General features: G+C 38.1%; 2 protein-coding genes across 3 annotated transcripts; one reads left to right on the top strand and one right to left on the bottom strand.

The window, feature by feature from the left end:
• Positions 1–43,500: 43,500 nt before the first annotated feature.
• Positions 43,501–73,199, bottom strand: CUNH3orf85 (chromosome unknown C3orf85 homolog). 2 transcript variants are annotated; one of them, XM_063225331.1, is made up of 4 exons: positions 73,064–73,199; positions 72,528–72,583; positions 45,493–45,626; positions 43,501–43,827 (listed from the first exon to the last, which is right to left on the bottom strand). In XM_063225331.1, exons 2-4 carry the CDS (start codon positions 72,574–72,576, stop codon positions 43,738–43,740), a joined length of 273 nt encoding a protein of 90 aa, XP_063081401.1. In that variant the 5' UTR covers positions 72,577–72,583; positions 73,064–73,199; the 3' UTR covers positions 43,501–43,737. The 2 variants fall into 2 exon arrangements, with proteins under 2 accessions (XP_063081401.1, XP_063081402.1); XM_063225332.1 differs by having other exon boundaries at positions 72,528–72,580; positions 73,064–73,179.
• A 25,793-nt stretch (positions 73,200–98,992) lies between these two features.
• On the top strand, positions 98,993–262,715 carry Morc1 (MORC family CW-type zinc finger 1). Its single transcript, XM_063224421.1, has 25 exons — positions 98,993–99,231; positions 100,182–100,235; positions 103,202–103,236; positions 109,621–109,689; positions 115,613–115,703; positions 116,346–116,454; positions 117,903–118,062; positions 119,815–119,920; positions 136,432–136,557; positions 149,024–149,103; positions 149,745–149,815; positions 151,849–151,913; positions 153,157–153,300; positions 156,118–156,272; positions 180,631–180,759; positions 182,811–182,916; positions 187,123–187,268; positions 208,772–209,073; positions 233,894–233,963; positions 236,155–236,221; positions 239,225–239,380; positions 249,920–250,007; positions 251,575–251,628; positions 258,832–259,020; positions 261,742–262,715. The coding sequence occupies exons 1-25, from the start codon at positions 98,993–98,995 to the stop codon at positions 261,832–261,834; spliced, it is 2,904 nt and encodes a 967-aa protein (XP_063080491.1). The 3' UTR covers positions 261,835–262,715.
• Positions 262,716–288,358: the final 25,643 nt, after the last annotated feature.

Below are 288,358 nucleotides of genomic sequence, written 5' to 3'. Positions count from 1 at the left end.
CCTGCATTTCACCATCTCAAAAACATGAACATGAAGGGCAGGCATGGGGACTTTACTCACTGAATGCTCTGTTCTCTCTGCCAGGTTCCCACAGTGCTGTGAGTGTAATCTGATCCCAACAGCAGCCGTTCCTGCTGCTGACCGTCACTGTGTGCTCAGAGTCGCAGAGGGTGCCTGGTTTTGAACACCACTCACCTTTCTTAGCCAACTCTGAGGGGTCGCCAAGGGTCTGGGTCTTTAATGACTTGTCTCGGAGGCCAGGTGGCCCCACCTCCAGCAAACAGCCCAAGGCCTTGGCAAAGTGGGGAGCTGTTCATGCCAAACTGGGCAAGGCACTTGGCTCAGAACACAGGTTCAGTAGGAGAGCTGGTGTCCTGCTAGGTGGTTGGGCTGCTTCACAGGCAGAGCTGCGAGAAGCCAACATTCCCTGCCTTTTGTGAACTCAACTTGATGGTTTGAAGTGTCCAGTGGCTGTGCCATCCATCCAGTTCTGATTCTACTGCTTTTTATTTTAATAGTTTTTAATTTTTGTATTCTAAAAACAAACAAAAAGGATAAAAAGGGTACAAAATTTCAAAACAAAATATTAGGAAATTAACAATAGTTGATCTATTGCATATTGTTATATTCACAGTACTTGTTCAAATTACAAAGATTTAGCAGTGAAAAAATGATCAAACAATCAGACAATGAAAACACAAGGTGTTCTTTCTGATGTACTAACTGAGATTGGTAGTATGGTTATCTATCTTGTATATATCCATGCATATATATATATATATATGTGTGTGTGTGTGTGTGTGTGTGTGTGTGTGTGTGTGTATATACATATATACATATAATCTTGGCCTTCTTTCTTTTCTCTTTTCCCCTATCCGTTGTTTTGAGCACTTTCTTTCCCTTTCATTTTCACAGTATCTACTGTACAATTCGCATCTTATTTACTCTTTCAGTTTTTTTGACACTAGGGAGACAATGTGACATTTGCATATGTGAGTCTGACTTATTTCACTTGTATCGTTTCAAGTTGCATCCATTTACCTATAAAAACCTCAAGTTTACCTTCTTTAAAACTGAGTAACACTCCATTGTATAAAAATACCAATACCACATCTTTTTTATGCATTTTGTAGTCAGTGGGCATTTGTTGTTTCCAAGACCCAGCTATTCCAAATTGTGCCGCTATAAGGATGGGTGCACATATATTGCTGCAGTATAATATTTTCAACTCTTCTGGGAAAATACTCAGACAGGGAATAGCTGGATTGAATGGTATCTCCAATCCTAATTTTTTGAGGAATCTCCACACTGATTTCCATAGTGCATTTACTAGTCTACACTCCCACCAACAGTGGAGAGGGGTTTCTTTTTCCCCACAGTCCTGCCAACATTTATAGGAAGAACCAACATTGTGAAAATGGCGTAGTCCCAAAACTCTTATACAGATTTAATGCAATCCTGATCAAAATACCATTAGTATACTTCAAAAATCTAGAGAAAACAATCCTAAAATTCATTTGGAAATGGAAAAAAACCTAGAATAGTAAAGCCAATCCTGGACAACAAAGGCAAGGCAGGAGGCATCATAATCCCTGACTTGAAATTATACTACAAAGCTACTGTGATATAATCAGCAGGGTACTGGCCAAATAACAGACTTGAGGATCAGTGAAACTGATTAGAAGATGTAGATGTAACTATAAAGACATTCAGCCACCTTATCTTTGACAAACCGGGTAACCATACCCACTGGAAGAAAGACTCTTTAATAAATGGTGCTGGAAAAATTGGCTTTCTACATGATGAAGACTAAAACTTGACCCAAGTCTCTTACCATGCACTAAACTAAAGCCAAAATAAATCAAAGATCTAAATATTAAAACAGAAACACTAAATCTACTGGAAGACAAGGTAGTTAGAAATCTTGAAGTCATAAGGATAAGCAAAGAGCTCATGAACAAAACACAAACCACACAGGAAGTACTTCAAGAATCAACAACTGGGATCTCATCTTATTAAAAAGTTTTTGCACATCGAAGGAAATCACCAACAGAGTGAAAAGAAAACCCACAGAAGGGGAAAAAATTTTATCCAACTGTCCCTCAGTCAAAGGACTTACATATAGAACATGTAAAGAATTGAAAAGCATCAGGCTCCTCAAATTCAGCTACTCAATCCAAAAATGGGTATCTGAGATGAGCACACACTTCTCTGATGAAGAAATACAAATGGCAAATAAATACATGAAGAAATGTTTCCCATCACTGGTCATTTGAGAAATACACTCCAGCAAGAATGGCTGTCATCAAGAAGTCAACCAGTTCTACTTCTTTAGATCTGAGCTTTTAGAGTCTGCAGCCCATTATGCTTGTTGAAATCTGTGCCATCTCTGGAAAGCCTATCTTTCCAATCTTTCTCCTTCAAGTAACATATCTTGAAATTCATGGCTGCATTTGCTTCCTCCCCATTTTTTACATTTTCATAAAAGCTTACTCTTATCTGTATAAAAATTTATCATTGATCTCAAATACTTTAGCATTTGATCACCTAAAGTCTTGTATTTTCTTCCTTTCTTTTCCTTTTTTTTTTTTTTTTTTTTTTTTTTTTGTCTTTTTAGGCCCAAATGGCCTTGAACTCACAGTGATTCTCCTGCATCAGCCTCTAAAGTTCTGGGATTATGTGTGTGTTCCACCACACCCAGCTTGTATTTTATTTCTAATCTATCTAGATAAACAAGTTTTGGGGTCTCAGTGCTATGTTTCATAAAAAAGAGCTTTGAGTCCTCATTTTGTAGATCTCTTTGACTCTGGACCCATATGGCAAATTATCAGTTTTGTATCACTCCATAGGGATTGCACAATTCAACCTCTGTATCAATCAAATTTGGATTTGTTCTAGTGTTTTCTGTCTAGAGTAGTATCTTTTTTTCCCTTGTAAAAAGGTCAATAATTCTTTATTAAGCTATACATGAGTGGCTTGGCAAATGGATAAGTAAATGAATTTGAATGTGATCTTGAAACAGAATTACTGGCACAATAATATTACACAGTTAATCTTAACAGGGTCAATCAGACTTCCTGTCAAAAAGATTTATAAAGCTTCAATACATATGTACACAAACAAAAAGAGAAAAAATGAGTGAGAATGGCTTCATTATAGGTCCAAGTCACAGGTGCCTCACTGATATCACCAAAGTACTTAACAATGATGGAATAGTGATGTATCTTTATGTATCATCCACCTTTCAAAGGAGGTACAAGTATATCTAAATAAAAGTATTTATGATTCAAGTCCCAACTATGCTATTCAGACAGAAAACCAAGATTCTTTGAAAGAGTAATAAATACCATATACCTGAAATTTTTACATTTATATGCAATTATTTAAAACTGGCTATATACAAAGAGTATACAGTCTCTTAACCAGAAAATAGACAAATTTAGTTAATCTATGGAAATAAAATCGAATCTTAATTATTTTAAAGATCAGATCTCTACAACTTCTTTTTTTTTTTTTTTTTTTTTTTGGTGGATGGGATCAGTAATCAAACTTAGGACCTTGCCAGGAGGGTGCTTATGCCACTGAGCTATATGCCTGGCCATCACAAGTTTCTAAATTAATGAGAAAAACTACTACCTCCAAACAAAAATGTTATTTTAAATGATTAGATTTTCAGTGCATATAAAAATTTTCATTATACATGATATATAAAGATGTTAGTACATTAAACTACATTAAAAATATATATACAGCTTTAGAAATTATCAGTATGCTTGCTTTCCTGTGTATGAATGCAGTTTATCAGAATCAATATTGTCACAGAGTATTTTATGTTATTACTTTTTTTTTTTTTGCCTCAGGACCTCATGCTTGCCAATCAGGCTCTGTACCACTGAGCTATATCTCCAGCCTTTTATATGATTTCTTAATAACTTCCTAATAAGATTCTGAGTGTCTTCTTGTCCCATATATACTATGTTTTCCAATGTATTCAATACTCATCTCTGGTGGAATATAGTCAATATCTACATATTTTGATAATTTAGATCTAGACTTAACACAGTATGTCGATAACAGTTTTGATGTCAGAGGGTCCCTTGCTGCTGGTCCTTCTGGAAAGACATGGGATTCATACATCTTTTCCTAAAGCGAGACTTCGCTTTAGGCTCTCCTTTGAGCCCTCAGTGATCTCCGGATCATTTTTGCCACCCTAGCGGTGCCAGCTGCAGCTGAGGGCGGACATCTGAGCCTTTCCACAAAATGCCATCAGTATCCATAGCCTGGGAACGACGCCGATCCGGCTCTCCAGTGTTTCCTCCCGAGAGCTGGGGAATGTCTTCAGCCTCGGTGGACCAGTTCTGTGTTCGCACGCGTGGAGATGACGGGAGGGCTGGTGGAGGACCTGGTGCTGACCGAGGACGACCTCGGGGCCTCGGGCTGCTCCATCGCTGGCTCCGGCTCTGTCTCTGGCTCCGCTCTGGCTCGCTTTCCACACAAGGTTCATCGGTGCGCAAGACGATGGAGACCTTGCTGCGTCTGGTGGAGCCTAAGGCTGCACGCTCAGCAGGTGTCCAGAGCCCAGCGTGGGGCCTGCGGCAGGGGGCGCTGTGCTGTGCCCGCCGGTGGCAGCGCCACCCTCGGTGGCCGCTTCTGCCAGGCTGCTGAGCGCCTTCAGCCTAGACACGGCCGGAGCTGGAGAACACATGCAGTTTGGAGACCTCGGTGTTTTCTCCAGGCTGGGTCCCTTCCTCGTGGGGACGCTCAGTACTAGGTTCTCTAACACTTGCACATAGTGATTCAAGTTTTTTCTTCCTGGACGACACAGTTAACCTCACGCAGGCCGTAGCAACTACGCGACTAGAAGCATCAGGGACTTCATGGCACAGGCCGCAGCACCCAACCATGCCACTGGAACTTCCTGGGGCCACCAGGCAGTACTTCGGGTCCCACTGGAACAGGACGGGGAAGGCGGGCCCAGAGTAGCTTATTTATTTTGCCCTGCTACTCATCTCAGTCAAAAATCCCAATTTTACATTTCTCAAATCTGTCCACTTCTATTCACCTGCACTGCGAATCTAACGAGGTATTTAATCCAGATTTCATCTAGCTTTTCTATAGGACAATGAAAGTGGTTTTTACAAAATCTCAATTTAATCATATCATGCCCCACACTCCTACAAAACCTATTTTATACTTATTAATGGCTTCTTTTGTTCTTTTGATTTTTTATTGTGTCAAAATACATATAAAAAATTCCGTCATTCTAGTGTTTTAAGTGTACCATTCAGTGGTGTTGAATATATTCATGTTGTACAGCCATTACCACTATTTCCAAAACTTTTTCATTCCCCAAACTAAAAACTCTATAAACATTAAGGAATATCTGTCTTTTCCTGTCTCCTTCTTCCCTGGTACTCTCTAGTCTGCTTTCTGTCTCTGTGAATTGGCTTATTCTAACGGTTTTGTGTTCAGAGGCTCACATAATATTTTTCCTCTTTTCTTTCCAGTTAGCATAAAATTCCAGAGTTCATCCAGGTAGTGGAACTTCTTTCTTTTTTCTCTGGATGAACCATGTTTGGCACGTACATAGGCCTCTCCTGTCCATTGATTCTGCTGTGGATGGGCCCTTGGATGGCTCCCGCCTTTTGACTCATATAGACAATACTGCACTGATGAACAGCACACAAATACCTGAGTTTCTATTTTTAGTTCTTTTGCCTTTTTGATTTAAAATCAAGCTGATTTACTTGGTTTATACAGCTTGGTATGGTCTTGGCCTTCTCCCTCTCATTTCTGTTATTCTGTTCTCTCTGAGCTTGCTCTTTTTGGAATTCTCATGCCTGCAAGGCTCCTCCCTACACTGAGCTTTCCTGCTCTTGTCAGATCTCAGAGCACTGCATATCTCTTCTTGGCAGCTCTTTCTACTGCTCCAGCATTTCCATGTATTTGTACTCCCCAGAAGACTAAATTCTATGCAAACAAACTCACCTTTGAATTCCTGTTGTCCAGTGCTGGTGAACAGCTCTTGGTAGATGCCCAATAAATATTTATTAAAAGCAAACAGGACAGAAGAAATACATTATTTTTTTAATTCCTCCTATATCTTATACAGGTCTTTTGGATATATTATATATTTAATAACATTTATTCGCTTCAAAATTCAAATTAACCAAGTTCTATTTTTTGCTGTCAGAACAGTATGTTAAACTTTGAAAGACCGTACAATGCAATAAACAACAACACAAACAGCTTTTGTTAGAGACGTTTGTGACTTCTTACATGCTATGAAATATATCATGTGTCAGGTTCCAGAAAATGGTGTGTTTTAGAAAAATTGTGGATTCTTCAAGAGGTTAAACACTGAGTTACCTGATGACCCAGCAATGCCACTCCTTTGTACACACCCCAGTGAAATGAAAACATAGGTCCACACAAAAACTCATACAGTATATGAATGTTCCTGGCTACATTATTTCTAGAAGCCAGAAAGTGAATACAGTAGGAATGTTCTTCAAGTGAGGAATGGATACACACATGTTCTATACAATGATATACTATTTGAGAAAAAAAGAATGGAGAAATGATACATGCCACAGCATGGGTGAGCAAAAAACCACTTATTATATGATTTCTTTCATTGGAAATGTTAAGAAAAGCTAAGTATATAGAGACAGAAAAGAGATTAGCAGTTGTCTGGAGCTGGGGATGGAGAGGGAAATGGAGGATCTCTTTTGGAATGATGAAAATGTTCTAGATGACAGTGATGGTCACAGAACTTCACAAACATACTAAAAATTTAGGGACCTGTTTAAAAGGGTGAGTTTTCTGTTGGAACTTATGCTTCAATAATGTTTTTATTAAAAAGAAGAAAATGATGGGCTTTCAAAACAGAAAATCTGCATTCAACTCCTAGCCTCTCACTTCCTAATTACCTCGTTAACAGACAAGTTTAACTGCTCTGTCTCTCTGGTATAGGACCTAATTGACATGATAATAGTGAGAATTAGATGGATTTATATGCTGAAAAGGTTCACGTAAACCAGGTGGTGGTGCATGCCTGTAATCCCAGTGCTCTGTAAGGCTGAGGAAGAAGGGTTGCAAATTCAAATCTGGTTAACTTAAAAAATTAGAAAGATTCTGTCTTAAAACAAAAAATTTAAAAGCAGGGACTGGGGATACAGCTTAGTATGAGGGTCCTGGTTTCAACACCCAGTATTATAAAAAAGGGCTTATATCAGGACCTGCCACATAGCAAGTGTAAGATTCAATAAATGTAAGACTTGTTTTCCTCTGTTAATAGGGAATGAACCCAAGAGAACTCTACCACTGAGCCACACCCTCAGTTGCTTTTTTAATATTTGAATTTAAAACATGGTCTTTGTACGTAACCCAGTCTGTCTTTCAACTTGCAACTTTCTTGGCGCGTCCTCCCAAGTAGCTGGGACCATAGGCATGTGCCACTATGGCAGTCATAAAATTGTGCTGATATTGTTTGTCTCTGTTCTAGAGAGACTCTTATCCTAGACCTTCTAACATGTGTATCAGTTTTGACTCATATCTGAGAAACTGGACCTCATTCAGCAGAGATTCTCCTTTTCTTCTTATTTTAGTATGTGAAATAGATTTTTACCGTTTCCAATACCCTTATATATTAAGTCATAGATCCCTGGAGGAAATTTCTGTTTGCTCAGGTTTACCTGAGTACCCAATGGTCCCAGTAGTGGATATTCATTACTTTAGGTAATCCTGAAGGCTGACAAGTATGGATTAGAGGCAGGAAGATATCCTCTCCCCATATCCCCAGACTCCTGTGACTACTATTTTACTCTCTACTTCTATGAAGTCAATGTTTTTAGCTTCCACATACGAGCAAGAAATGCAATATTTATCTTTTGTGTCTGGTTATTTTTCATTTAACATAGTAATCTCCAATTTTATCCATGTTGCTACACATGATGGGATTTCACTTTTTATGTGCCTAAATAATAATCTATTGTATATTATGCCACATTTTACTTTTATTTTTTATTTTAATTTAAAGACAATGAAGCAGAATAAGACCAAGCCCCCCCCCCCAAAAAAAAGTGTAAGAGATACAGGATTTCAAAACACTATGAAATCAACAATAGTCACCATAATGCCTCTCAGTGTCTTCAAAATGGCTGCAAATAACTTCAGACATAGAAAAAATTCAACAGAACAGAATAGAAACAATAAAAACAAAACAATGTATGCAATAAAGGACTTTAAAACAAGCCAACAGTGAACTCAAAACGACTACCATAATATTTCTTGCTATCTTTGAAATAACTGCTCCTACCATTGGATTTAACATAATCAAACAAAATAAAAGAGAATAAAACTCAACCCAGCAAAACAATGGAAATGATACAGAACTTCAAAACAAGGCCATAGGAAATCAACAATGGCCACAACTCTCAGGAGGTCCCCTCTAGATGCCACAGTGCATACCACTATCCTCTGAACCTATGATCAGACCACTGGCCCGAGACCTGAAATGTTAGAGAAACACCAAAGCACCACAGGCATCCAATTGCATTTCACCTCTATTGAAATCATCACAGCCTGTGTTTCTCTAGATAAACTGGTACTTATGGGGCAGGTTAGGGAGGGATTGGTACTGCTTGTATGGCCAGGCTGCAGATAGAAAGGGCTGGGGTCTGGCTTTTACCAGTCGGCTGGTGGCCTGCACATGGTGCTGGTTCCCAGACTGGGCTTGTTTGCAGCTGTGGCCTTGTTCTCTCCCTTCCAGTCTGCAAATGATGGTGACTCACTGGGAGAGGCTTGGGTCTAGCTGTTCCCAGTCTGGCAGCAACGAGTACATGGTGCCAGTTCCCAGACTTGGCTCGTTTGCTAGTGTGGCCTTGTTCTCTCTCCCCCTAGTCCCCAAATAGCCTATACCACATTTAAAAAATTCATTTAAACATGGATGGACACTAAGGTTGATTCTGTATTTTCTTTTGCTTCCAGGGATCAAGCTCATGACCTGGGACTTGCCAAGTAGGCACCTACTCTGCTGAGCTAAAGCCCTAGCCATGATTCTATATTTTCACTATTGTGAATAGTGCTGAATCAATTTAGCAGTGCAGGTATCTCTTCAATATGATTTTGTTGTCTTTGGATATATACTCAGTAATGAGATGGGACCATACTGTAATTTTTTTTGTTGTTTTTTGAGACATGGTTTCACACTGTAGTTCAAGCTGGACTTGAAGTTACTATGTAACCCAGACTCGCCTCAAACTTGCAGCAAACCTCCTGCTTCAGCCTCCGAGAACTGGGATCACAGGTCCCATCATGCTCAGGTCATATTGTAATTCTAACTGATTATTTTGGGTGGGGGGGCTTTATACTGCTTTCCATAGTAAGTATATTAACTTACATTTCCATCACCAGTGTATAGTGTTCCCATTTTCCATATCCTCATCAGAATTTTTTGTTTAATGTTTTTTTTATTGTCAGAGTTTGAAACCAGGACCTTGTGGGTACTAAGGATACAGTCTGCTACTGAACTACACTGCTGTCCTTATTTTTTGTGTTTTGCATCTTATCCCTATTTGGGATGAGTGGTTTTGATTAGCATTTCTCTGTTTGTTAGTTTTGTTGAGCACCCTTTGTTCATGTATTTTCATATTTTCTTTTGAGATATGTTTACTCAGGTGACTTGCTCATTTTTAACTCAATCTTCTTTCATTATTGAAAATAAAACCCAAGCGTACTATGCAACTGTGTTACAAATCCAGACCTTTTAAAATTTTTTGAGACATAGTCCTGCTAAGTTGCTAGGTTGGCCCAGAACGTGCAATTTTCCTGCTTCAGCCTTATGAGTAACTGGCACTAAAATCATGTGCCACTGCATGTGATTAAATTATTTATGTTTTGTTTTATGTTTGCTGCTGTCTGAGGTTTTAACTTTTTGCCTTTTGGGGGGGGGGGCGGTACCGGGGATCAAACTCTGCGTGCTTGCAAGGCAGGCATTTATGCAACAAAAAAATTGGCAGAAATTTCTTTTTCCATTTTTACAATTTTGCAGACACTACGTTCTTGCATAGGTTTTAGCACATTCAGCATATAATATTTTTCTTTTCTTAATAAGTTAAAGACTTCCACATTTTCACTTAAAGGAAACATTTTATGGCTTCTGCTTGCCAATCTGAATTGCTAGCAACACTATCCTTGCACTTTGAGGCCACTACTCAATGGAATAAGCATTACTTAGTGTCTTAGTTACCTTTTACTCATCGCTGAGGCAAAATACCTGAAGCTCAAGTTGAAAAAGGAAAGGTTTATTTCTTACAGTTTTTGGAGGTTTCAGTCCACACTCAGTTGCCTCCAAGGCAGGCGGGCATGGCTGGGCTGCAGGCTGCAAACAGCAAACCGCAACCAGCAAAGAGCAAGACACACCTTCTTCCTGCCATTACATCACATCCTGGCTCCAACCCTATGTGGGTGGCACACTGACACCATCATTCCAAGCACTAGACAATGAACCATCACAAATATACAATGCAAACTTACAATGCAACACTTAGGCACAGGTAGTATGATCCTACACATTTAGTGTAGTAGCTGAGATGTCAGTAATTGACTGACAGACAGAGAATACAGTATGTGTGAATACCGTGGACCCAGGGACAGCTCACATGCTGGGTGGGATGGAGTGAGACACAATGAGAGTTAGAACACTGTTCAATAAGGCTGTGAATCAAAATTGATGAATAGTGTATTTCTGGGATTTCTCACTTAATATTTTCAGATGGCAGAGAAGAGTAAACACTGCTTGGTTTCCCTTGGAAAAACTCAAAATAAAAATAAACAGCAAAATAACATACAGATAACAGGCAGTGAGGAGATCTTCAAACGAGAGATAGATGGGGGAATGGACAGGGAATGGGAAAAAGAATGAAAGGAAAAATAGAGCTTTTGCAAGTGGGAGAGAGATCAGAAGTTGGAAGGAACAGGGAGGGATGGAAGAGGTAAGGGAAGAAAAAAGAACTAAGCTCTATTATGTCCATGACCAACTCCACTCAAGGAATGTAACCGTTATGTATTGCAAATAGATACCAATTTTTTAAAAAACTAGAGAATGACTGAAATGGAAAATTGCCAAACTGTTTTCTGAGGTTGCTGTATCTTTTTCATGGGTACCAGTGCAGTGCAGGAATGAGCCGCCTTTCTCCACATTTTGGTTGGTATTTGATGTTGTCGCTAAAGTCACACCTTCCTTATTCATGGGGGATGTGTTTCTGTGAAAATACCAAAATCAAATACACTACTTCTCCCTGTAGAAATGATGAGGCTATGTCATATTGGATACAACATAAATTGAAAGTATTGTAAAATTGACAACGCACTAATCCACCTAACTTATCAAACAATGTAGCTTAGCCTAGTCTACCGTGTATGTGCTCAAGACATTAGTCTACAGTTAGACAAATTGGGCAGCACAAAGCCTATTCTGTAAAATAAGTTGAATATTTTGTGTAATTTGTTATACACATCAGGCTGTAGAGTATGTGTTATTTATTCTCACAGTCTTGTGGCTAGCTGGGAATTGGTTCACTTCCATTATTCAGTATCATGAAAGAGTATCTTACCGCATATCTCCAGCCCAGGAAAAGTTCAAAGCTCAACTCTAAGCACAATTTCCTTTGGATGCCTATCACTGTTATGTCATCATAAGGTTGAAAAATCATACGATGAACCATTGTTAGGTCAGGCACCATCTGTAAAGGGACGATGAAAAAGTTTAACTTATCAATTACACACAGTAAGAAATTAACAGTAGCTAATAATAAAATACAACAATTATAACTTACTATAATAAGTTACATGAGTGCTGTTGATCGGATAACTGAGATAACCACTAAGTGATGAACAGATAGACAGTATACACAGCATGAATATGGTGGAGAAAAGGATGATTCATATTCTGGGCAGGACAAAGCAACACAACATAAGACTTTGCCTTGTTACTACTCAGGGTATTATACAATTTAAAACTGATAAACTGTATCTGGATTTTTTCACATAATGTTTCTGGACTGTGACTAGCTGCAGGCAAGTAAACAACAGAAAGCAAACCAGCAGAAAAAGGGCGACATCTATATTTTTTTTGTTTCTGCCAGTACTACAGATATGTAATGGTATACCACTGTGGTTTTAATTTTCATTTTCTAAAAACACAAACTAATTAAACAGTAACAATAAAAGAATGACTGTTTCAGGGTTTCTTTTTTTGCACAATACAAGTGTCCTGGAACTAGATAATTGTTATGTTTGCATTGCATTATAAGTATATAGAAACAACTGAATTATGCACTTTAATAGAATCAATTCTACTATATGCGACTTACATTTTAATTAAAGGTAATGGTACTAAACTGTTTTTGTCTTAAACAACTGGAAGAATCCACTGGCAATCATCAATTGAAAGGATAAGGGAAGACATCAGGTTTTCATAGACAGGAGAAAGAGAACATGAATCATGGATAAGTTTGAGATACCTAATACATAGTCACATGGAAATATGTAGTGTGTAGTTGAGGATACAAGTCTGAAATCCAAGAGAAATATTCACCTTTTTGGCTTTATTTTATTTCGTTTGAGACAGGGTATTGCTATGTAGTTCATGCTGGCCTTGAACTCATAGAGATCCTCCTACTTCAGTCTCTCTAGGACTGTGATTACAGACATTCACAAATCTGCCTGGCAAGAAAGATTCATTTTAAAGATAGAAACTTGCACTTTGTAAAAATGCAAATGGAATTTAAACTCTTGAACCAGAATAAATTCAGAGAAAGTATGCAAACTGTCATGGTTTATGTCTGTGTCCCCCAGGCCTCATGAGTTTGCATTGTGCATTTGTGATTGGTTCATTGTCTAGAGCTTGGATTGATGGTGTCAGTGCTCCACCCACACAGGGGTGGAGCCAGGATGCAGGAAGAAGGTGTGTCTTGCTTTTGCTGGTTCCGGTTTTCTGCTTGCAGCCGCCATGAACTGCTGCCCTGCCATGCCTGTCTGCCTGGGAGCCAACTGAGTGTGGACTGAAACCTCAAAAAACTGTAAGAAATAAACCTTTCCTTTCCCAACTTTGGGCTTCAGGCATTTTGTCTCAGCGACGGGTAAAAAGTAACTAACACACAAACAGAAAAGAGCTTAACCTGGACACTCCACAATTTAGGGGAAAGAAATGTATGTGAAATCAGCAAAAGAGATTGAAAGAGTTGCCAGTGAAGTAAGAGAATTCACTGTCTCAAGTCATGTTAAGAGCACTTGTTATGAAAAAGAAGCAGTGAATACCATCGCCTGCTGTGGGTGGGTCAAGTGAAATAAGAGATGAGACCTGATCATTCTTTTTATAAATTGGTGGTCGTGGCAAGAAATTTTTAAGTGGTATTAGGAGCAAAAACACCATTGGGAGTGTCCTGGATAAATGGGATGATAGAAATGAAAATTAATGGACAGAGAAATGAAGAAGAGGGTGAGGCATGCCAGACTCAGAGGAATTTCTTTTTCCTTTTTCTTTGAAAGTGGGAAAAATATAGGCTGATTGAAAAAGAACCAGGAGAATACTGATGAAGGGGCTGGGGATTTAGCTCAGCGGCATAAGCACCTGCCTTGCAAGCAGGCAGTCGTGAGTTCGATCCCCGGTACCGATAAAAAGGAAAAAGACCAAAAAAAAAAAAAAAAAGAGAGAGAATACTGATGAAACAGGACAAAGAAACAGGTTGTAGAAATAGTTTTTAAATGAAGAAAGTGGCCAATAAAGTATTTTTTCCACAGAAGGATGCATACTGTTTATTTCTGGAGAAATATGGGCAAATAGGTTACAAGAAGGTTGAAACACATGCTTGGGAGTATATAGCTTTGTTCTTATGGATTTTATTTTCTTAGAAAAATAAGAGCTAAGTCATTGGTCAAGAGTGAAGAGGGAGGAGATACTGGGGGTTTGCTGAAGGGAAAAACACTAAATGATATCTAGAAGAATGATAGAAGGAAAGGATTAGGAATTTTAGTGGATTTCTAGGCCATATCAAGGGCCAGTATGAGAAAGTATTAATCATAAGCTTAAAATGAAATTCATCAGTATTGGGGTGTGTGTGTGTGTGTGTGTGTGTGTGTGTTCACAACCATGTCATAAGTCCAGATATGAGCAAGCAGAATACTGGATTCATTAGAATTGAGGATTTTTTTTTCCAGAGAAGTGCGCTGAGAAGGTGTGTATTAGGAAGGAGTCGTAAATAAGTACAATAAAATGTTACAGTGCAGGATTATAGTCTCTCAGCCCAGTAAAGATGAATTTTAAAAAGCTCCAGGCACAAAGAAGGACACTGAGTATTGGTGGGAGCTCCTGATTGTGCAACTTTGGGCTCAAAGTAATTGTTGCACTCTAAGACCCAGAGGCAGTGAGCTGAAAACACATGAGGAATACAACTTTGCAGTTAGTGGATCGGTGTGGCTTCCCCTGGCGAATTCCTTCCTCTCCTCTTCATGTTGAAATCCAACAGTACAGAAAAGGCTTCAAGACAACTCAAAGTTCATTAAAATACTAGTCACACAATCTCCAGTGGTAGCATGCAAAGTTGTGAGTAAAAGAATATTGTCACATTTTTTTCTTATAGAGAGTGATTGCTCAGAGGTAGGAAAAGAGCAGTGGTCTGCAGATGACTAAACTGTCAGTGTTTTAAATGTTCCAAGAGTCAATTATTTAACTAACAAATTGTCATGCTGATTGCACAGATGGCACATATGAGAGTGTTATATATGGAGTAAGAATTGATCATTCCTTGTTTAAGAAAACATGGGAATTAATTTTTATATTAATTCACACACACATAGTTGTGCACACTCACACACTGTGATGATCAAACTTGTAAACTGAGGGAGATAAAAAGATTGAGGAGCAGGCACTGGTGAGGATTAGCCATCTCTCTATCCTGTTTTGTGTATAACAGGACCTTTTCCCTGTGGCAGCCAAATCAGTGTAATTTCCGCTTGGTAGCTGGTGAGCTGACACAATTGTCCAGAATTAAGAGCCCTCCTTTTCATGCTCCCCAATTCCCTTGCTAGCTGGCACTTTTTCACTAGACTGATCATTGCTTTTCCCTCTCTGGGCTTTTGCAAATACTGTGCACTTAGCCTGAAGATGGCTCACGCTCCCGTGCTTTATTGTCCTGTGGCCTCTCACCCAGCCAGAAGCTTCTCTGCCTGGAAATTCTTTCTTCCCTTCCAGCCGTAATTAAAGCATCTCTTCTTCTTGGGGGCCTTTTCAACTCTGCTTTTGTCTGCCTGGTCTTCAATTTCTTTCCTCCCCAAGTTTACTGGGCCTCCTCTGCCCCTGGGCTCTGTTACAGTCCATGGGGCATCCCTGATCATTCTCACAATGCCTTTCCAGTCTTTCCCCAGTGCAGACTGTGCTCTGACTTGCCTCTGTCTCACCCCTTACCATGAGTGCACAGGGGACCCAGTGCCTGCACTGGAATCATCTGTGACTCATGCTATTATTCAGTGCCCCCAGAACTGCCAGCATCAAGCACCAAGCAGCGGGATCCAGCTTTGGCTTCCCCCAGCTGAGGCCAGGTTATATAAATGTAAATAAAGGACTTGCTTCCACAATGTGAATGTGACCAGAGAGAGACAGGTAGACTGTTCCTTCCATCCCAGGCCCTATGCCTGCCCTTTAAGACCCTTCTGAAGTACAGAAGTTTCAGCGCAGCTGCTGGTGAGGTCTGGTGTGAGCACCATAACAGCCGTGTGGATTGAGCAAGGCACCAGCTCCTCATAAAGTGCTAACACAGGAGCTGCAGCCAGGTTCTCATTTTTATGGAAGTGTCTGTCCTGAGCAAGCCCACAGCCACCCAGACTCCTTGTAGTATGTGCTGCAACTGTTTGCTTTGACCAAGACCCTTGAGGACAAAGACTCACTTTCCTTCAGAAGTCGGTGTTCTGCTTGCACAGCACTTTTTTTTTTTAATTTAAAGAGAGAAGGAAAAAAAAAAAAGAAAGGACATAAAAAAATGCAGTAAAAGGGTACAAATAATACAGTATTTCAAGAAAAAATATACATACAGTACGAAATCACCAGTTAATTGGTTACATACTATCTTCCCAGAAACAGTTGTCCATATCACTAAATTAAAGCATATAAAGTGGACATTCATACAGTGAAATTGGAGACAGTTCCATTCAATGATCCAACAAAAGCTCAGTTATATGATTTTCCATCCTACACACCTGAACATACCTGCGGTTATATCCCTTAGTCCACCTTACTTTCCTCTCTTTTTTACAGTAACAATTAGACTTTTAGGGTTTATTACTCTCACGGTTCTTTTTACTTTTTTGAAGAGAATAAAACCAAATGTGACTAAGCAAAACAGAGTCAGTTAGAACAGAAGGGTGGGCATAGCACATGATACAAAAAGAGAATACCAGGTGATCAAAAGTGGTTACCATTGTGCCTCTTGCTATATTTAAAATGAGTTGTCTATATCATCAGGTATAATAGAATTGATCAAAACAGTACAGAACAAAACCAATAAAACCTACACTGAGGATCTTACAGGACTTCAAAAAAAGGATAATAGTCAATCCATATTGGGCATCATAGTATATCTTATTGCCTTCAAAGTGATTGCCTATACCCTCAAACTTGATAGTATCAAACAAAGCAGAATATATAATAATCAGACAGAACAAGATGGGGAGAGCAAAACTGGGGTTCAAGTCAGGTTAATAGGACAACAAAAAAGTTACTATAATATGTCCTGTTATTTTTAATTTAGTTTTCCCTTAATTTAAAAAATGAGAGAAAGTAGATTAATTTAAAAAGGGGGGGGTGGAGATTGAGATAAGAGAGGACATTGTAATAGAACAACGCAGGGCAGAACCAAGCAATTCAAGCATCATTGTGTTTCACCACCAGATAATCTAACATAATAGTAGTCACCATTCAGCACTTTTTTTTTTTTGAAACCTGTTATTTTGATTAGTCTGAGAGAAAAACAACATCAGACCTAAACTGAGAGACCTTCAGGAGTTGTGTTTCTCCAAGAAACTTTAAGTCTCTGGATTTTCCTACCATAACATTAGCAAAGCACTACTTTGGTTTCCATCTTTTGCATCTTTGGTCCTGTTGCTTTTTCCTGAGTGTTTCTGGGTGCTGTCTCACAGGTGATTGTAAACAAAGGCCTCCCAGCTCACAAGGCATCTGTAATGACATTCTGTTTCTACTCTTCTCTCCACAGTCATGGCTGTGTGGTCACGGGCATGCACACTTGAGGAGCCTCAGGCTCCTGTCACTGCTGCTCACCCATCCAGCCCTGATGTCCACTTAGGTCCAGCCCCACTCTCTTCCCCAGAATCCCCCTAGGCCCCTCTGCTTACCATTCAAGAGCTACTGTGTGGTGCCTGTGAACCTACAGTGTCCTCAGATGGGGAAGTGTCCCCCGTCTTTCAAGTCTAGAAGACAGAGCACTGCTACCCTGATCCCTAGAGGGGAGAATTTTCCATTTATCCGTCTGTTCATTGCAGCTCCATGTCTCACATGTGAATACTGAGAATCGATAAAAAGAACTTGACAATGTCTAACAACCATCAATGTAGTATAGGGAGGCAATGAGATGGAAGGAGACCATACTCCTCCACCCTCATTACAATGTATTTTTCAAATAACATCAGGCCCAATGCCTTAGAAGAAGAGTTGGGGTATGGACTGGGTTTTTTGTTTGTTTGCTTGTTTTTACCATTTGGCTTGAAATGATTTTATGCTATGCAAATGGAAAAGCAGCAACAAACACAAAGAATGCACTCCAGAAACTTACACGATTCATAAACCTGAATGATTTACAGAGTTTATATACCTGTGTCTTGAAAAGAAAAAATGGGCCTATTAGAAATATGACACTGCACAAATATGTACCATGCAAATTTAAACGATCAGTCAGCTCCATTTGTCTGTAACTACACTAAAACCTTACCTTCATTACCTCGGTGAGTCCCAAAAGTATAGGATACTTAATGTCTTCCATGATGATATGTCATTTCCATATCAGGTGGTCGTTGGTGCTTCCCCTGGTTTTAGTGCTTGACCCAGCAGTGAAGGGAGATTTGAACTTCTCAGGACCTGTCCCATTCTTCTAACCTCAGGGGAACACTAGGGGTTAGTCTATCTTAGGACCAGGAGCTCCTTCTTCCAAGAACAGAAATCCATTGGCTTCTCTACTGGGCCACTAGTTCTTGAGCTATGATCTGAGGTGAATAAATCTTAAGAAGAATATAGCTTACACTTAAACAAACATCCTACTACACATATAAACATATTTTATTTCTACTTAATTTTCTTAAATTTGGTTGATAGTAAGTCAAAAATAAAAATATTGGCTTTCTCTTTGATGCAAACAGATTTTCTTCAAGGCCTGATGTGAATACATAATTTGATAAATATTTCTTGAAAATGGGAAAGTGACTATTTTTCAGTCATATTTTCTTTTTATTATAAATATAAATTCCTATATTCTTTTTAGCTAGTGGTTTTCTAGCTCATCATTGGTAGGTAAAGGTTACATATGCCAAGAAATATTCTAGAAGGTCAGAACAATGAAAACCTTGTGTATGGCCCTGTTTCACTTACTCCTTTGAGCTCCTGAGATGCTCTGAATCTGTTCCTTTCTCAAGCATCAATTAAAACCAGAAAAAAGTAGTGCTTTCTTGTAACTCAGGAGAAAAAAGTGGCTTCAACATTATTCCATGAAATGCAGTTATTTTATTAACGCTAGATTAAAACAATGAGAACTATCCATTTGTCTCCTTCTAGTCAACTTTTATTGTGCTCTTTTTGGCCCTTTGCTTCATTCAAATGAGAGCTACTGTATGGTAATTAAGCTTGTGTGTAATTTATTTCATTCAGCATTAAATTTTACAGAAGCGTCTCCCATTTTTCTATAAATATCTCAAATTTGTCAGTCTTTATAGCTGAGTGATATACCATTATGTATAGATATCACATTGCATTTGTCTATTGCTGGATATACAGACTGCTTCCAGGATTTACCTATTACAAATTGTGGTGCTAAACACATTGGTATGCATGTATCAGTGTGGTATGATGTCTTGAACTTTCAGGCCATATAGGATTTCTAATGTTAGTTCTTTAAAGAATCTCCATACTGGTTGTCATAATGACTGTACTAGTTTACATTCCTACCAACAATAAAGGAGAGTACCTTTTTCATCTCAGCCATGCCAATATTTGTTATTTCTTGCTGATTTCCATTCTTTCTGGTGTATGACGGAATATCAGTGTTGTTTTAATACAAATGGGTCCAGGAGACCAAGAGCAAGGAGAGAGGAGAGGAGAGGAGAAGGGGAAATAAGTACTATAGAGACACGTCACATACAGGAACTAATAACCTCAAAGACTATAACCATTATATGCCATAAATATGAAATAAGATTAGTATCAACAAGGCTAAGGATTTAGCTCAATGGGACAAGTACCTTCTTGGTAAGTTTGAGGTCATGAGTTTGATCCCCAGTTTGATCCCCCAAAAAAGATTAATATCAACAAGAACAAAAATAGAGAAAGAAGATTTAGAAGAGGGGAGAGGGGAGGGAGATGGAATTTTAAAAAAAGAGCCAAGCTGTACCACTCTCCAAAATGATTGTAAAGTGCATGCACATATGTACTAATTAAAATAAATAATACAGCTACTGTAAAAAATAAATACAGCAAGGAGAACTACAACAGCATTGTTTATAAACATACTTAAATTTACCTTTGCATTTATCCCCCCCTCCCCTGCCCCAGTTTTTAGGGGAACCAGAAGAAATTTTCTATTACAAGCTACAGCAGCCGCATGTCTGTGACTCCTCTCCCCGCTGTGCTATGGTCTGTCATTAGACAGTTCTCTCTTTAGCTTCCCTTCCCTTCCTTGTAAACACAGCATTGATTTGTCTTTTATCTACACTTTTCAGAGACATTTTGAACAGAGAATGAGATAATGTCTGCCACGGGAGACAGGAGTGTTTTGCATCTCAGTATGTAGAACTTTCTCCATTTGCTGTTTTGAAGATATCCTTCCAAAGATAGCAGGTGTCTTGGTGAGTGATCTCGAAACTCACTAGTGTGTGCAAATGGGCACTCAAAGGTCACCAGATACAATGCACCATACTGCATTATAAAAACAGATTTGGGGTTACTTGCTGTTTTGAATAATCCATGGCCATCCTCTTGTCTAAAATTTGCTTGTCTAAAATTTAGTTTGTGATCTTCAGCTGAACAAAACCAAGGGATCTTCACCTCATACCATTTTATTAGAGTCCTACCATCTGGTTGGCTCATAGAGTTCCTCAGTGTTTCCTCTAGGAGACACCTCAGGACTTAAATATGGAGACTTAGTTAATTTTCTCATTGCTGAGACAAAATACATGACATTCAAAGTTAAAGGAAGAGAGGTTTATTTGGCTCACCGTTTGTAGAGGTCTCAGTCCATAATTAGCTGCTTTCAAGGCATCCCAGAGGACAAACAGTTCACAGCAGACAGAAGGTAGCAAAGCACCAAATCTCATCCTGGGTACTCTGGGTGGATAGCACTCACTTCTTTAATCTTATTACTCTTCATCCTAGCATTGCATCATGAATGAATCCCAGCGTCACACACTCTAGATCCAGCCATCTTTTAAAAAGATCTGCCTATGACTGCATGAAGTTTTCGGGGTACGTCTAGCCCCAAACCACAACAGAGATAAAATGAATTCCTTTGACTTTTGATCTGCAGTCACACTGCTTTTAACTGTTACAACCATTACTGTGGAGTTATTCTGTAACTGGACTGAAGGGAAAGGAAAGATTGCATTTGGCTCAAATGCAGGATTCTGTCATATCATCTTTTTTATGTATGGTTAGCTGTGTACATGTGTGTGTGTGTATGCATGTATGGACATATGCACACATACCATGCTCCACCTCAAATAAGCAGATGCTTGTCAAGCTTTCTGTAAGAACATGCATCAGGTGACTGAAGTATTTTGGCTTTTCTCTCAGAAAAGTCAGGAATTTGGCAAATAGAATCCCAGAGGAGATGACCTACTTGTTGAACTTAGAGATGTTGATGAATGTACTCTGCAAAAGCCCACCAGTTTCATCACTAGTGAACATTTTGATTGATGAATTAAAGTACAGAGATACAATCTCTAGAAAACATCTCTAGCTTCACTGAGAGGCAGAGGCAGAGAGAGACACAGAGAGAGACAGAGACAGAAATGCTTAGAGGACTTTCTTATGTAGATTTGGCTTCTTTCATTAATTTTTCTCTTTGCCCACAGTAGTCTGTGCCTTGCAGTTGCTGAGCATATAAGCTGGAAATTTCCCTACAGGATAACTGAATCATTGGAGTTCCTTTCCTTTGTCTCCCATGGACAATACAAAGACAAATGTACCTGCTGCAGACTAAGACAAAAGAAATCTTAAGTTTCTTTTCTTTTCTTTTTTTTTGGGGGGGGGGTACTAGGATTCAAACTCATGCCCTCACACTTGCCAGGCAAGGCACTTACTGAGCTAAATCCCCAGCCCTAACTTTCTTAAGGAGCATATTAGTTCTTTTTTTTACATTTAGTACTGTGATGTTTTGATGTCTGGAGTTTTGGCTGGCCACAGAAGAGCTATTCCATTTAAAATTAGCCAATTCATGGAGATACTGAATACTATAATGGCCTGAGCATACCATTCAAATGCAAAACAGCCAACTCCAAACAGACATTTTCACTCACCTCTGATGTGTCCAAGTGTAGCAGAAAAGGTCTCTCACAGCCAGTATACTTCAGTTTGTTAGTTTCTCAGGTAATAGTTCCTGTTCCAGATTCCATCGCACCTGTCTCTTAGAAATGGCTTAGTCACTATGCATACCTGGTCAATATGCTGCATTTTATAAGCCAATCACCAATTGAAAAATCATTCTGCCTCTGTATTTCCTGCTTGTTTGTCTCATATAAGCCTTAGACCACCAGAGATCAGAGTCTGATATTCTGGGAATGATCCCAATCAGTTCTTATCTACATAAATAAATCTGCCTCTAAATCCTAGGTCTGTTTTGGTGTTTCTGTTTGTTATAGCACCTGGTGAATTGGCCAGGAAGACTGAACATGTTGATCTCTTTGGTCACTGGCCATGGCCCTCATGGACAGAGTAAGGACCTCTCCAGGTCCCTATGAGAAGTCACACTCTCAAGCTTTCCTGAGTTTCCTTGGAGGTCTGGAGTAGGATTTTTGGCTCCCACTCAAGCAACTCACATTGAATTTCATGGGAGGAGAATGCAATCTGTCTGTATGCTTGCCTATCTGATTTCAGTCAGATTCCCTGAAACACCCTAGTTATTCATTGTGTTGGTCCTGCTCAATTCAAGCTGAAGAACAGCTTGAACTTATTGATTAAGGCTACTCTCAAGCAAAGAGGGATTGGAATGTTTAACCTCTGAGTGTCTGACCAATGAATGTGTGAGTGAGTGGACTGGATAGCATAAGCAATAGGCTGCTCAATCTATACACCAAGACTGGGAAGTACTGGGTCTCATTGGCTGATTGGTCCTCACCTGCAGTTCCATGGCAATCAACATATGGCATAACAACAAAAGCCTCACACCTTCCTTAGCTAGATCACACCTCAGTCTCCAATAGGAGGTTGGCCAGGTGGGCATCTGAATGATCTCTCTCTGAGGGGTATTACCCTTTGTCTATTGTACCATTGTTGAGGGGGTACCCCAACATACACTATAGGGAGATAGAATAGGAACTCAGTTGAAACCCACTGTCTCTGATTGCAGGTAAAAGGGGTTTTTATGAAGTGAAAAATGAAACTAAACTACTCTGTGCATCTCAAAAAATGGGGAGGGGGAAGAGGCCCATTCTTCCTGAGAATTCCACTGAGTGCCCTCATTGGCCTCCACACTTGCACCCCTCATTCTTGACTCATCTGCTTATATCCAATTAAACCAGATCCAGTTCATTGCCTACATATGGCCATAGAGCAACCCTCTCCCCCTTAGAAACATACCTGGTCAGATGGCATCAATTGCTCACCTGAGATGACTGTGAGCAACTCTTTCTGAGTCCCACATTTTGACTGAGGAAAATTGGACTGTCAGTCTTGAAAAGTGAGTTGTACCCTTTAAGACCTAAGTACATAGATCAGACATAGCTCCTCCAAATGTGGCTCCTGAAAGCCTGTAGTCATTACAAAAGTTGAGGGCAAACCTGTAACTTTTGTATTAGACAATGGAACAGAGATCTCTGCTTTTAAAAGTTCCTTCTGTCAAAAAGTTACCATAACCAAGACAGCCAGGGCTCTTGCCCCTCATCCCTTCTACCAGACACAAACTTTCAGCCTGGGGGAACATTTCCTTTGCATTACCAGTCACTCTCTCTCTCATTTAACCCTAAACTTTGAACTTTGACTGCTCCCCAAGAGAAAGATCATGCTGGCATCAATCTGAGACAGATAACTGCAATTCTGAGGTTCTAAAAACTCTCTTCCCAAGGGTATGAACTAAATATTCACTTCTGGGTCTGGCCATCAACCCTGCCAGTTTACCAGTTTACTATGACCTCTCATTGCTGTCAGATGTCACAGGAAGCAAAAACAGGCATCCAATCACACATTGGTTCCTGATTCACATCATACTTCTTATGCAACACCATAGCATGACACAATGCTCCCTTTTAGGAATTATTATTTATAAACTGTCTTATCAATGACAATCATCTCTTGATCTGTTCACCACATTAAATTTAAATAATAATAAGATCAATTTAAACAAAGCAAATGTATTATATTGATTGTCAAATCACATTAGCTGGGGGTTTTACAGATGAATAAAATGAGCAGTAGAATAAGGAAAAGAGATTTCCAGTGAGGAAGACACTTGTGGACATTGCTGGTTATGGACACAATTAACTGCTAAGGCTATTATGCAACATAGGTAGATCAATTTTCTTGAAATAAAAGTATCACAGAGAAAAGATTGCAAGAAAGGATGGAAAAGTTTAGAATGCATTTGGTTGCAAATTCTGAGCTAATAAATTTGGATACTGAATAATTCATTTGAACAAGAACAAGTTATCATTAAAGCAAGCTTTCTAAATGAATCTTAAGTGGTGGTTAGGACACATGGAAGGAGAAAGGATTGCAATGAGCTGTCTTGCAAAGTGCCAAGTTGTATGACTATACAGCGTACACTATAGTGCAAGCAAGACTGTCACTTGATTAAAAGTGGCATATTTCAGATAAACAAGTCATTTGGGATATCTTGGTTAAATACAGTCTCATACAGCCAGACTAAAATGAAGTCTGATGTTCTACATTTCAGACAAGCTAATGATGATGGTCCCCAGCCACACCATTAGTTGCAAGGGTATATATGACCTCTAAATTCACTTTATAACTTGTAGCTCCTTGACTTTATTACCAATCACACTGAGAAAACATCCTGAAAATTTGCATCTAACGTCAGCTTGAGCTTTTTGCTTGTCCGTATTTGTGAAACTGTGAATTCCAGAATGCTAAATCAAACCATGCAAAAAAGAATTATTCATAGTATCTTGTATTGTGGTTAGTTCTTTACATTGAATTAGGGAGTAAGAAGAAAATAAGCCAAGATTCTGAAAATATCAGAGGCAGATTATTTGGGGGAGACAGAAAGAGAGAGAGAGAGACAGAGAGAGAGAGAGAGAGAGAGAGAGAGAGAGAGAACTAAATACTTCATAAAACTAGGTGAAGAATTCTAGAATTAATCAAGAATGAGTGTTGATTTGTTTAAAAACATAGTTTGACTTTGTCATTGGTCAATAAAACAATCTTATTACTTACAATTTTTAAAATACTTCTGATTTCATTCTTTATAGTAGCTTATTTCAGACCTTAAAGATGTAGTCACACAGATAATACTTCATCTGAAGCTATTAAAGTGGTTAAGAATCACAAACTTCCCTTTCAAGTTTTCTGACTCAGTAAACTTTTGTATGTTTAATTCTTTGACATGATCCCTAGTATGAAATTAATTAAATTTTTTTCTTTCAATTTTCATTTTAACCACTCATCAAAGCACTTACATTATTTGATCTTTTGGCAAGATATGGAGTTGATTATATAGAGGAGCTCTGATGGCGAATAAATTTACTCAATATGGAATCATAGGAAAAAGTGATTATAAAATAAAACATGGTAAAGTAGACTTATTCCAAAACCAAATGACAATAAAATTTTTTAGTTTTTTGTCTTTAGTAAAAGCAGATGACTCAGATGACTTATTTGATGTGAGGAAAGGGGAGAGAGAGAGATAGGGAGGCAGAGAGGAAGAGAGAGAGATATTCTTTAGATATGAGTAGGAGAATTCAAAAAAGAAACACTCATGGATTTCTTGTCTGCAGCTCCTTTTATTGGGCTTCTTTGCACTGTAGCTCCTAGAATCTGATTGTCTTCATAGCTGTCTGTTGGGCCTTCCTTTGGATTTCTTCATGTTATATTTCATCTTGTGTGAAGGAAGCTAGAATTATGGGTGGGGGTTTTGAGGACAGGCACTTTAGGTTTAACTAAAAGTGTTTATGTTAATGCTGCTACCTGGGGCCTTCCTGAATTTAGCTTCTTTGCCTTTGTCTTTCTGATTGTGTGAGCCTAATATGCAGAGGTAGAAGTCTCAATTAATCACCCTTAGTAAGTCTCTCCATTAACTTTTAACAAAGCTCCACAAGGCCTTCACCTCCTATCCTGATGGTCCCCACAACCCTGCTGTTGGGGAAAAGGATGATGACAGGTCTGGCTTTTGAACTGAATAGTTGGGGAGTATGAGATGGAAATCTTCATTATGGAAGTTGGTCTTATGGGCTTCAGTGAAGAAGTCTATCACCTTTACAGTGGATTTCCGCTCCATGATCATTTGGTTTAGCTTCTAGGTGAGAATAAACAAGCTTTACCAAGATATTAAAACACATATGACCAAAACATGAGCAACAGAATGGAAGGACATTTTGGAAAAGAACCATGTCAGACATATCTTTTAAAGGATTGCAGTAGCTATTGTAACCAGCTGACCCTTAGAACTATCATCAGGGGTCAGTGACCAGAGTAACCCTCTATATATGATTCACCAAAGTTGTATATTATTATTATTCTTATGCATTTCTGCCTATGTCCTCCTGTTGTAGGGTGCTCAAAACAAAGTTAACCTGAGACCTCTGTCAATCATAATTTACTTCCCAATATATCAAGGTCAGTCAAGCATCCTGAAGCATTCTTTTGGGGGCCATGATCAGAGCCTCTTAACTGTTTTAATTCAACCTCTGTTAGGTGCTTCATCTTCCAATATAGGTCACAGTCTGTGCTAGACCTTGGAAGTATCAGAACATTTTTTTCTTCAGTGACCCTCCTTTTATCATGATGCATTATTAGTCAGCTCCTGAGTTCAACAGTTTCCCTGCTAAGGAGGTTGGGTGACTCACTAAAGCTGTAGCATCTTGTAGAAAGTTTCCTTCAAGTCCTGGGTCCTGGCTGACTTTGGAGGGTGAGCCAAATTATTAAGTATATTCTTATCCCAGTTAGGTTTTCAGTTTTGGGCTCCCAAACTTCAATGGTTGGACACCCCATAAGATAAGATTGATTAAATTAGTGGAACAGTTAATTTTATGGTTTTATCCAGATACTCAGCCCATAATACTTTCCCCTGTGAAGAGGAACCCTAACTGTGTGAGAGGCCAAGGAGCAATGTCCACTCTGGCTACTTCCAGCCAGAGGTGGTCAGAGTTGTGGTGAGCAATACTCTCTTGAAACCCTATCTAGAGGCCTTTGGTTAATATCAAGAGTTTTCATCTTGGATAGGCATAGGGCTTCAAGTGTGGAAGAAATGAAACCAAAGAATCAGTTAAGTATGCCTGAATCATACAATTAGATCAGCAAGACCATTATTAATATGGTCAACACTTATTTCCATCAGGAAGAGCCAATGATGGTCTCTCAAAGGGTAAGAAAATGGCCCAGAAAGTTTCAGAATCTAATATGGCATTAACCGTTATCTAATATCTTAAACAACCATCAAGATGTTAGCAGAAGGATCAGGAATGTACCCACAACATTCAGCTTTTACAGTTGTGCAATTTCCTTCTGATGCTACTAATAGAATATATAGGCCTGGGTCTCCTTAAAAAGCTGATAAAGGGATGTAGCCTTTTCAGCATATTTTGGAATCTAAATTCTATAAAATCCAGTCACTTCTAGAAAGGTTATCAGCTGTTTAATTTATTTTGGCAAAGGGAAGTTGAAAATGGATTAAATTCTCTCTGCACTTAGTGCCATTTTACCCTGAGAAATGAGCAGCCCTAAATGGGTTATCTAGGACTTGTGGATTTGGGCCTTCTCCTGTGACACTCTATAATCTCCAGAAGCTAGAAATTTGAGGAAGGATTCTGTTCCCTCCCATACTTGGGTCTTTATCTCCACAGATCATCTACATAATGTAAGAGGGGAATATGCCTTTCATTTTAACAGGTTTTTTTGTGCTAAGATTAGGCCAAAAGAGGGAGATTATCTTGAAAACCCTGGGGGAAGATTGTCCACATCAATTGTCCCATCCTTGTTAGTGAATTTTCAAAATTTAAGAGAATCTGACTCTTGGGCACGAAGGGAACACAAAAGAAAGCATCTTTAAGGTATGAGACAGAAAAGCAGCAGGCAGAGGCTGGAATTGGCATCAACAAATTGCAAAGATTGGGCACAACCATCTGTAGAGACACCACAGCCTCATTAATGAGGCACAAGTACTGAACTACTTCCCATTCACTAGGCCTCTTTTTGACTCTGATGACAGAATATCACGAGGGCCAACAGATTCTTACAAGAGTCCTTGTCAAGTAGTTCTTGGACCATGGGCTTTTACTCTTTCTCTAAGAGGTAATAATTATAAAGTTTTACAGAGAAAACGCGAGATCAAAGACCACAAGCACCCCAAAATGACAATCATCATGACATTATTGTCATCAAAACACATTTAAATGTCCATTGCAGTGCAGAACAGCTTTTTAAAGTTAGTTATCATTATCTAATTACAAGATATAAAATGACATAAGGGAACTCTTACCTAATTTGTAATCCTTTAATAGAGTGCCATTGATGAGAAATGTACCTGCCTATAGATGTACCTTAGAAACTACTAATATCTAACCTTTAATTTTTAGTGATGTGTCTGAGCATTTCTAAGTATAGTGACACATAGCCTCTGCCTCTCAAGTGCTGGGATAGGATTACAGGCATGTGCCACCATGCCCATTTTGATCATGGATTTTAAGAATAACAATGCATGCTATGATTTATGTTTACAAAAAATACTTTTATAAAGCAAGAGAATTTAAAGAATGGAAAATATTCTTTGAAATCGTAAATTCCATTACCTCTGTTTTGCCAGTGAATAAATAATGGTTCAGAGTATAGAAGTGATTTGCTGATGACCCTTAACTCTAATGCTACTAAGGAATTCCATTTTCTTTATGTAGCTCTGAGTGCTTTCAACAATATCATACTAATATATTTTGAATAATTAATAATATCACTATTGCTAAGACCATGAGCAAATATTATCCTTTAATACATCTGATCATTTTAGAAGAGAGACGGGAGTGATACTTTCGTATATTCAGAGAAGACTTTATGGAAGAAGAACTTTAATTTTCCATAAAAATAGGGAAGCCAGTGAATAAATAGAAGGATAAAGTAGGTGTTTTGGACCTCGTGGTAGCAAAGTTAGCTAAATTATGAAGGAAGATAATCCTGTAACTGAGAATACTGACTAGCTAGGAGTATTGAATAGCAGAGTTTCAGGCATTTGAACCACACACCATCAGTGTGGAAGGCCAGGTGAACGGGAACCAGCTCAAACCAGAGGCAGTCATATGCTTCTTATCTAACTTGGAGTTTAGAAACATCACAGAAGTATTTACTCCACAGGAAACACTATAACACTCTGAATTAGGGAATTTTACATAATCAATTTGTCAGTATTCCCAGAAAAGAATGAAATTCTCTAGTAGCTAGACCAGACCATGCAGAGGGAAGGGAAGCCTCTACCACCCAGTCTAAGAGAAATTTCCAAATTGTGTTCCCATCCAATTTGTACAGGTTAGATAGACAGAGCATGCCTCAACAACTTTGGAGTCAGAGAACTGAGGCTTTGCAGGGCTTGGGTCGTGTCTCCAGTAAATGATGCCTTCTCCCTGAACTTCAGTTTTTCCATCTGCAAATTGGAAATGACAAAATCATCTTCCTGAGAACACTGTGAGGCTAAAATGAGACTCTAAAATGGCACAGTCTGGTTCCCTGGGCTCAAAGACAGATGTTAAAAGGATATTACATTCTTTTTTCCCTTCTAAGTACAGTGCCCATGTAATTTATCACTCCAAATAGAACATTTTTGAGAATAAAAGGAGGCCTGGTTAACAATTACAAGTGGACAACAGACATAAATTGAATTATTCTGAGCAAACCGGGTGCCCCCTCAGTATTTCTGAGCAAAATTTTCTGAAGGGCAGATAGGTGCTGGCACTGTAACAGTTTTGTAATGTCAAAGTAGTGATTTTTTTGTCTTCTTTTATCAAGAAAGCCTTTATGCTGAGAAATTTTAGAGGCACAGAAAAACGATGAGTTTCCATTTGCCATCATTCTAACAGATACTGCTTCCTCTATTAACATCTTACTTCAGTGTGTTTTGTTACTATTAATGAGTCAGTGTTGACACATTATCATCATCATCATCATTATCATCACCGCTATTATTATCAGTAGTGAAAGTCCATGGTATGTACTAAGATTCACGCTGTATCGTATGCTTCTATGTTTTTGTTGTTGTTCATTTGTTTGTTTTTTGAGACAGGGTCTATCTACGTAGCTCAGGTTGTCCTTGAACTCACGGTAATCTCCCAAGCTCAGCCTTCTTAGTACTGGGATTACAGGCGTGGGCCTCCATGCCCTGCTCAGTTGTATGAATTTTAACAAATTCATGCCCTATTTCTGCATTTCTACCATTACTGTGGAGAGTAGCTGAGCCCTTAAAAACCCCATGCTGTGTTTATTCTTTCTTGCCTGCATTCAAGGCCTTGTCAACCTCTGACTTTTACTTTTTTTATAATTATAATTTTTCTGACTCTAATAGGAGATGTGATCAAAAATACAGTGATTATATAAATTAAAAGTAAATAGCTACTTTTAAGACACATGGTCAGTAGCCCCCTCAAAGCTCTCCCCTCTCTCTGAACAGACTTATTTACTTTTCCTGCCACTGTCTGAAGCAGTTCTGAAGTCCTCATTGCTGAGTGTTTTTAGTTGTGCTAAAGTGTCATCTTTGATGTCCTCAGCTGAACCAAATATTTACCTTCCAGGGTCATTTTGACTTGGCCATTCTTACAGAAGGGGACGTGCAGAACTGCTTGAGAAAGCAGACAGAATGAGGGAATGAGAGAGCTCAAAGCAAGGGAAAGTTTTTTGAGGGAGACAAATGATGGTGTACCTTCTACTATAACACATTTTCTTTTTCTATTTTAAATATCCACTCTAGTTCAATTCTTTTTATTGTAGCATAATATCCCATTGCACCAATGAACCACAGGTTGATTTTTCCACTCACTGAGGGACATATTTTTTAAATTTTTTCTCCCTGTCCCTGGGACATCTTCACTGCTATCAGTTTTGGACAGTTATGAAAATGCTGCTGTAAACCTTCATATGCAGCTTCTTATGTAGAGGAAACTTTCAGTTTAATTGTGCAAATACCTAGGACCCTGACTGATGCATAAAATAAAATTGCTTTCCAAAGTAGCAGCACCATTTTTTAGTCCCATCTGCAGTGAACAAGAGTTCCTGTTGTTCTGCATCCTCATTAGTGTCCAATACCAGCAGTTTATAAATTATTTTGTTTCTGTAAGATCATCTGAATTCATTAGGCCTAGTTTCTTTAATGCTACAAATCATTCTGTGGTTGTGTCAAAGTAGCTGAATGGTTTTCCCCAATGTGTATCCCCTAAAAATGTATCAGTCGTGATTAATTGAGATACTCTCTTTAGAATTGTTTAATTATATGTTTGAAGTATGTAATTTTTTTTACTGTATGTTTGAAGTACATAATGATCACATTTACCATGGAAAGTATGTACCTGTATGTAACACATTTATTTCTTTTTTATCCTGTTTCTCATACTTCTCTGTTCTTTCCAACTCTCATTACACTTCCCATTTACGTTTTTCAATTTTTCTTCTGTTCTCTCTCTCTTTCTTTCTTTCTTTCTTTTTTTTTGAGACAGAGTCTCACTATGAAGTTCAGGCTGGCTATGAACTCACCGTGTAGCCCAGGCTGGCCTCAAACTCACTGCAATCCTCCTACCTCAGCCACTCTGGTGCTGGGATGTATAAACATGCACCAGCATGCCCAGCTAATTATTTTCTTTTTAAAATCTCTTTTCTTTACCTTCTCTTCCCTGTCTCTTGTTTCTCTTCACATTTGAAAAAGATCTTCCTACTCCCTATTGTCTTTATTTTGCTTTTTATTTTTACTTTAGCTTTATCAGATAAGAGAAAGCATGCAAAATTTAAACTTACGCGTCTGATTTCTTTTACTTAACATTCTGTTTTTGAGGTGCATCCATTTACCTACAAATGCCTCAACTTATTTTTCTTTATGGCAGAGTAGTACTAAACACCATGTTTTCTTTATCCAATGTCTTAAGCACTGACAAATAAGACTGTTGTGATTATTTTGGATCAAATATAGAATATACACAAAATAATGTTTTATATGAATTTTTATTTTGAAACTTTATTTTGCACTAGAAAGTAGTAGAATCTATAAATATTAGCATTTTCAATTTTAATGTACTTTGTTAAATATTTCAAAATTTCTCACTATAAAGAGAAAAAAAGAGAAGCATTCTGCAGTTTGCAAAGCACTATATCTTTATGCGATGTCTTGTTTGTTTTGCCTTTTCCAGAATCTCATTATCTAATAGTGTTTTCTTTCATTAAAAAGTCTTTGATTGGGAAGTTGTTATGGATTAAGAACTGGTGGTCAACTTAATGCCAGCTGGATTACATCGGCATGGCATTGAGCGAAGATGCTCCACCTGAGGAAAGTTGCCAGGATAAATAGGTAGAGAAAAAGGGAGGTGTTGAGGGTTGAGGCGTTAAGGCGTTGTAGCTTTGTGGGTTCTCCCACGAGTTGCTGTCTGAGCTGTTGGTTCTCCTGGAGAAGCTTTGTCCTCACATCGAGCATTGCTTCCTGGCTCCGGAGGGGAAGACGTGTGCTGCTTGATCTCCAGGATGAACTCGCCACGCTGCTTCCTGGCACGTACCCGACTGTGCTTGTCGTTGGAGGAGCTTGGGGCCTCTGTGTCGCTGAGGACAGCTGTGCTGCCTTTCAGGACAGCCCTGGTCTTTGTTGTGAGTGTGACTTCTCGGCTCCAGCTTAGAACCCTCATCCCACTAGCACAGCTCCTTCCTTCTGCTGGCATAGACTTTCTGGCTTCCATCGCTGACCGTTGGGTCTTCTTGGCACGAATCCATAAAAGAGACTGGCGTGAGTCCTTCTTGTGGGCTCTGGACCGCCAGTTGGACTCGTGGGAGGCATTGTCATGAGCTCTGGGTCCTCATCTGGACTCATGTGGAACATTGCTGTAGGATTTAGGCTCTTGACTAAATAATCTATGTCTTTGGTGTTGCAGATAGATTTCCTGCATTTTCCTTTGTTAATTCCTGGTGACCATTATAAAAATAATATTATTAACTCCATGTCTTGATCTTAATTGTTCTCTGTGTACAACCCTTGATTACAACAGAAGTTATTATTTGTGATTCTCCAAATTAAACACCTGTATATAATATTACATATATGTAATATGACCTGGAGAGGAGCTGGGTTGAAGTGAGAATGGAGCCTGAAATTAAATGTTTAAAACCAAATTCATCATTTCCTGTCTTCATGAACCCACCACATTTGCCTGCTGTCATCTCTCTTGTTGAAATCCTTGTTTTCAGGCTTAGTCACACTTGAAACTCTGAAGTCATCTTTGACTTTTTCTTACTCTTAAGATACGACCCATCGTTACATAGAAATACTTTTTCTTTTGTTCATACCATGGCACAGACTTCTCAATTATCCTGCCAAATATAATTTTTATATCTTATTACCAGAATGAGAGATACAGAGCTTAACATTTCAGATTTTTTATATCAGTGGGATTTATATAATCCGCTCTCAAAAAGTTTAAGTTTAAAAAAGTTTTGAAAAGGCAGCTCAATAATGCTTCCTAAGATATTGTGAAATATATATTTGATCTGGCCTCATTTCCTGGCATACAGCTCCTAAAATGGTTGGAATCTCTTAAGTAATAAATGTCTTTTGTCTGCTAATGAATTGACTGACAGCTCCTACTACCTTTAAGACTAAGAGTGGTCACTGGAAAGCTTAAGAGAGGGTAAAGGGTTGGAACTGTCAGTCCCACGCCTTAATCTCCAGTGAGGAGGACATGTTGAAAGCAATCATCACTTGCCTATGATTTCATCAGTCATGCCTGTGTAAAGAAGCCTCCATAAAAACGAAAAAAATACAGAGCTTCTAAGAGGAATTTCTAGGCAGGTTCCTGAATTGGGAGATGTCCAGAGAGGGCTCAGGAGCTCCACAAACCTTACCACATAACCCTACCCTGTGCCTGTCTTTGTCCCATGTTACATCCTTTATTGTAAACCATTAAGTATATTTCCCTTCATTCTGTGAGTTTGCACACAAAATTAGTTGAACCCAAGAAGGTCATGGAAACCTTGGTGGATAACTGGTCGATTGACAACACAGTTAAAACAATCTGGGGTTATCACTGGCACTAGAAAATGGGAGGAGTCTTGTGGGACTGAACCCCGAGCTGTATTATGGAAATGTAGTGAGAAAAAATGAACATCTTGTTATACTCTCAGATTTCCAAAATTTCCTATGAGAAGGAGGATTATTTCCAGGGGTGAACTATTATGAACAATACCTAGAAGATGAGATAGTTTTTTCTACTAATAATTTTCTGCTTTTCCCCATCAATTGGAGCCTTTATTATTCTTAAAATTTTATTAACATATTCACAGTACATAACATTTGTTGTACATAAGATATCTTAATTCTTTTACTTCCCTTTATCTAGCCTTCTCCATCTCTTATTTCCCTTGACAATTTTCTTTGACCACTTTGTCATTCATCAGTTCGTCAGATTAATCAGCTAAGTCCTTGAAAGACTAGAGAAAAATTTACTTTCCAAACTCTCATATTGCATTTCTCCAAGAAACCTTCTTTACCAAATGTCTTCCTGTCTGTAAAACTACTCATTACCCTTCCATAGTTCTCCATATGCAGGCTTTCAATGGTTCTCATTGTATATGGGATGAAATCTGAAAATCTTTTGGTGATTTGGCTTTGACTTATTTCTTTTAAGGGTTCAGACAGGAACCTTAGCCACTCTTCTAAGAGAATCATTGTGATGATGTCACTGCGCTGTGACCTTGCTCTTCCTTGTACAAGCTGGAAAGTGTGCTTTGGGTTTCATCCAACGGCATCCTTCAAGTTTCAGCAGCATTTCCTCTTAATGGCTCATGCCGATTACCGAAGCTGTTTTTTAAATTTATTTAAAATGAATTTATTGAGTCCTTGGTTGAGGCTAGTGTTGCTTCAGGACCTAGAGACACTGCTATGATCAAGGTAGGTCAAGCTCTTATTCTCAAGAAGATTATGGAATAGTACAGAAGCATGGAGGAGTGGGGGTGGTACTCGGTCTTGAATGTCTCTCAAAGGCTGCAGTGTGGTGTTAGTGGAAATTTTAAAGAAGGCCTAATGGGGAGGTCTTTAGGTATTCTGGAAGAAGATCTCAAAAGAATAACTTGTAGAAGTTGGAGCCTGATCTCTAAGCCACGTTCTGGAATTCCTGTGTTTGAGATGTAAACCTTCCTCTCTTACATACTCCTGTTGCAATGTGACACAGTCTGGAGTTAAACTTTCCCCCAGAGACCAAATCCATCTCCTTCAACATTTGATCTTGGACTTGAAGCTCCCAGAATTGTGTACTAAAAAAGCTGCTTTTCCTTATAAAGTTAACCCATATCTGGTATTTTGTAGTAAAAACTTTGATTAATATAGAGAAATTTCCATGTAATAAATGCATAATAGTAATAAATTTATAAGCAAACAAAATAAATTCATATAACACTAAGAAATAAAATAGCAACATAATAGAAAGAAACTGGGGATGGGACTAACTGTGGTAGTCAGGATACTGAGTTTCCTAAAGCATTCCCATTCTCATTCTGGCAATCTGCAGAAAAAGACTTTGCAGATTTGATTAAATACAAGTGTCCTCAGATGGACAGATTATTCAGACCTTCCCAAATGGGTGGCAGACTGTGGCCCTTCCAGGGGGAGATCCATCAGCATCTCCTGAGATCTGTGCCATGTTGGAACTTAGGACCCTGGGAAACCAAGCAAGTAGTTCCCCTCCTTGGTAAGCAGAGCAGTGTGGCAGATTGTGGCCCTTCCAGGGGGAGAACCACCAGTGTCTCCTGAGATCCGTGCTATTTTGGAACTTAGGACACTGGGAAACCAAGCAACCAGCCTGCTTCCCTGCTAAGCAATAGTGAATCTACTGGTGCACAGCCTAGAATCAAACATCCCATTTCCCCTACCTGCCCCCCCCTCTTGTTCCTCCATTAGCAAATGAGAACCAGAAATCTGAGCATCTCCTGGGAGGTTGACCATAGCAAATAAGGGGGATTTCCTTCTACCATCTCTTTGAAGGCAAATATTTTTATTACCGTTTTGCTTTATTCTGATTAATGGTACTGCTCTATTCAATATTCTGTTTTGATAAGTTCTATAACGTTCTGTATTTCATTTTATTTTGATATATGTGATTGAAAGAACAACTATTATAAAGATAATGAAATATATTGTGATACCTATTACTGTTAAAAAAAAAAACCTTCCCAAATGGTGGTGTGAGGGTGGGAGAGAGGATCAAAAATGAGAATAATGAGGAGACAGAGGGTACAATATTTCTGGCTTTGATGTCAAAGGAAAAGAATCTCAAGCTATCACCTGAGATACCCCCTGGACAAGGCAAAGGAAATGATTCTCTCTGAGATAATTTAGAAAAGGACACAACCCTGTTGACATGTTGAGTTAGCGCAGTGTGGTCCGTGTTAGCCTCTGACCGACAAGACTATTAGATTACAAACTCATGTCTTTTGGGGCACGAAAGGTACTGTAAATTGTTATAAGAACAAGCATAAAGTAACTAGTAAGCTTCCTGAGATCAATTTGTCAACTTAAGCATTTCTCCTTGATCCAAAGAGAAATGCTTAAACTGAGACCTAAATGATGACAAGAAACCATGCTTTTGGACTTTGGGGAAAAGCAGAAATCCATGCAGAAGAAAGAGTAAGTCTCTGAAGTTGGGCAAACATGGAAATACATTAAAATAGGTACTAATGGAGGCCAATACACTGAAAGGCACAAATGGAAGGGAGAATAGCCCTGGATTAGATGAGAGTGTCCAGGCACCAGGCCATCCAATACTTGCTGCTGTGTCTCCCACGATGGCCCTTTCCAATTACAGTGAACACACTTGAAGGCCCCCTCATCACACTGAGCATCTTGAGATCCTTAGGATCAAGGACTAATCTCATTCATCTTTGACTCTAGCAGAAAGCCATTGTAGTACCTTAAACAGAGCAGGCACTCAAATGTGCAGCTATGGATAATGTTCTTCGTGTAATGTTCTTCAGAAAACCACAGCAATGAAGAACTCAATCCCTGTGCTTTGCAAGCTTTGGGAGCTTCTTAGATTTTTTTAACTTCTTCCTACTTGTTGCCATTTGGGTAACCATTTTATGATGCATTAAGGATGAATGAGCTAAGGTAGTATGAGAATCAGAAAACCAGAAATTCAGATAAAAGAAATTGTTGACTGGGGTTCCCAGTGGGAATTCCCTCAACACTTCTGCTACAACCAGGTAAATTTCTGCCTTTAAAATTAAGACTGCATGGGTGGTTATAATATGAACAATTCTCTTAACAGTTCAATCTATTTCCTGAAAGAAAAAGTAGAGATATACTCATTCTGTAACTGTCAGCAAGGGTACTTATCCACTGGAATCCATGGGAAATTGGTTCTGGGTCTCCCAAAGACATCCAAATCTGTGCATGTTTAAGTCATTGGTACCATGTGCCATCATATTGGCCTAGAACCTATGCATATCCTCCTGTGTGCTTTAAATTATGTCTATAGTATTTATAATAACTAATCAATGTAAATGGTATACAAACAGTTGTTTTAGTGTACTGTGTGGGGAATAATGATAAGAAAAAAGTTGGCCCATTTCAGTACAATTTTGCTTTAGCAGTTTTGATCTGTGGTTGGTAAACTCTCTAGATGCGTTGGCTGTGTTTTCAGAGGGCTCATCAAGCTCCTCGTATCTGGTATCATCATCTGTTTCATGGGAAAGAAACTGAGGCACAGCTGAATTAACTCCATTTACCCAAAAGACATTGGGAGTCAGTGGCCCATGACCCTAGGCTTCTGGTTCTCAAGGTCAAATTCTTAAATATCAGACCTCAGCCCCCCCATAAGAGAGGGACACAACTGGAAATTAAACATAAGCCTCTGTGAAAACAAATTCCAGGCAGTTTGTGTGGTCTTGTATTTAAATTTTCAATTGCAGAACAATCCCCCCCCCCCCCGGGCCTTCTCTATTACTATTTGTAGTTACTGTTAGGACTAAAGATCATTTGTAAAACTTTTCTGAAATACACTTTAGATGGAGCAAAAAAATAAGGAGGGCTTGGAAAGCATACCTTTCTTCAAACTGTCTGTCAAAAAAATTCACTTGTTTACTAATATTATGATCAGAAGGAAAAAAATGCAGCTGCTTTTGTCATTATGATGGATGGAATAAAATATTTCAAATTTAGATAATTTTGTTGCTACATTTGAACTGCCTTCCAAGACAGTTCCAATTTGTGGAGTAATCTCCAAACATTTATTTTTTGTCTCTAATTTGAAGGAGCCTGCCACAATCTTTGATTCAGATGAGTAGTTTGTATATTTAACCAGTCAATGCTAAATTACTTTCAATAAAATTCATCCAGACAGCCACTGTCACTGAAGATAACAGTGGGAGATACATAGAGTCTCTGCCTGGTTCAATTGCCTGAGATGTTTTAGATCAATCTGAGGAAAAGAAATGGAATAAGTAAAACCAATATATGAAAATAAACACTTTCATCTTTAATTTGCTCTATGTGTACAATAGCATCAATCTATCTGTTATTCTATTTAAATTATAATGAATTGGTGCCAAAGGATGAGTGTGAGACATAGGGTCTGCTTTATGGACGAAAGTAAAGATCAGAACTAAGAAAATGGTACTGAATCCTTATTTGGTTCTCTTTTGGATTCACAAGACAGCATGTTGACAAGTTAAATCATATCTTTTTTTATTTATCCTGCTACTGATAAAGGAACAGTAAGAGTAAAATTTTGTGACTCCTTCTCACCAATAAGCACCTTCCTCAGCTGTACATGTATTTTTCATAAAGTACGTGCTGTACATCAGATGCTGCCCTGGATATTGTTGGGATTGCAAATCTAAATTGCAAAAAAAATCTTTAAGTATCTTATGCTGGGATGGATACATATACACTATAATGCTATAAGCATGCAAGTGTTCTGTAAGTATGAAATGTAACTAGAATAGAAAAGCTCAAATTACGGCAATTGCAAGCATATCCTTTGAAGCCCAAATCTAAAACCTCCTCCTCAGTGAAGACTTCCTAGAGTCTCTCAGGCAGAATACATTTTCTTTGCAGACATGATTTGCAATGGGAGTTTCTACAATTTTTATTTGTCTGAATACCGTGGATATATATCTGCCTTATGGCAACACAGGCTCTTTGGAGAAGGAACATATTTCAGCCTCCTTTGGACCTTCACTATGATCATACCAGAGAAAGGAGGCAGCAGTGTTTACAGTATAGTGAGTGAATAAGTTAATCAAAAAGTGATGCAAGCTAGACAGGATGTTTGAGGGGAGCACACAACAGGCATTGAGAAAGGGACCTGGTAATGGGGAGTTTTGAGTTATAGATAGCAATTATGCAGATGCATTCAAAGATAGTAAAAGCACGAATTTTTGTATGAGTTTAGGAAGCTAAATGATGTGACTTTTGTTGAGTAATTGTATGCCAGACACTACTCTAAGTGCTTTGTTTGCATTATCTTACCTATTCCTTAAGATAAGTAGATTGAATTGTTCCCACGAACAGAGGAGAAAACTAAAGTAGGAGGAGGTAACTGTTGTGTATAAGACAGCACAGAGTGTGGTAATAAAACCATGATTCAAGTCCAAATTATTCTTAATTGTTACTTAGTTCTATATAGTTATATGGTTACTTTTATGTAAGCAATATACTTTAGCCTAATTTTGTACATTGGCTCTGTGATCAGATTGTAATAATTGGTAAAGTGAATTTTACAAACTGGCAAGCATAGTGCATAGCAAACTATTTTTACATATATTTCTATTAGTGCTTCAATTTTATAAAAAGTTGGTTTCAATAATAGTATATTTTGGTTGGACCTATCCCTTTGTTACTCTCCTATGCATGAAAATTATATACCTCAATAACTATTTTCCTATTAGTCACATGTTTTTAAAAAAAGAATATTTTGAAAACATTATATAACAAGATCAGAACTTTTTGTGTCATTAAAGACAAAGTTGAACTTGTTTCCTTAAAATAAGTTACCATTGTATTGCTTACTAAAAGGCCATCTGAATCAGCATTACATGAATTTTTAAATGGTGGCATGTGTGACCTTAAAAAGGATCACTCTGACTTTTGGCTTGATGACCGATTATATATAAAATTCAGATGATACAAAAAAGGTAAGCTTGGTATGTCATAAGCTTGGATAGAACCCTCTAGGAGCCTGAATTTAGTAGAAATATCAAGACTAGTCACTTCCACTTAAATAGTGGGTCTACTTAATTAATCAGATGAAGATTGGGTGTCCATGCAGACATTAGAACAAAACACTTCGCCTTCAGAAGAACTCAATCACTGCAGTACTTAGGTTCTTTTTTTTTTTTTTTTTTTTTTTTGGCTTTTTCATTTTTATCGGTACCGGGGATCGAACTCATGACTGTCTGCTTGCAAGGCAGGTGCTTATGCCGCTGAGCTAAATCCCCAGCAGTATTTAGGTTCTTAATGCTGCAGTAGAATAACAAAAATCCCCCACCTACAGAGGGTCCTTCTAGTTTGCAACAAGTGAGAAAGGGAAAAGATATCTCTATTTTTCCTAATGTCTAGGTGGCTCAGCCTTGTTTGGGGCCCTAAAAATATATAGAAAAGGCCTTAACAGAGGCACACTTCTACACTGAATTTACAAATTACAGCTATAAAACAAATTAGAGAACCAAAAATATCATTTATGCTGTTTCACACACATTTTAAAAGCAGTCTGTCATATGGAATCAGTCATACTTCAATGTAATCAATTTCCTTAAACATTGGATTCAGAAAGAAAATATATAATATACAAAATAGATAATATATATAGTTTGTTTGGTACCAGGAATTGAACTCAGGACCTTGTGCTTGCCAGGCAGGCTCTAATGCCACTGAGCTATACGCCCAGCCCAAGTCTAACATATTTTTGCATGTAGTTATCAAATACGTGGTACTTGAGTTTGCTTAAATTCTAAAAACACCCCTCAATATTCATCACTTGCTATTCAAGTGTATATCAATGTTTACTAGATTTCTAGGTAAATTATTTCACTGAAGCCTAGATTAGTTTTTCTTTTTTTCCTAATGCCACATAAATTTGCAATAATTTCCCACAAAATCACTCTTGTTAGTTATTTCCTGTCACTGAGACGCAATATGTCACACCCATGGCCTAAAGAAGGAGAGGTTTGATTTGGCTCCTGGTTTGAGGTACTCACTGCCTGGCCAGCTGAGTCCCAGGAAGAAGCATGGTGGAAGGGTGAGATGGAGTAAAGAGATGCTGGTCATGGTGTCAGGAATCAGAGCAGGGGACAGTGTCGGAGAGGAAGGCCAGGACCAGACAGAATGCCGAAGATCTTGCCTCCAAAGCCCAGCCAGACGTATCCAGACATGTGTTTTACTAATCCTCTTGGGGGCTCCTGAGCCCATCAAGTTGACACAATTAAACTTATTCACCACAATTATATTTGGATAAGAAATTCTTTTCATGCCTATTTGATAATAATCTACTTGTATAATTGCTTCTCTGTTATTTAAAGTATAATTATATTTAAATTTGGCCACTAACTTACATTTCTTCATTAGTATTGATTCACAATCCACCCAGCTTATTTTTACTGTACTGAAAAATGAATTCATTAATTTCCTTTTTCTCCACAACACGATGCTCCAGTCAGAGCCATGTGAGTAAATGTATTCTGGGTACACAATCTTGACAGCAGGTTACTTTTATGTGTCAACTTGACTGAGCAATATCTATATGGTGAAATATTGCTTTGTATGTTTCTGTGAGAATATTTTTGGATAAGATTCGCTCTTAAATAAGTAGAATTTGAGAACAACAAATTACGCTTCACCTTGTGGGTCTCATCCACGAAGTTGTAGTACCACATAGAACAAAAGACTGACCTATCACAAGCAAAAGGGAATGCTACCCCAGAATGTGATAGCTCCTCAAGTTCAGAGAGTCTTGACTGTTCCTTGATCTGTGCTCTGCAGATTATCTTACAGCATTTGAACTTGCTAAATCTGCATGACAGCATGAGCCAATTTCTTCAAATCTCTTTTGGCATTTATGGACATCTTATTGGTTTTATTTTTTGAGAGGACCATATTAAAAGTATTCTTTAGCTCTTTCTATGTGACTAAAGAATGGAAATTTATAGTAGCAGAATGTATTAAAAATTGGAACAGCAAATATGTGTTTAGGTACGATCGCAAGACTGCAGTGGCACCTCAGTTCATGAATGCCTTTCTTTTCAAGCATTTGACAAAATTATTTTTGTTTTGCAGGTGTTGCATTGGGTACCAAAAATGACTGTAGCCATCTTTCTAACACAAACACCAATGTGGCCATCTTTTCCAAAGTAGTAGAAAACATCAGGTTTGTGAGTGGAAATACCAGTGTATTTCCTATCACATAACCAAATGACTCATCTTTTTTCCTTGGTCCAGTCAGTTGTATATGTCTTTAACTTTTTTTCCTGGTGCTGAGGATTAAACCCAGTCCTGCACACAGAAACCAAGCATTCTAAATCGAATCATACCCTCAGCCCCATCCAGTTATATTTTGTTTACAAAAAAGATACCTATATTATTGGAAATAGATACCAGTTAGCAAAAGAAGTTAAGACATTTTGTGAGGTTAGATTTGAGAGCATCTTTCTATGCAGTTAGGTCGATCTTGAGCTCACTATATGGCCAACACTGGCCTTGAACTCAAGGAGATCTTCCTGCATCAGCCTCCAGAGTGCTGGGATTATAGATGTGAGTCATTAGGAGGAGCTGACAGGAGGTCTCTGTACTATGGGATATGAAGAAGACAGTTCCAAACAGTTACCGATATCCTGCTGGAGAAGAAAGTATTGGGCTCAAGGTCTCACAGTGCAGTTTCTTGGCATGTATTTTGTGTAATGTTTTTGCTGCTCAAACAGTGCTTAAGATAACTGTAAGATTAATTATGGTCTTGAAAAGATGCTCCAGTTATTTTTAGAAGTCTACAAAAAATTGTTCCAGAAAACAACAGACCTAGGTATATGGAGAAAAACAGACATTTGAAGACAAGAATTCCACTTTTCTATGATGGGAGACAGGAACAATCTTGGTGATTGGTTATAACACCTCAGCACCTTCCAAACTGAAGTAGTATTCCATGGATATATAGAGAGTTGTCAGGAAATACGTAGCCCACTTTTCTCTAGAGCCAATTTTTCAGCCTTATTGAGATTAATGTGCTTGGTCAGTACACTAAAATTGTTATTTCTTATCAAAACAAACATCAGTATATTATAGAACAGAATGCAAAACTTGCACACATTTTAAAGAACATCTAAGTGGCTTTAAGTGGGTTCCTAGCTACCACTATTCCCCCCATACAAGTTACTATCATGTTCTCTACTGAACTCAGCAGTGAGCCTTTGATGGAAAAAGTTTCAGAAGTGTGGTCTTAAAATAGACTGGCTTTAGAACACAACAACTATTGAAGAGAAAAGGAGAGAACTCATTCCATTTGAGATATACATTCCTTGAATTAAAAAAAAAAAACTCTCCCAAAAGTAAACCAGAGTGAACAGAGTATCTTCATAACAATACATTTTTTGTTTTTTTTTTTTTTTAAAATAAAGGCCTCCCTTTTGATAAATATTATTATAACAGGCTTTATTTAGTTCTTATTCCAGGACAAACTATTTATTGAGAACTTCTATTTCAAGGTCTCTATGTTGGTGGTCATAATTCTCCTTTCAACATGAAATAGACATAGTAAGTAGTCTGAGAAGCAGCACAGAAATTCCCCCAGATCTTCCCAGCTCGTGTTTCCTGCACACGGTCACACTGGCGCTACCATCCTTGTTCTCCTGCATGAATCAGGAAAGCACGTTCATTGGTCAGCAGACATGTCAAAGCTGAATATATTCATGTCTAAATAATGCTGTGCAGTTCTTTTCATAGAAATCCAGGTTTCACGAATCTACAAGAAGAGGAAACACAAGTCATAATCTCTGGGTGTGTAGAGCACATGTTGCTTTGGTCATTCAGATTATTATGCAGATATTCCAAAAGAATGAGAGGAATGTAATGGGAAATTATGCCAAATGCGATTGAGTTTTCACACTTTCAGTTATCTGCAGTTATCTGTTTATTTTAAAGCTCAGATGTATTACAGTATTTATGGAACAGTGTGAACTGATAGTTGAGTCTTGTTATGTTACAGTTTCTGTCAGCTGATTATAAAACAGGTCTATAATTAGAGACAGTATATTTGAAAACTTCAACATTCCACAGAAAAGATACAGTCTGTTATCCTATGTAATTATTTACTTTTCCAAATAAGTGTTGGAAACAAGCATCTTGATTTACACTATTTGTGCAAAGCATACATGAAACTGGATGCATTGCTCTAGCTGGCGGTTTTTATCAGAAAAATTCTGGGCAAGAAAAAATCAATCCTGGTAGACCAGTTCAGGCACAGCCATACTGAGAAACGAAAGGACTAAGACCACATGAAAGCAAAGACATTTGATTTTTTTATGACTTTTTTTGTAATTCTCATACTTAGTGATGATGACAACTTGATACATGCGGAAAGAATGATTAAATGAAGAAATTAATTAAACAGCTTTATTTTCTAAATTGCTAAGTTCCAAGAGGTAAATCATGAGTCTCTGAAATCCTAAAATAATTCAGCACTTTCATTTGGTCCAGAGTCACAATCTGTTCTTCCATCAGAAAAGTAAACATGAGGTAAGCCTCCTAATGCGAATGTCCTTATTCCCCTTGAAGTGGGAACACAAATGAATAGGAAAATGTAGAAAAGGAAGTCAGTCAAGGAACAACAGCTAAAGCCTTGGAAGACTATCAGGAAAACTAACCATAGAACAAATGAGTGAACTGAACTGAGACCACTATCCACTCACCCACCTCCCAAAAAGCATAATTTATAAAACTGTGCAATAGTCATTTTGACAGGTTCAAAAAATAATCGTCTTGATGGATAAGACATGGACCTCATCTTGGTAGTGTCGTTATGTAGATGAAATAAGTAATTCCACTGTAACATTTTGAGAGCTACTCATATCTGAACAATGCAAAGGGTGGGGGGAATAAGAATTAATGTGCCTTTGAAAGGAGAGGAAACGAAGATTTCAGAGAGGAGAGGACTCTGAGCTTAGTCATTAAGCAAGAAGAGACTTTCACAAAGCAAAATCCCCTTTATGACAAGGAAAGAGCAAGTGTAACTCAGGGAAATGAGGGTGGGTGAATGGTGTGTTCATGGCAGGGGTTGGCAAGCTGATTGAAACCATTTCCTGTTTAGAAACGAAAAGTACAACTACTTACCAGCATTGATTTAATTTATAGCAATAGAAAATGGAAATGGCACTACTGAAGCAGAATGCTACAAACAGAAAGATGCATTTTGTTTCCAAGGACTATCAATCTAGTAGAGCAATGGGAAACTAGTAAAAACATGGGATTTTTTAATGGCAAGCTTGGGGAGTAAGGTTAGGACTGTGATCCCTCTGCTGTCTTGGGGTAAATGCTGTGACTGCAAGCACCACCTCCAATATGCTCGGGGAAAATGGAAAATGGGTTAAAAAATAAATGGCAGAGGACTATTTGTTTTAAATGTAAATACCTGATCAGCCAGTGTGATCCTCCACCCATCTGAACTCTCATCTGGGTTCCAGTAGTCTTGCAAATACACATGTCTTTTAAGACGAAGGAACTGATTTGCTGGGTCTTCCCAAAAAAATGGTGCTCCCAATGCTCCTGCAATGCAGAATACAGAACATGGCATCTTTAGGACAAGAGTTTACATCTTAGCGTCTCAGTGTTCCTCCTCACAGTGACACAACTATAGCCTTTGACAGCTCATGCTCTTGAGAAGCCCTGCTCCTCACTCCTTGATCACCCTGCATGAACTGCATATGGTACAGTTTGGAAGCCAGTAGACAGAGAAGAATTTCTTCCTCCTCTTCCTCCACCTCTTCCTCCTCTTCCTCCTCTTCTTCTTCTTTTTCCTCTGCCTTCTTCTTCTTCTTCTTCTTCTTCTTCTTCTTCTTCTTCTTCTTCTTCTTCTTCTTCTCCTTCTCCTTCTCCTTCTCCTTCTCCTTCTCTTCCTTCTCCTCCTCCTCCTCCTCCTCCTTCTTCTTCTTCTTGAGACAGGGTGTTGCTGTGTAATTCAGGCTAGCCTTGAATTCACTATGTAGCCCAAAATTCCCTCCAATTTGCAATGACCCTCCTGCCTCAGCCTCCTCCGTGCTGGGATCACAAGCATGCATCACCATGCCTGGCTAGGATTTCTCTTTCTGTACATGTACAGAAGCCTTCAGATCAGGGTGAAAATTCCAATTATGTCAGTTTTTAGGAACTTTTGCTTGAATATAGAGCTTTAGTTTTCCTGTATGAAAGAGAGGGGGAATAACACCCATAATATATAGCATCACTGTGAGGACTGGAAAAATGAATGTATATACAAAAATCAATGTATATACAATGTATAATGAATATGTCTTAAAATAGTCAACTATTTTATCCTTGCCTTTTTAGCCTTCAGGAAAAGAATGTGTCCTTGAGTTTGAAATAGGCAGTTCTCAAATATGATTTGTATCTTAAACTGTTAGCAATGATGAATCCATCACTAAATCAAACAAAATAGGTCCATATTTTGCATGCCTTTCCTGTTTAGGATTATACAGGCAAAAAATGATGATACTTTAAAAATCTAGACTTTGTTAGGATTTTGAAACTTTTAACATTTTCATTCCTAAATAAAACACAATTAGCTGGGTATAGTGGCATATGCCTGTAATGCCAATGTGGAGGCTGAGGCAAGAAAATTGCCATAAGTTAGAGGCCACCTTGGGCTTTACAGTGGGTTCAAGGTCAGCCTGCACTTCACAGGGAGACTGTCTCAAAACAAAATGAAACAAAACAAAAACAAAAACAAAAAATGAAAGCACAGTCACGTTCAGAACAGCGAATTTAATCACTATAAAAGAATACAATTACTCCTTTCCTGGCAACAATACAATCCATTCTTCGTCTTTGCTAAAGAAACATTTATTATATCAGATATTCAAGAGCCTCCTAGTTAACAGGGCTTCCATAATCAATGCTCTGTGTGTATGGACCAAGATTATAATGAGCTATGAGATACAAAATTCTCTGTATGGCTCTCTGTTTAGTTGGGAATCAAAGATACAAAACAGAACAAGGCAACACATGATTTGATTGTGTGATGGGAATTTAGTGGGAGGTGTTAAAAGCATGGGAGTCCTAGGGCATGGCAGCTGTTTTCATGGTCAAGGAATTTGGTTAACCCACTCCTTGGAGGAGAGGCTAGATTAGTGATTTTATTAGGAAAGAGGCTGGGATTTTAAAATGTGAATTGAAAGAATACTGTATATAAAAAAAGTAGGTTTGGGAATCTATAAGACCAACATCTGAAGCAATGGTTAGATGTGTGTAGATAGGAGAGTTTTTTGTTTTTTGTCTTTTTCTTTTTTATCAGTACTGGGGATCGAACTCATGACTGCCTGCTTGCAAAAACAGGCGCTTATGCTGCTGAGCTAAATCCCGAGTCCCAGATAGGAGAGTTTTAAAGTTTAACTTCAGAACATGTCAGTGACAGGTGTCAGAGGAACTCTGCCGGTGCTCAGGGCCCAGGCAGCACTCTGCAGGCACCATCCTCTATGTGGGTGTTTGTATCATTGTACAATCATTGCTGTCATTTAATAGGCTCACTGGTGTAAGGACAGAACGTGCACAAATGCCTCGTCTTTCTCGGGTCACTCGCTCTAAGGAGTTCTGATGACACTCCAACCGGTCCAAGGGAGGGCCCACTTGGCAAAGAAATGAAACCTCCTTCCCCACAGTGATGAAAGTGAGCCACCTGGACACATGTGCTTTTGCTCTTGTCCAGCCTGCAGATGACCGCAGGCCCTGTGAACACCCTCACTGTATCATTATGAAAACCCGTGAGCTAGAACCGTAGAGCTGAACCTCTCCCAAATTCCTGACCCCAAACCTGAAATAAATGGTAGATAATAAACATTTAGTATTTTTAACTACCAAGATTTGGGGAGATTAGTTATGCCATGGTGGATAATCAGATCAATGCAGCATAAGCACTTAGTAATACTGTGATAAATTGCTAGTCATCACAGACCAAATGAGGCCTCCGAAGATACAAAATTCAACTAAACTTTCTTTTCCCTTTTGTACCAGGAATCAAACTCAGGACCTTGCATTTGTCAGGCAGGCATTCATGCTACTGAGCTGTATCCCTGGCAGGATAAAAAATCCAAAAGCAACTCTTTTAGGATTATGCAAAGTGTATGCCATGAGTCCCACACTTTTTACCCTAGACTTCGCCAATTACTCCTGCATGCAAAAAGAGGCAATAAGTAACCCTTGACCTAAAGAACCTAAAATAACCCTAGAGAACCCACAGTGTCCAAGTTCTTGGTTAATCAGCCAAACACATTGTGATTGCACCATACACTGGACGATTGATTCTGAAATTGGCATGAACCCTCATAGAGCTGGCCTTCAGTGGATATAGAAGATCTCAAGAGCTAGAAGGAGGGAAGAAGAAGAAAAGAGCAAGCATTGCAGAGGAGAAGAGGCCAGAGAGCTAAGGACAGAGGCGCCAATTAAGATCAGGGCCAGCGACTCACATTTGCCAGTGTGACTGGAAGGTGAGACTCTGGTGCAGACGTGACCTGTGGTAAGGTTGAAACTGGAGGTCAAGCCTGAAGGATTTTTACTGTCACACAAAGGAGTTTGGACTATTCTGTAAATACTCAGTGATTGTTTTGAAGAAGAAAACAATAGGTCCAGCTTTGCTGTTAAATGTCTTTATTATGATAAAATTATGCAAAATGCATGCAACATAGCACTTATCATTTTGACCCTTTTGGGTGTATGATTAGCACCACTGTGCACCTCTAGAACTATTTAATCAACACAAACAGAAACTCTCCCAATGAGTAACCTTCCATTACTCCTTCTCCCAGACCCCATAACCATGACTCTCCTTTCCATCCCTGTGCACTTGCCTGTTCAGGTACTTTGAATAAGTGGAATTATACAATATTTGTTTTTTGCTGCACTTGGCATGATGTTTTCAAGGTTCAACCACCTGCAGGAATTAGTGTTTCATTTCTCTTGAAGGATGAATAATGTATTGGCTGTGTGTACCACATGGCGTGACCTACTCTGAAAGATTCTTTGTCAGTGGTGTGGAGGACAGCTAGAAAACAGAGAGAGCACAAAGAGAGAAGCAAGGTTAGGGGTTCTACTAACAGTTCCAATGGTAGGAAACAAATAAGGTAAGTGACAGCAGGATAGGAAGACAGGATTGATCTAAATAAAACTGAAGGGAACCCTCATTCATTTGCCTGGTGTGGACAAACTGTCATTGAAGATTCCATTCTGTCTACGGGGAACAAAGAGGGACATTTCAGATTTCTATTATTTCTAAAGAAAAAGTGTCTCTTACTGTTGTACCTTTTATTTGTCATTATCCTGTTAAAAACATGCTTTTCAAACCAAAGTGAATGGTTTTGCTAAGATGACCCAATCCCATAAACCAGTGAAGAAAAACCTTTTAGAGACTGAGTGCTCAAACTGCAACCTAAAAACCACTTCATCACAAACTACCAACACTGCGATTAAACCTGAATGCTGAGTTTTTAGTTTAGAAAACACAGATGTTGTCTTGGGCTGCTGTAACATTTTGATTTGCGTGGTGACAGGGTTGTTCATGTCCACTGCAGCGCATGTGCCATAGGTTCACCACCACTGCCATGAAGAAGTAGTAAATATTTCTGAAGAAATGATACATAGGCTGTAATTTCCAGGAAGATAAAGAAACTGTAATAAGGTCTTAACATAGTGCTAATAGGAATTGTCCAAAAGTAACATGTATTGTACTATAATTATTATGATATACAATCACTAAGAGAAAAAGTAGTATTACATAATCTTAGCACAGAAGATGCATGTTTTAAAATATATGGCATATTGCTATTTTAAGTTGTAATAATTCTGTCTTTTTTAGATCTTCTTTTTGTTCACACACACACAAAAAATGTTTTACTGATGCAATCTCCTCTCCTTCTCTAGGACAAAGCACCAATCTCAGCATTATAGTCCCGACAGCCAGCCAATAAATATTAATCGATAGTGCTAATAACATCACCCATGAGAGACACAGAAAGTAGTATTCATTATCCTCCATTGCAAATGAGAAAATTGACACACAGGGATGAAATGACTCACTCAAGGTCACACAGTAAGTAGGTGCTGAAAATGAAATGCAAGCGGAACAGAAAGGCAGGCTATTATTCTCTCTGCTTGAGAAATTCCTCCTCCCTTTCTCATTCTGCCTGACCAACCTTGAAAATTCATAAGAGTAAGACCAGGGTTTTGAGTTTATGAGTTTTTATAATGCTGCTGAGGTTTGAAAACTGAACACAAAGTTTTGTTGTTTTGTTTTAAATGAGTGTTTGTTTTATAAATGTAGTCATTATCAGCCAGAATAATGCCTTTCTGAAACTTCATGATCATAAATCTTAAAAAACATATCTTTCTCCCCCCAACTCTTCATACATTATCTTTCTCTTTGTCTTGCACCAGTTTAATAAGATCCAGTGATATTCTATTGAAACATTTCTCAAATAACCGCTGTAAAAAATTATGTATGGTAGAAATAGGGCAGATACTTCTGGAACATGGAGCTCCTGAGAGTGACAGCTCTCCCTGCACAAGCCAACGAAGGTTAGAAATCCAGTCTCTTCTCCACCCTGCCAGTGCTTAGGTACTTCACAGACCATGTCCTTCACCTCTCTGTTCTGCTGAATGTGACTGAGTTGTGTGAGTTTCCAGGGTCTCTTGCAACTCAAATACTTTGAACTGAAATCTATTTGAAACAAATAGATTGTTAGCCAAAAACCACTTTCTCTGCATGATATTGCGTTGATGGAGTCATAGACTATGTTAAGCAGGTGCAGTTCCTACAGACAGAAAGAAATAAGAGAGAGTTCAAAATGGTTCTACCCAATAATGAAAGCAAACCAAAGAAGTGTATTCACATTAGGCACAAAGAAATGAGTGTCCGTCATGAGCTGACCAATATGGAAGTCATGGAAATGGCATTCATTAGAAATGGAGTGATTCTTTATAGTATTACCATCATGCTGGAGAAGTTGAAAAAGAGTCTCTGAGCTTGATGGTCGAGAAACGACTGAACATTCAATACACTGTGCACATGGCCATGAAAATGATACTTGTGGTAGCACCTGTATGCTAAAATATCAGAAAGCCTAATGTGAAACTTCAAATACAGAATTAAAGGGCACGGTCTGGTGGTAGAGTTCTGTTTTATTCCCTGCAGAGAGAGCACATGTACAGGAATCCCAGCCTCCTTTCTGCCCCTTTGTGCACTTGGCCTTCAGGAAAGGGAGTGCCTCATCAATTGGTGGATTCAAGAAGAAAAATTTGACATGTCTAGCTCAGCTATTCCTTTTTCCTCCTGAGAGTAAGTTACACTCATATAATACCTTTTGTTCTTGTTCTACAACCTAAAATTGAATATTAAATTTGACAAATTCTGGGATTCAGTCATCAAGCCCTTTATATACTTGTACTAAGTACTTCTTTCAGATTAGTCTTTCTCAGTAATAATTGAAGTAGATTGCTTTCCAAAGTCTTCTTTGATTTACTTCTCAACTTGATCAAAGTTACAACAAAGAAGAGGAGTACTGTTGTGATTTATATGGTGGGATGGGGGGGAGCAGAAAACCTAAAAATCTTTATTGCAAAGCCTTACTAAGAAAAAAGAGGGAAGAACCTGAATAAAGCACACTTCATCCTTGGCATCCTGAATAACCTTGACTGTGAATTCCCTCCTCCATGTAACCTTCAGTATCTGTATGTCTTGAAATAAATGAGATGAAATTCATCTACGTACTATCTGGCCCACCACAAGCTACTTCCCCTAGGGCAGTGGTGGTGAACCTCTGGTACATATGAATCAATTCAAAATATTTACCTTTTGTAGTCATTTTGGCTTTAGAGAAGAATCAGATGTGATATGGTGCTAGGTACAATGAATAAAGGGGATGAAGATACATCATAATGTTTTTACAAGGGTAAATCCCATTGGACAGCATGCAGCAGCAGCAGAATTTAACATATTTTTGACTCTTACAAAAGAGGTTTCTAGAAACTGCTTCAGAAAGCAGCAAGAATGATGGGATAATTGTGCTTGGAGCAATGAGGAGCACTTTGAGGAGACTTCATAGCAATGTGTCTTTTATTGTAATTAATTTTAGAAATATGAACACTATATATTTTGATATCACTTATATGTATAGATAGAAATTAAGATGGCCATAAGGCATAATTGGCCTTTAGGAACTAAGTAAACAAGAGATTCAGAAGAGATGTTGAAAAATTTGTTAAAATTTTCAAAACTCTAAAAAATAAAAGGAAAAACATTCACATATAGGAGTCATTTTTAATATTATAATGTAGCAGAAAAATGCACCCTGCAGCCAGTGTACTTCAGCTTCTGTTAGCTGTTTCTCTGTTTCTTCCAGCTCTGTCATGGGCCCTGAGCAGACAGTACCCTATGCCATAAGAGATTTGACTGCGAATTCAACCACACATCCAGAAACTTCAGAACTGTGAACTGATTATTGACACCCGAACTGCCTGCTGGAAAGACACAAAAGATCTGCTACAATATCTGGCAGAAACTGGCTATCCTGGGAAAAGCTCAAATCTGCAAATAGAAAAATAAAAGGCACTCTAAGTTCCAACCTTGGGACTTCCAGATACAACTGCAATTCAATTTACTTGTAAATGATGACATGTGGCTTCAAGGATGCTTACTCAGACTGTCATCCCCTGGGAGTGCCCAGTGGCCTTCCTGTATAAACACTTGAACCCAATCACTAAGGGCCGCCTTCCCTTTACTTCTGCACTCTGACAGCCATTGGCCTTCTGATAAAATAACTGACAAGCTCACCTTAGTCCAAACCAAACTGTGCAAGTACCACATGCTATACTGGACCTCCACGTACCTGCCCACCAAGCTGAACCCACTGACCATAACTTCCTGGCACAGACTAATAAACTGTTCTCAAACTGACCAGACTTAAAAATGAACCACCTGCAGATTCTGAGAACACCCTGCTTATGGATGGACATAGTTCTGTTAGGAATACAGTCCATCCAACAGGATAGATATGAAGTGATCATCTTGGACAAAGTTATTTTGGCCAATGCTCTCCCACAGGAATGATCTACACAAGAAAGAACTAAACTATGGACTCTCATGTGGACCCTCAATTGATCTGAAAATTCAAGTGTCCACTGCTTCCTGTTGCTGTTTGGAAACCCACCAAAGCAATAAAACATCCTGAGACATGAAGGAAAAGACATCACACCCCATGCTTGACTAGTATCTGCTCCACTGTCTGCCACTGATACAAATCTGCACTCAAAACAACTGGTCCAGAGGTCTAAGGCCACTCTGGGGATCTGATTGACCAAACAATATCATTTTTTTTATTAAGGAGAAAAAGAAAAAGAAAAAAAAACAGAAATAGGGTACAAGTTATACAGAATTTCAGAAAAAATAAACAATAGGAAATCACTAGTTAATAGAATACATATTGTTATCTTAGAAATAGTTGTTCAAGTTACAAATTTAAAGCATATAAAGTGGACTTTTAAACAGTGAGACTGGAAACAGTTTTGTTCAATGATCCAACAAAACTCAGTAATATGGTTATCTATCCTATACACTAAAATATATATGCAGTTATATTCTTTAGAGCACTTTCTTTTCCTTTCTTTTGTACAATGACAATTACACATTTGGGTTTTATTACTCCCACAGTTCTTATTACTTTTTTTGAAGAGAGTAAAACCAAATGTGACATAACAGAACAGAGTCAGTCAGATCAAAAGGATGAATACATAATAGATAATGTAAAAACAAAATACTAGGTGATCAACAATGGTTACCATACTGCCTCTTGCTATCTTAAAAAGAATTGCCTATATCATCAGTTATAATAAAATTGAACAAAACAGTAACTAATAGAACCAAAACACTGGAGACATTACAGGGCTTTAAAAGAAGATAATAGTCAACTGGAATGGGCGTCATAATGAATATTATTGTCTTTACAGTTGTTGCCTATACTTTCGAAGTTGGTATTATCAAGCAAAGCAGAATAGAGGAAAATCAGTCAAAGCAAGATGGTGAGGGCTATACAGGGTTTCAAATCAAGTTAATAAGAAATCAAAGTGGGTTACTATAATGTATCCTGCTTTTTAAAAATTTTTTCCTTAATTAAACAGAAAAAAATAAAAAAGTAAATATTAAAAAAAAAGGAGACTGAGATAAAAGAGGGCATAACAACAAAACAGCACAGGTCAAAGCATAACCATTTAAGCAAAATAGTGTTTCACCACCAAGACATCCCGACATAAAAGTAGTTACCATAATGTCTCTTTCCTTGAAACCTTTAAAGAGTATAACTTCATATACTGTAGCACCAAACATCTCAAGTCCATGTAAAACTATTCAGGAGAATGAGTATTACAGGGTATTTAGAACCAACTATCAGAAAATGAACAATGGTTTCTGTATAATCTCCTTGTCCATAAAGGTTTTTGCTTATATTATCACATATAATAAAATGCAACAAGATACAACCTGTTAAGACAGATGGAGACAGAAGAATAAAAGCTTGATGGGACTTCAAAGCAAGATGATACTAAATCAGCACTAGCTATTATGATGTCTTGTTTTCTCCAAAATAGCTGTTCCTACCATCCAACCTTCTGTGCCTCATTTCTGTTGAGTTCTTTTTCTGTCGTTTGTTGTCAGTTTGTCGTCTTCATTTTGCTTTCTGCTCCATTCATTGTGGCTTCTCTGCCACTATTTCTGAAGTCTTGGTATTTTCCTTTTTTAGAATATCCTGCAGTATTCTCTGTAGAGTTGAATTGGTGGTTGCAAATTTCTTGAGTTCCTCTTTATCCTGGAAGCACCTTGTTTTTCCATCAATTTCTAGGGACAGTTGTGCAGGATATATCAATCTTGGCTGGAGGTTATTATCTTTCAAAGCTTGAATTATTTACCCCCACACTCTTCATGATTTGATGGTTTGTACCGAGAAGTCTGCTGTAATTCTGATGGGTGTTCCCTTGTAAGTGATCTGTTTCTTGTCTCTGACAGCTTTTAATATTCTGTTCTTATATTGGATTTCTGGAATTTTGGTTATTATATGCCTGGGTGTAGCTCTGTTTGGGTTGTACGTGGCTGGTGTCCTGTTTGCCTCATAGATCTGAGTATCTTTACCTTTTGCTAAATTAGGGAAATTCTCTTGAATTATTTCTGTGAATAGCTTTTGTAGTCCATTTGTTTGTGGCCCTACTTCTTTTATGTTTTTAATTCTTAGGCTATAGATCCTCTTATCATCTTCTAGCCTTTGTATTATTGTTGTTTGTTTTCTTGTTAATTTTAAGAAGTTTTTCACTTCATGCTCCCATATTACAAGTCTGCCCTCCAATTCAGATAATCTATCCTTAGTTTCTTTCAAGCTGTTATGCCAGCTTTCGATAGAGTTTTTTAGTTTCCTGGTAATCTCTTTGAACCTGCTTCATGTATTCTATGTTTTCTCTGTCAAACAATTCTCCCCTTTTTTTCTGTTCTTCCATTCCACCATCTGTTTTTTCTTGGGTGGTGCTTAGCATTTCTCTAACTATTCTACTTATATCTTGCTTTATTTCATTAAATACTTCATTTTTAAACTCGCACCTATTCAGACTGGCCCAAGACATTCCCTACCCGCATGATGAGGCAATAATGTAGAGTCCTGCTGTGATAATGCACCTACATTTGTAGACATACAATATATAGGCAACAAAGCTCTAAAATAGTAAAATAATAATAATAATAACAACAATAATAATAATAGCTCTGGAGATACCGCTTTATGTCTATTGGTGCCGTGTCTGATATTGCATGTTTTCTGTCTTCCTTTGCATTTCCCTTTCCTGGATCAGTATTCTTAGGATTGGGATTGAGGACCCTTTCTTGTTCCTTCCTCTTCCCATACTTTTTGTTCCTTCCATACAAGCGAATGTAGGAGGCCCAATTTTTTTCTCTTTCATTTAGTTTGTTTGAATTGCACCGGCTAAGTGTTCCTGCCCACTGCAGTGTACTAGGGAGACACAGACCTGGGCAGCCTCTGCTGGGCCCGCCCCTCTAGGTCAACCTACTGAAGGCTTCACCGCTAGGGTGTACCTCCAGGCGCTGGGACCTGGTTTGGGCTAGCCTACTGGGTCTTAGTCAGTGGCATCACGCAGGCCAGGCACTCCCCACCAATCCTGCTTGAGAGGGGAATATGTGCCTGAAGTCACTGCAGTGCCCAGTTCCAGCAAGTCTGCCCAGTCCCAGTATGTCCTTTGCTGGAGCCTCCTACTCTATGAAAGGGTCCCCGTTCTGCTCACTCACTGCAAGTTGATGTAGGGCTTCCTGCTAGTCCCGCTCTCAACTCCATTCACAGATTCCCACTCTCAGAGCTTTTGAGCGTCTCTCTCTCTGCCCTGCAGATTTGGATGCAACAGTGGCAGCAGGAAATTCAAATGTGGCTTTCAGTGGTACGGGTTCTAGCTTCTGCACTGAGATTTTATCTGTTCCTGTTATAGCACCAGGATTGGATTTCCAGTTGGTTTCTCTTAGCTTAGTTCATTCCTGGGTCAGCAAGGTGTATTTCCCCTTGCTTAGGACTCCTCATACCACAGCATTCCTGGATTCTAAGCAGGGTATCTCAGAGAGCCTCCATAGCTGCTGCTATGTATTCTCCATGTTCTTCCGGAAGTCCAAACAATATCGTTTAAAAACACTGAAATAAGCCTTTATAAGGGCAGAGATCTATTGGTGCTTATATGCACCTATTCAGACTGGCCCAAGACATTCCCTACCCGCATGATGAGGCAATAATGTAGAGTCCTGCTGTGATAATGCACCTACATTTGTAGACATACAATATATAGGCAACAAAGCTCTAAAATAGTAAAATAATAATAACAACAATAATAATAATAGCATATCCCACAGGAACAGCTTGTAACCATTTCCATAAAATTTAGCTAAAATATCAGCTATACCTAGAGATACCCCTACACACACGTATACACCAAGTGCATATTAACTACCTCTAGAACTTTTAAAGTTTCAGAAATACAGCCTTAAAGCTACCATTCCAGAGTTAAAAGAGCCATCCAGATGATTGCTGGAGAATTTACCTGAACCAGAGTGCTCCAAAGCTCACTCTGAAGAGATGTTATGTTGAAGACCACTATGAAGTGGCTCTGAGTAGGATTTAAAATTAACTAATTGGCTTGCCATGTTTATCTGTGAGTCTGTCCTAGGCCTAGGGACCTTAGCTGATGACAGGAGCTGATTCATAGTAAGTGAACCTCTGTGAATCACTGGTCCTGGCTGAGGCTTGTAGTGGCCTGTGAGGCCAGAGATACCTCAAAAGTCATGACAAGGCCACAGCTGCAGACACTTGGTTCAAAAATCAACTAAGTAGATAGAGACAGCAGCTGCAGGAATTACTCTTATAGTCTCACTTCTACCATGTCATGATGAAGATAAGATGATTCTCCTAAACTGACATGACTTATTACTTGGAGAAATCTTTGAAGTGACTTCCAACATCCTGCTCATTGCCTGTGTCTTCCTCAGTTTCCTTGCTCCTCATTTGGACCTAATAAATATGGGCAGTCCAGAGAAGTCTTTGTCTTAGCCCTCAGAGTCTCAAACTCAGCTAAAGGATTTTTACACTCCTGGAGCCCTAAAATTACCACTTGTCTTATTTATTTATGCACTTGTTTGGGAAATTGGGGATCCAGGTCAGAACCTGATAATGATGCACTCAAAGACCTGCTCTAGTCACTCCATATGTTGATCAGTAATACATGGCTGAAGCCTGAGGACACTTTTCACAGGATTGCTCTATATCTCCTGCATTATTTCTCTGGATTTTTCTCTCTTTCAGTCTGCTTACCCCAATCCTTGCTTTCATTTAAGCTTGTGTATGTATTTGTAGCTACTCACCCTCCCTTTAACTGTGGTTTTTGCCTAAGCTCTATGGGTACCTGCCTCAAGATAATAGAAAATATAATTAACCAAACACTTGACTAAGATTTGTTGAGAACCCAAGGCACATTGGCACTCTTCTAGATCAGATTAATTCCCTCACTTCCTTGCCAGAGTAACAGTAAATCATGACTACTAAAGGGGAAACATATCTCTTCAAAAAAGCAACTTAGAAAGAGATACTATAATGAGGGAATAAACCACAAACTCCTGGTAGCACTTTACAATCTCAGGGACCTTGGCTAGGGCTCACCCTAGGATCACTGACAGCCCCAATGCTACTGCTGCCTAGTTGAACCTTGTCTCAGAAGATCACACGTAATATGCCCAGCAAAGATTTGCCAGGCAAACTAAAAGAGGGGGAAAATGTATCAGCAAATGCTCTCCCAGGCAGTGTACTTCAGTCTCTGTTAGGTGCCTGTTGCAGTTCCTGTTACTTCTGTTTCTTAGAAATGGCTGATTACTATGGTGCATAGATGGTTACTATAACACATATTGTAGGAACCAGCCAAAGACAGCTAAATACTCTGCTTTTTTGCTTGCAAATCCCATAAAAATCTCCCTCCCCTAGGGTTCAGTTTCTGACATATTTTAGAAGTCAAAAAGTGCTTGTTTATACAAATAAATCTGCCTCCAAATCCTGTGTAACATTTTGATGTTTCTGTTTGCTATTATAGCAAGTAAAATGCTCACATTCCAGGTTCTTATTTTCTTAGACCTGATTTTTTTTTTTGGTAAGTAATTTTCTTAAAATCAGTGAAATGGATTTTTATCTTTGGTCACCAATTCAAAAATTTATGCTGGAAGAAGGAGCAGTTCTATGTAGTATGATGGATTCTATTTCTTTTTGGGTACAGTTGAGAGAGAAGGAAAGAGAAGAATGCAAAGTGTTTGTGTTATGAGAAAGAAAATAAAGGAAAGAATAAGAAGACAAAATAATTATAAAAGCAAGAGAAGAATCAAAGAAAGGAATAAAAGGAAAGAGAGAGAAAAAAGGGAGATAACAATTGACAGAAGAGGGTTCTGGGGATATAACTCAGTGGCACAAGTATCTGCTGGCATGCTCAAGGTCCTGAGTTAGATTCTTGGTACCAAAAATGAGGGTAGGGGTCCCAGGCAGAGGTTCCTGGGGCTGGGAAGAGCCACAGACACAAAGGGAAGAAAGTGGCACATGAGCAAGTGAAGCTTCACCTGTGTTGACACCCACTCCCAATCTCTTGAGCCATCACTGAGCCCTGCCTCTTGTCAGCCGAGGAGCACCATTATACTCTCAAAGGATCACAGATCCTACTGTGAGCTGCACATGTACAGAATCAGTCTAGGCTGTGTTCTCCCTGTGAGCATCCAGTGCCCAGAGTTCTAAAGTGGAGCTGAAGTAATAACGCTAAACAAATATTCCTGAGATTAACATTTTGCAGGATGTGATTAAAATGATCAACCACATCAAATCACATGTCCTTTACTCACGTTTTTTGTGCAGCTCTGTGAGAAGATGGACACAGAGCATACATATCTCTGCTTATACACAGAAATTAAATGGCTTTCTAAAGGTGGACCACTAGCCCAAGCTTTTGAGTTACAAGAGTTGCTCCACAGATTCCTTTTAAAAAAAATAGCCATCACTGGTCATATAGTTTAGTAATCCAGAATGAGATGTAAAACCTGCTTACTCATGTGATTTGTTGAACCTGCTTAGTGAACTCAGTCTTACAACTGTGTTTAATTCAGCAGATAAAGGACTGTTTTCAAAATTGTTATGGCTGATACATTGTGTCAACTTGAAAAATTTAGAAGTTTTAACTGAGAGACTCAGCAGGAAGACAAAGTTCTTACTTTGTAAATATTCTCATCCTGTGCAAGAGGAGGGCACAGATGTTTTGTGAGTGATACACCTGCCCTGGGATGTGGGGTGCCCTGTGTACAATGTAAGGAAGGAGAAGATGCTTGTTTTCTCCCTTTGCTCTGGCTACTGCCTTGAAGTGTTGCCCCAGTGCCATGACACCTTGCCTTTGAGCTAGCTGATTATGGACTCAAACCTTCACAAACAATGAGCTAAATAAACCTTTCCTTTCTTCATTTTGGGTAGTGGGCATTTTGTCTCAACAAGGATAGAAAAGTAACCAAGACAAAAACCAAACTGGAATTACGATAGTTGACAAGTAAACATTGGGATTTTTGATACCTTTTAAGCATTAACAGAGATTTTGAAAGATTTTGAGCCATCTGATACAGGATCACCTATTTCAGCTTTCAAAAGGGTTTACATATTACTTTTCAGCCAGAGAAGAGCCTAGACTGGGAAAGAACAGATCCACAACTCACTTTGGAATAAGCCGACTATCTCTGTGTTAGAAATGGATCAACTGCTTGGCATAATAAATAACAGTAGCCTTAAAAGTCTGTTTGTGATCACTTTACATCTCCATGTGTTCTGGATGGAAATCAAGATGGAATATTTTGAGATTGTTATAAAGACACCAAAGAGCCTGCTTCCATCTCCAACATGCTTTCTTTGTGACATGGAGCTTCCTGTAGTGATAGCAGCCAACCGGACATAAGTAGCACACTTCAGGTGTCACTGTCTACCATCACCCCCGATGGGATCATCTAGTTTGAGGATAAGAAGCTCAGGGCCCCCACTGATTCTGCATTGTGAGGAGCTATATAATTATTTCATATATTATATTAAAATGTAATTATAATCAAAATAAAGTGCACAAAGAATATAATCCACTTGAATCAGTATGAAAAAACACCCTCCATGTAACTGTTCCCTGGTACATTAGGGGCTTCTGGAAATGTGAACTGGGCAAAGGAGGAAAGATAAAAAGGATAATGAGGGTGGACAGAAGAGAAATGGAAAAACCAAAAAGGGGACTGAAATTTCAGAACCAGCTTTCCAATACACATCAGTTTGAGTGTTCATTAATAGGCTATTTTTGTAGTTAAACTTTAACTCAGAAATTTCTTCTTTTTGACCTTAGAATTGCTGAAATGTTGAGTGTTTTGAAAAATAGCCAGTACCATTGAGCTTAACTTACGTTTTTAAAATTTATTGTCAAAACACATCCTACAGCATATGTGCTCACACACATTACCACATAATTTCTTTGGATATATTTTTGGAGCTGGCAGGGATTTTATCAGCTTTTAATTGAGTGGACCAAGAAATTTGTAACTCACGAAAGATAATGTTTCTATTTCTGGACCACACTCAGGTATCTGATGGATAGCCACTCCAGGAATACAACAAATGATGCCTTCTAGGTAGAAAAATAATTGCTCTACATCTGAAATGCTTAATGAACCTAGTCATAAGCAATGACATTTTTCCCAGCCAAATTATTCCCCAGTTTATTGTACTTCATACTTTCTTAAGGGCATCAGTCAATCTTTTAGTAAGTAGGTATTTTAAGAATGAAATTTTATCAAATAAATTAAAATTGCATCAGGGAGTACAAACTCTCTAAGGAAGCAGAGTGCTCCAGCATGAAGAGGAAGAGCCACTCCTGTGGCTAAGAAGGGAGCATGAGGAGCAGGACCAAAGGCACAGAGCTCATCATGGAGAAGGGACTGTGAACTTGAAAGCCCTGGTCATAAGAGAAAACAAAATTTCTTTCAGGACAAATTGGCATTTGCTACTCACTGGGGAGTAAAGATCAAGGACTGGAACTGTGAGAGGAAAAACAGTGCAAAGCAGTCTATGTTTATTCCCACCTGTAAATCAGAAATCATACTTGTACTTTATAAATAGATCCGATTGCAGGTCAGCAGTGTGGGTATGATTCCCAAATCACTGTCTGCAAAGGTCAACTCCAACATCCAGATCGAATCAGATGGACAGAGTTGACTTAGAATTCAACATAATACCAAGTGGGGAGCCCCAAACAGAGAGAGACGAATTCTCTCATTCCAAGAAGAAATTAAGGTGACTTGCTGACCATCTGAGGTCCTGCCGCAACTGGCTGAGTTCCTGCTGCGACTTGCCAGGGGTTCTGCTGCGACTTGCCGAGGTCCAGCTGTGACTTGCCAAACCATCCGAGGTCCTGCCACTTCAACTCACTGGAGGCGCAGTTACTTTGAGTTCAGGGGTCATCAAGCCAAATGGAGAGCTGAGTTGGTGGGGAGCCTACATCAACCTGTGGTGAGTGATGGAAGTGAAGCCATTCCATAAATAGGGGGGCCCCACCAGACAACATTCTGGGATCAGGCAAAATTGGCAAGTACAAGGGGCAGCAGTGATTTCAGTCAATTGTTCCCTTCCTGAACGGGATTGGTGGAGTGTGCTAGACCTGGGTCATGTAACCTGGCTGAGATCCAACAGGTTATCTGAGGTCAAGTGCACACTAACCTCAGTGGCGCAGTGGATGGTCCAGAGGGAGGCAGCACAAAGTAATACAGTAGTGCAGGTCACAGCAGCTTGACTAATCTGGACAGGAGGGGCCAGCATACGCAGTCCCTGTCTGCAACTTACTAACACACTGCAGTGTGAAGATTCATCTAGCCAGCGCACTTCAGAAGAATTATAACCAACAAAGAAAGAAACTGGGGCCTCCTGGAAGAAGCAAAAAAAGATGGGAAGAGGAAGCCACAACAAAAAGTCCCCAGGCCCTAACCCTGAGAACATTGACCCAGGACAGGTAAATACAAAGGAGAATGAGAACAGCAAACATACAATATCAGACACAGTGCAAGTGGACATAAAGAGATATATTCGGGACCTCATAGACGAGTTCAAAAGTGAGATATTTAGCCAAATAAAGCAAGATATAAGAAGATTAATGAAAGAGATGCTAAGCACCCCTCAAGCAGACACAGATGGAAGAAGGGAGGAGCTCAAACACAGGACAGAACCATTTGGTGAAGAATATAAAAAATTATAGAATACATGAATCAGATTCAAAGAGATCAGGAGGAAATTAAAAACTCTATGGAAAGATGGCAAATCTGCTTGAAAGAATCTAAGAAGAGATTATCCAAACTGGAGGACAATTTTGCAATGTGGGAATATGAAAGGGAAAACTTTTTTAAAATAACAAGGAAACAAACAGTAACAATACAAAGGCTAGAAGATGACAAGAAGATCTACAACTTGAGAATAAGGAATGTGAATGAAGAAGCAGGGGTACAAACAAAGGAACTACAAAGGCTATTCCCAGAAATAGTTAAGGAAAACTTCCCAAACATAGGAAAAGGAAATGATATTCTGATATATGAGGCATACAGAACTCCAGCCACCTACAATCAAAACAGAGCTACACTCAGGCATATAATAATCAAGATCCCAGAAATTCAATATAAGAACAGAATATTAAAAGCTGTTAGAGACAAGAAACAGATAACCTACAGAGGGAGGTCCATCAGAATAATGGCAGACTTCTTAACATAAATCATCAAGTCAAGAAGAGCCTGGAGTGAAATATTCCAAGCTCTGAAAGAAAATAACCTCCATCCCAGGTTGATATACCCTGCTAAACTGTCTCTAGAAATTAATGGAGAACAAGATGCTTCCAAGACAAAGAGGAACTTGGGAAATTCGCAACCACCAATCAAACTCTACAGAGAATACTTCAGGGCATTCTAGAAAGAGAGAAAAGTACTAGGATTCCAGGAAGAGTGGCAGAGAGGCCTCAATGAATGGAGCAAAAAACAGAATGAAGAAGATAAGCAGACAACTGATGACAAAAAAAGAGCATAACAGAAAGCAGGCAGAGAAGATCTTATTCAAAACTGATATGATTGATAGTATCCAGTCTGAGAGTATAGGCAACTACACTGAAGATGACAAGACTCAATGATACACACTCTGGTTTGATAACTGCTGATTTTTGAAGTTCTATACTATATACAAAGTTGTGTTTTTATTAATACTGTTATGTACTGACATATTCAATTATACTTTGTCTGATGATATAGCCAATTCTATTGGAGATAACAAGAGACAACACAGGAACTATGGTAGAATGATTCATACTGTGGTCTTATAGGTTTATTTCATTTCATGTGTTTATAGGGATATGTTTTGTTTTGCCTTGCTTTGTTTTATTTCTCCCTCTAATATAGAAAAGATAGAAATACATGTTAAGACTCATGCATGTGTAGAATCTATAAACAGTTTATGAGAACTGATCATATAACACATCATAAAATGAACAGATACTCTGAAGCAAAAGAGTCACTAAAATCCTAGTGCTGACCCTGGAGTGTCATAATGTGAAACCGAGCAATAGTATTCTTTGTTCAGAGTGATATTAGCCTGCTTGGGTTTATTCAGTCTCATCATAATTGAAGATATGCATAACTGCATGTATGTTTAAGTGCATAGGATTGATAAATATTTCTCAGTTTTTGTTGGATAGTTGAACAGAACTGGTTGCAATCTCACTGTTTGAATCCCCACTTTATAAGCTCCACTTAAGTATCTTGAATAACTATTTGTAAGAAGACAATCTGTAATCATCACCTAGTGATTTCTTACTGTTTATTTTTCTTTGAAATTATGTATTATTTCTAACCATTTTCTGTTTTGTTTAGTCTTTCTTTAAATTAAATTTTTAAAAAAGTCACTACAGTACCCAGTGCTGATCATGGAGTGTCATGATGTGAAATCCAGCAATACTATTATTCTTTGTTCAGGATAATTTTATCCTGCTTTAGTTTGTTTAGTCTAAACATAAATGATGATATGGATAACTGCATGTATGTTTAAGTGTATAGGATTGACAACCATGTTACTAAGTTTTTGTTGGACAGTTGAACAGAACTCTTTGCAATCTCGCTGTTTGAATTCCCACTTTACATGTTCCATTTTTGTATCTTGAAAAACTATTTGTAAAACGACAATATGTAAACATCAACTAGTGATTTCTTACTATTTACTTTTTTCTCTGAACGTATTATTTCTACCTATTTTCTGTTTTGTTTAGTCTTTCTTTAAATAAAATTTTATAAAAAAGAAAAAATATCAGGAGGACATCATTGAGGAGGATAAAGAGATCCATTTTTCTGTAATTTTAGCAGAAGAGCAAAGAAAGATGTATCTTTAAAAAATATACGCAGATTACCAACAACCAAAAATCATCTACTGAATTCTTAATGTATGAGTATTGGTTTACTTAGTGCAATATTTTAAAATACATTTGTTTTCCCTATTTTTTCTTTATGTTTGCTTGTTCACAAATAACTTATTGGGTAGAATATGTTGATTTGAGCACTGTCCTTCACCATTTATACAACTAGGAGCTGTTATCTGAAGTCCTTGGTTGGGCACTAGTGCTGCTTCATTTTGTCAAATAAGTTCACACAGCCCCAAACACCTCATCTGCTCTTGGGGGAGACAATGGCTAAGCTACTGACTATATGTCTTTTCTTAGTTTTATTTTCATTGTATTTTAGTAGTGCATGTCAGTATTACATTCTCTGCTTCTTCAGGAGGAGGTCTTATCTATACTCTGATCCCTATCTTACCTCTGGGTGGTGCCAGAGGGAGCAGATTGTGTCGTGAAAGGAAGAACACATAGCATTTCGATATGAATGCAGGCTCCACCACTGACCAGCTATAAAGTTAGGTCACATAACTAACTTCTCTAAGCCCTGAGTTTCCTTTTGGCAAGACTGGATCCACGGCCTAAGTCTCATAGTGATCATGATAAGTGACACAAGATAACATATGTAAAACTCTTGACATGTAAAAGAACTTCAAATCATAGAATCCTTGCAGGTTTTATTACAGAAAAAGGCAATTCTTAATGTAAGGGCTCAAGGGAGATAAATATAATTCCACTACAGCACTTGAATATTTAATACCCTGACCAGAGAATCAGTCTCAATGCATATGTATTATTATTTTGAAAAAAAAATCATTGAGATAACTTGAGAACTGTGTTTATGCATTTAATCACCTGAACAAGTGGCTTGGCTGGCCATCATTTTTAGCTATAGTGTCACCATCAGGAAAATGGAAAATGAGACTTTTCACCATCAACCTTAAATCAAGTTCCAAAGAAAAGTAATTGGTTAGACAATTAACCTGTAATGAAGAAAACTTTCCAAACATATATAGTAAAAGTATACAAACTGCTTTAAGAGTACTTTTCATAGAAGGGTAAATTTCAAGAAGAAGGGCTCCAGAGAAATGCAGATATAAAAAAGGAAAAAAGAAGCAAAAGAAGTTGATTCAAGCTACTGTTTCCTATCATAGAGCTATTCAGTTTGAAAAGTATCAGGTAGGCTGGTTCTCAGTGTAACGAATGAGCCTGACTCTGAAGCTTTCAAGTTCCTTAGTTCAAGTAGCAACTCTTCTCTCCTGAGGTCTGGAGAGCTGGCTCAGCAGGGACCACTGCTTCTCCGTCTGCACTTTCTCGTTCCCACCTTGTTTTTCTAAAACATTTAAAAAGTGAAATCAGAATGTCTGTCGGTAGATATTTGTATCTTAGCTGAGGTTGATTTAAACTGGTGTCTCAGAAACTGCTTTAGGTTCTTTAAAAAGTTTTGCGGAATCAGGTTCCTCAGCCAGGTGCCACCCAGCAGCACTCACAGGGGAATGTGGTGCCTCAGCCTCGTAGGCATCCAGGTCAATCGTGTGGTCACTGAGGATGCGAAGCATGGCACTGGTTGTCACTAGCCCATGCCTTTGAGCTCCAGGGTGCCCTAAGCACTTGCCTGAGTGAGTCTAACTCACTGGAGATAAGGACAGGATCTGGGATTGTGCATCCCTTGGTGATGACTGCTTACTTAATAATGACTAAACTTTTCTAAATCATTTACAGTACTTAAACATGATACAAATGCTGTGACTAACAGTCTTTATTACAATTGTTTCTGGCAGAACTTTTGCCATGCTGCCTATGCCTATCACAGAGGGGAGTCTGATTGCTTCCCCATTTACCAACAAGGACATGCCTTTGTTTAGATGGTTGCCTGGGTCCTTTGGAACAGGGGCACCTCACAAACCCACAGACCATAAAGTTAGATAGAGAAAACTGTGATTTGCCAAAACACCAAACTGCAAATTGAGCCAGGTGCGGTACCATATTCCTATAATCCTAGCGCTTGGGAGCCTGAGGCAGAAAAATCACAGCAAGTTCAAGGCCAGTCTGGGCTATACAGTGAGTTCAAGGCCAGTCTGTACTAGTGAGATCATGTCTCAAAAAACAAAAAACGAAAATCCTACAGATTCCTTGTTTCAATTACGTGTACATTTCATAGATTAAATAGATTTTATCATCTGTGGACTATTTGTGTTTGCAATTTAACTTAGAATTATTTTAAATTTATATTTTATATTTGACTTCATTTTATTTTAATTTGAAGTAAATTGTTTAATTTTTACATTCAGGATCATTTACTGTAAATTGCAATATAACTGCTGTGAAATGCTCAAATGAAGATAATACGAAAAAAATCTTGGCAGATCCTGGAAAGAAATCACTCATTCAAAAATGCAAATTTTTTTTTGGACTCATTTTTTTTCTTTTTTTCCTTGTACTTTTTTCTTCATAGGTATTAGTGGATTTGAGCATTTTTTCTTTTTCCTCTTTTTTTGTTTAATTTTTCTTTCTTTACTCATATTTTTAAATTTTAACACTCTTTTCTTTTTTTCACTTTCTTGCTTAATCTTTTTTTCTTTCTTTCTTTCTTTTTCTTATACCAGGGATCAAACTCACAACCTCACACTTGCCAGGCAGACACTTGTGCTGCTGAGCTAAATCTTCAGCCTGTTCTTGATTATTCTTGTGTGTTTATCTAATTCTATTAATTTCATTTTACTCCTTAATGAGGTCCTTTATCCTATTTTTCTGTCTTCCTTCTCATCTTCCATTGCTTAATTTTTCAAATTATTCATCAGGCTACCTTTAGGCTCTCTTAGCTTTGCTAGCATAACCATTAAGTGTTTTATCTTTAGTTAACCCTATTTTATTACTGTTCAGCTCTTTTTTATTGTTAGAGGAGATGTAGTTGTTCTATTTAGTAGATACATATTACATGTCAATATTTGTTCATACAAAGACAAGATCTTAAAAGCTGTTAGAGAAAAGTAGCAAATCACTTATAAAGGTAAGCCCATTAAAGTTACAGCAGACTTTGTCTTAGTGCACATACAATAATTGTAGATCCTTTTTATGGTTGAGTGGCACACTGTTGATATTTAGGGTATGTAAATATCCAGTTTGTCTTTGACACTATTAATGTCATTGGTTTTGATGCTATTGCCATGAGGTATACTTGTTATTATTAACAAATTTTCTATGTATCCTAATAGCTATATTACCTTTGTGTCATTACAGCATTATGGTCCATCCCTGGAAACTGGGTACTGGGCCAATTATATTGCCTCCTCACCTCCCAAATAAACAGAGGCAGTCAGATTTTGAGACAGATATAAAGGACAATAGATAGTGATACCCAGAGTGCATTACTGAGAAAGAGATTCTTCCTATAGAGATCTATGAACCAGCAATAAATTCTTTCCACTATAAGCAACCACAAACCTCAGCACAAAACAAAGCAAAGCACACCATAGAAACATGAAAAGACAAGATAATAAAATGCCTCCAAAAACTCCCAGCTCCCCCAAAGCCAATCAATGGGGCACTGAGAGGAGGAAATCAAAAGCCATGCAGCTGAATGATTCACAAGAATAGTGAAGGTTATAAAGTCTGGTATGGTGGTACACACTTTTAGTCCCAGCATTTGGGAGGCTGAAGGAAGATCACCATGAGTTCAAGGCTAGATGGTAAATTCAAGGCCAACCTGAACTATATGGTAAGACCCTGTCTTGACAAAAAATATGATAAAGATCAGAAAGGTCCTCAGTGAATTAAAAGAAGATATAATTAAAGACAAAATAGACATAATGAACAAAAAGATCATTGCATTTACAGAAGGTACTAATACAATGAATGACTAGCTTAGCAAAGAAGAGTCTATGAAAAGTTTTTACAGAGTAATCCTGGAGAACAGACATTCTATTGAAGACAGGGACAGAACTAACCACTGCGAGGAAAGCATGTGACAACTAGAAGATAGAGGCCAATGATGGAGAGATACCTTAACAATAACAACAGAACTTAAAAAATGAATCCAATGGCTGCTAGATGATGTAAAGACTAATCTAGGATTAAATAGAATTGATGAAAAATCATGAGATACCACCCTAAATATAGGAAAAAATTAAACATACAGATGAGTGAGGTATGTAGAACACCAAATACCCATTATCTACAAAGAACCTCTCTACTATACACCATTGTTAATGTTCTTGAAGTTCATACAAAGACAAGATCTTAAAAGTTGTTAGAGAAAAGTAGCAAATCACTTATAAAGGTAAGCCCATTAAAGTTACAGCAGACTTCTCAACACAAAACTTAAGTGCAGGGGTGTAAAACTTAAGAGCTTGGGGTGTAATGGTGTAGGTCCTATAAGAAAACAACTTGCAACCTTGACTTTTATATCTGTTTATGTTTCAAAATTGATGAAAATGTAAGACATTTCAATGAAATAGAGTACCAAAAAAATCAATCATGAACATCAAGCCAGCACTCAAAAAAAAAAAAAAAAAAAAAAGAAGTTTGAAGGATATCACAGAAAGAAACAGTGGGTCAGGGATTTAGCTCAGTGGCGTAAGAGCTTGCCTGGCAAGTGCAAGGTCATGAGTTTGATCCCTGGTACCAAAAAATTTAAAAAAAAATAAAAAGACAACGAAGCCAACAATTGCAAGGTCTAATTGTGGATGAATGTATCAGGCTGAAAGTTCAGTTAAATGAAAAAAATCATTAATAAGAAAATAAAGCAATGACAAAAATAAGTCAGTATCATTCAGTAATAAACTCTCAATATAAATATTCTAAGTTCCTCAAAAAATACACACCTGGACAATGTAGCAAGAAACAAAATCCAATGTGTGTTGTATACAATAAAGACATTTAATCTGCAAAGAAATTCACAGTTTAAAGGTCAAAGGATGGAAAACAATACTTCATGTAATGGGAAGAAAAAGCAAGCAGAAGTAGCTGCCTTATTTTCAGACAAAATTGACTTCAACCAAAAGTGATTAGAAGAGGCAGAGCCTACAGTTCTATAGGAAGAGATAACAATAATACATACATATATATATATATATATATATATATACAGTGAATATCAATATAAATTGATAAAATGAGCATCACTGACATAAGAGATCAAATAAACATCAAAGACAATTATAATGTGGGACCTCAACACTCCACTATCACAAATAGATAGGTCAATTAGACAAATTTCAACAAAGAAACCTCAAAGTTGGGCCAAATCTTGGAACAAATGTATTTTATTTATATCTACAGTGCATTTCACCAAACAACAATGGAATATTCATTTTTCTCAGGGGCCCATGGAACCTTCTCCATAATAGATCACACGCTAGGTGTACTTAAATTGCAAAAGAGTCAGAATTATCCCATGGTTAATTACCAGAATTTAGTGTAATTGAACTAGAAGTAGATGGTAAAAAAAACCCACAGAAATTATGCAAATCAATGAACATTTTAAAATATCCTCTTTAATAATCAATAAGTCATAGAAGATATCATGGGAGAAATTATATAGTTTCTAGACTCAAACAAAAATGTCAGTACAACATACAGAACCTATGGGACACAATGAAAGCAGCCCCAAGAAGAAAGCCTACTGCTGGAAAGTTTAGATCAGAAGAACAGAATAAGCCCAAATATGTGATCTAATAATGCATCGCAAAGTCCTAGAAATGTATGAACAACCCTAATCCAAAGCTAGTACAAGGAAGGCAAGTATAAAGGTTACAGTAGGAATTAATGAATTTGAGACCAAAAAATTAATGAAGAATCATTGAATTCAAGATCTGTTTCTTTAAAAGAATAAACAATCTTTACAGCCAATCTTACCAAAAAAGCAAAGAAAAGACCAAAATTAATGCAATTAAAAATAAAAAAGGCAAAACTCAGGTCATCAATTACAACTTTGAGAACTTATATTCTAATAAAGTGGTAAATTTAGGAGAAATGGGTAGATTCCAAGATACATGTGGACCAACCAGAGTGAACCCAGAAGACATAAAGAGGCAAAGACAGTTTTAAAAAAGCATTGAAAATACCAGCTGAGTACCAGGTCCTGGTAAATGCACTCCTGAATTCTTTTTTTAAAAACTTTTAAGAAAAGAAAAAGTTTTTAAATTAAAAAAATGAAAATTTCAAAATAAAATATCAGGAGGGTAACAGTAGTTAAAACATTTTGTATTGTTCTCTTTTTTTGGTACTGGGTGTTCCATTCAAGACCTTGTATTTTCAAAGTAGTTAATCAAAGTACAAGATGTCTTGCTGTGTAATTCAGGCTAACTTTGAACTCATCATGTAGTCCTAGTTGGCCTTGAACTCCCAACAAGCCTCCTGCCTCAGCTTCCCAAGTGCTGGGATCCTTAAACTCTTTAATTAAATGGAAAGGAAAGGAATATTCCCAAAGTCATTCCTGGAAGTGATTTCCTTGATTCTAAAACCAGAAAGAGACCCAATCAAAAAGAACTACAGGCTGATCTTTTTAATAAACACTGACACAAAAATCCTCAACAAGACACTGGCAAACAGGATGCAATGTATCATCAAAAAAGATCAACATTGTGACCAAGTACGTTTCATCCCAGGGATGTGAGAATTATTCCACACATGCAAATTGATAAATATAGTGGCTATTACCAAGGAATCAAATAATAACCATTTCTGGCAAGGCTGCAGGATAAACATTTTTGGTAGAATGTAAACCAGAACAACATTCATATGCATGAACACAAATAGATATATATCTTTTTCTGCCTCTGGGCTGTGCTTCAAACAAAACGTTTTTTTTTTTTTTTTTTTTTTTTCATAGATCTCAAGCTTATCATCAGCTTTATTTTGATTTAAGCATCTCTAACAGGTAATTTTAATGTACACTATTGTAATCAGTCTTAACGTTTTCAAAAAAGAAAACAAATTATCTCTCACTTCTGTTTAGATATGAACCAAATTACAGAGCAATTTGGCAATGATCCTCCCGGCCTCTGTGCCTTCCTTGTTCTGCCTTGAAACATTGCATCTCTCAGTTCTGCTCAAAGAAGGTTAATTAATTCATTCTCCCAAAGTGTTTTAAGGTCTTTTCTAGTGGTACCGTGTGAGTATTACACTTTCTAAAAGACACTTAAAATTTTCCTTTGTTCAAGGACACTGGAGCTTTTCTTTGAAGACAGCAATTAAATAGACTGCTTAGCAAAAGTAGCATGTTAATATGTTAATACATAATCAGTGATAAAATGATCATACACAATATTAACCCATTCAAAACCACAGCATGACACCATTGCTTGGTTCTCTCAATGCTTTAGAATATGTCTATGGATAAAACACATGCATTTCTTTAAAACGTTAAAGGATTATAACTTGATAGTTATAAAAGGTATGATAAATAAAAAAGGAATAGGCTCTTACCTATTAGCAGTGTTGAACACAGGACTATCTGAAGCACTTTATAGCCCATGATCCTGCTTTGGAAAGAAAAGATTTATTTTAACTTAGCCCAGACAAAAAGGATGCATCAGGCATTTTTCAGGAGTATAAAGCATTTGCTATATATCTGGAAGCGTTGTGAGCTAAGACAACTCAGAGAAAGGCTGGTACTTAGGGTGGCTTTTTATATAAATGTCCTGCCTTCTTACCCTTTGGACTTTCTGAACTGACATTTTACAAGCTGCCCTTACATGAGCCATTTATTTATTTACTAATTTTCCTATCAGATATACTAATGTAATATTAAAGCATATGGAAAACCAGATCATTCATATATTCCTAGTGAAAAATTTAAAATATCACAGTAGATTTAGAAGAGTTTGACAGTTTTGTAAACGTCAGAGCATGCAGTTTCTATCCAATTCAGTAATTGTGCTACTGTCTTAGTTACTTTTTACTCATCACTGAGACAAAATACCTGAAGCCCAAAGTTGGGAAAGGAAAGGTTTATTTCTTACAGTTTTTGGAGGATTCAGTCAATACTCAGTTGGCTCCAGGGCAGGCTGGCATGGCAGGGCTGCAGTTCATGGCGGCTGCAAACAGCAAGGCAGAAACGGGCAAAAGAGAAAGACACACCTTCTTCCTGCCATTACATTATATCCTGGCTCCACCCTTATGTGGGTGTAGCACTGACACCATCAATCCAAGCACTACACAATGAACCAATCACAAATGTACAATGCAAATGCATAAGGCCTGGGGGCCACCAACATAAACCATGACAACTACTACTCATTTGTTTTAACAAATGAAAATTTAAATTCACAGGAAAACCTATATATGAACATTGATAACATCTTATTAATAGTGGGAAAATCTGTATATAAACCATACATCATTTAACACTCAATATCAAATTGTGATACATCTGTAAGTATGGATTAATATCAGCAATAAAATAATGACTATTATTTATGTACACAATAATATGGGTGAATTTCAAAGGGCTTCAAAAAGTGAAAAACATCAATCCCAGATAGTTGCATATCTATATGGTTCCATTTATATACCATTCTTGAAAATGACAAAACTACAGAAATGAAGAATAGATTAATGGTTGTTAAACCTTAGGGTTGAGGGGAGAAAGCAGATGTGGGATCCCTGAGATGATGGAACTATTCTATAAGTGGACCTTGGTGGTAGATATATGTGATCTACCAGAGACATAAACATGTGATCAAATTACATAGAACCAAACCCAGGCACAAAAATGAGTACCTCTAGAACTGGGGAGATTCAAGTAAAATTGGTGTTCTAACACAGTTGATATCTTTCTTATGGTATTGTACTATAGTTTTGCAAGATGTTACCATTGGAGGAAACTTGGTAAAGAAAATACAGGATCTCTGTATTATTTCTCACAAGTGTATGCAAATCTACAGATCTCAAATTCTTTAATTAAAAGCAAAGCATATGTAACTGTATTGTAAAATTTGTTTCCAAAAGTACACATAACATATAAAATCAGAACACTGCATTCATTTTCAAACAATTGCTCTTTTAGGGGTGTGGTGAATGGTTTACCGATTAACTTTACCAACTAACATAGTTATTGAAATGACAAATTATACATCTATTATCCAGTCTCATCAAGATTATGTAATCTGACTTCCGGGAGAACATGGCGGACAGATAACAGCAACTACCGGCGGCTCTCTGAAAGACTCGGCTCAGAAGCCAGGAATGGTGCGGACTAAGGAGACATAAGCAGGTGGAGATATGCTCTGCTGACTCAGGAACGAACTGGGCTGAGAGAAGCCAACTTGGAATGCAGTCCTGGTGCTAAAACAGGAACAGAAAAGACTCGGTGTGGAGGCTGGAACCGCGCCATTGTAAGCCGCGATTTGGGTTTCCCGCCGCGCAGCGGCTGGCTGCCTCTACAGCGGCTCGGCAAGGGGAGAGACGCGCAGAAGCTCTGAGAAAGGCAATCTGCGAACGGCAGGGAGGCGTGCACTGACTTATGGTGAGGTGAGTGAGAGAAACTGACACTCTACCACAGTTTGACTCCAGCAGAGAACTTTCTGGGCCCGAGCAGTCCTGCGGGAGCAGGGCGCGGTGGCGACTCCAGCCACACATCCCCCTCTCGGGCTGGATTGGTGAAAAGTGCCTGGCCTGCGTGACGCTGCCGGCGGACCTGGTAGACTGTCCCAACCCAGATCCCAGAGCCTGACGGTGGCCGGGAGGGGAGACGCGTAGGCTGCCTGGTCCGTAACTCCCTGGTGCGCAGCGGTGAGCGGGAACACCTAACTGGCGCAATTCGATCAGGCTGTGGCTGACTGGGAGAGAAGCTGGGCCTCTTATATAAGCTTGCATATATAAGGAACAGAGAAGAAGAGGCAGCATGGGAAGAGGCAGCAACAAGAAAGTCTCCTCGGCCCCCAATTCTGAGAAACAGGCAATAGCAGACACCGCACCAATACACATAAGGCACCATATAGAGAGCCTCATAGACCAATTCAGGAATGAAGTTATCAACGACCTGAAGCTATAAGTATGCAGAATAGTTAGAGAAATGCTAAGCACCACCCAAGAAAAAACAGGTGATGGAATGGAAGAACAGAAAAAAAGGGGAGAATTGTTTGATGGAGAAAACAGAGAAAGCATAGAATACGTGAAGCAGGTTCAAAGGGACTACCAAGATACTAAGAAGTCTATCGAAGACTGGCATAACAGCTTGAAAGAAACTAAGGACAGACTATCTGAACTGGAGGGCAGACTTGTAATATGGGAGAATGAAATGAAAAACTTCTTAAAAATAACAAAGAAACAAACAGCAATAATACAAAGACAAGAAGATGATAAGAGGATCCATAACTTAAGGATTAAGAACATAAAAGAAGAAGTAGGGATGCAAACAAGTGAACTACAAAAGCTACTCACAGAAATAATCCAGGAGAATTTTCCTAATTTAGCAAAAGGTAAAGATACTCAGATGTATGAGGCATACAGGACCCCAGCTACCTACAACCCAAACAGAGCAACACCCAGGCATATAATAATAAAAATTCCAGAAATTCAATACAAGAACAGAATATTAAAAGCTGTAAGAGACAAGAAACAGACCATTTACAAGGGAACACCCATCAGAATTACAGCAGATTTCTCTGCACAAACCATCAAATCACGAAGAGCGTGGGGGGAAATAATTCAAGCATTGAAAGATAATAATCTCCAGCCAAGATTGAGATATCCTGCACAACTGTCCCTGGAAATTGATGGAAAAACAAGGTGCTTCCAGGATAAAGAGGAACTGGGGGAATTTGCAACCACCAATTCAACTCTACAGAAAGTATTGCAGGATATTCTAAAAAAAGAAAAATACAAAGAACCCAGAAATAGTGGTGGGGAGGCCACAACAAATGGAGCAGAGAACAAAATGAAGAAGACAAACTGACAGCTACTGACAGAAAAAGAGCTTAACAGAAATGAGGCAGAGAAGATTGGATGATAGGAACAGCTATTTTGGAGAAAATGACATCTTAATAGGTAATACTGATTTAGTATCATCTTGTTTTGAAGTCTCATCTAGCTTTTGTCCTTCTGTCTCCAATGGTCTAAATAGGCTGTATCTTATTGGATTTTATTATGTACGATAGTATAAGCAAAAACCTTTTAAAGACAAGGAGATTATACAGAAACCATTGTTCATTTTCTGTTAGTCGATTCTAAATACTCTGTAATGCTGTCATTCTCTTGAATGGTTTTACATTGTTTTGATATACTTAATGCTACAGTATACGAAGTTGTACTCAAGGATTTCAAAGAAAGAAACAATATGGTAACTACTTTTAGGTTAGGATTATCTGGTGGTGAAACACTATTCTGCTTAAATGGTTATGTTTTGATCTGCGCTGTTTCGTTGTTATGCCCTCTTTTATCTCAATCTCCACTCCATTATTTACTTTTTTATCTTTATCCTTTTAATTAAAGGAAAAAAATAGCAGGATATATTATAGTAACCCATTTTGACTTTTCATTACCTTGATTTAAAGCCCTGTATTACTCTCACCATTTGGTTTTTAACTGATGTTCCCCTATTCTGTTTTGCTGGATAGTATCAGGTTCGAAAGTTTAGGCATCAGCTGTGAAGATAATGAGATTCATTATGACGCCCATTCTTGTTGACTTTTATCTACTTTTGAAGACCTACAATGTCTCCAATGTTTTGGTTTTGTCGGTTTTATTCTTTACTGTTTTGTTCAATTGTATTATAACTAATGATATAGGCAATTCTATTAGAGATAGCGGGAGACATTATGGTAACCATTGTTGATCACCTGTATTATGTTTTTATATTATCTATTATGTCCACCCTTTTGACTTGACCGATTCTGTTCTGTTATGTCACATTTGGTTTTACTCTCTTCCAAAAAAGTAATAAGAACCGTGGGAGCAATGAAACCCAAAATGTGTAATAGTCATGGTACAAAAGAGAGGAAAAGAAAGTACTCTAAACTATATAACTGCATGTATATTTAAGTGTATAAGATAGAAAATGATATCACAGAGTTTTATTGGATCAATGAACAGAACTGTTTGCAGTATCATTGATGGAATGTCCACTTTACAAGCTTTAATTTTGTGACTTGAACAATTATTTCTAAGATGACAATATGTAATCCATTAACTAGTGATTTCCTACTGTTCATTTTTTTTCTGTAAATCTGTATAACTTGTACCCTTTCCCTGCTTTTTTTTCTTTTCTCCTTAAATAAAATTAAAAAAAAAAAAGATTATGTAATCTGAAATGATCAGATATAAAGATACAAAGGTAGTAGAAAACAATTTTCTTGATGCCTATCTTTGAAGTGTAGAGATTTTAGGAACTTGGATCTACCTAGGTGGGTAGTTTATACCTGCAATTTCTGATGGCTGAATCGCTTGGGAAGAAAGACGTCACATCTGAAAACAAATCCCAGGGAATCCAGGAAGCCTGTCTCATGTGCTATCTTGCAAGATTTTGAGGCTCAACTGCCACTGTCATAACTCTACAAATCCCCTTTGTTTTCACCTCGGTTAGAAATGTACAGATTTGTTGTGCAGCAGAATAGAAAAACTCTAGAAAATCAAGGGAAAATACTTTTTTATTTTTGGGTTTTAAGATCACAGAATCAACAGAAATTGATTGTCTTCTAGTCTACATTTATTATTCTTAACTTTTAGATTTAAAGTGAGGCTTGTCTGGAGGAGAGAGAGTGCAGAGCTTGCTTTCTCATTTCTCTCACAGGATGAGACTTTATTCAACTACTTTAGAGAAGATTTATAGATGACTATAAAATAATAGATTTTTAAAATAAATTTTTATATATACACTATTTCATTTTACCTCACAGCAAGGATGCAGAAACAGTATTACCATTATTTTATGAATTGGTAAGGCTAGGCTGAGATAGATTGCATAACTTGTCCAAAGAGTGTTCAGAAATTACAGGATGAGGCTTTGTAGAAGTGGAGTGGCTTCTCTGTTCCTGTGCAGGGACAAGAGCCAGTGCAGTGAGATAAATCAGGTGAGTGTGGTCCTACTTGGACCCACAGGTAAGTGTGGTCTGGTAATGAGCTTTGTAGGAGAGATAGAGACATGAAGGATGTTACTGGGTCAGGCAATACTGCCCTTCCTGGAAAATGAAACATTTCGTGACATCCTAGGTCACATTTGACTGTTCTTGCATCTGCATACTTGTGGCAGCTAGGCCATGTGTCTTTGCATTATGGTTGCACATGTGCATTTCGTATTCCTGAGTAGATTACAAGCTTTGTGAAGGCTGACTCTGCATCTTACTCCTATTCATATGCCCTTACTGCCTAGCCCAATGCTTGTTGTGTATAAACTCTCACTAAACATTACAAAACTTAACTGAATCCACTATGACAAATTCAGTTACACTGTGTCGAGTCAGTATTTTACTGTACTGTCTTACCAGTTTACCCAACTGACTGAAGAAAACAAGCAATATAGCAGTTTTGTTTTTATGAGGAGGTGTTGATTTTATTGGTTTTCCCAGAGCTTGTCTCTTCTTGCAATCTACAGAAGAAGGAAGTTGGCACCCATGAATATTGGCAGTTTTAATTATAAAGAAATAAAAATGCTCTTTGAAATAAAATTGAATCCTCTATCTTTGAAAAACAGAAGATCAAGTGGCATGAATTAATGAAGCTCATTATTGGAGGTGGTTTACAACTTTGATGCTTTATGCTTAGAAATAATTTCTTTACTCTGATATGATAGACCTTGGCAAGCTCCCATGTCTCTTCCATATCAATGAAAGCTCAACCCTAGAGGAAAAATGTTTGAAATTATATTCAATATTATGAAAAGGATTTTTTTCAGAAGGAAAAAAAGGAAAGAAAATTTTATTTTTTTAGGAAGCAAACAGAACTTAGTTTTTGAGCTGTCATGCCACCAAAGCAATTGGACTCAGGAAACTGCACAAGCTTCAAGAAACGCTGCACTCATTTATAAAATTCTGATAATGAGTGGTGGAGGGCATGGTACAGCGTGGCGTGATTCAGTGACATCAGCATCAGCGAAAGGTGGAAGGTCAGTCAGCGTGTTGTGGGAGGAGAAGACATCAATCCCTATCACACCTTGTGTTGAACTTTGAACTACATTTGACTCTGGAAAGTGAGCTGCTTTATACAATTCATTTCCATGAAGTCCCTCGAGAGTCTCAGCGCTGCTGCATTAGAATTATAGCACCTAGAAAGGGAGTCATTTTTAAACTGATCTGATTGCAGATATCGGTCTGCTGCAATTTATATTCTGCATATCCTAAACAAGGGAATATCCCTCTACACCTGGAGTTACTGGCTGATACCGAGGCAGAGGACAGCACAGCAGCTGCATCCTGTGAAGGAGTAAGAAAGAATATCTGTGAAGTCTTGAGCTGCCTCTAGAAATCAGAAAGCAGTTCTTAAAAGAGATACAAGGTGTCAGATGCAATTGCAGTTGGTGTAAGGCAGAGATTACCTTTGATTTTACTATGATTTTTTTCTTGGAAAATGGATCTTTTTTTATTTTGCCTTCAGTTTGAACAAAATGAAGACTTGCTGTGGACAAATACCCGACATAGTCTCTCTTCACCACTTTTTCCTCCACTCAGAAGCATTCTACTCTCTCTGACTCTCAGGCCTGACGTGTGCACACCCACCACATAGTAAAGAAATCACCTAACATCTCGGAGGAATGTGTTCTTCTCCTACATTCATTTATAGTGCATTTGGTACAGATTTAAATATTTGCAACAGCCTGAGACACCTTAGGTTTAACGTTCTTTGGAAATGTCGTTCAAAACCTTGGATAATAGGCTTCTTTCTAATATGTGTAGGTGGCTCGGGGTCTGTGAAAGGTTCAGCTAGTCCCTTCTGATTTCAGGAACAGGTAGCTTCCATTCTATGGAAATTGCTATTTCCAGGAATAAATCACTCATGCTCTCCAGGGTCTTCTCATCCCTCTTTCCCACCTCTTTGCTAATTTGTACATCCATCACCAAGGAGCACAAAGGTAGAGACAATGGGGTTTACAGTCATATCCTGCTGTTGTCATCCACGCAACATCTATTTATTGTGCATGTCTTATGTTTCAGGTACTTTTCAAAGTCTATTTTGTTCATAACACATCCCACAGTCATTGTTCCAAGTACTTGAATTACAAAGAAATAATAAAACTGTTTCTAGCATGACAGAAAATAATTACAGGGAGGTTTCCCAGTGAGGTGAGTTGTGTTTTCCCAGAGCACAAATAAAGCTGAGGGATGAAGAAAATTCCAGGAAAGGGAGGCACAGGCAAAGACTAAAAGCCCGAATGAACCCAGTATGTTAGTCAGGCTCCTTTTGAGGCCATTATAGTAGCATTTGCAGATAGTCTCTTTGTGTACAGTAGGTCCTCAACCTAGAAGCATTCAAGTCGTGAAATTTCACAGACACGAATGGATCTTGTGTCACCAACATTTATAGATGGAAACAGATTGTAGAAGTAGCTTGTGTGTCTGTGCACATCATCACAGCTGTGCAGCTGTGTGCTCCCTGTATAGTGGTGCGGTGCTCAATCAGAGCCCAGGATGTCCCAAAGCAAGAGGAAAAGCAACGGTGACATGGAGGGGACTGCTAGAAAGTGCAAACCAGTACACATCATATATTTATGTTATAGGTGTATAAGACTCATTTTGTTGGGCTTATAAATAAATCCAACAACTGTTCTTCAGGAAAAGAACTCATTCATAAGTCAGAGATTTACTCTTCATTTGCAATTCTTTGTTACTGAGGTTTGATCATTTTAGTGATTTCTGTTGTCACTATAAGCAAAGTGGAGTAATTTAAAGATGTGTTACAAGTACAAATGCATACAGCCAGCAGTTAAGGTGAAAATGCCAATCTGGTTTATGATATGATGTTAGAATCATACAGCTTCTTGATTAAGCTTTGAAGGAACGCTTGCCAAGGCATTTTCCTCATTATTCACTGAATAATTGGTAGTTGACAATATGTGACATTTATTGAGCATCAGCAATGTGTTAGTTAGTTTATAGAGCACAGAACTATCAAGAGGCCCAGCCCAGTTGGCTCACTATCAAAGCACAGTCTATCATTTGCTAAGTTGTCCATGCTTCACTAAACTAAAAGCAAAGAAAGCATTTCTAGAGATACACAGAAGTCAGTGGAACCAGACTTTCCCTGCAAATAGCTCTGCAAGCAGGCATCAGTATTATTTCCATAGGGAGGTAATTTGTTCCCATGACTCTGGTGATGTCAGAAGATAAACTTGATAATCTAGTACAGGGCTTTTTGGTTTGTTTTTTTTTGTTTGTTTGTTTTTCTAAAATCTTTTGAGACAAAGTCTCTCTCTGCAGTTCAGATTGTCCTTGAGATTGCTTTGTAACCCAGCCTGCTCTTGAACTTGAAACGATTCTCTTGCCTCAGCCTCCCAAGGGCTCCCAAGAGTGTGTGACCACACTTGGCTTGTAGCCTAGGTTTGAAATGCAGGCTATTCTGTTGCTTTATGATGTGCTTTCTGTTGCAATCTGTAGCAGGAGAGCCCTCACCAGTGTACCTTTCTCAACCTTAAACTACAAGTATATGCATTTCAGCTTTGTGCATATAAAGACAACATTTGAATTCTCCAAGAAAAGGCTTAGCTTTAAATGATTTAGAGTTTGGAATTTCTGGGTCCTTAAGGAAACCTGAGAGACTTAGAACATAGGAGAGGGACATGGAGAGGGTGTATGAAAATTAAATGTCATGGTGGGGCAATAGGGGCATGGTGTGGCAATGTCATAGGGGTCAGGGCAAGTAAATTGAATATCCTGCATCTTGGATGGGAAAGCACAAGAGCTAAGAATGGAAAAAAAAAAAAAAAACCATTTCCCAATGACAGTCATTGAGTAGTAAAAGAGATTGCTAGGGTTGCCGTAACAAGATACCACAGGGTGGCTAGCTCAGTAATAGAAATTTGTTTTTCAGTCCTAAAGGCTTTAAGTCTAAGATCAAGGTGTTGTTGTGTTGGTTTACTTTGAGGTCTCTCCCTGGCTCCTTCTTGGCTTCTATTACGCTGCATCTTCATGGGGTGGCTTCTCTGTGCCCACGGAAGTCCTGGATTCCCCGTCTCAGACTTCATTTCCTCTTCATATAAGGACATGAGTCACACTGGAAAAGGGACCACCGTGAGAACTTTACTATAAAATGATCATCTTTGTTAAGGCCTCGTCTCCAAATACAGTCCCATCCTGAGATGCTGGGAGTCAGGGATTCGATGCGTGGCTTTTGAGGTGATATTTCAGTCTGTAACTGTAGCAAAGAGAAAACATTCAATCTCTGATATTTATGTTTCTGCCAACACTTGTTTCTCCTTAACAGTTAGGAGTATTTGGAAGACTGGCAAAGGATATCAGAGGGGAGGAAGGGTCACATTGCAGGTCTGTTTGCTGCTGAACAATTTTCCCCTTGGGGAGTTTACCCTTCTCTCTTGGCTAGAACAAGAGACAAAAGATATTCTGTTAACAGTCTTCCTTCACCACCTCCCTCGATTCAGTTTCTTTCCTAGGCATTCAAAAATTGTTAAATGATTCCTATTCCTGCCCACTGTTGACACATGGAGGCTAATTTTAGTTCTCATTCTCACTGAGAATGACCCCTGTGCTAACAATTTCCTTTTTGTAGAAAGAAGATACATCAAAGCAAGTAAAAATATTCAGTGGTGGGATGGGGAACTTGGCAGTTTTCATTTTCAGGGGATTACTCAGAATTTATAACTTTCCCATGAGCTCTAAAACCAGGTTATTTGGTTCATTTTGAGTCATGTAATAAGCATTAAATGCATTATTATCATCCTTTTTATTTGTTATCAGTTGTAATATATTTCTCAAATAAACCTTAGAATATTATCTTTTGGAACTAGAAAATTGGATTTAGTGCTTCTTCTCAAGCTCTTAAAATTACGATTATTCCCATCAAAGGGTTCTCAGGAGGAAGTTTTGGAGCTCTGACTTCTAGTAGATGTATAACAGGTACAGAGCGCCCCAGGTCCTTGTGATGCAGCAGTTCCCTGTCTGTAAGGAAGATACCATACTCTCAATGATTATTACTGGATTTTTTACTTAATATTATTAATCCTTTGATTACTTCAGATGAGGACTATTTTGCTACAGACAAGAGAGTACTAGGTACAGAGAAGTATGGAGGCATGATCTTGGAAAGGATAAGAAAAAGGAAAAGAAATTACAACTGCAGAAAGAATAGCAACATTAGGACTCGTCTGATTAAGTAAAGATGCCACATGATTTGATTGAGAGAGACACAGTGGAGTGTGTGGTATATTTATGCATCAGAAAAAGATGAAAAACCGAAGAGACAGTGGTTAGATGATCAGCGATATACCTAGCATCTTGAAGAAAGCTTCGGGCTTCTAAATTGATAAAATAATGTGGGGTAAAATTTAATAAATCTAACCTAATGAGCCCCTGCCTTGAACTTCTGGATCTATCATGATGTGCATTTTCTGGGTGAAAATCTTACCAGTGGTAAATTAATAATAAATATTCAGCATTACCTGTAACTCAAGGAATTGTTTGTTTGTTTGTTCCTTTTTATCTCTAATGATTGCATAGACAGGAAAGAAAATGTCACTTTTGGAGCGGTGCTTTCCCCTCCAGCTATCACAGGGAGTGGTGAGTGTGTTCTGGGTTGCTGGGCTGCTGGACAGTGGGTGCTCAGCTCTGGCGGGAACAAGTCAGTGTGCCACCTCAGCAGAGAAGGATCACTAGGTAGACAGAAATTAAACAAACAGCCTGGGAGAAGCTTGTTACAGAGAATGACGCTCAATGCTCATAACCCTCCTATCCTGCACCCTAACTGAATTCAGTTAGTGAAAGCTCGTAGAATTGGAAAGCTGAGAAATGCCGTGCACTCTCAATTCTTACATGCACTCTTCACCTGGAGATCTGTTGACATTTTTGCTTCTGTTTTCCAGTAGTCTCTCATGTTATGAGTCAGAAATTTCAAGAAGTTTCATTATTAACCAAAACACCAAGTTAAGATCTGAGAGAAAATCTCCCCTTCAGGACAGAGTATCCAACCTCATCCATGCTAGGCACGCCCAGCCAAGGACTCTGAGTCAGAGGAGCGGGGCAACATGAAAATCTTACGTGGAACCTTGAAACAAGTAACTGCCACATTCAGTACACAGCAATTCTCTGTCACACCCTGTTATTTCTCTCAGCAGTGGGATGAAAGGGTTTCTGCCTCACTGAAGAAATTCTAGCTTTCCAGTAAAAATTGGTAGCATGCTGAGCTAAATGTAGAAGATCCCTCACATCACGTAGCAGCCACATTTCTTTTACAGGTTGGAGTTTTTTCAACACCTTATTGTAACTTTCTATGACTTCATCATCATAGTGTGATAATTAAAATGAAACAAAGATAAGTAATATTCAACAATATGGTAAAACAAGATAAAACTGTTCTAAAAGTGTTGTGGTTCTATGGAAATACTGTGTCTGCTTTACAATTCTTTTATTACAGCACTCTCTGAGCTCAAGTGATGAGGGCTGTCAATTTAATGTGGGAGAAATATGACAATAGTAAAACAGTCAGGCAGCGAGCAATTTTAAAATAGCAACAATATTTAAGTGTTTATAATATATGTGAAATGCTGAGCGTAGTGGCCCATGTCTGTAAAGCACTCAGGAGGCTGAGGTAGCAGGACTGAGGCCAGTCTGGACTATATGAGTGAGTTCAAGGCCAACCAGGACTACATAGCAAGACCCTGTCTCCAAAAAACCCAAAAATAAATAAATAAATTGCACCAGGCATTTTCTGAATGCTATAGTGATATGGTGTGAGGGCAGGATACTAAAACTGTGGCTAAGTGAGGTCCCTAAGCTTAAAATTATTTGGAAGAACATACAGGACAATTTGGTTCATTTCAAAGGTCTGCAACTGAGCTCAACAAGACATTTTAAGAGATAGCTCTTTTTCACACAGCAGGAAAAAATGAGCTTAACCTCTCCTTTGAGATTAGCAGTGATTCACTGCATGTTGAACTCAAAGGCCAAGGTACACGTCTTTCTTACACGTGTGGGACTTTCTCCCCGCTTTGCACTTCTACACAGACTTTCATTACAGTATCACAGGGTTCAGTGTGTCTTGCTTCATCAATTTGCACTGTAATAGTGCTCCAAAACTGACTATTTACAATGCTCTTTAAGAGAGTTTTGCAGAAAGAAGACGAAGTAAGTGTGAGCACGATTTGTGACCTCATTTTGTCTTCAGACCGAGGATGGTGTATAATTTTTGAAAGCCAATGCAGTTGAAATACCGCCTCAATTCAGAACTGGACTTTAGTATCTAAATGGAGCTCTGTGCAGAAAATTTTTAATGCGTTTTTTTTTGTCTAATCTTGAAAACTGTTAACTTATATTCACAAAATTTACATTTCTTCATTCATTTGACTTTTTTTCTGGTATCTTTTGCCATCGCCATGAATTTCATAGCTTCTGATTTCGGAAGCAGAAGAGGGTTGGTAACCTCATGAATATTTTCCGTGACATTAAATCACACTTCACTGAAAAATGATAACATGTTGTTAGTTACCTCCACTGAACACAGGAAAGCCATGAATTTATTTTAACTGCAATGACAATTGTCCTCTACTTGGATGTGCTGCTTAACACTAAATCCTGCTGCTCCCAAAATGAACTTTTCTTCTACCTCTCAACTGGACGGTATTTTTTTTTTTTTTTTGGTATGATTTGCCCAATATTATCAACAATAATTCTGTCTGCTTAGGGTTTAAAACTTAAAAATGTGGAGTAGTTTTTGCTTCATCTTTATTTTCTGCTTTCTTCAGACTCAATAAGAATCAAATTAAGCCATGCAAATTTGTAAGCCTCTCCATATATTACCACCATCTATTGATCCCAAGCAGAAATGCCTAGTTTCAGCCTGCCATCTAGGATCTAAAATGATCTCCTTTCTACCTTCTCTCCAAACCCTCTCTAAACTTACTTTTCCAGTCCTACATTTAATTCTACACTCCAGACACTGATTAACTACTTACTGAATACCCAGTATTGCATGAATTTCCCAGAGAGATGTTAAAGAAATGTCTGCCTTTGAGCTGAGCCAGAGGGGGTCAACTTGGACATGTCACTTTGGGGTTATAGACAGAGTAGTGAGTAACTATCAGGCTGCAGCAATACTGAAGTTTCCAGTTCCACTGTGCTGGGTGACTGGTTTTATTATAATCAAAATAGCAAAAGCAGAATCAAAAGCAAGAAGGGTCCTTGGCAAAAGTTATGTGCATTCTGTTCTCATTCCCAATTTGTCAGGAAACTCCACCAACCTCAGCAATCATGGTATAGACACAGTGGTGGATGAGCTTAGGCTGTACTCCAGCACACAGCCCCAGAACCTCCTTGGAGCTCATGGGACAGCTAAACAGAGGCCCACTACAAAATGGAGTCACTTTGGCTCAAGGTGAGAAGATAACTTTCCCTCCATTCAGTTTCATATCTTTCCTGAGACCTTGTCCTCAAATGTGAATTGTGGCATTTACCTGGAAAGCAGGTTTCAAGGCATCACGGCAGTGTCATTGCTTCTTTAAAACTTTCATCACCACCTCCCTGCTTGGTGCTCATCTTCTCTCTGAGGACCTAGTTGATACCTTATAAGTCCTTAGGGTGGCAGAGATTATGTATTGTCTTCCTCAGTCTCCCTGTGCTTTTTCTTCCACTCGTTTCAAAGAACTTGGAAAACTAGATACTGCTTTTATATATCTTGGTAGCTAAAGCTCTAGACATGAAGACATTCCCACCAATGCTATCAAGTTCTACGTGAAGTCAGAACTCAGCTATTTCTACCCCTTTCATTTGAGCCAATGGCCAGCCTTGGCATATGCCATCTGGAAGCCGTCCTGAGAGGGAATGGGGCAAACTCCAGGGTGGCTTTAGCAGACTGCTGCCTTCTGCCCTGCAGCTTCCTGGAGTGAGCCTTGTTTCAGCCGTCTAGTGGAGGATCCCTCATTTTTGTTCTTTTAGTCCTGTCAGAGATCTGGCAAATATCTGTTTCCCTGCATTATATATTTTTTATGCCTTAAGGACCTGCAGTGATTTGTTTCCTACATTGAATCCTGATAGAGTTTGCTTCTATTAAAATGTAACCTCTTTGAAAGCAAGCATGAGGCATTTTGTATTCTGTGATGCACCAAAAAATTGGCTCTTCTCAAATAAGTGATTGCTCCACTAGGTAAGCCAATAACAACTTTATATATCATAGTGACAAACTTCATCTGAGGCATAACTTCCTTTTGTAAAACGGTCCTTTCCTAGCCAACCTGGTCTCTGTCTCTTACATCCTTCAGTCTAGTGATTCTAGTTGTTTTATTTTGTGTGCCTTATGTCTGGTCCCTTCCTCTGTCTTTGTGTTCTGATAGCTGTTCCTGTCTCTTGTTTCTGCTGTCCACGGTCAACACATATTTACCAATAGTGGCAAGGAAAGCCTTCAGTATCGCTGTTTAATAAATATTTTGCTGTTGATATCTAGTGATGGAAAGAAAGAGTATCTTTGGTACTTTCTGGAATAACACTTTGCCTCTAACAGGAATAGTTTTGACTGCAGAAAATACAATTATAATGGTTTAATAAAAATTAATTTAGAAGTTTTTTTCATAACAAAAATCTTGGAAGTAAGTGATTGCTAGCTTTGATTTAGTAACTCATAAATTTTTAGAAGAGTTTCATGTGAGCCTTTTGAATTTTCTTTCATGATACAAATGATACCCAAAGAATCCAGGTAATGTGCCTGTTTTCAAGATGGTCACTTAAAAGGAGAAAGATAAAATCATCCCTGCCCATGTCTTTTAGTAGAAAGCAAAAGCCTGGCTAGAAACTGCAAGCACATGTCAACTTCTTTGTCACTTATGAAGACAGGGCCAGGTAGCCACTCCTCAATACCAGAGTCCAGGAGAGCAGGTGTTCGAGAAGCAGAATCATTACTGGGTTAACCGACCCAACTGACTACCATGTTTCCAAAGTTCCTTTGCCATTCTTTGGGCAAGCTCCAGGCCTCATAGTTTCTCACAATCTCCAGAGCTGCTGCATATCTGGGGATAAAGATTGCTACTTATGTAGATAATAGAGCAGTGATATAACGAATGTGCTACCATGGTCTAAGGTAGCACAAGTTGCAAGAGACGATGATGCACTAACCTGATTCAGTCTTGCACAAATGCAAGAAAATGAGTGAGAAGGGTACAAGTTGCTTTCAAAATAATTTTATTATTCTCAATTGACAGTCATGGGTTCTTTCAAATTTATTAAAAGATTTGCTTTTTGTATTTGTCATTATATGCCAAAGTCACTTTTTAATTATCAATTTTAGAACGTGGAAAACCATTGTGGATAGTTAGTTGGTTAAAACATTAATTTTTGTGTTTATAATTTTTATCTTGAGTTTAAACATGTTTATCAAGTCTGGTGAAATCTGAAAGGGTAAATGCACTTTGAAAGATCTGAGATCTTCTTTATGACTAGAAACCTGAAATGTTTAGTTAATGAGAGCTGAAGAGCCTCTAGCCCAAACTGACTTACCTTAAAATAAAGGCCTACATTACAATGATCAAATGGCATTCCCATTTAAATTTTCCCTCCCCATTACAACTCTAATAATTTTATCATGAAGTAATGCAAAATGAATACAGAAGCAGGGAAGTGCTTTAAACAAAGCGTCCCAGAACTACACCTGGAAGAGGAACTAGTGTGCCATGTGTGATAGGTGTGGGGCCCAGCACAGCTGAAGTGCGGAAGGGAAAATGGCTTTGGAGTTGAGCTGAGGGCCTAGCAGTGCTGCCTGGAGCTTTGGGGCTGGCCATGTACTGTAGGGAGGCTCTTCTCAAATTATGAGAGGCACCTCTGCAATCATCTCATCTCTCCCTCTGGAAAAAATGAGTTATGACAGCCTTTGCTAATTACAGGCCAGTGGCTCTCATACCCCCTCCCCAAAGGAAATTGCTTTGGGAGAGCAGCAGAAAATTGGGGTTGTAAAATAAATCCAGAAAGGTCTGTCAAGTTTTTCTTGCCCATAAAATAAAAATGAAACCTCATATTTTGAAGTTCTATGGAAGGAAAAATAAAAGACAGATTAAGTTGCTTGATAAAGAGAATTTTGCTACAAAAACTTTTACCACTGTTTAAAAACAATGCAATCAGAATGATCACTCAAAATGTTTATGTTTACTTTCAGTCTTCAAATTAAAATACAGCACCATGTTGTTTTGGATTGCCATTCAAATCCTCTTCCTCTCCTAATTCCTATAAATGTAGTAGCTGATAGTATCCTCCCCGCTTTTTACTTTTTTATTTTCGCTTTTATCGGTACCAGGGATGGAACTCACGACTACCTGCTTACAAGGCAGACGCTTATGCCGCTGAGCTAAATCCCCAGCCTCTCTCCCCCCTTTTTAAAAACAGAATGACTACTCCAAATTCCAAATTTAAGACTTTTCCCCCCTATTTCTGAGAGCTTTATTGCCTGGATAATGCCCAGAAATCACAAACACATCTAGTTCATGTTCTCTGTCCAACAGGCATTTCTTTTTAAGACTACCATGCAAAATGCTTTTGAACTATTATGGTACTGTCTTAATTTCCAAGTGAAATAGCCCTAGCCAGTGGCAGTGAACCTACGGCAAGCATACCACAGCTGGCTGTTTGCATCACTGAAAACTCTAAAATGTTCACCATCACTGCTGGACTGGGAAACACATTGTGAAAACTTCTAAGTCAATGAGGTTCCCATCTGAATCAGTAGCTGTACACACAGCCTTGTTGACGAGCCCAGTTTCAGTTGGGGTTTGCTCAGTCAGAATGCAGAAGCTAGACAGCTGGTCTACACAGCCTTTCTGCACATCAATACCCCACCACTCAGTGGCCCCTTTTTATCTTTTGGGCTATTACAGTCTTTCTAGTGTTTGAGCCAGTGCAGTGCCTCAAATGGCTGAAAGTCAGGTAAAATACATCAGTGATGCACCCAAGCAGGGACCTCAGCTGTGGTGGAGCCACAAGCCAAATTCTGCCCCACTCATCAGAAATCTCTGAAAAGATAGCAAATGAAATAAAGAAATAAATCCATGAGGCTATAGAGGAAATGAAATTATAAATAATTTCTTATGTAAAGACAGAAATAGCCTGAGTTATTCAGCATAGCTAGAGAAGAAATAGATTTAAAAAAATACAGGAGCATGGGAAATTGATTGAAACACTGAATGAACAATGTAGAAAACAAGCAGAATCCATGAAACAAATTCAGAGATATCCAAGAAACAAGAAATTCTATTGAAAGCTGGCAAAACCATTTAAATGAAGCTGAGGACAGAATTCCAGACCTTGAGGACAGGATCACAGAGAGCAATCATGAAAGGGTACAACTTTAAAAAACAATAAAGCAGCATGAAATGACAATCCAACAGCTTCAAGATGATGCCAAGAGAATCAATATAAGACTAGTAGGTATCAGTGAAGATGCAAGGGGCCAACACAAATGACATAGGTAAACTATTCACAGAAGTAACAGCAGAAAATTTCCCAAACATGGGGAAAAATCTGATATGCAGATAGGTGAGGCATATATAATGTCAAACAGTCACAACAAACACAGATCTACACCCAGGTATATAATAATTAAGATCCCAGACATACAGCATAAAAGCAGAATACTAAAACCTGTTAAAGAGAAAAAACACAACTCACTTATCAAAGAAAGCCCATTAGAATCACAGCAGACTTTTCAGTGCAAGTCTTCAAATTAAGACCAGCTTGGAATGAAGTATTTCAAGCCCGAAAAGAAAACAACCTTCATCCCAGACTGATGTAGGCAGCAAACCAGTCTTCTAAATTTAATGAAGAAACAAGATACTTGTATGACAAAGAAAAACTGAATAAATTCATGTTCACCAAGACAACCCTGGAAAGAGTACTGAGAGACATACTAGATAGAGATAAAAATGACCACATTCCCCAAAACAACAACAGAAAGAAACCACCAGCCAGGGTAAGAAATTAAATAAGGGAGAAAAGCAGAAAACAAACAGTAGGAGCATAACATGACAAAGTTGAGCCAGTACATATCAGTTTATATCCAAAAATGTAAATGGTCTCAATTCATCTATAAAAAGAGACAGGTTGACAGAATATATCAAGAAACAGAATCTCACAGTATGCTATATAAAAGAAACACATTTGATTCAAAAGGAAACTAATAGATTAAAAGTCAAAGGATGGAAAATAGTATTCCATGTAACAGGAATGCCGAAAAAAGCAGGGATAGCTATTCTGTTTGCAGACAAAGTGAACTTCAAATCTTAAAAGATTAAAATGGATAAAGATAGCCACTACGTACTTGTAAGTGGAAAACTACAAGAGGAAGAACTAGCAATTATAAATATATATGCACCAAATACTGGAGCACCTAACAATATAAGACAAATACTTATGGACATGAAAACCAGATACACAAGAACACAATTGTAGTAGGGAACTTTAACACCCTACTGTCACAGGGAGATAGATCAACTAGACAAAAAATTCAACAAAGAAATAACAGAACTAAATCATACGTATGAGCAAATGGATTTAGTGGATATTTACAGAGTGTTTCACCCAACCACATCAGAATATAATATAAAGTCTTCTCCGATCCATATGGGACATTCTCCAAAATAAACCACATATTAACTCATAAAATATTCTTAAGTAAATGCAAAGGGAGTGAAATTATTCCATGCATAATATCTGATCATAGTGCACTAAAATTGGAAATCAATGGCCAAAAACCCCTGCAAAACCTGCATAAATACATGGAAATTAAATAACAACCTCTGAACAACCAGTGAGTTACAGATAAAATTAAAGATGAAACAAAACAATACCTACAGTACAATGAAAATGCACATACAACATACTGACACCTGTGGGATGCAATGAAAGTAGTCCTAAGAGGGAAATACATAGCAATAAATTGTCACACCAGGAAAACGGAATGAGCATAAATAAACAACCTATTGCTACATGTCAAGCTTCTAGAAAAGAAAGAGCAAGTCAAACCCAAAGCTAATAGAAGAGAGGAAATTGTAAAGATCACAGCAGAAATTAATGCAATTGAAACTAAAAAAATACAAAGAATTAACAAATCAAAGAGCTGATTTTTTGAGGGAATAAACAAAATTGATAAACCTCTAGTCAACCTTATTAAGAAAAAAAAGAAAAAAACTCAAATTCACACAATAAGGACTGAAAATAGAGAAATTACTGCAGATCTCATGGAAATACAAAAGATAATGAATACCTACTTTCAAAATCTCTACTCACATAGGGTGGAAAACACAGGAAATGGACAGATTTCTAGAAACATATGAACTACCAAAGCTCAATCAAGAAGATATAACAACTTTGAATAATCCAGTATCAGCTACTGACATTGAAAACATGATTAAAAACTTGCCAACAAATAAAGCCAAGGTCCTGATGCATTCGTGGATGAATTCTACAAGAAATCTACAAGACGATTTGAAGTCAATACTCCTCAACTCTTCAATGAAATTGAAAGAGAAGCAATCCTCCCTAACTCATTCCTGGAGGCAAGTATCAGTGTGATACCATAACAAGAGAAAGACCAAACCAAAAAGGAGAACTATAGGCTAATCTCACTAATGAACATTGATGCAAAGATTTTCATTAAAATATTGGCAAATAGAATGCAGCAAATCATCAAGAAGATTGTACATCATAACCAAGTGGGATTTATTGTAGGAATGCAGGGATGGTTTAACATATGCAAATCAATAAACATAATACATCACATCAACAGAGTCAAAAATAAAAATTACATGATCATCTCAACAGACATAGAAAAAGCTTTTGATAAAGTCCAGCACATGCTCATGGTAAAGTCCTACAGAAACTCAGAATAGATGGTATCTGCCTCAATCTCATAAAGGCCATTTATGAAAAATCAACAGCCAACATTATACCAAATGGACAAAAACTGAAAGCTTTCATTCGAAAATCAGGAACAAGACAAGGATGTCCACTATCACCAGTTCTATTCAATATAGTTCTAGAAATATTAGCCAGAGCAATGAGACAATAGAAAGAAATAAATAGAATAAAGATAGGAAAGGAAAAAGTTAAATTATCATTATTTGCAGATGACATGATACTTTACATAGAAGACCCAAAAATTCCATTAAAAGACAACTAGAGGTAATAAAAAAAATTCAGCAGTGTACTGGATAAAAAGTCAACACTCAAAAATCAATATCGTTCCTGTACCAAACAAAAAACTCCCTGAGAGAGAAATTATGGAACTGTCAACTTTCACAATAGCATTTTAAAAAATGAAATGCTTAGGAATCAACCTGACCAAGAATGTAAGAGATCTATATGCTGAAAATTATACTACACTAAAGAAGGAGTTTGAAGAGGATATTAGAAAATAGAAGGATATTTCTTGCTCTTGGTTAGGAAGAACCAACATTGTGAAAATGGCCATACTGCCAAAACTGCTATACAGATTTAATGCAATCCCAATCAAAATACCATTAACATACCTCACATATCTAGAGAAAACACTCCTAAAATTTATTTGGAAACAGAAGAAACCTAGAATAGCAAAGGCGATTCTGGGCAACAAAGGCAAGACAGGAGGCATCTCAATTCTTTACTTTCCATACAAAGCCACAGTGATAAAATCAGCATGGTACTGGTAAAGAAACAGACCTGAAGATCAGTGAAACAGATTAGAAGATGCAAGCACTACTACAAAGACACTCAGCCACCTTATATTTGACAAAGGGGCTAAACATGTTCACTGGAAGAAAGATAGCCTTTTTAATAAATGGTGCTGGACAAACTGGCTTTCCACATGCCAAAGACTAAAACTAGATCCATGCCTATCACCATACATTAAACTAAAGTCAAAATGGATCAAAGATCTAAATATTAAAACAGAAACACTGAATCTACTGGAGGGCAAGGTAGGTAGAAATCTTAGAGACATAAAGGGTAGGCAGAGAATTCATGAACAAAATGCAAGCTGCATGGGAAATACTTCAAAGAATCAACAACTGGGATCTCATATTACTAAAAGGTTTTTGCACTTTAAAAGAAACCAACAATAAAATGAAAAGAAAACCCACAAAATGGGAGAGAATTTTAGCCAACAATCCCTCAAAGGACTTTTATCCAGAATATATAAAGAATTGAAAAACACCAGCCCCCACCAAATTCAAAAACCCTCTCCAAAAATGGGCATTGGAGATAAACACACATTTCTCAGATGAAGATATACAAATAGGAGATAAATATATGAAGAAATGCTTGCCATCACTAGTCATTCGAGAAATGGAATTTAAAACAATTCCGAGATTGCATCTCACCTTAAAAAGAATAGCTGCGATCAAGAAATCAAATGATAACAAATGTTGGCGAGGCTACAGGAAAAAAAGAATACTCCTCCACTAATGGTGGGAGTGCAGTGTGGGCCAGCCACTGTGGAAATCAGTAAGAAGATTCCTCAAAAACTAGGATTGGATGTTCCTTTCAATCCAGCTATTCCCCTCCTGGGTATTTTCCCAGAAGAATTGAAGAGGTCGTATCATGGTGATATATGTGCACCCATGTTCACAGCAGCACAATTTGTAATAGCTAAATCTTGGAAACAACCTAAATGCTCATCAACCACAGAGTGGATGAAAAAGATGTGATATTTTTATAAAATGAAATTTTACTCTGCTGTAAAATGATGATCTTGGGGCCTTTATAGGTACATGGAGGCAACTTGAGACTATCCTCCTAAGTGAAATAAACAGGACTCATATTAGTAAATATCACATTGTCTCTCTAGTGTAAAAAATAATAAAAATTGAAAGAGTAAAAAGATTCAAAATGTGTAATAGATATTGTAAAAGTGAAAGGAAAGGAAAGTGCTCTAAAGGATATAATGTATGTATGAGTTAGATGACCATATTACTAAATTTCTGTTAGATCACTGAACAGAATCGTTTGCATTGTCAGTGTTTGAGTGTCTACCCACTTCTTATGCTTTGATTTTGTAATTGAACAACTAGTTCTAAAATGACAATATGTAATGTATCAACTAGCAATTTCTTAGTGTTAATTTTTTTGAATTCTGTATTATTTTACCTGTTTTCTTTTTTTCTATGTTCTTTCTTTAAACAACACAGAAATTCTGTGCCACTCTCTTTGGCTTCTCCTCGAGTTGTCTCTTTCTCTTAGGATCAAACTGGGCACACAGGTGGGTAAGTGGTTGCATTCACCTCCTGAGGGTCGCCCCCTTGTGTATTTGGCATGCAATCACTCCTCATCTCATTGTATCCGCTGTGTTTTCTAGCTGAGGGGGGAACACACAGGAACACCTGCCCGCAATAGAAACCTCAGTTCCTCAGAGGAACCCGGGTTCCCACTGGTTATTCTGCAGGGCTGGAATCTGGCCAGTACAGCGCCTGGGTTCCAGGCATATGGCGAGCTGGGCGTGCGGCCGCCAGGGGGCGCCGCTGAGCAGCTCCGGGCACCGTGTGAGAGCTGCGTGAGCGTGGGCGTGGACGAACCACGTGGGTGTCCTGAGTGTGTGTTTTGGTCTCTGAAGAGAACATGGCCAATAAGTATGCTTCGCTGCACCGGGCCAGTCTGCATCTGAATTTCATCCACGCCAACTCGTGAGTGTCCAAGTTGGGGAGGGGGTCCACCCACACACAGTGGAAAAAAGGAGAAAGTACTTGAAGCCAGGTGTGGGGCGCACCCCTGTAATCCCAGCACTGGTGAGGCTGAGGCAGGAGGATCGCCCTGAGTTTGAGGCCAGCCTGGGCTGCACGGCGAATTTAAAGACAGACTGGACTGCAGAGTGAGACTCTATTACAAACAAAAACCAAAACAAAACAGTACAAAACCACATGAACTTGGTATGGTTGATTTATGGGTTTATTTATTTGTGTTGTATATGTGTTTTTGAAACGGTGAAAAAGTAGTGTTGACTGTAGGCCAGACTGACCCCTTTTGATACTCTTGAATTAGCATCATGTGGTCAGCAAGCCCCACATTTATCAGTTTTTGAAATTTAAAATTTTTTCTTAGACATTCATAGGGTGAAATGGTTGCATTTCATCACGGGGTGCAGGTACACGTGTGTAACCCATCTTAATGCTTTCCCCACATCTAGCATGTTACAGAACTGCTTGGTGAGCAGTGGATGCTGTCTTCTGTTCCCCTCCTCCTTCCTCTCCTCTGACCCACAGCTGACAGTGACTTTCCAAGCCAGTACCTCACATTCCGTGAGTGCAGCCTCGCTGCTCTCCTGAGGCTTTCTGGAAACGCAGCCTCACAACTGGAAGCTCATGCTCCGCTTGTTCACCGGGCATTTCTCTGCTTTGCCTGGCCTGTGTGCCTTTTAGGGCTTTTCATCAGGTGCCCTTTCAAATACAGAAGTCCTCCACTGCCGCCCAGGCGCGCTGTCCCAGACCCCGAGCGGACACTGAGGCAGGATGACACCACGCGGTCTGTATCTGCACAGTTCTTTCTGTACATACACAATCACACACCTGTGATAGAGGAGAGTTACAAGCTGGGCACAGAAAGACGTGAGCAGTAACCAACAATATAGAACCACTTTATACTGTAAAAGGGGTAATGGAAGAAGTTTAGCATGTTGTTAGATGATGGCAATTTAACTCATGAATTGTTTATGCTGGAACTTTCTATTTATTAATTTTGGTTGATGAGGCAGATGACAAGGTTTTCTGTATCATTTGACACTTTTGGCGCAGCACATGTGCCGGCGAGTGCTGTGTAATTCACAGTGGTGTGTCAGTGTTTTGGAATCTCTCAGGTATTTACACTTACTGAAAGTACCCACTGGTGTAATGGGCGTGCAGTATTTGAGGCCATGGGAATGGAGGTGTGAAGAAGGCAGGGAAAGCCAGCCTTGCTGTGTGGGACATACAGTGCGATTTTAAGATAACATAGTAAAAACAGCCGCTGTTCTGCAGATAGATAGTTCACGTGTCCAGGTGGAGACTGATTCCAAGATACGAAGGGTGGAAGAAGTAGTTAAAAAATGACTGAGCTGGAAAACAAAAGAAGAAATAACAGTTCTGAGATAGTTTAAGCAAACATGAAGAAGCCCAGTGTTGGAGAACTGTGATTTTACCTTAGGAAAGTCCCGCAGCTCAGCTCTGTGTAATTTCTCCTGCTGGTTCATCCAGCCTTCCCCTCCCACACCGCACCGTGTCCCCACTTCTCCAGCGCCTCTCAGTCCGTGATGCGGTGAGTTCACGGCAGATGTGACATTAGCATGATGCCACACAGAAACAGGCACAAACTGATGTCGACTCCCGAGGTAGATGCCAGTTAAAGGCTTCCAACGCCTAAGAAGACGAAGGATTTTTAAAGACGCTTCCTTTGCTTCACTCCACATTCAGTCCACCAAGTGCATGCTTTTCTCCAAAGTATTTTGCGTACATCCTCCTCTCCCCACCTCCAGCGGCAGGCCCTCTATGCACCCTCTGTCCCCTAGACCCTCTGCACAGGCTCTTACCTGGGCTCCAGGCTCCCCATTCTGCCTCCTGATGGGTCCATGTTCTTGAAAAGCTGCCAGGATGAGGTTTTAAAAATCCAAGTAGACATGTCACTTTTCTTAGGACAGCTGAGCAGCTTTCAGCTGCATGGAGGACACATGGCTCCTCCCCACGGGGAAGCAAGCACTTTGTGACCAGCCCATAGCTCAGCTTGCTCTCCCCCTAAACTCCAGTGCAGTGGTTCCCTTAGCTCTTTTCTGCTTTGGAATCTTTGTCTGTCTTGATCTTGCTCTCAAGTTTCTACCCAGGCCCTGTAAGACACTGAGTTTTCATCCTTTGAGGATCCATTTAAATGTCTTCTATCAAGAGAAGCTTTTCAAGCCAGTTGTGGTGATGCACTCCTGTAATCCCAGCATTTGGGAGGCTGAGGCAGGAGGATCTGTGCAAGTTTGAGACCACCCTGAACTGCACAGTGAAATTGTGTTTCAGAAAAAAGAGGGGGGAAAGAGAGAGAAGCTTTCCCTGACCATTGTGCAGCCCCACCAGTTACTCTTTCTCGGTACCGCTATGAAAATAGCACTTAACCACACTCTACAAGATTTTCTTTATGTGCTTACTTTGTAAGTTTTTCATGTGTCCCACCAGCTGGAGCTCCAACATGGCAGAGGCTATCTCTACACATGGCACATGATAGGCAGTGTTAAAAATCTCTTGAAGGAATTAGTACAGAGCTGGGCATGATGGCACAAATTTGTAATCCCAATACTCAGGAAGCTGAGGCAGGAGGATTGCTATGAGTTCAAATGTCTGGGCAAAAATGTGAGTTCAAGGCCAGCCTGAACCACATAGTGAGACTTTGTCTCAAAAACAAAACAAAGAATTAGTACAGAAACTCACGGAATTTTTTATCACAATCATTGCACTTTCCCAAAGGATTATTTATACATTTAAGTTTTGTATACTGAAGCATTCAACATGCAGATTTGAAATTTACTAGAAAGGCTTGTGGTTTTAAGTGCTGGGTTTATAAAGCATGCCACTTTCACTTCTTTTGGCAGTATCTTAGACTGTCATGCACTTTCCTTTGAGTGAAGGGTATTGTTTTAAAAATAGCACCATAGTAGATTTGATTCTTTTAAATTACAAACTTAGAAGCTGACCTGAACTGTGTTTGAAGTTTAACATCTTAAAAATGGGAATCTAGCTAAATAATGCTGTGCTGTGGCCCAACGTGTTCAGAGACTCTGAAATACTGTCGTTTATTTACTTTATTTATTTATTTTTGTACAAATGAGCAGATGTTTTTTGGTAAATGAAGCTCTCTTGTTTCTGCTGCCTGTTTAATAAGCATAGAAAGAAACATGCATCCTGGGTTTTCCCTTCTGCTGCCGTAAGGCTGCTGACTGAGGTGTTTACATCAGGAAAGGAAACCCCAAGTGCGGAATCCTGCAGGCAGCCGCTCTGCTCTCACCGCAGAAGGCATTCGGCTTTCAGGGCGTTGCAGGCAGTGAAGGTGTCTACAGAATTCCATCACCAAGAGCCTGTCGTGGGGTACAGGAGACCATAATCGCAGCTAACCCATGAGGTTATTAAGAAGCAGGCTTCACAGAAGTGGTAAAATTCCACAGAAAAATACAGACCGATGGTACAAACAGAGGCCCTCTGCCAATTCCTGAGCCTATGATGAACTCCCACCCCCCAGACCTTCTAGTAGAGTAGGGTTAGGGCTTTAACTAACACTATTCAGAAATAATTTGGTGCTAAGTAATAATTGAATGAAAAATTCATTGGGAAATTTTTGTTTTGTTTTGTTTTTGAGTCAGGCTCTTACTTTGTAGTTGGAGCTAGCCTTGAACTCATGACTACCATCCTGCCTCAGCCTCCTGAGTGCTGGGATTATAGAAGTGTATCACCATACTGGGCTTGGACAAAAGTCCCTGAACACAGATTTATAAAGCAATTTATAAATGCTTCATACATAAAATTTTTGAAGTACATTGTTTAGAGTTACCCAGAGAGACAGAATAGAAAGGGTGAGAAAAGCGATATGAGAAGGGGCAGTTCGCTCCCTTGGACATAGAGGCTGAAATGTCCTCTGTGGGCCCTGTGCAAACTGCACAACTGTGGAACCATGGAGCGGCTCAGTTCAAGTGCAGGGCCTCAGATCCCACCCAGAGGCGGGTAGAAACCCTGCACCACGACTGTGGATTTGCCTTTTCCTCCTGCCAGCACTCTCTCAAAGCAATTTTTAAAGGGAAAGCTAATTTTATCTTTGTTTCTTGAGGAGTGAACAGGACATGTGTCCCATGTCCTTTCATTGGCTTTGGAAAGCAAAGCATCTGCTTCAGCATCTTGGCTGTGCTGAACAAGTTGTTTTCAGAGTAACTTTTGAATTGATTATCTGTCCAGAACTGCAGAACGTTTGTTTGCGAGCATCCTCAACCCCTTACCCTATTACACACTTGGTTTAACCTTGTGTTTCTCCTTTATTTCCTTGTCAGCACAACTCACGGTTTCCTTTTTGGAGCCCTTGCTGAATTGCTGGACAACGCAAGGTGAGATTTACCATCAACAAAAATCGTCGAGAGAATTTCATAGCATAAATTGAGTCTGGCTGTATTTGAAGATAAAAATATGTCGTCGTTTCCCCCATTTGAAGTGTTTTGTGACTTCAGTTCCTATAAAAAAAAAATCAAAATTCTTTGTGAATTTATCAGAAATAGATGAGACGAGTTATTTACCTTAATTTAAATTGTATTTATGATCAGACTTGCAGTGCAGGTAAATTGGATCTGTGTGTTTGTGATGATCACAATGTAATAGCAAATATTTGGATAGTTTTTGAGCTGTAGATCAATATATATTTTGTCTTTAGAATTTTCACTTGGGTCTGGGCACGTACTGAAGTGTACATTGAAGTGAACTGTAGCCTGGAGGGAAGTATTACTGCCATCTCACTGTACAGCAGGTACACATAAACACATTCATATGGGTACTTGCTCATTCATTCTTACTTCCTAATCTGAGGGCGGAATCCTTATCTCAGTTCTTATTGGAAGTCAGGATATAGAAGCTAGATGATTTATTCAAAGTTATACAGTTATTGTTAGGCACAGTTAGAGTTCCCATTTGCACCTTTGGCTACAGAACTTCTGAAGCCCATTTTACTGTTTCTATTGAAGGCAGTGAGGTTTAAAGAACCTGTTTAAGTTTCATTCAAATGTGTATTTGTGGAGACTTGGGAGGGAATCTTTTTTTAAAGCTAAACTGAACATGATATTTGACTTATTTTATATGATTTCCATTTTACAGAAGGGGTTTTCCTACTTTCTCTGTAAAAGGCAAGGTGCACTTAGGATATAGTCAGAGGTTTTTAGATAAGGGGTCTCAGTGAGGGAATCTAAATGCCCTGCCCCTGGCTGATAACAGTATTTCAGCTTTTTGTGTTTGTTGCAGGCTTCTGGCCATAGAAGGGAAATGACTCTTCTGAGAAGGTGTCCGTATTGAATAGTCAGTTAATTAGCTATCTGGGAATTTGTGCTCAGCACTAAGTGAAAAGTTGCTGGCGATGCAGCCTTGTCTTTGTAAAACTAAGGAACTCATACAAAGGGAGAGAAGAAGAGGAAAGAGAACGAAGTTGATTGAGCCGTGAATTCAAGTTAGAAGGAGCTAAAAAGGATGGGGCCTGTACAGATGAAATGCTTGTGGCTGCTCCTCTGCAGTGTCAGGGTGGCCACTGTTGTCGCTTGCAAAGCCTGAAAACAGAGGCTTTTATTTCCATGAGTCCTGGTACTCAGTGGTCCATCATCAGCAACTTGCTGACCCTCACTCTGAAAGTTTCATTCATTCATTTGACAGAGGGTAGAAAACATCAGAGCATAGCAGAAATAGGACCCTGGGGGCAGTTTACATAGCCGAGGATGAGTGGTGGCCTGAGGAAGAAAGCTTGACCTCCAGCTCGGGGAAGTGCCAGACAAGCAATCCCTGAGAGCAGTTTTAATGCAGCGTCTGTAAACCAGCAGCCCCCTGACCTGGTCTAGCACATCTGAGATTTGCCTCTTGGTGAAATTTTGCCCTGAATTCAAAAAGAAAAGGAAGGAAGCAAAAGAAGAAGATTTAAGAAACAAGAGGCACTACATAAATGATCTGAGTTTTCTGTTTTCCTTGACAGATTTTATTTTATTTTTCATTTTTTGAAACAGGATCTCACTGTAGCGGAGATTGGCTTGGCTGTGTCAACCAGGCTAGATTTAACTTGTGGTGATCCTCCTGCCTCAGCCTCATAAGTGCTGGTATTACAGGCATGCATCATGATGCCCTTGAAAGATTAAAAGTAGCATTCTTCAGGAAAAAAACCAAAAAAACAAATCCCTGCTAGTTCAGTATAGTGATACTTTGTGTAATGCATCATAGAGACATTGATGCCTACATGCCATGGGGATTGCGTTAAGGATTACAAGAGCACAAACAGAAACACTTCATTCGATTTTGTGTGGTACATAGGAATTGCTGAAGAAATGGCGGTAGTAATTGCAGGTTTCTATGCAAAGAAGGTTTAGAAATAAGGGTTGAGTAGAGGAAGCAGGTATAAGGCACAAACTCGGTGACTTAGAATAAGTGCAGTATGTCGCTCAGATGTAATTGGGGGGAAATTTGGAGCGAGAGTCCATGACCAAGCTTCCCTTTAGACTCCTGCCTTCATCCTGAGACCTGCTCCAGATCAGCTAAGACTACGTTCCTCATCTTCCCCCTTCCACACCTGCGATGCTGAAGCTGGGACCTTGTGACTCTCTTTCCTTTCCTTTTTTTTTTTTTTTTATTGTAAGAATAACTCTTAGAATTGCAAAAATAGTATCAGTGAATTTTAGAAAACTGAAGAGATAAGAAAAAATTGGAGACCTCCTCAGGTAAAGCAAGAGTCTATGTTTCTGCCCAAAGACCGAATAGTAAATATCTTCACTGCAGACCGCGTGGCTTTTGTTGCAAGGACTCAGCATTGCCGTAGTATGCTTAAGAAGTCATTGATGATATGAAAATGAATAAGCTTGTAATATGTTCTGCTAACACTTCATTTACAGTGTCCCAGATTTGGCTTGAGGACCATGGTTTGCCTTCTTTTTTTTCTGTTATAAGCATATGTGTCATATATGCTCTTCTTACAGTGCAAAGTATATAGTCATTCTGTATCTTACGGATCACTCTCTAGAAATTTTTTCTTAAAATTCTGTATTCATAATCACTTTGTTGAGCTCTCTGTGTAAAGTACCACTAAGTTCTATCACTTCTTTTACATTTGTGAATTTCCCTCTTGGTAATGTTCTCAAATTATGAATGATGATAGTTCTAAGTATAAAACTGTACAGCAGAACATTTCAGTAATTGATCTTAAAGCAATTTTAGTGGAGTTTTGTATTGTTTGATACCTGACAATAGATTATACCTCGTATAATCAATTCAAATTAATGTCGTTTTTAAATATAATTTCTCACTGAAGCTGTGATTTTTTTTATATTGTTTCCAGAGACGCAGGGGCTACAAGAATTGATGTGTTTTCAGGTGAGCAGATTTCCTTTCATCGGTTTTAATTCTAATGGAAAGCCGGTAGCTATTTTATATTTTACTCCATGAAATAAAACTACACTCTAAAGGTCTTTAATGTAATCTAAATGCCTCCTAAACACAGTAACCCAATGGGGAACCCGTTTGAGCAAAGTATACTCTGAGAGTCAGATTGTTCACTTATTAGGGGACCCATTTACAAAATTAGGTCTTCTAGAGTTTGTGAAAGCATCAAAGCGATATGAGCAGTAAATTTACATGCCATGAGAAACAGTTTTTGAAAAGCTTATTAACTTCATGGTTATTTGTAATTAAGCATCCATCACTTTCAACTTTTTGGAGTTTTATAATGAGTAAGTGAACATAATGGTGAATGGTTGAAGGCCTTCATTGACTTCATTCATAGCCTCCGAATATGATTGCAGTTGTTTCTTAATCTCATCTGAATAGGCAGCTACTGACTGTGGGTTCTGTGCTTCAGAGAATGGCCCTTAGTGGAAGTTCGGCTCGTCTCCCTTGATTCCATCAGCTGCCCTGTAATTCTGGCTGCTGGTCACAGGCAGGAGGATGTTCTCCATGATGCTAACCCATGTCTTATTTAAAAAGCATTGCAGTTGAGTTAACTTTTTGAGCATGAATCAGGTACTTGGTTGTCACTGCCGAGGGAGTCATGGATATCACAAGGCATCCGAGAATATGGTAAATGATGTTCTTTCCCCGCTTGTACTTTCCAGGTTCTGAAGTGTTTGAGAAATGTATGAAAGAATCAGCATCTACCAGATACTAGGTCAGAATGTGGAGCTTTTGTGAGAGAGAACATGCACTCGCTGATCAGACCCTGGGGTCAGGCTGCTCACAGTCTGGAGCTCAGCTTCCCACAACACTGGCCTTCCCTGGGGAGAAGGAAGCAAAGGCCAGCTCTCTGCACGAGGCTTGCTCCCAAAAGCAGAATGAAGGAAGGGTCTGAGCAGTTTATTTTTAGCTCTGGGACCAGCCAGATCAGGGAGCTCAGAATCAACATTTACGTAAACTCACTCATATATTTTAAAACTGTGATAAGTTGGAAAAAATGTATACTTGATCAGCAATAGTCATTATGTTAATAAGCTTTTAAAAATAAAACTGTTTCTCACGACCAACAAATTTACTGCTCCATATCATGCTGATGCTTCTTTGGTGGAGAAAAAATGGTCTTTTCTTTTGTGTTGATTTTCAGTGGGGTTCTGTACCAGTGAAACCATTGGAAGTTGCAAAAGCTGTAAGTGGAAACCACATTAATTTAGTCATAGACCATCCATACAGGGAGTAGGATAGGAAAGTATCTCTTGCCTAGGAAAGGCTCAAAGTATGATAGACACACAGGTAAAGGAGAAATCACTTCATACTAAAGACCTGGATCTTGAAATGTGCATGTGAGTTTTGTCAAGTAGTGTAAAAAAAAAAGTATTGTTGTCTAAAATGTAATTAGGAGGAAAAAGAATAAAGTTAAATTATTGAGGGATTTGTTCATATATTTAACAACAGTTTATTGAGCATTTGTTTTTCTGGGAAAGAAACACTAAGCAAAATGTTAAGTCTGTACTCTCATGAAACATGCTTTTGGAGGCATGGATGACAATATTTATCCATCTACAAATGAATGGATGCAGAAAATGTGTTTTTACAAATAGTGCAGTACTATTCTACCATAAAAATAAACGAGTTATTTGTAGGAAACCTCTGGATATACCTTGAAATCATATTGTTAAGTGAAATAGGCACATAAATTTAAGTATTGCATGCTTTCTCTTAGAAACCAAAATCACAAATAAAGAGCAAGATAAAATATAGATCATGGGGAGCTAGATCCTCATTTGAGCTTTCCTCAAATGGAAAGAGATGAAAAGATGGAGGGAGAGGAAAGGGAGAGGAGGGAAAAGAGATCCAAAAAGAAATTAAAATATGTGCATATGCTAACTGCATGTAGGAATGAAGTATTATTACAAGCATGAACTAATAAAAATATAAATATCAGGCAGTGCTAAAGGGAAAAAAAGCAGATTTAGAGAACAGAATACTAGGAAAGATACACAGGTTTTCATAGGATAGTCTAGGAAAGTTTCTCTGAAGACCTGAATGATGGGAGGGATTGCACCGTAGAGTTATCCGGAGAAAAAATATTTAGGGAACAATTACGATGTTAGCTTGGCTAGAGCTAAGGGTTAGGGGAAAATGGATGAAGGGCCTGAGTATGACACCAAGATGTTTTTCTTTAGTCAGTGGACCTGTGAAGGGTTTGTGTGGTGTCACTCTTTTAAATAGACATGTGGTCTTTTTCCTTCCTAACATAAAGATATTAGAGTAACAGCATAACAGATAGCCTGGAGGATCACAAAAGGAGAGCTAGAGGGAGATGTGTCATGGAAATTGCCTAAGCATGATTTCGTGTGAATCTGAAGTAGGGCAGTGATCCCAGAAATGATGAATGGACAGAAGCAGCATTTCATTCAGAGCACAGTTTCTACTGATGAGAGGCTAAGAAGACCACCCAGAATGACAGAGCTCAGCAGCTGTAGTCAGAGTCCACACACGAGGTACTCCTGGGTGTGACAGGACACCGGAGGGATAAGAGTGCTCATTTCACCCTACTCTCCGGAGCACTCAGTATTATCATAAACAAGCAAGACAGTAGCTGGCCAGTTTGAGATGAAAGCAGCACTATGTAATGATTGATACACTGTGTTAACTTGAGAAGTTTAGAAGCTTAATTAAATGACCCAACAGTTTTACATCATAGGGCATAGAGGACTTGCCATAGGGTGGCTGTTTATGCCCGAGGGTGTTGTAACCATTGAGTCATTGCATCAACTTGAGAAGTTTAAAAGTTTAACTAAGCAACTCAGCATGAGGCCAGGGTCCTCACTATGTAAACCTCTTGAGCCTTTGTAGGAGCAAGAAGATCCTGTGAGTGCTACATCCACCCTGGGGTGGGGAGCCTGCGTACAATATAGGGGAGGGAAAGAGGTTTGCTCCTCCCCTTTTGCTCTTGGTGTCTTCTGTCACCATGGACTGTTGCCCCTCTGTCATGCTGCCCTGCCTGGGAGCCAGCTGATTATGGAGCGGAGCTTCCACAAACTATGAACTAAATAAATCTTTCCCTCTTTAATTTGGATGTTGAGTATTTTGTCCCAGAAATGAGAAGGAAACAAGACACATTGTTTCCTTTTTTTGCTTGCATGTGTTAAATTGCTTCTTCATGTTACATGCTTTTATTTTACTGCAGTGAATCATCATTGGCTATCAACCTTGCAAATTAAGTTTCTTAAAAACAAAAGCAAAAATAGAAACCAGGACAGTGCTTAATGTCTATAGGTAAAATTGTTCTGAGGATATATAGTTAGTCTAAGATTTGACTAATTTTCAAATAATTTACTGAGGCCCTGACTTACTCTCTAATTAGTTTCTTCCAAATAATTTGAAGACTGTGAAATTCAAATTAAATAGGCTCACCATGGTGTATTAGGTATATTAGGTCACCATGGTATATTACTCAGGGCCCTGAATACATTTTTCAGTGGTCACTGAGTGTCAGGCATTGGCCTGAGTAGTTAGTTAGCACAGTGTCCACTTTTAAGGAATTGGCACCTTAGTGTAGGCATCTGTGGAAAATGTATGTATTTACACTTTTATGGGTAAAGATCCTACAGCTTTTGTCTTATTTACAAATAATTATGTTCCAAAAAGATCTAAAAATTAAGGTCTGAAACAGAGGTAGATATATGAATGAATATTTTAAAAATGTGTTATGAAAGTTGAAAAGAAACTTTAGGAAAAGAACATTCATTCTGGGTCCTTTAGGGTGGAGGAAGATTACCAAAGCTACCAGAAATCTTATATGAACTAATCTAGAGAAAACAGGCCTTCATCTGGTGACTCAAGCACAGAGAGCGCACAGGAACAGGATGTGCTGGGCCTTGAATTCAGAGAGAACATAGAAAAATGTTTGAGACGTGCAAGCATCATTTAGGGAAGTATTTTTGTGGGACAGGAAGGCGGCATCAGAGGGAAGCAGGAGGATAAGTCTGAGAAGCAGCAGCAGACCAGGAGCAGCAAGATCTGCGAAATGTTTTTCATTTCATCTGAAAAGCATGGGAAGCCATGGAGAGGTTTTTAGCAGGATAGCAGAAAAAACCCCTCACCCTTTGATTTTAGGGAGAGAAAGAAGTTAGGGTGCTATAGCTAGAGAAGAAATGGTGGTTTCCTGAATGAAAGTAGAGGAAGTGATGGAGTCTGAAAGACATAAAGATGATAAAATCAGGACGACCCTGTCCATGAGTGGGGTGAAAACCTGGAGGGGCCAGTGATGGCTAAGAGCAGAGTGTGTCACCTACTGAACAGCAGAAGAAGGAGTAAGTCTCCTGAGGGAAAAGTTGTCTGTCTGATCTCAGACGTGTAATTAACAGATGGTAGCCATCTCTGAAATCCATAGTTTTGAATAACTGAAATAAAACAAAGTTTCAGGGTAGATAGTAGGGATTGTTACACTTTTGGGACCATACTTGTTTGCCCCCAATCTATGACACAGCTTTATCAAAATTTTAAAAAGGAGCCAAATGTTATATAGCTGTTGGGAATCTTGGTTTTTCAGCTGTTCATGGAAGCCATCGCTTTCTATGCATGCTTTTTCCTTGAGAAAATATACCAAGAAGTGCAGCACGAGGTGTAATTACTGTCCAGCGATGCCTGGAGGCTGCACTTGGTTGGGCCCAGGTAGTTCCCAGTCCTACATGAACAGAAGACAACCAGGAGGAGCTTTTAGGTTGGGCACAAGAGTGTAACCCTTGAATCTCAAAAGATTAATGCTAGAGTTTGGATGTGGTTTCCCCCTAAAAGTTCATGTGTTAGAAACTTAACTCTCAGTGGGATGATTTTAAGAGGCAATGGAACCTTTAAAAGAAGTGGCTTAGTGAGACGTAGTTGGGTCATTGGAGGCCCTGACCTCGAAAGGGATTCATGCTGGTTCCAGAGTTAGTTCTTATAAAAGTAGATTGTTATAGGAGAGTGAACTTGACATTTGGGTCTCTGGCTTCCTGTCTTGCTACATGATCATTCTGACTGGCATGTGTTCCTGCACCTGTGGTATTGTCTGCCATGAGGCTTTCACCAGAACTGGGCAGAAGCTGGTACCTTATTCTTGAGCATTCAGGATTGTGGGATGGATAAGCTTTTTTTCTTCACAAGTTATCTAGCCTTTGGTCTTTTGTTACAGCAACAAAAAACAATTACATATATCTTTTAGATATTTAGTCTTGTGCTGATTTGTAAACGTGAATTCTAGTTGACCTTTGAACATAATGATTGATTTAAATGTGCTAGAAAGTAATTCATAGAAACACAAAGCAGAACAAGAGATTGCCTGGGAATGATGCAGAATGATGCAAGAAAAGAAGAGAGAGATTACAGATGCCCCAGGAGGAAATGTGTGGTGTGATGACAGTGTTCACTTCTTTAATTGTAGTGACAGTTTCCTGTGTATGAGAGAATGTGTGTGTATGGGTGGGTGTATAAGTACCCAAATTTATCATATTATATAAACATATGCAGTTTATTATGCATAAATAATTCTGTAATAACACCTAAATATTTCTTTGTGGAACTCACAATCCAACCACTGAAACTATTCGCAGAAAGAGTTTATAAACTGATTCTGAAACTATACAACTATAAAACCATAAATTATAAAATTAATCGCAGTAGTTTTAGTTACATCTTTAACAAGTTTAAAACCAGAAGTGATTTTTTATATAATTTAAGGGTGCCGCTGTATCATCACAACTGATTTCAATTAATGGCCAAAAAAATCAAAAATCAAATGCATCTTCAGAAAGCAAATATTTCCTGCCACAAAGAAACACTCAATAAAGGGTTCTTACAGGAATTAAATGCTTGCTTAGGAAGCAACCTGGTGAATTTAATAAGAATGGCTTAGATTTATTTTTGAATTAGTGCTTTGGTCAGAGGAGGGCATAAAGGTTGATCAATGTGATAGAGGGATCCTGTGGTTACATCATCAACTACTGTTTTCCTCTCCCAGGAAAGAAACACCTGAAATTTAAAGGCCTCGTCCAATTTCAGAGCAGTGTATGTCCTGCTGCATACATAATTTATTAACATGTAGATGTGTTACGTTAATTTAAAGCCTTTTTGTTGCATGATTGTTTTTCCCCTGTAGTTTTTTTATGAAGCTGTAGCCAAGACTCCATTCTGAGCTGCATCACTGTGCCGTAACTCTGTCACTGCATGGCTGCAGCTGAGTAGGACGAATAATTATGTGAGCAGCATGACTTTCTGATGAACAAATTAAGCCCAATATTTATTAGTAATAACTGCTTTCCCTTACAGTGGATAATGAAAAACTGCAGGGTGGATTCCTGTTGTGCTTCCTGGATGATGGATGTGGCCTGAGCCCTGGTAAGTTAATTATCTAGACACTTAACTGGCTGTTAAAGAAAACAGTCTGAAGACTCATAAAATAAATAAAACTAAATTGAGCTATCTCTTCAGAAGCAGGTATGGAGCTGATAGGAAAATAAAGCTATCATTTATTGGTGAAGTTTTTAGGATTAAATTTTCCAGCCAGTGGAGTAAATTCATTGCAATCATCTGAAGTTTAGATTCTCAATGAAGACAATAAGTGAATGTAAATAGATATTGTCAGAAAGAGTGACAGACAAATAGCACTGATTGTTAGAAAAAAGTGTCTGGGGAATGAATGGAATAGAAATAGTGACCAGATGCCATCTGAGGCTGTTTTCAGTCCATCTTTCAACTGTGGCTTGCAAGAGCACCAAGGCTATTCCCAGCACCTTTAAGTTATTTTAAATTTTCTATGTAACCTTGAGGTAGAGGTCACCTCTTCTGGTTCATGGCAGTTTGGTCATTCCTTTGCAGGTTCAAACGTGTTTAGGTTCAAATGGATGGCCCCCTCATGACAAATATTACATGACTTTATTTACTTAGATTTAGCACAAAGTCAATACATAATAGCGCATAGGTCTAATGTACATCATTTTCTGATGTGAGCTTTGAGTTTTTTTAGATAGCATATTCCTTAATTCTTACAACATTTTATGTCCCACAAGCTAGGATTTTGACCACTTTGCTTCAAAAATGTTGAAGGGGCTGTTATAGTACAGATTTGCAAATAAAACAATTTAATACAGGACATATAATTTATAGGATTATTTTATAATAGTGACCCAAAGAGTCAAATACAAAAGAAGTACAGGAAATATACCCACAAAATAAAGACCCAAAGAATCCATCAGAGGCCCTGGATCCAATGGCAGTGTCCTCAATGAGTCCAGCTGAAGGCCTGGAGCCCAAGACAATGTCTCATGCAAGTCTGTTTCATGGGTCTGTGCTGGGAATCCTCAAAGGTCAGCGACAGAAGCTAGAAAGTCTGTGTCAGCAGCGTGAAGGATTTGTGCCAGTAGGCTGAAGGTTCTGCACTACAGCTAGGAAATGACGCTCAAAGTAAGGATCAGAGTCCCCATAAAAAGTATCATAGCTATCCTCAGTGACAATAAGGTCCTGAACTCTTCCAATGATGAGAACAGCCAAGTTTGTATCAGGAAAGCCAGCATGACTTGCTTCTGTATGAGAACTAACAGCACCAGGAAAACCAACAACACTACTTCTTCCTCTCCAGTTCTCCTGTTTGTCCTCAGGTGGGCCCTCCACACTCAGCACCACGCTGATTTTCAGTTCAGCCTAGTGTTACAGGTTGACCACCAGCTGTCAGTCCACCCGCAGAGGCTCATATAGAGATGTTCTTGTGGGCTTGCTTATCTGAGGAAACAGTGGTCATTACTACCAGTGTAGGCTGAGCATGCAAAGTTAAGCAGTTATCTCCTTCTAGTTCTAAAATTGCTCCTTTGTCTCAATTTTCAAAGAATTATTTATTAGCAAGTTTAGAAAATGCTTGAGTAGTAGCCCATCCAGTTTATGTTCTGACTTTGCCTTGATGATTCTGATTTTTTTCCAGGTCATTTTGATTCTTTAGTGTTTAAATATGAGAAGATAAAGAGGTTGTTAAAAAAAAAAAAGCCAGACTCAAAAAAAGTTTCATTTTTGCTTCTAGCCCCAATAATAAGCTCATATTCCTCAATTCTTAAAATAAATGGCAGACTATTCATGATATCGCCTAAAGCCATTCCTGTAAAAAAGCAAATGTATAATTATTGTGTACTGCAAACATGCACGAATAAAAATATTCACTAGAAATTCTTTTACTGTTGGTTATGAACAAGCAGAACGAGGAGAGCTCCTGCAAATATTCAGGCCTTCAGAAGGGACTAGCATCTTAGCTGAAACACAGGAGGCCCCTGACTTAGCATGATTCAAGTTAAAATGTGTTGCTTTATTTCACGGCACCAAAGCAATATGCAGCCAGTAGAAACTTCGCATTTTGTTCTAGACTAACAGCGAGTGTTAGGATACTCTTTTGCTACGCTGGACTTCAGCAGCAACCTCCTGCTCCCAGCCAGCTGCATGACCGTGAAGGGGAGGCTGCATTGCAGAGCTCACACTGTGGCTAAACTGAAGTTTGGCAATTAGGGTAGTAAACGCATTTTCAACTTCTGATATTTTCAATTTATGACAGATTTGTCAAGGTACATATACCTCTATCAGAAACTAAGGGACAGCTGATGTAGAATAATCCATATTATTGAGAGAGCGATTTGAAAAATTACAGTCATTACTGTGTATTAACTGTATGAACTGACAGGCTTCCCTACGCTGTTTCCATTCATGTGCATATTGTGTGTTTATTGTGGTTTTTTTATGTTAGAAGATAACATGATGTTCACCCATATGAGTCTAAACCATTTCATCCATGAGCATGATCTCAAGTTTCATCCATTTACCTACAGGAGCAACGAGATTACCCCTTTTTATAGATGAGTAGTTTTCAATTGCATAAAAATATCATATTTCCCTCATCCATTCTGCAGTTGATGAGAAAGCTACCACTGTTTTTTTTTTTTTTTTCTGGTTTCTTGTCTCATGGAACATTATTCTTTCACCTTTGACTCTTGGTCTATGAATTTCTGTTGAATTTAATGTGTTTTTCATATACCGCATATTGATAGATCTTGTTTCTTGATCCACTCTCCCTGTGTTTCTTTTACTACTGAATTGAGGCCATCTACATTAATGGTTACAGCTGGCATGCACTGGTTTGTCTCTGCCATGCTATCCTCCTGCTGTTGGCCCTCCACTTTTCCTTTTCTCCAGTTGCCTGCCCTGTTTGGTGATCTTCCTCTGCTGCTATTCCTGGAATCTTTGCTATCTTTCTCTCTAGAATACCCTTCAGTACCTTTTGTAAGGTTGGTTTGGTGGTAATGAATTTTTTCAGTTGTTCTTTACCATGGAAGTATCTTATTTTTCCATCAATTTTGAAACACAGTTTTGCAGGGTACATTAATCTGGGTTAGAAGTGTTCTTTCAGGATTTGAAACACTTCACTCAAAGCTCTTCTGGATTTGTTGGTTTGTGTTGAGAAGCCTGCTGTAATTCTGATGGGTTTTCCTTTACAGCTGATCTGTTTCTTTTCTCCAACAGCCTTTGATATTCTGTTCTTGTGTTGAATTTCTGGGATCTTGATTATTACATATCTGGGCATGGATTTATTTTGGTTATGGCTAACTGGAGTTCTATATGCCTTGCTTATCTTTATGCCACAGGTTTTTTCCCCACATTTGGTAAGTTTTCTGCTATCACTTCTGTAAATAGTCTTTATGTCATTTGTGTTGGCCTCTACTTTTCCACTGACACCTATCATTCTTAAATTATTTTTCTTTGTGTTGGCTTGCAGCCATTGAATTGTTATATCCTGGTTCCTTTCTATTTTTAGGAGATCGTTCTTTGAAAATCACTGGTTGCAATCCTGTCATTAAGGTCTGAAACTCTATTTGAGTCTCTTTCAAGTAGTTTGTCAGCTTTGATGGAGCTTTTAATTTCCTGGATATCTCTTGAAATCTCTTGATGCATTGTAATTCTTTCCTATATTGTTCTTCAAGGTTTCCATCTTTTTTTTAAAAGGTAGTAAAATTCTAAAAAACAAAACAAGATAGAACAAAACCAATCAAGACAGTGCATCAAAATTGGTATAGAACTTCAGAGCAGGATACCAGGAAAACAATAATAGCTACCATAGTATATCTTGTTATCATAATTGTCCATTCCATCAGTGATAGCAAAATCAAACAAAAACCAACCCACTATAAAACCAACCAAAACAGAATATTGACTAAAGCAAAACAGTTAATCAGAACAAAGCAAAACAGTGCAAACAATATTGGACTTCAAAGACAAGACAGAAGCAAATCCCCTATATTTGCTATATTGCACACTGTCATCCTCCCAAGAGATGCTTAGACTGTTGGCCTCAGGTCAGCATAATCAATCAAACAATACACACATTTAGTTGCTCTATGTACCTTAGTTGCTGTCAACTCAGGCTGTCCTTTGAACTGTCTGATTGCTGACGTCGTGGGTGGGAAGGGGGCGGATGGACCCTGTTTGATTCTCAGCCCGTGCACCAATAGGTCCACAGAAAGCACTATCTGACTTTTGTTTCCCTGGAATGTGTGTGACTTGCACAGCTTGCCAGGAAGGCTGGCTGGTTGATGTCTTCGTTGGTCCCCCAACTCCCAGCATGGCGGATTCTCAGGAGATGCTGGCTTTTCTCTCCCTGTAGTGTACGTGGCCTGCACAGCTTACCAGGAAGGCTGGCTACTCCATCATTTTCCTATGTTCCTCTTCTTTATCTATGTTTCTTTAGATATGCTCAGCAGTTCTTTCATTGTTTTCAATTTCTTCTTTTATCTGAGATATTCTTTTAAATTTTATTTTAAAGAGAAAAAAACAGAAAAATCAACAAATAAGTCTAACAAAGCAACAAAAGCAAAATGACAAAATAGCAGCAACAAAGCAACAATAGCTATATATTTTCAAAACGAAACGATAGGAATTTAACAGTGGTTGTGATATTGCATATTGGTATCTTCAAAATAGTTGCTTAGGCCACCAAATACTGAAATAAAACAAAACAGTAAAATGAATAGATTTAAAAAACAAGACAGAAGGAGGTCGCCCACAGGTGCCACAGCGCACACTGCCATCCTCCAAAAAAATGCCCAGACCACCAGTACCAGGCCTGCAAAGTCAAACAGTACAGGCATCAAGCTGTTCTTTGACCTCAATTGTTATCATCTCACTTTGAGTCCTCTGAATCAGTGCGTTGCTTACCAGTGTGTATGTGGGTGCACTTGGGGGTAGGGTGATGCTCTTCTGGTTTCCCAGCCTGTGCATTGGTTGGCTCATGCTTTGTCTTGTTGCTGAGTCTCCTGATTGGGGCAGAGCCCAGCTCAAGGGACGTCATGCTTTATCTTCTTGCTGAATTGTCTCCCAGTCTCCATGGTGGAGCCTAGCTCATGGGCTGAGATTCTATTTCTGATTTGATTACTTTTACAAACTCATGAAGTTGTTTCTTTACTTTAGTTACTATCCTTTCAGACATTTCAGGCATGTGAATTCCATTTTCTTCTATATCTGTAACTCCCAGACTTGGTCTGTATGGGCTGGAGGTCTGAGCTTGCTTTTTGCTCCTTTGTCTTGACATTTTGCTATGTTCCTCACAACAAACCATTTGTGGAATTCCAGGTACTTCCTATAATGGCTGCCCCTCTGCAATGTAGGGACCTGGGGCAGGCACCTGAATTTCTCTGAACTCAGGTTCCCTGGGAAGCAGTAGGGTATGAGGTGGAATTCTCCAGACCTGTGTGGCTACACTGAGGATTCCTCAATGACCATAGGTGCATGGTGGCAGGGCTGCTTCTTCTCTTAGTCTACATGGCTACGCTGGGACTCCCTTTATGGCAATAGGCACGCAGATGCATGTTTGATTTTCCCGGCTCATGCTGGATGCCCATGGGAAGCAAGTATCTCCAGTGGTGGCCTGTGGGCATAAGGGGCATATCTGGCTGTTTCTCCTTTCCCACACTGCTTACCTGAGGGAAGCAAGCTTCCCAATGGCAGCATATGTGCAGGGGTAGGGCTGGCTATATTTCCTGCCCATGCTGGCTGCCCACAGGGGGCAAGCCTTCTGATCAAGGCTCATAGTTTTGAACTCTGTCCCAATTCATGAAATTAAGTCTGTCCCAGTTCCATGCATGTCACATCATTAAGATCCTTGCCCGAAGTTGTGAATCCTGATATGAATCTTTGTCTATGGACTGGCCCAGGAGGTATGGGTTTATCCAAATTCCCTGAGATATGTGATAAGATCACTCTTCCTAACCATCTTGAGTGTCATTGTCAATTACAGAGGAAGCTTCACACATAATTAACTTCGGAACACACAAGAAACACTTGCCCACCTCGAAGTTCATTGGGCAATATGGCAATGGTCTTAAAAGGTGAGCATTTTTCCTCCTGATGCATGCATTACTTATACTGGAAACAGTATTAAAGGCAGACTTATGCAGAATGAGTCAAACTGTAAAACTTAAAAACACTGTAAACTTTTAGAGAAGTTCTGCCTTGTTTTGGAATCTCCATCCCCATAACTGTCATGATTTGTGCAACATTTTAAAAATTAATTGTTATATATAGTTAAAGTGACTTCTCACAGGTACTGTTGAAGTGGTACCTCTGGAGATTATTCAGACTCCATTGTAAATGGTCTCTCTGTTCAGTTGTGTTTCAAAGCATGCTGTAGCCTAAGTGCTGTAGCCTACAGCTTTTTCTAGTTTGTCTCAAAGAGAGGTGAGGCCTGAGGCTCACCTGTGTATCTCCACAAGGGTCCAGTAATTGTTCTTCTGAGCCATGGATGGAACCTCATCTTGGTAGCTGGGTCTCAAGCAAGAGTGAGACTGGATGCATTCCAATTCTCAGTGCTACTTTGAGAAATAAAATAATGATTGTGACCGCTTGGTGATAGGTCAATGGGACAGGTTGTTCAGAAGAGCAAACCATTACAGTGCACTTTTCAAGCTACCTTGTGTTTTTCATTTTTAACATCTGAGGTGTAAATCTTGTGTTCTTCATTTTCAATGTAGTGGGTCCATGAGAATTGGAAAAGATTTTATTCTTTTTACGAAGAAGGAAGAAACAATGACCTGCGTGCTTTTTTCTCAGACGTTCTGTGAAGAAGAAAGTCTGAGTGAGGTAGGATCTGAGGAACTCCTTCAGCTGCCATGGCAACAGTGTTGCTCCCTTTATCCTCTCAGGAGTTGAAATTGTTGTGACTTCTTCCTTGTTTAGGATTTAGAACCACGTGTGAGAAATGGAGAGAAGGTATTGATTCACTCTGGGGTTCATCAGAGGCAGACACTATCTGTTGATTGCAGTGCCAGGGATCAAATCCAGGGCTTCAGGCATGCTAAGCAAAAGTAGCACCACAGAGCTCCAACCCTAGCCCCTGGGGACCACTCTCCAGGACATTATTTGTATTCTACATGTACCCAGCTTTTCCAAGAAACTTATTTTATTCTCTCAGTGAACCTTTTTTCTACGGTATCTAGTTTTTGTTTTTTTTTTTATACCAGGGATCAAACTCACGACCTTGTACTTGCCAGGTAGGCACTTATGCCACTGAGCTAAACCCCTGGCCCAATACCTGGTTCTTGCTTCATTCATGCAGTATTTTCTCATAACAGCTCTGCAGATTGTTAACAATGACTTTTTTTCTCTTTGACATTTTCATCTTTCTTGTATGGTTTCTGTTTCACTGAGTTGCTTTATTTATTTTTGTTTATGTGGTTTCCATTTACCATATCAGATGATTTTCTTAGATGACTCTTAGTCCAGAGCACTTTTATTAGTGCAATAAAATGTTGATTGAAACTCCCAAGAGTGTGGCATTGGCAGCTCTGAGTATACCAATTAAGTAATCCAACAATCTGGGCTTTTCTGTTGGATAACATTTAGTGTTATTTTCTTTAGACCTTTCCTTCTGGACTGGTCAGATTTCCTACAGACTTCTGCCCGACAATCTAGCTGCCAGCTTTTTTGGGAAGCAGATGAGAAAAAGCATTTGGGGTTCTCAGCATTAGATATAATATACACTTTCACTCCGTTCCCCTATTCTCAGTAAGGTTTCCCTAGTGACAAGTGCCTATAGGTCTTTAGGTCCAGAAACACGTTGGTGCACTTCTTTGAGAGAATAAACATTCCAGGCTTTTGGAGAACAGTAGGATCTGTAGCCAGATGGGAAGCTTGCTGCTGCTTCTGGCGCTATTGCCATCAATCTGAATTTTAAATCAGGCTGGCTCCTTTCTTTTCTGGCTGGGGGCCTTGGGTTGTATTTCTTGGTATGCTGTCATCTACTTTTCAACTTCTAAAGTGCTGATAGCGTTGTTTGCTCTGCCGTTCCACCCATCTTTCAAGAGGGAGCTGAGGTAGACTCCATCTGTCTCTGCATTCCACAGAGGACTACTTCAGAATAAAACCCTAAATATACATTTGTTGTCTCTATAAAATTAGAATACAATGCGGGAAGAAAATAAACTTCATTTTGTGTTTTATAATTTAGATGAAAAGAAGTATAGATTAGGGTCTGACAAAAACATGATGATCTTTGTGTATTTTATAATACATTCACTTTTTAAAAATAGGTTGTAGTTCCAATGCCTTCATGGTTAACAAGAACCAAAGAATCTATCAGAGATGATCCCCAAAAATTCTCAACAGAACTGTCCATAATTTATAAACATTCTCCATTTCAAAACGAAGCCGAATTGATGCAGCAGTTTGGTGTGATCTATGGAACGTGCGGTAAGATCATAAACACTTTAAAATTTTAATGGACACTCTTTATATGTTTTCATATTTTTGTATTAATAACCTCATATAAAGACATTCATTTTGTCAACATGAGTTTTAAGAGACTTCAAACGTAAGTTGCTATAAATCTTTGATGCAGGAGCAAGTTTTGTGCTCACATGAGGTGGATAAAACCAAATGAAAGAGGTGATGTGTGCTCTGACCACAGTAACCTGCCACTCCCTGCACCGTGTAGTGGAAGTTGGAGATGCTTATTGCAGCATCTGAGACTGCGTGACACCAGCTGACAAGAAAGTTAGCAATTTATACAATAATAAATCTATATTTCTGAGACAGAGAGTTAACAAAATCTTTGCCAACACTTTCCTCTCAGGTTAACAGATCTTCCTCCTCTTTTTCTTTTGCCTCAACACAGAGTGTGCTGTATCCACTGACTTTTGTGTTTTTATACCTAGAAGCACAAGAGCTCTGCTTTCGAGAAAGCTGTGTGCACCCTACTTCTTGTAACTTTGACTTATGTAATGCTTACAATGAAAGTTGAAAAAACTTGTTTCAGGCTTGATTTGCTTTACCACCAAAATTTCTTCTCTGATAGGGCATTTCGCTTAAAAAATAGTGTTTGAAGTCACTTATTTTTCTTTTTCAGAAGGAATAAAAGTGACAAATAAATTAGTATTCATTGTATTAGAATATACATAATGTATTTCAAAGAAATTTATTGTAATCTTTTGGTTGACTTCTAGCTATAAAATATATAGATATTAATGAAGGGTTTCTTATTTTACGAATACTTTTCCAAATGCTTTCTAAAAATGAAGTCAGTTTAATTCTCAAAAAATGCTGTGTGGCAGGCCTTTCTTAAACTCTGTTTAATGGATTAGAAAAATTAGATTTAGAGAGATTAGATAATTTTAGTGGGTCACTGTATTAATAAGGGGTTATATACAAATTAGACATAGGCATTTAGGCTCCAAAGTCCATGTTCTTGGCCATGCTACTGTTTTTCCTACAAAAAGTACAAGTAGTTGTTTTACATTTTACAGGCAGTCCCAAATATCTTCATATCATAATCAAATTTGTTAATAATTTGAGATCTTACATTAACCATGCCTTATAGCAGGGAATCCGCAAACCATGGCCACAGGTCATTCTTGTTTTTATTAATAAAATTTTTATCAGAACAGTGACATTCATTCATTTATATATTCTCTGTGACTGCTTTATGTTACAGAGGCAAAGCTGAGTTACGAGTAATTATGATAGATACCATATGGCCCACAGATCCTAAAATATTTACTATCTGGCCTTTTGCAGGGAAAGTTTGCCAATACCAACCATGAAGTCTAGAAACAAAATTTTGCATTTTTACAGTTTTAAAATCTCATCGTTCTTTATGCATTGATTTCAGTTCTACTGATGAGAGCTTTGCCTGTGATACAAATTTGGCTCAGGTTCCTAACAATTTTCATGATGCAAATTATGAAAACAGTGCCAGAGTTTGAAAGACTTATAATGGATAGTAATAAGAAACACCATATTATAAAAACTCAACATTCTTTGGCAGAGAGCAGAGTCTGCTGGAAGATATATATTTTGGAACACATCCCAGCATATTATTTTCTGAGGTACAAAAGGAAATTTTATCTATAGCAGACTCAGTTTCATAGATGAGATGATAGCACAATGTGTAGCATTTTATTCTATTTAAAATACTGACAAGTCAAACATCCACTTTTCTACCAGGTACTTTGCTGGTTATTTATAACTTGAAGCTTCTACTTAGTGGAGAACCAGAGTTGGATGTTAAAACTGACAAGGAAGATATTCTGATGGCTGGGGCTCTTGAAGGGTGAGTAATGCACATGTTTGAAGATGACCCTTATGTGATGGCAGTGGGCAGTAGGAGTCCTGCATCTTGGCTTCCAGGCCTGAGGTCCCCAGGCCTTCCCACTTGGACAGTTCATCTTATACACCAGTTACAAAAGAAAGTATGTCTGCGGGTCCCTGTGTCAAAGCCTCAGAGTGATCTGGGAAGCTTCTTAGGATACAGTCAGGATCTTGGACATACTCAAGACCTGCTCCAAACATTAAGCCTAGAAATCACTAGTTTTCAGATGTTTCCCGGGTAACACATAAGTACTAGTATATGTGCGATCAGTGGATTTTGGGACTTTCAAAGTTCTTTGACATCACAGCTCGTTTTGTATAGATATTAAAACAAAGAGTTCATTGTTCATCGTAGACATCAAAACTAGACATCAACATGTCTATAAAGAATATGGTCATATGGCAAATACATGATCCGTCCAGAATGTCCCTAAACATCCACTTGCGGTTTATTGCTAGGCTGACACATTGACTCTTCTTGACCGTTAGGGATCCTTGGGCAACAGAATGATGAGGCAGTGAGACATCTCAGGGAAAAGTGAGAAAGAATAAAGTATTATTGAAAGCTAAGTTTCTCTATGATAACTTAAAACTTATTAGCTTCTTAGTGTATACAGTTTCTTTGAGTGAGACTCTAGGCCTGGAGGGATTTAACTAATTTAATTGAATCTGATTTACTTATATAGTATTATAATAATAGAAATACGGCTGGGCATGGTGGCTCACGCCTGTAATCCCAGCACTCTGGAGGCTGAGGTGGGAGGATCACTGCAAGTTCGAGATCAGCCTGGGCTACAAAGTGAGCTCAAGGCCCCCTGAACTGCATAGCAAGACCCCATCTCAAAACAAACAAAAAAAAAATAATAGAAATACGAGCATCACAAATGAGTGACATATTTAATCTCAAATTTCTTAGAAGCCAGATTATGCAAAGTAAAAGGAAACAGATAAAATTAACATTAGTAATGTTTTTATTTAGTCTATTGTATCCAAAATGTTATCATCTCTTTCAACATGAAAATCATTAATATTTCACATTATTTTTCTCCTAATTAAGTCTTTGAATTCAGCATGTGTTTTACACACAGCATGTGAGGGTTTCTGCAGTAGCCTAGTAGACACTTGTGGATAGCAGTTACCATATTGGACAGAAAGATTTTTGATTAGAGTATTAAAACCCAAGAAGACAGAGCAACTTACCAGAAAAATTTTCTTTTGCCTTTAAAGTGAAATTTATAAAGTTCTTTCCACAGTTAGACAACTTGATGTTTGATAATATGATTTTATACTATCTTTTTTTTTTTTTTGGTCTTCTTGAGACAGGGTCTTGCTGTGCAGTTCAGGCTAGTCTTTAGCTCACTTTGTAGCATGGGCTGGTCTCAAACTTACAAGGATCCTCCTGCCTCCACCTCTTGAGTGCTGGGATTACAAGTGTGTGCCACCATGCCTGGCCAATCTTTTCTACTTGTTTGAAATGTAGATTTTTTTCCCCTGTTTTCTATCAGGTGGAATTCCAAATATACACAAATAAGCAAGCTTTGATTCTTACAGAAAATAAAAAAGTGTATCTTGGCTAATTGTTGCTGTGCAAATGCTAGGAACTCTGTTGCCAGTATTAATATGCCAGTATCAGGAAAGAGGCCCAAGACTGTTTCCGCCGCTTCCATCTCTGTCTTCCTCCCTTTCCCCTGCACCTGCCCCTCTGCTTGATTGTGGGTTCCCACACTAATATTTCATGCTATTTAAAAGCTTCAAGTACAGATTTTCAAATGGTTATCTGTTGGAGTGCCTTGGCATTTCAAAACCATCATCAAACAGTACATTAATAGAAGAATAATTTGACAGCTAAGTTTTGGGGAAAAGTTCTTTCCATTTCCAGATTAGTGAAGCCAGAAATGTCTGGAGCCATCCAGGCTGTTAATTACAAAATATAGACAGTAAATCATACCTGGGGCATGTACCATTTCGCTTTGGAAAATCGACTATGTAGAAGCTTTTAAATTTGTGGCAGAAGTTTTTCATAGTTTAATCAGGAGGCTCTTTGAGAAAGGATAGGAGATGTTGTTTTTACACCAAGGATGCTGTGCTTTGCAGCACTAATATGGTACCTTGAAGATGCTGGGAAAGGACACCAGTGTCACCTGTGTAGGGTAGTGACATCATTGTGATTTTTTCTCCTAAAAGGCTTCACCTCTAGGTCTGTTTCATGGTTAGCTCTGGTCTGCTGTCTTCTCTTCATCCCACTGAAGCACATTGTACACTTAGGATATATATTTGATTTGTTAAAGAATGTTACAAAGTTGCTGAGCATTACTTACAATGTTAATGTCATTGGCTTCTGACATTAACACTCAATTTCCCTTCACTAAAGGACCAGAGGAGTCATAATTTCTAGGGTTCAAAGAGACTTGGTTCTAGTCCATGAGGGCCTTTTTCTGAGACTTCCTCCATTTGTGATTTCTGATATTTAAATCTAATAAAGTGCAGTTTACATATTCATGGTTTGTAATTATAAATCCTGTACCATTTCTTTCCTTCTGGTTATTATATCCTTTTATAGCTCCTGGGAAGGGGATTACAGCTATCCAAGGTAAAACTCAAATCTTGGAACTCATGTAATTTGGGAACTATGTAAATTTAGCTTAGTCTTGTTGATTCTGAAAATAATTTGGTTTTCTATATAGAACAATGAAAATTCAATCTTTTAAGCTTTTATAGACCTCAGAAAATAATTCTTTCATGTTTTATTTTTCCTATTTTATTTATTGTAAAGTCTGTGACAAAACAGAATAAAACCAATAAACAATCCAGTTTGGAAGTAGTTATTTAGGTTACAAGATCTAAATAAAAAATAAAAAACAGCGTAAGTGACATAGGAGTTCAAAACAATATGAAATCAACAATGGTTACCATAATGCCCTTGCTATCCTCAAAATAGCTGCAGATACTCCCAGATATAGTGAAAATCAAACAGAGCAGAACAAAACAGAACCAGTAAAAATAAAACAATGAATACAATGAAGGACTTTAAAACAAGATAATAATAAATTCAAAATGGCTGCCATAATCATCTTGCTGTTCTTTGAAATAGCTGCTCTTACCATCTGATACAACAAAACAAAACAAAACAAAACAGAACAAGGCCCAACCCAACAAAACACTGAAAATGATACAGAACTTCAAAACAACACAACAGGGAATTAACAATGACTATCACCCTCAGAAGGAGATTCCCCCAAATGCCACACTGTGTATCACCATCCTCTGAGGATCAGACCATTAGCCTAGACCTGCAAGGTCAGTGGAACACCAAAACACCACAAGCATCAAATTGCATTTCATCTCAATAACTATCATCGCAGCCTGTGCTTTTCTGGATCAACTGGTCACTTACAGCTGGGCGGAGAGGGGGTTAGCTCTCCTGTTTGCTAGCCTGCATGCCAGAAGAGATTGGGGTCTGGCTGTCCCCTTGCTGGTGGTGGCCAGCACATGGCACTGGTTCACAGGGAGGGCCTGCTTCTTGGTGGGTCCTTGTTCTCTCCTTCTGCAGTGTGCGAATGGCACTGACTTGGGGTTGTTTAACATCAGTAATCAGGCAGTGAGAAAGCTTTCTTTCACAGTGACAATAACCTCATGAAACTGACATTAGTCATGATATTTTTGAGGATCATAAAGTGGTATCAAGTAATTTGGCAGATCAATCTAAAAGGGATCTGTCTTCCCTTAAAGGTTTAAAAAGCTTTGTAGATGCAGTAATATTTGTTGAGAATGCGGGCGATGCAGAAATTTGCATTTTATGTGTAAATTGCATGTGAAACAATGGATCTGGCAAATAAATAGGGCCAGGCAAGTTTACATAAGTTCCAAGTTAAATATAGGAAGTACATTGTGTTTGTAAGAGATGAATCATCTTAAATTATACGGCATGTTAAACTCAGGCAAAGTTCCCTGACAGGAAAGAAATCATGAAGACTTTGTTCTTTAAAAAAAATCAAAAGAAAATCAAAAGTACGTAGTAAGAGAAGGAAGCTGCTGACTATATGGAATATTGAAGAAAATAAAAGCTGACTGATAGCAAAAAATAAGATGTTTCTGGAGAAGTGGGCTGTTTACGATGGACTGTTTACTAATTCAAGTTATGGTAATTTTTGGAACGATGGCCTAAGTTCCACATTTCAAATTTTTGTAGATTCCCCCCTCATCAAACTGTGCATGTGGTTTTCTTTCTCTTCCCTTGAAGTACTCCATTGTACAATACAAAAACTTTCACTTAATTTTTTCTCTCCTTCTTCTTGGTAGCTATTAGACAGCTTCAACCACAATCACACAGATGATTAAAATTTACAGTCATTTCCAAAGGTCTTGTGTTGATTGGGTGCAGTAGGTCGAAGCAGATTAAACTTGACAGGCTGATAGAAGCCTTTAAGGTGCCGGGGTCTCTCCCCACGTCTTGTGATTCTGTTTCGGCATTCATTTTGCAGAGTCTCACGTAGGTACCAGATATGGTATAACAGTTCTAGAGTTTAGATGTTTTAAATTTTATTCCTGCTTTTAATTTCATTCAAAGGACATAGAACTCTTTATGCGAATACAAGCGAGGAATTATAACTTTATTTTTTGGATTTGAAGTATCACATCAGATATGGTTTTGGATCCTGGACCAGAAAGTTAGTTTTATTTATGCTCTTACCCTACCTTTTTTTGTTTATCTGCTGTTTCTATTTTGCTGAATATTAACCTCTATATATTTGATTTCTTTTAACTTTTCTTAATATGAATTCTGTCATGGCTTTGTTTCCAAAAGTGCTATTTTTTTTGTACTGGAGATCAAACTCACAACGTTGTGCTTGCCAGGCAGGCACTTAAACCACTGAGATAAACCCTGGTCCCAAAAGTGCTATTTTTATAAAAAGCACATAACTGGATTATTTCCCTCAATTTGAGTGCTTTTCTTTGATACCTAATTTACATTTGTTATGATGGTTAGGCTTATGCTGTTTATATTTTTATGTTTAATTGTTTCTTTAGTTATTTGTGTATTTCTATTTTAAAAATCATTTGTTGTTCTATTTTCTCTTTCTTCCCTTTTGTGAGAATGGCTGAAATGTAAATTTTTTTACCTTGAGGAGGAAAGCCTTTTTTTCTCCATTTCAATGGTTCAGAAATTGGCTATTCCATTATATTTTCAGTCATTTACTTTTTGCACTTTTATGAAACATGTCTAAATTCACAATTTTATTATCTACCTTCGGAGCTAATTTTATTTATCTCATCTCATAAGACTCTAAAACAAAGTCTTAGTATGCTATCATTTTTCTCACTTCTCAGATCCATCTTTTTGCATCATTTTATCTAAGATTTCAGTTACACAATTTTACAGAATTTTTAAAAAAATTTATCACATTATGCATAAATAATTGTTTAGACTAAATTGTAAGATTTGCTGTTTTTTGTGTAATATATTTCCCACTTGATTGTTTTTTATTGAACAAATATTTAGTTCATTTTCTGTATCATATCCTAAAGTGATTTCTCACAGTCCATGGGCAGCAAACTTTTGGAAGCTTTGTACAGTATCTTTGATTTTGTTCTTCTCACCAAAGCTTGTTTAGATAGATTTAAAAACATGGTTTCAAAAGTAGTTTCCCTTAGAACTATTGCTCCTTTGATTTCTGAAATTCATGCTGTTTCTCAAAATTCTGATGCAGATATGATCATTGAAATTCTATAAATTTGTAAATTACTCATTTACTCCTTGGATAGCTTTTAAGATTTTCACATGATCTGCAGTGATTCCCACTATGAGCCTGCTGATGAGTATTGTGTTTTTTAAAAACTCTTCATATTCGGTGATTGGAGGATTCTTTTTTAAAATTTTTTATTTTATTGTCACATTTTATTTCATTGTTACATATGACCGCATTTTTCTTAGGGAGTATATACTTGTACAAGATGTATCTTGCTTCATTTTTCCCATTCACCTCTCTCCCTTTATCACCTTCTTCTCTTTTACAAAGGCTTTGTTTCTGTGTTTTCCTTCTTTTCCTTTTTTTCTTACTCATTTTTTTCCTTTCTTCCTCCCTTCTTTATTGCCCTTCTCATTTGAACATTTTCCTCACATTTCGCAATATCCATTACGCATTTGGTACTTACATTTTTACATGGTTTCTTATACCCAAGAAACCATGTGATGTTTGAGTATGCATGTCTGATTTATTTCAGTTAAGAGTATGATATCAAGGTGAACCCATTTTCCTAGAAATGTCTCAAGTTTAGGAGATTGGAGGACTCTTAATGGGCTTAGGTCATATTAACTCTGCCTTCAAAATAGATCCCGATCTACCAGTTGTCACCTCTAATGCTATAATCATAGACCAAAGCCACCACAGTCTGTTAGCTGGATTAGTGTAATAGTCTTCCCACTGGTGCACAGTTTCTCTGCTTCTACCCTTGACCTTCCAAAAATAACACCACCCTGTCCCTCTGTAGAAGCCAGAGCAATTTTGTAAACTATTTCTGTGTAGAAGTCTCCAGTGACATCCCCTTCATTATGAGAGAAAGGCCAAATTATTTTGTGGAGCTTTTAACTTTTCTTTTTAAATTATCTCTTTAAATTGACATTTCTCTTAGGTTTAATTTACCCTAAAAATAAATTTTGTTAGTCTCTCCAAAGTTTGGAATTTAAACTACTTAAAAGTCTTTATGCCATGCATATCTTTATATTCAAGATAATACAGACCTTGTTAATTTCAACTTTAAGAAGTCTTCTGAGATTTTCCAAGAAACATACCAATAAATTTAGAAAATAATTCTGCTTACAATATGTATTTTCATGAATAAAATATGACACTTCTGCGATACTGCAAAAAAGACCTACTTTAGTCTAGAGTTTGGAATTTAGGATCATTTTTGAATCATGGGCTTTATAAACTGTCTTAGATTATTATCTGTTGCTATTACAAAATACTTAATACTAGTTATAAAGAGTAGGTTATTCACTCATGGTTCTATTAGGAGGTCCAAGGTCAAGGACTTGAATCTGATGGAGGCCTTCCCAAAGCATCACAGTGCGTTAAATATACAAAAGAACACATGCAAAAGGCAGAGTCAAGCAGACTCTTATAACAGACTCCATTCTCACTGTAATCCATTAACCAGCTAAATCATTAATTTATTTATTAATTGATACATAATGGCAGACATTCTTTTAGATTCCAGTAGGTCTATCTTAGTTATTTTTATTGATGCAACAAAATACTTGACACCCCAAGGTAAAGGAGGAAAGATTTATTTTGCCTCATAGTTTGTAGAGGCCTCGGTGCATAGTTGACTGGCTCTAAGTCAGGGTAGCATGGCAGAGGGACATTGAAGAGCAAAAACAGTTCATGGCAAAGCAGAGCAGGCAGAGGCAGTGAAGCAGTGAGTAGCACAGTAACTTCTTCCTGTTACTTTATATTCCATCCAGGTTAGCAGCCTCCAAGAAGCCCAGCATGGAGTTCCCTTAATCCCAGCATCATATCGTTAATCCTCAAATTGTGTACACTAATCCAGCCGTCTTCAGCACTCCCCATCAGTGACTGCACGAGGCTTTCTGGGAGGGCGGTATCTAGACACAAATCATAACATTCTGACCCTTGCCCCAAAGAGTCATATGCATCCCATTATTCAAAAGGCATAAACTCTAAGAGTTGCCAAAGTCTTAAAAGTGTAAGTATTGCTGAAAAGTTCTAAGTCTTCTCTGAGATTTAAGGCAGACACTTAGCTGTATAAATGAAAAGGAAGTGAAACACTTCCAACATACAGTGACATACGTCCAAGATAAACATTTCCACCCCAAAAGACACAAATTGGGGATAGAAAGGGACAAAGGAAGTCCAAAACACAATGGAGAGACATTAAGACCATAGTTTCATGTCCAGCATCCAAGGAAATCTGTGGCAAGATGTAAAGTCCTAAGTTTACATCTCCACCCCTATGGTATTGGATATAGTTGCACTCTCAAGGATTGTGTCTTTTTTTAAAAAATTTATTTAAGGAGAAAAAGAAAAGCAGAAAAGGGGTACAAGTGATACAGAATTTCAGAAAAAATAAACAGTAGGAAATCACTAGTTAATAGATTACATATTGTCATCTTAGAAATAGTTATTCAAGTTACAAAATTAAAGCATATAAAGTGGACACTCAAACAGTGAGACCGCAAACAGTTCTGTTCAGTGATCCAACAAAACTCAGTAATATGGTTACCTATCTTATACACTTAAATATACATGCAGTTATATCCTTTAGAGCACTTTCTTTTCCTCTCTTTTTACAATAGCAATTACACACTTTGGGTTTTATTACTCCCACAGTTCTTATTACTTTTTTTTAAAGAGAGTAAAACCAAATGTGACATAACAGAACAGAGTCAGCCAAATAAATAGGATGGACATAATACATAATGTAAAAACAAAATACAAGGTGATCAACAATGGTTACCATAATGCCTCTTGCTATCTTAAAAAGAATTGCCTATATCATCAGTTATAATAAAATTGAACAAAACAGTAAAGAACAAAACCAATAAAACCAAAACATTGGAGACATTACAGGTCTTCAAAAGAAGATAATAGTCAACTAGAATGAGTGTCATAATGAATCTTACTGTCTTCACAGTTGTTGCCTATACTTTTGAACTTGGTACTATCAAGCAAAACAGAATAGAGGAAAATCAGTCAAAACAAGATGGTGAGAGCAATACAGGGTTTCAAATTAAGCTAAAAGGAAATCAAAGTGGGTTACTATAATATATCCTGCTATTTTTTATTTATTTTTCCCTTAATTAAAAGGATAAAAATAAAAAAGTAAATTAAAAAAAGGATATAAAAGCGGGCATAACAAAACAGCGCAGGTCAAAACATAACCATTTAAGCAAAACAGCGTTTCAACACAAGATAATACCCACATAAAAGTAGTTACCATAGTGTCTCTTTCCTTGAAATCTTTGAGTATAACTTCATATACTGTAGCATCAAACATATCAAGACAATGTAAAACCATTCAAGAGAATGACAGTATTACAAGGTATTTAGAACCAACTAACAGAAAATGAACAATGGTTTCTGTATAATCTCCTTGTGTATAAAAGTTTTTGTTTATATTATCACATATAATAAAATCCAATAAGACACAATATGTTAAGACTGATGGAAACAGAAGAACAAAAGCTTGATGGGACTTCAAAACAAGATGATATTGAATCAGCACTAGCTATTATGATGTCTTGTTTTCATGAAAATAGCTGTTCCTACCATCTAACCTTCTCTGCCTCATTTCTGTTGAGCTCTTTTTCTGTCATTAGTTGTCAGTTTGTCTTCTTCATTTCACTTTCTGCTCCATTCATTGTGACCTCTCTGCCACTGTTTCTGGAATCTTGGTATTTTTCTCTTTAAAACGTCCTGCAGTATTCTCTGTAGAGTTGAATTGGTGGTTGCAAATTCCCCTAGTTCCTCTTTATCCTGGAAGCACCTTGTTTTTCCATCAATTTCTAGAGACAGCTGTGCAGGATATATCAATCTTGGCTGGAGGTTATTATCTTTCAAAGCTTGAATTATTTCCCCCTACGGTCTTCATGATTTGATGGTTTGTGCTGAGAAGCCTGCTGTAATTCTGATGGGTGTTCCCTTGTAAGTGATCTGTTTCTTGTCTCTGATGTCTTTTAATATTCTGTTCTTATATAGGATTTCTGGAATTTTATTATATGTCTGGGTGTAGCTCTGTTTGGGTTGTAGGTGGCTGGGGTCCTGTATGCCTCATGCATCTGAGTATCTTTATCTTTTGCTAAATTAGGGAAATTCTCTTGATTATTTTTGCGAGTAGCTTTTGTAGTTCATTTGTTTGTGTCCCTACTTCTTCTTTTATGTTCTTAATTCTTAAGTTATAGATCCTCTTATCATCTTCTAGCCTTTGTATTATTGCTGTTTGTTTCTTTATTTTTAAGAATTTTTTTCATTTCATGCTCCCACATTACAAATTTGTCCTCCAGTTCAGTTAATCTATCTTTAGTTTCTTTCAAGCTGTTATGCCTGCTTTCAATAGCATTTTTAGTTTCCTGGTAATCTCTTTGAACCTGCTTCACCTATTTTATGTTTTCTCTATGTTCTCCCTCAAGCAATTCTCCCCTTTTTTTCTGTTCTTCCATTCCACCATCTGTTTTTCCTTGGGTGGTGCTTAGCATTTCTCTAACTATTCTACTTATATTTTGCTTTATTTCATTAAATACTTTACTTTTTAACTCATCTATGAGGCTCCGGAGATATTGCATTATGTCTGTTGGTGCCATGTCTGGTATTGCATGTTTTCTGTCCTCATTCTCCTTTGCATTCAGCTTTCCTCGATCAGTGTTCTCACAATTGGGGACTGAGGACCCTTTGTTGTTGCTCCCTCTTCCCATACTTTTTGTTCTTCCACACAAGCATATATAGGAGGCCCAGTTTTTTTTTTCTTTTTTTTTTTTTGTCGGTTACAGTTTGTTCAAATTGCACTGGCTAGGTGTTCCCGCCCACTGGAGTGTACTAGGGAGACACAGACTTGTTCAGCCTGTGCTAGGCTTGCCCCTCCAGGTCAACCTACTGAAGGCTTCAATGCTAGGGTGCACCGCCAGGTGCTGGGACCTGGTTTGGGCTAGCCTATTGGGTCTTAGTCCAGGGCATCACCCAGGCCAAGAGCTCCCCACCAATTCTGCTTGAGAGGGGAATATGCGACTAAAGTCACTGCAGCGTCCTGTTCCGGCTAGTCTGCCCGGTCCCAGAATGTCCTCTGTTGGAGCCTCCTAGTCTATGGAAGAGTCCCTGTTCCTCTCACTCACCACAGGTCGATGCAGGGCTCCCTGCCAGTCCCACTCTGAACTCCGTTCGCTCATTCTCGCTCTCATGCGTCTCTCTCCCTGCTGTGTCAATTCAGACGCAGCAGTGGCAGCAGGAAATTCAAATCTCAGCTTCCAGTGTTTCTGGTTCCAGCTTCTGCCCTGAGATTTCATCTGTTCCTGTTATAGCACCGGGATTGCATTTCCAGTTGGTTTCTCTCAGCTTAGTTCGTTCTTGGGTCAGCAGGGTATATCTCCCCTTGCTTAGGACTCCTCACATTGCACCATTCTTGGATTCTAAGCTGGCAATCTCAGAGAGCTTCCATAGCTGCTGTTATCTGTCCACCATGTTCTCCCAGAAGGTCAAGGCTTCCCTCTTGAGTCAGCTTTGCTCACTCCTTAGAGCTTTCCTTAGATGATCCACTTTCTTGGATTCTCCAATTTTCTGGGGTCTCTACTGCAGCTTCAGCTTCGCACTATAGCTTCACACATTGCCTTCTCAGGGACACACTGTCTGGCCTTCCAAACCTTCTTTTGGGTGGAAGCCTTCTTCACTCTAAAATTGTTCCATTCTACATGCATCTAAAGCCAGTGTCATTCATAAAAATAACCCACTCTTGATATCAAAATCTGTATCCAGCAGTGCTTACTAGAGAAATAGATTTAATACAATATATACAAATTTGTAAGAATTTACAAGATTGGTTTAAAGTGACCACCTACAGAGTCAGGTGTGGAAGAGGGCAAAAGGTCTGTCTGTACACTGGAGAGCTGAAGGATCCAGTCAAAGTCTTGGAGCTTGTCATGATGTCTCACACAAGTCTGTATCAGGAGGCTGAAGGGTCTGTGATGGAAGTTAGGAGACAAGATCTAATGTAGGTTAAAGATTGGGGTTCTTCCAAAGAAACAGAAGTGAACCTGCCTTCCTTGTTTCTCTTTCATGCCATTTTTTGTGGAAAATCCATTAGCTGCTGTCATACCCAGTAAATCTTAGCAGATCTTCAGTGAATCCCCTCAGCTACACCAAGAACTATGATGATCCAATTTAGTTGAGTGTTTCTCACTCAAGTTGATACAACCAGTTAACTATAACAAAGTCCCACTTCTTAATGTTGCATAATTGGAATTGAATTTCAACATAATTCTTTTTTTTTTAAATTTTATTTTGAAAGTATACAACAGAACAAGACAGAATAAAGCCAAGTAAGATCACACAGTGAAATTGGTACAGAACTTCACAGCAGGTTACCGGGATAACAGTAATAGGTATCGCAGTATATTTTGTTATCTTCATAACAGTTGTTCTTTCAATCTCATATATCAAATTGAGATGAAATATAGACCACTATAGAATGTAGCAAAACAGAATATTGAATAGAGCAGTACCATTAATCAGAAAAGAGCAAAACGGCAATAAAAATATTTGCCTTCAAAGAGATGGTAGAAGGGAAGTTCCCCTTATTTGCTATGGTCAGCCTCCCAGGAGATGCTCAGATTTCTGGCTCCCATTTGCTAATGGGTGGCACAGCGGTGTGGGGGAGGGGTGTAGAGGAAGTGGGATATTTGACTCTAGGCCGTGCATCAATAGGTTCACTATTGCTTAGCAGGGAGGCAGGCTGGTTGTTTGGTGTCACAGTGTCCTAAGTTCCAATGTGGCGTGGATCTCAGGAGCTGCTGCTGGTTCTCCCCCTGGAAGAGCTGCAGTCTGCCACACTGCCACCGATTACCAGGGAGGGGAGGTGCTTGCTTGGCTTCCCAGTGTTGTAAGTTCCAACATCGTGTGGATCTCAGGAGCTGCTCTGGTTCTCCCCCTGGAAGGGCCGCAGTCTGCCACACTGCCACCGATTACCAGGGAGGGGAGGTGCTTGCTTGGCTTCCCAGTGTTGTAAGTTCCAACATCGTGTGGATCTCAGGAGCTGCTCTGGTTCTCCCCCTGGAAGGGCCGCAGTCTGCCACACTGCCACCGATTACCAGGGAGGGGAGGTACTTGCTTCTCAACATAATTCTTGATGGAGACACTCAAACCATAGCATAAAGTCAGTTGTGGGGCTAGATTGGGTCTGTTGTCTGTTTGCTCAGTGTAGGTAAATGTAGGGGGCATATTTCTTGGCTGATGCCCTAGAACTACACACCTGTAAGTCTGTTTTCCTTTTTTAGTCAACTTGCTTCATATGGTACCTGTCCACTCAATCTACCAGACAGTAGTTTCCAAACCTCACAGAGTTAAATAAATGCTTGGATAGCTTTAAAAACCTCACATTCTCAGACTCCAGCCACTGAATGTCTGCATCAGTAGATAAAGGAGATGTGACTGGCCATAGACTCTCACCTTCTGGCCCATGTTGTACCCATAATACTATTTAGTGATCACATTGCACCAGTCTATCCATGAAATCCCATGGCATGAGGCAACATTGAAAATAGCAACATTGAAAATAGCAGCAGGATAATGTGTACAGGTCAAGAGATAAAAGAGGTCATAGTCACAGCTAGAAACTAAATTGGAGACTAATTCTAAATACAGGCTAGGCAGGGGGCAGTAACACTGATTCTGTTCTTTCTCATCGTGTTATGTTCCAGACTAAGATCTAGTTTAAAATACTCTTTTTCATATTTGTTTTGCAATTCTGTGCATGCCCACCCTGTGTGTATTATAAGTTTTTTTTCTTTTCCCCCCTTTTTTTCAGTTTCTCATAGTGAAAGAGAAGGATACAGATTGTAGAGATATGGAGACCTGAGGCAAAATGTAAAGAGACATTAAAGAAAGATGTTTGAAGAGAAACAAGACAGAAAAAGCCCTGAATAGAGAACAAATGTTTTTTTCTTTCATATTGAGCACAATTGTGTGTCAATTTTCAAGTGAATGACTTTAGCTCTAAAGACTAATAGCATTGTCATCATAGATGATTTTTTATTAAAAATATTTCTTATATACAGAGTTCTTTGCTGTTTATTTTAAGTTAAGCCAGGGAAATTTTGAACAAGTCTCATGCATTCAACAAATATTAACCGTGAGGATGCCAGCCTCCTGGAGTTTACAGCCTGATAGGGAACAAGTAACCAGGCAGTGGTGACCCTAAGTGACAAATACTGTGAAGGGAGTTGTGGAGCACAGAGGTCGCCACCTCAAGAAGAACTTTGAGATGAAGTGAGGTCTAAAGCTGCATCCTTGGAAATGAAAAGTTGCCGACAAAGAGTGAGCAAAGCACTGGCTATGTCATGGCTTATGGAGGAGAAGGCATTGTGCTGTGTCGGGGAACTGAGAGTACGGCTTTTATAATTAGCCTTCTTTGGTTTCTTTCTATCACAGACCTCACACATTAGTGATATTATCATTCTCTTCCATCACAAACAAGAGCTTGCAAAAGCAGGCATGTAGGTAGAAAAGATTAAACAATGCAGATGTCAACCCTTAGAAAGCCTTTTGATAAAGTTGACCATGGTTGGCTTTTCACAACTTGATTGATTGGCAATTCCCAATAGTGATAGAAAATTTCTTCTCACTGGTAAAGGTGAGTTGCTATGTCTAGGTTATGCAAATAGGATGACTTATGCTGACAACCTACTTCGCTTCTGTGACCATGGAGCTTTGATAACATGCCAACCAGAAGCTGCCTATGTGACTTTGAGTCTCTTAAGAAGCTTTCCTAGCAGATACTTAGGAAATATTGCTGTGGTTTCATAGCTGGGGGAAGAGTATGCTCTATGTGACCCTTCATGAGAGGAAGAAAATATAAAAAGCCAACAGCTGGATTCCTCCAGACTCAGATTTCACCTATGTTTTGCCCATGAACCTCTGCATTTTCTTATTGCAACTCTGAGATAAATCTTAGCTACACACACAGTCATATGCCGAGACCGCGGTCTTCCAGTGGATCTTCTAACCTAGGGGAGTTCTTTGAGGATTTCCAGCGTGCATGAGTACCCACCAATCCTCACTGAATGAGCAAAAATTTGAACTGTCAAAATACAGAAGTACCAGTGTTATATTACACACGTAAATATATCTATGTGTTATGCACGTACATGTGTATGTGCATCAAACTATATGCGCACCTATATGGGCCAGTCAGAACTTTTTAAACCTGTGTTTCTCAAATTATCCAACTTGGTTTTGAATTCCTCTTTGACTTTCACCTTTAAATCCATCAGGTTTGAGGAGAGTGAAAAGGGGAAGCTACTGGCTCCAAGGCAATTTCTGAAGCTCTAGAAAAGATTTAAACAATGGCAAAAATTCTTGGAGTGCTTATAGCATTCCAAGAAAACTTTTTTCTTTTCTTTGTACATTAAGAGACACTTAACTTTGCAGATTCTGGCATGCTAAAAGCAGCCAGGTTACTGTAGTGCGGCACCACTTTGGTTACATTAAAAAATGCATTAGTACTTATGGAATAGTGGCCACAGACTGGACTCTTTCATATAATTTATATCGGGAAATTCTACTCCAGGCTTGCAGAGAGAGAATTTCTTTTTGAACATCTGAAAGACATTCCTGACCTTTCATTGAGTGTCAGATCGTGCCTGGGGAGCTTGTACCTGACCAGGAAACCTGCAGAGTTCTTTTGGCTTCCAAGACATGGATCTAATTTTAATTTGCAGCATGTGGAAACCTTCATCTTTCTTACTGCTTCATTCCTTGGGGTTCAGTCTTTTTTACTTGGCCCCTGACAGTGGGGCGATCCTGTTGAGCAGCCCTCCTCAGACAGGCCTCGGAGTTCCTTCCATTCCCTTTGTCTCTGCACTGAGAGAGAATTGTAAAATAACCGTGTGTTTACTGCTGCCTGCTTTCTGCTGAACCTTGAAAACTGCTACAGTAGCATTTTCTGTAACCTGGAAGTGGAGAATGTCACTTCTGCAGCATGGCTGGGCTTAATTTTAATCTTTATGTCTTGTTTAAGTGGAGAATTATAGTTCATAAATGAACTTCAAAGTAGAATGCCTCCAGAGTTGTTGGTGTACAATGTTACAGTGATTTCCCAGGGGTGTGCGGTTTCACAAGAGTAGCTTTCTTCGTGGATTATTTACATATTTCTACTTTTGTTTTAGTGTCTTCCCACCCTTTATTTTGCTATTTATTTATCCTGTTGTCAGTTACCCATATTTATTTTGGTACTTATTGCACTTACAGAAAAAAGCTTTCTATCTCTTCATAATCCTAAAAACAAATGAAACCTTTAAATTGTATTTATTTATGATGACTTAATGGAAAATGTGTAGCATCCATGCAAGCCTAGTCGATGATTATGAACATTTTAGAGCTTTCAGTGGTACAAACAGCCACCCCGGCCTAGATTCTTTTAATTATGTTAGAACAGGAGGGGTATTTTGTTTATTTGACCTGATTTTGTGCTTCCTGATCAGCAGCTTTAACAGAAAGTGTGTTTTCTATTGATGATGTAACAGTACTTAGCATCAAGTTAGTATCAAGAAAAAGTTTACTTGTAACCAAAATGTTGTATTTAGAGGCTGTTTAATGAAATGAGTGTTGCAAGATTTTCTGGTATTTGTAGAATCATTTGTTTTAGAGAAAAGTTTTCTGAAGCTTTCAGTATAAAGACTAATTTTTCATTCTCAAAGAGAAATCAGTGTTGTGTCCTCTACATTGTGGTCTTTGGTATTTTCTCTTTCAGTTTTACAGAGACGTGGTCCTTTAGAGCGTACACATCTGTCCTGTATTTTGACCCTTCTATGAAAATATTCATTCAAGCCAAAAAAGTTCAAACAAAACACCTGTGCTATTGCCTCTACAGACCTAGGTAACTTGCCTTATTTCAATTATTTTTTCTAGAGTTTTCATTTATAAAATTGATATGTCATTAAATAGATATAAATTGTCAAAGTGAAGGCACTGATTTTGACACAGTGTTTTGCATTGCAAATGTTTCAAACTGCATTAGGGAAGTTTGCTGGTGAGTATTCATGTATGGCGATGTATTTGGCAGAAACAGGAGCACACTGCAGTAAACATGCTAATTTAGGTAAACACTCCGAAGTAGAAACTTGCTTTTCATTTCAGCAAATCTCAGCTTTGATTGTGACTGATTGCATTAGCAGATCACAATTCACTTATATTTTCTACTGACCTAATACACTGAAATGTTAAATCATGTACAGTCTTACAGTACATGCTGATGTGTTAGTCAATGACAGATTGCATGTTTGATGCTTGTATCGCATATGCAATCATGTCTCCTAGTGATAATGTCACTCTAAGTACATTCTATGCTTAATGGCACATTTCTCAAAACCTGTCCTTATTGGTAAGCAATGCATGATTGTGTGCATTCATATTGCTTACATATGTTATTTATATTTTAACATGGCCCATTTTTATTTTATTTACTTTTATATTTAGCTTAAGCTATTTTAAGTTTACATTTGCGTACTATGAAATCTATTTTGTCCAGCTATTCATGCAATCAGAATTTTTTTTTGGTGTGATTGGTGGGTAGTTGTTTATCAGTAGACAGAAAAAGTCATCAAAATCTGTGAATCTGAGATTTTTACCAAGTAATAGATAAAAAATCTAAAATTAATTCAAAATTTTAAGGAACTTACTATTTACTAGGAGAAACACAATATTTGGAGAGTTCTTTTACTTACATAATCCTTTGATTTCTTCAGTGACTCCATGGATTAGATTTCATCATCACCATTTTAGGTATCTCAATAAGAATTTAAAATTCTAGCTCCAGTTATTTACTATCCCATATTTGATGCTCCTTGCACTGTGTTACATTAATGCTACATTTTTTCATGTTGTCTTATTTTCCTAACGAGTCATTGCTGTCCTACAGTCTCACAATCATTCACATCTACAATAATATCCCAAAATACAGGTCTTTGTATTGAACAGTGACTATTCACCAGTGGGGTCCTGCAAAGTTTTATTTTTGCTTTCTGATTATACTAAAGATAATCTTAAAAGTATACATAGCTCAAGATTTTTCCTGTAAAACACTATGTTTTTTTCCTGGTAAGCAAAATAATGTTTTCATTGATCTCAGTGTTCTGGAGTACCCAGAATCTACTGGATCAATCATAAGGTGGTTTAATTATTTCTCTCAATGAGTTTGAATAAAAAATGGTGTAAACCGAGCTGGGGACTGTAGCTCAGTGGTAGAGTGCTTTAAAGGTCCTGGATTTGTTTCCCTGTATTGCAAAAAGAGAGAGATGGAGAGAGGGAGAAGGAAAGAGGATATTTGTTACCTCTGGAAGAAAAACCAACATTTAAATAAGAAGAAAATAATGTGTTTGTCTTTATTTTCTGAGGAAATTTTAGTGAATTGAGACTCATATGCCTAAATTACTCCTACAAAGCAATGCTTGTCTTCCATGTAGTGTATCATCCATTCCTCTTTCAAAGTGATGTTCTTAGAGATATATTGCTAGAAAATATGTCTAAGGTGTCATATACATATGTGTTTGTTTCCTAAAGGAGACTTAAGGGAACTTAAACCTTTGCCAAGTTTCACTTAGTCCTTTGATAGATTGTGAAATCATGTATTTGATATCTGTGATACGGAAAGTATTTTTTTATGGCTTAGGACTTATCTTTCTATTCACCATCTTTGCTTGCATATGATTTCCCTCATAGATTCCCTAGTGGAACAATCTTGCATTTTCTCTGTGTTTTCACACTTCTGATAGGAAAACCCCTACTTTTTTTGCTTTTGCACAAGGCAGGATAGCTCTAATAGCTGTTTTAAAATAGATCAGTACTGGAAGTGATCCTATTTTTCTCTGGTAAGGTATCTAAAAGCTGTTTTTTAGGAGCTAATGTGTTATTATTTCAAGTTTCAAATCAGTTTTGTTGGTACATTTTAGGTTTATATAATGATCACATTCATCTAGAATATTTGTACCTAAATGATAGAACTTGGTTCTTTTTTCCCATTCCTCTTCCCTCCCTTCAGCCCCTCCTCCCCAATCATTCATAAAAGTGTTGTGTCCATTTTATTTCTTCTTTTTAAAAACTTTTCCCTTATTTCTTTTGTCCCACCACCCTCCCTTGTTCCCCTCCCTCCCCATTTGAACATTTTCTTCCTATTTCACAACACCTATTACACATTTTGGTCCTTATTTACACTTTCAGCTTCCCCCACCAGAGAAACAGTGCAGTATTTACATGTGTGTCTGATTTATATCACTTAGAAGTATATGCTCAGGGTGTATCCATTTATCTATAAATATCTCAAGCTTTTCCTTCTTTATGGCCGAGTAGTACTCCATTGAATAGAAAAGCCACATCTTTGCCAACTGATGGGCATTTGGACTGTTTCCAAGGTTTGGCTATTAAGAACTGTGCCACTATAAGCATGCATGTGCATATATCTCTATGATATGTTGCTTTTAACTCTTTTAGGAAGCATATAGCTGGGTTGAATAGAACATGTAGTCCTAATTTTTGAGGAATCTCCACACTGATTTTAACAGTGGTTATCTTGCACCAGTAGTAGAGAAGCATTCCTTTACCCCACAGCCCTTCCAGCACTTGTTATTGGCTGCTTTGTTGATAATAACTACTCTTTGGGGGTGATGTGGGATCTCAGCATTGTTTTAATTTGCATCTCATGAATGAACAATGATGATGAATATTTTTTCATTTATTTATTTGTCACTTCTATTTATTCGTCTGAGAAATGTCTATTCATTTCAGATGCCCATTTTTGGTTTGGGTCTTTAAATTTGAGAAGTTTGACTTTTTAATTCTTTATATATTCTAGATAGTAATTCTTTGAGCAATGGTTAGCCAAATTTTTGTTCCACCCTGTGGATTGTCTCTTTACTCTGTTGGTAATTTCTTTTTGTTTTCTTTTTGCTGTGCAAAAGTTTTTAAGCAAAATTAGAATGCAGTTGTTGATGCTTTGTGATTGTTCCTGTGTGATCAGGATTTTGTTCCCAAAGTGTTTCCTATACCAACGTGTTCATGAGTTATACCTATTTTATCTTCAAGCAGACTTAATGTTTCTGTCTTAATGTTTAGATCTTTCATCCAGTTTGATTTTAGTTTAGTGTATCATGAAAAATATGGGTCTAATTTTTATCTCCAGCATATGGAAAGCCAGTTTTTTCAGCACCATTTATTAAAGAGACTTTCTTCTGGTGGGTATGTTTGGGACCTTTGTCAAAGATAAGGTGGCTGAGTATGTCTGGAGTTGCTTCTGTGTCTTCTAATCTGTTCATTGGTTGTTTGGTCTGTTTTTGCCAGTAGCATGCTGTTTTTGTCATAGTAGATCTGTAGTATAATTTCAAATCTGGGTTTGTGATATCCCCCACCTTGTCTAACGGCTACTTAAAAGTTATTATTCCATTTAATTTGCCTCTTTGACTGCAGTAAACTTCTGGGAATAAATCGGCCACCTAAAGCTATGCCTAGAAGGACTCTGTAACTCTGAAGTATTACTTTTAACAGTATGTGATACATTTCATAACTATTTTTCTACACTTGTTTAAGAAATAAAATGTGTGGATTCTTGTAGTTACATCTATTATTGCTGTAGCTACTGTGTTTAGTGTGTCCATCACATTCAGAGGAGGACTACAGAAGAGCATCTGTGTTGTGTCATTTTTCTCTTCCCTCGATTGTATTCTGTTTAGCATGTCTATTCATAACTTGTCTTATAGGCATTTAATCCCTGCATAAAAAATGGAGGAACCACTGAGTGTGGTGGCTCACACCTGTAATCCCAGCACTCAGGAGGCTGAGGCAGGAGGATCGTTGCGAGTTCGAGACCAGCCTAGGCTACAAAATGAGCTCAAGGCCAGCCTGAACTGCACAGTGAGACGCTGTCTCAAACAGACAAAAACAAAACAAAAAAAAAAAGAATGGAGTAACATAGGCACCTTTGAAAACTCTTGAAGGGAAGTAGCAAAGTCAAAATGTCTGAAGAACTTGTTTTTGCATTAACATTGCTTTAATATAAACTTACCACTTGGAAGGGAGCCAAGTGAGATGGAATTTGAGTCTCTTTACCTTCCTCACAATGACATAGTCCAGTTTTGTTTCTAGAGTGTCTTGTGCAGTTGCTCAGTTTTTGGCTGGGGATGCTGATGGCTTCACTGGAGCTAGAAGATTGGTGCCCATGCTGGCCCTCAGGTGGCTGGAGAGTGTGTTTCTCTTTACAGAGGACCGTATGGGTCCACCAGCAGTGTGAGCAGTTCGGAAGAACAAAGTAGAACCTTCAAGCTTTTGGAGCTCAGCCTCCAAATCACATAATTTCACTTCTGTCATATTCTGTTGGTCACACAGACAGACAGAGACAGAGACAGAGAAAACTAGACAACAGCCTGAGTTCCAGGAGCTCCTGGGTGACATACGGAAGAGTGGGCTGCCCAGTGTGCTGTGTAAGAATTTTGGGAGAAGATAGTTCTAGAAAGAGAGGACAGTATCGCAGGTATAAAAGGCAGGCATTGTAGGGCAGTGCAGTTGGCAGGAAATGAGGCCGATGGGGAAGATCAGTCAGCAGGGCCTCAGGCAACATGGCAAGAGGCGGTGGCCGTGGGGGAGGAGGCAGCTTCTGAGCAGCAGAGTGGCGCTACCTGACTCGGGTGTTCAGAAGCCTACGCTGGCTGCTGAGAAGATAACTGTTTTTAGGGGGAAAGGGAGGAAGAAATACTAGGCGGCTTATACTTGTGTGTTCTGAAGGAGCGACAGCAGTGGCCTGAGCTCAGCAAGAGGTGAGAAGTGCCCGATTACAGACGGGTGAAGACTAGCCTTGCTGATGGTGAGACACGGAGTAGAAACAAAACGAGGAATCTGAAGCCCTCTGGGCTTTTTCCTGAATAATAATTTTAAAAAGTGTGGAATGAAGGGAGGGGCTGTTGTAGGAATTAGAAATGATGACTGATGAAGTTCTTTCCGCTTTATCCTGGACACACTGAGTTTGAGAGTTCATTTGACATCTGGTAAAACTGTCAGCGTTATACTAGCCAGATAATTCTTGATTCTGCCTCATTATATGTTGTGAAGAATAATGATTATAACTATTTTCTGAGATAAATTCATAACTTAAAAAATAGCTATAGGCTGACTTCTGCATTGATAAAAGTTTAGAATTGTAATATTCTTTACTTACAATCTTTTCAACTTAAAAATGAGAATATTTGTTGTTTTAGTCAACTTTTTTTTTTTTTTTTTTGGTACCAGGGATCGAACTCATGACTGCATGCTTGCAAGGCAGGTGCTTATGCCGCTGAGCTAAATCCCCAGCCCCTAGTCAACTTTTTTTTTTGACATTTATGTAAGGGTAGAAATCAAGTGTGAATAAAAATATAAGTAAGGTGTGGTGACACAGCCAGTAATCCCAGCACTCAGGAGGCTGAGGCAGGAGGGTTGGTGCAAGTTTGAGGCCAGTCTGAGCCACATAGTGAGTTCCAGTACAGACAGAACTAAGAGTGAGACCCTCCCCCCAAACAAAAGAATTTTGAAGTTCTGTAAGTTGTTGTAATCAAGTCAGTCATTCAAAACACTATGTCATGCTGTACCCAGGTTCTGCAGTACACTCGTGTAGTTATTTCTGTGGAACAGATTAGATAAGTAAAATCTTGAGTCAGAAGGTGTACATACCACTAAGTTTGATAGCTGCTGCTAACTGACCCCCAGTAAGTGGGAACCAATTTATTCTTATACCACAGTGTAGCAGAGTACCCTTTTTCTCATTGCAAATAAACACTTAATATCAATAGTACTTTTTTCATTTTTGCTTTTCTAAGGAGCAACATTTTTACATTGTTTTAATTTTCATTCCCCTCAATACTTTTCATTGACATTAAGTTTTCCAAGGTTTTTTTCACAAAGAAAGTATTCAATGAGTAAGTTTGTGTAGAAAGGAGGTATAACCACAATACTTGAAAATGTTTGAATGGTAGCAGGCAGATGTGTGAAGATCAAAAAGAGTGGCAGCCTGAAATGTGTCAGAAGAAAGCGAAATACAGGAAGAGGGCAGAAAGCTAAGAAACCGGAGGCTGGGGCTTCAGGTTGTGAGCAGAAGTTAGGTAGGGAGGCGAGTTTGGAAGAAAGTCCTGGACACTGAGATGCTGGGGGCCAGTCACAGAGGTGCAGCTCCTTTGCCTCAGAAGCAAGTGGCAGACTTGAATGGATTTTTTCCAACTCTTCCTGTGGCTACACTGCTCAAGATTCTACTTAGTAGTAGGAAAAGAAGGAGAAGGAGAGGAAGAAAAAGGAGAAGGAGGAAAAAGATAAAAAGAAGGAGGAAGAGGAGGAGGAGGAATAAGAAGAGGAGGAAGAGAAGGAAGAAAAGTGTCAGTCTGGTGGAGGATCTTCATTGCCAGATGGAGGTTTGAACAAACTCGTATATAAGCATGTCTCTCACCATGCAGTAAACTAAAATCAAAATGGATCAAACATCTAAGCATTAGTATAGAAATATTTAATCTGTTAGAAGCCAAATAAGTAAAACTCTTGAAAACACAGGTATAGAGAAAGACTTTCAGAACAAAACATCAATTACCCAAGAAATAATACCAAGAATCAAGAAATAAGATCTCACCAAATGAAAAACCTTCTGCAAAGCAAAGGAAACTACTAACAAAGTGAAGAGACAACCTAAAAAATGGGAAAAAATTTACCAGATACTTCTCGAAGGACTAATATCTAGAATATATAAGAAACTAAAAAAAATTAAGACACTCCCAAATTTAAACACCCAGTTAAAAAATGAGCATCTGCAATGAATAGATATTTCTTATATGAAAAAATACAAATGGCCAATGAAGATATTAAAAGATGTTTAACATCACTGGGCATTCAAGAAATGCAAATTGCAATAACACTAAGATTCCATCTCAATATAGAAACAATGGCTGTCATCAAGAAATCAACCAATAACAAACGCTGGTGAAGATACGGGAAGAAAGGAACCTTTCTCTACCGTTGATGGGTTTGTAGACTGGTACGAATACTATCAAGATTCCTCAGAAAATGAAAAGTAGAAATTCCATTTTACCTGCTGATTTCCCTTGCAGGTATCTTTCTCCAAAGAAGTAAATACACCGTACTGCAGTGATGTGTGCATTCTTGTATTTGTAGCAACATGGTTCATAATAGTTCATAATAGCCTATATGTCCACCAACAGATGAATGGATTTAGAAAAGTGATATTCATGCATATAAAGTACTACTCTGCCATAAAAATGATAAATTTAAGTCATTTGTAAGAAATTAGGTGTACCTTATATAGGTTTAATGCAATCCCAATCAAAGTGCCCAAAATGTTAAGTGAAATAACTCAGACACCTAAGCTTAAATATTGCATGGTTTCTCATATATGGAAAACTTAATATACATATAAAGTGTAAACTAAAACACAGATAACAAGAAAAATATTTCTTTTTATATATTTTAAACATTTTGGCTTCAAGAAATGGTGTACAGGTGTCCACTTGCATCTTGTAAACTTTCTATACAATATGGAGGCCTTGAATTCCCTCAGTCTGCATTCTGCCGGCTGGGAGACCCAGGAAAGAAGGTAGTACATTGAGTCTGAATGCAGAAGTTTGAGGACCAGAGATTCTGACAACCCAGCTCAAGAAGAGGCTGAATTAGCCTTCCTCCATTTTTTCTGTATTCCAGCCCTCGATGGATTGGGTAACGCTCTTCCACAGTGGTGAAGAAGGGTCTTTTTCACTCAGTCTACTAAATGATATCTTGCAGAAACCCCTTCACAGACACATCCAGAAATAATGCTTTGCCAGCCCTCTGGGCATCTCTCAGCCCAGTGTAAATAGCATATAAAATTTAAGTGTGATGTGGATACTGCATGGATAAGAATGGAACACAAAAGAATAAAACGACACATAGGAAGCTTGGGGCATTTTCAAAAACAAGGTTATTCTGGGATATTTCCTTCCGTAATGATTTAAACCAGTATTTTAAAGCTCGACTCCAAGGACTGTCTAGTTTATTTATTTATTTTTTTAATTTTATTTAAGGAGAAAAGAAAAAAAAGCAGGGAAAGGGTACAAGTTATACAGATTTACAGAAAAAAAATGAACAGTAGGAAATCACTAGTTAATAGGTTACATATTGTCATCTTAGAAATAATTGTTCAAGTCACAAAATTAAAGCTTGTAAAGTGGACATTCCATCAATGATACTGCAAACAGTTCTGTTCATTGATCCAATAAAACTCTGTGATATCATTTTCTATCTTATACACTTAAATATACATGCAGTTATATAGTTTGGAGCACTTTCTTTTCCTCTCTTTTGTACCATGACTATTACACATTTTGGGTTTCATTGCTCCCACGGTTCTTATTACTTTTTTGGAAGAGAGTAAAACCAAATGTGACATAACAGAACAGAATCGGTCAAGTCAAAAGGGTGGACATAATAGATAATGTAAAAACGTAATACAAGGTGATCATCAATGGTTACCATAATGCCTCCTGCTATCTCTAATAGAATTGCCTATATTGTTAGTTATAATACAATTGAACAAAACAGTAAAGAATAAAACTGACAAAACCAAAACATTGGAGACATTGTAGGTCTTCAAAAGTAGATAAAAGTCAACAAGAATGGGCGTCATAATGAATCTCATTATCTTCACAGCTGATGCCTAAACTTTCAAACCTGATACTATCCAGCAAAACAGAATAGGGGAACAGCAGTTAAAAACCAGATGGTGAGAGTAATACAGGGCTTTAAATCAAGGTAATGAAAAGTCAAAGTGGGTTACTATAATATATGCTGCTATTTTTTTTCCTTTAATTAAAAGGATAAAGATAAAAAAGTAAATAATGGAGTGGAGATTGAGATAAAAGAGGGCATAACAACGAAACAGTGCAGATCAAAACATAACCATTTAAGCAGAATAGTGTTTCACCACCAGATAATCCTAACCTAAAAGTAGTTACCATATTGTCTCTTTCTTTGAAATCCTTGAGTACAACTTCGTATACTGTAGCATTAAGTATATCAAAACAATGTAAAACCATTCAAGAGAATGACAGCATTACAGAGTATTTAGAATCGACTAACAGAAAATGAACAATGGTTTCTGTATAATCTCCTTGTCTTTAAAAGGTTTTTGCTTATACTATCGTATATAGTAAAATCCAATAAGATACAGCCTATTTAGACCATTGGAGACAGAAGGACAAAAGCTAGATGAGACTTCAAAACAAGATGATACTAAATCAGTATTACCTATTAAGATGTCATTTTCTCCAAAATAGCTGTTCCTATCATCCAATCTTCTCTGCCTCATTTCTGTTGAGCTCTTTTTCTGTCAGTAGCTGTCAGTTTGTCTTCTTCATTTTGTTCTCTGCTCCATTCGTTGTGGCCTCTCTGCCATTATTTCTGGATTCTTTGTATTTTTCTTTTTTTAGAATATCCTGCAATACTCTCTGTAGAGTTGAATTGGTGGTTGCAAATTCCCCCAGTTCCTCTTTATCCTGGAAGCACCTTGTTTTTCCATCAATTTCCAGGGACAGTTGTGCAGGATATCTCAATCTTGGCTGGAGATTATTATCTTTCAAAGCTTGAATTATTTCCCCCCACGCTCTTCGTGATTTGATGGTTTGTGCAGAGAAATCTGCTGTAATTCTGATGGGTGTTCCCTTGTAAGTGGTCTGTTTCTTGTCTCTGACAGCTTTTAATATTCTGTTCTTGTACTGAATTTCTGGAATTTTTATTATTATATGCCTGGGTGTTGCTCTGTTTGGGTTGTAGGTAGCTGGGGTCCTGTATGCCTCATACATCTGAGTATCTTTACCTTTTGCTAAATTAGGAAAATTCTCCTGGATTATTTCTGTGAGTAGCTTTTGTAGTTCACTTGTTTTTGTCCCTACTTCTTCTTTTATGTTCTTAATCCTTAAGTTATGGATCCTCTTATCATCTTCTTGTCTTTGTATTATTGCTGTTTGTTTCTTTGTTATTTTTAAGAAGTTTTTCATTTCATTCTCCCATATTACAAGTCTGCCCTCCAGTTCAGATAGTCTGTCCTTAGTTTCTTTCAAGCTGTTATGCCAGTCTTCTATAGACTTCTTAGTATCTTGGTAGTCCCTTTGAACCTGCTTCACGTATTCTATGCTTTCTCTGTTTTCTCCATCAAACAATTCTCCCCTTTTTTTCTGTTCTTCCATTCCACCACCTGTTTTTTCTTGGGTGGTACTTAGCATTTCTCTAACTATTCTGCATACTTCTAGCTTCAGGTCATTGATAACTTCATTCCTGAATTGGTCTATGAGGCTCTCTATATGGCGCCTTATGTGTATTGGTGCAGTGTCTGCTATTGCCTGTTTCTCAGAATTGGGGGCCGAGGAGCCTTTCTTGTTGCTGCCTCTTCCCATGCTGCCTCTTCTTCTCTGTTCCTTATATATGCAAGCTTATATAAGAGGCCCAGCTTCTCTCCCAGTCAGCCACAGCCTGATCGAATTGCGCCAGTTAGGTGTTCCCGCTCACCGCTCTGCACCAGGGAGTTACCGACCAGGCAGCCTAGGCATCTCCCCTCCCGGCCACCGTCAGGCTCTGGGATCTGGGTTGGGACAGCCTACCAGGTCCTCCGGCAGCGTCACGCAGGCTAGGCACTTTTCACCAATCCCGCCCGAGAGGGGGATGTGTGGCTGGAGTCGCCACCACGCCCTGCTCCCGCAGGACTGCTCGGGCCCAGAAAGTCCTCTGCTGGAGTCAAACTGTGGTAGAGTGTCAGTTTCTCTCACTCACCTCACCACAAGTCAGTGCATGCCTCCCTGCCGTTCGAAGATTGCCGTTCTCAGAGCTTCTGCGCGTCTCTCTCCTTGCCGAGCCACTGTAGAGGCAGCCAGCCACCGCGCGGCGGGAAACCCAAATCGCGGCTTACAATGGCGCGGGGTCCAGCCTCCACACCGAGGCTTTTCTGTTCCTGTTTTAGCACCAGGACTGCATTCCAAGTTGGTTTCTCTCAGCCCAGTTCATTCCTGAGTCAGCAGAGCATATCTCCACCTGCTTATGTCTCCTTAGTCCGCACCATTCCTGGCTTCTGAGTCAAGTCTTTCAGAGAGCCTCCAGTAGTTGCTGTTATCTGTCCGCCATGTTCTCCCGGAAGCCAGGACTGTCTAGTTTAAATGATATTTAGGAAACGTCTGATCTACGAAGTTTTTTTAAAATTTTATTGAAAAAGGTAAAACAGAATTTCATAACAAAATAGTAATAGAGTAACAGTAGTTGATATGCTGCATATTGTCATCTTCAAAGTAGTTTTTCAGAGTATAAGTTATGGGTATGAGAAATTCTCCATAGATATTAGCATGAACCTTCTTTTTTTGGTGAACTGAAAGACAGTAATGACATAGCTACCTTATATTTTTTTGCCTTTTACCTTCTTTCCTTTTAATTTCCTCCCTTCTGTTTTAATATTTAGGTCTCTGATCCATTTTGGCTTTAATTTAGTGCATGGTGATAGACATGGATTAGTGTTAGTCTTAAGCATATAGAGAGCCAGTTTTTCCAGCAACATTTATTAAAGAGACTGTCTTTCTTCCAGTGAACATATTTGACACCTTTGTCAGAGATAAGGTGGCAGAATATGTTTGGAGTTGTGTCTGCATCTTCTAACCTGTTCTACCTAGTCTTGAGTCAATGTTTTTCCTCCAGTACCATGTTGATTTTATCATAGTAGCTGCAAAGCTTTTCTTGCCTATACTTTGTCCTGTCTGAGTTTATAGATGTATATGCATGCTTTTTTCTTTTTTCTTGACTGTTCTAGAATATCTTTGTATCACTAAAGCAATAGATTTTGAAAGTAACAACTTGTGAAAAATAAAGTAGAAACTATGCTTTTAGTTTAAAATGATATAGTAACGTGCATTTATGAGCATTCTAGTTAGAGATAATTGTTTGGAGACTGGGAGAAGCAGATCTGAGTAAGAAAGCTATGCATGTTAATCAGAAACTTTGACAGTGAAGCAGTTGCGTATTTTTTTTCTTTCAAGAAAATGATCCTGTTTCATATGTATAATGTAACATCTGAGTGGGCAGAGATTTTCCTATCTTGCTCCTAAAGTTCCTTTACAAAAGTAAAATTACCAAGCATTAAAAGACATAGGATTTCTTTTTAGGTAGAAAGTTTTTTAATTTATCATCTGGATTTAACTTACTTGATGAATGTTTCTTAATAATTATGTATCCCTGGAGTATATAATCTTATTAAAGAATATACTTTTATACACTTTCAAATGAATAATCCTACTTGATTGTGTCCCTTTTCTTTGCAGAAAGTATTTGCATGCTGCATCTTCTTTTAAAGGAACACTTAAAAACGAAGTTAAAAAGGCACAGGAAGCAGTGAAGACTGGTATGTGGTACCCAGTGGGCCTCATAATTATTGTTCCACTCATTCAGTAAACATTATTTCAGCCTTTTTTCTGAGACAGGCACTGCTCTAGGCATCGTAAACAATGCTACAGTAAACATAATGTCATTCTTACCTCTGTGGAGCTTCCTAACACAGTGTATCCATTGCTGAGTTTGTTAAGTATGATATGATTTATTAGTTTATGATTTTGAACATACCTGGAATTAATTGATATATATTAGCAACCTTCATAGTCATGACTGTCAGATTATATTAGAGGCCAGCATTACATCTACTTTAAGAGGAATTTTTTGCATACTTTTCCTACAGCAAAGACAAACCTATCCTTCTCCATTCATCTGGGTGTGGTACCACGTCTACATTATATGGAACAGATTTTATAGCATCTTTAGTTAGCCAAGGTGAACTCATATTTTTGAATTTGTACACATAAAGTTATAAATTTTCAAGCCCAAGAGGAACTTGATAGAGAAGGTAAAAAGTACAGAAGAGTTCTGAAGTGAACCTAAGATTTTCTGTGTGTCGTTGTCACGGGTCATGGTTACATGTACTGAAGACACCTCTTAAAAATTGATTGAAAGAATTTCACTGTATTCTTACTATTCTGCTTTTGCTTCCAGCTGAACTCATACTGAAAGAAGCCCAAATCAAAGTGAATCAGCCTGGCAGAACCGCCTCCTCCTCTGCCCAGGTACGTCCTGTGAAGAGCGTCTTAAGTGGTGCACTGTGTCACTTTCTTGTTCATAGTTGTCTCTCATCATTCAGTTCTTACGCTTTTAAACCTGATAGGCTCAAAAGATTAAGTTGATTTTCACACAAGTAAATAGCAGATGGGTGCAGAGAAAGGAGAGAGAGCCCAGCAAATTGGAGGAAGGCTGAGACTAAGAGCAAAAGGGAACAAAATATCAGGTGACTTTGGGACAGTGAGGAAGTACTTAATGCACAGTTTCTTTAAAATGAAAAAGAAAGTAATACAAGTAAAGGAGAGAATGATGAAAAGCTAGTAGAAAAAACCTAGCCTATCAAGTCTCCTTGAAAATTGTCTTTTCAAATTATAGCTCTCCATGGACCTAAATAAATGGGGAAAGAAAAAAAGAAGACTAATAAGCAATTCTTCTTTCTGGTGCCAGCAGTTATATACCATAATTATGAATATTAATAACAATGCTTCCAGCTTACAAAGCTCTTTTCTTATGAGTTTCTCTATACAGTTCATAAACATTCTCTGTATTTCTTCCAGGATGCCCACTAGTAGTGTAGTTATAAAGAACTATTATTATTAATTATAGTGCATTTCCACTAAGAGAAAAAGAATATTGTCAAAGGATGTGTATTGCAAATTAGCTAACTTTTTACTAGGAATGTGGAATAAAGCTTTTCACCATGGTTAACCGTTAAGAAGTTTGTCTCTCTGCTTGATTACAAAGGGATGAGTAGGAATATTAAAAAAGGTTATTTTTTGTCAACTTTCCTTCACTCTCTTATGCATTGGTATATGGTAATATGCATTCTTTCAGTGATTTCTCCTAGACTTTTAAGGATCTGGGCTGTGGCTCACAAAGAGCTGGTTTATCTAAGGGTCATGAGTAAGGGGTCAGATCAAAGAATAGCATATGGCCGTGCCCATAGCTGAGTCTATCCATGACTTTCTCAAGGTTCTCTTACTTTTTTTTTAAGTTAAAGGTAAGCCTGTCTTATTGCAATTGATTTTTTCATGGTTTAAGTTCTTTTTCTCTTTTGTCTCTAATAAATCAATTCCCGCTAGTCTGTATTTGGGCATCAAGATGCTAGCTTTCTTGTCTTGGCCTTCTCTTCTCGTTACCCTTCTGTTGTCCATCCTGAGTGTGAGCGCACGGCCTGGAAGGGTGGGGATGTCTTTCACCAGTTTGCTCTGTTGCTCTCAAGTGCCCCAGTTACTTTAGTGCAGAGAAGAAAGCAAAGCAGATTGACCTGGATTTTTGACCTCTTAAACTCTTGTGGGCAGATGAATTTGAACAAAATACTTACCAGTCATTTTTCATTTTCTTTTACTTGAAAGACAATAGTCATGTTCCATCAGCAGTATGCTCATCAAAGAGATGTTTGCCTTTCACATCAAAGTCTGTTCTTATTTGTAAGAACAATCCTGGTGAATGATTCCTTTTCTGCTTGGCTAGAGCAAGTTCACTAGGGCTAGGATAGCGAATGAGCCAGCACAGCAAATTAGAAAACTAGCTAAGAAAGACCACGGGCCACTAGTATTGGAACTCACTGAAAAGGAAAATCCGAGGGATGGGGTTACCTAGAAAGAGGAAATATTATAGGAGAATCCAGAACTTGACATGAAGGAGTTTTTTTTCGCTACTAATTAAATTCATTAATTACTATATTTTAAATGAAAGAAGTCTTAATGATTCCATGATTGAACACTGTCTGTTCTCACAGACAAAAACGTGATCCTAGGCACAGTGAATAACTCATCCGAGTTTTCCTGTATGCCACTGTAGGGAGTGAAGATTCTTTCTCTGAAAGGCTGAGAGATCATCTAAATATGTGCACCAACAGCGTGGTGGGTTAGGGTTTGGTTTCTGACTACTGGAACTTAATCATTTTACCAAGGATCTACTGAATAGGTACCATGCTTTAGGTAATGTGATCTATTAAGGAAATATTTGGATCATAGGGTAATATCAACTGACTTTTTCTCAACATAATGTTCTCTCTCAACCAAATGAACTTCTCTAGGATATATTAGAGAGAGCTTTGGAAGATGTAGAAGCAAAGCATAAGACTCTTAAGGAGAAACAAAGGTAAGACAGATTTTCTCTTTGCAAGGATCTTTGGTTCTCTGTGTTAAAACAAATTCCAATTTCTAAGTACACAGGTTTGATAGTTACTGTAACAATTTCTCTTTTTCAGCTTGATGTATTTTATACTATGCCTCCTATTTTCAAGATAAACAATGTAAATACTTATAAAGTATGTATTGGCATGCACCTATATTTGTCTAGGCAATGTTAAAAGTTTTGAAAAAAATGAGAAATTGGTTCAAAATTTGGTAGTTTACACTGGATGAAGACTTTGAGCTGCCAGATTATCAGCTAAAAAAGGAAGGCTGAGCTTGTGGTTGGCACAAAGTTATGGTTGACTATAGGGGAAGAATTGTATTTGGTGCCATTCTTGGTTGAGAAAGGAAAATATGAATAACATTTGTTGTGCGGTAAATCTGTTCCATGAATTTAAAATGCTCATTCTTAGTCCTCATGCTTTTCCATGTGATTAGGCAGATGTTAAACTTACGTTCCAGTGAGACATAGTGTTCCAGTGGCTCATTCAGATTTTCCCAGTTATTTGCAAAGTTGGCCTGCTTTTGAAGCCCTGTCCGCCTCTTACATATGGGCAGTTTTCACAGCTCCCTGCAGCCTCCTGGTGCCACAGTTTCTATTACATTTTGCTATTTCTCAAGTTTTTTTTTTATGTTGAATAGAAAAGTTTAACACATAATATAGTATAGAGCAAAGTCTGAGAATTGAAGTTCACATCCGTTGCCCTGATTAACTTTATTAATTTTCATTTACCTTTGGTTTTGGAAAAGTTTAGAGAAAGCTAAAGAGTATCTTTTGGTACATTCCAGGCTATGTAGGATATTTAGAGATGTGGGAACATACTGAAAGTTGGAGATCACATTCAGTGTTAGAAAAACCTGCAGTTTTAAAAAGCCAAATTACCGTTTTTCAAAAATGCTTCCATGTGTATGTTAGGCCAGTTAACATTTCAGAACTCTCTTGGAACTTTCTGGTTTTTGTAAATTTAAATTATCAGACCTATTTTAGAATCAGTGACTGCCTGTGTTTGACTGGTATAATTGTGTAGAATACTTGGCTATATGGAGACACCAGGTACACATTTCTGTCAGATTTTGCAAAATAGCTGGACATGTTATATATCATTTCATGGATGCTTAACTTTCTGAATTTAATTATTAGCAGTTTTGTAAAGTCCATACTTTTATTTAATGAAAACTTTAAAAATCTTTTCTAAATGTACCTCTAGAGAATTAAAAAAAGCAAAAACACTCTCGCTGATCTTCGGAGTGAACATAGAAAATCCAAGCCAAGATGGAATGTTCCTTTACAGTAACAACCGTTTGATCAAAATGCATGAGAAAGTGGGCCCACAGCTGAAGTGGAAGTCCTTGTAAGTATGTTTTTGTTTCCAGATGCACAAGCAGGCAGAGGGAGGGTTCAGTAAGATTTTGTCTGTGTAGTGAGAAGAGTAATTACTTATAATGGGAACAGGTGTCATAGTCTGTGTTCACCCTTCCCGTCAACATTGCAAGCACTAATGTGCCTAATTTATACTGTCAATAAAGCTATATGCTTCCTCTAAGGAAAAAGCATACTTTTGCAAAAAATTTTTTCACTGCATTTCTTGAACAGCTTGATTTTCCCCACTGCTTGTGCCACCTCTTCAGGATTTCAATGTTTTACCAATTTAAAAGCATTATAGACATATTACAGACAAACTTTGGGAAAGAAAGATAAATCCATAACTCTGCAAAGCAGCCCTGTTAATGTTTTGTGCTGCCCATAATATGCATGTTTTTGCCAGGTACCTGAATGAGCTTATGCTATTAAAAGCTTCCAGCCCAGTTGGACTTCCAAGTAGTGGATTCTGTTGTTTCCCCAATGGTCTAAAACTTCATAAGCTGTTTTCCTCAGTGATGTAGAGTCCCAGAGAGACACCACTGAAAAGAATAAACAAGATTCCAATAGAATGGGTCAGGGGAGCATTTTGTCATCTTGATTTCTCACTCTTAAGGAACTAGCAGTTCGTTCATTATTCCATCAATAAGCAGTTTTATTGTTTATGTGCTGGACACTATACAAAGCTCTGAAGTCAAAATGGTCAGGTCAAATTGTCATTTGCTTAAGAAGCTTTAATCCAGGAAAATGGATAAGTATACAAATTTGCATTTCTGTATATACTTGTAAAAATAGCAAGAACTGTCTTTTAAAACCTAAAATACTTGATTCTTCCTTAAAACTCCAGAGCAGTTAGAGTTGAACTGCTTAAGGTGATCTTCCAGTGATGTAGCCTCAGGCCTGCTCTGGGCCCCTTTCCTGTCCCATAGCCTAAGCTCTCTGCATTCCTGTTCCTCTGATTGCTGAGATACTTCCTGCCTGAAGGCCATAGCACTTGCCTTTCCTTCTGCCTTAAGCCTGCTGTTCTCAGATCTTAGGAGTGCAGCTCTAGTGTAGCGTCCAGGCATGAATTCTTAACATACTTTCCATACAATTCGTTCTTCCTTAACTAATTACAATTGGCTCCTGAAGTCACCCCACCTGTCACTCTTCACATATTTGTGTCACTTAACTGTGTTTTTCAAATGTCACTTATCACCATCTGAAGTGCTCTTACACATTAATGTGTTTATTAGCATCTTGCCTGTCACCTTTCAGTAGAAGAGAAATTTCCTAATCAGGGACTTGTCTTCCTTGTTTATCACTGTATTCCTGGATCCTGGAATTGTGCCAGGCAGGTGTTGCACTGGAATGACTGACTGAATGAATGAATACTATGTTAGAGGTGAGCGTCAGCTACAAAGAAGGCAGTGATACCTCGGTTGTCGAAGTCAATTCGTTCCAAATTTGTGTTTGAACACTGAAAAAAGTCAAGAACTAAAGATTTAATTCAATAAAAAATAATGGAAGTCCAGATAATTGGTTCTGAGCTCCCAAAATTACATTTATAAATTAATTTTTTTAGGACTTTAACAAATCTTGAGTGATTTCTTTTTTTTAACGCTATCATGATCTCACAGTTCTCCTCTTAATTTTATTGTTATCACTTTCTTTGGGGCCATGATTAAGGTATTTTACACAAATAAAGTAGAGGAGAAAAAGCACAATAGTGATAGTCTTAACTTACGAATACAAACATTACATGCTGTCTGGGAGAGAGCATCACTTACTAAAGTGTCACCTTTTTGTCCTCGCGGCAAGATTTGGATTTTTCAAGTTGGATTTTCAGTTTGACTATGGAGCAAAGCAATGCACACCAAGCATATTTTCTTTTTTGCTGCTAGAGTGTGGAAAATTTGAGCTTGCAGCCATTTGACAACTGAAGTATCACAGTCTTTAGAAAAGCAGTCAGGGGAAGTTAGGGTAGGATTTTTGAAGAAGTGGGGTCCAAATTTAGACTTGCAAAAAGAATAGTGAAGGGGAGGCTGAGTGGAAGAGGAACACGGTGAAAACATGACCAGTGAGGCCTCCAGTTTGGACAGATGTGATTAATGTTCTGTGAAGAGGTAGTAGGGAGCCAAAAGTGTTAGACTACTGATGCTTTCCTCCGAACGGGTTTTGCCACCAAGCAGAACTTCCCAGATATGCACCTAAGTACCATTAGGAAAGTGAAAGTTAAAAGCAAAACAAAATGAACAAACCAACACCCCAAAACCAAACCTTTATTCATTAAAGGTGATAGATACTCATCTCCCTCTGAGATAAGAAACCCATATTTTCTATGAGTAGAAGTCACTGAGAACCCCCAGTGAGCGCTGTAGTGAGAAGAAATCCAGCCCAACAGGTAAAACAGAGACAGAGGATGATTCTGAGTGGTTTCATTAAGAGAGACTCCTGGAGGTTTATCGTAGTGAGACACGATATTGTTGTTGGTGTTCATGCTGAAAAACTCCTCTTTCCCACCAACCTTCATGGAAGGGAATAGCTTTGGGAGAAGAGTTACATTAATTCAGTAATGATATATTGGAGTGATTTATTATACAACCAAATACATCTGGGGCCAGCATAGATTTATGATGGGATCATAAGATAACTTTCTAAAGATAACTTTTTAAGGTGATGTTTAAACTTATTAAACTTTGAAATGGTCCAGACAAAGAGAATGTATTTACGTTTGGAAGCACTGATTACAAGTGACCCAGGCATATTGGGTTTTTCTTTATTTTTAGCCAAATGTTTTAAAAAAATTTAATTGATTTTATTCCCTCAGACTTGGGACAGGTGTGGTTGGAATTGCTAACATACCCTTGGAGATCATGGAACCATCCCATAATAAACAAGAATTTCTCAACACCCAAGAGTATAATCATCTACTGAGAGTCATGGGACAGTACGTGGTCCAGTACTGCAAGGACACTGGGATCAGTGAGTATTCAGTGGTTGCACTGTGACATCCTTAAGAGGGATCAAGCAGTGAGATTAAGTGGAAATGATTATGTTGACGCTGGTAACCAATAACCCGAAGACTGACAGAGACTTCCTATTGTAATATCCTAAAGGATGGGCTTGAGTTTTAGCTCAGTACAGTACATGCCTAGCATGCATGAGGTTCTGGGTTCGATCCCAGGCACTACAAAACAAAACAGAAGAAAACAAGAAGCAGGAGAGGCAAGAAGGGAGATGGTTCCAGAATCTTACCCAAAATGACATGTGCAAAATAGATTATAAGATGAAGGCAGTCAGAGAGCAGTGTGCAGTATCAGCTTGCCGTGGAGGAGAAAGGCAGCTGGAAGCTGCACACAGGCTCAGCGCAAAGTCCTGCAGGAACCTTTATAGCTCATAGTGTTCCAGTGTCATGTTATGGAACAGTAACTACTGAGCCTGAGTAACTATAGGTAACATTGTTTCATTTGTCTAACAACTTTTTTAAAATTTTATTTAAGGATAAAAAGGAAAAAAACAGAAAAATGGTACAAGTTATACAGAATTTAAAAAAAATAAACAGTAGGAAATCACTAGTTAATAGATTACATATTGTCATCTTAGAAATAGTTGTTCAAGTTACAAAATTAAAGCATATAAAGTGGACATTTAAACAGTGAGACTGCAAACAGTCCTGTTCAATGATCCAACAAAAACTTAGTAATATGGTTATCTATCTTATATGCTTAAATATACATGCAGTTACATCCTTTAGAGCACTTTCTTTTCCTCTCTTTTGTACAATGACAATTACACATTTTGGGTTTTATTACTCCCACAGTTTTTATTACTTTTTTTTTGAAGAGATTGAAACCAAATGTGACAACAAAACAGAGTCAGTCAAATCAAAAGGATGGACATAGTACATAATGTAAAAACAGAATACAAGGTGATCAACAGTGGTTACCATAATGCCTCTTGCTATCTTAAAAAGAGTTGCCTATATAATCAGTTATAATAAAATTGAACAGAACAATAAAGAACAAAACCAATAAAACCAAAACATTGGAGACATTACAGGACTTCAAAAGAAGATAATAGTCAAACCAGAATGGGCATCATAGTAAATCTTATTGTCTTCACAGTTGTTGCCTATACTTTCAAACTTGGTACTATCAAGCAAAACAGAAGAGAGTAAAATCAGTAAAAACAAGATGGTGAGAGCAATACAGGGTTTCAAATCAAGTTAACAGGAAATCAAAGTGGGATACTATCATATATCCTGCTATTTTTTATTTATTTTTCCCTTAATTAAAAAGTTAAAAATAAAAGAGGATTGAGATAAAAGAGGACATAACAACAAAACAGCACAGGTCAAAACATAACCATTTAAGCAAAATAGTGTTTCACCACAAGATATCCTGACATAAAAGTAGTTACCATAGTGTCTCTTTCCTTGAAATCTTTGAGTATAACTTCGTATACTGTAGCATCAAACATATCAAGACACTGTAAAACCATTCAAGAGAATGACAGTATTACAGGGTATTTAGAACCAACCAACAGAAAATGAACATTATAACCTCCTGTATAATCTCCTTGTCTATAAAAGTTTTTGTTGATATTATCACATATAATAAAATCCAATAAGATAGAAGATGGAGACAGAAGAACAAAAGCTTGATGGGACTTCAAAACAAGATGATATTAATAGCACCAGCTATTATTATGTCTTGTTTTCTCCAAAACAGCTGTTCCTATCATCCAACCTTCTCTGCCTCATTTCTGTTGAGCTCTTTTTCTGTCATTAGTTGTCAGATTGTCTTCTTCATTTTTCTTTCTGCTCCATTCATTGTGGCCTCTCTGCCACTGTTTCTGGAATCTTGGTATTGTTCTTTTAGAACGTCCTGCAGTATTCTCTGTAGAGTTGAATTGGTGGTTGCAAATTCCTCTAGTTCCTCTTTATCCTGGAAGCACCTTATTTCTCCATTAATTTCTAGGGAGAGTTGTGCAGGGTATATCAATATTGGCTGGAGGTTATTGTCTTTCAAAGCTTGAATTTTTTCTCCCCATGCTCTGCATGATTTGATGGTTTGTGCTGAGAAGTCTGCTGTAATTCTGATGGGTGTTCCCTTGTAAGTGATCTGGTTCTTGTCTCTGACAACTTATAATATTCTGTTCTTATATTGGATTTCTGGAATTTTGATTATTATATGCCTGGGTGTAGTTCTGTTTGGGTTGTAGATGACTGGGGTCCTGTATGCCTCATACATCTGAGTATCTTTACCTTTTTCCATATTAGGGAAGTTCTCCTTAATTATTTCTGTGAATAACCTTTGCAGTTCATTTGTTTGAATCCCTCCTTCTTCCTTTACGTTCTTAATTCTTAAGCTATAGATCCTCTTATCATCTTCTAGCCTTTTGTATTGTTACTGCTTATTTCCTTGTTATTTTTAAGAAGTTTTTCCTTTCATGCTCCCACATTACAAATCTGTCCTCCAGTTCAGATAATCTATCCATAATTTCTTTCAAGCTGTTATACCAGCTTTCAATAGAGTTTTTAGTTTCCTGGTAATCTCTTTGAACCTGCTTCATGTATTCTATTTTCTCCATCATTTTCTGTTCTTCCATTCTACCATCTGTTTTTTCTTGGGAGGTGCTTAGCATTTCTTTAACTATTGTACTTATATCTTGCTTTACTTGGTTAAATACTTCACTTTTGAACTCATCTATCAGGTCCCGGAGATAATGCTTTATGTCTATTGGAGCTGTGCCTGATATTGCATGTTTTCTGTTCTCATTCTCCTTTGTATTTACCTTTCCTGGATCAGTGTTCTCAGGACTGGGGACTGAGGACCCTTTGTTGTTGCTCCCTCTTCCCATACTTTTTGTTCCTTCCATACAAGCATATATAGGAGGCCCAGTTTCTTTCTTTGTCAGTTACAGTTTGTTTGAATCGCGCTGACTAGGTGTTTCCGCCCACTGCAGTGTACTAGGGAGACACAGAGCTGGGAAGCCTCTGCTGGGCCCACCCCTCCAGGTCAGTCAACCTGCTGAAGGCTTCAGTGCATTAGAGTGCACTGGCAGGCACAGGAACCTGGTTTGGGCTAGCCTAATGGGTCTTAGTCTGTGGTGTCACCCAGGCCAAGTGCTCCCCACCAATCCCGCTTAAGAGGAGAATATGTGACTGAAGTTACTGCAGCGTTCTTTCTGGCCACTCTGCCTGGTCCCAGAATGTCCTCTGTTGGAGCTTCCTAGTCTATGAAAGGGTCCCCATTCCTCTCCCTCACTGCAGGTCAAAGCAGGCCTCCCTGCCAGCTCTGCTCTCAATTCAGTTCACCGATTCCTGCTCTCAATTTAGTTCACCGATTCCTACTCTCAGAGCTTTGATGTCTCTATCCCTGCTATGCTGATTCCAATGCAGCAGCAGAGGCAGGAAATTCAAGCTGTGCTTTCCAGAGGTGCGGGTTCCAGCTTCAGCACTGAGACTTTAGCTGTTCCAGTTGTAGCACCAGGATTGCATTTCCAGTTGGTTTCTCTCAGCTTAGTTCATTCATGGGTCGGCAGGGTATACCTCCCCCTGCTTAGGACTCCCACACCGTACCATTCCTGGATTCTAAGCTGGCTATCTCAGAGAGCTTCTGTAGCTGCTGTTATCTCTCTGCCATGTTCTCCCAGAAGTCCCGGAAGCAAAGATCTTAAAACAGTCTCCTGGGCTCTGGATAGGGAGCTAACTCACCCCTGTTGCCAGCTGAGTTTCCTGGTTCCCGGTTCCAGAGAGGGTCACTGGGCGTGTCCTGGGCAGGCTTGAAACCTGCCTGGTGAGCACAGCCTAGTGTGGCTGGGCTCTGGGCAGGCCCTTGAACTCTGGGAGCAATGATCTTAACACCTGTCTGACAACTTTAAGGATATTAGTTCCAGAAATATTTCGATTGAAAATCATTAAAATAAATGTTTGAAAACTTAGAAAATAAACTGGTCATCTAGAAAATTTTGACCTATTTGGACTACTTGGTTCCCTAGGGTTCAACCATGAGATGGTGTGCTGTGTGTTAATAAACACTTGTTTGAATTATACAGATGTAGAGCTTCATTGATGGAAAGAAACAGACAAGCTATTCAGTATTTTTCAGTGATTTTTGTGTCAAAAATATGTCTCTCTCTGAGATAATTTAAAATCTTACTGCTCAGTTTGATTCATAATTTTAGAATAATTTCTTTTCTTCTGCTCTTTCTACTTGCACCTAAAATTTTCTGGCTTGTAAGCCAGATGGAAAACTGCAGAAACTCTAGAAAAAGGATGAAAAGATGAACGAGGGGGAGATTCCCTGCCAAACTAGGTTTTTATGCAGTGGTCTGGGTTCACTGTGAGCAGTTGTCTCTGCTGGGTGATTGCTTATCAGCCTCCTCCTGTCAATTCTGTGTGACACCTTGTGCCCATTCTACTTACATTTTCAAAGTCTTCTCAAGGGTTGTAATAGGATTCAAAACAAATAAGTTATGTTTGCATTTTTGCTTTTCTGGTTGGTTACAATGTTCTGTTAATTACAAATTAATTCAGAGATAGAGGATACTCTCACAAAAAGTGGGCTGTAGAAGGAATTAGAAAAAGGAAGAGAGGCAACAGGCATGTGAAGCTGCCCATGTGTCTCAAAACTTCATCTCCAAACTTCATTATCAAACTGAATCCAGTAAACAAGGTCAGAATTGATAGTCTCAGTAACTTCTGAGGAGACTGACCTTCAAGGTCTTATTAATTCCCACAGGGACAACAAGAATTATGGAATGCTTGACTAATACTCTGAGACTCAGTATTACAGGGCACACAGTTTTAATGAAAAGTATTTGGGTAGCTTTTTGCCTTATAAATAAAAGATGCAATCTTTGTATTTGCTATAAATCTGATCAGTTTCTGTGGCAAATTGGGCTCTCATAAAAAAAAATCAGCAGAATGGGAAATGGAGAGGTAATGACTTTGTATCATTCATCAAATTTGCATTTACTTATGGCACAGTTGATGGAAGAATCCCAGACATATTTTTCCCTTCTCTAAGACTGACCTCACCTCACTATCTGCTGTTATGTTTTCTGAAGCTTTCTGTCCTTACAATAAAATAGAATTATTATTCATCAACTTTGGCAAGTAGGGAAAAAAGAAAAAAAGAGGAGAGGGAGAAACCAAATAAAATGTCGGTTCAAGCAAAAACAATTTTGTAGAAATGGTTACTAAACATTTCCAGAATGCATCAGAATTGAGTTGATATGCTGAAATGAAATCTATAGTATAATAAGCATAACTTTGTCAACAGGATTCAAGCCACAGGTCTTTGGTTGACAGAGACGCTAAAACATTTAGCTTGGTCATTTTAATTCTCTCAATCCAATGTTAGGGCAAAAACAAGGGCTTCTCATCAAAAGAGGAGGCTCTTCTTGAGGCAGTCCATGAGTCTTTGAAAACCTGTACTAGAAAATATGTCTTCTATTTAAATCAGTTATTTCTCATGGATTCTTTCTTGTGTGCTAGGTTTGGATGTTCTAGGTCTTGAACATGTCAAACATTTCCACCCTGTTTGGAACATTCCAGTCTCTCTCAGACTTTTGGTCTTAGTGTTTTGTGTCTGTTGAAATCCTAACTTCCAAGAGGATGATGAGAGGTTAATGTCATTATAAAAGAGGCAAACGTGACATCCTGCACCCCTATACTATGTGAGGTCACAGTGAGAACCTCACCAAACTCTGAAGCAGTCATGGTCTTGGGCTTTCAGCCTTCAGAACTATGAGATATAAATTCTCATTGTTGATCAGCCATCTAATATTTGTTGTAGCAACCCAGATGGACTAAGACTCAGAGCTGACACGATTGCACAAACAATTAGAAGAATTGTTGCCTTATAGAGAACAGTGCAGCCAGGAAACAAAACCAGTGGCTAGGAGCCCAGTCTGTGCACCAGGGAAGGCCTCCCTGAGAAACTGATTATTTTCTGAAGGATGAGGGGCAGTTAGCTAGTCACCTAACTGATCCTCTCATGTGGAGCCAGGGGGGATATGCCAAAAGCCTTTCCAAATGACAGCCTTCCATACATTTAAAGACAAGCTTATCGCTTTCTTCAGTCTTGTTTTATCCTGGCTATTTTCAAGTTGTAGTACTATTCTTCATTTGACATGGAATTAACTATATTCACTATCTTAGCATTATCCTTTTAAGTGTTCCTACAGACAAAGTGTTCCAGATGAAGTCTAGACAGTCTTGACTGAAATCAGATCATTATCTTTCAAGTTATTGTGATGCTTGTGGTGTGGCCTAATAATATATTAACACTCATAAGCACATTATTGAGCCACAGCATCCTTAGCACCAATTAACAGTTTCACTGAAATCTATAATGTTGTTTTTGTAAAACCATCTCTTTTTACTAATATTTTTCCAGTAAGTGTTATTAGACCCTGGAGTGCAACATACATTTTCCGTATTAATTTTTTTCACTTCATTTGTCACCACTCTTTCGAGTTGTCATGACCTTTCTGAGAATCTGATGCTGACTTCTAACTAATCTTATATGATGTCTGCTAACATTTCTCTGTGACTTCACGTAAGTTCTGTTGCATGGGACAAAGAAATTCAAGTGCTATGGTCCCGCAGTGTGACCCCCACTGCAGCAGAAATGAGCACATGAGACACTTGGTGAGGACAGTTACCAATTCCAAGTCTCCTAATCATGCTACACTCTGACCTGTATCAGTTTCCCAGTTTGTGCATAATTTTGGAAATGAGAGATAATGGGATGAATGTCTCCATTAAAAATAGATAATATTCTGGTTTTTGGATATAGCTAGCTGCTCACAGCAAAGTTATTTTTCCTTCATGATTCCCGGTAGTTTCTAATACCTCAGGAATACTGTAAGAAAACCAAAGTACAGCATTTCTGTGAGAGATACGCACCTAGTGAGGAGGCCTGTATAAATACCCAAAGGGAGGTCTCCCCTTTATTCGCACTGGGTGTGACATAACAGAACATCACACTGGGTGGCTTCAGTAACAGATATCCACATTGTTGAGGTTATGTGTTTTATTTTGTCTTTGAGTACTGTACCACATTGTATTTCATTGTTTGTTGCTAATTCTTTTATTATGTTATTCTGGGCTGAGTACCACCCTTCTCAAATTCCTATCTTGATGCCCTGTTCCCAGTAGCTCAGGACGTGGCTATGCTTGGGGATGGAGCTTTTATAGAAATATATCATTTAAAATGACCTCTTGTGGTGAGCTGCGATCCAGTCTGTGTTCTCATGCAAAGAGGAAATAGGGGCACACAGAGACCCCAGGCCTGGAGGCACACAAGGGAAAGCCCGTGAGCTGATGTGGTGAGCAAGAGGCCATCAGCAAGCACAGAGGAGCAGCCTTCGAAGAAACCAAACTTGCCAAGACCGTGATTTTGGACTCCCAGCCCCAGAAACAGTGAAAAGATAAATATCTGTTGGTTAAGTTGCCCAGTTTATGGGGTTTTATTATTGCAGCCCCAGAAAATTAACAAGTATGAGAAACTTCAAAATTAGAAGTAAAGTGACTATTGCACTAATACTCACCTAATAAAGCCACCATCCAGACTCAACAGTTACCAATGCCTGGGCAAACTAATTTTGTAGCAGGGAATTAGCAGATGGGTCTGGAGATACCATGCTGATTACTGAAAACAGGATAAAGCTTGGCATCTCTGCCTTTATTTGTCTCCTCTATTACCTTAAGACTTTGGATCAAGGCTGGGGATTTAACTCAGTGGCATGAATACTTGCCTGGCAAGTGCAAGGTCGAGTTTGATTCCCGGTATCCCCCATTCCCCCTGAAAAAACCTTTGGATCAGATCCCTGCTCAGCTCTGCACACACATATGTTGATAACTGAAGGCGTGTCTGTGTTACAAAGTTGATTAGCCCTAAATTTAGCCTGGCACATTCCTCTTCAAGACTCAGAATACCAAGTTAAAAGTAAAGTGAATTTTAGAATTTGCAGGGACATTTATTAATTGTTTTCCCTTTCCAGATCCCCTGAAGCAATGCCTGTAAGTCTTCAGTCACTGTCTCAAATATGCAGGCATCTCAGATTTCAGGAAAAACAGTCCCTGGCAGAGTACCCGTGACCCCATGTTGCAGTCACCTCCTTAGCAGGAGCAATCTGGCATGACAGGAACTGAGACTGTACCCCTAAGCAGGCACCATCATCTCTTGATGGGATCTGAGTTGTCTCAAAAAGCGATTTCTTTCCCAGAACCTCACAGAGCCAACCCTGAGATACTGATCAGCCCCGCTACACTTAACTGGGACCATCCACACAGCCAGCTATGCATGCCTCAGCCTTTGCCTTTGTTCCCTTTATGTATAAAACCCCCAAAGAACCTATCAGCCCTGCAAAGACAGATCTTGAACTTCATCTGTGCTTCCCAGCATGGCCATACTGACTAAAGCTCCTCTCCTGTCCTTCCCTAATGCTGGTCTCCTTCACTGAGGTGGTGGGAGTGGTGGCCAAGCTTAGTCTGGAGGTGATGTTTATGCCCTAGAAATCTGATAACGGTTTCATCCATGTTTCACCAGTTTACCCACTTGCATCAAGACAACTCTAGGTGTGCAGTTATATCCATAACTATAATTATATTCATAAGTTAGCCAGTATTTCTAAGTGTTCTTTAAAAACCAGTACAGACATCACTAAAAATGACCAGTACCTCCTCGAAATATTTTGTGCCATAATCTATACAATTCCATCCCATTTCTTCGGCCTGACTTTCCCTCCACCTGGTTATCCTTGCAGTTTATTTGTAGGAGAAACCAGGTTGATTGTCTTGCAGTTTTCTCACAGTCTAAATTTTGCTCTTTGCAGCACTGCATTACAAGGTGTAGCTTGACTTCCTCCTCTTTCTTCTCATGGGTAGTTCAGGAGCGCATCACGTTGACTTCTGTTGAAAAATCGGTCATAGATTTTAATCCATTCAAAAATGCTTTTACTTGGTGATTGGAATTGTCGCCATTGACAGCACTTATGCTACCCTTTCTTACAGACTGCACTTGTATCATCACCAAATGGCATTTTTCATATCTGTAATGGAATTTCTCCCTAAATTAGCTCAAGTTCACCCATATTGCAACTAAAGTACTAAAAAGTCTAAGATTTTTGTTTCATCTGGAGTCTAATACAATTTTATTCTTTAGTTTGATTTTTCTCAAGACTATGACTTAAAAATTCTATTTATCAGCCTGCTAATGTGTAATGTAGTAAAGAATACTTATTATTTAAGTACTCTGAACTTAATGTAATTGTAGATGAAATATATTTCATGAGGATTAGGGAATAAGATCATTGTGAAATTCAAGCTGAGTAAATTTTAGCTATTTTTGTCAGATAAGTATGTCTATTTTCACTATAATAACCTTTTTACTATCTTAAGTGTGCAACACAATAGTTTACTTAAAATATTATTTTTCTAAACAGTTAAAAAAGTAAAACTATGCAATTAGAATTAAGCATGTCATACATAAAAGCATCAACTCTACACCTTTAAATTTTAAAAACATTAAGTCATTTAGCAGGCCCTTTATGCCTGAGTCATGTAAATAAAATCATAGTATAAAAATTACCCATCTTAAACCCAGTAACAGGGGGACATATGGTTTGTAGCTGAGTTGATGGTTTCCCATGGTAGCAAAGAACTCAACAGTGTGCTTTAAATTTTTATGCCTAGTCTTGATTTTCAAATTTCAGAGAGAATTAGAGAAGCAAATGTACCAGAGAAAAACAATGTTGATACTAAATAAAATATAAATTAAAAAAACAAGGTACAAGTTCTTAGAAAAGAACCAAAACAACCCCACTTTTTTTCAGTGTGATGTTTATCGCTCTGTGTGTGTGTGTGTGTGTGTGTGTGTGCGCGCGTGTGTGTGCATGGGTGCCTGTGTGTGGTGCTGGAGATCAAGTTAAGGGCTTCGTGCATGCAAGACAAACACTGTACCCATGGAGCTTTGTGTCCAGTCCCGTAGAATTGCTTTTGGCTTGCTTTAATGAGGTTGCTAGCCATCCCCTGCTGTAGTAGGTGGGGTGAAGCCTGAAGACAAGAGAGGCACCTCCCTCTGGGAGCCCAGAGCTCTGGGTTGGAGGAGGAGTTCAGAATATGGCAGGCAGTTGCAGTTCTTGAGTAACTGCAGTCTGCTGCAAAGGTCAAAGGTGATATCATGTATCTTACACACATACGGTACAGATTTAAGCATACAGAAATGTAGTTGAGGGAAATAAAGCCACTCAAAAGTGTTATTTAAAAAGGGCCTTGGGGAACTGAATTTTCGTATCCAGAAAACAGAATCTTGACTCCATCTCTTACCTCCACAAAATGGATTCGAAATAGATCAAAGACCCTATAAGAGCTGAAGCTATAACATTACAAGATGAAAACATAAGAGAAACACTTAAAAACATTGATATAGGCTATGATTTTCCACATATAATCTCCAAAACACAGAAAACAAAATAAAAACAGGCAAATGAGAAGTGTATCAGGCTAACAGCTGAGGACACAACAGAGTGCAAAGAGGACCTACAGAAACAAAAGAGACATTTGGCAAGTATTTATAGGCCATACAAGGAGCTTAGAAAACAACAAAAACCAAATAGTACAATTTTAAAATGAGCCAATGATCTGAATAGGCAGTTCTCAAAATACTGTATACAAATGGGTCAACAAATATATTTAAAAGGTGCTCAATATATTTAACCATCAAGAAAATGCAAATCAAAACGGCGATGAAGAGTCATCTTACCCCAGATAGAATGGCTGTTATCAAAACAAAAACAAAAAAATAAATAAAAGATGCTGGTTAGAATGTGGAGAAAGGGGGATTCTTATACCATTGGGAATGTAAATTAGTGGAGTCATTATGGAGAAGAGTATGAAGGTTTTTCAAAAACACTAAAAATAGATCTACTGTACAATAAACAGACACGCTGCTTCTGGGTGTGTATCCAAAGGAAATGAATTAAACATATCAAAGGCATTCCTGTATATTCACTGTGGCTTTGCTTAACAATAACTAGGCTTTGGACTCAACCTAGGGGTCCATCAGTGGATAAATAAAACATGCTATATATGCAGAGTGGAATGTCCTCAGTCATAAAGAGGAATGAAATCTTGTCATTTGCAGCAAATGGAAAAAAATGGAAGTAACTGGAGAACTTTATTAGGTAAAATAATACAGACACGGGAAGATGCACTGTAAGTTTTTCTCTCATAGGGGGAAGCTAATAAAAGACAACCTCAATATAGAATATAATTATTCAAGATTGGGAAGAAAGAAATGAGGAAAGGAAGGCAGGATATACAGGGCCTCTGGCATCTCACAGGCAGCACAGCACGTCTCTCAACCAGCCATGGTGAACCTTTCAGAGACAAGTGCTCAAACTGCAACAAAACCTGCTTATTAATTGCAAAGTGCCAACATTGCAGTGCAAACTGAATACTGAGGTGTTAGTTAAAACAAAAAACCTCATACATTTACATCTTTTCTTTTAAAAGAAAAACCACACATGTGCCATAGGTTATCCATCACGACCATTATGGGCATTCTTCCTGATCAACAGCAGTGCTCTCACAGGTCACTGCAATGTACAGACATCACTCTCAACTGACTGGAGTTGGCATTATCAGTTAAAACCTTTGTTAGTCCAGAACTTCCATTAAAAATAATAGATGAGAAATGATTCCACTTTCAACCTAACTGGGAAGGTTTTGAAGTCTGTTAGGTTAGTAAACATGGGAAGAGTAAGAGCAAACAAAACCATACTTAATAGAGAGGAAACCATGATGCAATAGTCTCGACAAAAAATATGGACTTGTAATGGTTATCTTGGGAGATCTTTGAAAATGAAATAAATACCTTCTTCATCTTATGATTTTCCTGGTGCTTTGAGTTTATAAACTGTTTCTAGGCATCCTCATCTTGCCATTTACTACTGAATTTTATTGCTTCTTTCCTTGGTTAATTGATTCCTGGATGTCACTGTACATCTATGAAGAAAGGAAACCGTAAAAATCTGTGTGAACTGCTTTTTTAGTTACTGGGTTTTATCAGATGTTTACTAAGTTAGTAAAATACTTGCAGTTATATTTTTCCTTGCTTTGAAGAGGTGCCTGAATAATTAATCAGATTATTTAAGCATTAGGAACACCTGAATAAAGCATTCCATACATAACTGGCAGGAAATTAACCTTTCACGGGTTTTCTCACAGACACTTGTTCTAGAAATTGATACTTTAATTTTGTGTGCATTAATCCAGATTATCACATTAATTTAATGAGTTGTTGATTCTTCAAACAAAAGTCTCAAGATGTGTATTATATAATTCTGAATAAGCTGTGTGCTTTCAACTATGTACTATTTACCATATTAAACTGAATTTTTAAATCGGCTTATTTTGGAGGTGCTAAAGCAATAATCTAATTTTGTAGTCAATAAATTGTGGATTATCTGCATGACTTGTCTCATAGGTGGCTGGAAATACTTAAAATGTAATTTTAAAAGTCAGTTATTTTTGTTTGAAATTTCACTCAACTCATTTACATCTAGATGAAAGGGCAGTTTTAAAACTTTAATTAAAGCATATTAATACAAATATCAGTTAATAAACCATATATGTAAAATATCCATAATCTTAAAACATTCTATTTCTGAGCACCATACTAAAGCAATGAATTATTGTTATTAGTGATTTTATCATGTCTTACCAGGACAGCTTAGACAAGAATTTTTATAAAAGCACAGTGTCAGCCTGTCCCAGAAGATATAATTTGGAAAATGTCTGTAGGCATACACTTTGTAATGTCAGCTTCACTATCATTTTGGAGTACACAGATTTAGAAGGAAGCATTGGAGTAGTTGTGTATGTCTCCATAGACTGACTAATACATAAAGGAAAGTACTAACTAGTGGTGTGTGTTTCTTGCCGTTGACATCCTTCTGGCCTTTTTACTTATAAGCTTGTAGAAGGATTCATACAATCTCCAGAGCTCACGCCTCAGAAATTATTTTAGTATCATAACAAGCACAAATGCAAATTGTGCATGTAAGAATGGCTTCTCTCTGAAGGAAAACAATCAAGAATCCAGTGGCAGTTAGCAGAATCTATTCCTAGGTAGCCACCCCCTCCAAAAAACAAAACATAACACCAGTTCGAATCTTTGCCCCAATATCTGCCTTGTGTATCATCATGTCTTTTATTAGACCTGGTCTTTTACATATTTGAGCTAATGGACTTAGCTCATTTCTGTTTGTAATAAGTAGTAATTCTTTAAAGTTAGTTCTGTGAGAAAAACTCAGCATTCTGTGCCAGCAAGATCCTTTGCACAGTCACTATCTTCAAGAATTTCACTATGCAGAGGGGAAAATAGGAAGAAAGTGGATTAAAGTGCAGTGCTAACTGTTAACATGGTGTGATCACAGGGCAGGGAGGGAGACCATCACTCTCCCCCCACCTCCAGAAATGTGTGCTTGTGGATTTAACAGTTTACTAGTTTTGCCATTCTTAAAATGTTTGCATTGGGGATCACCATGGATATTCATCTTGTGAGTTAGCTGTGCTATATTAACTTTCCTAGTTAATGTTTTCAGGGGGAGACATTATTTTGCCTTTATGCCACATTACATATTAATGAGATATTCTTTCAAGAATAGCAGCAGCAGCAGCATCCTTTTAGGGATTTTGGGTATAGGATGTTAAATTCTACATTGAAGATATGCTAAATTACAAAGCCCAGCTCCTCCAATGGGAAGGTATAGGCTTCATATGGACATAGTATGCAGAGAGAGAGCCAATGCAACACAGCAGAAACTTGAAATTCTGCAAGGCTCTCTCATATTCTGTTACTTCTATTTTTGTTACTGTGTTAAAATACGTGTAACAAAAAATTTGCAATCTTCACCATTTTTGAATGGACAAATCAGTGGCATTTACATAACACTGTTGTACAACTGTAATTAACGTCCATCTCTAGAATTCTTCTCATCTTGCAAAACTGAAACTACACGTGCAACAGTAATTTGGCCATTTCCTCCCCATCAGCATCCCATGGAAACCACCATTCTATTTTCTGTGCCTGTGACATGGGCTACTCTAAATACCTCATATAAATGGAATCAGATGGCATTTGTGACTGGTGTTCATTCATGGTTATGTATCTAGAAATGGGCTTGCTAGATCATATAGTAGTTTTGTCTTTCATTTCTTGAGGAAGTCACATTTTATTTTCAATAGTTGGGTATGTGCACAGGCATTTCCAGCAACAGTATTATTTTCTTTTATCACATCCTTGCTAACACTAGTTATTTTTTATCCTTTTAATAATAGTTATTCTATCAGTTGTGAGGTTATATCTTATTGTAGTTTTGATTTGCATTTCCTGGATGATTAGTTATGTTGAACATTTTTCTATGTACTGTATGGCCATTTGTGCATCTTTTGAAAATTTAGGCCTTGCTTTAAATTGTTTCGAGTACTATGTACGCCAGACAGTAGAATTGTCAGATCACTTGGTGATTCCATTATTCGTTTTTTGAGGAACCACCACTCCTCTTCTATGGTGTCTGCATCCTTTTACACTGTCCGTAGAATGCACTATTTCCTCACGTGTTTGCTCATCGAGGCACCTGTTTTCTGTGCTTTGATAGCAGCCATCCTATCCTAACAAGTGTGAGGTGTTATCACTATTGTTTTGATTTGCATTTCTTAAATATAGAGAATATTTTGATATTCTTAATGGCTATTTATATTCTTTCTTTGGAGACATATCTTTTTCAATCTTTTGTCCTTTGTGAATTGATATCTCTTCACCTGTTTTTGTTGTTCAGTGAGAGATTTATTTAGAAAATGTTTTCAATTTCAAAATCCTACCCAGTATTGTTTGTATCATCAACTATTTCTATTTAAATTTGTTACATTAAAACTAACAAAGTGATCTATGAAAGGAGGTTTATAGTTTCACATAACAGTACTGCTAGTGTTACTATATGTTTATTATGTGTGTTTGAATATATCAAGATAGTTTCTAGATTTGGCTGGTTCATTGTTCTATGTAATTCCTGTGTCATTTTTCCTTATATCCTGCCTGTTTTCTTCTATTATTAAAATTGAGGTATTGAAGTTTTGAATGTTAACTTAATGCATAGTTTTTTGTTGTTGTTGTTTTATTTAATTTTTGTTTTTGTTTGTGTTGTGCTGAGGGGATTGAACCTAGTGGCTCTTACACTAAATTACATCCTCTACCCTTTTTAAATTTTGTCCTCTGAAACAGGGTCTCACCAAGTCACTGAATTACCCAAGTTATGCTTGACCTTGTAATTCTTCTTCTTCAGCTTCCCAGAGTGCTGAGATTATAGGCCCCAATTATTACCTTAAAATTAACTAAAATTTTGTTAATTTTTGCTTCATTTATTTTGATGATGTTACTAGATGTATGTATTTATAATCATTTAATGTTTTTGTAACATTAATAAATTAAATTTCCTAATATGTAACATCCTTCATTGTATCTTGTAAGGTTTTTTGATTGAAACTGTATTGTGTTTGATATTAACGTAACCACCCTTGCTCTGTGTTGGTTATTATTTGTAAAAAATATCCTTTTTCATCACGTCATTTGCAACCAACTTGTGCCTTTGGATCCAAAGTAGTATTGCTTTTCCTCATGTCATTTGCAGCTAATTTGTGTCTATAATAGCTATACTGTAACCATGTTTTTAAATTCATTTTACTAATCTCTTTCTTTCTTTTTTTTGTTTGTTTTTTGAAACCTAGTCTCCCTATGTAATTCAGGTTGGCCTTGAACTGGCTTATATAGCCTAGGCTGATCTCAAACTCAAGGAAATCCTCCTGCCTCAGTCTTCTGAGTGCTGGAATTACAGGCAAGTGTCACTGCACCCATTAGAATCATCTCTGCCTTTTGAATAGAGAACTCATTGTATTTACATTCATAGGAGTTAATGAGGAAAGTCTTCTGTTATTTTACAAACTGTTTTCTGTATAATGATAGCTTTGTGCTCATTTCTTGCATTATTGTCTGCTTTTGAGTCCATTTGATTTTTTGTAGTGAACCATTTAAATTCTTTTCTGACTTCGTGTCAGATACACTCTTTAGCCATTTTCTTTGTGGAGATCACATCTATCACACTAAAGTTATTTGTGACAACTTAATTTCAGTAACATACTGAAAGATCTGTTCCCTAAGTAGCTCCTTTTCCATTCTCTTCAATTTAAGTCATGAAATGATATTTTTGTATTCTGTATGTATAAAAACATAACATAATTTTTAATCTATTACTATTTTAAATTATGCAAGTCTCTTAAATTTTGTTGTATAGAAAATAAAAGTGTACTTACATAACATTCTTGTAATAATACTAGTTTTATAATTGTGTAGCTACTTTTAGTAAGAACTATTTCTTTACACAGTTTCTGGTTACATTCTAGTTCCTTCTCATTCACCATGCAGGATAATTTTAACGTCTTTTGCAAGGCAGGTCTAGTGGTAATGAACTTTCTCAGATTCTGTTTATCTGGGAAAGTCCTAATTTCTGTCACACTTTTGAGAAGGACAGTTGTGCCAGACACAGGATTCTTGGTTGACTGTTTCCTTTTAGCAGCATTTAGTGTATTAATGTATTTAGCAGCATTAATGTATATAATGAAAACTCTGATAATCTTATGGAGGATCCCTTGTATTTGGGAAGTTGGTATCTTACTTCTGCCTTCAAAATTTTCTGTCTTTGTCTTTCAACAGTTAAAAGTTTTTAAAGCTTTCTTGATATTTGTATTCAAGTCTTCCATGAAACGTGGGAAGTTTTCAGCTATGATTTCTTTAAATGGTCTCTGTTTCTTTATCTTTTCTTTTCTCATTCTGGAGCTTTGACAGCATGTATGTTGGAAACTCTTGGTGTCTCTCTGCTTCCCTAAGTTCTGTCCACTTTTCTTTAATAATTTTTATTATATTCAGGGGCTGGGGGTTTAGCTCAGCGGCATAAGCACCTGCCTTGCAAGCAGGCGGTCGTGAGTTCGATCCCCGGTACCGATAAAAAGGGAAAAGACAAAAAAAAATTTTTATTACGTTCCTTGTGCATGGATAATTTCTGTAATTTTGCTTTTACATTTATTGGTACTTTTCTCTGTCTGCTCCAATCTGCATTTGAGCCCTTTTAGTGAAATTTTCATTTAGGATTGTGGGTTTTTTTGGTCCTAAAATTTCCTCTTGCTTCTTTTTAGACTTGTTAATATTTCTGTTATGTTTTTAACCTTTTCCTTACGTTTTATGTTTTTCTTCAGTGGTATTTAGCATATATATATATATATATATTTTATTTTATTTAAGGAGAAAAAAAGGCAGAGAAAGGGTACAAGTTATATAGATTTACAGAAAAAAAATAAACAGTAGGAAATCACTAGTTAATGGATTACATATTGTCATCTTAGAAATAATTGTTCAAGTCACAAAATTAAAGCTTGTAAAGTGGACATTCCAACAGTGAGACTGCAAACAGTTCTGTTCAATGATCCAACAAAACTCAGTGATATCATTATCTATCTTATACACTTAAACATACATGCAGTTATATCATTTAGAGCACTTTCTTTTCCTCTCTTTTGTACAATGACAATTACACATTTTGGGTTTTGTTGCTTCCACAGTTCTTATTACTTTTTTGGAAGAGAGTAAAACCAAATGTGACATAACAGAACGGAGTCAGTCAAATCAAAAGGGTGGACATAATAGATAATGTAAAAGCATAATACAAGGTGATCAACAATGGTTTCCATAATGCCTCCTGCTATCTCTAATAGAATTGCCTATATCATCAGTTATAATAAAATTGAACAAAACAGTAAAGAACAAAACCGACAAAACCAAAACATTGGAGACATTAGAGGTCTTCAAAAGTAGATAATAGTCAACCAGAATGGGCATCATAATGAATCCCACTATCTTCACAGCTGTTGCCTAAACTTTCGAACCTGGTACTATCAAGCAAAACAGAATAGAGGAACATCAGTCAAAACAAGATGGTGAGAGCAATACAGGGCTTTAAATCAAGATAATGGAAAGTGAAAGTGGGTTACTATAATATATCCTGATATTTTTTATTTATTTTTCCCTTAATTAAAAGGATAAAAATAAAAAAGTAAATAATGAACTGGAGGTTGAGATAAAAGAGGGCATAACAGCAAAACAGCGCAGATCAAAACATAACCATTTAAGCAGAATAGTGTTTTACCACAAGATAATCCTGACATAAAAGTAGTTATCATATTGTCTCTTTCCTTGAAATCTTTGAGTATAACTTCGTATACTGTAGCATCAAATATATCAAAACAATGTAAAACCATTTAAGAGAATGACAGCATTACAGGGTATTTAGAATCAACTAAAGAAAATGAACAATGGTTTTTGTATAATCTCCTTGTCTTTAAAAGTTTTTGCTTATACTATCATACATAATAAAATCCAATAAGATACAACCTGTTTAGACCAATGGAGACAGAAGAACAAAAGCTTGATGAGACTTCAAAACAAGATGATATTAAATCAGTATTACCTATTAAGACATCATTTTCTCCAAAATAGCTGTTCCTATCATCCAACCTTCTCTGCCTCATTTCTGTTGAGCTCTTTTTCTGTCATTAGTTGTCAGTTTGTCTTCTTCATTTTGTTTTCTGCTCCATTCACTGTGGCCTCTCTGCCACTATTTCTGGATTCTTTGTATTTTTCTTTTTTAGAATATCCTGTAGTATTCTCTGTAGAGTTGAATTGGTGGTTGCAAATTCCCCTAGTTCCTCTTTATCTTGGAAGCACCTTGTTTTTGCACCAATTTCTAGGGACAGTTGTACAGGATATATCAGTCTTGGCTGGAGATTATTATCTTTCAAAGCTTGAATTATTTCCCCCCATGCTCTTCGTGATTTGATGGTTTGTGCAGAGAAATCTGCTGTAATTCTGATGGGTGTTCCCTTGTAAGTGATCCGTTTCTTGTCTCTGACAGCTTTTAATATTCTGTTCTTGTATTGAATTTCTGGAATTTTAATTATTATATGCCTGGGTGTAGCTCTATTTGGGTTGTAGGTGGCTGGGGTCCTGTATGCTTCATACAACTGAGTATCTTTACCTTTTGCTAAATTAGGAAAATTCTCCTGGATTATTTCTGTGAGTAGCTTTTGTAGTTCGTTTGTTTTGTGTCCCTACTTCTTTTATGTTCTTAATTCTTAAGTTATGGATCCTCTTATCATCTTCTAGTCTTTGTATTATTACTGTTTGTTTCTCTGTTACTTTTAAGAAGTTTTTCATTTCATGCTCCCATATTACAAATCTGCCCTCCAGTTCAGATAATCTGTCCTTAGTTTCTTTCAAGCTGTTATGCCAGTTTTCGATAGAGTTTTTAGTTTCCTGGTAATCTCTTTGAACCTGCTTCACATATTCTATGCTTTCCTATTTTCTCAATCAAACAATTCTCTCTCTTTTTCTGTTCTTTCATTCCACCATCTGGTTTTTTTTTTTTTGGGGGTGGTGCTTAGCATTTCTCTAACTATTCTGCTTATTTCTAGCTTCAGGTCATTAATAACTTCATTCCTGAACTCATCTATGAGGCTCTGGAGATAGCACTTTATATCTATTGGTGTGGTGTCCGCTATTGCCTGTTTCTCAGGATTGGGGGCCGAAGGGCCTTTCTTGTTGCTCCCTCTTCCCATATTCTTTGTTCCTTATATATGCAAGCGTATATAGGAGGCCCAGCTTCCTTCCCTGTCAGCCACAGTCTGATTGAATTGCGCCAGCTTGGTGTTCCCGCCCACCGCAGCACATCAGGAAGTTGCAGACCAGGCAGCCTATGTGGGGCCCACCCCTCCACGTCACCCTCAGGCGCTGGGATCTGGATTGTGCTAGCCTACTGGGTCTCAGCCAGCAGCGTCATGTAGGCTAGGCACTGCTCACCAATCCCGCTTGAGAGGGGGATACGTGGCTGAAGTCACTGTAGTGCCCTGTTCCCGCAAGTCTGCCCAGTCCCAGAATGTCCTGTGTTGGTGTCTCCTAAACTGTGGAAGAGCCTCAGTTTCTCTCACTCACCTCTCTGCAAGTCAATGCACAGCTCCCCGCCCGTCCTGCTTTCAACTCCGTTTGCCGATTCCCATTCTCAGAGCTTCCGCGTGTCTCTCTCCCTGCCGAGCCAATGTAGACGCAGCCGCCGCGTGGCGGGAAACCCAAATCGCGGCTTCCAATGCCACGGGCTCCAGCTTCCACACTGAGGCTTTATCTGTTCCTGTTATAGCACCAGATTTGCATTCCAAGTTGTTTTCTCTCAGCCCAGTTCGTTCTTGGGTCAGCGGGGCATATCTCCTCTTGCTTATGATTCCTTACTCCACACCATTCTTGAATTCTAAGCTGGGTCTTTCAGAGAGCCTCCGTAGCTGCTGCTATCTGTCTCTCGTAAGTCTGTTTAGTATTTTTAAGGATGGTGGTGTTGATGTACTAGGTACAACTCAGTACCTTGTGCTTACCACTGAGCTACATCCCCAGCCCCTAAGATGGTTTTTAAAAATCCTTGTAAAGTAGATTTTCTATTAGGTCCTTTTCAAAAACACTTACTGTTGGCTTATTTTTTTCATTTGGATGAGTCATAATGTATTTTCTGGTTTCTTTGTATTTTTTTTGTGATTCTTGCTATTAGGCAGGTGCTTGTGCTGCTGAGCCAAATCCCCAGCTCGTGATTCTTGTTGTAAACTGTGCAATTGAGTTGGATAGCACTGTAACTCTGCAAATCAGATTCTTCTTTTCCCTACTTGCTAGTGATATAGGGGAATGAAACTCTCACTTTCTATATTCAATATGAGTTTGTGTTATCTAAAATCAAAGAATGAATTTTAGTAACAACACAGGTTAAGAGCAAAATATATTTATTGAGAGAAAGAAAGCTGCTGAGAGAGAACCCTGAGGGTTGCCAGGGACTGTCTTTTCTAGTGACTTTTATAGTGTAAAATCATGAGATGAGACGAGTCTAATGCAGGGGAAATCTGGGAATTCATAAGGTGGACATAAGTTGGGACAGAACTGGTCAACCAGTAAGATTAATTGCTCAGGTAAAATTGATTAATTCAGAAACAAATGAAGAAGGGGGTCACATAGGAAGCTGCCATACTTAACCGTGGTGACTCTTCCTGTGGGAGGTTGGAATGGTGACTTCTGACTTCCTTAGAGTGATGGAGAACTATTTGGACTATCAATCCTTAAGATGTGGTTGTATTTGCTTTGCCTTTTGTCTTGAGATCTGGCCCACAGTGGGAGGTGTTTTTCTCCTCCAAGATTGCAAGGTGTCTGGACTTCTGCACTGGCTCCTTTGAGGGCTCAGACCTGTCTGACTGCCTATAATATTTCTAACTAACTCAGCTGCCTGTAATGCTAGTGCTTGTTTTTTAATTGTATCAAGGCAATGTCTGTGCAAAGGATCAGCCTCTGAAGAGGCTGTCGCTCTTTTCAGGTTTTTCTGATTGTGTGCTTTTTACTGATGAATTTTATTATCTTTTCCACATGGGGTCGTTTTCGAATGTACTAGTCTTCAATGTCTTGACTTTAAAGAGGGAAAAATAAGAAAAGTGAGAGGGTGAAGCCATTGGTTCCTTCAATTTTGTGGAAGTCACTTCAGCCCCAGAGGGAGAGCTTGCAGTAATGAAAAGCATAACCACAGTGGTTTCTACTTCATCTCTAATTCTGTGGTCAGAAGCTGCCATTAGCTGTCACAGCAGGGATCCTTATATTTGGAGGACAGGGTACTTTTATTCCCATTCCAAGTCCTCCATGCAAGCTGTGCACCAACTTCTACAGTAGCAGGAGCATAGCTGCCTGCCACAGGGTGATGGAGTACAGGATAAGTAGCTGCTTCTGGTAAAGAGGTGAAATGACTCAAATTTCTGCAATTTATCACCAAAGCCATCCAAAGTTCCAAAGAGTCACCTTAAATTCTGCCACTGCTGTCAAAGTGGTCAAACAGATTGCAGGTCTTTCTATTTACTTCTGTCCAGAATTCTCTAGGCTGTAGTTTTCAGTGTGCTTTTGCACTTACTATTTTTGATGATTCTGTAAGTCAAGTGAATGTAATCACTCACTTTATGGGTAAGAGAACTTAGTGGCTTGCTTACACTTACACAACAAACACTTACACAACTGTCTCAATAACGTTCTCATTGCTGGGACAAAGTATCCTACACCCACAAGTTAAAAGAGCAGAGATTTATTTTGGCTCACAGTTTGTAGAGGTTTCAGCCCATAGTCTGTTAGTTCCAAGGCAGAATAGCATGGCAGAGGGGTACAGCAGAAGAGAAACAGTTCATAGCATGACAAGAAGGAAGCAGAGAGGGATCAAGAGATGGGGAGGAATGCATACCCTCCAGGCTCCTCCTGTCAGGCTTTGCTCCCAACATCAAATCCAGGTATAAACCCACCAGTGAACCAATATGCAGTGACAAATACCACATTATGATTAAGTAACCTCCCAAAAGCCCCATCTATGAGCATGTTAGGCTTTGTGGGAGGCACATCTAGATATAAGGCATAGCATCTGTATATAAGCCAGCACCCATATGTACAACCTTTTAATCTACAGCAACCCCTGACTCAGTAAAGACAAAATAGTTAATATAGAAATCAGAAAATCAAAACCTCACAAACTACTCCATTTCTGAAGGTAGTGAATGGGGATTGGTGTGCAGAAAAGTGGATGATGAGATAGAACAAGATAAAATGCTGGATGAAACAGAAATTCGCAGTCTGAATTGAAAATAGTAAAAAGCAGAATTATAGGGAATCCCCAGTCAATTAGGTAATTTTTTTTTTGTCTTTTTCGTTTTTATCGGTACCAGGGATCAAACTCATGACCACACACTTGCAAGGCAGGTGCTTATGCCACTGAGCTAAATCTCCAGCCCCTGAAATCCCCAGTCAAGAGCAACCAGGGATTTTGTGAGGAGACAAGACAGGAGTGTAGGGATTTGTGAGGTTTGTTTTCAGTCCAGCCATGGAGGGAAACCCTTTTGATGAATGGCTTCTTCCTCTATTGGAATTAAAATTACGTAGTATTCTGAGCCTGAATTTTAACACGAATAGTAAGGAATGGGGTCATTTGTTTGTACCTTCCATGAATTATACAACCAAGGGTGAAAATTGTTACAATTGTGCTTTTTCATGTTTAAATCTCAGAACACACTTCTTGAAGTTTTTCCATTGATGAAAATGTCCTCTGCCTGCCATATTTCAAAAGCTCAATAGACACATATGCACTGGTCACCATATTGGATAAAATACTAAAACATGCATTATATTTGTTCACTTTTTTTAGAAAATGCTTTTTAAAATAACACATGCATACATAAAAAAGTGTTCAGAAATGTGAGAGAGAAAAGTAATTTCTCTTGCTTTCTTATCTTCTCTAAAGGTATTCACTATTAAAACTTTTTATTCTTTCTGGAGAGGAAAAGCATATACATCACAACTTTTATAAATTTATAATTCTATAAATTCATAAATTTATATGAGGGTGTGTGTGTTTAATTTGAAATGGTATCTTGGATATCTTGGTAGAATACAGCATTTAGTTCTACTTTTTAAAAGTTTCTCAGTGTTTCATTGTTTGAGAATGGAACTTATCAGTTCTGTATACACAGGCTTTTACACTATTTCTAACTGTTTGCTATTCATATATTGCTGTAGTACATTACTATTAGTACAATTGCTAGATCAAAGGATAAAAAGGCTCTCACAGGATTAGCTAATAGTCATCCATGTGAATGTTTCCAATCAAGGAAGGAATATAGAATTTGGAGCTTGGGGTAAGGCAAACAAAGCTGTTAAGAAAAGGAACCAGAGATAATGTAAGAACAGAGGAACTCTGACTGTATGATAGAAATGATAAATTGTTGCATCAGAAATTTTTGAAGTGTCCTTTAAAGTTCAATTAGCACAGTTCTCCCTGGGAAAGTTTAAGAACAATATTTTAAATGTCAGTGTGCTTTATTGAACTTTCTAAATAAAAAGTTATCTTTTTATAACTGCTGTTATCTCTAATTTTATTACATAGTACATGTTTATTGTAAATAATTTGGAAAACACAAGAAGTTGTAAGCTTTCTGCATTTCGTCTAAAGCATCACTGCTTAGAGATAATATTAATATGTTAATTTCTGTATACGATTAGGTTTTACACAGTTAAGATCATATTGTATACACTTGCATTATATACTGTCCTCCTTTGATCATGTTGCTTGTATTTTGTTTTATTATTATTTACCTACCTTCTTTATTTAGGTAATAGAAATCTAACATTATTTTGGAATGAGTTTGGGTACCAGAATAATAAGGATGTGGAGAAATCTTTAGATTCTATTCCATACCAGCGAAGACAAGCCATGGATATCCCACTCATCAGACAGTGTGGTGAGTGTTGAATTCCATTCTAATTAGCCAATGTAGATGAGTTTCAAATGTACAAATGATGGTGTTAAGAAGTGGTGAGTAGGCAGATGAGGGTGGGGGAAATATGTTTTTTTTTTCCTTTTTGCTTTCAAGGAGATTATAATCTAGGGGAGGGATTAAAGTAGTTGTAATAGGTGGGAAATTAGGTACATGAAATAATAGAAGCAAAGAGTTCTTTTAGAGTCTGAGGAAAGGGAGTGGGGACTAACATAATATTTTCTGCCAGAGGTAGTGTTTACTATTGTCTGTATCACTAAATTTCGCTAGCAGAAATGAAGCACAGGGAAAGGTCAGTTTACATCAGAGGTATACTTCAGCTAAAACATTTGTGGAGAATCAGAAAAGGTCATTTTTCTGTTTGTAACACATAGTAGTAATTTAAAAATTGCCAACTGAGTGAATAAATAATGAATTGTAAAAGACAAAAATATTATTTTGGGCATATACATCAGAAACTTTGAATTCCAGGGTGGGGTTTTACTTGATGAACAATAGTGAAGTATTGGACATTTTTCAACAGGAAAATAATATCATTGTATCATTAAGCATACAGTGTATTTCCTAGCCACTAGAAAAAATATAGATAAAGGACTAAGTAATTAAAGACAATCTATTTTCTGTAACAAAAAGTCCAGCTAATAAGACATTGAGATTAAACTGCCTTTATGCTGTGTAAGACTTTAAAAACTTCTTTATACAGTGCCTTTAGAGACCCTCCTCATCCTTTACCTGAGACTACTGCAGAATAACACGACTGTAGATGGTGGCTTGTCGTGAGGCAGCTCAGCAAAGGATAATTTGCAACAGGGTGAAAACAAAAGGAGGGTCAGACCTCTGAGGGCACAGTGCTGAGTGATCTAGGTCTAGATGAGAAATTTTAAGTGTCCATATTAATCCATGATAATGAGATTTAAGAAGAACATGCATACAGATATTTAGAATATATGACTGAGGAAATTGGCAGTATACAAAACATACTAGATGATAATGATAATGACTATCAATTACTTTGTGTGTGTGTATGTGTGTGTATGCTTTTTTGTTGTTTGTTTTTGATGTATTCTGGGTACTGCTAAAATCTGATCTCCAGTCCTTGAGAGTTCTATGGACCAAGACAAATTATTTGACCTATCAACTGCTCAATTTCCTCATTTTAGAATGAGGCCAATTCCTCTAGCTGCTTGGTAGAATTATTTTGGAATAATATGAGTTAATAAGTATCCCTAGGAAAATGTCTAGCAATGTTAGCTTTCATTCTTAATATCATATCATTTCATCTTCAAATAACCTTTTTAGACATGTCCTAGTGTTAATCTTTTTACAGATAAATGTGACAAAACTGAGAGAGGTCCCAGGTCTTAGAGAAGGTGCCAGTCAGGTTCTTAACCACTCTGCAAACTGCTTCTGCTTTGGATGAACAGAGGCTGGCTATTTATCAAGAGCTAGCTTCCCTGTGTCCATATTGAATTGTGGATCAAATCTCAGGTAGCCTGGAGAAAACAGTGTACCTTGGCCTTAAAGGCCAGGTGGGACTGTTAAAAAAAAAAAAGGCAAAGCAGTCAGAACTGCAGACTGGAGAGCAGGTTAAGAGCAGATGATGCAACAGAAGAAGAAAGAGCGTAAATGACTTAAGAGACTTTGATTTTCCTTCTTATGTTGGTTATGTGGTTGGAGACAGACAGTGTCAGCAGGTAGATAATAGGTTGGGGAAAAGGAGAGTCAGGTGCTGGAATTCCTAATGTCCTTTAAGAAGTAGAGTAGAATCTATTAAGATTATTTTGACTAAAAGTAATAGAAACCAACTGGAGGAAACTAAAACAACAACCATGAAGATGACGATGACAGCAATTTCTTGGTCAGACCTAGAATCGTAGACTATAGATAGTTTGCACAGAGATAATGGTATCAGGTATGGGATTTGCTATTTTTGCTATTATTAAGGTGACATCTAACTGTGAGAGATTTACTTATGATTGTGGTCTCTTTTGTGTGTACTTTGTTTTCATGATCAGATCTCTGCCTTAAATGGAGAGTTTTGCCTTCCTCTACTAATTATCAGAAAAAAGAATTTCTCGACACTTGGATTTGTGCTGATAATCCTAACCGCTTGGATAACAGGTAGTTTTTAATGTTTTTATGAAAGTTCTTTATCCACTTTTAATTCCTAAAGTCCATATTGTGAAACTGGAAAATGTTGGCTGTAGCATGTGGCTGAGTACCTGGTATTTCTGCATCTCTGAATTCTTTCTATTCTGTTGCTGCCTATGAAAATATTATTTTGATAGTGTGATTTCTAATCAGATAGAAGATCTGCGTGTATGACTTGCATTTCTTCTGGCAGGAGCTCAGCCTCCTGAGTTCTGCCTTCCAGTTCATTTTCCCACAACATACATCCTGATTGTACAGTCTGACTCAGAGCTGTAAGCGGGGGCATCAGACTGTTAGATCATAGTTTTTTCTTTTCTGTGTAAGTTGAGTATTGATTCCATTGCTTTATGTTCCTGAAGGAAGACACCCAGACTAAAACAGGAAAGACACTGATTAAATATTGATGGATGTCAATGTTATTACAAGCTCTTTTAGATTAATCTGCTTTCCCTAGAGGGAAAAGAGTTACTACTCCTTTTTGACCAGGGCATCCCTAAGTCTGGCGTTGCTTCTTCATGCAGTTTGTTTTAAGTCTTTCAGGCTTGAGGGAAGCGGCTCAAATACTGCTAACACAGATATTAGGGTAGTAACTCCTACCTGGTTATTTTTATCCATTTATGAAAAAAGGAAAAAAAGATATTCAGAAACTGCTGTGGAGTGCTTTCTGTTTGGAGTCTCCAGGTTAATTATGTTCAGAGACTGCAGCAAAATGTCAGGGTTTGTAGGAGTTCCTACATTTCCCATGATCCAGCTATTTTCTTAAACCTTTCTTTCCTTCTTTTCTTTTCTTTTTCCCTCTTTCCCCACTTTCCTCCCTCCCTCTCTCTCCTTCCTCCTTTCTTCCTCCTCTTTGTTTTTTGCAATATGATCTGTGCATTTCTCAAATAAAGTTTTTCACAGGACCGAACTATGTAAAACAGATAAATGTACAACTGCCCTCATTGAATTGAAGGCTAGAAACCCAGGGACCAAAGATCATCACTTCCCATTTCTGTCCCTTACTCTCTGCAAAAATCCCACAGCTCCAGGGAGCAGGATTATAAAACAGCTAATTCAGTCTCAGTCCTAATTTTAGAAAAGTCTGAATTAAAGGCATGTCTGGGCTTAGAAACATGTTCATAGGACACTGGCCAAGGTCTAACTATGAACCTGATTCCACACCTAATTTGGGACTTAAGTCTCTCCTAAAATACAACACAGCAGTGGTTCAGTTTCAATATCAAAAATAGTAATATTAATTAGTTACTGTGAGCTAAGAACTTTTTCAACTGCTTAGGACAGTGTTTAGAATCCAGACTCTCAGGTCATACTGCTTGGGTAAGATACTGTCTCCACCAGCAGTGAATCCTAGGAAAATTTGTCCAGCTTCCCATTCCCTGGAATGGGTGCAGTGGCTGTGTCTTAATTTGTCTTCTCTGGGTCCAGTTGAACCCCTTGTTAGACCCGTCTGCTGAGATTGCTTGTGTCTGAGGATCCACATACGACAAGTCACCAGGATTTATGCCACTGCTTGTAGATTTAAGCATGAAGTAGGATTCCTTAGGTCACTGGTGAGAACTTTCAGCAGCACAGAACTGGGAAACTGTCCTTCCTAGCTTCCTTCATTTTCAGGTTATCATTGTCTTGGTATTGATACAGTTTTGCCTTCTCCTCTTGAAAGCAAACAATAACATCATCCTAGGGTTACTTTCAAAGCTCCATTCCTTCTGTCTTTTACACATCAAAATACTACAACTTGTGAGACAAGGCAGGACAAATTTAGTTGTGTTGACAGAAAACTCTAGGACTTTAAAAACTAAAATGCAAAAAGTGCTTACATTTATAATTTTCTCAAGTCTTGAATCATTAAATACATTGACATAATAGCGAACATATGTATTTAATTTCCACTAAGAAGATCATGGCAAAATTATGCATAATGTGGAGGTAGGAGGTTTAGGGAGATGTTAAAAAAAAAAAAACCCTTATTACAAGGGCAGTTAGTTAAGAGTTGGCACTTCCTGGGCAGGGAGCTCAGGGTGTCCATAGGTCAGTCCCAGACAGAAGAAGAATTCATGTGATGGCCTCTCTGTCCTCTGACTCCTGTTAGATCTGCCTTGGTATACATCTTGGAGTGTCTTTATGTTAGATTTGGACAAGATCACATAGAACAAATGCATTAAATGATGAGAACAGACAGGTACTTATTTATTAGGCAGTGTTCTATGACTGCTGGCAAAGAGTAGCGAAGTGATAAGTGGCACTGGCTGTATTTACAGAAAGTATAGTCTGTTGCCAACAGTTAATCACCAGTTGCCAACAGGGTTCACGGCAATGAATGGCGTTTGAATGAACAATGTTTTGTAATCAGAAATTGGGCCAGAAACACATTAGTTTCCTCTTCCACGGCAATTACGTGTTATACTCACCCTTCTTTACAAAACCCTCTTGAACTCTCCCCATTTCTCAGAGGGGAAAACAGGCAAAGAAGCTTCAGTGTCTCTCCCAGGCTTCCACTTGAGGATCCACACTGTAGCCAAGAGCCTGGTAGAAAACCTGCACTCTTTCTGTCTGATCAGAGCCTCTCAAAAGGCCTGTTGTTACATTTCAGGAAGCCCAATTTCATTTTAATACTTTTTAGTGACCAAAATAAACCATTTTACAAATGACAGTTTGCAAGATCAGTTACCTAGATGTGGTAAAATGCAGTTATTCATTTTCAGACTCTGAGGCAGTTTTATTTTCCACTTGAGCACAGGAGGGGTTACACATTTTTCACAGTACCTGAGAAATACACACTGGTGTACTATCATTACATCCATGTTATGCATTTATCTGTACCAAAAGTAGGGATCACCAGCAGGGTAAAAATGATGCCTGATTCTCAGCAGAATGAAAATGTCCAGATTGTGAAAAGGATGCTAAAAAATATCTACAGATTATATTGTACATTAAAATTTGATTTATTTCCAAAGCCCTTAAGTGAAAAAAATTGAATGGGTCACATTTTAGTAGGAAAAGTTTTTTGATTTGGATTTTTTTTCTTTTCCTATGAAATGGAGGCCTATATAAATATCCCCTTACAGGTGTCTTCAAATCCACACCCAGGCAGCTCTATATATAGTAGGTCTTGCTAGCATTAGTTTACCTCGCACCTTTTTATGAATACAACAATAACAGCAAACACCATATGTGGTGCAAGTAAGTCTTTTTGCACAGTAGTATTTGAATCTGATCGAAGCCCTCATTTTTCTCTGTTGGCAAGGGCATCAGAGCTGGGCCCAACAGAAGTTAAAAGTTCTTATCCATGCCAAATCCAATATCAGTGTGGGCAAAAAATAACCCTATCTAGTAGTTTGACTCACTCAGCTCCTAAGAACAGAGTCACAAAAATAAGAGTAGGAAAAAGTAATGCCTGAAACCTGCAAGCCATACATGTCTAAGTCAGTATTTTGTTGTTGTTCTTCTGGGAATTGAACTCAGAACTTTGCACTTGCCAGGCAGATGCTGTGCCTCTGAGCTATATCCCCAGCCCCAAAGTCAGTATATTTTACAGGGAAAATGGATAGTTGTCCATATCCTTAGCCTGATTTTTGTTCATTTATTTGCGCACGATGCTACAGGACTGCATCACACATAAGACTGGGAACTGGAGCAGCTTCCTAAACCCAGGTGCTTATCCCGCAGAGGGAAAGGTGCTATGCCGTGTGCCTCAGTTCCCCAGAGCCTCATCAGTATCCCAGGACCCACAGAGTCCTAGTCTTGTTGGTGAAACTAAGTTACCAAAGGATCCGTGTGTTAGATGCCGAATTATTTGATATATTTTAAAGAAATGTGTAGATTTCTACACCAATTTTTTTATGTGTGGAGGGGAATGTTAGTAATGAGATAAACCTTAGTGATCAAAAAAGCATTTTGTAAAAAAAAAAAAAACTTCATTGGGTTATAATGTAAAGTGAAGCACTAGTAAAATAAGTAATATCCCATCCTTATAAATATATGCTGCATCCACATTGCTCATTTATCTCTTTTCCATTCAAAAGGTTTAAAGTCATCGACATAATGATCTTATTTTGTATTTGATTTTTGGATGTGTAACAAATAATGTAACTCCTTGTAGAAGAAAAACATTTTTTACAGACAGGAGGTAGCTTTCTATTTTCTCCTGATAGTAATCTTTTCTTGTTAATTGTGAAGCTGTCATGGTATCGAACGTCTACCTAACATCCCTCTGGGCACCTTGAACACAGTATCACTATCAAGAAGTGAGAAAGAGAAGCAACTTAGAGAGTCGATCCAGAGGTATCAAAATAAACTTTTGGAACAGCAGGCACAGGTGAGCTGTGATTTTTTTCCAAATTCTACTGACTGTTCAGGTGTTAGTATAATGGAATAATATGGCTTATCCAAGTAAAAGGTATAGCTTTTTACTCCCTTTTTTTTTCTTCCACTTTGGATCTATGATATATTCTAGAGGGTGAGTCCAAAGGAGAGAAGAGAGTTCTATGCAACATTCTGTGCATGTGCTACCTAAACCCAGGTATACAAAGATGCGTGCTAGCAAAAGGAACATTTACCTCTGCACTACAGTTGCAGCGAGAGTTTTGTAGAACTTGGCTCACATTTCCAAAGTCACATGGTCACAGTGGGAACACAGGTCTTCATGACTCCAAAAGTTAGTCTGTACTCAGTTCATTAGGCCTCTCCCCTGAGGTAAAGCGTTCTTTAGAAGGTATCAGCTTATTAATGCAGAAAGGCATAATCTATTTTACTATTAAGAAAACTCAGTAAATAGGGCATTAGGAATCTATAACCTTGATTTAAATTCTTACAGGAAACTTATTTACTGAGTTAAGAAAACTCAGTAAATAAGACATAAGGAAAAACTCGAGAGTTTCCACTTAATGAAATTGTGGCACATAAAAAAATGATGAAATAAAAACTTTAATTTTTTAAGTAAGACAGTAATTAGAGCTCTGTTTACTTCGTAGATTTAGTACTCAAATTCAGTACTCAACTACTCAAATTTAGTACTCAAATTTAGTACTCAAATTCAGCGTATTTTACTTTATATATAACCTGCCACTTTCCTCAAATAGTGTTTGAGAAAGCCAGCAAGGTCTGTCCAATGCATTGACTTGCTGTAACTCTGAGGAAATAGAACACTCGTTAGAACAGAAACTTGGCTGGAGGAATAGGAGTCAGGGCCATAACCTCAACACATTATCATGTGTATTCCTGGGCTTTTATAAGGTAGAGTTTTATCTCCTCACCTCTGCTGTGGAAAAACATCCGGACTGCAAGTCACTCACCACATGAGACAAAAAAGACTCCTGACCCTCCTCTTCCACTCTATAATCTTGGAAAGATACTAAGAATAACTTGGACGCACATTCTTCTGAGTCCTCCTCCATAGCCACAAATTAGCTCAACTTTCTGCAATTTGCAGAGCTTCGATTTGTTTTAATAGCAGAAGAGGTATTACAGGCTAAGATTATTATAATAAATAAGCAAGTAGGTAGATTTCTCAATTTTGGAATATCTTAACTTTGTTTTGTTTCTTGTTCTGTTTACCACTCTGTACTTTTTTGTGAAAGTATTTAGTATATCTGGAATTGATTTTCTTTTTTGCCATTTTTCTTTTCTATAAACATCAGAGCCCACTCATGGATATCAATAGTGCCAATCACAAAGACATACTTAGTCTGTGATTTGTTTAGGATTGGGTGTGTTATTCATTCTTGTGGTAGAGATTTTGATGATACCTAGTGGACTGACAGATTGTAGACTCTGGTTCCGCTCATTGTCTTCCATGGTGTAGTTGGGTTTCCTATAACAATTTAAATCAGGGTTATAGATTCAGTTCATTTCAAATTAAATAAAGTAGTTTAGCTGTACGTATATAGAAATCCAGTGGTATTAACTCACAGAATATAAGAACCTTCACTACCTTTCCTTTTCCTTTGGTAAAAAAAAAATCATAAAATTTATTTCTGAAAATAGTATCACGGCTTTTAATGTACTTTCTAGTTCTCAGTGCCCTCAATGGACCAACCCGAAGCAATTGGTTAGTTTTTTGAGATAGTCACTGAGCACAGCTTGCCCTTGTCTGTTCCAGGCCAGGCAATTTGATGAATTCAGAGTTACTGTAATACTCTGTTAGACCTAAAAGAGCAGGAATAGTCTTGGTTTCAGTCACTGTGACTCTGTAAAACACAAAAGGAGTACCTGGAATTCACTGTATATTCAATTGTGGTTGTTGAATCAGTACAATAAAATATGCTTTCAGATAATATCAGTCTCTTTGTGGACCAAGTCTAATAGTTATTTAAAGGTTACCAAGCCCTTACAAGAGAGTATTTGTTTAATACTTGCCTGATCATACTAAAAACTACAATAAAAGTTTATTATAAGGCAATAGCAAGGGTAGCTTCAAAGAAAGTTCATAGAGGAGTGGCCCTGAATTTGTGTTTCAAATGGAAACGGACAGAGCATTTTAACTGACAGATAAACATAAAGGAAGGCTTGGAAACGAGCCCTGATTTGTCGCTTTGTGGAACCAACTTTTAAATTATGTGCTAAGTTTATGTGCGTCTATCTTTTAAAAACAGTGCTACTCATGATGAAAGTATTCACACATTCTGCTTTGGTGATAGCTGGTTAATGTCAGAAGCGAGCCAAGAATTGGCTAGTTTTTCTTTTTTATCATTTTTAAAATGAGTGTATGTTTGCAGTACATAATGCTCACATCATGGGAGATCTGTACATGTACCTAACACATCTTAATTCTTTTTTTGTACATTTTCCTTCACCTCCCTTCCCTCCACTTTTCTTTCCATCTTGGTTTACAAAGGCTGTTTCCATTTTTCCCTTTGGATCCCTTTTGGCTTCCTGTCTTCCCCTCCCCCATCTCTTCTTCTTCTTCCCATTTGAACAAGCTCTTCCTCCTTCCTAATATTTACCCATTTTGCTCTTTGTTTATAATTTGGGTTTCCCATACAAAAGAAGCCATACAGTATTTAAACACGGGTGTCTGACTTACTTCACATAACGATTATCATCTCAAGGAGCATCCCCTTACCTAAAAGTATCTCGAGTTTATCCTTCTTTATGGCAAAGCAGTGCTCCACTGTATATGAATACATGTTTTCCATGTTCCGTTCATCTGTTCATGGGGATAGAGGCTGTTTCCAAGATTTAACTATTAAAAATTGTGTGTATGTATCACTGTGGCATGACATTTTTAACTTTTTCAGGAAGGCAACTAGATGGAGCAAATGGAACCTCTAGTTTTATGTTTTTAATGAATCTCCACATTAATTTCTATAATAAACAGATAGATTGCAAATCATATTTGTTAAAAGAAATACCTGAGTTCAGTAAACATCATAGGAGAACTCCAATGGAAGACCTGTTACCTATGGTGCATTTTATAAAGGGGTTGCTCCCCGTGTAACTCATAATCCGTGGTGACAGCCCTGGACCCTCATTGTGAACTGTGCTGCTGGAACAGCTCATTCCAATCTTTCTCCTTTGCAGTAGATGAATGAGTCATCTGTACCTGACAGCTTCATTCCTCACCTGCTGTTTTTTATACTGAGTACAAGTGCCACCTGCTGGCTAATGGAGGCATTTTCCTTGTATTATTTGCCACTGGCTAAATTAACTGGAAAATCTTGTTCTGGTTTTCAGTATACTAGACAGTGATTTTAAAATCATGAAGCAGAGTTGTAAATCGGTCTCTCTGCATTTGAGGTCTTCCTTGCCCTAAATTTCCTCTTCCACTTCATATTCCTCTTTCACTTCCTATTATGTGACAAAGACAACTGTACACGCGGTGATACAATTTTCCTACATTTTACTTGAAGATTTTGGTATTGCTTACAATCTATTTGATGCATCAGTCTTAAAAATAGATAATAAATTCATACTCTGAGTTGAGCTATGCTGTACTTACCCCGTTGTACCTAAGTGGTGTTTGTAGTGGTATACTGGTACCATCAGTAATTTTGTGTAGAGGATGCTGCATCACTTATGTATCTCTAGACCTCTCTGAATCAATCTTTTTGGTTATGATGACTTCTCATCCCGCAGTCCAGGCTCTGCCCTGACCTCTGTCACCTTTCTAGCATCTCTTTCTCCCACTCGGCACTCTGCCTGGTGCTCCCACGGGGCTGCCCCTGCTCCTGTCATGTCCTACTTCCACGCTCTACCATTCTTGTCTGCAGTGACTGCTGGCCCTTGTTTATTCCGCAGGTCCAAAATTAATACCACACCCAGTGTGAAGTCATCTTCCTTTTCTTTACTTACTAAAAAATTCCTTCTCATTCTCTTTTTTGATGTGTGACTTTCTTAAAGCATGTTTTAACCTTCTTTCTGGTGTTATAATTGTATGCATATCTGATCCATCTCCTACATTAGACTCTAAGCTCTTTGAAAGAAAAGATCGTGATTTTCTTATCTTGGCAGTGCTAGAAGTACCAAGTTGTGGGCCTTCCAAGTGGTAGTTCTCTGGGCATGGTGATGCACACTTGTGATTCCAGCATTTGGGAGGCGGAGGCCGGAAGCATTGCTGCAAATTCAAGACCAGCCTGGGCTACATAGTGAGTTCAAATCCAGCCTATTGAGACCCTGTCTAAAAAAATTAGGAGCTATTTATCAAACAAAAACAATGAATAATTCGATTTATGCAGAATTATTTACAAAATGTATTTGTCACTTAATTTAATTGTTTAACTCTACATTGGTAAGACTTGTCCAGTTCTACATATATTATTTGAGGCCAAAATTTTCTTGGTCAAAACAAGTGGTTGTATTTGTGCCGGAATAGAGAAAATGCATTTGGGATGTGTTTATTATGGTCCTAGTCTGCCCATCAGATGAATAGCCCAGGGAAGGCCCACTGCCTATTGAAAAGGGAGGCCAGCAGCAGCATTCCATTCTTTCACAGTGCTCATATGGACACACAGAAAATGAAGTTGTATAATCTGGCAATTCCCACATCGGTTGTTTTAGCAGTAAATGTAGAGAAAGAAGGCTTGCTGAACTTTTAGCTGTGCTTTTCAAATTGAAATGGCATATCTGAGTAAAACGTTGTAATGAAGAATGACAACACATTTTTCCATTTAGAATTTAATCTTTTTAATGTTTCGTTGTGGTGTAGGATGCTGAGATTTCAAATCTATGTAGCTACAATGACAGATGCCTTAGAAAACATATTTATTCACCAGGAATACTTTTTCAGCTGTCTTACATCAACTGTCATGATATAAAATTTATGACACCTAAAGACCCTTGTCTATCAAGAGCTTATTGTGCTCATTGTAGTTGAAATATTCGACTTTATTGTTCTTGCTACAGAATTCTCATTTCTTTTTGGTGATGCATTGCTTTTCCTAAAGGGATACTGCGTACTAGAGTCACACTTGCAGGCCCTACGTTCACAGCATACCAAATGAGGTGTTAAATGAATTGTTTATGGTGTGCCAGTCCAGGAGCACCCAGAAAACAGCTATCAGGTGCTGTTTTCCTTCTGTATAATTCCCACTAGGGCGCATAGCTCAGTGTTAGACACACCAGACAGCTAGCAGAAGATGTGCAACTTCTTGAATTGCTTGTCCAGGTTATTTTCTTATTCATCCTTTTTAAAGAAACAGGCATCAAACTTCCTGACATAAGCGTCTTTATAGTTCATTAAACAAACCTGAACAGCACAGCAGTTAAAAGGAGATCAGAAGAGTTTGGCTTTGCATGTGGTTGAGAGATCTTAGGACATTCTCAGCTCTTGACTTCAAAAGTGACCTTTTTTTTTTTCCCTCTCCTGTAGACAGGGACTAAGGAATGCTATTCAGTGTTGTATTTCTGGGTTTCAGAGAAGTGACCAAACACTGCTGCTGAAGGTCGCGATGCATTTGAGTCCAGAAGGAGCATGCCATTTCTTTGGGAAGGGCAGCAATAGCTTTGACAGCGGCCGGCAATCATGCCACAATACAGGCTCCCTTTGCATGCCAGCCAATCATTCCTTTTCACATCAACAGAGACAGAGACAGAGTTGAGCTTCAGTTACGTTGCCTGAAATGACTTTCTCTGGAGAGAATACTGATTTGTGTTTTAATGCAAATATACCTATACCTCTGTTTCCCAACTTCCCAAATTCCTAAGCACTTCAACTCTATGTGCAGCATTTCTCAGTCCACACATTGACCTAAGGACACTTTAACGCTGCCTGATTTCCTGGGCGCAGCCCCAGATACACTCCCTGACTTTGCAGAATACAGATATGGCTCCCTCCAGAAACAACTCCCGCCACTGTTCCCTCAGAGTCTCATCCTCTGGGCACTCCCACCACCACCCATGAGCTTTCTGGTCTCATTTGATCTAATCTCTCCTCTTACTCAGGACCCAGCTTTGCATTTAGAATTCAGTTCAAGGAGTTGGATTTCAAAAATCGTTTTGATTTTGAACTCAACTCCTGTATATCATGTTCCTGACTTACCGTTGCTAAACATTTTTCTCCTGGTCATATTCTTGATTTGATTCCTTTCTTTGTCCCAACTCTGAGAGATCAAGTAAAACTCAAACTTAATCCCTCGTGGGTTCTATTTTCTCCCTTCAGCTTTGCCCACAGTTTGGCATCGTGTGCGGTTGAGAGACCTAAGTTAATCTGTGCTCTTGACTTCAGAAGAACATTAGCCTCCCACTCCTTCAAACAGTCTCCCTAATCCGTTTTGGTTTCAAAACAGGGTGAGAGGCTCTAGACAGAGCAGGACTTTCACTCATTTTTTGAGAGACTGGCCATGCCTTTTGTTCCCAGTGGTCTAGAATTCTCTTCTCTTCAATGGCATTTCAAGAAGGCCTCCTGGACATAATCCAAGACCACTAGTAACAATTCCTGGGATTTGAAAATAAGTAAATATTATTTAAAGTACATCTGAACAGGGGCAAATCTAGTTAATTTTTATTTTATTTTATGGAAAAAAAGATAATCCAAATTCTGGAGGGGCTACAGGGAAAAAGGAATCATTCTCTGTTTGTGAAAATCTAGAGTGGTCAACGACTGTGGAAATCATTGTGGAGGTATTTTTTTAAAAAACTAGGATTAGAGTTCCATTCAACCCAGCTATTCCCATCTGAATCATTCCAGAAGAATATAAAACATCATACCACAAAGATGTGCACCCATGTCTACAACAGCACAATGTGTAACAGCTGAATCTTGGAAACGACCCAAACGCCCACCAACCAAGGAATGGATAAAAAGATGTTGTATTTCTATACAGGGGACTACTACTTAGCCATAAAGAAGGATAAACTTGACACTTTTATGGGTAAACTCACGCAACTTGAGACCATACTCATAAGTGAAATAAATCAGATTCATGTGTGTAAACATTGTATTCTCCCTTTTGTGAGAAATAAAAAGAGAAAAAAGATCTAAAATGTACAAGAGATACTGTGAAATGGGAAGAAATTGTTCAAAAGGAAAAAGGAACTAGGATGAGTGAAAGGGGAAAGGGCAGTAAGAAAAAAGGCAAGTGTGTTGTTGTCTCCTAGTTTGTTAAAAAGGAAGATTTGTGCTAATATCTGTTGGGAAAAATTTTATGTCCATGTCTTGTACTCTGAGCGACTACTTTAAATTTTAAATAGAAGTTCTCTGTTTGAGAGACAGTGGGCTAAAATCTTTTCCCACTCTGTGGGTTGTCTTCTCATTTTGTTGGTGATCTCTTTGCTGTACAATTTCTTTTTGATAAGATGAAATCCCAGTTGTTGATTCTTTGAAGTGTTTCCCAGGCAGCCTGGATTTTCTTCATGAACTTTCTGCCTACACCTCTGTCTTCAAGAGTTCTACCTATTTTCTCTTCCCATAGATTTAGTGTTCCTGTTTTAATATTTAGATCCTTAATCTATTTTGACTTTAATATATAGTTATAGATATGAGTCTAGTTTTAGTCTTTGGCGTGCAGAGTTTTTCCATCATAATTTATTAAAGACTCTATCTTTTTTCCAGTGAACATGTTTGATAAAGATAAGGGGCCTAGATGTGTTTGTGGTTGTGTTTGCATCTTCTAATCTGTTCCACTGAGCCTCAAGTTTGTTTTTGTGTGTGTGTGTGTGTGTGTGTGTGTGTGTGTGTGTGTGTTTTGCCAGTAACATGCTGATTTTATCACAGTAGCTTTGTAGTATAATTTCAAGTGAGGGATCGTGATGCCCCTACCTGTGTAACAATTTGGGGAATAAGGCCATTTTCACTACGTTGGTTCTTCCCATTCATAATAAAGGGATACCTTTCCATTCTCTGATAGTCTCTTTCATATTATTTTTCAGAGCACTCTAACTAGATCCTTTGCTTCCTTTTTTAGATCAATTTCTAAGTATGTCATTTTTTTCAGATGCCCTTGTGACAGGTGTAGTTTCCATAATTTCTCTTTCAGTAAGTTTGTTATTTATGTATGCAATACTATTGAATTTTGAGTGTTGACCTTGTATTCAGCTATGCTGCTGAATTTGCTTACTCGCTCTAGATGGTGGAGTTTTTGGAGTCTAACATGTAGAGTACCGTATAATCTGCAAACAATAATCATTTAATTTCTTCCTTTCCTACCTTTATTCCTTTAATTTCCTTTTGTCTGATTGCTCTGGATAATGTTTCCAGAACAGTATTGAATAGGAGTGGTGACAGTGAACATCCTTGTCTTGTTCCTGTTTTTATAGTGAAATCTTCCAGTTTTTGAAAATTCAGTATGATATTAGCAATTGGTTTGTCATAGATGCTTTTATCAGATTGAGATAAGACCATCTATTCTGATTTTCTTTAGTTTTTTTTTTATCATGAATGAATGTTGGACTTTGCCAAAAGCTTTTTCTGCATCTATTAAGTTGATCATGTGATATTTGTCTTTGGCTCTGTCAATATGGTGTATTACATTTATTGAATTGCATATATTGAACCATCCCTACATTCCTGGATTAATTCCGCTTAATCATGGTGTATAACTTTGACGATTTTCTGTTTGCTAGTATGTTATTGAGAAGTTTTTGGGTTTTGTTAGCTTGCTTGTTGAGTACTGGGGATTGAACTAATGACCTCGTGCTTGCCAGACAGGCGCTTATGCCACTGAGCTAAAACGCCAGCCATTTATTGAAAATTTTTGCATCTAAGTTCATTAGAGAGATTGGCCTATAGAATTCTTTTTTTGTTGGGGTTTTTCTCTGTTTTTTTTTTATTGGATAATACTTGCCTTCAGAAATGTGTTAGGGAATACTGCTTCATTTTTAATTTCATTAAAGAGTTTGAGGAGTATTGGTATTAAATCTTTAAATTTCTTGTGGAATTCAGCAGTAATTCCATTAGGACCTGGCTTTTTCTTTGTTGGTAAGTTTTTAAATTATATTTTAAATTTCATTGAGTGATATTGAATTATTCAGAATTTTTATAGCTTCTTGATTCAGCTTTGGTAATTTCTACATCTGTCCAGTAATCTGTCCATTTCTTCTGTGTTTTTCATTCTATGAGAGTAAAGATTTTTAAAGTATGTATTGAAATTTTCTGTATTATCCCAGGATCTGCAGTGATTTCACCCTTTTCATTCCTCATTGCAAGAATTTGAGTCTTTTTCTTTCTTTTTTTTTATGAGATTGGTGAAGGGTTTATCATTTTTATTTATTCTTTCAAAGAACAAACTCCCTCAATTCATTAATTCATCTTATTTTCTTAGTCTCAATTGTGTTAATTTCTGCTCTGATCTTTATACTCTTCATACTCCCTTCTGTGGGCTGTGGGTTTGACTTGTTCTTCTTTTTCTAGAAACTTGAGGTACAGCATTAGGTTATTTATATGTGCTTATTCTCATTCTGTTTTCCTGATGTGAGAATTCACCACTACAAATTTTCCTCCTCAAACTGTTTTCATTGTATCTCAGATGTTCTTATATGTTGTGTATTTTCATTTAATTGTAGATATTGTTTAATTTTTTCTTTGATTTCTTCTGTGACCCATTAGTTGTTCAGAAGGTTGTTTCCATATGTTTATGGAGTATTGTGGTTTCTTTTGCCATTAATTTCCAATTTCATTGTACTATGGTTAGATAATATGCATGGAATAATTTTAGGCCCTTTGCATGTACTTAATCATGTTGTATGAGCTAATATATGGTCTGTTTTACAAATCAGCCCATGTGCAACTGAGAAGAATTTGTATTCTCGTGTTGTTGGAAAACTGTGCACATCTACTAAGTCCATTTATTCCACATGTGGTTCAGTTCTCATATTTCTTTGCTGATTTTTTGCCTGCTTGATCTATCTATTTGTGTCAGTTAAGGCCCCCCATTACAATTATGTTATTGCTCATTTGAGTTTTTCATATCTATTAACATTTGCCTTATATAGTTGGATGCTCCTGTATTTTGTGCATATATATTTATGATTATTTCCTATATTCTTCCTAAGAAGAATAGTGACTGTCTTTATCTCTTTTGATCATTCTCAATTTGAAGTTCACATTATCTGTAAACAAAATAGCTACTCATGGATTTGATTGCTTTCATTTCAGAGGTGTCAGGTGTGTGTCTTCTATTTTTCTCTTTCACTGTCTCCTGGACTTGCTCACCTAACTTACCATCTGTTGGCTCATATTGTTACTGTTGCTTCTGACAGTTTTATGCCACTGGCCCTGCCTGTCCATCCTGTGCACCTTATTTTGGGGGGCCCTAATATGTAGCTGAGATACCTGCCAGTCCACACAGTTCACCTGGATCCCAACAGTGAAGGAAGGGGACTGTCTATGAACCTTCCCATGCTACTTTTCACCTGGATACTAGCAGCCACCTGTTTCTGAGGTTTTCTGTTTGTCTGTCTGTTTGTTTGTTTTGAGCCTGAGTTTTATACATCTTAGGAAACTCCTATTAAAAAGAAGCTTATAAATACAAAATTGTGATATAATCATGGAAGAGGCTTGTGTAAGGCAGGATACCGAGGCATAAACAGAGAAAAATTCAAACAGCTTTGAGCTAAGAATCAGTCATATATATTTTAGATCCACCTTCGTTCCCATGCTGTTGATGTGAACTGAGCAATGAGGCAGGGTTTTAGTGGTAGAGTCAGGCAGAAGTTCATTTGCTTCATGACTTACTGGCACTTTTCCACACTGTTCCACTTGAACACCACGGGCCTTCTATAGTACAAAAAATTAAGTGTTTTTCACATTTCTAATTCCCTTCTCCTTTCCAAATTCTCTCTCATGATTTCTATGATGACATTTCTTGTGGGTGCTAAAGCTGCCTGAGAGGTTCCTATCACTAGACATGTTACAAAGATGAAAGGATTACACGAGGTGGCTGAATGGATCATAACTAATACCACTTATCCTGTGCCCCTCTAACAGGGCTTTAAGTGTGCTGATTCCTTTATTTAACTGGGTGACTGTCCTATCATTGAGATTACTGTTTTATATATAATGAAATGGAGGTGCAGAGAAATAATTTGCCAAAGACAGGAAACTTGCTAACTCAGTCTGGCCCCAGACTTTTAACTTTACTACTAAACCATATTGTCTCACTGAATTCATATCAACAACATAGAAATAAAGATAGATGTTAAAAACACGATTGATCTTGCAAAGCTGTTAGAACTTCCCCTTGCTTCCGCTTTTCAGTTCAGATTGATAGCTCCTCGGGGAGCAATTGGGAAATTAACAGCTAAAAGGAATCAGTTTTCCATTTTGAGGAGCTCTGGGTATTTTAGGCAGATTTTTAGGGCAAACGATCATTCTGGAAAGCTGAACAGGAAGAAGGAGCGGGAGATGACAGTGCTGACCTGGTGGCTGTAGAATCTCTAATTTTAGGTCTCAGCTGTGCTAATTATAGGCTGAGTGAGGCTGTCTGATCCCTAATCCTTCCTCCTAGAAACCTCTGGCCCTATGAAAAGAAGATTAAGAAGCCAGGCACAGTACTGCATGCTTATAGTCCCTGCATTAAGAGAAGCTGAGACAGGAGGATTTTGTATTAAAGTCCTACTTGAACAACTTAGCAAGACTCTAAATCAGAATTTTAAAAATGGAAAAAATGACTGGGAATATAGCTCAATGGTAAAGAAATCCTGTGTTAAAACACCAGTACTGAAAAAACCCAGATTAAACCAGATGTTTTCAAAGACCCATGCAATTAGAACCTTTGAATATTAGTTGCCTATCTCCTATTCCAAGCTGCTAGTTATTAAGTATCTATATTTACTGTTATTATTTTAAATATAAACAGAAGTTTCTTGAAACACAGTGTTATTATTTAATCATAGCAAATGATTGTGTAGATTTCCCTTTATGGCAGTTCTTAACCCTGAGGCAGTGGGTGGCAGGAGAGACAGATCAGATGTTATCCTTCAGGTTCTGGAGTTTATACAAGAAGCAAGGAACTCAGAAAAGAAAAAGAAAAATAGTGAACCTGGGCATTTCTGTAAGACAATGACGTCACCCTTGCTAACCCAATTTCCTCTTTGGGGATGCTCTTGACTTCTTTTTCTATTTGGAAAACCCACGACTCTCTCCAGGGGAGATAACACCAGCTTCCCCAGCTTGGTAAAGAAGGTGTTGTCTCTGTGATTCTGTGTCTTGTCTTCCCTTAAGATGTAAACATACTTTTCCAGAGGCAAACATCTCTACAGGGTAATCTCTTAGATACTTTCACTAATAATTGTGCAGAAATTAAATCCCAAGGTTTATTTCTAGTCCAGATCTCCAGTCTAGTTCAGTAAAATTAAATCAGAGTCCTCATTCTACAGGAACATAAAAGTATCTTCTTTAAGCCCTACTCAGTACTGACACAGAACTGGAAAGGAGAAAGTTATACTTTCCAAGTTTATGAATCTTCTTAAGATTATTGAACCATCTGTCTAAGAAGAACTTAACATATTTGTAGAAATGCAGATTCCAGCATTCACACCAGTGGTACTGAACAAAAACCTCTGGAGATGGAGCCTTGGAATCTGTCTGTCTTCCCAGATCATTCTCTTGACCTCAGATGTTTTCCCCTTCTGTCCGCTTTTTCTGCTTCCAGAGACAGTGCAAGGGTCAATCCAGTTTGCTACATAATGAACAACGCTTATCCCCAAGTAGTATAGACACTGGAAATAGTACACACTGGCATAATACAGAACTTCTGAAAGGTGTGCTAATATCCAGCAGGTAGCAGAGAAACTATGAATGCTGAAAAGGCACGTGGTAGTGTTTCAACTGTGAAAAGCTGAGCAGCAGGCTCAGTTCATCCTGTCCACACCAACATTTTGTTGAGCATCTACCCTACTCTAAACATTGTGCCAGGGAGGGAAGATAAAAAGCATGAATTTGGAATTCACAGTCTATTGAAAGAGACACATTGCTATCACGTAACTATAAGATGGTTTGATACAAACAATAATAAATAAAGGTAGGCAAAGTGTTATGGGAGACTTTGAGAATAGATATCGTTTTAAACACTTAGCATGTTCCTATTGTTTTTCTGAAAATTTAAGGACGTGGAGGACAAAAAAATACATTGAAATGTCTTTCAACCTCAAGATGTACACCAAATATATTTCTCAGGGCTCCTCAAAGTAGTCATAGTGATACAGGAGCTCCTCCATGGGTGGAAGGCAGATAAATTGAAGAGGGCGCTGTGCAATCGCACATGAAAAGAAAAAGCACAAATACACTTACTGGAGAAGAACACAGCTAAGATGGGATGCACAGCCAGCGGGCAGCAGAGCCCACCGGATCAGCCTCGATTCCCAGAAGCAGAGGATGGTGGGTGTGCATGAAAGTACTCACATCATGTTTGCGTGGCAGTGTTTTTGTAAAGATGAGATGAAAAGATTTGACTTCTGAAAAGAACTCACCTGGGGTTGTCTGTCCTATGGAAAGCTCTGGCCAAAAGCTAGTCAGGAAAATCCAAGTCTAATAATGATATGATTTTAAAAATCAATGAAGGGCCAGGGATTTAGCTCAGTGGCATAAGTGCTTGCCTGGTAAGTGAGAGGGCATGAGTCTGGTCTGCAGTACCAAAAAATAAAATAAAATAAATTTATTAATTAAAAATCTATGAATATAGCACCTAAATAAGATATACTATGAAAAAAGTCCAATCAAATTTGATACCTTATAAGTGTATAACACAAACAAATACAGCATAAGAAAAATGAAAAATTCTAGCAAAATATTGATAATGAAAAAACAATGGTAGTTATTCCTAATAAAAATTCTTAGAAAACTGTAAGAGAGAACTCCCTTTGTATAATAAAGGGAATCTATATGAACTTACACTAAAGTCATGCATATCAGTGAAAGACTAAATATCTTTTCCTAATGTCAAGAATGAAGCTATGAGGCTCAATCCAGGCTACCAAATAACTAAAAGCAATTCTTATATTTTGAGATGGTAAAATAGAAATTGAAGGATTTACAGTAGCAACTATATGCAGCCTGTGAAGGCTAAACATTTTAATATCTAACCTTTAAAAGAAAAAATTTACTGTTGTCCTATATAGAGAGAAAATGTGAAAAAGCAAATAAATAGAAATAGCAAATAAAATAAATCAAAAATTGCTTATAATTACTAACAGATGATACAAGCCTTCCAGTAGAGGAGGCTCTAGATATTGAAGAGGGGAGAGACATTCAGATTGCAGAGAAAAAGGAGACATTTTTTTCTTTTCAGATGTGGTAGCCTATGGAGAAAATCAGCTGAAATCTACACAAGTTGTTAGAATTAATGAAGTGAGTTTAGCTAACAAAGATGCAAGATACAATATTAATAAGAAAATATCAACTATTTTATATACATCAGCACACAGTTATAAATCAAAATCTGGAAAACATCATTTCTAATAACCTTAAAGTGTATGAAATGCTTAGAAGTAAATTTGACAAAAGTTGCTCAACATCTATGCACTGAAAAAAACAAAACACTGCCAGAAATTAAATAAAGCAAATAAATGGAGAGATTTCCCATGAGATGAAGTTGAAGCCTCAGCATTGCTTAAGTAATAATTCTCCCTACCCAGCCTGTACTTTTAAACCAGCCTCCATCTTTAAGCAAGTTTTTATTCCCCTAGAAATTGAATGATTACTCTAAAGTTTACATGGAGTATAAAGGATTTAGGACAATCAAAAATAACTTCTCCTAAGAACAGTGTTGCAGGATATTACATAGTTTCAATACTGAGTATAAGACAGAATATTTCGGACAGTATTTTACTGGCGGAAACAGAAAACAAGACCAATGGAACATAACAGAGATCAGAAATAGACCTACACATACATATAATCAATTGATGTTCAACAAAGAGACCACAGAATTCTACCAGGAGAAAGAATAATCTTATCCACAAATGGTATTTAATGGTATTAAGTTAAATGGTATTCCTTATGTAAGAACATGCCCCTAAAAATAATGAGCCTTGATTCTTATCCATGCCACACATGAAAATAATCTTAAAATGTTTCATGAGCCTCAATATAAAAGAGAATTATAAACCTTCTAGAAGAAATTATAGGAAGGAATTTTAGTGATCTCAAGTTTGACAATAAAAGAAAACCTTAAAATATTACTCAATCAAAAGTAAAAACTTATGGTCTTCAAAAGAAGAGTTAAGAAATTGAAGTCAAATCACATAGGAGGAAGAAATATTTGCAAAACCTTATCTACCAGTGGATGTGTATGTAGAATATAAAATGTCCTTAAAATATATAAGAAAACAGACATGAAAATTTAAAATTAGATATTTTAATACCACCAAAAAGACATATCTATAATAAATGAATATGTGTTGTCAATCACTAAAGAAATACAAATTATAATCACAGTGAGATAGTAGTCTACACTTACTATAATAAGTAAAATTAAAATGACTGATCATGCTGAGTTTTCTAGAATATGGAAAAACCATTGAAAATGTAAAATGACGAAATTACTTTGAAAAGCAGTTTGGATGATTTTTTAAAATTTGAATAGATGGCTGTTACTTGATTCAGACATTATAGTCTTAGGAAATGCCTGGGAACAACCCAAGAGAGATGCAAGCTAATGTCTGCACAAACACTTGTGCTTGAGTGCTCAAAGTATTTCTAACAGCCAAAATTTGGAAGCCACCATTAGTAGGTGAAAGGACAAAATGAGATGTGTCCACTCAGTGAAAAAATGACTTATCAATAAAAAGAAATCAATTCTTGATTCACACAGTAACATAGATGAATTCTAAAATAATTCTTCCTATGTAAAGAGGTTGGACAAAAAATTAGCTATTATATAATTTTAATTAATATGAAATTGCAAAAAAACGTATTTATAGTGAAAGAAAGCAAGTTAGTGGTTGGCCATGGGTAAATTATGCAAATACTGCAATGCTGAAATTATATATTTCGCATTTATCAAAATGTACACTTGAATCATATCCATTTTTATGACAGTTATATCCTAATTAAGTTATAAATTAGGAAAACGTCAACAGAGATCAGAAAAATTCTATAAGCAGTTTTATACATTAGTTTTTAAAAATTTCAGTAAACCATTTTTGTAAAGGAAGATCCAGAAACAGAAATACAAGAATTTTGAAGAGAGTCTGAGACAGTACGAGATGATAAAATACCTGAAGATTCTGAAGCGTGAGTTAGTAGAATTCAGGAAATAAGTAGAAGAAAGAAGTGAAATCAGACATTTGGAAAGAACAAAAGGTAAATTACCACTTTGGTAAAACATAGAACATTGAGGAAAGGTCAAAAACTGACAGTGGGCTCAATCCAGGCTACCAAATAACTAAAAACACTTCTTATATTTTGAAATGGTAAAACAGAAATTGAAGAATGTACAGTAGCAACTATATGCAGCCTGTGAAGGCTAAACATTTTAATATCTACCATGTTAAAGAAAAAGTTTACTATTTTCCTATATAGAGAGAAAATGTGAAAAAGCAAATAGAAATAGCAAATAAAATTATAAATCAAAAATTGCTTATAATTACTAACAAATGATACCAAGAAGTAGGAAAAGAAAGTAAATGAAATATCTAAAGACAACAAAGTAATGGAGGAGTGCATTTCTTAAGTAAATGGGAAACACATTTCATGAAAAAAATACAGTTTAAGTGACATATATGATAATGCCCCAGAACTGCCAGCTATAAAAGTTATTATAGTAAAGGTACTAGATTATAGAGATAAATATAGATTCCTTTGACCAACAAGCATAACTATCAGATCCCTACAGACACAGGACAATTTAGTTAGATGTTGAACTTCTCTGTCCATGCCTCCTCCCCACCAAAACAGTCAGCTCCCGGTGAGAGCCACAAGATCCCATAGTAAGGAAGTGCAAATTAGAATTTTATATTCATAAACTATTTTTCAGTTGAAAAAAAATCTAGGAATAGTGTGTGTGTGTGTGTGTGTGTGTGTGTGTGTGTGTGTGTGTGTGACAAGCAAGTCTCCCTTTGTAGTTCAGGGAGACTTGAACTCAGTAACTCAGGCTGGCCCCAGACTCATGGGGATCCTCTTGCTTCAGCCTCCAGAGTGCTGGGATTACAGGAATGCACCACCATGCTCAGCTTCAGATAAATAGTTTTTAAACAGGAAAAAACTCAGGCAATATTTTTTTCCTGATCCCTTTCTGAAAAAAAAAAAAAAAAAAACCACTGGAGATCAAATTTTACCAGCAAAAGATGTCCAAAAATTCTACATCACTGGATTGGCTTACCCCAATACAAATGAGACAGAGACGTGTGGCATTAAGCTACAATTAAATGTAGCAATAATGCACCCAATCAAAAAGGAAGGCATACATAAAAGGTGAAATGTAGTTTACTGTTTACCTCACCTGTCATAGCAATCAAGAGGTATTATTTAACCAATTTTTTCATATGTTTTAGTAAAGATCTATAGTGGGAAAGATCATATTATTGATACGCCACAGTTGTGGAAAAAAGTATGTGATCACTAGAGCTAGTGACTAAAAGAAGAAAAATATAATAAATCAGCCAAACATAGGGTGGTGGCACTCATCTATAATCCCAGCACGCTGGGAGGCTCAGGCGGGAGGATTGCAAGTTTGAATCCAGCCCAGGAAGCTTTGTGAATTAGCAAGACTTTGTTTCAAAATAAAAAGTTAAAAAAATAAAAAGCTTTGGAAGGTAGCTCATTGTGAAAGCTCTAGATTCAATCAATGCCTGGCATTGCAAATACCACCAACAAAAAAGCTATTTAAATTATAAAAATAAAATAATATTACTGAAATGATAACAAATTGCTTATCAATAAATACAAATTCCTTGAGCTTACTTTAATAAAAAATTAAACAGAAACTTCAGATTGCACTACAAACAAGTATAAGCCCTGTATTGTTTACATGACATACACATCTAAAGTGGTAACACAGGTTGAAAATGTTATCTCGGATGAGTTCACACAATGAAAATAGGGGCTCAGTTTAGTATCAGAAAAACTGAAATCCAAAGTAAAAACATAAAACAATTCAAAGACGCACACTTCACTAGGCTTCAGTTACCACAAAGACTGTCAGTTACAAAGATCCCACATCAGCGAGTGTGGTGCCACGTTCCATACTGCAAAACCTCGGAGAGATATAATGATAGTCATGCTTATAATAGGAAGCTTTAATTTGCACTCAGGCCAGGGAGACCTAAATAATCAGTGATGAAATGAGTAATGTACATATAATTGATACATACCAAAGTCTTTACTGTCAAAATAATGAATATAATTTTTTAGAGCTCTTGGCATAGTCACAAGAATGACAATATGCCAGGCCACCTAAAGGTCTGGTCAAGACAACTGAGCTATATTTATCAAAATTACAGTGCCATGTAGCTTTTGATCCAGAAATTTAACTTTTAGAAAATGACTAGTCACATGCACTCTAAAGTGAAATTACCTATTTATGAGATTAGTCTCTGCAAAATTGTTTGTAGGGTAAAAGGTTGAAATGACATAATTATCTATTAACAGATCTAACTGAAGACATTTCTATACAGAGCATCGACATATAATACATCTGAGACGAGGAATAAAGAAGCTCTTCCTAAAAGAGAAAAATTTCTAGCATATATCCCCAAAGGAAAAAGTAGATGTAGATTGTATAATATGCTACCACTTTTCCCTACACTAGAGTCACTATATTTCTGTATATAAACATCTGAAAAGAAACGGTGCCATTAGAGCCCTGGAATAAAAGCAGTGAGTCCTGTCTTGGGAAACTGGAAGAGGTTGGGGTGAATGATCTGTGAACTGAGACTTCAAGGACGAGGAGTTTGATGAGTAGTCAAGATCAGAAAGGGCCCTTCAGGCTCTGGAAATGGATTATCCAAAGACCTGGCCGCAGGACAGTGGGCCCCGCACACAGGATTGGGTGTTGAGTACACAAAGGCGACGTGCAGGGGGCAGAAGAGGATGGAAACAACTTGGGAGGGAAAGTTATCGAGTAGCAGAGTAAGTGTGGAGACAGTCCGCACGGCACCGAGGTGCTGTCAGGTTCCAGGAGTGAAGCCGAGTTGATTGCGGTAACTACCGCAGAAATGACACTGTCCCTCTGGGCTCGGGGCTCTCCATCCTTGCTACACAGTAAAACCACTCAGGGAGCATTAAAACTAGAATTTCAAAACAATTAATTTAGAATTTCAGATTGTAAGGACATGCCATAAAATATTTTTAAAAGGCTTTTTTTATTATTTTCATAACACACATCCGATACTCCTATATTTTTCTTTCCCTCACTTCTTTTTCCTCTTTTTTGTTTTAGTGAAAGCAATAATATGGTACAGAAAGTGGTTATGACATATGTCTAGAGAAATTGCTGAAATAGAAACAAGAGATAATAGAAAATAGTTCATGCAAGCGATGATAAAGGCCTTTAACAAGGGTAGTGACTTGAAGTTAGTGAAAAATTTTGAACGCATGAAAGATTTAAGTAAAGAAATTCACAGAGTGACTGCTGATTAGGTGAAGGAAGGTGCGTCAAAAATACGTGAGGCTTCTTATGCGGGTGCCTCTGGGTTTGGCGGTGCTAGTAATCGGGAGAGATTGCCTGGGGGAGTCTTGGTTTGGATGGGTGCAAGTACAGAGGTGAAGTAGTTTAGTTTGTAAGGGTCACCTCCACAGCACCTGGAGGTATGGGGAATATCAGGACACTGAAAAACATGCTATTTCAAAACCTATATAGGCCAACTGTTTCAGAAAATTTTTCAGCATAGCAGATTGGAGTCTTAATCAGAGTTGGGACTCCAGTTTATGGTAGGGTATTTGCAAAGGCAAGGTAGGAACCCTGTCCTAGAAAATCTGGACCTGGGTACCACAGTGCAGTCTGTGTTGTATATGTAATTTCATTTTTGTTCCTCATGTTTGCTAAGTGACATATAAGGTATTTTTCATATTTATGCTATTTTCTAAAATTCAGAATCTAGAGATCATTTTAAACCTTTGAATTTCTTTAAAAGGGCATAGTTGTAAGGTCTTAAAGCTATTCAGTCATATTAGTCACATGTATGGGGAAGTACTTTTTATTGTTCATACTTCTTAACAGGCAGACAATGGATTCCTAAGGCCTAGCTAATCTTTAGGTAGATATGCATAATATATTTTATGTCTCTAGTGAGTTACTTAACTGTTCACTTTTAATAATAAGTGTCTTTTCAGGGTGTTCGCAGGGTGTCTTTTCAACTTGTGTGCTCTGAATTTACCTCTTCTGATACATCATAGAATCAGGGACTTATAAATTCGGTAAAAGGTGAAATGTTGTACATTACAGGTCAGCTCCCTCTTGCATAGGAATTTACCTGTGACCACTCTATACTGAACTGCAGAACCAGCCACAGCGTCTACCCATATTATTTATATTAAATTATCATAGAGTCTGAGAGTAAGGCCAGGGAAAGGAATCTCCTGGAATAAAAAGCAGTAAATACCATTTCCATGCAACTTTCCCTGAGAAACAGGTTAGAAATGTGTTTTATAAAGTCCCTAAAATAATAATATAATTTTATACATTAAGCTTCTCCCTGCACATAAGCAAATGGGTGTCCACTGTGTAGTGTGACTTTACCAAAATCACAGCAGTTTATGTGATGGACAGGAGCCAAAAAGCTCACCTAAGCCCTTGGCGGTATTAGGGAGGGGGTTCACCCAGCAGTGGACCTTAAGTCAGTGGAGACTCAAAAGCACTTAGGAATTGTGGGGCGCCCCTCATGATGCACCCTGAAGCTGCTCCTCTCCTGGTTACTTTTGGTTTCTCATAGCTGAAAGCAGGCTCACGTTTTCTGGTTCTGTCAGCAAACGTGTCATTAACAGAGGAAGCAGCAGCCAACAAGGAGCAGAAGTCAGGAAATGGGACAGGGATAGGGCAAGGGAGACAGCTTCGTGTACACCAGAGAGCCCAAGACAAAGAAACTTGTGTTGGGGGTAAGTCTGGCTGCACAGTATGTTTTCAATTTGAAGCCTTTTTCAACCTCAAAATCAGCTCTTGAGTGAACCCAGTTCTGCAGCTACTTCTGAATCAATTTCTTAAACATTATTCATGTGCTTAAGTTGACTGTCTAAATTTTTTATTTTTAATTTTTTTCATTGAGTAATAAACCCAAGGGATTGAACCCAATGCCACTGACATATTTCATCCCTTTTTAAATTGTTGTGTTTTGTTTTGAGACAGGGTCCCTCTAAATGTCTACATTGGCAAGAGTGGGGTCCAACTGTGGATTCTCCTGCCTCAGCCTACCAGAGTCCTCAAATTACAGCCTTGTGCCAACATGCTTGGCTTGACTTTTAAACTATTTACTAATAGCAAGATAGTACTACTAGTATATCTTAGTAGTAAACTGTCAGCATTACAAATAACCCAGCTCCCAAACAATAAAACATACTTTTCATTCTTTAAGGAATATTCCAAAACTCAAAAAATCGGGCCTCCTTCAGATGATAATTTAAGGCATGAATCGCTTTCATCCTCTGAGCTTTCACTTGACCAAAGAAGCCAGAAAAGAAACACAGACGGAGCAGATTCTGATATAGAGTTTGTTTCAGAGACTAAAGTTACAAAGAAATCTACGCAGAAGAAATTGAAATCCTGTGAACAGAGACCTGCAGCAACTCTGCCAAGAAACATCAAACCAGCTGAGATAGCCCAGGTATCCTTTCTCTCCTTTTTCTTATTCATGAAATGTTTAACAATTCACTTGTTCTGGAAATAGCATTTGGTAAAGGTTTTGCTTCATTTTCACATTTTTAAAGCACTCTAATTATAGGATATACATTGCAATCTGTGTTTCCTGGACAGGGTCCCAATTTCTATTTTTTCCCCTGTATTTTCCATTTTGGTTAAAACTGATTGCTAATATCAGCACAGTGAAGGTCTTCCAAAGAATGTCTAAGTGGCAAAAGTATTTTATAGTTGTATTTAAGAGAGAAATATTCATATAGAGCAAACTTTCAGTCTTTAGGATTTTGCATTCTGTGCTTTGTAGGGAAAGTTCTTAGCTAATGCATAGAAAGATTGTTATTTCTTGTAGTCAAGGTTCTGGAAAAATGGCATATAATATCAATATATAATAAGCATTGAGACTGACTTCAACAAATGGACCACCCCAGGATTTTCATGTATTCAAATGCATTTTTAAAAGAATCTTAACATAAATTCCTACAATATCATCATTATTTAATTCATTTTTAAGAATGTATCCTTAGATTTAGTTAATATAATATTTTCAACTGAATGGGCATTTACTTGTGCTCAGGGTCAGTGCCAGATAATTATAAACATTCTCACCCACTTCCATTTTGCATCATTTAGAAGCCAAAATTTGTGATTTAATTATCTCATTTATCGAATTTGGCATGTAATGTATTTTAACTGTTTTCACAAGTGACATTTATTCTTGGAGGTAAATATGGATCACAGTGGAAATACTCAAATTTCTTGCCATAGGATCTCAAAGCAGTATAATCTTCTTTGATCAGCAAATATCTTCTAAGCCTCTGCCCTGGGTGTTGCTTGGTGGGTGACAAGATAGTCTGGGAATGTTCTTTGGAAAGGAATTACTGTGAGCAATAGGCACTTTACAGAAATTTCTTATACTTCCCTTTGTAATCTCTTTGGCAAATGGTATAGTCTTTTTGAAAATCTTTATTCCAAAAGAAGCCTTTTCTCATTCCATTTTTCAGTAACTAAGCCTCTTAAAATGCTTGACATTCTTTTCTTTAGAATTTTGAAGTTTTGCCAGGTGTAGTGGCACATGCCTGTAATCCCAGCACTCAGGAAGTTGAGGCAGGAGGATCACTGAGAGTTTAAAACCAGCTTGTACTACAAAGTGAGCTCAAGGCCAACCCAAACTACATAGCAAGACCCTGTCTCAAAAAGATTGAAAAAAAAAAGGAATTTTGAAATTTTTACCACAACTTTTTCTTCAGATTGTATGAGCTAAACTGAATCTATTTCCCATCTACACACTTTTTCACAATTTCTATCATTTCTATAATTGTGTCATATTTAATTTCATAGGTTTATATAATTAGCATATATCTAACTCTTGCTATAATCAAAGTACTAGAGTGTTGGAATATAAAAATCACTTTATAGTTATATCTCCTTTAACCTGGAATTCTAGAACTCATTAGCTGTGCAATTTCAAGATTTGGTACATCTTAGCTTATTTTGTACGTGTTTTTGTGTAATCTCAAAACATGTAGTAGACTGTGAAACTGCAAGTGTATCAAAGTGTTAAAATGTCACATTGTCGGGGCTGGGGATTTAGCTCAGTGGCATAAGCGCCTGCCTTGCAAGCAGGCAGTCGTGAGTTCGATTCCTGGTACCGATAAAAATGAGAAAAAAGACCAAAAAAAAAAAATGTCACATTGTAGAGTTTAAATACAAGGATTAAATTAGTTACATACATATGTACATAGGTATATAGCTATATGAAGTGAATATCTATGGATATATGTATGAGTATATATGTGTGTATATATGTGTACTTTATACTGCTTTACATATTTAATATACATACACATGCCCTTACACACATCCACATGTCATATTCTATACCATTTAGTATGCTGCCTACAGGGGTTCAACTGTGATCAAAACCATGCACGGTGGTACTTCAGTTAAGGAATTCAAATTGTAACCAAATTGCAGCTACATATGTACTAGGTTTGCAATTCAGTTGCAGCCAGAATTGTGGAACATTCTAGTACTAGAATTACAGAATTAAGTTGGTGAACTATGGTACCAAAATTACAGAAAAAACTTAAGTTTGTGAACCAATGTACTGCTTGTTCCTGACCTCATTAAACTTACACTCTATACATGGAGACAGGCAATCTAGTAATTGCACATGAAAATGCAGCTGCAACCATAGCAGTCGTTTACTTCTGAGCTGGAGTCAGAAACATGTTGCCTGTTGCCCTTCTGTCTTTGATGTCTTGGGCTCACAGAATCCCCTGACTACTGAGGACGTAGGACCACAGGTGTGCCCTAGTGTGCCTGGCTATTTTGACAATTTTCATTACAGAATAGTATGGGTATTTATAATGGGAAATTTGACTGTGTCTGATAGCACGGGGACATTTTTCTAGGAAGAACAATGATCTTTAAACTTGTAGGATTGTACAATTTGTGTTTAGATATCCCCCCAAAACTTCATGGATGGCTGAATCTTGAGTTTACCACTGGTTCATTGTCTAGAGCTGGAATTCGCAGTGTGAGTGCTGCACCCACCCTGGGGCGAGTAGCTTGCATTCAATATAAGGGAAGGAGAGCAGTTTGCTCTGTACTTTTTGCCCTTTTGCTCTTGTTGCTTTTGGAATCTGCCTCAGCCACTTTGAATGGTTGCCCCTGAGCCACGCCTTGGAGCTGCTGAGTATGAACTGAAACCTCCACAAACCATGAGCTAAATAAACCTTCCTTTCCTTCATTTTGAACACCAGGTATTTTGTCTCAGCAACAAGAGAAAGGTAACCAAGACAAGGATTAACTTGGTAACAGAAGTAACAAAGTTTTCATGCAATGGGAACAGCATTTGCTAAAGAGAAAGACAAGGATGAATATCAAGTAGTAAGATAGCCACAGCAGGACAGAGAGACTGAAAGAGGGTTGTTGTGAGATATGGAGAGAGCAGCCCACACTATCCAAGTCCTACTAACACTAAGAAAAAGTTTTATATCCCTCCTAAAAGCAGCAGGAACCCCCATTAAAGGACTTCATGCAGGGGACTAGAGCAATCACATATTCCTTTAACGAAGATTGCTCTTTCTGAGTTTGGAAGAATGGTTAGTAGAAAGCAGAGTTGCTGAGAAAAAACAGTCTTTTGATCCTTACTTGGCCACATAAGAGTTAATCTTGTGTCTGGCACACCTTTATACCAAGAAATAAAGGACCCATGAGGACCATGCTGGGCTTATATAATTGCATAGGAATAGTTTTCTTTGTAACAAAACTAATGTATGCATCTTTGCTCAACTTAATTGTATGTGTTACATGGCATTTGGTAAGCACCACTACAACATTTGTCCTCCTCGGGTAGGAGAGGTATTTCTACCGAGATAAGAGAAAGATACAGATAGTTTCTCTGTGTTGGCTACTTGAGATAACCTACTGCTCTGGGGAGTGATGCTCATTACAAAAGTCAATTTTGTTTTCTTTCATTGTTAGTAAAGCATTACTGTATCCAGTGCTTGTCAATACTTTACTTAGTAACTCCAATACCAGGGTGCAACAGATGGAGGTGTTTAAGAGTACTCCTTGGATAGTGATTGCATGGTATTTTGTTTAGTAGTCAAGCTTATCATGTAATGACATGCATTGAACAGTTGGGGACTATTAAAATGGTCCAATAGAGAAATCCTGCTAGTGTGGTTTAGGATGATGGTGGAGAGTTGGCCACATTGCTCTGTCTAGGTGATATATTGGATCCACAGGGTGAAGCAGAGGGATTTGGTAAGACTAAACACAAATTTTTTAGCTCTTTCACTTGGTGGGATGGTGAAAGGTGAAATATTGTAACTATTGAAATAGAATCCTAAAGAATGCTGGCCATGGAGAGCTGATGAGTTCAGCTCGCATAGTATGTGCCTTGTGAGGATGAGTAAGATAAGAAGCTTTATATGTGAATCTGGATTCCAGAATTGAGGGTTAAATAGGAGACACACTTGTGGGGGAACTTGCTGATCTGATTATGAATGAGGTTGAAAGATAAGAAATAAAGGGCTAGTCAGAAAGCTCAATGTTGGAGGATAGGTGTGCACAGAGAATTGGGGAGGAATTGTCCACACAGAAAGGGTCGAGAAAGCAGGAATTTGTTATCATTAAAACCAAGAGGGGAAAAGGTGATTTAAAGAGCTGTGATCCACAATACCGTTGTCTAGCAAGGCTGCTCAACCAACTAGAAACCACATTCTTTGACTTGATGACTTCACAGTAATGGGAATGATCTTGGAATTTGGTAAGCAGGAGCGAAGAGGATAAAAACCAGGTCTGAACACATCGATTAGCAAAAGCAAGATGAAGTAGAAGCAAGCAGCATCACCAACTCTTGGAAGAGTAAGCTAGTTTCACTCTGGAAGATTTTCTATACGAAAATCTAGAAGTGAGGTGGACAAATCAGCAGACTGTAATAGTCTTTAGAGCACTGGTAACATTCATCTCATCAGGTTATAAACTATAGTTAAAACAAGTTTGGATTACTTGAGGATTATTTACAGTAAATTTCTAATTTTCTGCCCAATAAATGTACTAGAAATTACCACTACCAAACAGAGGAAGTACAAGAAATGTCACTAGTTTAATATTAGCTTGAGTTGCATGGAATTAGAAGACATATATGCCCCAAGTAAATTTTATCCTATGCTTCAAAACCTTGATAAAGATGGGCCTAGAATCGACTACTTTTTTTTTTGTACCATGTATCAAACTCATGACCTTGCGCTTGCCAGGCAGGTGCTTATGCCTACTAAGCTATATCCCCAGCCCTCAACTACTATTTTACCTTTTCTGTGTCAAAATTTAGTTCCACTAATACAAGCAATTAATGAACTTATTGTTCTTCCTAGAGAATTTTTTTAATCACAACTTTGCTTGTCTCAGAAGGTTTTGCTCTATCTGAAACAACTTGCCCCATTTCCTGAAAAAAAGGTTCCCAATAAAAGTACCATTTTTTACAAAAAGTAATACGTTTATAGTTTCCCATATCTACACCTTTTAATTTCTTTAGATTTTTTTCTCAGTGCTCTTTGTAAATTCACTTCACTCAACAAATACATGTGTAGCATTTACTCTGGACCAATTGCTGAAGACTCAGATAAGAAAATACCGTCCCTGGCGCGCGCACGCGCACACACACACACACGCATGCGCACACACACACACACACACACACACACACACACGCACACACATGCACACACATCTCAGCATCTTCAACCAGCTGTTCCAGCTCAGGGGACTATCTTAGTTACTTTTCTCATTACTGAGACAAAATACCCAACACCCAAAGTCAAAGGAAGAAAAGTTTATTTAGCTCAGTTTGTAGAGATCTCCGTCCATAATCAGCTGGCTCCAAGGCAGGGCAGCTAGCATGGCAGAGGGACACAGCAGACAAAAAAACATTATCCAGCATTTTAGGCCAGAAGGAGTAACCAGCAAGCCTTTTGGACTTTTGTCTCTTCCAGGCTACAAGCCTATTGGATGGTGCCATGCAAACCCAGGGTGGGTCTTCATTATTCACACCCAGACATATGCTGAACCCATTTAGTTATCACACCCCCTTAACCCATATTCACACACTCTAGATCAGTGATGGTGAACCTTTTAGAGACCAAGTGCTCAAACTGTAATATAAGACCCACTTATGTATCGCAAAGTGCCAGCCCTGCAATTAAAGCTGAATACTGACGATTTAGTTTAGAAAAAACAACTCCTGCACTAAAAAGAAAAACACAGTACTACATGTGTGATTTGTTTGCCACTGCTGACCTAGATCCAGACACCTCTGAAAAGACACTCCTGAGCACAGGAGGCTTTGGGGGGAGGCACTCCTAGATGCAAGCCGTAACAGCCACCTTATCTTTATCATAAGTTTTTCGTTCCAGTGTTTTCCACCTTTTCAAGCATTAAGATACATTTTTAAAAAATTTTATTTAAGGAGAAAAAGAAAAAAAAAACAGAAAAAGGGTACAAGTTATACAGAATTTCAGAAAAAATAAACAGTAGGAAATCATTAATTAATAGATTACATATTGTCATCTTAGAAATAGTTGTTCAAGGTACAAAATTAAAGCATATAAAGTGGACATTCAAACAGTGAGACTACAAACAGTTCTGTTCAATGATTCAACAAAACTCATTAATGTGGTTATCTATCTTATACACTTAAATATACATGCAGTTATATCCTTTAGAGCTCTTTCTTTTCCTCTCTCTTGTACAATGACAATTACACATTTTGGGTTTTATTACTCCCACAGTTCTTACTACTTTTTTTTTTTTGAAGAGAATAAAACCAAATGTGACATAACAAAACAGAGTCAGTCAAATCAAATGGATGAACATATGTAATGTAAAAAGATAATACAAGTTGATCAACAATGGTTACCATAATGCCTCTTGCTATCTTACAAAGAATTGCCTATATCATCAGTTATAATAAAATTGAACAAAACAGTAAATAACAAAACCAATAAAACCAAAACATTGGAGACATTACAGGACTTCAAAAGAAGATAATATCAAACCAGAATGGGTGTCATAATGAATCTTACTGTCTTCACAGTTGTTGCCTAAACTCTCAAACTTGGTACTATCAACTTGGTACTTCTGAGAGTAAAATCTGTCGAAACAAGATGGTGAGAGCAATACAGGGTTTCAAATCAAGTAAACAGGAAATCAAAGTGGGTTACTATAATATATCCTGCTATTTTTTATTTATTTTTACCTTAATTAAAAAGATAATAAAAAAGTAAATAATAAAAAAAGGAGATTGAGATAAAATAGGACATAACAAAACAGCACAGGTCAGAACATAACAATTTAAGCTAAATAGTGCTTCACCACAAGATATCCCGACATAAAAGTAGTTACTATAGTGTCTCTTTCCTTGAAATCTTTGAGTATAACTTTGTATACTGTAGCATCAAAAATATCAAGGCAGTGTAAAAGACAGTATTACAGCAAACAAAATGAACAATGGTTTCTGTATAATCTCCTTGTCTATAAAAGTTTTTGTTTATACTATCACATACAATAAAATCCAATAAGATACAACATGTTAAGACCGATGGAGACAAAAGAACAAAAGTTTGATGGGACTTCAAAACAAGATGGTATTAACTCAGCACTAGCTATTATGATGTCTTGTTATTTCCAAAATAGCTGTTCATACCATCCAAAATTCTCTGCCTCATTTCTGTTGAGCTCTTTTTCTGTCATCAGTTGTCGGTTTGTCTTCTTCATTTCTCTTTCTGCTCCATTCATTGTGGCCTCTCTGCCACTGTTTCTGGAATCTTGGTATTTGTCTTTTTTAGAATGTCCTGCACTATTCTCTGTAGAGTTGAATTGGTGGTTGCAAATTCCCCTAGTTCCACTTTATCCTGGAAGCATCTTGTTTCTCCATTAATTTCTAGGGACAGTTGTGCAGGATATATCAATCTTGGCTGGAGGTTATTATCTTTCAAAGCTTGAATATTTCCCCCCACTCTCTTCGTGATTTGATGTTTTGTGCCGAGAAGTCTGCTGTAATTCTGATGGATGTTCCCTTGTAAGTGATCTGTTTCTTGTCTCTGATGGCTTTCAATATTCTGTTCTTATATTGGATTTCTGGAATTTTGATTATTATATGCCTGGGTGTAGTTCTGTTTGGGTTGTAGGTGGCTGTGGTCCTGTATGCCTTATACATCTGAGTATCTTTACCTTTTGCTGAATTAGGGAAATTCTCCTGGATTATTTCTGTGAATAGCCTTTGTAGTTCATTTGTTTGTGTCCCTATTTCTTCTTTTACGTTCTTAATTCTTAAGTTATAGATCCTCTTATCATCTTCTAGCCTTTGTATTATTGCTGTTTGTTTCCTTGTTATTTTTAAGAAGTTTTTCATTTCATGCTCCCACATTACAAATCTGTCCTCTAGTTCAGATAATCTATCCTTAGTTTCTTTCAAGCTGTTACGTCAGCTTTCAATAGAGTTTTTAGTTTTCTGGTAATCTCTTTGAACCTGCTTCATGTATTCTATGTTTTCTCTATTTTCTCCATGAAACAATTCTCCCCTTTTTTTCTGTTCTTCCGTTCCACCATTTGTTTTTTCTTGGATGGTGCTTAGCATGTCTCTAACTATTCTACTTATGTCTTGCTTTATTTCATTAAATACTTCACTTTTGAACTCATCTATGAGGCTCCGGAGATAACGCTTTATGTCTATTGGTGCCGTGTCTGATATTGCATGTTTTCTGTCCTCATTCTCCTTTGCATTTACCTTTCCTGGATCAGTGTTCTCAGGATTGGGGGCCAAGGACCCTTTCTTGTTGCCTCCTCTTCTCATACTTTTTGTTCCTTCCATACAAGTGTATATAGAAGGCTCAGTTTCTTTCTCTGTGGGTTACAGTTTGTTTGAATCCACTGGCTAGACATTCCCACCCACTACAGTGTACTAGGGAGACACAGACTGGGGCAGCGTATGTTGGGACTGCTCCTCCAGGTCAACCTACTGAAGGCTTCACTGCTATGGTGCACCACCAGGTGCTGGGACCTGGTTTGTGCTAGCCTACTGGATCTTAATCCATGGCTTCACCCAGGCCATGCGCTCCCCACCAATCCTGCTTGAGAGGAGAATATATGACTAAAGTCACTGCAGCATCCTGTTCTGGCTAGCCTGCCCAGTCCCAGAATGTCCTCTGTTGGAGCCTCCTAGTCTATGGAAGGGTCCCTGTTCTTCTCACTCACTGCAGATCGATGCGGGGCTCCCCACCAGTTCCGCTCTCAACTCGGTTCGCTGATTCCTGCTCTCAGAGCTTTCATGTTTCTATCCCTGCTGTGCTGACTCAGACGCAGCAGTAGCAGATGGAAATTCAAATCGCAGTTTCCAGAGGCACGGGTTCCAGTTTCAGTGCTGAGATTTTATCTGTTCTGGTCATAGCTTCGGGATTGCATTTCCAGTTGGTTTCTCTCAGCTTAGTTCATTCCTGGGTCGGCAGGGTATGTCTCCCCTTGGTTAGGACTCCTCATACCACACCATTCCTGAATTCTAAGCTGGCTATCTCAGAGAGCCTCCATAGCTGCTGTTATCTATCCACCATGTTCTCCCAGAAGTCAAGATACATTTTTATATAAAAAATGATTACAGATATTCCATATAATAATACATATACTACTAGATTTATGTCTCACATCCATCAACTAACTGTATAATCAGACAAATCCCTCTGGTATTTTGACATGTGTATCATATTCATTCTGCCAAAAGCTGTGTAAGTTTGAAGAACAATATTCATATCCTCAAGAGTCAATTTTTGGAGCTGGGGATTTAGCTCAGTGACATAAGTACCTGCCTTGCAAGCAGGCAGTCGTGAGTTCAATCCCTGGTACTGATTAAAAAAAAAAAAGAGTTTGAGTTTTATTTGGTATATGGACAGTAAATCATGCAGACCTTTGAAAAACAGTACAGGTCATTTGATCACTGTTGATTTCCATAATCTAAAGCACCATTCATACTTATTTTTCTTGTGACCCTGTCTTTTATTGTTGTGTGTTGTTACTCTACCTGTGCTTGTCTAAATCATATCCTTCTTAAAGGCAAAGATCAGGCTTTGATCATTCCCTGTATATTTTACAGAAATCTATACTAGAGTAGGGGATGTAGCTCAGTGGCACAGCTCCTGCCTGGCAACTGTGAGGCTGTGAGTTTGATTCCTGCACCAAAAAAGAAAGAAAAATAGAGACAAAGAAAGAAAGAAAGAAAGAAAGAAAGAAAGAAAGAAAGAAAGAAAGCAAGCTGCATTAACTAGAGACTTTCTAAAGTAATAAATAAAGTTGGTTTGGTGTGTACCTTTTACTGCTACTAATTCTGGTATACTTTCTGTTACTACTTTCACATAGACCTCTTCTTGAAGAATGAAAAGGACACAGTCTAAATCTTTTACGGGAGTATAAGGCATTGATTGAAGTTGAAGCCAGCAATGCCTATCCAGATATAATTCTGGCAGTTTTAGTTTTACTGACTAATGCTAACTTAAGATTTATTTACATTCATAAAGATCCAGGGATCTATTAGTGGCTCAAAATAACTGGGACATATAGTTACATCCCATAGTTTTTAGATAAAGAAACAGAATGCAGAAAAGTTATGACTTACCTAAAACTACATATTATAAACTCAGAAACATGCACATCTTGATCCCTATTCTTTGAGTCTTTTCATTCTAAATATGAGGGACAGGGCTTTAATAAGTGTGTGGGTATAAAAACATAAAATTATATATATATAAATATAAATATATATATAAATATATATATATATATAATTGAGATATATATATATATCTTGAAGCTCATCTCAGAAAATCATGTCCAAACTGAACCACATGAGTCTTTCTGTAGTTTGTAATACTCTCACCGAAAATATAATTCTGAATTGACTTAATTATGCTACTATTGAAAGCCCTGCAGATCAAAATCTGTTCGAGAAACAGAGAGGCTTTTCTTTCACACCTTTAGATAATGTATCCTGATTCTCACCTGATGGTTGCTATCAAAGAGCTTCATGTCTTGATTACCTTGAAGTCACTGGCTTCACCGAGCCAATTGTAAAAAGCACTTGTGCCCAGAAAAAACTGCTCCAGGAGTGACAATATGAGGAATCCCTCACCCCTGAAGCTGTTAAATACATTGTCCGTGAGGTGATATAGAATGCTTTGTATCATAATAAAATTATTAGAAGTTCAATTAAATACTAGAATTTAATGTCAGGGAAAAATCTATTCAGTATTTTAGAGTGCCAATTATATTATTATAGCTCGCTTTTTACCTTAATTGCCAAGAACCTTACAACTAACCTTGAACCTAAATAATAACTGTGGTGATCTGGGTGGTAATTTTTGACACTATAATAGAAGTGAAATCATTTAGCAGAGGGCTCAGTTTCATTTTACACGTCATTAGGTAAGATGCCTCAAAATATTTAAACTATGGATTAGTTCTAAATCATAGCAATGTTAATGGTGAACATACTATTTTTTTCTAACTAAATCCATTTTTATAGAATGCAGTAGCATATCAATGTCATAATGTACACCATACAGCCATAATGAAGGTTTTTAAAACTATTTAAGGGAAGTTTCAAGCAGTATAAAGGGCTCCTGTGTACCCATTCCTCAACTCCAGCAGTGGCCAGCTCATGGCCTATCTTGCTTCATCCATTTCCCGGCCTCTCCCCGCTGCTTCCCCCTGTCACATCACTTTATCTGTAAACTGTCATTGTTTCAAGAAACCATCTGAAAGAGTGTTGAACAAAACTGGAAGTGATTTATGAATGGGAGCAGAAAAGCCTTAGTATTGACAACAGGAACAACTAAATCCAGGATGCTTAGAAAGTGAACACCGAAGTATTTTCCTTTTTACATTCTTCTATGTTATATGACGTATTTGCAGCGCATATGTTTTGCAACTATCTTGAGAAGTTGGTGCATGTATGTAATGCAGTCTCTTTATTTATTTTCTTTTACCCCCCTTCCCTCTGCTCACCTTTCCTCCTCTAATTTTCTTTCTACCCTTTCCATTCTTGTTGCTATTAATTTAAATTTATGTTTATGACATTTAATTTCTACAGTCATTGAGGCTGTTAGACATATCCTGTACATGGCACATACTTTACCTCCTAAAGGAAAAAGGTCAGGGGTCAAAGACAGGGTAGCAAGGCAGACAAAAGGACAACTAGTGTTGTAAATACTTCTACCTCAAGCTCTTCCAACCAACATGTGACACAAGTCAGTCCTGTGAGAGTTAGTAGTCATCACCTACTTTACAAAAGCCAAAATCAGTTGGGTTTTTCAGGTAGCCATTCCTTTGTCACATCTCTAAGATTTGCATAGAGCTTTTAGCAAGTGCTTCTTCATGATGTGTTTTAAAAATATCACTGCCTTTTTATGTAATATTTCTCAAGTTCTTGTGTTACTTGTGGGTATTTGTGTGATATATGATTTACTTGTGTTCCTGTGATCTTAACGGCACATCTGTTTTCAAATTCATAGCAGCTAACCAATTTGGATGAATATGCATTCCTCAGATGCACATTAATTTCTCTGGCTGCAGTTGCAATAATTCAACTAAGAAAAAAGTTGTCATGAATGTTTGCCTAGTTTCCTAAACTCAGAAATATGAAAAAAATGCCTAACCCTCGTGCTTATTCTATCATCTTTTGTTTAGTGTGTGTGTGTGTGTGTGTGTGTGTGTGTGTGTGTGTGTTTCATTTTGACCTTGTACCTCCTAACAATAGGAGGCACTCAGCCCTAAAACTGGTCCAGGATGCTACGGCTCAGGGCCCCTTCCTGCCTCACAAGGTGTTTACTATTTTGGTGAACTTAGTATATGTAGGAGCCAAGTCCTTATTTTCAGTGGTCATAGACTCAGAAATATGGTACGTTCAGTACACCAAACAAGCCCATCTCACAGGGATCATTTCACATTCTCTCACCTCATAGAACTGTTGCACAGTGACATAAGGACAGTCCAGTCATTTAAAAGATGAGCTCAGCCTCAGCTCACCTGGATGTTCCACACTCACTTCTTGCTGTGTGTTCTCCCCTTGTGGCAGTCAGCGTGGTTGGCCAGTTGCAAATTGACAGTTGCCTCCGTATCTGAATATTTTTTTCTTTTGGTGGTGCTGGAGTTTGAACCCCGATAGTCAGGCTTGCTGGGGAAGCATTCTACCACTGCTGAGTTTTTAGAAGGCTTTCAGCTAAGAGAGCTTCCTACGTCCATGCCCCAAAAGGGATGCCAGAGATGCTGTTACCAATGCAGCTATGACACCAGATGAGCACTGGCCTGGGTAACCCTGGCCTCTTACCTGCCTGTGCCCTGTGACTATGTTTCATGTTGTCTAGAGAACAACTCCATTCCCACTGGCACATTTTTCCTTTTGCTGTGTTAATTATGTCCTACCACTCTGCCTATGGAAAGGATTATTTTTTTTTTCACATTAAAACATTTAACTTCCCTCTCTTCTTTGGGGCAGTAACTCTGTCAGTCTCTTATCCCTGGGACACAATACCAGTACCCAAAAATTAAAAGAGGAGAGATTTATTTTGGCTCAGTTGTGGAGATTTCAGTCCACAGTCTGCAAGCTCACGGCAGAACACTGTAGCGGAGAGGCACAGTAGGGGAAAAACTGCTCATGTCCTAGTGGTGAGCAGACAGAGTGACGGGAGGAGCCAGGATGGAGAGGACCTTCTTCAGGCCACAACCCAGTGACCGCTCTCTTCAGACCGGAAGCCTTCTCTTCACAGCAGGTTAGCCACAAGCCCCCCTAATCGAGTCGCTTTCTAAAAGCCCACCTTGGAGTGCATCTGGATATAGACTGAAGCAGCCTCTCTTTGATTCTCTGACTTCAAGTAAAGTGATAGTGAGCATTTTTCAGATTCGTATTAAATCTCACCACTGCAGATTATTTCAGCTATATGATCATTTATTCTCTAAAAGCACCTCACTGCCCTGGCTCAGTTAGATTCTCTTCCTAACTCCATCCTTCCTTCTCCCCAATTCTTGATTGAATATTCTCTTTGTTGCTTTTATTCCAAGGGCCAAAGTCCATGGAAGCTACTTCTAAAAACCACATTCTTCTTCAATTTCTTCTTTTCCTGGTGGAACAATCTTTATTTCCCAATTAGTTTTAATACCTGTCTCCTTGTTCTAATTGGATGTCACATTTAATGTGTTCCTGAATCATTCACGTGGTGTTGGACTCCCTCGCTTTACCTCCAGCTGCTTCTAGTCATATAGATTGTTGGTGTCATCCGCTTGGCATTTTTCCCGTTGTTGTTAATTTATACTTAGCCTTTTAGCTGGTGCTAAATTTCATTTTCAAAGTCCACACAATGAGAGTGTTCTTCGTAAGACCTTGCACCTTATTTGGAGCTGTGGAAATTTCCAGCTGGGATTCGATGGAAACTTTGGGCATTTTCTGAAGATTAAAATAAGTGTCATGAAAATAATAAGGAATTTTTTAAAAAGACATCTTAATTCTCTCCAGAATGCCTGGTTAGCTTCCCAGCTGGACCTTTGGAGCGTTCTGTGTGGACCTCTCTGTGTGAACTTCAGCAGACCTCTTTCATTATTTTTCACAATCTTATTAGCACAGCTACTGTTCTGCCCAGCATTTCAGGGCAACGACTGCCATCCAAATTCATTATCTCTGACTAGAAACAAGTTTTCGTGAAATTCTGGGATGTCTGTGAGTGTGCATGTGTAATTTAGTGGAATTAGTCATTCTTTCTGCATGGCCGTAATGAAATTTAGACACTGTACTTCCCATAGATTATCTAATCTAACCCTTTTAATAACCTGAGGGGTCAGTACCCTCTTCGTCTTTATATTACAGGTGAGAAAAATTTTATAGGCTCCTAGGGGTCACACTGCAGGAGACGGTCACCTTGAGCCCCAGCTGCTGGACCTCCGCTCCCACTTCTTTGACCAGTTCTCACTAGGGCTTCTCCCTTTGTCTTCTGCCTCCATCACTGTCTACTATGTCATTTTAAGCAGCCCTTCCACTGCTTGGATTAGCCGAGGTCCACAAGCATACCTGACTGAGATGTGAGGATTTCATGATGTATGCATATACTGAATTGATTAATGTTAAATATTTTGGTTTAGACAGGCTTCCTTGTAGATGAGTATCTCTAGCCATGATTCTTAAATCACTTTTAGAAAAACAACCAACCTAAAAATGTACTGTAGGTACACAGTGAAATATTATTCAGTCAGAGAGGGAGGAGATTCTATCTTTTGCAGCTACCTGGGTGGACTCAGAGAAGGTTATGTTATGTGAAATAAACTAGGCCCAGATGATAAATACCGCATGTTCTCAACTGATTTGTGGAAGCTCAGAGAGTTTATCACATCGAAGCAGAGAGGAGAATAGAGTCATCAGAGCCCAGGAAAGAAGGTAGATAGTGAAAGGTTGGATAACAGGAGCCGAAACATCAAGGGGGTAAATAGTTCTACAGCTATATAACGCAGTTTAGAAACTGTGTTCTACAGCAATTTGTTACACTTTCAAAGACAACTAAAAGAGAGGAATTTGAATGTTCCCAACAAATAGGAATGATGATATTTGAGGGCACAGAAGTGCCAATTACTTTGACTTAGTATGCATTATATTAAATTACTACACCATAACCCATAAACAAATGCCAAAATTGTATCTTTAATTATAAAAATAAAAGACTAATCTATCATCAGTTTCTTACCCAGATTAAATTAATTGCCCTTTGACCTTTTCTCACACATTCTAAATCTGATTTTCACAAGGTATTTCTTCTCTCCTCAGCATCCAGCTCTTCTTCTAGTTATCTAGAGTTAAACTTCATCAGTTTTTCTTTTCAAAATTTCTACGAATTTCTGGGTCCCAGAAAAGAAGACTTTTTCCTCTGTTGAGGATTTTATCTTTAGGAATATGGTTGTATCGTAGCCTTACCACCAGCCCTCTCATGAGTTAGTGCTGCCTTACCGCTGGTCTCTAGAAAATACTATTATATCATCTATGCTCGAAATACATGTTCTGTCCTCTCTTTTAATGAGTCCTTGATATTCTGACTTATTTTCTGCCTCAAGAATTTCCAGGTCCTGTGTAAAGCTCAGATCTGTCCCAGTTAATCCTAGGTACGAAGGAAGTAAAAATTATTTCAAGCCACTTCATACATATATGTCAGCTTCTGTCAGGAGAGTGAATGTCTGAGTAAACGCTGCTGGAGCAGACCCTGTGCAACCCTGTTGTAATTAAGGACTTACTTGGGCTTATTTAGAACTTCTGTTCACAGTTGTGTGTTAAGTTGGCAGTTTAGCTTTACTGCAAGCAAAATTTGGCATATGGGTTCCACACCACTTCAGAACTGGGACTGGAACTGGTGTTGGCAGTACCCATCAAGTGATGGGATCTGGTCAGCTGTCACTGCACCAGGCTTAACAGAAGTGATAAAAGTTAAAATAAAGTTGGAACTGAGAACCAAAAATTCTACCAAAGGGAGGTAAACTGTCCACTCAAGTTATATCCCAAGATGAGAAGTGAGAAGCACTCCACAGAATAAATATCTGAGAGAATCTGGACAGGCGGTGGGGGAGTCAGACTGCCAGACCACAACAGATGGCTGGGGAAGCAAATGACAAGTTTGAAGAAAGCTTAATTTTGGAAAATCCACGTCTGAGAGGTTGAGGGGGAATAATGTGTTGAGACTCAAATCAAGCTAACTTTTTTTTTGAAAACAGAAAAAGGATAAAATGGAAACAAAGCTTTATAAATAAAGAGAGGAAGAGAAGATGAAGGGAAAGGAAAGGGAGAGCACTAACTTTTTATTGCACTTTGGTGGAATACACACTCAAGCTGACATTGTGTAGAGTTTTGAATTCCAGTATGAAACAGTGTTTATATTTTTATTACATAATGATATGTGCTATTTTTTCAGGTTTCATAATAATTATGCTTAAAGTTGCTATTTTGCCTTAAGAAAAACTCAGATTGCTAAAACATGAAAGAGTATCTATAGTTTGATGTATTTATATAAGGTTGAGTTAGAACTGCCTACTTAGTAACCAGAAATCATACAACCTTTTTTGATTAAACTGATTTTTAGGTCTTTTGTCTCATTTCTGTCTCTGTCTCTTTGTGTCTCTGTCTCTGTATCTCTGTGTCTCTGTCTCTGTCTCTATCTCTGTATCTCTCTCTCTTACCTTATATCTGGCCTTGAGAGCAGACTGATAGATTAATTTCATTTTCCTTGTTTTTCAACATTTTAAAAAACTTTCCTTAAGAAACAGATCACCCCTGCCAGAAGTACTTTAACAGTTTGGCGATATAATTTGTGGTATTTATTATTAAACATATAACCTCCAGTGCCTGGGACAGAGTATCGCACTTTCTGGAGCCCAACAATGATATGTGAATGGAGAAATAAGTGAATGGCACTCTCTCTGTTTAATTTTTTCTCCTTAATTTCTTGTTGGACCTCAGTCATGATGAGAACAATGGTTTAAAGTTTTCACTGTTTGATGCTGAGCTAAGTCCATTACGGGTTACACATGGTTAGCTGTTTGGTAAATTCTTTTTTTTTTTTTTTTTTTTTTTTTTTTTTTTTTTTAATTTAAGAGGAAAAAGAGAAAAACACAAAACAAACCAAAGCGGTGTAAGGGTACACGTAATACAGAACTACAAAACAAAACAAAACAAAACAAAACAAAAACAAAGCAAACAAACAAACAAACAAAAAAAACATAACAGTAAGAAATCACCTGTTAGTATATTACATATTATCATCTTGAAAATAGTTCCTCAAATCACAGCATCAAAGAATACAAGGTGGACATTCAAACAGGTAGACTGCAAACAGCTGTGTTCAATGATCCACAAACATTGATACAGTCAGCTATTTAACACCCCTAAACACACTTGCTGTTATATCCGTTAGAGCTCTTTTTTTTTTCTTCCCCTCTCTTTTTTACAACAAAATTCACACACTTTGGATTTCATTACTCCTTAGTGCTTATTACTTTTGGGGAGGGGGGGGGAGAATACAGTCAAATATGGCAAAACAAAGCTGTCAGTCAATACCAAGGATAGACATAGCACATGGTGTAGAACACAGTACAAGTTTATCAACTATGGTTATCAACGTTGTCCCTTGTTTCCTTAAAAAGAATTGTCTATCTCATTAGATATTATAAAGTTGGACAAAACAGTAGAGAACAAGACCAATACAACTTAGGCATTGTAAACATTACAGGACTTCCAAAGAAGACAATAGTCAAACCAGAATGGGTATCTTAGTGAATCTTATTGTCTTCAAAGTAGTTGCCTATGTCTTCAAACTTGATACTACCATATAGAATGGAACAGAGTCTAATCAGTCAAAACAAGATCGTGGGAGTACTACAGGACTTCAAAACAAGTTAATAGGAAATCAAAAAGAGTTATTATTTATATATCCTAATTATTTGAATTTTTTCTTTAATTAAGACAAACATAAGAAATGACTAATTTTTTTAAAACAATAAGGGGGAGATTGAGATAAAACAGGACATAACAATATAACAATAGAGGTCACAGCATGACTGTTTCAACAACCTAGTACTTCACCACCATATAACCTGACTTAATAGTAGTTACCATAGTGTCTTTTTCCTTGAAATATTTGGATAAAACTTCATATACTTGTTTGGTAAATTCTTTGAGAGAATCTTGTGATGTGCTTTGAATTCCTAGGATCATTGACAGGGTCTCCATAGCAAGTTGTAAAAGCTGAGGAATATCCAGAAGAGTTAGTGAGTTGCAACTATCTAGTTTTACACTTGATGGTGGCCAAAAACAAAATCAATAAACAAATATAGTACTCTGAGCCTCAATGTTACATGATATGACTCAAAGAGTGAAAAGTAACCCAAAAGCAGGTAAAAGAGCAGAAAAATAATTTGCACAGTAAATTCCTTGATAAGTTCCATTGCCCCACTCCATATCATTTTCTTACTTCTCATAATTTTTTCAAAGGAAATTGCATGAATATTGAACATGCAGTAGGTATTGTAATAACATGATTTCAGATATTAAAGTTGTCTTAATTTTAAAAACAGCCATCTCTCAGTAAGCTTTCCTATTTGATGATGCTACCATTGCTTCTTAACGAGCCTGTACAGTAATGTAATTGTTGCTTAAAGTATGAGAAATTTCATGGCCAATGCTTTCACAGAGATTTGCCCTCAAGGCTTTGTAAGACAAATGATCTATACTAAGCTTCCACAGTATCATTTATCAACTCACCAGCAGATGCTGTATACACAAGAACAGTGTGTGAAGCATTCCCTGAATTAGAGGAACAGCTCATGGGTGACTTACAATGAATCTACGTGTTAATGATCAACATGTGAGCTACCAGCAGCCATGGCCCAATTATTTGAGACAAACCTATTGAACAGTATGATGTTTCAGATTTTGAGGAGCAGCAAAAAAATAATAATAAAAATAAGTATGTGATCCTTTCGTACAAGAAAATTGGAAGACAGTCTTATACAACCATGAGTAGAATTATGTTATGGAGAGGAAAAAAATCTGCATATGATGATTCACCTTCAAATTCAGACCTAAGAGCCACTTAGCTATGTTGTTTTGATCTCCTGTTTTCTTGTATATGAAATAATGATAATACCATCTGCTCTCAGGTTTTTAAGAGAATAAGTGAATGGGATTACAGGATTCTCGAGTGACTGAATTGTGGAATGATTGATTTATGATGAAATGGAAATACCTCTTTGTGTAATGAAAGTAACTCTGTGTGACTCTCCAGCCTTTATTGGGTAACCCAGGAGAGTGGAAACTGACAAAGTAGAAATGCTCTGTGGAGGAAAGGGAGAGCGACACGGTGTAGGGATGGAGAGGAAAAGCTGCAGCTACAGCTGGAGAACTAGGGTGGAGGAACTACAGATGGAGACTACCAGCCACCAGTCAACAGAGATTAAAAAAAAATAGATGTTTTGTGGTAATTTTAAGTTAATTTTATTGTTATATGTAATTATTTCTTCCATTGCCCAATGGAGTCTTTAGGAATGTTTTGCAGAGTTTAATTTGTTTTGGGGAAATGAAAACAAGTTTTGAAGGGTCATGGAAAAATCCAGGCTGCTGCAGGGTGTCAGTCGTACATGAGTCACATAAAATGCTTGGCTTACAACAATAGTAATAATAGTCAATGGTATGCAGTTTAAGAATTCCATATGTTTGGAGAAGGAGGAGGAAGAGGAAGAGGAGAGGAGGGGGAAGAAGAACGGAGGGGAAGAGGAGGAGAGGGAGGAAAGGGGGAAGGGGAGAAAAGAGAGAAGAGAAAATGTGATCAGAGATGTTGAAATAAAGGTATCTGTGGTGTTTCTGGGGAATTCTGAAGATTCTAGAACACAGGATGTTTATTAAGAAATACTGAAATTATATCCAAATGACTTAGAATCACACTGAGAAGAAATTTTGAGTATCAAAGAGATACTAAGTAAGCAGAAACTTCCAGACATTTTTGAAAAGGACTGTCTAATCTTGGAAGTTCTGTTTAGAAGATATCAGACTTGGTTTGGGCTGGAGAAAGAATCTAAAGACAAAGCGAAAGTAAATAGGACGGTGTTGCTTGAAAATAGTAAAGATACAAGGAAAACAAATTTGGGGGGAAAACTGCACAGCATGGTAAGGAGTGTGGAAGGCTCAAAAATGAAACTAGTGTTGAGATAGAAACCCGGAAGTGTTACAAGAGGACGGGGGACGGGAAGTCTGACTTGCCTTATTTTTATAAGGCTGGGGATCTGAGGATTCGGTTTCAAGAGCAACTGGAAGTAGTTGGAGCAGAGCAAGTTGGCATTGATAATGCCAATGAAGCCATTGCTTGCATAAAGTGTGGTAGTTTAACCCCTTGTACTTTTAAAAGATTCATTGACAAATTGAGAGTGGACAGAAAAAGAATAAATTACCACGGGAGCTTTGAGACTTAAAAGGTTACAGAAACCAAGGGAGGGAAGAACCCCAGGAGATGTTCTCATGCTTCCCTGACTCAGTAGAGTCCACCATTGAGTTCCGTAGGCCCAAAGTTGGGGTTCATCCGGGATTTCCCTCTCCCTCAACCCACCATCAGTGTTGCTGAATCAGCTTCTACACATAAGCCCTATCGTACCATGTTTAACTACCTCTCTATCAGTTCATGAATATCTCTTACCGGGACAACATCAGCCCTGTGAGTGATCTTAGTTTCTCTTGTTCTCTATAATCTAAAAATTGGAGTCTCCCATCTTCAGCATTCCTGGTATGATACTATTCTCCTACTCCCAGGCCCCCAGTGACTCTCATCCTTAGAACAGATTCAGCGCCTTTGCTGCTGGCCTCAGAGTTTCCGCTGACCTGACTTGCTGTCTTCTGGGTCTCAGCTTCACAGCCTGGCTCTTTGCTCAGCCTCTTGTAGCTATGTCAGTGTTCTCTGGGTTCCAACAGCTTACAAAACATTAAATAAGTAAAAAGATAAAAAAACAATATAATTATCAAGTAGTGGAATTTCTTTGAAAAAATAGCACAAGTGAGAGAGAAAATAATATAAGCCTGAGCCCTTTCCTTTGCTCTTCCTATTACCTGGGTTTCACTGCCTGAATCTTCCACAGCATAACTATTAACAGCTGATGACTTTCCATGTCCCTTGATTCACTGTGTTGTCAGTTACTCTACTATATATTGGGGATCCAGCAGGGGAATCAAAACAAACAACATTATCTCTTCTCTGCAACTTCTGCTCTCTCAAGCAGATCAAACAGTCAAAAAAATAAGTAAAATATGTTGCATGGCAGATATTGGTAAGTGCTAAGAGCAAAGTGAGCCAAGGAAATGGGAGAAGGAAAGTACTGTAACTGTGCTGGAATGTGGTGGACATGAGTTGTGATTGTAGACAGAGGGTTCAGAGATGGCCCCAGGGAACGGATATTTGCAGAAAGCCTAGAAAAAGGGGGCAAGCAAGCCTACCTCATGCAGTAAGGCACAGATTTTGAGAGAGAGTGGGTTGGCTTGTTAATGTGAAAGTGTCTGGAGTGGACAAGTGGAGGGCATGGGGTGAGAACAGGGAGCAGCTGGGTCAGACCGTGCAGGGGTCAAAGTTTCTTGTCTGTGTTCTTTTTCTTCACAGAACTTTGCCTGCTGCTATTCTACAGGTGTATCTTCTCATTTAATACCTTTTTCCTTCACTAGAAAATAAGCTCCATGAAGGAAAGACTTGGGACTCTTTCCTCCAACAGCTCCCATACTAAGAACTCAATTTTATCAAAGAAACTAATGAATGAAGGACAGAGGCCTAGAATGCAGCACTAACTATAGAAATCTGGAATGAGAAAGGGTTGTTAAATTTGGCAGACAGGCATTTGCTGATCCTGCAGCTTTTATGAGTCCATGAGAACAACAGTATGCACTAGGGATGAGGGCAGAAGGGCAGAAGAATGGGAAAAAAAACTTGCTCAAATGGTATCACAGAGTTTGTAGATTTTCTTAACAACAATTAAGTTAGATTGGTGTAACACAACTGCCTGTGTGGTATAGTCTTTTTGTCTTCTCTCTGACTTATTTATGATTTGCTTTCTTAAATAGTTTACAAAACTGAGCATGTGGTATATTATGCAGATCTGTTGCATTCCTTGGAGAACAGACACATCTCTCACCCTGCTCTTTGTTAACATAATTATGATTGAAGTGTCTTAAATGTCATGTTAAGACTTAGCTATAATGTCACTGACTGTGTGGGAGGTGTTACCTGTTTCATTATTTAGGTAAAAATCTTAGGAAAGAGATACCCCAAACTGCAGAGCATAAATGACAGTTAAGCCTAAGTGACTGGAGAATACTTCTATGATGAGATGAATTAATGCATATGAAAGAGCTTTGCATGATAAATACATACTATGTTTTTCAAAAGAAAATTATGTCTCTTGTCTCGCCTTGAAAATGTTTAGATGCTCAAGGATATAACTAAAGTTTAATAGAAGACAGAATCCTCTGGAGTTAGATATTTACACAGTGTTATTTAAAAGAAAATACTGCAGGCAGTGAATTTATCCACACATGTTTTAAACATGTCTGTACTTTCAATTGGAAGAATAAAGAAGACACAGGAAAGAAAAAGACAAGACATTCCTCCTGCCATAAAAGTGGTAAATCTCAGCACACTTGACGTCTTTGAGATGAGGGGCATACATCATCCTAATAAAAACAGCCTTAACAAGACAGAGCTCAACAGTAGAATGCAAAAATAATTGATTTCATGAGGCTGCATTAACAGCACGAACAACAGATGTTGTCTGCTGGGAGTGATGTCATTTTTTTAAGCTTGGATCTTTCCATCTTGTCCGATTTCATCATTAGAAATTCTGACTGAAGAAAAATTAACACATCATGAGTAGGATTATCATGGTTGGAACAAAGTGACTATAACTAAAGCTATTAAGTAGTTCTTCTCCTAAGCTGATCTAAGTGTTGTGGAAAACAGTCTTTGCGCCTCTTAAATTGGTCAAAAAACATTAAGCCCCAAGTTGGAGATATTTGATATCATGTGGATTTTTTAATATATCAACACACCAGAAAATAAATGTAAAATTTATATTACAACAGAAATAAAGCACACATTTTAAAGTCATTTTTAAGATCTTTACAAAGTGAGCCTTTAAAAGTATATGTATTTCGATTGCCTTTTGGAGCATACACTCACAGAATCACTATAAAAATTTTTGGAGTGGGTAACAGTAGCTTAAGAGTTTATTTATTGTTGCCTCTCTGCAAGTTTTCTTCTGTTTGGATGAAATAAAAATGGCAGTGACAGAAAGCTAGCTACAAAATTATTTTATTGCTAAGCTCCATGTGTTTCCACTTAACCTGACAGAGCAGTTTCTGTACTGCTGTGTTCAAATATAACTTTGTTTTCTGGAAAGAGAATAAAGATAGGTTGACCTTTCTCCATGTCATACTTGGTCAGCAGATTAGATGGAAAAGTAAAGGATGCATAATACTGAACAGGCTTCAAAACAACTGACAGCTCTGCTGCTCGTACCAGGTGTCAGAGATGGCACTCAGCTGGGTCCTGTGGTCTTCGGATGTAGAAGCAGGCAGGAACCTTTGCCTAATGCCTAGTTTCTCTCCTTTCTCAACGATTTAGAAAATACATAAAGAGAACGTTCTGGTTCTTTCCCTGAAGGGAATACACATAACTCACACATTAATGTCCTCTCTCCTCTCCCCTTCCCTCCTCCTCATCTAAAGAACTGCACTGCAGGTGGACCTGGCGGTGCACACCTGTCATCTTAGCAATTGAGAGGCTGAGTCAGGGGAATCAGCTGACCAGGTTGAGACCACCATGGGCTACATAATGAGTTCAAAGCCAGCCTGGACTACAAACTGAGATACTATCCCCTCAGAAATTTTTTCTAAAAAGCTAACGAAACAGAACTGTATTTCAAAGATGGAAAAAAATTTTAAGTGCACTTTTTAAAATAGAGCTTATAGGATTTTCAAACTGATGGCGCACATGGCTATGAATGCCACTCCCATCCCCCAGCTCTCCACATCATGCCCTCTCTCTGTCCCTGCTCACCTCGTAACACATGTACATCACTCCAGGGACCAGCAGCCTCTAGCTCCTGTATCTAACACATGGAGGCCAAGGAGCTTCGTTCAGGCAGCATCCCTAAGCTTCCATCAGAGGATGAGCTGGCCCATGTTCCAGCACTCCGGGCGAACTCCTCTTTCCTAGTCCCATGTGCTTACCCATCCTGTGTCAGGGCCCTGGGTCTGACTCCTGCCTGCCTTCCCCAAGCATCCTTACCCTGACATCAAGCTCCTTTCCTGTGTCTGCTTTGTAGCAACCCAGGGTGTCAGGATCCTCCACAAAGTGATAGAGGCTTTATAATTACTCCTGGTGAATTAAACACTTGACTCTGTTGGGGTTGCATCTACACAAACTGTCAGTTTTAAGAATATCTGTACAAACATGGATAGGCACTTGATGGTCCTTTTAAAGACGTGACAGTGGTAAACGGATGTTGACAATGCGGTCATCCTTGAGGTGAAAGGAGTATCCTTTTCTATACGTCCTATTCTCTTCCTTCAAAACGCACTCCTAGCTGTCCTGCCCGTAGCGCTGCAGCCCCTCAGTGTGCTGGACGCAGCTCTGTAATATGCTCTGTGCATTTGTACCATGTTAAATAAAGAGCTTTTTCTTCAGGTTTTGGATAAAAACGATGCTGATGTCTCATTAGAGAAAGAGAAAAAGGACGCGCCTCTCATAAACAAAGGTAAGAAAGATCCAGTTCACATAAATCAAGCTGTAACGTTTCAACCATTTTCAATGTGCCTTATGTGACCGCTAAGAAATAGATCATAAGCTTGACAGTAATTTGGATGTTTAAAAATTTAAATTTGACTTTCCAGAAGTGAGAGTATGGATGCAGGGTGGCTGCGTTGTCAATTCCTTGTGTTTCAGGGAGCAGAGAACATGTCCTGGCTGAGAGCAATGTCCCTAAAATTGTCACTGTCTGAAATTCCCACAGACTGATGCCTCTCTTCTGTTGAATTCTGTTTAGCATTTTGGATACAAGCCCTATAATGTTGCTTTGGAAGTTGTAATATTACCCTGTTTTCAATCTTCTAGTGCCTCTCCTGCTTTTCATGATTCTTCTTCTGCAATCCCTAAGAATAGTTCAACTAATAAATGTATTTATTAATTCTTTCATGCCCATAGGATGTAATGTACTTGATGCAGGACTTGAATTATTTGGTGGGGGAGGGATACTGGGAATCAAACTCAGGAACTCAAGCTTTCCAGGCAGGTGCCGGGCTGCTGAGCTGTATTCCTGACAGGGTAAACTTATTAAAGCATAAAGTTCCATCTTATAATATTCAAGTCAACAAATGAAGAAATGGAAAACAAATTAGGCTCTAAGTATTTCAGTTGCTTAGTATTCATTTGTCATGACTGTAATTCTTTTATTGCATATTATGTTCTTAGTATTCCATTCTTTTATCATTAGACTCTAGCTATACGTGCGTTATTTTCACTGCCGTTTTTAAAATTTTGAGTTTCAAAGCACTTCTTAGATTGCTTAGTGAGTCTCAGCTCGCTTGGCTTTCTCCTGCCCAGCCCTTTTTGTATCCATCCATGCCATTATTTCATGTTCACTTTTAGTGGTAAGCTCGTCCTTAATGCATACTTTGTTGCTCAGGTAACCTAATCAGCTATTAATTCACAATCTTTATGTTTGGACCCATTAGTTAGGTTCCTAAGAAATCATGCTTTTTCTTTTTCATCTTAATGAATGCAATTTGCAGCTCTACAATCAGGATTTCTTTTTAAACAATTTCTTAATTTTAAATCCAGTCCCTTAATTTTAAAGCTCATCTTTTATAGATGTTTCAAATTATTACTATACCTTCAAATATGGTTCTGTCTGATTTACAAATTATAATGGAAAAAATTGTTAATATAATTGTGATCTTAAAATTAATGTGCAATTTTAAATACTCATCCAAGGCTTGGAAGGGACAAAATGAAATATTTTCAAGTGATTGTAATTATAGATTAGTTGGCTGTTGAGTTAAAAAATTAATTTTTTTTCAAGTAGGTGAGTACAGCCAGTGTGCCCACCATGTGCTTGGAGAAGCTCTGTGATGTTTTCCATAAAGGAGCTTGGCAGATCCTCACCCACTCACCCACTGTCTAAAGCTTCTTTTCTTGCTGTATGGTTTTATGTGGTCTCTAATAGCCCTAAACCTGTTGACCAAAGTTTACTTAATGGAACAAGCTATCCGGGCAGTTACAATGAAGAATCATAGAGGTAGATAAAAGAAAGACATATCGACTCATTGCTTATACGGTCTCTGAGACATTCTCAATCAATTCAGGGGTATCTTAAAATTTCTACTTACCATGAACTCGTGGCAAATCTTCTGAAGAGAGACTGGATAACCGGGAATTCTCTTCCTGCTTTAAACATCAATACGATGGGACACACATTTTTCACAGTGATGTGTCAGAATGTCTGTGATACTCAGTTCAAACGGAGAGAGGATGGAGAATCAGAATGAAGCGAAGTGGTTGTCTGAGCAGAAGATGGGGAAACTAGAAGTCTGGAAAATTGTGCTCAGCCATCTGTACGCTCATCATAACACCAATAAAAATTACTCCCTAAAATCAAGTTATAATAGTGCACAGTGCCTGCATGTATAAAAGTATCAGTGAATCCTTTAATTTGTATAACTGATATCTATTAATAATAATAAATTAAAAAACATATGCATCCTCTTAAATTTTATATATTTCATTAAAACTGATCATAAATTACCTTAAGAATATATATTGCCTTAAAATTGATACAGTTTAGAAGTGGATGTTTGAATACAAATATGAATATGTAACATTTCTGTTGCTTTAGTTTATGGTGTCTCATCAAGATTTATTGTCTTTGTTTTGTCTGTGTTCATTCAAAGAAAAACAAAAGCTGTGCAGTGTTACTGCAGCAACAAAAAGAAACTCTTCATCACCTAACCTCCGAAGGTACGTGTGCCATAATTATACAAATTCCAAGTGGATGCAATTATACTGTTGAAAAGTAATTACCAGTGTTTAAATACACAAAGAGAAAATAATAGCAATAAAAGCAATTAAGAATGTATCACAATTTTCAACACAGACAAACACATAGAAATTTACCTTTTCTCCCGTACTTTTTGATTCCTTTTGTGAAAATGTGAGCACAATCAAATGGACCAGGCTTAGCTTCGTACCTACAGTAAGTAGCCAGTTCAAATTGCTGTAGTGCAAATAACTGAACACGTCACACAGCTATTCCTGCCATAACATGTAAGTTATGATGAAGAAACCATAAACTGATGTTTTTCTGTGACTCATTAACTTATTGTCAAGCATACATGAAATTATTACAGTCATTGCATTCTGGAATTTTCTTGGCATGAGAATTCTGCCAGTCATAGATTCAGCGGGATGGATATTTTAGATTCCCAGAATTAAAAACTGTTTTTAAGGCAGCCTTCTCCTCTACTACTATACTACTACAGATGCATCTCAGTTGCTTTCCAGGCATTTGGACTCAGTTTCTCTGAATCCAAATTTTGTGCTCTTAGATAGCAGCGCCCTGCAGGAAGGACAAGAAGAAAGCAGAGGTGCTTTCATTTTCTCCTCTTGCTGACTGGTCATTCCAGCACTCAACCCCAGCTTTGCCCCTGTGCTCAAAAGCCTTCCAGAGCCTCATTACTCAAGTCAAGTCCGGACTCTTCAGCCTCCCACAAGGCCCCTTCAATTCTGCCCCTCCCTTTAGTACCCACTTTTCTCCCTAGAAATTCTAGCTGTCTTCTACCTTTATTCTGTCACATCGTCCCTTCCTGTACTTGCAGACCCCCTGGTACCAGTTCTCCTTGCTCTCTTTGCAGTCCAGTCCCTGTTCCAGTGTCGCCTCCCTCGTGCAAACTCAAGCACTCATAGCGCCCTCTGGTGGTAGTCAGGTTGTATCATAATTCAGTCACCTTGTCAAGCACTAGTTTCTGACAGTGGTGAGCAGTGACTTACCGTCAAATGGAATTGTCCTTGCACTGCATCTCTGCTCTTAAAGACAGGGGTTGGTTATACCTCGTCATCTTCATCATTCTGAGTCACCACAAGGTCTCCCCTGATGGCGTCATCTAAAATAGCTTGCACACTCTCATGAGTTATATTCTTATTATGACGTCATCCTGATTTGTATTTTTTAAACTACCCATTAATGTCTTAAAGTATGTCAGTTACCCATCTTCTTATTTTGTCATTTTGTTTGTAGTTTGATTTTTTTTATCTTCCATAAAAGCTATCCCAGTCCAAGAGAACAAGGTCTGTCTTGTGCTCCTTTCTGTGCCTCATACCATATCTTGTAAGTTAAGAATGGCACTTGACTTACAGTTGACATTCAATATTTGTTGACTGAATAAATGATATAATTCCCCCAAAAGGGCTCTCGTTAGACCTTTTCATGAACAACAAGAGAAGTCTTAAATCACTTATAAAAACTTAAATTTTAAGATCTATCCAAGCACTAAAACACAACTGTATGTATGTGTCTGCGTGTACTAACTCAGGCCTCTTTGAAACTTTGGTTTTTTCATTTTATAAATATGAGTGTTAGAACTACAATCCAAGTAAGACAGTCTTAATAGAGGAAGTTTATCAAATGCATTGTTCATATTAATGATGATAAAGATCACCATAGTAGTTATTAGGTGCTGTTTGCAAAAACTAATATTGAACATTGAGTTATATTTTTTGTTTATCTCATTTCATCCTCCCCACAATTCTGAGAGGTCAGCTCTAAAATTATTTGACAGAAGGACAAACAGAGATTCAGGGAGGAATTCACTGTGCTCTCATGTAGTATATTTTACCATCTACTCCCAACACCAGTATGAATTTACAGCACCGTCAAAAGAATAAAACAACAACAACAACAAAAATCCTTAATAAAGTGTTGGCATAAGGGCCATTATAGTTAATGAACATGCAGATGTCATATAAGTATTCTTTAACAGACAACTAAGTACTAGTCTGTATCTTAATTCTGAAATCAGCTGAAGTTCGCTGGTATAATAATACCCAAGAACTATTGACAATAAAAGCACATTCTATCTGATATAAACCACTAGCCAGTTTCAAAAGCCTTTCCTAGTATAGACATTAAAAAAAACCTATTACCTTAATTTATGGATGTGAGCATGAAAGATTACAAAACCTTTGTTCCTTGACAAATAAAACCCTGCATGATCTGACCTCTCCCCACGTACTCTTCTCTTCCCGTATTTTACATCGTTGCCCTCTTTTATTTTCTGTTCTTGCCATTCTGAAGCCTTCGCTCTCATATCCTACTACACTATTTTTCCATACTCTCTGTGACTTACTTTCACTTGGCAGCCAGGTGTCCTTTAAAAGGAGTCTGATGCAGTCTTCCTGTGGTAGCTCACTAGCTCAGAAGGGCTCAGTTCGCTCCCCAAGGCCACCATCCACCTGTCTGTCCCTCATCTCTTCACCCCGCGTTCTGTGCTCCATCCTGGCAGCTTTGCGTGTCTCATGCTTCCTGAATGGCCCTTGAGCTTTCCACCCCGGACCATTCCACTTCACCCAGAACGCTTCTCCTCCAGATCACTACTAAATATTTCTTTTAACTACCTTTGCTCATTTCTTTTTTTAGTTCTTCCTATTTATTTCATTCTAAAATACTATTTAAGTCTGTTTCACAAAAAAAGACAAGTGCTGCATGGCTCCTGTTAAGAATAAATTATCACCAATTCTATTTAATTGTTGCTACTTAAAAGTCTGGAAACAATATATAACAGAAATAAATGGTAATTATTCTAATTAAGAGTATTTTTATGTAACTACCTATGTGGTGAGTTTTAGCATTAAATTTATATTCTTGGTTTCATTTGTAGCATATTAATATTTCATAATGTTGCATGTCATTGTTTCTGAAATGATTAATATCTAATGTGGTTCCTACTTTGAAATTATTGTCCTCAGCTTGCCCAGTGAGCCTATGGAAGAGTTCAGTATCAGTTCTGGACACGAAGCGAGGGACTCTGCGAGTGGCTGCAGTAAAAATGCTCCTTTGCCGACAACATCTTCTCAAAACACATCGGTCAAGGAAACCGTGAGAAAACTGGTATCTATTTTAAGGTAAAGGCAGCTACTAAAACTTCTCCAATATTCTTTATAAGCAGTGACAGTTCCTGTTTGTTTTCTGTTTTCACCTACTCAGTGGTACTGTTACTGCATAAATTCTGTGACTTTACTTTATGACTTGTCTTCTAACCACACTGCATTAGATACGCTGCAGGATAACTGTCCCTTGAAATAGACTGCAGTCCCCACCTCCCTGCTGTTATAGGCCCAGCACTGTGGGACTCATTAGACCTCTCTTCATGGTAATAAAAAATTCTTACTGAACTTTATTATCACCTTTTTGTTCCCTCTCAAAAAAACCCTCATGACAATGGTGTGGTTTGTCAACTCTATTTTTGTAATTTTAGATACTGAACTCATTGAGGGAAGAAACGAGTCCATTTTTTCTTTTTGTCCACGATAGGATGTTAACATTCCTCCTGTTAGAGGAATTTAGGCGGCTGGATCTCAGTGCTCAAAGGATAGAAACATGGATGGGGTAAAGCCTAAGATTCAGGATGATGAGAAGAAACAGCTTTACAATCAACTGAAGTCTGTAAACAGAACAGAGCCCTGAAATAGGCACCATTAGAGAGGTTGGACTATGAGTATGAGCACTAAATTAGAACAACTCATTAGGTTTGTGGGTTCATAGGCTTTGAGGCAACTGTCTGGAATAAGAGGCTTCTAGGCCAAAGACACACAGCATGCCTTTAGCTGGAGTTGTGTTTTCTTAAGACAGTTATCTTGATTTTCATAGCAATGGCCAACAAAGTCCTTCTGAATGTGAGAGCTCTCAAAGAACAGAAAATGTGTCCGCTTTTTGTTGCTATGATAAAGTACCTGAGAAAATAAATTTAAGGGAAAAACCCCTTATTTTGGCTCATGGTTTGCAAAGTTTCGCTCCTTAGCTGCTTGACTGTGTTGCTTTAGGCCTGAGGGGAAGCAGAATATCAGGTAGTGAGAGTCCAACAGAAGAAGCTGCTCTGCTCACAGGAAGCAGACCGGGGGACGAGGGAGCACCAGGGACAAAACGTGTCCTCCAGAGGACATAACTTATTGATGGGATAGTGAATTGTGCATGGTCCTGTCCCAATCACCTAGTTCTGACCAACAAAAGGGCCTGGGTTGGCAGCTCGTGGTAGCCTGGTAAGGAGGCAGAAGGAGGATCTCACCACCGTACACTGGTTATGAGACTGTAGAAAGCCCTGATTCCAGCAATCTAGATGGGTATCACATGCTGTTTCCTTCACTTGAATCCTTAAAGAATGGGATTCTCCAATCAGTTCTTGTTGTCAGTAATTTTCCAAAATTAATATTTAAGGTCTTCAGCTTTGCAGGTGGGTAACCATCAATTCAAGCCCTGGTTGGCCACCTACTGGTTCAAAGATTCAGGCCTATCAGTTGGTTATTAAGGTAGCATACAATAAATCACCTTTGTGTTCATGTGTATGTGCATGTATTCATGTTTCTCTGTGTATATATAAATAAATAAATGACTATCATTAAGAATTTTGCACAGAACCACATATCCAATGATGAAGCTATTGTTACAAGTAAACTGTATTTACTTGATGATAATAGTAGCTACTATTTTTGAGCTTTTGTTATATTTTGGGTCAGTCACACATGTTTTATGAGTTAATTTCTTCTGTAAACTTATGAGCATGGTATTTCTAATTTTTTTAATAGCTGAGGAACCAAAGCATAGAGAAACAATAAGTAATACATTGAAAGTCACATAGACAATTATACATCCACTAAGGACTGGGCTAGGAGTTAAGCCCAGGGTCCTTGATTTGGAATCCCTTTCCTTCTTCAACCATAGACAGCTGTCCTGCCCTGTTCTCCGTACATGAGACCCGGAGAGACCTGTCCAAGTGTGCTGATCAGATTTGTATTCATAATTAGCTTTCTTTTCAAGCTGGATAATTTTCTCTTTCAGTGTACTAGTTTCCTTTTTATTCATTTGGCTAATTTTTATTCTTCGTAAGTGCAACATTTCTAGTAATTTTAATGAATTACATAGGATCCAAAAGAAGATCCTTTGATTGAATGTGCCTCGACTTTTGAGATTAAGAATCAATAAAATTGATTAAAATTCCCTAGAAATCACCTCCATAATGAACACATAAGCTTGTTAATGTCTAGAATCATCATACTCTTATCTACTGAATACTCTGAAAGCCAGACGTGTAATGTCTAAACTCTATTCTATGCTAGCTTAAATGCTCTGCAGTGATTGTTTTGCTAAAAATTATTTCATGAGAAAGAAATGCAGAGCACAAGGCTAAACAAAGTTAACACATTTTACCAATATTTCATTTCACCTTTAACAGCATGTACTATTTATTTTTCACATTTCACCAGCAAGAACTGATTTCTTGTTTTCTTTGTTAGGTTATCTTGTTTGTTCATGTTTGTCATGTACTACTTTATATCTGGTCAACATGTCACTCCTCAAGTTAGCCAAAGTTCCAATTCCTCGGGTCCTGAAGATTGGCAAGCTTCATAAGATGCAAACAGCACAATATTCTCTAGCTCGGAGGTTGTTCTCCATATTTACCTTGCTTGCCACATTAATGAAAGTGTCAGTTATTCAGTCTATGTGGTTTGCTTTGGGGCTAGCATTATTCTTCCCTCTTCCCACCCTGCTAGGAAAAGTCAGCCTATCTCTGTTTAATTATCGTTAACTGAATAAATTAAACAATATAGTTTTATTATCTTTTATTACCTGGTTATGCTTGATTTAGCATTTTCCTGTCTTATTTTTTGCTTTATGTATATTAGTTTAATTCTCAGAATAATTTTTGTGAAACATGTTGATTTTTTCATACTATAACCAACATTCATAACTATATGTGTCTTTAATTAAGTTGCAAGGGAAATGCAAAAATCATGACAAATATTGCTGCATGATAAACTACTTGCAAATAATTGGGTGAGACTTAGTTTTATTATGTTAGAGAGAAGTGAAATGAAGCAGTATTCAGACTATTACATTTTAACAAATTCATAGTCTGAAATTTTAGAAGAGCATCAAATTTCAGAACATTTAAAAAATAATAATAACCTCATTAATACATTGTTACAGTTAGTAAGAAGCACCTACTCTCCTAAAGACTTTTCACATGTTAATTGACTTACAGCACATAGTGATATTATAACTAGATAATTCTATTATACTCATTTTATAGGTTAGAAAACCAAGGTAGGTAAAGGTTAATAATTTTTTTTTGTATTACATAACATTTCAGTGGTATATCTGGGATCCAAATCCCAGACAATCTGTTCCCGCAGTCCTGGCTGTCAGTGTCTTATTTGGTTTATTACTGAATTTGTAAACTTGCTAACAAACCAGGGTTTATGTATTTCATCTATATAAAAGAACAAACATGTTTTTATCATGATTTTAAAAATTCCAAAAGAAAGTTTAAAAAGAAAGTCCCTTTTTAAAGATTGTTTCTGATTGCTAAAGTACAAGAAAAAGGCCACAAAAATAAATACACTGCCAGCTGTGTCCATGGAAACCATTACTGGATTCTTGGCTTCAGAAAGTGAAGTCATGCCATTTCCATCCCTTCCTAATCTTCCACTGACTGGGTTGAGAAGGAATTTTTGGTCAACTACAGGTAGGAGACTTGCTCTTCCCCTCGGACAAAACTAAGCTAATTAACCAGATTATTGATTAAAAAGAAAGATTCAACTGCTCTAAGTAAACCGTCCAATGCTATCCAAGTCTAGAACACGTGAAGTCTTATGACTACAAGTCAGAGATTTTTCTTAAGTGTCTTCCCTAAAAGAACCTCTTATGAGAAAGAAATACAACATGTGAGTGAAATGGAAAAGGCCCTTCACTGAAACTTCTCAAAACATAGCCGTTATTTACAGAGACAGTGCTGATTTCCTATTTTAGCTCACTTAGTTGAATCCCATGTTTGCCAGCTTCTCCTGTGACAGAATACCAGAGAACAAAAGATTTAAAGGAAGAAAACTTTATTTTAGGTCACAGTTGCAGAGGCTTCTGTCCGTAGTCAGCTGGCTCCATTGCTGTTAGATCTGTTAGAGAGGAAGTGGCAGGACAGAGCTCTTACCTCGTGACAATCAGGAAGCAGACAGGAAAAGAGGGAGCCAGAGAAAATAATATGCCTTACAACATACTCCAGTGACCAGATTTGTCTAGCTAGAGGCTCCCTCCTAAAGTTTCTGTTACCTCTCAATATCCCATTGAGGGATTAGCCCATTGATGGATTAACCCATTGATGAGATCAGAGCCCTGTTGATCTGATCACTTCCCAAAAACTCCACCTGTGAACACTGTTGCCTGGGGACCAAACCAGAGGAAATTCCAGATCCAAACCATAACAAACTCGCTAAACTTTCTAATTCAAATTTGCACCTATAGATATGGATTCTACAGAAATTCAACTGACACAGGCATCATAGTCAAGATCCTAGAAAAGGTAATAACTCTAGAAGAAATCTTCAGGGTGTTTATGTCTTAAGAAACAATGCTAAAAAGATCAATTCCTGATTTTATTATCAGGGCCTAGAGTAAGATTGTAAATAAATGTTTTAGAGGAAAGGCTATTCCTTGGTGAAATATTTGTACCTGACTCAGGGGCGTCACAGAATATACAGCATCAACTTGACTCTAGGGATGATAGCGAATGAATAGTGGTTTATTCTTAAAAGTTTATTGCACCCAGCTCACCTCATTGAAGGATGCTTCATGGATTATGGCATTGTTACATCTGCTCAAGAGAGAATGAGGTGTAGTAGGAGGGAGAGGTTTAATAAGGTCTACCCTCTAGTACAAAAGAAGAATACAGTAGCAGAAAAGGACTCAAGCCAATAAATGAAGGAATTTTTAAAAAGTTCTTAAATACCTACAACCAGATCTTATGTATGTGATTTTTTGATATCTTGACAGAGTTTTTTTCAACAGTATCTAATTTATTTACTCTGAATTAGGCAGGAAAAAGTGTCCATGTATCTATGTATAAGTGTGTAGACTCCAAGTGACTAATTTGTCTTCAGATATTTTTAGGCATTTCTCTAGTCAGTCTAGTGGGCCAGAATCCCTGTTATGGTTTGTGTCCAGATGTCCCCCCAAATCTCATGTGGTCATGGGGAAGGGACTTTTCGGAGGTGGCTGAATCTGTAGCTTGTGATTGGTTCACTGCCTAGTGCTGGGGTTGGAGTATGGCGGGTAGCCTGCATACAGTACTAGGGAGGAAAAGAGGCTTGCTTCTCCATGTCCTCCTTTTTTGCTCTTGTTGCTTTTTCTGTCTTCTGCCGCCATGAACTGTCACCCTTTTGCCATGCCTCCCTGCCTTGGAGCCAGCTCATTAGGGACTGAAACTGTGAACTAAATAAACCTTTCCTTCCTTAATTTTGGGTTAGGTATTTTGTCTCAGCCATGACAGAAAAGTAACTAAGACAGAATTTGATAACAGATAAGTGGGAACATTACTGTGACTGCTACCTGACCATGTGGTTCAGGAGCATTGGGAAATGGCTTGTGGGAAGAGTTTGGAAAGATTTGGAGATGTCACCTGAAAGAATACAGCTGGACTGCCTTAGACTGTTCTGTATGGGAGATTTTGGTCAGAGGTCAGAGGACCAGTAGGCTGTTAAAAATCCTTCTGGTAAAGACTAGGATTGGGAGGTTTCTTCTGAGGAGAAAGACTGTATTGGTTACTGGACTCCAGACAATGTGTGTTATGGCTTGGCAAAAAGTTTGTCTGTATGTAGCTTATGTCCAGAGACTTTACTTAAGACTGAGATTAAAGGTGGTGGGATAATTAATCTGGCAGAAGACATTTCAAGGCAGTCTAAAGTTGAGGTAGTGGCACGGCTATCATTAAGGGCTTTTAGCCAGATTTATGCTGAGCACAGAGTCCAGAAGAATGGTTTAAAATGTGAGTTTGACCAGGATGAAGGTTCCAGTAAAGCTGTGAACTGCAAAGATACAGTTAAGAGACCCAATTGCTGAGAAGGAACAGGAGAGTATAAAAGATGGCCTGAGGGCATCCCAAGAAGCAGGCAGTCTCCATACTTTGTAATCTCAAAATTGTAAAAATCGACTCCCGAGATCCAGCCATGGAGGGACTCAGGCAGCTTATTCACCCGCCCTCTTGGTAAGTGCCCTGGCGAGGGCCAGGAGGAGAACCTTTACTGTGAACCTATTGCCACGTGGGCCGAAAATCAAGCACCCTTCCTCCACCTGCCCCCCATAGCTACTGGGGATAGATGTTTCAGCATCTCTTGGGAGGATGACCATATGCAGTATAGCAAATATGGGGGATTTCCTTCTATCTTCTGTTCGAAGGCATAGGTTGTTTTCAGTGTTTTGTTATGTTTCTTTTGCTCTATTCAGTATTCTCAACTGGTTTTATAATGTTCTGTTTTTGCTTTGATTTTACTATACCTAATTGACTGGACAACTATTGTGAAGTTAAAGAGATATACCATAGTACCTATTACTACTATCCCAGTATCCTACTGAGAAATCCTGTACCAATTTCACTGAATTGTCTCAATTGGCTTTGTTCTGTCTTGTGCTGTTGCATTTTTACTACTTTCAAAATTTAAAAAAAAAATTGCAAAAGTGAAAGGCGTGGCTTTGGGAATAAAGCCCTGGAGTAGCAGGTTCCAGAATGGCAACAGCATAAAGAATTTGTTTCTCAGAATTTGATTCAGAGTGCCCAGCAATCGAGGAAATTGACCCATTTAGCCAAGAGAGAGGAAAGTCCAGGTGACTACAGACCTTGGCAGCATCCACATGGCACTAGTTTTAGGTGCATGCAGAATGCAACAGTTGTGAGATTAAGAATGCTTCCATCTAGATTCAGAAGGTCTGGGATGTCAGGCAGTGTGTCCTGTGAGAGTAATGTGTGAAGCTGTTAGTGAGAAACCAGAAATAAGGTGGAGACCATTCCAAAGTTTGGAGGAGCCATGAATATGGATTATGTTAGGAAACCTGCAAGGAACGAGCACAGTGGGCCCAAAGGAGAAGCTGTGAGATGTACAACCACCACAAATGCCATACAGGAAAAGCCACACAACTCCTTTGGAGTTCACAATTTGCCACAGATTGCTTCCAGTGTTGCACATGGAATTATAGGACTTAATGTTTCCCCTGCTGAATTTTCTACTTGCTTTGGTCCTAATATTGTGTATCTCCCTGTTTTTAACTTTTGGAATGGAAATGTTTATCTTGGTACCATTGAATGCTGGAAGCATTTAACTTTCGTCTCATTTGTGTAGGATCTCATAGCCAAGAGTTTGCCTTACATCTCAAAGGAAGCTTGGGACTTAGACTTACCATGTTATGACTTTGTCAACAATTAGGGATGGACTGAATGTGCTTTACATGAAGGGCTGTGCATGAGTTTTTGGGAATGTGCTTTACATGAAGGGCTGTGCATGAGTCTTTGGGGAAACAGGGTGGAATGTTATGTTTTATGTCTGGATGAACCCCTCAAAGCTTCATGTGGTAATTAAGGGCTGTTTTTTTGGAGACAGCTTAATCTAGTTTGTAATTTGTTCATTGTCTGGTGCTGGGATTTGGGGTATGACATGTATTCTGCATACATGGGAGGGAGAATATAAGGGAGAAAAAGAGGCTTGCTCCACCCTTTTGCCCCCCTTTTGCTCTTGTTTCTTTTGCTGACTTCTGCCACCAGGAACTTTTACCCTTCTGCTGTGTCACTCTGCTGATAATGGACTGAAACCTCCACAAACTGTGAGCTAAATAAACCTTTTTTCCTTTAACTTTGGATGTTAGGTGTTTTGTCTTAGAAATGAGAGAACAGTAACTAATACAGTCACCAAGAGAGAAGCAAATTAGCAACAACTCCATTTAGAAGACAGTAACAGGCCAAATACTCGGGAATCTTAGAGGAAGACAAAGAAGGGACTGGAGAGGTGTCCTTCTTAGTCAGGAACTGGAGAGGTTCAAAACAGGAATCTCTCTGAAATCATAGAATTTTCATAAACATTATATGAAATTATATGCACAACAAAGATAGCAACTGTTGGCACATTTCTAGGACTTGATTAACGCTAATTAGATGTTACTGAAGGGGGTCAAATATTTTATTGTATGAAAATAATTCTTTAAAGCATAGTGCAAGGGAGCTGGAATGCTTCCTTCTTGTTGTCTATTTCCACATTTGTCTAACTCCTGCTCTCCTTCAGTTAGCCTCAAATGTTATTTAGGTCCCTCTTCAGTACCTATGGTACTTTGTTTTTTGCTCAACCAAGCATTTATCACATTGTATTTTGCACTAGTTTGAATCATTTTAGGAAGAATGTATCAGTTTCCTAACTGGAGGGGATAATGTCAGACTCCCTAAGGCACCATAGAACAAAAGCTGTGTTTTAGACATTCAAGAATGTCAAGGAATTAATGAGGTTGGAAAAAAGACTTTTGCAAAACCTGCTGTTATTTTAGTAAAATCTTTACATGAAATAGTGTTTAATTTTAAGTTTTTATATATCTATCCTTCGATCATTTATCCACTTGATAAAAATCATAGGGAATGTATGTTAAAAAAACCAAATTGTTGAGCCCCTTCCTGAACAATTGTCTTATTAGCTGTCACAGCAGAACTAACAATTATAGATTTTAATTACTATACAGAATTACTATACAGAAATATAAACAAAAATATAGATGTTTTGAAGTACAGATGACTACTTGAAGATAATCCAGAACTTCTTCTTTTCCCCATTTGGCCTGTCACCTTCTCTCCAACAAATGTCAGCTCCATGTATTTGTTTATCTAAGAGTATATTCTTAGGCAATTGCTGATTGGCTTTTAATCTAAATACAAAATACTGTTCTGTCGCCATGGGAAGGACCAACATTCCTAAGTTTAGCTCTGGTGGGAAGAAAGGCTGATTCTGGGAGAAGCAGGGTTGGTTTTTCAGAACACTCCTTTCCTCTCTGACCCACCAACCTGATCATAGGTTGTCCGCAGTTCCTCTTCCAGAACTCAAGTTGCAGCTTCCTTTCTGCGTCCTTCAGTTTCTTCTCCCCTCACATACCTGGAAGTCCATTTTCCTTCCATTCCTACCCCATTTGTCTTCTTACAGTCAGGCCAATAATTGATCCTCAAGCAGAGCTGAAACTTTTTGGCTTCAATAAGCTATAAATGAATATTAGAATGCATAATGTACTTAAAATACTAGAGATGTGCTATAAAAAGAGCTGTTGTATCTTTGGTATTCTGTATTATGTTACAAATGAATAGATTCTGTAAATCCTTTAGATAATATGCATGAGACTATTGCAGAGCATCAGCCTGAGATTGTACGCACTTTAAAATGTAATAGCTCTAAAATTCTATGTTTAAACAGAAATGATAAACCCTTCTTCCCATATTAAGATACGATGTGATGGAATATACTTTTTAATCTTTGAGAGAGGGGTAGGGAGAGTGGTGATATTTTTCTAGAGTTGTTTTCCTGGTACCTCGTATCAGAGCAGCTTGCATGATCCAGTTATAAAATATAACTTAGATTTTAATACATTGCTTAAAATCTTTAATTGTTAATTCTGCTGTGACAGCTAATAAGACAATTGTTTAGGAAGGGGCACAACAATTTGGTTTTTTTAACATACATTCCTTGATTTTTATCATTAGTTAGTTTAGCAATTCTGGCCTAAACATTAAAAAGCTGATTAAGAAAATAAACTATGTGCCACCATACTTTAGTATTAAAAAAAGTTCTACCTTTCATATTCTCCCAGGAAGAAAATGTATCATCCGTATGGTTAATTCTAGAAAAACAGCAACACCGTGGTGGGTGCTACTGCCTTTTGTCAGAGAAATGGGTACCATTGTAGGGAAAGAGCAGGAACTATATATTATTTCTAAGAATAGTCATGAAGGCCCTAATGAAAATAATTGCTCTGGAAAGCTCAACTTTTTGACTTTCTTGGCAAAAAGTGCCCGTAGTCCTACAGACAGCTGGTTCACTGCCACAGTGTTTGCAGTGTTGAGTTCTCTGCGGAAAAGAATGCTGAAGTAGTCGCAGGGCTCCTATGGACTGTCACGGACAGCTGGCCACTGTGAGCCATTCATTATCTCTTCCTTTTTTTCTTTTCCACTCCTCTCTGCTTTTATTTCTTTTCCTTTCTATCAATAAACTTTTTATTTTGAAATGTAGATTCATGTGTGCTTTTTAGGTAATGATGCAGAAATAAACTGTATGCTTCACTCAGTTTCTTGCAGTGATAGCATCAGGCAGAATCATAAAACAATATCACAAATAAGACATTGCCCTTGACTCAGGCTATACTCAGACAACATCCCCGTGGCCCTCCTCTGACCCTTTTATAAACCCGCCTGAGTCCTCTTCCCAGGATGTACTTCCAGAAGAAACCTTTCCTCTCAATATTAAAAATGAAATATTTGGGAGAAGCGAATTTTTCCCTTTGCCAGGATGTTTAATATCCAGGAGGTAAACCCAGTTCTAACAGGTAAGTGCTATTTTGCTTGTCCCAAGATAATCCAGTTTCTGCTGTACTTATATTTCTAGGGAGATTCTTCTGTATTTTGCCCCTAAGGATCTGCCGTCATCAGAATTTAACTGCACAACTGTGGAAGAATTGATAGCAAATATTGAGGTAAGTTAGCCTTCTTGGAACTCCGAGGGAATGATATTAGCTGGAATTTAGCCTTCAGGGAAGAAAACTGTAAAAAGCTAGAGGTCAGCGGGCCTAGAACAGTTTATAAAGGTGAGGATCTTTACACCAACTGGGTGGCTCATGATGAGAAATCAGTGTGTCCAAGGATAAAATAAGCTGTAGGAAATAGTATGCACTGAGAACAGTTAACTTCAAAGATCAAACAAAATGGACATCATTTCTGACTTCCCTTCCTCTTCTTCACCAAAAGTGCATTTCTTTTCCTTAAAACTCTTCCTCAGCTGCCCATCAGGAGGAGCTGAGCCCTGCCCTGTGCAGGTCAGCTGCATTATGTTCCCAGAGCACTAGTCGTACTAGAAGTGCTAAAACATCACAGGGGAGATGAAGAAGATCTTATTCCCCAAAGTCCTTTGAGGGGACAGTACCATGTATGACTGGGGAAGAAACCTTCAGTGAGATGCTTCCGGTGCAAAAGGGAAGCCTCTGTCTGGTCCTCCTGCAGCAGCACCAAGTGGTCTCCGTGGGGCTCAGTCCGGCAGGCTGAGGGGCACCGGCTAAGGTGCACCAAGGTCTGAGGCCAGAAGAGCTGCTTCAGGTGGAGCAGGAGCTATTGCAGGAGTGCCGGGGACCCCTTCTCCACCTCCGTGCACAGGATTGCTTGGGGGGAACTGATGGAAAAGCTGTCAGTGAAAAGAACACAAATTATTAATCAGGCAAGAGTGCCATCCGGCTCCATGTGGTCCTGGGTGAAATCCCTGATTTTGTAACTTGTTTCTGCTTCTTTCCCTTCTTCTCTCCCATGGAAGACTCATTTCTTAACCAAGACTATTCTCATCAGGGTCACCTGTGATCTCTGTGAAGCCTGATGTAGTAGTCACTTCTTACTTTACCTGAATTCCCTGAGGCTTTCACCCTCGCTGGGCCACTTTCTCTCTAAAGCACTTTCTTTGCAGGGTTCCATGGCCACACACATTGCACTTTCTTGCTCCCTCTCTCACATACTCTCTGCGCCTACTGTTTCCCTACTTGGTTTGTAAATATTCTGTCTGATCTCTTGTTCCTGGGCCACATGCTTTTCTCTGTTTAATGCTTCTTCTAGGTGACTTCATGTAGTCTCTGACTTTCAGTACCATTCTATGTGCCAATAACTCCGAGTCTATTCCTCAACCAATCTCCTCCAAGAAATCCAGACTCGTACTGTTTTCTACCCATCACATTTCGAATTCTTATTAATTTATAATTTAATTTTCTTTCCATTTGATTTTTCAATCAAATGGAAATTTTTCAATCAGCAAATTTTCAATCAATCAGCACATTTAATCATGCTATATTTGTTTATTTAAATGCCTTAATTGCTCTTAATGAAATGTTATATAATTTTGTTAATCAATTTAATTGGACCCAGGTTTAAGAGACCCAGAGTACTACTATTGACCAGTTCTAGGCTTTGATGCTTTTTTCAACTGGATACTTGCATACTATAACTGTTACAGACAGATCATTCTGTAAAGCTAATGTCTTGTTCTACTATCGTTTATGAAAACAGCAGACGCAATCTCCAGAGCAGACAAACCAAAAGCTGAAACTTTGTTTCAACCAGGTAAGCTTCCTTTCCAAATCATTATTCTAAATGACTTTGCTTTCTAAAGAAGAAATATATATTTTCAAATGTTAGATTTGGAAAGAAATCAAATTCACATTTACTTATGAAAATTTAGATTAGTGTGTAGACTATCAGATGTTACAAAGCAACATCGTTTGGAATTTTAAAATACAAAAATTTCCACCACATGAGAATTATGAAACATTTACATTAGGACTCGATTCTGAACAGTAAAGAAGATATTCTTTGTCTTCAAGAAATGTAGCCAATGAGTACTAGAAACACTAGACTAAAGCCAAGATTGCAAAATTTTGCATTATTTCAGACAGTTTAAGCTCTGTATTTTTACTGATTAATAAATTTTAAGATTATGATTTTTCCATTATAAAAGTAGTTATAAAAAATAAGTAGTACTAGTGTAAGAAAGGAATTTGAAGAAATTCACCCTTAGTGTCAAACTATCCATATTTTCTGATTATTAATACTTTATTAATACTCTATTTTATTATATATATATATATATATATATATATATATATATATATTGTGGAATTGGTGTGTGTGCATAACTCATCTTAATCCCTTTGTTCATCACCTGTCCTTCCCCTCACTTCCCCTTTACTTAGTTGTTTAAAGATTTTGTGGGTAGTAGGAGAAAGTCCACGGAGCACTTCAGTTTTTCTACAACATAACCCAAAACATCACACACCCTTAATTCCTTCCTTTCACACTGGGGAGCACTTCTCTAAGATGTGAACATGTCCAAGGTAACATATAGGATTAATTAACGTTGGGACTGAGGTGACCACGGAAGGCCCAGACTCATCACCTAGCTATCTAGTTGCTACATTAGCCTAGAACTTATATGGCACCAGGACTAGCATTGAACTTTAGGTCTTACCGACACGGTCTTTTCTCAGATATGCACATCATTTCCATCTCTAACTCATACATTATCAGTATCTTCTTCCACATGCTCATGCTTACAGCTGTCTTGTGGAAGCTCACCATACTAACATGCAAATGATAAAGACTGGGAGGTGAGTGGCCGTCCTCAAGTTGCGTAAAGGACAGGGGTGGGCAGTGGTACCTGATTTGTCTGTAGTGTAGGTAGTTATTAATTTCAATGGTCTTGTTTTGTAAGTGAAAAAGAATTGTGAATTCCTGCAAGACATGACCTAGTATACTTCAATGAAACAGGCTTCTCCTTAACAAAGTCAGTATCACACAAGTGTTTACATTTTGAAGTGTAGCTAAATTTAACAAGCCTTGTTGTTATGTTTGCCTCTGATACTTCTGACTGAGTGTCTAGTGAACAGTCTCCAGTAACTAGAAATGGGAATAGAGATTATAATTAGTTTTCCATTACTACTCCACTGAAATGTGAATTTGCTTGTTTTCTGAATGTTAAATTAAAAATATAGTAATTAAACGTTTTTGGTTTGATGAATTTTTGTCAATATTTCTTAGCTAAAATAAAAAGACAGTTTATTTTCAATGCGTTTTGACCATATTTTAGCACTAATACTATTTTAGTGAACTAATAATTTTAATAACTAATGATTTAATATTAAACATTTTAATAACTAATGACAGAACTATTAGCACCAGGCAGTAGACAGTGATGTTCTGTATGTTGCTTCATGTTAACCCTCACAACTTTGGGAGGTTGATAACCACTGTCTCCATCTTAGTAACAAGGACATAGAGATTCATTAGATAATTTGTTGATGTCATCATGAAAGGATCCAATTTGAGATGTCATACAGATTTCTCCTACTCTGAAGTTCTCTGTGTTCTACTCCCCTCACCCACCCACACTCATACACCTTATTTTTACACAGATTTTAGCACTTGATTCTTGGTATGGACTCTGTAGACCTTACTTGAAAGAGATGTTACAGAGTCTGAGACTACTGATATGGAAGAATTGCTTTAAACTATTGGAGACCTTGACATTATATCATGGCATGTATATGTGTAGCTCCTAATGATGAAATCTTTATTTTTGCTAGGAGGGTTTGCATAGTGAGCACCAGGAATTGACTATCACAAATGAAAGTATATGGCAATCCACTTGAAGAGTTAATAAGACCTAGATCTTTCTGTGTGTCTTTATCTATTGGTTAGAAATTTGTCAAGTATAGTTTATCCAAGATTATGTATGCCTTTTCATATTTATTTCTAAACATTTTTTCAGTGTTTACATTATCAGTAATAAAGGGAAGTTTCTAGGTCTCGAAGGCCAGAGTGAATAAGATACATGTTTATTCAGGGTGAGTAGAGTTAGCAGAGGTGATGTGTAGAATCTCCCTAATATTCAAGGCAAATAGCATCCAAAAAAACCAAAGCAATGTGATCAATCCAAAGACTAGAAACTTCTGTTGAAAGTGAGATACAGAAGAGATAAAATCATGACTTTCTTAAGAATGAACTAGTTGGTCTTGTAGACTGTATAACTGATTGATAGTTTTAGGTGCATGGTTATAAAAACCACACATATCATTTCTTGAAGTTCATGGAGAGGATAAATTATGTAACTTTCTTTAGGATGTGTACTTTTAATAAAGATACCCACATCAAAACAGAAGAGGAAAATCTACCAGTCACCTCTCTGACCCAGGCGTAGTTTTTCTAACTGCTATTAGTGTATGAGATTTTCCAGGGCAGTGTCAGTGGCTCTTCACTACCTGACCCTAACTAGTATCTTTTATTCTTTCCACTCACGAGCTATTGTCTCTGTCCAAAATGAACATCCCAACATTCCACGAAGCTTTATATACTGACTTACCTCTGAGCCTTCCTGACACTGTATTTCCCCAGAATAGTTATCTGCTCTCCATCTCTTGAAGACTTTCCTACTGTACGTAATGCTTGGTCAATGAAAGAACCTTAAGACTTTATTCATCAAATAAAAATTTTACACAGTATTATAATAGGTTCTTGTGTTTCATTTTCTCCTCAGCTAGATTATAGAGTGCTTGAAATTAGTAATTCTGTATCCTTGTGGCATTCAGTACTTCAGGTCTTAACATTTGTGCATTGGGTCAAAGCCATTTCGGTTCTAGTGCTGGCCTGTCCCCATGCACATCCCCACTTGCATGGTGCACAATCTGTAGATGTCATAAATCTTCCTTATTTTTAGCAAACTTGTTAGGATTCTGGACAGGCACAAATGCTGGAGTTGAGCTTTCTAAATTCAGGGTAGAAAATGTAAATCTCACTTGAAGGCACCTTTCTTTCAAATCCTAATTCTGTTCTGAATTAATGGAATTTAGAAAGAATTGCATTTTTGATCTGTTACAAATACCTTTCCAAGAGGAGGTTCAATCAGCAAAATGAAAGCCTCTCAACTAGTTAAAACTCTCTTCTTACTTTAATTAAAATGTTAATACAACTAGATGTCCTTTTACATTCAAATGCAGAAGCTGTCAAAATTATTACCTTTTACAAACTCTTCATGGAGAGTTCAACCTAAGAAGAGCAGAATAAATCAGGAAACTGGATTGTACTCTGAAAGAAATATAGTTTGCTCATTATAGAAGGATGAACTTTGAGAGACGAGTATGACTTTGAATATAATGTGCTATATAAATGTTCTTCATGTCATAGTCTGTTAATAGTTTTAGAGTTTATTTCTGTTTTTGCCTTTTTATTTTAATTTTGTCTTTTTATTTTTATCTTTGACCTCTATAATGTATGGCTCATAGGAAATTGCAGAAATAGTAGAGTTTCCATTTATCCATCATTCATGTCCTCCAATGCTCACATTTTACACAATAATAGCTCAGTACAGAAACCAAAAAATTAAAATAGGTAAAAATGTATGTGAGTTGTTATGGTTTGTGTCTAGATATCCCCCAAAAGCCTTATGCAGTCATGTGGGTTAGGTTTTTCAGAGGTAGCTGAATCTAGAGTTTGTGATTGTTTCATGATTCAATGCTAGGATTAAGAGAGCTAGGTTTAAGGATAGATGATTGCTGGATTAAGCTACCAATTGGATTGTCACTGCCCTAGATCCAGTAAACTGCATAACATAAAAGGGACAGAAAAAGGCTTGTGTATCTATTTTCCTTGCTGTTTTTGGTGTCTTCCACCGCCATGAAATGTTGCACGTCTGCCATGTCCTTGCCTTGGAGCCAGCCAGTTATGCACTATAACCTCTGCAAACTGTGGGCCAAATAAATCTCTTTCCCTTTAACTTTGGTTGTTGGGTAATTTGTTTAAGCAACAAGAGAAGAGTAACTGAAATGTGTGGTTTTAGTATGTGTGTAGATATGGAATGCAGAATTCCCATCACAGCACAGCTCTCCTTTGTGCCACCTTTTAGAGTCACACTAACCCTGCATTCCACTGATACCTCTGACTGCCAAAAGTCCCTGATATTTTCTCCATAACCATCATTTTACCACTTCAGAGGGATTGTAGAGGTTGAATTTTACTTTATATTCCATTTCACCTTATCTGTTCCTCAGCATCAGTTCAGGTCTGTTCAAATGTACCAGTAGCATATTCTTCTTTACAGATAATGAGAAATACATCTGTCTTCCAAATAGTAGTATTTTTAGTATTTTGTATTTTTCTTTAATTTTGTTTGGGGTTGTTTTATTGTTGCTCTTATTTTTTTACAAGTATTTCTTGGCTATTATTATTCAGGATGGCTAAAACTGTAAAATTCCAGAGTTCTGGAAACAGAAATAAGGGTATTGGTCACATCAAACTACCTATAACCCACCTTACTTGTTCCAACTGAGTTGAAGTATTTACCATACTCTACCTTCCAGCTAGGGGAGAGGTCATCCATTGGATTGTCTGAGGCCTCCAACAGGAGCCTCTGTAAAGCTTCCTGCAAGAGGTGGTTGTTTCTTTATTGTAAGTCATAAACTTCTTATAAGGTGAAGATACTAAAAGTTGATTCTATAATAATGTATTATATTCAATAAGTGGTCAACTTATAAACATTAGAGTTGTGCATGTTCATAGACACAAATGAACCTTGTATTATGAACATTCATAGATGCAAGCAAATCATGGAAGCAGTCGTATGTCTGCCAGACACAGTCACAGCTGTGCTGCTGTGTGCTTACTGCACAGCACAATAGTGTATAGCAGTACAGTGCTCAGTCAGAGCCCAGGATCTCCAGAAGCAAGAGGAAAAATGGTGATGTGGGAGGAAGCACAAAGCAACATAATGTGTGTATATCAGAATAGAAGAGAGGATTATGAATGTACTTTCCATAATGAAATAATGTTTAAGGTGATAGATATCATGTGATAACTACCCCAAGTTTATCTTACCCAATGTATAGTACATGAATCAAAACAAAACAAGGGCAAATTCCTCCCTCTAAGATCTTGAAATCTAGCTTGGCAAGGCAGGATTGTACCTTGTGTTTGAAGTTCTGCTGTTGTGAATGTAAATTGTTGACACATTCAAGGATTTACATCTCAGCTGCCATGTAAAAAATAATATGGAGTCACAGAATGCAAGATGATAAACACATAAGTAAATAAACACATGACATGGTGTGCCATGCAACAGTGGTACAAGACCAGGGGATTAACAGTGGTTGCTGTGCTGGAGAAATGGAGGCAATTTCAGATACAGTGGGCAATTAGTATTTGAAAAGGTAGCATTTCAAGACAGACCAGAGACTAAGAGGATCCTTTGTGCATTGAATTTACCAAACTGAGAAAGCAGCAGAGAAAAAAGTCTGATATAGGAATGATGTAAGAATAGGTGAATCCAGGTCCTGGACCTCAAAGTCTAATTTTTGGCACCTTGCACAAACTTCTAACAAGCGAAAGACTCTAAAAATCTAAGATTTCTTCAAGAAGACCTACAAAACTCAGAATTAGTCTTATGTTTAGTATACTGTCATACACCCATGCACTCACACCACTGTTTGCCAGTAGGGAATGTTATTTTCTCCTTGCTCCCACATGTTCCTCTTCATTAATAATAAGTGAAAATTTCAAATAATCAGAAAGTTACCTACCTACATAAAATCCAGGCCAGGTACTATAAGTCAGGTTTCAATAAGAACAACTTTTCACCTTCCTCTGAACTCTGATTGTATCTAAGCCTTCCTTGGGAGCACGATGCCTTTCTCCAGTAAGATACACGTGCATATTTGTGCTATCTCATAATCAAGTAGGAAGTTCTAGAGGGCAAAGCCTACTCTACATATTTCTGTGCCACCTATAATTAAATTCAAATGTCTTGAAATTTGTGAAGTAGTTAGTGGATATTTATTAAGTAGAGTTACAGATGAAAATGGTATTATTCATTTAGACTTTACAGAAAGAAGAGAATTTCTTGGGAGATGAGTGGCTGGCAGTGGTGGTGAGGCATTGTGTGGGGAGGACCTGCACCAGCGGGTGGATGTGATGGGAGACGGACAAGGGGGCAGGGCCAAGAGGATGGGTGCGCTACCCTACAATGTTCTTCACTACCCAGCCACATTAGAACACAGTGCCTTATTACAGAAACATCAAGGTATTAAAATGGGATGTTTCCTGTATCTTGTTTCTCAAAATGTGGACTCAAACAATGATTGTCATACTACAATGGAAGCGTTTGACCTTTCCATTAGGTTTTCTTGCTACATGAGGGCCTCAGTCACAGCATGCAATCTTGGAAAACAGCTAAGACCCTTACATTTTAAGGGACATATGCATAGCTGCTCATACTCTTTGCATCAAGACAATACACCCCAAAAGAATGAGACAGTAGGATTCCTCCTTCTGTAGCTTCTGAGTTTATAGACACTACAGTCTTGAGTTACAAGCAACATCACGGTTTCTTCAAGATAGCCCAATTGTTTGGCCATTTCTCATTGCCTATGGGATATGATAATGTGGAAAAAGGGCATGTTCTCATACTCCCTTTGTGTTTTGAGTAGTTTTCTACCACTAGTGGGAGAATAAATTCAACCTTCACAGCATGTGTTCTTTATGCCAAAGAGAAATGCTCTCTGATCCTAGTGCTTTCATGCCACTGTAGTCTTTACTGGAATATTGTACATTTTACCTTCAGAGAGTAAGTTCCTTAAAGGCATTAAGAGTTTAGACTGGCGTGACACTTACATACAATGTTGACCCTTGAGACACATGTGCAGCATTGGCATATAAAATATTTTTGTAAGATTAGCAAGGATAGTAACATTTTAAAAATATACTTTTAAAAAATATTTCCAGATCCAGAGTGTTTATATGGTTCAGTATGAAAAAAACATGAAGAAGAAAATACAATCCATTATCTATGATGGCAGTAGAAGAGCAATACTTAATGAAGTCTCTCTGTTGCATTGTGAACAAAAAAGAAAACTTACTGAAGATAAACTGAACAATCTTCATGCAAAAATGGCAGCATTGCTGCAGAAACTGGTGAGTGATGAAATTTTATTAGTAGGAGTATGCTCTGGGGAAAGACCCTTTGCTAATCAGCTTTGTGTTACTGTAACAAAATACTTGTGAAAGTCAAACTAAAGGAGGAAAGGTTTGTTTTCTTTCAGTGTCAGAGGGCTCAGTCCATGGTCAGCAGGCTCTGTTTCTTTTTAGGTATATTGTGAGGCAAAAGCATCCTAGTGAGAGAGTGAGGAGGCAGAAAGAGGAAGGAGCCATGGCCAAATACACTCTTCCAGATTACACCTCTAGAGAGCTACGACCTCCAGCTAAGCCCCATCCCCTAACATCCCGCTCAGCTATGAACTCACCCATAGATTAATTCTCTGACAAGGTTGGCACCTCCAAGACACATCACATTCTGAAAGCAACACCCCTAGCCACATGAGCATTTTCAGGGACATCTATGATCCAGAGCAAAAAAGAACCCTCAGATATATTCTTCTGCTCTTGTCAGACCACACTGACCCTGGACAAGTCTCATAATGAGACCTCAGTGTCCCTGTAAGGATATTAAGATCATAAATAGAATAACCACAAAGGTGTATATTAGAACATCTTACATTTTTTTTTTATCTTTAAAGATTGGAGTCTTTGTGCTCTTGGTAGAAGACACTTTTGGTGTCTCCTCAGTAATGTATTCAATAGGAAACTGTTTTTCCAAGTTTTTTAGAAAACTAGATAACTTTTATGTATGCATGTGTAAATAAAAATAAGCCCTCCAAATATTAGAGATGTTGGAGAAGTGGGGAAACATGACTATGAACTACTGTCATCATTGTTTGTATATTTTAATATATAAAGAATTGAGATTTTATAATAGAGGGAATTAATAGAGAAAGGTCCATCCTCTAATATGTTACATAGCAATTCTATTACAGTAAAAATTAAAATATGTTATCCAGCATTTACCAGGGATGGTTTCACCTGTGAAAGGAAGTGTCACTCACTGGGCATCAATGTAGAATGTATTAATCATAGACTGCCTGTGATTCAATCCTCACTGTGAACATTGCAAAATGAGTGTTTAGTATATCACAAAACACAAGTCCCTTCTCACCAGGGTGAGCCAGGAAAAAATAAAATGCTACCTCATTAAAATAAAAAGGATAATAACCAGTGTTAGCTGTGTTTACATTATGGTTATTGTATTCATGCCTCTGTCAATGATAGTTCTTCAGGTTCCTTATTGCTGTGAAAATGGGATTTGAGAGGAGCCATGACTATTTGTACTTATAAAAGTGTTTATATGTGAAAGGTACGCTGTGGAACCTGGCACATGGTGGGCTTTCAGTGATGACTGTTTCAATAAGAAACACTGGAGAGACCAAAGACATTTGGTATAAAATTCAGTATTACTTTGTGACAGAGGTTCTAAAAATTATTCATTCTCATAATAGACAATCTGTTTGGTTAGGGAAAATGAAAGAATAATAACTCCCTAAATTAAAAAAATTACCTTCAATGCCAAACTTTTAGTTTTCCCAGAATAGCCAGGGTAATTATATTAATTAAATTTGCTTTTGTCATTAAGTTTGGTAGGGATGTGAAGGTCTTCTGACACCAGAATATGAAACTTTACCTACGATCAGTGGAGAAGTACTTAAATGGCTCTGACTCAAACACATACCGTTTGTAGTTCCCCTGATTGCCAGAGCAACTGCAGTGGAATAGAGTAGAGGATAGAGATGAGGCCGACGCAAAGCCAACACAGTGGGACAGGCGCGTGAAAAAGCTGGGTGAACTCAGTGTGAAGACCTAGGAAGCGGTTAGTCTGCCAGGAAGAGAATAGTAGCCTAAAGATAGATTGTACCTAACAGGCTGAGACCTTTCAGGGTCAGGAAGGCTCACAGATCTTCTTCAGGGTTACTATATTTGGTATATTTAGAAATCCAGGTGAATGTCAACACCGTGGAAAGCCATCCATAGGAGCAAGACCCTAAAGTAAGGCAGAAGAAGTAGCTGAAACACACTTAATAGAACCAGAGAAGGAAAGGAAGACTTGAGTGGTGGAGCTGAGCACACAATGGGGACAGTCATAAAGCTAGAAATCATTTCTGAAAGGTCCTTCCCAGCAGTTCTGTCATCCATCTGTCCATTTGGGAGTGAGTGGGCTGTAAGCGGGCCTGAAAGGGACTGATTCGATCAGTTAAAAGAGCACATCGCCTTGTCCTGTTGTAGACCAACAAGCCCAGGAAAGGGAAGCATGAATTACCCCAGTAAGGAGACAAGGGTCAGAGAAAGGAAGGATGTGTCCAAGTGGGGAGAGCATGGTGGGGAGCCAAACGTGAAGGGGAAAATTTACCACGGAAAGAGGAGCCAGGGAAGTGCACTTTGGGTCCCTGCTTTTTGCCTATAAGGCCATAAATCATGAACATTTAAAATGGGAGATGAGAGCCTGCAACGGAGAAGGATGGTACTGGGTTGGGGGTTTTAGGAATATGACAAGTATTTTAGAAAAAAAAGAGGAAAACACCAGTGGGACCAACCTCCACTAAACAAAAACTGATTCTAATTGCTCACCACCTATGAACATAAAATGAGAACTTTAATGAGAAAACTTACGAAAATGTTAGAAGCATTTTAAACAAAGGGCAGGTTTCCTTGCTGTGTGGGACTCGGAGGACATGGTGGGGGCCCTCCCGGCTGAGGCAGTGAAGCCAACAGCTTCTTCCCTGATGCACTGTGGCTTCTGTCCTCCAGGGCTGCCCCGCAGGAGACCCGGAGCAGATGGATGCCTACTTAGAAGGGCTGCTTGAAGGCCACACACTCCTTTTCCAAAATACTGAGCAGTGACCACAGAGGCGGGCCACACCCTCCCTGTAGAGAACAAGGGCAGAACGTCTAAAATTAAACCTTAGGGAAGCTGTTCTCTTTTTAAAAATGCTAATCCGAACATCAGAAGATTTTTCTCAAAATCCTTTCGTCATTGCTATTGTAAAATTTGCCAGGTTAATTCTAAAAAAAAAAAAAATGTACACTTTAGGTATGGTGACTGATTGAAAATTTACAATTTATTTTCTAACTATTCTAAAAGTTTCCATAATTATTTTCTTGCTTCTATTTCTGTTCTCTCAGAAATAATTTCTCAAATTTTCTAATTTGTGTGTGTGTTACTAAGAAAAATGCAAATGTCATTTTAGTTTAAATTTTGCTTTAACTTAAATAATTTTTAAAACTTGAAGATAGTGCTTTTCAAAATCAATATATAAAGAACTAGAAAATCAGCTCCTTTTGTTGAAAAGGAAAACAGTATGTCCTTGCTTTACTATAGTTTTATACTCAACAAAACAGAAAATGTAAGGACCTGGGTATAATTCCAGCACAGAAACAGTGCCTCAGTCTAGCCCATCCTGGGTTACGAAGTGAGTTCAAGGCTAACCTAGACGACATAGTGAGAGCCTATCTAAAAGCAAGAAAAAGAAAGAAAATACTAATCCTTCAAAAACTTTGTGATATAGCTGATACGTTAATTTTATTGTTAAAGAAAAACCTCTTAAACATAATACATATTTATAACTATATTTTAATATTTATACATGTGTGAGAAATCACTTTATATTTACCTGAATAACTGATTGTTTTCTTTGGAAATGTTTGCAACCTTGAACTAAAACAGTAAAACATTTAATAATGAGTGAATTGTATAATTTTGTGATATGTAGATGTTTAATAAATATGCCATTTTTAAAAAGCTTTGTTTCCATCTTTTTCCTTCTTTTCTTGTTTTTCTTTTTCTTTTTCCTTTCTTTGTTTCTCCCTCCACACTCCCTAGTTTACCCTCCCATTTGACCATTTTCTTCCTACTTCACAGAAGGGTTGAAGGGAGGGAATGGAAAAAAAACCAAGTTATATCATGTACAGGTACAACTTCCCTATGATGAACCTGATTACTATGTATGCCCAAAAGTTACCAATAAAGTTAACTAATGAGAGGCTGGGGATATAGCTCAGTGGCATAAGCATCTGCCTGGCAAGTACAAGATCTTGATTTCAATTCCCAGTACAAAGAAAAAAAATTAAATAAAGTTAATTAGTTAAATATGTTAAGTAAATTTTTTTCATTTTGTATGTTTATTAGTACATGTTTTCAAGACATAATGATTACATGGGAAGGTGGTCCATGTACATAACACATCTTAGTTATTCCCTTCTTTCCCTTCGTCTCTTGCTTCATTCCTATTTGTGAGAGACCTGTGTCCTGTGAACAGGATACCGTGCAAAGTTTGTGTCTAGCTTTTTACTCAGTCTTCCCAAGAGGCATGTCTTTACCCGCTTCCTTACTGAAATTCTACTTTGGTATAGCTTACCAATTACTTGTAACTTGACCTCTAAACAAGCTATGTAGCACCATGCTGACTTTTTTATAGTTGAAGAGATGGATGTAAGAGCATTCAAAAAATGCTGTTGAGGTTTTTTTCTATTCAAAATATTATCGAGATTGTCTCATGTCAGAAGCAATGTATGTAGCCATATATCTGAGAGGTAAGGAGATAATTTCTCATTATCTTTAACTGCCTTTTATTATTCCATGCTATGAAAATGTCAGTTTACTTAGCCACTCCCTTATCAATGGACATTTTGATATTTTGTCCTTTCAGATTTACATGCACATTAACAGTGAATATCCCTGTAATTGTGTTTATTTTATACACATACAGTTGTATCTGTTGATTAAATCTCAGCAAGTGAATTGCTGGGTCAAAGAATGTATGCATTTCATTATTAATATTGCCTAGTAGTACAAGGTAAATTGTTGTACCTAGTAGTACAAGGTGTATTTTGTTAATACATACTCCTCCATACCTCCACCTGTCCAGTGAAATCTCAGTACCTTAGCTTGCTGATCAAATTGGTAAACAAACGAATTATCCTTGTAGTGTTTGTTCATGGTGCTGGGGAGGAACCCAGAGTTCCATGCTTTTTAGGCAAGTGCTTCACCACTGAGCTGCCTCTCATCTTTTTTAAATTTTATTTTGAGAGGAAGTCTTACTAAGTTGCTCAGGTTGGATTCAGACTTGTGATCCTCCTGCCTAAGTCTCATGAGGATCTGAGATTACCATATGCCACCATGTCTGGCGATTCTTGGACTTTTAATGTACATTTACTTACAACTGGTTGAGCATTTTTTCACATCTCAATGTCATTTGCATTTTTAAATTTAGCCTTTGTGCCTTTTTCTATTTGGTGGCAAGATCTATTTCTTACTAATTTATAAGAACTAATTTCAAATTTTACATTTTTGCATTACATATATTACAAATATTTTCTTATAATTTTTAAATGTTTTATGATGTTTTGAATCATGCAAGAGTTTTGGTTTAATATCTTTTGCTTATGCTTTCTGTAGTCATATGAAGACTTTTCCTTACTAAATTATAAAACAATCTTGTTTCTTGTAATAATTTTAATTATTATATCATTAAACCTTTGAGTCATCTATAATTTATCTTGAAAATCTCACTTTACATATGTGTCTGTGTGTGTACATATGTATCTGTGTTTCTACAAAATCATTGAAATGTCTCAGAATTATTAATTGAATAACCAATCCTTTCCCCACTGATGTTCATCGTCAAATTTTTGTATGTTTAATTCCTCTTTGGAACAGAACTTCTTTTAAAAATTATATCTTTTTTCATTTATTTTTGCATTTTCTAATGCCCGAATCATGTTTTAGCAAGTCTAGTTATAATTTTACCTTTCCACATTTTCTTGTATAAATACAGTTGTTTAGTTTTCATTGAAATTACAAGTGACTTTTTCAGTCATACACACTTCTCTAAATTTTATTTGTATTTTCTTGGATTTTTTTGGTGTAGCATACAATACTATATAGGGAATTATCTTTTTTGTAAATGTTTTTTGCAATCAAGTCTTGCTAAACTCAAAACCAAAATGTGTTCAAGGCTTGATACCGTAAAGTGCCATTTTTCTTCAAGTATCTTTCACATTTTTTACGTTTATTGCAAGTAGTATAATTCATTGTTTGGTCTATCATAGATGAAGATATTTACCCAGCCTTTGGGTTTGCCTTCCACAAGTGACATTCTTGCCACTTGAAAACTCACTAGGAAGGCTGCTCTGAAGAGGAGAAAAGTCAGGGAAGGGGAGAAGAAGGAGGAAGAAGATGGGGGAGAATAATAAAAGCTTATAACCTCTCTGGAAAAATATACCAAAATAAAAACCACTATTTGTATAACTAATATGCACTAATAAAAACTTGCATTAATTTCCTCTGACATCATCAGTATCTATTTCCCCTTTAGTGTAAAAATTTGTAATTAATAAAAGTTTGTAGCTCAGGAACGAGGCAAGAGTGTCCACTCTGATCAGTATTATTTAATATAGCTCATAAAATTGTAGCTATGGCAGTTAGGCAACAGAGAAAAAGGGATATGAACAGGAAAGAAAAATGGCAAATTATCCTTATTTCCAGATGATATGTACTTAGCAAACTCTAAAGACTCTACCAAAAAACTTTCAGAACTGATAAATGAATTCAGCAATGTAACAGGATATAAAATCAATAATAAATAAGCAGTAGCTTTAGTATACACCAATAATATACTAACTGAGAAATCAGGAAAACAATTTCATTCATATAAGCTTAAAAAATACTTATGGATCAGTCTAATTGAAAAGGTGACAGATTTCTACAATGAAAGTTTCAGAACACTGAAGAAGCTGAAGAATACACTAGAAGATAGAAATCCCTCCTATGTTCTTGGATTGGCAGAATTTTGTCAAAGTGGCCGTTTTGCCAAAAGAAATCCACAGGTTCAATACAGGCCTCTTTAAAATACCAATGCCATTCTTCACAGAACAGAAAAACAATGCTAAATTTATATGGAAACACAAAAGACTCCAAAATAGTCAAAATGACCCCAAGCAAATAGAGCATAGCTATATAGGAATCATAGTGTCTGATTTCAAATTATTCTACAAAGCCACAGTAATAAAAGCAGCATGGTGTTGGCACAAACATGGACTCAGACTAATGGAATGGAATAGAGGACACAAGAACAAACCTACACCAACTACAACTATCTGATTCTGGACAAAAGAACCAAGTTGGAGAAAAGTCCGTCTCTAACAAGTGATGAGAAAACTGGATTTCTACTTGTAGAAAACCAAAACTAGATCCTTCTCATCCCGTACAAATACTGTCAAAATGGATCAAAGATCTAAGTATAAAACCTGAAACTTTAGAATTACTAAAAGAAAATATAGAGGAAATACTTGAAATTGTAGGTACATGGAAAAAAGACTTCTTGAGTAGGACTCCAATAGCACAGAAAATAATGAGAAGAATCCAGTGGGACTACCTCAAATTAGAAAGTTTCTGCACAGCAAAGGAAACAACTCCCAGAAAGAAGAGGCAGCCTACAGAATGGGAGACAATCCTGACCAGTTATTCTTCTGACATACATAAACAGTTTAGGGAAAGAACATCAGTCACACAGCCTAATCAATAAATGGACAAAATATACACTTCTTAAAAGGAGGAGTACAATAGCCAATCAAAGGGATAATCAAAATATACAGTAAAGGATTAAAAATGTTATTACTCCCCCTCAGAATACTCCTCCTTGCTTTGAGCACACCTCATTGTTCTTGCCACCATCTGAAGCAGCTCTGGGAGTGCTGTTTTGTGTCTTTACAAAGTGTGATTAAAAATACAGTGAATGACGCTGAGAGTCATCCCATGGAAAGGCAGCCTCACAGAAACATTACAGTACGTCCTCATTCAGCTTGACCATCAGAGCTGGCACCATGTGACTTTTGGCCTTTCCCAAAGGTCAAAATGGCCATAAAAGTAAATATTCTGAATTATCAGGACATCCAGGAAGCCATGACAGCACAACAAAAGATACTTACGAAAGAGGACTTCCAGACCTGCTTCGGAAAACGATGAAACCAATGGACACAGTGTGCTGTGAGAGGAAGTATTTTGAAAGAGATTAATGACACTGTGTCTTTTGCTGTTATAGTTATACAAATTGAAATATTTTTTCAATTGCATCTTGTAAGCATCTGAAAAAAATGTTCAGCAACTTTAGCCATTGAAGAAATGCAAATCAAAAGTACACTGAGATTCCATCCCAGTCAAGTCATAATGAACATCATCAAGAATACAAAAAAGCAGTTAATATACTGAGGATGAGCACCATGGAGGGAAAGGCACCCTTCTACTTTGCTGATAGGAATGTACATAAAGCAGCACAGCCACTATGCAGCTCAATATGGAATTTCCTAAGAAATAAAATAAAAATGGAGTTACCGTTTGTTTCTGTTATGCCACCTTTTTGCATATACCCATGGCACTTAGGGTCAGCATCTCTAGGTATACCTTCATATGCGTATTTACCCATTCATATCCATATTTATTGTGACACAATTCACACTACCCAAGATATAGAACCTGTTTATATATCCATCAAGAGATGAATAAAGAATTTATGATACATGCATTCATTTATTATGCAGCCATAAAGAAGAATGAAGTTCTGTCATTTGTAGGAAAATAAATGGCTCTGGAGACCATTTCAGAGCAAAATAAGCAAGGCTCAGAAAGACGAATACTATGTGTTCTCTTTTCCCTGTAGAATCTAAAAAATGGAAGAGAGACTAGGTTATTAGACAAGAGGAAGGGAATAAGAGAAAGGTAAAGGTTTAAGTGTAGGTAACAGGGGATGGGCATGATAAAGTGTATGATATGCGTGGCACCTTCCTCCAAAGAGAAAACCAGCAGGGTGATGGGCACGGGGGTCGGGAAGATGAAAACAGTCATTGTATGTTATGTGCAGATGTAAACCTGCCAAAAGGAAACCCATTAATCTTTATAGACATAAAACAGAGTGAAAAAAAGTTAATGGTGGTAAGAAATCAATCTTCTGAGCACCTTCTGGTAAATGTATAGAACTATCCAAAGAAGGGCTTCCCAGAAGGATGCCGACAATCCTCAGAGAATCCTCCTGAGAGAATCATCCGCAGGGCTGAGTAGTCACTGTCTCCCCATCTTTCTTTTTATTATGCCTAAGAAATCTCGTTAGTCTCATGGCATCAAGGAATGCTTCCAAATGGACAAATTCCAAATTCCAGTGATCTTATTATGTACTCATTATTTAATACTAACTATGGAACAGAAGTGTCCTGTTGAAAGTCTACTCTGGTATGTTTGAAGCAAAATCACATTGACCTTTACCACCCCCGCTTCCTGTTAGGACAGTTCACTGAGGCCCTGATGCCTGTTTCTCAAGAGCCTTTCATTTTAAATAGTCAAGACTAAGGCTGCTATGAACTGAGTTCAACTGTGCACTGGAGAAGGAAAGAGGTTCAGAGAGGGGAACCGGAACGAACAGAACTACATTTCCTTCTGGTGGGTTTTGGTCCCAAGAGTGGTTAGTAGCTTGGTGCTTACATCCCACTTAAGGTAATTCTTTTCCATTAGGAAACTTTCTTAGGGTGGATACTTTCTTAGGATACTTAGGATATGGATACTTTCTTAGGTTGCTTGGTTGACTATTTCTCATGCTGGTTTGCAACTGAGATTTTACTCGGACAGGATTAGTTTGGAAACTGGAGTGGGACAGAGTTAGGAAGCAGAGGGCATATGTAGCCATGGACTTTAGAAAGAGAGAAAATGAGCAGAGAGAGAATTTTTTAGCAAAAAGAAAAAGCTACATGATAGCCCAGCATGCTCCTTTGTCTTCAAACTTGACTCTGTTGACTACTGTATCTGCAGCTCCACATTTCTACTTACCAGATTATTTACTTCTTGCTAGATATTTTGCACATTCCTACATATACTTCCTTTTAATATAATAATAGTCCAAAGTGTATATTTTTTCCATGTAAAAACTATTCTTTATGTTGTGTTATGGTTTGAAAATTGGTGGTCAACTTAATACCAGCTGGATTACATTAGCATGCATTGAGAGAAGATTCTCCACCTGAGGAGGGTTGCCAGGATAAGTAGGTGGAGAAGAAGAGAGTTGTTGAGAGGGATTGAGGCGTTATGGAGGCATTGTTGGTTCTCTTATGAGTTGCTGTCTGAGTTGCTGTCTGTTGGTTCTCCTGGAGAAGCTTTGCTCTTCACATCGAGCATTGCTTCCTGACTCTGGAGGGGAAGACATGTGCTGCCTGGTCACCAGGATGAACTCCTCACGCTGCTTCCTGGCACGTACCCGACTGTGCTTGTCGTCGGAGGAGCTCAGGGCCTCCGTGTCGCTGAGGACAGCTGTGGTGCCTTTCAGGACAGCCCCGCTCTTTGTTGTGAGTGTGACTTCTTGGCTAGAGCCCTCATCCCACTAGCACAGCTCCTTCATCCTGCTGGCATAGACTTTCTGGCTTCCACCGCTGACCCTCGGGTCCTCCTGGCACGAATCCATAAAAGAGACTGGCGCAAGTCCTTCTTGTGGGCTCTGCACTTCCAGTTGGACTCGTGGAGGCGTTGTCCTGAACTCTGGGTTTTTATCTGGACTCATGTGGGACATTGCCATGGGGTTTAGACTCTTGACTAAATAATCTATGTCGTTGGTGTTGCGGATAGATTTCCTGCATTCTCCTGTATTAACCTCCAGTGACCATTATAAAAATATTATAAACTCCATGTCCTGATCTGAATTGTTCTCTGTGTACAACCCCTGACTACAATATGTTGACAGTATTCAAAGTTGATGTTGAAAGGCATATACTCAGTGTAGATGGGGAACTGAGACTTGAAAATTTAATGTTTTAATAGAGATAACAAGTGAAGAAACAAAGCCTAGAGCCCATGACTCCTCAGCTGTAATCAGAAACACTTTGTTTCACCACTTAGTAACTTCATTAAAACATTACTTAGATTCTCAAGTCCTGGTTTCCCCATCTGCCTCTTCACGTATGAAAAGGACCTCCTCCTATGCCCCGTGTGCTGCTCCGTATTGTAGGCATCATGGGTGGCCAAAAACACATGGATTCCACTCATGAAATACTGCTTATGCCCTTCTCAGAAAACAACACCTCGGGTTGGCTGTAAACAAAATACCATCAGTCAGTGCCAGGTGAACTCAATCTTAAAACTGTACAGATGAGTTCCTCTCACTGGCTTTCTGTTCATAGGTAGTTTGTAGCTGTCAGAAATTTCGAGTAGCTTTCTAAGAGTATTTCAAGTGTAGTGAAGAAGGCTGACATCTAGAAAGCATTTACATGAAAACAATTTAAGAAAACGGCTGCGGGGGGTGAGGGCGGTGGACTGGAGATGAGGAGCAGAAACAGTGAATCTATAGCAGGTGGACAGACAGCACTTCCTGTTTTGGAGACCTAGGCACAGTGCAGAGCACCCTTCCTGTAATATGCATCCTCCTACATGGACCCTTTTGGCTCCTTAAGGTCTGAACAAAAGACCAGTCATCTGACCAATTCATAACACCTTTAACAGGAACAAGACACAGTGTTTTGCTTTACACTTGGCTGTAATTTCGCATTTATCCTTTTATTTTTCTTTCTATAAATGAGATTTAGGTGAAGTGTGTCGATCACTCTGAACACAGAAATCTTCAGATAACCCACAGCTTTTAGACATGTCTATCCTTTAAGCATAGTTACCACCTATGCTTGACAATAATTGGGAATTTACCTCTCCATCTTTGGAAATGTTCTGCATGTAGGGGTTACTTTAAAACCAAATTAAATCTCAGCGTGGAATTCTAATGCTATCATTTAAATCTAATTAAGTGCAGATTGATTTACAAAGACTGTTTTCAAAGTATTTAATGCACTGGTGACATTTTATGGAAAAGCAAATTACAGGAATCTGCTTTTATAAATGTGACTGCATCAAAGAAGGCAGATAAAATCAATACAAATTAGTCAATATGTTGCTTGCAGTTAAACAAAAAGTTAAAATGTTTTATATTATTTTGTTTTCTTTATCTGGCTAATTTAGTTTGGGGAAAATGTTAAAAATTACATTCTACATTCAGATACATTTTTATATCTAAAGAGTGTTACTCAATTGTTATCAAATTTACTCATTCCTGAGAAGCTACACAATTTCTTTTCTTAACAAACATACAAATGTGAGAAGCAGGGGAAAAATGAAATGTCATTAAAGAAGTTAAGAAAATGAAGTGACCATCTGAAATAAGCTCATATGTTTTCTGCTTTTAATTGCATGTTAGTTTTCGTGCAAATTTGTTATAATTCAAAGTGTACAGATACCAGGAGGAAAAAACTACAAATAGATGATTTTAAAAGACAGTGCCAATGACAGTGGAAGGGAAAGCTGGAATAAGTGACTGAGTAAAATAAAAAACAAGGGTCCATTAAGACTGGAATTCAGCCCAACCTTTTGATCAGTTTTTCAAAGCCAAAAAGCAAACAAAACAAAACAAAAATAAAACCCAGGTGATTTAGAAGGAGCCAACAGCAGGGACTAAGGAGCATTAAACTTGTTCATAACTAAGAGCTATTTTAATCCTTGTGGCCATGTGGGGGACTGATTTCTTTTAGGATATTATTATGTTTTGTGCTCTGTTATCAAACATGTCTTAAATGTTGTCTGCTCAGCATGACAGTGTTTTTCTCCTCATGAATTTTAGCATACATTAAAGGAAAAGGCATGTAACCTTCAAGGAACATCAGTGGGAAAATGAGGCATATTCTACTGTTAGCCCCTGCCCTCAAATGCCCTACACCCTAATTCCCATCTATCTGAGTGCGTCTCTCCCTCTTATTCTTATTTCACTGGGCTTCATTCCGTGTGGCTCCTGCAGGCCCATGCACCTCTGCGTGAAGCCCAGTTTCAGAGTGGAAGGCCATTGCTCTAGACACCAGCTTCCCAGGCTCTCCCAGTGCTCCCGCGAGATTAGAAGATGAGCTGTCCTCCTTCAAAGTGTCGATGCTGTAGCCCATGCCAGCAATTCTGCTGCTACCCCAGTGAATGCATTTATGCACACTGGAGCAGAAACATGTGAAAAAGATGGTTGGGAGAGGATCTACAGTCCAAATGAAAGCTGCTCTTGAGAAATCAGGGCAGTCATTGTGCAGAGGGACATCCTGGGGTGTGTGTGCCTTTGGTGTGAGACCCCGCTCAGTATCCACTGCAGGACAAGGCACACCCATCTCGGGAGCCAAATTCCAATAGCTTGGAAGTTCTGCTGGTATTAATGACTTCAGAGAATTTTTATTTGCTTAGCAGCAGGGGAGCCCAGTAGTGACAATATATGCCAGAAAAGGTATGGGAATTTCAACCTAAAATCAGGTTGTAAAATGAGAAAACTAAGAATTCTTACTATCAGGTGATAGCGAGAAATGTCGTGTAATTATTGAAGGAAAACTAAAATAGTCATGGATTGCTGGGTGTGGTGGCTCACACCTGTAATCCCAGCACTCGGGAGGCTGAGGTGGGAGGATCATTGTGAGTTCGAGACCAGCCTGGGCTACAAAAAGTGAGCTCAAGGCCAGCCAGAACTGCATAGCGAGACCCCATCTCAAAAAAGACAAAAAAAAATTCATGGATTAATTAGATTAATCAATAAAACTATCAAATGTTCAGAATCCCTGAGGATTTATAATTTCTATGAAGCTCTTCTATGGTTTTAAGTATTCTGTGGGCTATCGCTCAAAATGCATTTCATCTTCCCTGCCTCCTCAAAGTGCTTGTAAATTATTTTCCTGATATACCAGAGGCATTTTTATGAATATTAATGGTTACCCTCTATGCAATATCACAAGTCACCCATGTCATAAGTTTCTGGGACTAAGTTACCTAGTCCAAAGAACACCAAAAAAGACATGTTTTTGTCATGTTTGCTTTTTCTTGGTTTTCTGTTTCTTGTGCTGTCAAATTTAGGTTTCACACCTCTCTGGTTGTTACAATACTAATAACTTTTTGATCTCCTTTTAGTCTACTACTTCTAATCTGGTTTGACTTGCAGTCAAGCAAACGACGCATATTAGAATGAGCTTAAATTAAAAGTAAATAGATCCAATTTGTTTTGTGGTCCTGTCCTTTCTGGGTTTCCCCTTGGCACTCTGACATTTCTTGACATCCTCTGTAGGATGTAGACAAAAGGGAATGAACCCTTGTAAACTGTTATTGAGCATGTAAGCACAGTTGTCATGAAAAAGCATGTGGAGGTTCCTCAAATAATTAAAACTAGTGTTAGCAGCCATGTAGGTTTATATGCTTGCGCTCTGCTTTAGTACCTTTGCTCACCACTTGCCAAAATCAAAGGAGGCCCTAAATTTTGGTAAAAAGGAATAAGGAATTTATTTAAAGCCTTCTCCAAGAGACAGAAGAGCCCATGTGTCCCAAATCACCATCTCACTGCGTGCAGATGGGCAGGCGTCTTTCCTAGACGGGAACAGAGTGGAGGAGGAACCCAGGAAGCCAATGCAGCTCTCCATGCTTGGTTTGTCATCTCGTGCCATCTTCATCTCATTGGTGCATTTTGTGGAAAGGACACTGGGCTTCTCCTCTTGAGGCTAGCCCCTGCATATTCTGTAAGTTCGTGTGGGCTGAAGAGAGAAGAGAGTGTTCATTATGTGCTCAGCAGAAGGAAATTTAGAGGAATTGCTTATCTTGACACAAAAAACTTCTGACTTGTGAAGTTCTGTGTTTCAGTTCCCCCTCTTGCTTTAGTCCAGGCTTCAATTTCGAGAGCCTTGAGTTGCCACCTCCTCTGGCTGGCTGGCTCATGCTGCACTGCAGACAGATTCCATCAAAGGTCACTGGAGCATGAGCAAAAGGAAGCCAGATGCTTGAGCCCAAAAAACATCACTGAAAACTGTGAGGCTGAATTCAAAAGAAAGCCCAAGGCAGGATATACCTAGCCGGACAGAAAGACTTTTCCTTTAAGATAATCATACGTAAGAATGGTCTTTATAACACCTGCAGCTGTGCTTATGTTGGTGGGGTTGACACACAGGTGACTTGATGCTTGCATCTTTTTCCCTTGTCTCAGTGTATTTTGTTTCTTTATTGTAAAGGCACTGCCCATTACCCATCTGCAGCCTTGCTGTTGGTGCAAGGTAACTTCACCCAGTGATGGTCAGTCAGAACATGTCCCATGTTGAAAGGAATGTGACAGATAATTGGATGGTGTCTTAAAAATGCTTTCTGCCAAATTTGAGCAGTATCAGAGATTTCAAGAAAGAGGTTCTTAGACTGATTTTATCTGTGGTCCACTGCCAAGTCCACCCTTTTATGTTTCCTAGTCAGAACTCTAGATCGGAACTTTGACAAGTCGTTACAAAGCTTACAAACAAATATGAAACAAGCCAATTAGAGCAAAGCAAATCCAGTCCGTACAATAGACTTGAACTAAGAAACACAGTGACCACGTTCACTAAAGAAAGTCAGTATTTCTATGAAGCATGCTTATATCTATCAAAAAGTTACATCAAATAAATACTTAGGAGTCCCCTGCTCTTATAAACAAAAATGAATTACCATTCGGGAAAAAGCACCACAACTTGCTTATGCCAAGACCAAGAATTACAGTTTAATAACACTTTTAGAATTTTTTAGCTACATACAGAACTGTAAACATTTTTTAACCCAGTGCACAAGTATATCTTTATTGTTTTATCTGAAAAAGTACCTTTTTGAGAATACTGTTTTTTATCTACCAAGAAGATATGCAATACTCAACGTAGCAATTTAGCAAAACAATTATGTGAATTTTACGGCATATTAAGATAACAAACTGTCTGCATTACACTAGGACAATTACATTTATAAAAATAAAGAAAATCACACATAACAGTAGTTTCTGTAACCAGAATTGTAAAACAATATTTTAAAGAGATAGCTAAGTAAATGTTAACTCTCTAAGACTTAATTTTCTTAAACATTTAATCTTAACAACAGTAGAGGACCCAAGACATTATTTGACTTTTCTAAAGCCTCAAATTTAAAAGTTTTGTTGCAAATTTTACTAAAAACATGTATCTTAAACCTTGTGTTTTAAACAATTATTTTTACATTAATCCTGTGTACTATATTTTTAAAAATATTTTAAAGCAAACTGTCTGATTAGAAACACTTTAATCAAAAGCTTCACTGTTAACATATATGATCAATTTATGGCAGAAACAAAAGTTTTATATTGTTAAAAATTATGCCACCCACATATTACCAGTAGCTTCAAAACTATGTTTGTATCTTCAAGTGTGTCATATATAAATCTTAGCACTGTATACTAAGAAAAATAAATGTATTTGAAATGGGGGAAAGCCCACAATTTTTGTTTATGGAATTGAACATATTTCATAAAAACAAAGCAACTTTTTTAAAAACTCATTTTAAATACTTAATTTAAGCATAGAATAGACAGTAAGATAATAGCAGTATACCTATCACAGACAATAAAGCAAGTCTTACAACATCTCTTAAAACTATCAGCATTAGGATACATACACCCATTAACAGATCAGGTGAATCATAGCTGTTTATAGATCAGGTAAATCAAAGCTTTCACAGCAGAAGTTTTTTTCCTTAAAATCAACTGTTGCTCAAACATTAAATGAGTTGTGCTTATATAGATTATTAGATTTAGAATATGTTAAAATGATGAACAGATAAAACTCTCAATAACTTTGAGAATTACTGCTTAATGCTCATTTTAAATTTTACTTATAAAAGTCTTTATTTTGAGTTTTTTTGTCTCTTTAGAATAGTCATTCTCAAATTATTAAAGGATCAGATATCTTTTGATTTTATATCAGTGTTATACAGGTACATATTAATAATCTATGGAATACATATAACAGACTTAAGTACATTACTTAAATTTTTAGAAGCAAAGAATATATGGATTATTATTCATCAAATTTCTTTAGCATTTCAACTTTATTATAAATAAGTCAGATGTTTATTTACATATTTAGTGAATTTAATTTTTAACAATTACTTCAACGTTGTCCAATTGTCCACACAATATAAAACATCTGACAAACACAAATTAATGTCCTAAAACAATTTTTTCTAGGAAAAAGAAAATTCTCAAAAATTGTAGTCAATACCTTCTCTACACTTACTATGGCAGTATGCTACTAAAAAGTCCTTAAAGAGCTTGTATTAAGTGAAATGAATTCTTTTTTAACCAAAGTTTGATGTCACCAAAAGCAAACTATGCAGGATAATAAGGGTATCCATATGTATATTTAATTTGGTGATGAGACAATAAACTTTACTGGTCATCAGCATTTAAAATGTCGAAGCCTATAAGATGTAGAAAGATGCAAAAACTACAGATGAAAATACTGGTCCCTAATCAGTGTCCCCCAGTTTTGTCATTCTAGAGTTGTAGAAGTTATTATTCATGAAAACATGAATCCATATGTTTTACAAAATTAAGAAGAAATACAGCATGACTGGACAATGTCTACTCAGACGTGAGTGAATGTATAAAAAATATTGTTCATTTCTCATAGGCTTACGGAAGCTCTCAAGTGGAACAGCCATTTTTGCTATGAACTATAATTTTTTAAACCAATGTCTTGTAAAATACTGCCTCTTAGGATCTCTTCTACTAATGCAAGAAGCAGCTTTTATACTGACTTGTTACCTAACACTTTCTGAGAAGCCAAACAATTTAAACTTTTAAATAAAAGAATACCCAGCCAGTGCTGTCTGTATTAATGCATGCCACATTTTTCAATATTTAACTGACTGAATCTTAAGAGTCTTTAAGATCCTAACAAACTTTAAAATTTTAGTTACATTTTTGTTTTTTGTTTTTCTTATAATCTTTGTGAAACAAAGTATTTTTTGAAAGCTAAACAGCTAAAAAGCAAATTGGATTGGTTGACACAAGCAAAATAGATGTTAATAGTTTGAAGATACCTTTATTTTGTGTTTCAAATATTTGTTTAAATCATATAACTAAAAGAAGTTTGATTGTATTCTTTTTTTAATTATTGAGCACTCTCATTTTTAGATTAATCTGGTACCATCTAAATCATATGCAAACACAAGTACACATATTGACTTTATATAATACACATAGGTAAAACAGTACACATAACACTAAAACTTAAATTTATCATTTACCAGGTCTAAAAGATTCACTACTGCTATGATTGTCCTTTATATAGTCTTAAACAATATTTAACTTAAATTTGCATGTCTGAAGTTAGGATTCCTGTTGTAGCAAGGTGAGAAATACCCATCTCAAAGGAGATAGCTTGCCCAGTTAATCTGAGTTTAAAATCTCGAAGCATTATTTTTCCTGCCTTAACTTATTACAGATCTTAGTCAATTTAAGGGCTCTTTCCCTTCATTTTAAGACATTTTTCATTGTGTGAGAACTTAGATATGGCTGGTCAGAAGCTTACACACTTATGCGGACTCTATTTCCCAATGCCTCTAATATGGAAAAAAAAAAAAAGAAAGAAAGAAAAGAAAGAAACAAGAAAACCACAAAGGCAAATCCCCTGTAGTCAAAGTCCTCCCACTTTGTAGCAAGGATTGGCGGTGGCATTGTCACTGGGCTGGATCCCAAAGGTCCCTGAGGCTCAAATAAAGGACTATCCCGAAGGACTTCCGGGAGAACATGGTGGACAGGTAGCAGCAGCTACGGAGGCTCTCTGAAAGACCCAGCTCAGAAGTCAGGAATGGTGCGGAGTAAGGAGACATAAGCCGGTGGAGATATGCTCTGCTGACCCAGGAACGAACTGGGCTGAGAGAAACCAACTTGGAATGCAGTCCTGGTGCTAGAACAGGAACAGAAAAGCCTCAGTTTGGAGGCTGGAGCCCGCGCCATTGGAAGCCGCGATTTGGGTTTCCCGCCACGCGGCGGCTGCCTCAACATCGGCTCGGCAAGGAGAGAGACGCGCGGAAGCTCTGAGAATGGGAATCTGCAAACGGAGTCAAAAACAGGACGGGCAGGGAGGTGTGCACTGACTTGTGGTGAGGTGAGTGAGAGAAACTGACACTCTACCACAGTTTGACTCCAGCGGAGGACATTCTGGGAATGGACAGACTTGCGGGAGCAGGGCGCGGTGGCGACTTCAGCCACAAATGCCCCTCTCAGGCGGGATTGGTGAGAAGTGCCTAGCCTACGTGACGCTGCTGGCGGACCCAGTAGGCTGGCCCAATCCAGATCCCAGAGCCTGACCGTGGCCTTGAGGGGCGGCCCCACGTAGGCTGCCTGGTCTGGAACTTCCTGGTGTGCTGCGGTGGGCAGGAACACCTAACCGTGCAGTTCAATCAGACTGTGGCTGACAGGGAGGGAAGCTGGGCCTCCTATGTAAGCTTGCATATATAAGGAACAAAGAATATGGGGAGAGGCAGCAACAAGAAAGGCTCTCGGCCCCCAATTCTGAGAAACAGGCAATAGCGGACACCACACCAATAGACATTAAGCGCCATATAGAGAGCCTCATAGATCAGTTCAGGAATGAAGTTATCAATGACCTGAAGCTAGAAGTAAGCAGAATAGTTAGAGAAATGCTAAGCACCACTCAAGAAAAAACAGATAGTGGAATGGAAGAACAGAAAAAGAGGGGAGAATTGTTTGATGGAGAAAACAGAGAAAGCATAGAATACGTGAAGCAGGTTCAAAGGGACTATCAAGAAACTAAGAAGTCTATCCAAGACTGGCATAACAGCTTGAAAGAAACTAAGGACAGACTATCTGAACTGGAGGGCAGACTTGTAATATGGGAGAATGAAATGAAAAACTTCTTAAAAATAACAAAGAAACAAACAGCAAAATACAAAGGCTAGAAGATGATAAGAGGATCCATAACTTAAGAATTAAGAACATAAAAGAAGAAGTAGGGACACAATCAAATGAACTACAAAAGCTACTCACAGAAATAATCCAGGAGAATTTTCCTAATTTAGCAAAAGGTAAAGATACTCAGATGTATGAGGCATACAGGACCCCAGCCACCTACAACCCAAACAGAGCAACACCCAGGCATATAATAATAAAAATTCCAGAAATTCAATACAAGAACAGAATATTAAAAGCCATCAGAGACAAGAAACAGATCACTTACAAGGGAACACCCATCAGAATTACAGCATATTTCTCTGAACAAACTATCAAATCACGAAGAGCGTGGGGGGAAATAATTCAAGCTTTGAAAGATAATAATCTCCAGCCAAGATTGAGATATCCTGCACAACTGTCCCTGGAAATTGATGGAAAAACAAGGTGCTTCCAGGATAAAGAGGAACTGGGGGAATTTGCAACCACCAATTCAACTCTACAGAGAGTATTGCAGGATATTCTAAAAAAAGAAAAATACAAAGAATCCAGAAATAGTGGCAGGGAGGCCACAACGAATGGAGCAGAGAACAAAATGAAGAAGACAAACTGACAGCTAATGACAGAAAAAGAGCTCAACAGAAATGAGGCAGAGAAGATTAGATGATAAGAACAGCTCTTTTGGAGAAAATGATGTCTTAATAAGTAATACTGATTTAGTATCATCTTGTTTTGAAGTCTCATCAAGCTTTTGTTCTTCTGTCTCCATTGGTCTAAACAGGTTGTATCTTACTGGATTTTATTATGTATGATAGTATAAGCAAAAGCTTTTAAAGACAAGGAGATTATACAGAAACCATTGTTCATTTTCTGTTAGTCGATTCTAAATACCCTGTAATGCTGTCATTCTCTTAAATGGTTTTACATTGTTTTGATATATTTAATGCTACAGTATACGAAGTTGTACTCAAGGATTTCAAGGAAAGAGACAATATGGTAACTACTTTTATGTCAGGATTATCTGGTGGTGAAACACTATTCTGCTTAAATGGTTATGTTTTGATCTGTGCTGTTTGGCTGTTATGCCCTCTTTTATCTCAATCTCCACTCCATTATTTACTTTTTTATTTTTATCCTTTTAATTAAGGGAAAAATAAATAAAAATAGCAGGATATATTATAGTAACCCACTTTGACTTTCCATTATCTTGATTTAAAGCCCTGTACTTCTCTCACCATCTTGTTTTTGACTGATGTTCCCCTATTCTGTTTTGCATGATAGTACCAGGTTCGAAAGTTTAGGTAACAGCTGTGAAGATAGTGAGATTCATTAAGACGCCCATTCTCGGTGACTTTTATCTACTTTTGAAGACCTGCAATGTCTCCAATGTTTTGGTTTTGTCAGTTTTGTTCTTTACTGTTTTGTTCAATTTTATTATAACTGATGATATAGGCAATTCTATTAGAGATAGCGGGAGGCATTATGGTAACCATTGTTGATCACCTTGTATTATGTTTTTACATTATCTATTATGTCCACCCTTTTGATTTGACCGACTTTGTTCTGTTATGTCACATTTGGTTTTACTCTCTTCCAAAAAAGTAATAAGAATCGTGGGAGCAATAAAACTCAAAATGTGTAATAATCATTGTACATAAGAGAGGAAAAGAAAGTGCTCTAAAAGATATAACTGCATGTATATTTAAGTGTATAAGAGAGAAAATGATATCACTGAGTTTTATTGGATCATTGAACAGAACTGTTTGCAGTATCATTGTTGGAATGTCCACTTTACAAGCTTTAATTTTGTGACTTGAACAATTATTTCTAAGATGACAATATGTAATCCATTAACTAGTGATTTCCTACTGTTTATTTTTTTCTGTAAATCTGTAGAACTTGTACCCTTTCTCTGTTTTTTTTCTCCTTAAATAAAATTTAAAAAAAAAGACTATCGCATCCTTTCTGTAGAATAAGTTTGCAAATTTGAAGACTATCATCAAGAAAAAAAGAATTTTCAGGGCACATCATTAAAAGAAGCATGAGAGACTATAGGTATAGGTTGCAGTTGTGTTATAGTTTGTGTTTAAATGTCTCCCCAAAGCCTCGTGCAATCAGAGAGGTGGCTGAGTCTAGTGTATGCGATTGGTCCGTTTTCTAGCACTGGGGTTGGTGATGTGAGTGCTGTATTGCACAGAGATGAGTAGCCCACATACAAGGGAGAGAGGGAGGTGTGCTTTTGCCGTTTTTGCCTCTTGCCCCTTTGCTCCTGTTGTTTGGGGCCACCATAATTGGTTGCCCCTTAGCCACACAATACTGCTTTGAAGCCAGCTGAGTATGAACCAAGACCTCCATAAACTGTAAGCTAAATAATCCTTTCCTTCCTTCATTTTGGTCATCAAATATTTTGTCTTGGTAATAAGAAAAACGTAACAAAGACAAGGTGCAAGAGTGTTGTGCAGGTGCTCAGAAAATGAGGCTCACTATGAACCAGAGTTGGGCACATTTAAGAGGGTGCCTTCAAGATGGCTTCAAGATGGCTGATCTAGTGATCCTCACTGTCAGATTATAATGCTAGTCACCCACATGTGTTTGAAGTTGAGATCTTCTGCCCACTGATATTGCTGCTTTCTGAGGATGGAGGAAGCACAAGTAACAGGTGAAAAGGATGAATTAAGAGCCAAGAGTCACAGACTGATTGTAAAAAGACCTTTAGGAATTTTTTGAGTGAGTTTCCGGGAAAGGACAAAAAAAAAAAAAAAAAAAAAAAAAAAAGCCGGAGCAACTTTTATATCTTGAAGCTGCAGTTTTTCTTTAAAGTATAATTTTAAAAATCTCAATTTCCTTGTCTCTTTTCCACCCAGTTTTTATTTCTTTCATCCTACCTTGACAGGAGAGAAAAATCAATTTTCAGTAAGCAAGTTTTGACAAATATTTTAAAACATAATTAGTTTAAAATGAACCAAGGCCTGTTTGCCTAGGTGAGGGAAAATTTAAACCCTAATAAATACAACATTCATCAAAGGGCAAGGAGAGCATCTATGGATATTATTTTGACCAAAGAATATTCTTAAGGACAATTGCATGAAATTATGGTAGGCAGCTAAGTTAGACACAAATTAATATATAGTCAAAGAGGGACTGAACCTCAAGGCTCAAAAGCATAAAAATAAACAATCAGAACTGTGGATGGAGATGCATCTGAAAAAGGACAGGGCTCCAGGTGAAGATGCAGCGTAGGCCTGCATGCCACCCTGAAGGATAAACTGTAAATTCAAATTGTACTGTAACCAGCACCACCTGCTCCAGGAAGTCCACATGGACATCACTCACCTCGGTGAGTGATCAGAACATCTGGACGCATACCTTCCCAAAAATGCTTTTGCCCTTCCCATGTACCCTTGCTAAATGACGTGTTTCCCTATTGGATCAATATTAACAAAGCAGCTATGCTTGAGATTCTATAGGATGATTGTACTTTGACCTATGTTATACCCATATTGTGACTTTGCTGTATAAATTAACCCTGACAAAGGGTCTTGTGACCACCTACTCAGGGTGCTTCCTGATAATTTAGAAGCTATCATTTTCTTATTTCCAATAAAGTTCTTTTGATTTCTTCCTTTTGTTTATGACTTTATTCCTTAATCTCACGGGATTCCAAAGTCAGTGCATTTGACATATAACAGGTTAGTAGTTATATTTCTCTACATCAAAATCAGACTGCACTTTTAGTTATACAGATCATATTGTATCCATAAAATTATCTTTTCACAAGTAATTGAAGCTTTTCTATGGGGCTGCAAAATAGCATACGTATTTTTTATTCCTTAGAAATTTACAACAGAGCTTCTCAAGCAGACCACCTGTTTCTCTACCCCTTTAAAATCTCTTAATCCAAAATTCTTTGTTGACAGATAGTTTAAGAATATTGAGTTCTATATTGGCTCATAAAGAATCCTCAGAATGGCTTGAAGTTACAATTGGCTTACATAATTTTGGAAGGTACTAAAACCCTGCTGCCCAGCCTAGAATAAAGGTGGTTATAAGAAGGTAAGGATAAAAGAAAGCGAACCAATACAAATGAATACTCTAATCCAACAAAACAAATGTCTGGAAACTTTTCCTGAATATCTTCTCACACTCACCAGTACCCCTAGATGACCAGCAATAGGTCCAAAATGGTCCAGTGAAGCTCCTTACCTCACTCAAATGATACGGCTGACCCATCTAAGAGAAGATCCCAGAGGTGGAGGTAACAGATCTCTGGAGTGTTCTTTCCAGTAGGAAACCAGTTGGATCCTTTCAGGTCTCTAAACAACCATTTTCCTCTTCCCACAAAGTATTTAAATGCAGCTGATGTTATGGACACACAGGAGGCAGATTGCTGGTTGCACAAGTGTCCTTGGCAGCTTCTGAGACGTCCCTGAAGTCCTAACTGTGCATTCACCTAGCCATGAGCAGTCAGTCTCTTTTCCCAGGTGTCTGCTGGGATGCATGGCTCATAGCAGCCAAGTCTTGCCTCCTGATAGGCTGTGCCTGAACTGTTACCAGTCACTGAAGTCTGTATCTTCAGCTTCCACTTAGTTTCCTTTGCTCACCACTAACCAAATCAATGGAGCCTGTCGGTGTCGCTCCCGGCCGGCAGGAAAGACACACGACAAAGTCTGGCGGTGTGCAACCTTGTCTTTATTTGTCTCCGCGTGGGCCCCGCGAGGCCTCCGCTCTGCCACCAGTCCTTTCTTACCGGTGGACTTTCTCTATCTCTCTCTGTGCTTCTCTCTCGTGGCGGGAGAGGCATTCACTTTTATAGGGTAACAGTGGCCAATCAGTTTAAAGCGCGCGATGCGGGCTGACTGGCTAACATCAGTTGTTGCTAGGCAGACTATCTTACAGAGCGGGTTGTTTACGTCGCCAGGGCAATCAGGGGGCAGGAAGCAGGCGCCAACTTGGCTCACTCGATGGGAGGGGTAACTTAGCTCAGGCTTTGCTCTTTTCCACAGGCCTCACGTCCGCCAAGTAAAGCGACCGGTGTCGGCCGCGGCTCCCAACAGGAGCCCATATAGTTTGGTAAATGGGAAAAGAGGATTTAATCAAAGCTAGCTCTGGGGAGACAGAGGAGCCATCTGCCTCAAATCACCATCTCACTGTGTGCAGGTGGGTAAGAGTCTTTTACCCAGGAACAGAGTGGAGAAGGATCACAGAGAGCCAACGCAGGTCTCCATCCTTGCTTTATCATCTCTTGCCATCTTGAGCTTATTGGTCCATTTCTGGGGAAAGGGCTTCTACCTTTTGGGCCTAGCACCTGCGTATACTGTAAGTTCATGTGAGTTGATTAGAGAAGAGTGTTCCGCAGAAGGAAGTTGGGAGAAATCACGCATCTGTATAAGAAAAAAAATGTAGTTTTAAAAATCCTATTTTGCTGCATCAGTTACAACAGCACTTCCTTATGGATTCAGCAATCCTACTTCTGGGTTTGTATCCAAAGAATGTGAAATCAGTGTGTCAAAGAGATACCTACAATGCTCATCTTCATTGTAACATTATCCACCATAGATAACCACAAGCATTTCTCGGAAGAGATTCCTCCTTTTCTGGAGCTGCATGGACACCCCAACATTGCCTTGAAACTTCAAGATATTAACAGGGATCGGAGCATATGTGTCTCCACTGGTGTTGACTGAAGCCTCATCTCTTTTCATCTGATTCACTCAAAAGGATGTTGTCTCCACACAGCTGGGCCTCTTAGGTCAGATTTACTCTTAGCTAGTTTATACTGCTAGAAGCCACCTTTGATGCTCAGTTTTGCCTGGACAGATGCTCTGTGTTACGTGCAGGAGAACTTGGTGTGAATGGGTGCTTCTGTGTGACAACTGCCAACCCTGGTGTCTCATCCCCGCCCAAGCCATTCTTTGTCCTCACAAAGCCAGGTTTCCTCCCCAGTATGTGGCGGTTCTCTCAAGCTTCCTTTACCTTCTCCTCTACCTGTGAGACCTTTAGCTGGGAGCAGCTAAAAGAACCCAGAAAAACTGCCTCTAACTATGTATTCTTCCCTTTTTCAGTTTAAATACTATGTTCTCAGTTCCAAATGGCATAAATCACTGAAACTCTAATGCCCACAATAAACTCTTGATTTCTGCTTTTCTGCTACAGTGCCTGTCTCAGGAAATGCATATTTTTGTGAGTGTGAGGAGAGCCATAGAAGGCGCCTCAGGAACAGTCACTTGGTTAACATACGGTGATATTAACTGCGGCTCTGTGAACACCAAGGCCCTGGAGGCACTGTGGAAGGAAAGCAGGCACAAGGGTGACTAAGGAAGAGCCCCTTGGATCTCATCTCCACAGCTGGGTTCACAGTCCAGTGAGGAAGCCAGATATATCTTCAAAAATCAAAAGGAAATAAACAGAGAACCCAGTGTCCAGTGTGGTGGTGCACACCTCTAATCTGAGCACTCTCAAGGCTGAATTGCAATTTGAGATGAGTCTGGACAATGTAGTGATTTGATGAGACCCTATATGAAAAAAGAAAAAAAATAAGGATATAGTAGACTGAGAAGACCATGGGGTCAGTCCTCAGTACGAAAAGAAAAAAAAAAAAAAAAAAAGAAAATCCAAGACTAAATGAAGACAAAACTATTGTGTTAGCTTTTTTTTTCGCCTGAAAGTGGTGAAATACAACAAAGCAATACAAAACAAAGCCAACTGACAAAGTGCAGTAAAATTGGTACAGAACTTAAGAGCAGGATACCAGAATAACAGTAATAGGTTCCATAGTATATCTCATTATCTTCACAATAGTAGTCCATTCAATCTGGTATCACAAAATCAAACCAAAAACAGAACATTATAAAACCCGTCAAAACAGGATATTGAATAGAGCAAAACAATTAATCAGAACAAAGTGAAACAGTGAAAACAACTTTTGCCTTCAAAGACAAGATAGAAGGAAATCCCCCATATTTGCTATATTGCATACCGTTATCCTCTCAAGAGATGCTCAGACCTCTGACCCCAGGTCAGCATAATCAACCCAACAATACAAGCATTTACTTGTTTATGTGCCTTAGTTGGCACATAAACTCCCACTGTCCTTGATACAATCCAGTTGCTAATGGGAGGTGGCAGGGAGGGCAGACATGAGACATTTGATTCTCAGCCCGCAGGCTGGTAGGCTCACTGGAGACGCTGACTGGTTCTCTCCCTGGCACGCCTGCTGCTCGCTTCCACCACCGCAGCTTACCAGGAACAAGGACTTGTTGCTTTCTTGCTCAGTCCCCAAGTTCCAACATGGCTGGATCTCAGGAGACTCTGACTTGTTCTCTTCCTTCTCTTCCTGCTGCTCGCTTGTGATAGTTTTCTATTTGTGTTTTTAAAATATATCTGTTACAGTGATCGATCATCCAGCCTCTGCCCCATCAGCTTGCTGGGATACATAGGGTGTCTCAGTGAATTCTTTAATTCCTACAGGGGCAGGGCAGGAAGTGAGAAAAAAACCACACATTTTCTTATGGAGATGAGCAGAAAGGAGACAGAGTTTTGTGCTCCTGAACAGTACACAACAGTTTCTGGTGAAGAAGAAAAGTAACATCCACATGAAATAACAAAGGAATAAGACAAGACAGTGATTGTAACAAACAACACACTGACACTGTGCTATGTGAGGCAGGTTTAATGAGATCAGGAGATACAACAAAAGTAACTCACAATATTGGTTGAGAATGACTTTCTGGACAAGGAGAGGTAATTCCAGATATGGAAAGAAGTGAAGAGCTTGGATTATTACTACTAAAAATTAACAGTCAACACTGCTCTGTCGTTCATGGTATTAAGCACTTACATTTATTCTCGCATGGAATCCTTGCATCCATATTTCTAAGTACAGGGAACCCTTGACTTGCAAACTCAATTTGTTCATGAGGGCTGGTTGTAACTCAAATTGGATGTAAGTTGAGACTGTATTTCTCATAAGATGTAATGGAAATACCCCTAATGCATTCCAAAACACCAAAGCACCCTTAACTAACCTTTTCAAAATAAATGAGAGTTGTGCTATGTGTAAATTCCTAGAGACACAAATTTTCCTAGTATATTCACCAAAAGTTTATGAAATGTACCCAGTTTACCAGAAACAACAATTTTATACTGTACACATCATTCAAGTTGACATCTTTGGCTTGCAGGAAGGGACGATAAAATGGAAGGTGGCTGTCGTTTGGAAGGAGAGTCCCCTTCCATAAGAACATCAGGAATCTTGCCTCACACTGACATTTGTATACACTTGCATTCATTTTTCTGGCATTGTGAGTCTTTGTTTACAAATGCAGAAGCAGATTGTAACAAACAACTTTACAATTTAACTCTACAATTTTAACTCATAAGTTAAACCAAAAATTTCAATTGTAACCAAAGTTGTTAGCATACAAGATCAGTCGTGACTTATTTATCATTCTACAGATGAGAAACTTGAGCCACAGAGAGGCCAAGTAACTTGCCTAAAACCGCACAGAAAGACTGTAAAGCTGGACATCTGACTCCAAGGGCTGTACCCTAAACTGGTGTGGCTTGCAGCTCTAATGAAGGAGCTGACACTTGCAATAAGGGAAGACCTCAAAGTACAGGTAGGAGCTCAGTATGTGGAAGAACCCAAGGAAGGCACACAGTAACTAACAGAACATCACTGCAGCCACTCCCACTAAGAGTTTACCCGTATCTGTTGCTTCACACAGATAAGCAGCCTTTTGGGAAGATGTTTGTATTACAGCTGAGAATCCACGCATTCAGAGCACTGAGGTTCCAGGAGCTCCTTGCTATGCAATATCAGCCTTGCTTCATGTGGGCCCTCTTGTTGACGTACTAGATGTGAAAATAAATGAATGGCCCTCGGGCCCATCCAAGCAGCTGGGTTTTATCATTGTCAAAACTCCTGCAAGAACACTCATGTCAGTACCTGTACAAACATCCCACAATAAATGCAATCTTTGCACATTGCAAATATGTAGTAATTTAAAAAAGAATGATCATATGAGGTGCAGGAAAATGAGGCCATTTCTCATGGGCAAAAATGGGGTCATCACAGCCTCATTACTGGCAGCAGAAGAAATGGGATGGGGAAAGAAGAGGGAAAGACTAAATTGTTAAGTCTGCTTCTTGAAGGCGTCCAGGGCCGCTTAGACAGAGGCACACAGCTCCCTGAAATGTGTAGCTTTGAAACTCAGAGCCACAAATAGAGTGAGAGTCTAAATCAGAAGATTTGTCACTGCTGGGCTTTATTTAACACTAGGATGGAACAAAACAGACAGAATTCTCAAATCCTTTTCAACTGACAGGCTCAGACAAATCCTGGGTATAAAAGGGGAAGGAGCACCTAGAACTGCAGGAATCTCACCTGTTATGGAAAGAGGAACAAGAGGTGACAGGCTGTGGGGTTTGGGTATGTGATTGCTACAGTATGTGTGATAGCAGTTTGCTTATAAATCTGTTCAGAAACAGAATTTTAGCTTTGATGTATCTGAAGCCTATGCTACTGTATTAAAAGGAACTCTTTGATGAAACTCTCTAAAAAACAAATTTCAGCCACGTACTGATGAGAAGACCTGCACAGTGGAGTT

Source organism: Cavia porcellus, unplaced genomic scaffold (genome assembly GCF_034190915.1).
Source record: "Cavia porcellus strain 051 isolate PalLab524CR breed Dunkin Hartley unplaced genomic scaffold, mCavPor4.1 scaffold_15, whole genome shotgun sequence".
Lineage (NCBI taxonomy): Eukaryota > Metazoa > Chordata > Mammalia > Rodentia > Caviidae > Cavia > Cavia porcellus.
Note: the sequence above shows the minus strand (reverse complement) of the source record. Positions and strands in the feature narration are given on the sequence as shown.

What these genes read in the sequence shown, in the direction of transcription:
- Morc1 (XM_063224421.1), top strand. Translation starts at nt 98,993, where the DNA reads ATGAAGCTCTCTTGTTTCTGCTGCCTGTTTAATAAGCATAGAAAGAAA. An exon ending in CACCAAGAGCCTGTCGTGGG is followed by an intron (nt 99,232 to 100,181) that starts GTACAGGAGACC and finishes TTTCCTTGTCAG; the next exon opens with CACAACTCACGGTTTCCTTT. An exon ending in AACCAGCTGAGATAGCCCAG is followed by an intron (nt 209,074 to 233,893) that starts GTATCCTTTCTC and finishes CTTTTTCTTCAG; the next exon opens with GTTTTGGATAAAAACGATGC.
- CUNH3orf85 (XM_063225331.1), bottom strand. Translation starts at nt 72,576, where the DNA reads ATGGGCTATAAAGTGCTTCAGATAGTCCTGTGTTCAACACTGCTAATA. An exon ending in GTGTTCAACACTGCTAATAG is followed by an intron (nt 45,627 to 72,527) that starts GTAAGAGCCTAT and finishes TCTGCATTGCAG; the next exon opens with GAGCATTGGGAGCACCATTT. An exon ending in GGATCACACTGGCTGATCAG is followed by an intron (nt 43,828 to 45,492) that starts GTATTTACATTT and finishes CTCTTCTTGTAG; the next exon opens with ATTCGTGAAACCTGGATTTC.